This window comes from Bufo gargarizans, chromosome 3, assembly GCF_014858855.1.
Source record: "Bufo gargarizans isolate SCDJY-AF-19 chromosome 3, ASM1485885v1, whole genome shotgun sequence".
In the NCBI taxonomy this organism is placed as follows: domain Eukaryota; kingdom Metazoa; phylum Chordata; class Amphibia; order Anura; family Bufonidae; genus Bufo; species Bufo gargarizans.
In genome coordinates, this window is record NC_058082.1 from 162,843,466 (window position 1) to 163,131,823 (window position 288,358).

Sequence of the window (288,358 nt, forward strand, 5' to 3'; positions counted from 1 at the left end):
GTAGCGTGTGTGTGAAGTTATTCTGAATGACCCTATGTGCACCTTGAATATTATATACCCTTTTAGGGATAGATTTCAAATAGCTCTGATACAGCAGAAACCACTAAATTATGAAATTGCTAAATTGGGAATTGTATTTCAACCCAGAACAAAAAATGTGCTTTGACGGACACTAAATAACTTGCCCAGCCAGAACAGTACAGCGGTAACGACAGATTTAGCGGGATATAAATTTGAGGCCTAGTATTTAGGCGCTGGGTGACCGGTATGGATTTACTGACAGAATTAGACTGGGATATGGCCAAAAAATAACCACACTATTGCTGGTTAAATGCACTTGGTGTGACAGCTTGACCAACCACACTACTGAGGGTTAAATGCACTTGGTGACGGGCGCAGCTTGCCCCTGATGTAGTATATGGCCAAAAAATAAACAGACTATTGCTGGTTAAATGTACTTGGTGTGACAGCTTCACCCTGATGTAGGCTTTAGCCAAAAAACAACCACACCATTGAGGGTTAAATGCACTTGGTGACAGGCGCAGCTTGCCCCTGATGTAGTATATGGCCAAAAAATGAACAGACTATTGCTGGTTAAATGCACTTGGTGTGACAGCTTCACCCTGATGTAGGCTTTAGCCAAAAAACAACCACACCATTGAGGGTTAAATGCACTTGGTGACAGGCGCAGCTTGCCCCTGATGTAGTATATGGCCAAAAAATAAACAGACTATTGCTGGTTAAATGCACTTGGTGTGACAGCTTCACCCTGATGTAGGCTTTAGCCAAAAAACAACCACACCATTGAGGGTTAAATGCACTTGGTCGCAGCTTGTGCTGGCGCACCACAAGACACAAAATGGCCGTGGATCACCCCAGAAAAAAGTGACTGACAAACGGTCTGGGCAGCCTAAAAACAGTGAGCAATTGAATTTCAGCAGCACAATGATGCACAGCTGCAGATCGATCGATTAATCAAGTCCTTTGGAGGAGTTAATCTGCCTAATCTCGCCCTACTGTCGCAGCCGCAACCTCTCCCTACGCTAATCAGAGCAGAGTGACGGGCGGCGCTATGTGACTCCAGCTTAAATAGAGGCTGGGTCACATGGTGCTCTGGCCAATCACAGCCATGCCAATAGTAGGCATGGCTGTGACGGCCTCTTGGGGCAAGTAGTATGACGCTTGTTGATTGGCTCCAAGAAAGCGTCACAAAAGCGCCAAGAAAGCGACGAACACCGAACCCAAACCCGGACTTTTACGAACATGTCCGGGTTCGGGTCCGTGTCACGGACACCCCAAAATTCGGTACGAACCCGAACTATACAGTTCGAGTTCGCTCATCCCTACTGCCGAGTTCAAAATCCACAGAGCATGTCAGTTTCCACACTGAAAAAAGTGTACATGAGATTTGTCTAATACCATTCACTTTGTTGGTACTGTATTAAAGGGGTTATCCAAGACTATAAAATTTTCCCCCCATATGCCCGGGCCCCTCACAATGAAAATACTTACCTGGCTCCCCGCATCGTTCCTGGTTCCCGCACCGGCGCTTCTCCCCGTGTGCGGATGAAAACTTCCGGTGTCAGGGAAAAAACAGCCAATGGCAGACGGGGACAAGCCTCCCTAGCATCGAGTGATGCTAGGGAGGCTCGTCCCTGCCTGCCATTGGCTGCTCAGCCCCCACCCCAACATCGGATGTTTTTCGTCTGTGCACGGGGAGAAGCAGCAGTGGCGGCGCGGAGAGCCAGGTAAGTATATTCATTGTGAGGGGCCCGGCATATTGGGGAGCATTTTATAGTCTTGGATAACCCCTTTAAGACTCATGCGGCCAGAAGGCACAGGTGGTGGTCTCTTGGAGACCAATTTGTTCTATATGTATTCTAATTTCTATTTCTGGGAAATGAAATAGATGAACTGGGCCCTCTCAAGATATTAGAACCATACAGAAGTTTATTTCTCTTTAAAACAATTTTAAAACAACAAAAAAGGCGTTAACCCACGTGTAATAAAACTCTACAAATATTCAACAGTACATAGCATAGACTATAATAAATGGCGGTCTATAAATTAGACAATAAGCTAGTACTAAAACTCACATAGCATATATACTAATTAAAATACAGTTATAAAGTGCTTTGGATCGATGAATAAATATTCGCATAAATAATCGATTAGAAATATTCACATAAGTATTCGCATAAATAATCGATTTGAAATATATGCCAATGAATAAATCGCTGGGAATGTAGTAGCTATGATTTTTCGTATAATTCACTGTCACGAATTAGGCTAGGTCTACACGACGACATTTGTCGCGCAAAATTTTGTTGCACTAATGTCGCGCGACAATTTTTATAATGGCAGTCTATGGTGTCGCACTGCAACATGCGACATGCTGCGACTGCAACGCGACAGTCGCAGAAAATCCATTTGAGATGGATTTTTCTGCGACTGTCGCGTCGCAGTCGCAGCATGTCGCATGTTGCAGTGCGACACCATAGACTGCCATTATAAAAATTGTGGCGCGACATTAGTGCAACAAAATGTTGCGCGACAAATGTTGCGCCCTATCTGTCGCACGACTTTTTGTCGCGCAACAAATGTCGTTGTGTAGACCTAGCCTTACTCCCAGAATAAGATAATGCCGATAATGTTCATAATGTCCTGCAAAGTCCAATGCAAAACTGATTAAAGGCACCGTTGGTTAATTGTCCCACATCGGCAAGATGTAGCGGCGTCCCGCTATATATTCAAACCAGCGGCGTCCCACTGGAGTAATGACACTGCAGTTTTACTGAATATCCTATCGGTAAATGTTCGAAAGTGGTTCGAAGATAATCTTACCGTATATCTTTCCTCACCAAATCTCTGCAAAAAAATCGCTCTGCTGGTCCTTTCTTTATATGTAATTTATTTAACAATGCCTGACCAGGCAATAGAACCTATCGATGACTATCGATGCCAGCCGATAGTCATTCAAGATCAAGACACAGCATTCGAATGAATACTGTAAGTATGAGCCACCTAGATTAGATTATTTAAGCCCCAACAACCTGCCCAAATAGAGGAGCGCCACCTCCGTCTCGTTCCCTGGAACGCAAACCGGAAGTGACGCCCAGGACTCTGCCCAGACTACAGGACAATTCAAATCATGTTAAAACTACAATAACATACATCCTGACCATTAAGCCTTATTCTGCAACAATTGAATTGTATTTTGTGACTTTTATAGAACATTATCTGCATGTAAGAGGAGACGTCACTTCCGGTGTGTTCCACGCTGGAACTCAAACCGGAAGTGACGTTTTCCATTGTTTTTGGTGCCCTTTCTGCAAACAGTTTATGTATTTATACCCCTCAAAAGATGTATGATGTCATATGCTCCTGATGAAGGGGTCTCTTATACCCCGAAACGCGTAGAGCACGATGCCTTCACCCCACCCTGTGGTTTAAATAAAGACGATTGACAAGAGGCTCGACTGGACTGCTGTCATTCCGTGAGATCTTATAGGCGACCCAGGCGCAGGAGGTGATCTGGTGGGTGTTTTGAGTTTATCCCATCCGGTACCACCTGGATGAAGTGCGTTAAAATTGTTTTTATTTCATTCATAATACGACATCATAGCCGCTATTTGAGCCTGTGAATATATGTGCTAGCAACTTGAATTTTAATAACTTACCAAAAAGTTAAAATTTTATTATATGTTTCTTATCCAAGGGATGGTGGCGCCGTGTAAAGGGGTGAAAAACATTTGTTTGTTCTACCTCTTGTGCTTATACCTTATCCATTAGGGGACCCCCCTGATGTCCCCCCCCCCCCCCCCCTGGCAGCCTAATATCCCTCTAACAGCAAAAATACGAAAATACATAACACTTTTGCCTTGGCTAATACATTTTCAGGTCCCTCCTCTGGCGCCCTGCTGGATACTCTGGAACTTCCTTTGGGAAGAATAGAGATTAACCCCCCCCCCCCCTTCCTTTTTTATCTCCTTTACCCCAGGATCATGTTGACCACAGATGTATCCCTTCTAGGTTGGGGAGCCCATCTTAAAGAAGTTTCAGTGCAGGGTACTTGGACTCCCCAAGAGAGCCAAATGTCGTCAAACTTAGGAGAATTAAGAGCGGTCTGGTTGGCGCTCCTACACTTCGCGCCTCAAGTCCAGGGCAAGGCAGTCAGAGTTTGCTTGGACAATATGATGACAGTATTCTACATAAACAGATAGGGAGGAACGGGATCTCAACCTCTCCTCCAGGAAGTGGGATTGAGCCTGTCTTTATTCAGTGATCGATGGTTATAGAGTGGAACGTAAACCACACTTTTATTCAGTGAAGCTTGATCCTGTCTTGGGCAGAGAAGAACCTTACCCACCTAGCTTCAGTTCACATCAGAGGAACTCTAAATGTGGTGGCGGATCGCCTAAGTCGAAATCTTCCGGTGCCAGGCGAGTGGTCCCTAAGCTAAGAAGTCTTCCTGCAGATTATGCAATGGTGGGTAATGCCAGAGATCGATCTTATGGCGACATGGTCGATAGATAGATTTTGGATAGATTCTGCTCCCTATACAGGGAGGAGTATGTTCAAATAAATACCTTTTAAAAGGTAACTTTTAATAGTGTGCAATTAAATCCCTAAATATATGTGATATACACCGTTCGCTGCGCCAATGGTAACCAGGAGCGAGGGATGCCACTGACACCTTATATCCATTGTCGGGAGAGACTAGTTGTCAGAGTCCCAGTACTAGTCTCCCCTATCCCTAGCTCCTGGTTACCATTGGCGCAGCGAATGGTGTATATCACATTATATTTAGGGATTTAATTGCATGCTATTAAAAGTTACGTTTTAAAAGGTATCTGTTTGAATATACTTGTGGAAAGTTATGGTACCATACTCTTTATCAAGCAGTGACCAATGCGCAATTTGGTCGTGTTATAAGCTGAGTAGTTAATTGAGACAGAGCATGGCTGGGTTCTTGGCAACTGGGCTTGACAAAAATCAGTGGCTATCAGAAGCAAAGGAGGTCTTCTCTGAGAAAACACTGACGCTAAAATATGTGCCCTCTTTTAAGGTGATTTTCAAGGAGTTGACCAAGACTTATAAGGACCAAATTTTGTCCTGGTGGGAGGTCCAGTCCCTTGAAAACGACCTTAAGCACAAAATTGTTCCAAGAGGGTTAAGAATTACACTCACTCCAGGGAGTAGATGCAGAACTGCAACCCTAATGCGAAAGTGGGAGGAGGAAGCTACAAATAGCTCCCTCCGCTTTATGCATCTGCTTCTGGAGGAGGAGAGAGCCACCCTTGTGACTTTGGAGAGTAAGCTAAGGGAACAAATTGAGGAGACACAAAAATGTAAATAGGAACCTGACTATTTGAACAAAGAAACACAGCTTAAAAACACCTTAGAGAAATACCAGTATGATCTTAAAGAACGAAAGCATCGTCAATTTAATCGGGACCTGCAGGACTTCAGAGAAAATCGGGTATACACAAGCATTGAAAGAAGTGGGACTCAGAAGAAAAGAGACTCTGAGCCAATTCCGAGCGATACAGATTTCTCTGAAAGTGAAAAAGAAAGAGAGGGGTTTTCAAAAAATAGAGGGAGAGGACGCCAAAGGGGTAGTAGTGGAAAACAAGGGGGACAGGAAGAAACAGGTCCCCGTTTTTTAGAACAGGGAAAGCCTTACTAGCTAAGAGCATGTAACCCACCCAGATCCCCACACCACACATCGAATCTCCCACCTGCAACTACAGCAAATCCAGCCAGATATTGAATCTGTCATCTCGATCAATACAGAAGGCAGAAATGGCGATACTGAGCAAGGAGTTATCTTTCGTGCCAGTGTCATCATTTAACTTTTTTAATTGGATAAAAGATCTAAATCTGTTCGCAAGAAAATTGCGATGGCGTAAATATTTTGTCATGGTTGAGAATAGAGAAAGCAAAGAACTAGGTATCCCTCCTGAAATTCTGCAAGATGTGCGTATACTATATAATTCAGGGGACAACGCACCCCAAGAAGGCAAAAGATCCCTTTACGATGCTTAAACTGAAGAGCTATAGAATGCCCCCAGTGGGCGATCCATCCTGCATAGATGTCTTCCTCAACCGTGTATCCCGAGAGGTAGAGGCGCTCGCAAATAACCCATACAGATTCAATTGTACAAAGGCAGAATTCAAGGCCATTTCTTCCCTAGAACAGGAAGATAGTATAATCATCAAACCCTCAGATAAAGGGGGGAACTTGGTAGTCCTGGATGTGGCCCAGTACAAACGGATGTGTCTGGGTCTCTTGCAGGATAAAGATACATATGAAAGGCTTCAGGTGGACCCCACTTCCGCATACCAAAAAAAACTGAATGCTATCCTGCAGAAAGCTAAAACTGAGGATCTGATTTCAGCTGAGGAGTTTGAGTTCATACAGTGCAGACATCCCACAGTGGCAACATTCTATAGCTTGCCAAAAATTCACAAGGGGATGTCCCCTTTGAAGGGTCGTCCCATTGTATCGGGCATTAACAGCTTGAGCCAGAATGCTAGAGTATATATTGACTCTATTCTGGCACCATTCACTGCCTTCCTACCTCATAGATACTGGGGATCTGCTTGGCCGGTTGGAAGGGGTGGTCCTTAAAAAGGGAGACACTTTTGGGGTCGATTGATGTGGAGGCTTTTTACTCCTCTATCCCACACCAACTTGGGATCAGGGCAGTGGGTGACTTTCTTAACACGAGGGGCTGTCAATTCAGGGCACACAACCGTTTTGTGCTGGTTCTACTTGAATTTACACTCTCCCAGAATTATTTTCAGCTCAGGGGCACGGTGATGGGGAGTATGCAAACCTTTTCCTGGGCTGGTGAGAGAGAAATATCGTCTTTGGAGATCCACTTATCCCACAGACAGTGGACGTCGTCATGTGGGCAAAGTACATAGATGACATGTTTGTGATGTGGAGAGGAACTAAGTGGTTTTGACAAATTCTTACAGGTGATTAACCAAAATGACCTTGGTTTACGTTTGAACTAGGAGAAGATACTCTGCCCTTCCTTGATATCCAAATCACAAAGAGTCCAAGGGGGGGAAGTATACACAAAAACATATAGAAAATCTACAGCAACCAATTCCCTCTTGAGGTGGGACAGCCATCATCCTGAGCCACTGAAGAGGGGGATACCTGTGGGCCAATACATTAGGATAAGGAAGAACTGCTCATGGAATGTTTGCTCCTGCAGTTTAAAATCGGCAAGGGATTTGGAGCAAACATTCCTAGATAGAGGATATCCTGGTGTGGTTTTAAGAAAGGCCTACCAAAGGGCACTGAAAAGTAATAGAACAGAACTTTTACATCCCCCATCCCCCCCCCCCCGACAGTCAGTCGCTGACCCAATACGCCTTATTGCCACATATGACGGAGCAACCAATGAGGTCAAGAAGGTGATCTCAAAACACTGGGAGATATTGCAGCTAGATCCTGACATTAGGGATATGATCACAAGCACCCCACAGATTACATACCGTAAGGAACGTAGCCCACGTGACCAGCTTGTACACTGTCACTTCACTGATTCCATCAAAAATAAAGGGCAGAACTGGCTGAGACCATTATGGGGTTGTTACCAGTGCAGTGGATGAGTGGCATGCGACTTTATCATCCATGGTCGTGAATTCACGAGTAATGTCACCCAAAAAATGTATTCCATCAGACAATTTATCAACTGTCGAACAAAAGGTGTTTTATACAAAGCCACGTGCATATGCGGCCTTGAGTACATGGGTAAGACTACCCGCGAACTCTGAAGGTGTGTGGGCGAACACGTGGGGAACATGCGACATGGTAGAGATACCCCCTTGGCAAAGCATGTCGCGAGTCACCACGAGGCTCCCTCTCGAGTATTAAATTCATTGGCATAGAAGTAGTGCCATACCCGAAAAGAGGGGAAGACTGGGACAGAAGAGTTCTACAGTGTGAGACATGGTGGATCTTCGAACTGAGAACTGTGCACCCTGGGGCGCTCAATGAGCAGCTATCATATGGCTGCTTTATCTAGCTTTAGCCCACCTGATTTCTTTGACTCTTATCTCCCAGGCTGGTGGTGAGTCTACATGTATCCAGCTTAGTCGATTGCCCCTCCTTCTGTACTATCCCCATGGCCGGCTGGCATGGGGATTATGGAGTGGAGTCATGGTTCTGAGCTGGACTGGTAGATGGGTGTGCTCCCAGTGTGTCTCATGTGTGTTGCTGTAAACTGTGAAATTAACCCCCCTCCATATATATTTCTCAGAGGTCTGTTCCATCCTTTAGCTGGTTAGCTATGGTTGTGGTCATATAGGGGAGTTGCCAATTTCCCTTATGCATGTGATACAATGGGGAAGGCGGCGGCTGTCTCTGCACGTCATCGGGCTATACACATGACCCGGTCACGTGACAGACAGCTGACCGTTGACTGGAGGGGGCGGGCCGGCATTCATGGCTTCCTTTAAAAAGCGCCACTCTACATGTGGCAATGTTGCTGCCACAAGCCATAATACAGCCGCATCCGTGTGGACCGATACATGGGGGGCAAAGATAAGTACTGAGACTTACGTAATTTAATGCATTACTCTACTGGGATTCATTCTCCCTTCTGCATTTGATGATTGAATTGTAAGCCAGTGAGTCATGGTGTGCGGTTACAAACACACGTGACTTCATTGAGCGCACATCCAGCCGAGAGTACGGCGTTTGGATAAGCGCATAGTCAGCTGACATCCACCATACTACGAATTTACCAAGCCCGTACCGAGACAGGAGAACTCCGACCAGATTAAGGTAATACGGACACATAGTAAAGACAACTGGGTGGGATGCCACCGTGGAAAGTTACTATATTGTACCTTCTGGCCTTCCCTGTGTTATTGAAAAGACTGGTGGGTTATTGAAAAGACTGGTAATTTATGAGTGCGCTGCTATAGAAAGTCAGCAGCAATACCTTTTGAATTGTGAATACTTAATGATATTCGTTTTGGGCAGCTATATTCCGTGGAATGGGGACTTGACATGCAAAGACCTATATACGGACTGCAGTCTGCTGGACGTTGAATATTGCTGCTATTTAAACGCACTCTTGCATTTTCCACTGCGGTATAGGAGGAACAGTGTATGCTAAAACCCACATATGGATTGCGGTTTCTCTATGGTTGGATTTTAATCATTGACACTATTTGATTATACTATTGTACCATTTGCTGAATTTTTATTGCTGCTATTCCAATTTTTATGCTATTATAGATGTCGCGGTGCTATGTCACATTAGATATTGCTGCTATTTATTCTATATGCTGCTGTGTTATATTTTTAAATAAAAAATCTAATATTTTAATAATTACACCTCGATTTTGGCTACATATTTAGAGTGCCAGGTCTTTCTCTTTATTTCCTGATTACCTTTCTGTGGCTGGGTGGGCCACATAGACCTAGAGCACCTGTTCCATATTGTCGAGCTGTAGTGATCCACAGATATCCTACACGGTTACAAACACAGCCCAACGCAGGGATCACCACCTCTGAAACTGAGCTTATTACTAATATGGCCCCTGATGAGTTGGACTAATGTCCAACGAAATGCGTTGGGACGTTTAGGAGGACCAAACGAAGTACATGTTTATGACCAGAATATTTACATACTGGTGTCACTACCAGAGCTTTGAGACGTTCTCACAGCTCTGTTTCTCCACTCCTGTGATTATGTCACTACTAGAGCTTGGAGGAGTTCCCTCTGCCCTGTTTCTCCGCCCCTGTGATGAGGTCTTTACTTTTGGTTTCCTTCCTCCCTGCTGTCTCTTCTGTGTTTGATTTCGCTGCCTTTAAATCACCCCTCCTCCTTTGTAGAGGTGCGGATTATACTTTTCATTTGAGCTGTATTATCTCTCGCTTGAGTAGCTTCACCTGTGTGATATCTTTTCACTGGATCTGTGTTCTGCTGAAGCAAGTACTTCGGATATTGTCTGCTGACTTTGGATCTGTTTTCACTGCAGCCGCAGCTCCTTCAGATAAGTGTTCAGACATTGTGTGTTTCTGTTTCTTTGCTGACTGGATCGGAGGCGACCCCGGTTCCGTCCATATACTGAGCAGGGCACCGGTGGCCGTGCCCCTTCCACTATTGTAGGGGTTTCAGTGGTCATCAGCCTGAGGTACGCGGGCATGTCTCGATCCACCATATGTGTGGCGAAACCAACCTCGCCACTGGGTTTTGGAGAGGGCTGTTTAAAAGCCTCTTGCCTCAGGATTATGGCCCATAGTAACTTTAAAGGAGAAAACAGACTGGCCGCACAGCTTAAATCTGTCTGTAGAATTGTATTTTATGTTATTATGCGTTCGGTTAAATTGTATGTTATGTGAGGGCACCCAGATAGCTAATATTATTGTATTCGTGTATTCTGAGTGCCATTCACCTAATGATATGCACTCAGACTTGAGCTATCTGGGGATATGTTAAATGTCTGTGTTTGCTGTGGGGGTGTGCCATTGTGTGTTTAAATGGTGATGTCTGTCCTATTGTCTCCACATGTGTATTGGCGATCTCCCCTTTGTCCTGAGAGATAATTGGATTGCCCTCGGTTGTCTCCCAGGCAGAGAGGAGGAAACCATGATGCATTGTGGGAATGTGTTGTATCTGTTCTGTATTTGCAAAACTGTAATAAAAACCAGGCTGGGTGTGCCAGCACATCAGACCACTGTTTGACCCTCAAGACGGAGCCTTGTCTCGTTATTGGGGGGATTCCCTGTATGCTGTTGGAGACTGATTGCCAGGAGTGTAAGCTGACTGTACGCTTTTCCTGTTCGTCTGCTGACAGCTATTTGCGAGGTTCCAGTTTGGAGTGCTATTTTGTATCCAGTTCGGGAGGTTGGTGTTCTGCAGTAGCTGTGCCTGTCTCTCGGAAAGGGGCATATCGCCTAAACGGATTTTAACCCCTTGTCTGCTGAAACGGTCCGTTACATTGGTGGCAGCAGTGGGATCGTTCCTACAGCCAGAAGGTCAGCTACAGGAGACACCATTTCTTTGGATTTTACAACTTAAGGGCAACGCTTGTCTCAGTACAGCGACCCTAAAAGCACCAGGATGGAACCAGCAGTGGAGTACAGATACTCTGTGGAGGAATTTGACCGTATGATGTGGTTGCGGCTGAACTTCTTCGGACCCAATCCAGCTGAGAAATACGTGAAGTTCGTGAGGAGTCTAGTGTCTAAGACCCTACTATACCGGGCAGAAGGTGACGGTCAGCTGCCACGTTGGGTGGACCTCCATCGGAAGTTACGGTTGCGGGACAGTGGGAGCCCAGTCTCCATTCCCCAGCGGCAGTGTGAAGTGCAGGGAGGGGAGAGCAGCGGCCTCCCTCCCCAGCGGCAGGCTGAGTTACAGGGGGCAGAGGTAGTTGTTCCTGCCCCCCAGCAGCAGCATGATTTTTTGGGAATTGGGAGCCTAGTCTCCATTCCCCAGCGGCAGTGTGAAGTGCAGGGAGGGGAGAGCAGCAGCCTCCCTCCCCAGCGGCAGGCTGAGTTACAGGGGGCAGAGGTAGTTGTTCCTGCCCCCCAGCAGCAGAGTGATATGCCGGGAAGGCAGTGTGAAGTGCAGGGAGAGGAGAGCAACGTCCTCCCTCCCCAGCGGCAGGCTGAGTTACAGGGGGCAGAGGTAGTTGTTCCTGCCCCCCAGCAGCAGCATGATTTTTTGGGAATTGGGAGCCCAGTCTCCATTCCCCAGCGGCAGGCGGAGTTACAGGGGGCAGAGACAGTCGGTCCTGACCCCCAGCGGCAGAGTGTCCTACAGGGAATAGAGAGCCCAGTCTCCTTTCCCCAGCAGCAGGACACTGTATTGGGAGCGGAGGCGGTCGGTCGCCCTCCCCAGCGGCTGGAAGTATGTATGGGAGAGGAGCACGTTACCCCCTCTTCCCAGCGGCAGCTTAACGCACCAGGGGGAGACAGTAAGCCCCACAACAGTGCAGATGGGACCGGGGTCTCTGCACTTACAGCACAGGGGGTAGGGACAGTCGGTCCTGTCCCCCAGCAACAGGGCTGTTTAGCCAAAGAGGAGACAGTCGGTCTCCCCCTCAAACAACCAGATCTCCAGCCATCTCCGCAGGGATACCAGGAGGAGGAGGTAAGCGAGCCCTCCCCTTCCCAGCTACTTCCCAACCGAGTTCTGGGGGCAGGGGATGAGCCTGCAATACCCACTGATCCCTTACCAGCGGAAGAGCTGGCATCAGGGCAGAGAGCCGCTAGCCTCTGCTCCACCAACCCCCTTGTTACAGGACTGGCTTGTACCCCCCTCACCCCAGCGGAAGAGCTGGCATCTGGGCAGAGCACAGTCTGCCTCTGCCCACCAAGTACCTACAGCTCCGAACTGGAGAACCACAAAGCAAGGAGTAGCAGATGCACACTCAACAGCTGGGGACCTACAGAACAGAGCCAGGCCCCAAAATTCAACAGGTCCAGTATTGGGTTGTGGGTGGGCTGCCAGACTAACTCAGGTACCGACCGGCTTGAGGTCAGGTATCTGGTTAGTCTTCCCTGGGGGGGGGGAGATGTGTGGCGAAACCAACCTCGCCACTGGGTTTTGGAAAGGGCTGTTTAAAAGCCTCTTGCCTCAGGATTATGGCCCATAGTAACTTTAAAGGAGAAAACAGACCGGCCGCACAGCTTAAATCTGTCTGTAGAATTGTATTTTATGTTATTATGCGTTTGGTTAAATTGTATGTTATGTGAGGGCACCCAGATAGCTAATATTATTGTATTCATGTATTCTGAGTGCCATTCACCTAATGATATGCACTCAGACTTGAGCTATCTGGGGATATGTTAAATGTCTGTGTTTGCTGTGGGGGTGTGCCATTGTGTGTTTAAATGGTGATGTCTGTCCTGTTGTCTCCACATGTGTATTGGCGATCTCCCCTTTGTCCTGAGAGATAATTGGATTGCCCTCGGTTGTCTCCCAGGCAGAGAGGAGGAAACCATGATGCATTGTGGGGATGTGTTGTATCTGTTCTGTATTTGCAAAACTGTAATAAAAACCAGGCTGGGTGTGCCAGCACATCAGACCACTGTTTGACCCTCAAGACGGAGCCTTGTCTCGTTATTGGGGGGATTCCCTGTATGCTGTTGGAGACTGATTGCCAGGAGTGTAAGCTGACTGTACGCTTTTCCTGTTCGTCTGCTGACAGCTATTTGCGAGGTTCCAGTTTGGAGTGCTATTTTGTATCCAGTTCCGGAGGTTGGTGTTCTGCAGTAGCTGTGCCTGTCTCTCGGAAAGGGGCATATCGCCTAAACGGATTTTAACCCCTTGTCTGCTGAAACGGTCCGTTACAATATGGATCTGGACATGTGCATAGCAGCTTAGGGAGAGCTTTTAGGGTCTGACAGGGGTCACCCTTTATCCTCCCTAGTTTGGGTCCGGTCAGTTGCTATTTACTGTGTGTTGCTCACTTACAGTCGTGACAACTGGTAACAGGGCTCTCCACCACAGTGTGACGAAGCTGGGCAGTCTCTATTGCTGCGCAGGGACAGGGAGGGTCTAACAGGTTTCCACGGACAACTGTGGGAATTGATGTGGACGGTGCCACTGACACCTTATATCCATTGTAGGGAGAGACTAGTTGTCAGAGACCCAGTACTAGTCTCCCCAATCCCTAGCTCCTGGTTACCACTGGCGCAGCGAATGGTGTATATAACATATATTTAGGGATTTAATTGCACGCTATTAAAAGTTACATTTTAAAAGGTATCTATTTGAATATACTTGTGGAAATTTATGGTACCATACTCGGACAATCCTTGGGCGGTAGATGCTGTGTCCATTCCGTGGAGGTTTAAGCTGGCCTATGTATTCCCTCCATTTTCCATGATACCAACAGTATTGATGAAACTCAGGCAAGACTAGACCTCAGTGATCGCCATAATACCCTTCTGGCCGAAGAGGTCTTGGTTCACCCAGCTCAGGCACATGGGCCAGGGGCAATATTGGAAGCTTCCCCTGAGGCAGGACCTAGTACATCTGGCAGGGTCCTGCCTAGACTTGAAGAGTCTCAACCTGACAGCCTGGAGGTTGATCGTCCCCTTCTAGAGTCTAGAGGGTTTTCAGCGAGGTTCCATAGGACTTTATCTCATTCCAGATCGGTAGCTACCAACAAAGCCTGTTCCAGAATCAGAAGGATTTTTCTGCAGTGGTGTGCCCTAAATGAGGTGTCCTCATTGGATCCCCCTCTTTCTTCCATTCTTCAGTTCCTATAGGATGGATTAGACAAAGGTCTCAAACCTTCAACCTTAAGAGTACATAAGCTTTGTCTGCAGTTTTGGGCAAGCCCTTTTCTCAGGACCCTCCAATCAAAAGGTTCCTTGAAGGAGCCGAAAGACTGCAACCTACGATCCTGAGCCCTATACCTCAGTGGGATCTGTCAGTCGTGCTCAGGGGGTTATGCTCTCCACCCTTTGAGCCCCTTCAGAGCATGGATTTAAAATTCTTATCTTGGAAGACCTGTTTTTTTGCTTGCCATTACTTTAGCAAAGAGAATCAGAGAATTGCAAGCCTTGGCTGCTGTGGAGCCATATACTCTATTTTTACCAGATAGAGTCCTCCTGCGGTTTCTCCCTACCTTTGTTCCTAAGGTACCTTCTTCCCGCAATTTAAACCAGGTCATTTCTTTACCTGTTTTTTTTTATCCGTCTCCAGTGTCGGAAGAAGAGCAGGTCTTACAGACCCTAGATGTTGCCAGAAGTATGGGAATATACCTAGAAAGAACTAAAGACTTTCGAAGATCCGAGAATTTTTTGATTCTTTTTGCCGGAAGGAACAAAGGTTAAAACTTCTAAACCGACTTTAAGCCGTTGGATCAAAGAAGCGCAGGGATTGGCGCCCCCTGCTTTTATCCATGCTCATTTTTACCCGAGCGTTAGCTGCATCTACGGCTGAGAGATGCATAATACCTTTGGAACACATTTTTGCTGCTGCCTCATGGAGTTCCCACTCTACATTTGTAAGCCATTATAGGAGTACAGAACACACCGCTTAAATTTAGTTCAGCTGGACGACCCTCCCTCATAGGTTCTCTTCTTGTCAAGTCCCCAGTTGAGCTGCTGTTGGGACGTAAGGGAATCGTTAATTTCTAACGATGATTTGTTTTCCCTTAGTCCTAACAGCAGCACACATATATGCCTCCCTCTAATTTTTTTGGTGGGTTTATTACTTAACATTTCGCATGGTGTGTGTGAGGTCTTTATAGGGGCCTAATTGGTTAATTATCACTTTATTTTGATTTAATGAATAAAATTTCCACCTGTCCTGATTATCCACAGGGGCAGTAATACCCCAGTTGTGCTGCTTTTAGGACTAAGGGAAAACAAATTATCATTAGAAATTAACGAGTATGCACTATGATGCAGTCAGTTTAGGTCAGCCAAGCTGTAGTATGCACTAATGTAGTCAGTTCAGGTCAGCCACACTGCAGTTTGCACTTTGAAGCAGATCCGCAAAAAGGTGTAGTCTGTGTGCTGTCCGCATTTTATTTGTGGACCTATTGTTTTCAAGGGTCCGTGGTCTGCATTTTTGCAGACATAGTAAATTTTTTCGAGGAAAAAATATATGGATGCGGAAAGCACACCCCTTGAAGTCAATGGTCGGCAAAAAATGCAGATGGCATACATACGGTCGTGTGCATGAGGCCTTATGCTTAGTTCAGGAGTCAGGACCTGAGGAGGTTGGGTATGAGACAGTGATTCTTTGTTTTGCACTAAGCTTAATACTATGTATTCTTTTTGCCAGGAGTGTCCCTTTAATGATCGGGCCATTATGACCACTTATGCATTCACTATACTATTTAACATTATTGGTCCAAAAATCGTTACGTGTAAATCTTGCCAAAGTAGGAGACAGTAAGAATATAGAATATTGCAGTGGTGACTGGTGAATCATAGAGGGGTCAGGAGCCGTGGAGTGAATCATACAGACACAATGTTAAATATAATGTTGATAAGGCAATCTATAATAAGGGCGCAGGGCGTTCTGCATTACGACAGGCCGTGCCAATTCTTCGAGGCTTCAGTCCTATGCACATTTAACTGGAAAACTAATCAAGCTCATTTTCAGTCTGGAAAGTGACCAGATGTCTACTGTGCCAGCCTGACTACTTTGTTTCATCAACACGTGCCAAGTAGCTTATCATATATTGTCCACTTGCCAGGAACTAAGTTTTATTTTTATCAAGTAAGAAAGAACAATCTATATTTCTTCTTAAATGCAGGTATGACATGGTGTATATGGACATACAATTCAAAAATTGTGGTCATTTAGGACCAGGCACTCCTGAGGAAGCCAGCAAGTCTGGCGATACGCGTTGGGCTTTTTTCCTGACCGCCACGCATGTTCCCCATCATGCTATTTATATGATAAGTATATGAGCCTTTATTCATTGTTGATGGATTACATGCACTTTATAATGTTATATGCTTACTGATGTGGGGGTTTGTCTATAAGTCTGTGGTGAGCCAGGGTGGCATGTGCTGATACATGGTTCACATGGCCTTGATTTGTTGTATACAACGATTTTTACTTATTTTGTGTTGTGTCTGTCTCCTTGAATAAATTTGTTACATTTTAGACGTGCAGTTCCTGTTTCGGTATTCTTTTTCGCCATGGTGTATATGGACGTTAGGTCAAAGCTAACAATGTATAGCATACATACCATACAGTATAATTCTCTATACTGCTCATTCTAATCCCTGCAATATTAACACTAATATGCTTTAAATACAGGGCCACTTACCAACCAGAATGTACAAACTGTTACTGAGCTATGGTTATAGTAAGCAATTTAATCACCATTTCACAATAGTCTGTAGGGAGTTGCCAAAATTCCTCCCACTATTTTAAGTGGTATGTTTAATTTGCAATCTTGACAGCAGACACTAGATGGCGCTCACAGCAGCAGTTATAATCGTTTTCTGCCTCCAGAGCGGTTTATTCAAAGCCCCCAAATCCAGGCCACACCATTTACATTCAAGCCTTTTTCAAATGATCCTGCTAATTACTGTTGCACTGATGCCTCAGTGAAAAATGGCTGGAAAAAAATACCCACATTTGTTAAAGAAAAAACAAACGCTTTGTGTGTAGTGAATTAGACTTAAAAGTAAAATCTGGACCCTGCCTTCCCCCCCAAAAAAAGAGACAAACCAGTTTTCTTTTGTGGTGTTTCTTGCAGCGCTTTTTATGAGAAGAAAAAAAAACACCCCTTCTAGATGTCAGCTGTAAGACTTTGGGAATTATGAAAAGCTTTATTTATTTATTTATTTATTTTGCAGTGGCATTTCTTTTCACTTGCTATGGATTTTTTGGGGTCCACACCTTTTTTGGGTACTACCATGTTATGTGTGAAGGAGGGCTGAGGCCATGCTCACATGGCAAAATCAGAAGCACATTTGTTTTGTGTAAAACATCTCTTTAATGTGCTGTAATATGCCGGTAAGCTTTCCATAAGGTTCTATGTGAAATATATGCCATTGTTCACATGGTCCTGTATTTTTATGCTGCCAATTTGAAATACACTTCTAGAACTGACTAGCACTTTTTTAAGTTTTTTTTTATTGCAAAAATACACTCTAATCATACTTATTTGTCATTTGGTATGTTTTTGGCAGAACTTTTTCTCCAGCTGAAGAAAAGAAATACACCAAAAAGTGCCTGGAATTATTCAGCTCTTTACCTGCTCTGTATTTTTCAGCTTAAAAATTATGCGGTGTGAATAGTCTTATTGTGACCAATGTGCTCTGTCCATGCAAGGGTGCCTTCACCAGGCTTGCCATCAGGGCAGTACTAAGCTTTAGTGGAACCCAGCAGTGGCCCCCAGCCCGCTACATATCATTCTGATGCTCCCATAGTTCCTCAGCAAAGACATACCGTTCTATACTGCCACACGGCACAGGAGCTGATGGCTTCTTGTCCCGCTGTTCACCCTCACAGGCCTCAGACCTCTAGGCAGTACAGTGGCACAAGTAGTCATTATTGCAACCACCTACACAGGGACGCAGGCACCCCAATGACATCTTGAAAAATTCCAGCTCCAGGAAGAAGGCCTCTCAGGCCACAAATCAGACCTGTGGTCTGCTCCACAGAATGGTCACTTGGGGACTATAGGTTGTACTATGGGGACATGTTCAATACTAAAGGGTATTACTGGGTTTACTATGGGGACACGTCTAATACTGGGGGCACAATAGAAGGCATTATTATTACTGGGGGCATGATTTTTACTTTGGATGGGACATTACTTAACTGAGGACATTTTTGGAGAATTATAGGGGGAGAACAATTTCTCTACAGTATAGTATTTGGAGGCATTGGAGAGCACAGTGTTGAAATGGCACCAGGATGGGGAGTTTGTATTGAGGGGGTGAGGAGGAGGGTAGAAAAGTGAGAAATCTAAAATGCCTCTGTAACAAACTCTGTAGAAATAAGACGTGGCTTAAATAAGTCATCATGGTGGTCTGGTCCGAATGGAAAATATGAGGAAGGAGAATGTCTATATTAGAGGAGATGTCACCGAATGGGTCTTCACACCCAGCAGATTTTGTTGCAGGATTTTTTTGCAGCTGTAAATCAGTTCCATATATCTGCATGGGGCTGTTTTGGCAGGAAGCATGTAGATTTCCCAAATGACATTCAGATGAATGTAATTCATTTTCAGAAATTACTGCAAAAAAAATCTGTCATGTGTGAAGGCACCCTAAGAAGCAAGCACATGGACAGGTAAAAGAGCTCTCCAGCAACAGAATTCCAGATCAGACCCCCTGAGCGTTTCAGACAGAGGGGAGGGGGTAGTTTTGAGATTGGGGTTAAAGGGGTTGTCCAACAAATAATATTCAACAGTTTTCAAACCAGCACCTGGATCAGAATACTTTTGTAATTGCATGTAATAAGAAATTAAGTAGAGCCAGTGAGTTATTCAATGAAATCTATCTGTATAGCGCCACCTGCTGTTTGTGTTGTTTATTTCTTTGTCCTTCTCACTGAAATGGCCGCACATGCTCAGTTTCATCCTTCAACTGCCTCCTGAGCTGTGATAGGGAGAGCATGGACACACCTCCTGAGCTGTGATAGGGAGAGCGTGGACACACCTCCTGAGCTGTGATAGGGAGAGCATGGATACGCCTCTTGAGCTGTGATAGGGAGAGCCTGGACACGCCCCCTTTGCTGCTGCTAGTTTGATATAAATCTAGCAGAGCAATAAATGTAGAGATCTCTGGATCCATGTGAGGTACAGGGCTGGTTCTAGCTTTGTTAGAAAGAGATTGTCATTTACTATATGATATCTGATTTTAATTTTTTGTTTGGCTGAAGTCATCTTCCTTTAAGTGCTGGGAGCAAACAAAGGAGTTAAACTGTAAACCCTCAATCATTGTGATATGAAGGCACTATGTTTTTTTTTAATAAAGTTGTTAAAGGGTTTCTGTCACCACAGGGTTTCTGTCACTAATTATAGGCTAATTAGCATATAATAAAAGTTATAATTGCACAAAAAACGGGGGCACACTGAAAAAAAAAATAGCAGAGTTAAATTCAGGTGACATTTGCACATGTATAATGTCAGCCTGTTTAACAGTGAAAAGTGTGGTGACAGAAACCCTTTAATATTATATCTTTAGTTTTAATTTACTAGAAAACCAGGAACGTCTTAGAACAATCTGTAGAAAAAAACACACACACGTGTCAAATTTGTGCACCACATATATCATCAAGCCTGAGCCCCTGTGATAAATCTGATGACAGTCTAAGTTTACACTATTTGCAGGATTAATAAATCTGGGCCATGGTTTCCAAAAGCTATGAGAGAGAGAGAGCAGAAGAGAAAGAAGACACAAGAGAGATCCATTATTTACAGACAGAACATCAACGATGAGGAAACGAGGAAAAATCTCACCGCAAATGCTTACAGATCTGAAGTGCAGGCTCTGGTATATAAGTGCAACATTTATTTCCATCTTGTAATGTGCAAACTTATCAAAACATTCAAACATGCCATACAAAGAATAGCGTTCTACAATGGTAGAAGAAATCACTGAAAAGACAATGGCAGAAGTGTAGAAGAAAGATTTAAAGTGAACCGGCCACCTCCACATTCAGCCATTTGTGGGATGAGCCACTCACTAGTCCACTATTTCAGCACTGATTAGTTCCTCAGCTCTGTATTCGACCCATTCATCTTAAGAGTTTTTCAATCCAAATTCATTTTTTTAATGAAATGTGTAAAAAACAGCTGTACACGACAGAGAAAAGCCTGGTCTGTGACCGTCACGTCTCAAGTGTCCTTTCTGTGCCCGTAGTTCAGTACAGGATTCCACCTAAGACTAATTTCACATTAGCATTCGGGGCTCCGCTTGTGAGTTACGTTTGAAGGCTCTCACAAGCAGCCCCGAACGCATCCGTACTGCTCTAATGCATTCTGAGTGGATGCGGATCCGCTCAGAATGCATCAGTCTGTCCGCCTGCGGAGCGGAGGACAGACGGTGTCCTCCGCTCAGCAGGCGGACACCCGGGTGTCCGCCTGGCCGTGCGGAGGCAAACGGCTCCGTCCAGAGTTACAATGGAAGTCAATGGTGGCGGATCCGTTCGAAGGTGACACAATATAATGCATTTTTCAAACAGATCCGCCCCCCATTGATTTTCAATGTAAAGTCTGGACGGATCCATCTGAATACAAATTGTACTTAGACTTTTTTAGAGAAATATAATGCAGACGGTTCTGTCTGAACGGATACCATCGTTTGCATTATAGGAGCGGATCCGTCTGTACAATTACCAGACGGATCCGCTCCGAACGCAAGTGTGAAAGTAGCCTTACGTGGCATAAACGCTGTGGATATTTTTCCAACAGAACTGTATGCAGAAAATCTGCAGCATTTTACTATAGCAACAAAGTGGAAGATATTTCTACAAATCTCATCCACGTGCTAAGAAATCCACAGAAAAAATTGGGCATGATCGTGCCCACTTTAAATCAGTGGAATGGCAAGTTTTGCTGTGGATTTCTGCAAAAAAATTAATAAAGAATCTGTGGAAAATCCACCCCATGTGGCCATACCCTTAAAGAACCATTCCCACAAAAATTGTTATTTTCGGGCGCGTTAATAAGGTAAAATTATGTAAATTGTAGTAAAGGTAATCTTTTTATCGGTGACATCGGAATAATCAGAGAAAGTGACTTCCTGTCCACACATTAGACGATGTGTTAGATGTAGATCAGAGTGTTGGTCATATGACACAGCTGAGGATCAGAAGGGAGGGGATACCTCACAAATACAGGCATCTGTAAGAAGATTATCTTCACTAGAATTTACATCATGAACCTTTCTAAGGGTACAATAACACGGCGTGGCTGTGCTGCGTTCAAGTGCCACATGGTCGAAAAGGCTACAGCGGGCTGTAAGTAAACTAATGAAGAACGCACTGTTCAGTGGGTCCATACTGTTAATGGCAGCGCAGCACCTTCAATACTTTGTCCATTAACAATACGTACCCACTGAACAGTGTGGTTACTATCAATTAGAGCCACCCCTTTCGGCCGCACAGTACTCCGAACACAGCACGGCCGAGTCACAAACAACTGTGACATGTCGTCGTACCCTAACAAGCTAGGCAAAACAATATTTTTGGGAGTGTTTCTTTAAAGAGGTTCTCTTCTTTGGACAATCCCTTTTTGTTAGGGCTCATACACACAAACGTATTTTTTGTCAGTTTCTGTTATGTTTTTTTTGGAGTCCGCAATATGCCCGCAAAAAAACGAAAATGACTCTGTATGCATTCTGTTTCTGTAAGTCCGCATGGCCTTTCTGCAAAAAAGATAGAACATGACCTATTCTTGTCCATTTTGCCCTGTTACAATGGATCTACAAAAAAAAATTAACGGATGCAATATGGATGTCATTGGTATTTTTTAGTGGATCCGTGTTTTGTGGTCGTGTACATGGGCCCTTAGACTGGCTCCCAGTCAGGGTGTCTCACACTGGGAACCTCCATCTGTCGGAGGAACCTGACAGAATGTGCTCATTTTCCCTGGGGGAAATAAAGCATTACACAGTTCTCACTGGAATCTATTGGCTGCCCGTGACATGTATGAATCCAGTCTGGCTACCAGATGAGGGGACTCCCCTCAAAATTTCCTAAAATAGTATTTTAAGTGGATTTTCTAAACCAGACATCCCCTCTTAACACCTAGTAATCAGAGCCACGCTGGTTATGGAGAATGTACCTGACAAACCCTTGGATGAAGCTTGGTAGTTCAACTCGCCTGGGAGAACTTGGAAGCAGTCACTCCATGCTGTCCTCCATCTCATTCTGTATCCGTAATACAATTTGATGGAAAGCAAACAGTATCGGATTGGGGAATACAGAGCTGATACACGAGCCCTTAGGCTCACGGATTTAAGCAAACCAAATGGCTACCTTGACTATGTATAGGGCTTGGGTTCACTTTAATTACGGGTCCCTTCAAAGGCTTTTCAAGAGTAAATGAGTGTCATTTGTTCTATACTACTGTGCGCAGAGTTCTGCCGGAGTTACATGGACAGAAAGGAACATTACTTTACAAAATAAACATGCTTTGACAATGGAAAAAAATACAGTTTTTGCACAATTCCTGCCCCTTAATAGCACTCCTGATTGATCCAGCATGATGAGCGATTGCTCTAGTAATAGATATGTTATACAGAATAGTCTGTTCAGCAGCAGTAGGTTGATATTCATTCCGGAGTTAACCCTGCAAAACCAGTTTTTTTTTTTTAAATATCTAGTGCTCAGTGACGCACATCATAAAGGGCTGATCATAGTCCTAGCGAAAAGTATTAAACCGTAATGTAATCAAGAGCAGGAGCTGCCAGGGGGATGGAAGGAAGAGGATGACAAAGGTGAAGTGAACCATCTGCTTGACGTCAGTGAATTGTTACATGGAGGCAGCAGAGCTGTATACAGGCTGAGAGGCCCTAAGGCTACAAGAGTTCCTACAGAATACTCAACCGATGCATGAAAGAAAGGACACAGGAAACATAACGTAGAAAACCTCCCGCTACACGTTCTACCCTAGTGCATGTCTAATCTCCACATTGTAACAGAATCAGGAAGACTATCTTGTCCATTGTTTTACCTGCATGGCTATAGGCTTGTTCTCATGATGCTACAGTCACAATCACATTCATTTTTTCTTTCTATGTTTTTAAAGGACACAATTTTTTTTTTTAGGGATGGGGGTGGTGGAAATATGTTGGTTACCATTCAGTGTTGTTTGAATGTCAAATTTGGAAAGCGATGAAGGTATGCCATGTGTTATCTGCACTTTTCAGAAAAATATGGCTTTTAGCTCATATTTATGAAGCCGCTGTGGTACTTTTTCCCTGTGACTGTGTTTTTTTTTTTTTCTTAGCGTTGTTTTTACCATGCCATATTCATCAACAGGGCACGTGCCATGAATGTATGCACAGGAGAGGGATACAACCGCCATAGTCATCAACAGGGCAGATGCCATGAATGTGTGCAGAGGAGAGGGATACAACTATTATAGTTGAATGTTTCAAGCACGTGAAAATATCAAAAGTATTTTACGCGTTTATAGCATATCTGAAAGCATATGGTCAGGTTTAAACACCATTTTGCAGATTTTATATATATATACAGTACAGACCAAAAGTTTGGACACACCTTCTCATTCAAAGAGTTTTCTTTATTTTCATGACTATGAAAATTGTAGATTCACACTGAAGGCATCAAAACTATGAATTAACACATGTAGAATTATATACATAACAAGAAAGTGTGAAACAACTGAAAATATGTCATATTCTAGGTTCTTCAAAGTAGCCACCTTTTGCTTTGATTACTGCTTTGCACACTCTTGGCATTCTCTTGATGAGCTTCAAGAGGTAGTCACCTGAAATGGTCTTCCAACAGTCTTAAAGGAGTTCCCAGAGATGCTTAGCACTTGTTGGCCCTTTTGCCTTCACTCTGCGGTCCAGCTCACCCCAAACCATCTCGATTGGGTTCAGATCCGGTGACTGTGGAGGACAGGTCATCTGGCGCAGCACCCCATCACTCTCCTTCATGGTCAAATAGCCCTTACACAGCCTGGAGGTGTGTTTTGGGTTATTGTCCTGTTGAAAAATAAATGATGGTCCAACTAAACGCAAACCGGATGGAATAGCATGCCGCTGCAAGATGCTGTGGTAGCCATGCTGGTTCAGTATGCCTTCAATTTTGAATAAATCCCCAACAGTGTCACCAGCAAAGCACCCCCACACCATCACACCTCCTCCTCCATGCTTCACGGTGGGAACCAGGCATGTAGAGTCCATCCGTTCACCTTTTCTGCGTCGCACAAAGACACGATGGTTGGAACCAAAGATCTTAAATTTGGACTCAAAGCACAGATTTCCACTGGTCTAATGTCTATTCCTTGTGTTCTTTAGCCCAAACAAGTCTCTTCTGCTTGTTGCCTGTCCTTAGCAGTGGTTTCCTAGAAGATATTCTACCATGAAGGCCTGATTCACACAGTCTCCTCTTAACAGTTGTTCTAGAGATGTGTCTGCTGCTAGAACTCTGTGTGGCATTGACCTGGTCTCTAATCTGAGCTGCTGTTAAACTGTGATTTCTGAGGCTGGTGACTCGGATGAACTTATCCTCCGCAGCAGAGGTGACTCTTGGTCTTCCTTTCCTGGGGCGGTCCGCATGTGAGCCAGTTTCTTTGTAGCGCTTGATGGTTTTTTGTGACTGCACTTGGGGACACTTTCAAAGTTTTAGGACTGACTGACCTTCATTTCTTAAAGTAATGATGGCCACTCGTTTTTCTTTACTTAGCTGCTTTTTTCTTGCCATAATATAAATTCTAACAGTCTATTCAGTAGGACTATCATCTGTGTATCCACCTGACTTCTCCACAATGCAACTGATGGTCCCAACCCCATTTATAAGGCAAAAAATCCCACTTATTAAACCTGACAGCGCACACCTGTGAAGTGAAAACCATTTCAGGTGACTACCTCTTGAAGCTCATCAAGAGAATGCCAAGAGTGTGCAAAGCAGTAATCAAAGCAAAAGGTGGCTACTTTGAAGAACCTAGAATATGACATATTTTCAGTTATTTCACACTTTTTTGTCATGTATATAATTCCATATGTGTTAATTCATAGTTTTGATGCCTTCAGTGTGAATCTACAATTTTCATAGTCATGAAAATAAAGAAAACTCTTTGAATGAGAAGGTGTGTCCAAACTTTTGGTCTGTATTGTATATGTATATATATATATATATATATATATTTACAATGTTACATCTTTTATAAAGTTAAACAGATTGCAACTTGGGAGAGAGAATTTATGAAATGACTCAACTTGTAGATTAATTGTTCGTGAAAACTGTAAAAATGGTGCTCATTGATGAGCAGGCAGTTGCAAGGGGTTGTCCAGCCTCCCTCAGGATAGGCCATCACTAGTTGATCGTAGTAGACAGCGCTCTAAACTGCACCACTGCTCCCATAGACTTCAGTAGAAGCGGCACTGCATTGATAAGCGCTAATACTCCGCTACAATGTGGTTAGTGCAGCGTAGTACCGGCTAAGCTAAGCATAGACATCAGTTAAAAAGGCTGGACAACCCTTTTAAACATTTTGTCATGGCTGGATTACAACTTGCAGTCAATGACACTTTTTAGGCCTCTTACATGTGACAGTATTCTGGTCAGTATTTTGCATCAGTATTTGTACACCAAAAACCAATAGACCATCCAAAACATGGAAAGGCTGCTGCCGCATTTTACATTTTTACCTGGTGTTTTTCTGGCTTGTAAACAATGTCATGAAATTCCTGAATATTTTTTACAAGCATTTTTTAGGGTTTCACATTTTTAGACATTTAGGGGGTCATTTACCATGCTGAAAGACGCCTAAATTAGGTGTATTTCAGGCACAGATATCTGCGATTTCGCCCCGCTCAAGCCAGGTCTAAAATTGTGGGCCTGGGCGTGGAAGGGCCCGTCTCATTCACCATTTTCTACACCTGTTTTAGGCGTAGAAAATGGTCTAAATGTAAGACAGAAGCTGTCTTACATTTAGAAGTGGTGCTGGATTTACTGCCAGTTTAGGGCTTTAAGACCGGCGTCTAAAACATTGATCTTAATAAATATGCCTCCTTAATTTTTCCATAGAGTAGTCTATGGGCAAACACCTAAAAAAAATTGTGAATGACAAAAAAAACTAAAAACTGGAAGCTATCATAAAATGCCACAAAAAAACTCAATATTGTAGGATGCTTTATATTTTACTATTACTTAACGTACCATCTGGACACTGTTTTTCGATGCAATGAAAAATACCAAATGCATTTTTGTGAGAAAAAAAATTGTGTGACACCATCCAAGAGCACATCTTTACATAGTACAGTCCTGTAAGACCACTTGAAAAATGGCAAAAAATCATATTTAGCATGGCTGGATCTTAACAAGGTTCCAAGTAGAGCTTCAACATGCAACAAGAAGAAATGAGAGTGAGACAAAACATTTTTTGAGCATTCAATTTAATGAAAACAATGAATAAACTGAAACAGGCTGATCAAAAGTCTAGGACCACATGCCTTTAAAAGGCCAAATCTGTGCAAAGATGTGGATTCATTGTCATTTTCTGTCAGGTAGTCACACGTTGTGATGGCAAAGGCAAAAAACTCTCCCTTTTTGAACGTGGTCAGGTTGTTGAACTGCATAAGCAGGGTCTCTCACAGTGCGCCATCGCTGCTGAGGTGGGACGCAGTAAGGAATTTCTTAAATGATCCTGAGGGTTATGGAACCAAAAAGTCAAGTGGAAGACCCAAAAAAATGTCATCAGCACTGAGCTGGAGGATCCAATTGGCTGTCCGTCAAGACACCGGACGATCCTCGACTCAAATTAAGACCCTTACTGGTGCTGACTGCAGCCCCATAACCATCAGACGGCATCTGAGACTGAAGGACTTCAAAAACAAAAAACGTCTTCAAAGACCTCGTCTCCTTGAACACCACAGAACTGCTTGTTTGGACTTTGCAAGAGAGCACCAAACATGGGACATTCAAAGGTGGAAGAAAGTTTTATTCTCTGATGAGAATTTTTTTTACCTTGATGGTCCTGATGGTTTCCAACGTTACTGGCATGACAAGCAGATCCCACCTGAGATGTTTTCTACGCGCCATAGTGGAGGAGGCGCCATAATGGTCTGGGGTGCTTTTTCCTTCAGTGGAACAATGGAGCTTCAGGAAGTGCAGGGGCGTCAAACGGCCGCTGGCTATGTACAGATGTTGCAGAGAGCATTCCTCATGACTGAGGGCCCTCGTCTGTGTGGTAACGACTGGGTTTTTCAACAGGACAATGCTACAGTACACAATGCCTGCAGGACAAGGGACTTCTTCCAGGAGAATAACATCACTCTTTTGGCCCATCCTGCGTGTTCCCCTGATATAAATCCAATTGAGAACCTTTGGGGATGGATGGCAAGGGAAGTTTACAAAAATGGACAACAGTTTCAGACAGTAGATGGCCTTCGTGCGGCCGTCTTCACCACTTAGAGAAATGTTCCCTCATGGAAACGCTTGCATCAAGCATGCCGAAACGATTTTTGGAAGTGATAAACAATAACGGAGGAGCTACTCATTACTGAGTTCATGTTTGGAAGTTGGATTTCTGTTTTGGGGGAGTTTGGTTATTTTTATTTTGGAGGTGTGGTCCTAAACGTTTGATCAGCTGAAAAACAGCCTGTTTCAGTTTATTTGTTGTTTTCATTAAATTGAATGCTCAAAAAATACTTTGTCTCACTCCCATTTCTTCTTGTTGCATGCTGAATCTCTACTTGGAACCTTGTTAAGATCCAGCCATGCTAAATATGATTTTTAGCCATTTTTCAAGTGGTCTTAAACTTTTGATCAGGACTAGTTTTATCTGTAGGTTCCACACCTGGTTTTGGCTTACAAATACTGATCATGTCAATGAGGCCCTATACATGTGCTCTATGTATGTATTTATGACTTACTGTAAATTGTTCTAGTTCGAAAACATGGCGAGCAGTGAACAGACAGAAATTAGCACAATAATCATTGCACTAGCCCTAGATTTTTAATGATGAGAATAGATTTCCTTTTCTTTGTTTGTGCAAAATTGCTAATTAAAGTTGATTGTGTCCGGTAAACCTATGGCTAAAGTGGTGAGTTCATGTCCTTTCTGCTAGAAATATGCACACGTTGTGGCTGTCGCTTGCTGTTACTGATATAAGAAAGCCCTTTCCTGGTATGAAGCCAGAGAAAACACTACCATGCTGTACCATCAGCACCTCCTTATTTCGGTTAGTAGCTCTTTTGGCAGTGTGTGTCAGAAGAGGAACAGCCCAGTGGTTGTAATGGTCACAATTCAGAGTACTCCTAATGGACATAATAAAGAATAGAAATAACACGTTTTATGACCACATATCTGGCTGCGAAAGGAACTTAGCTTAGAAATGATAGACCAGGGATCAGCAGCCTCCGGCGCTCCAGCTGTTCTGAACTACAACTCCCAGGATCCTCCTTTCACTTCAGTGGGAACAGCCAAGCAAGTGTTGCATGCTGGGAGTTGTAGTTTTACTGCAGCTGGCGTGCTAAAGGTTGCTGGCCCCTGTGATGGAATATCATCAGGACTCAAACTACTCTACTACTGCCCCTATGAGAATCTTGAAATCCAACTGAAACTGCTTTGTAATTACCGGAGAAAGTAACCAATGCATAGCTGCCAACTGTCCCGAATTTCCAGGGACTTTCCCTGGCTGAAAATGGGTGGGGCTAATGATAACACCTTTCATAAATGGGAGTTTCTGGGTGGAGTTGGGCGTTCATTGGGGTGGAGTTTTCATTGTCCTTAATTTTTACCGACCTATATGTTGGAATGTATGTCCCTGGAACTGTATTTTCTAGTAGTATTACCTGAAGCAGTTGTCAGCTAATTTTTTTTAAAAGTATTTTTGAACTGACATGATCAGAACTTAGGCACTGATGGACACTATGGGGCACATTTATTAAGACTTAATAATAAAGCCCTAAGTTGGTGGTGGTTCTGCCGAAGTTATGAAGAGGCGCCGGCCTCTTCATAACTTAGCTGGATCCTCCGCCAGTTCTAAATGTAAGACAGCTTCCTAGATGTCTTACATTTAGACCTAAACAGGCGTAGAAAATGGTAAATGAGACGGGCCTGTCGCCTTCCCTGCCCACAGTTTTAGACCTGGCATGAGCGGGGGAAGTCACAGATTGCGGTGCAAATAACTGTTGCGCCGCAATCTAAGCCTGAAATATGCCTAATTTAGGCGTATTTCAGATTGATAAATGACCTCCTATATTTTATATTACTTGTTTGTTATAAAGTGCTAGGAGATGTCCAGGGCTAAAGATTTTGCCTATTTTTTAATCGGGATTCATGCAGATGGCTGTATTACAGCTCATGATAGAGCTTCCATACAGGTACATAAGCCCTCCACTGCCCTTGCGTATGTCTTCAAGTTGAAGTATTGATAGTTTTTTCTGTTGGATTCAATATGGATCCGACTGAAAAGAAAAATTGAGGCCTCCTCCATTGTATATACAGAGGTATTCTCCATAGATGGCTGTACAGCTCTAAGCAGTGCTGTACAAACAGGTCTGTGGTGTGCGTGAGCGCTCAGCACCGGGGGAGCATAGACCGTACTGTAAGGACTCATATCTGCACAGTGAATGTATGGACGCACAGTGTGATGCCTGAGATACTGCCTCTAGAGACAAACTGCAGAGGGAATTATACCATTTATACAACTAGACGTGGTTTGATCTGCAGTGGACCTACTATGTGTGGCCCTTCACACTATGTTTAAAAAAAAGAAAAAAAAAAAAAAAAAAAAAAGCTGCTTTTTTGGACCAGAAAAATGCTACAGCCAGATGTTACATACCGGCCAATAGGAAATTATAAAACACCATAGAAACACTGAGGTTTTGGAGTGGCATTTTAATTGTAGCTTTTTTTGCTCCCTTGGCGTTAGACTAACTATAGAAAAGAAAGTATGAAAAAAGAAGGTATATATTCCAGCTCACCCGCACCATATAACGGCTAATTAGTTGCAATCCGATTCTGAGCTGTGCATGAGAGGGAGGGATGCCACGCCTGCAGGTGATAACTTAAATCCAGGCTCAAGGAAGTAATTCTCCAGCACCAATGCTCTTAAATTTAAAAACAGGCCTTTATTCCATACTTTTAACAATTACAAAACATCCTGGGACGTTGACGCGTTTTGAGCCTGAACAAAGGCCTCTTATTCACAACATGATAATGTTTAAAGGTATGAAATAAAGGACTGTTTTTGAATTTAGGGCTTTGGTACTGGAGAATAACTTCCTTACGCCCGGATACAACCCTCAAACTGCCTGTAGGTTTATTAATGATTCCACTGGGTTCTATTTTACACATGGCTGAAGACTGCAAGCGGCATAATGGTAAAAACAAGGCAAGTGCTTCAGGATATTTACAGATGTGCAAAAAAATAGCAGGCCAAGAAGGTGGTAACTGTAGACATCTCCAAATGATTGCATGGTAGGAGATCAGTAGTTGGCAGATTAAGGATGGTCCTCACATGGTGCTTCAGGTGCACACATTTTGTCATAAAGTGCAAGAGCTACAAAATTATTTTAGAAAGAGGTTTTGAAGGATTACCAAATAGTATGCAGACCCATTGGAATGCTCATATCTGGCGTGTCAAATGAATATTGTTAAATCACTGCAATGATATGAACTTATGCAATATAATCTATACATGGGTGGAAAATGAAGCCGACACACCCAATAGAATTTACACTGCACTGAACTAAATAATGGCACTCAATAAGCTGACGCTCATGTCCATAGAGGGATCTTCATCAATCTCTGACACTCAATCCCCAATTTAGTACCAGACAGTCCCTGAAAACCAAGTATCTATGTGCCATACAGCAATTTAATATTTGTTTCTATCCCTACAGTTCTGTACTTATACCCTGTTAGTAAGGCCTATCGCTGGCTTCTACATTTATCTAAATGCCTATTAATCCATATATTAATCTGATCAGGTCCTATTTTCTATAAAACACATGTAAAACATGAACAGTGCCCAGAGCTTCAGTCTCATGGTTATGGATCACAATACCTATCGCTGTAACACTGTGCCTTTGGCCGCTCACTCCTGGAAACACTAGTATGTGGGGCCTTGTTTGTAAATGGTGACATCCTGTAGGATGGTCCTACAAATTCTCGAGATGTCGGTGCTTGCTTCCTACCTGAACGAGTATTGAGAGCCTTGTGTGTAAATGGTGACTTCCTGTAGGATGGTCCTACAAATTCTCGGGATGTCGGTGCTTGCTTCCTTCCTGAACGAGTACTGAGAGCGCAGGCTGATATCGCTAGTACCCCCAGGCTGACTGACATATATCAATGATTTTCCAGCCACAAAGGCATCTGGTATACAATCTCCCATTAAAGTTCAGGCTCCTTCTAAGGCAAGCTGTGTGTTTTATAAATGTAGTCACCCCTCCTTCAAAAATATTAACCTTGAGTTTTTGTTAAAGAACTATTTGGTTAAGAAACTCAATCATTTGCTTTACTAGATATAAAATATGTGTTGAAGCGTACCTGTTGTGAACAAGATCTGAGGGACACAATTATACCTGAAGGGCAGTACTTTATGGCAATACAACACAATACCTGGCGTAAACCTGTCATGCGGGCAAGTAAGTTGCCCCATGATTTTTTCTGAATGGCCTGGAAGAAGAGGAGATAGTCTCCTCTCTTCACAGGCTCACTGGGTGTCCACATAGATTTTTGCAAGACCTGTTCTGTAAACTTTTTAGATATATGAATTCTATAGGTCAGAGGAGTAAAGCGGGTGATCTGTGAGCCGGATGTAACCACCTAAAGGCTTGTTTATGGCCCACAGCATCCCTGACAGCCTCCACAGACCGTAGCTTGTGTTGATTTCTCAGTATTCTTGGCTGCACTCACAAAAACTGTAATGTGTATGCGGCCATCTACATGTAAACACTTGGACGCAACTAGTACAGGTGCTACAGTGGTTAGAAAATGCTTTAAAATGAATGCAATAAGGCCATCAGGATAAGATCTGGAATATTAACAGATTTAGTGGCTATTAGGATTGATTCTCAGATTCCAGCATACTACTGCCTCTGCCTGTAATCCACAAGAACATGTTTTGTGTCTTGGCTCTGCTTTTTATCAGCATTATATGGCAGCTAGGTCCTGCAGATGTGCAACTACTTATTAACAGCCTTTCTGCCATTACGATTAGCAGGCAGAAGATACCAAGCAAGTGGCAGATCAGGAGCAGGCTGCTTTTTCTCCATAGTGCATTCTTGACTCTTGTTGCTACCCTGGAATTTACACTTAGTGGCTGTACCTCATGGCATGCACTGCCATGCAGGAATAGTGTGTGGATGTGTTTTTGACGGGTGGTGTGCTGAGAAACCCTGCTCAGTAGCTGTCCTTGGGCCAGGGACGGTTGCGTTGCCAGTTCCTGTCGTTGTGGTTCTGCTCGGCATCTCGTTCCAGAAGACGATCCTGGGAATCATGGCCATTAGTGTTGTGCAGTCCACTGTTGTGAAGTCTGTGAGGCTGATACAGGTCTTGGTAGGCATCAGAGTATTCATCCTCCATGTGGCGGGAACTCCTCTGGGAAGAGGCTGTCCAGGTTTTGCGGGAGGTTTCACTGGCCTCATCTGACTGCATTAAGCTGTCTCGCTCTAATGGAGAGTGCTCACTGGCTCGATCCGAAAGAATTTGCTGGTTCTGTTGAGTAGGTTAGAGACATATGAAATGCTGATTGATCATACTAATAAACTAAAAAGATATGAATAATCTGGGAATTTGGGCAAAACAGAACAGGGGGTATTGATGAAGAAAAACATTCACTGTTGAGATTCTTCTATGAGATCAATAGGATTGTTGTGATCGGAGTTATGGTCTGATATAAGAGTCCCTTTTTGATATGCGCACAGATGTTTGTCACTGTACCTGTAGGCCAGGAATGGCAGTGGGAGGAGTCATGAGATTTTGGCCAGTGTGTGGGTGCAGTGGGTGATGCGTGGCTCTCCAGTACACTTCCATGTACTCTGCAAGGTGCTCGCAAGCATCTTCCAGCTGATTCTCATCCAAAATCACATCAAACATTTCCTAAAGAAAGAAAGTAATAATTATTAGTTAACTTACGACTGTATTGATACACAAGTAAATGGAGATAAAAGACGAGCAACATATATAAAAATGCATTTAAAGGGGTTGGCCACTTTCTGGCTACTGCTAACTAGTGTGTATGTAAGATGGCACTTACTTATATAGCCTTTGTTGATTTTCTGTGCCGTTTGCTAGATTTCATAAGTCGTGTCCTCTTGGTGAAATCTTGTGCTGTTCACACAGAAGTCCTGTCCATAAAATTTCCACTGATGGACGGCCATGTGACCAGACACATCACTCTGCCACCTCCATTCTAACACTCTGCATGTAGACAAAACTCTCAACAGTGCAAGTGCAGTGTATTTAAATGGAGTAGGCTGATGTGTCTGGTCACATGTTCCTCCATTTGTGGCCATTTTATAGACAGGACCTCTGTGTGGAAAGAAGAAAAGACTTGGCCAACAAGGGGGCATACATTATGAAATATAGAAAATGGTGCAGAATATCAACAAAGGCTATATTAGTAAGAGCCGTATAGTCATATTATAGACATACTGATGAACAGTAACCAGAAAGTGGCCAACCCCTTTAAATGAAATTTCTCATGAGGGTAATATTTGAAGTCAGTTTTGCTTGACTCTGGGTAAATTTTGCATGTTTGCTAAATTTGGCTTACCTTTAAAGAACCTCTGTCAGAGTGATCAACCCTATTAAACCAGGCATACTGTCCGGTAGGGTTCATCATGCTGATTAAAACAATACTTTTCTTTTGTCTGTATGTTAAACAGCTGCAGAGATATCTGTGTTTTTAATTATATGCAAATTAGAACATTGGAGAACCAGGGGACACAGCTGGTTGTAACACCCCTGTGCTCTGCACACTCCCCCTTCCCTTGATTAACAGGGCTAGACATCAGCATACTGAGGACAGAGATGTGTCCTAGCATGTACATATCATAGACACTACTTACTATAGCCTTAACATGTTCAGAATAGAGGATTTCTATGATTAGAAGGCTAATACATATTACTGGTTTATTCACAGACAATATAATTATAAAGACACAAGTAATTTGAATTAGCTTTATAAGTATAGAAAACCACTCTTCTCAATATGATAAGACTTGGGGTAAGTGGTCATTCATGCATGTACAGGTACTAGGTTCAAATCCCAGGAGAGACTTTTTTTCTTCATTTTTTTCTCCCTCATTAAACCCATAATGAAATGCTACAACCTTACTATATTGAGTAAGTAATATGTATTTGCTTTCTAAGTATAGAAAACCTCTATTGCAGGGATGTCCAACCTGCGGCTCTCCAGCTGTTGCAAAACTACAACTCCCGGCATTCCCAGAGTGCCTACAGCTATCAGCCTACAGCAGGGCATGGTGGGAGTTGTAGTTTTACAACAGCTGGAGAGCCGCAGGTTGGCCATTTCTGCTCTATTGTCAATATTGTAAGGCTAAAGTATTTTATTATAGGTTAAATGAGGTAGAAAAAATAACAAGAAAAAGATCTAGAAATCTCTCCTGGGATTTTAACCTGGGACATCTACATGCAAAGCTGACCACTTACCTCCAGGCTACAGCCTTATCATATTGAGAAGAGTGATTTTGTATACCTAGAAAGCTAATACATATTACTGATTTCTTTATAATCCATTACTAGGGATTGTCTGAAAGTAGCAAACCCATTTCAATGATGTTCTTGAACTCGTATGTCTGAAGAGGGTACTGTCACTGTAAAGGGTGAAATCCACAGCATAAATTGACATTCTCTAGATTTAAAATCTGCACCACAGGTCAATTAAGGCTCCATCAAGACGTCCGCAGTGCATTGCAGATCCGCAAATTGAGGATCCGCAATACACCTGGCCGGCACCCCCATAGAAATGCCAACTGCGAACAAGACTAGGGCATGCTCTATTTTTTTCCGGAGCTGCGGACCGGAAGATCGGGGGCGCGCTCCGGAAGTCTGAATGCGGACAACACACTGTGTGCTGTCCGCATCTCTTCCAGCCCCATAGAGAATGAATGCGGAACAGATGCGGAGCCATTCTACGGACGTATGAATGGACCCTAAGACTGCAGAATTTTTTCCCATTGTGTGAAAGAATAAAAAAAATTATATTGACCCACTTTGCTAGTACTGTAAAACACTGATGTTTTGCTGCATGCAAATCCACGTTGGCGCATATGTTATTGTAACGTATTATCTGGTTGCATAACCAGTATACACCAGTGTTTACTTGCAATATCAAATATTACGATATCTTATGGTGGAAAATAAAATTAGGGTATGCCACCTATAATGTATTTCATATGTAGCAACCATATGTGCTATTATGCAGCTGAACCGGAAAAGAAGCGCACACATCCAGTCGGGACCCAAGCAGAAGAGACCGCAACCTGTGTGAATCGGCACAGCAAGAGACAGCCAAGTATTAACCAAAAGATGTTACTTCACAGGTTAGAAGAAAGGCGACAATAATAAGCCTGGAGAACCCTTTTAATGACAATTTCTCTTTAAATTTATTTTTATTTTTTTACATTTCTGCAGTTTATTAATATTCTGAATTAATATGTGAATATTCAATTAAAATATATTTATCTTTTCAAACAGGTGGATGGTTTTCTGGATATAATTTTTTGAAGTAATTCCTTTTATTCTACCTCCTCTAACTTCCTATTTGTTTGAGCTTTTAGCATGGCAGACAGTCTCACTTAAGTCTCTCATTCAGACCATTCACTGTGGTCCAAGAGGTGGGGTGTGAATGATTTAACAAGAGCATCACACATTACACAGGTCATTACAATGCTCTTCTGTGGTCATCTTTATCTAGGCCTAAGAAGAGAACAATACAGCCATCATACTGTTATCCCACTTCTACACCTTTTATCATGAGGATAGCATCTTCCCCTCACAGCGGCAGTAGACCTGCAATGAATTACCTATCTATTTATGAGGTTATATCATTTGTCTTGATTGTTACAGCAGGATAATATTTTGTTTAGCATAGTTCTGGCAAAATGAAAAATATAAAAAATGAGTTTTCTATGATTATTGAGTAAAAAAAAAAAACTTATCGAGTTAAAAAGAGAAAAGAACAAACAGTCCTAGGGTCACACTGCCTTTGCCCTTCATTAGTAAAGAAAGGACAAACAAGCCCTGTGCTCTCCTATGGTAGGATGGGGAACTAAGACAGCTCCATCTTGAATTTTGCCATGAGTCGTTCAGTACGCCTCAATATGTAGTCTGCTGAGTACTGAATTAATGTACTAAACTTTCCATTAGCAAATGGATCTCAAGCTTGACTAATAATACTTTTAAAGCCCTCATTATGATATTTTTGTATGAGTCATCGTCAGCTTTACAGAAGACATTAGATTCAATATAATAAATATTTAACTAAAATTGTATGACTTCATGTGTTTCTTCATAACCAGTGCTATAAACAAGGCAACAAGGGGGCCGCTTTACTATTGTTGATGCCAAGTGTCTAGTTCAAGGGGTTGACCACCTTTTTTCAGAGGGGCAATGGGGTTGGCAAATCCTCTCCTGGCCAGACCCACTGGGACCGGAATCTTAGCTCCCTGTCCTTGGCTGCCTCGCTCAGGTCCCCTACTGTCAACATCTGCTTTAGCACTGCTGCAGCCTATTGCTGGCCACAGTGGTGACCTGCTCCTCTTGCATCAATTGGTTACATGATGCAAGGAGAGCAGGTCACCGCTGTGGCCAACGATTGGCTGCAGTGGTGTCAAAGTGGATGTTGATAGCGGAGGGGGTAGCAGAGGACGGGGAACGAAGGAGCCGGGACCCAGCGGCGGCGAAATGGTAAGTATGCTTCCTTTTTGCAGGTCTGGCCAGGAGGTCCAACCCCTTTAAGAAAGTGCACCAGAGTTAGTAGTAGCGAAGAGATAGTATAAAGAGAGTAAAAGCCTAACATTCACCAAATTTATCACACTTCGGGAGGAGTTATCAAAACCTGTGCAAAAGAAAAGTGACTTAGTTGCCCCTAGCAGCCAATCAGATTGATCTTTCCATTTTCCAAAGGAGCTATGGAAGGTGGAATCTGATTGGCTGCTATGGGCAACTAAGCCAGTTTCGATAAATCTTCCCCATAGTATGCCACTGTGATAAATTTGGCACATCTTCTGATTGCCAGGGCTAACCAGTAGTATTAGTACTGCTGTGTGTTAGTAATGCACATTCCATTCATTATAGGCTGGAGGTTTAGTAATGTATTAGTAACCTAAGGCATGTCTCCTGCAATCTTACCGGAGGGCACTGTATCAATTTGTCAGCTGCCAGCATCTGGACATTGAGGTGTTTAATTTGAGATTTCCCCCTGGACTTTATTAGTCTTTGCAGCACCTAGAAGAAGCAAGCAGAGATGACTAAGGACAGTGTTTCGTCCAGCTTTCCGGCAAATAGATTAATGCAGCAGTTACACTTTTCTCCTATGCAAAATACAAATCTGACAAAAGGCATGCGTGGCTGCTGTGCCTTTCACTTCAGGGGTCTCGATATTTCATTAATGTCTGAGATGAGCCAAACCCATTAATATAAGAACCTTTTGGGTGTTTTTGGTGTTGACACACACCTCTTTATGTTTTTTTTTTTTTTTGCGAGCCATTCATTTTCCTACCCTACAGAAAAGTATGTACTCCCATTCTGATGTCACTTGCTCTGTGGATCAGAATGACAAAATACTTAAAAACATGTAAAAATTCCCTAAAAAATATCACACATTGCCACATTTTTTTTACATTCCCACGTTTTTTCAAGCAGGGCCAAAAAACAACAGACGTCTATGAGACCAAAAGGCCACACTGAGACCAAACTGTGAGTTAAAGATAGTGAAAACTATGTGACAGACTAATATAACCACCAGCAATGGCCATCAGAACATTGTACCAGCATGCTAAACATACCTTTATGCCATCTGTCTCTTTAGAGCATGTCCAGTAGAGCATGTCCAGGGAAAGCACTTTTAATTCTAATCCGGTTCCCAAGTGCCCAGCTGGGCAGGCTTGGCTTTTCAAAATGCCCAAGCCTGCCACCCTTACATGCTGGGTGCTCCTCCCCTAAGCGCCCAGTCAGGGGAGGGGGAAGAAACCTTGGGAGGGAAAGCCAAGCCCCCCAGCTGGGCATTTGGGAACCATTTTTAGTAGGAAATGAACAGCATTTCCTGGACATTCGCTAAACCGTTTATAATGCTTGTACAACATTGTTATAGTCATACTAGTGAACACTATGTGACAAACTCCCTTTAAAAAAAAAAAAAAAAAGGCCACATACCTAAAAATCACAACTGAAATTAAGAAAAATGCCACTGAATAAAATGTATGTTTGAACTGCATTTAAAGATTCCCATAGACTTCCATCAAACATCTGGAGCTGCTGTTTTTGGCATAAAAACGCCACCGCAAACCACTACATGCAAATAAAAATGTGTGAATCTAATCTAAAACATGTCAAATATTTCCACTGCAATATGTGCAGTAATACTAGTTTAGAGCTCACCGCCTCTACTAACGCAGGGTTCATAAGCCTCAAAATGTACATTTAAGGGCGGTTCAGATCTCGGAAAATTATGACAAATCTGTAGGATCTCGGATCAGGACCTTCACTGATCCTGATAATGAAGGGACTGTACAATTACCAATGTGAAGGGGAAAAAATCATTGGGCCCAGCAACCCAGAAAACCGCTAATCCTGCTGCCACCATTTCATGAATCAGTGGGGCTTCCCAACTGTCAGACCTCTTCCATTTAGAAAAAGGTGGCATATTTTAGAGATATTATCACATTTTGTGATGGGAAAACCCCTTTAAAGGGAACCTGTCGCCTGGATTTTGTGTATAGAGCTGAGGACATGGGTTGCTAGATGGCCACTAGCACATCCACAATATCCAGTCCCCATAGCTCTGTGTGCTTTTATTGTGTAAATAAATACCCATGTCCTCAGCTCTATACCCCAAATCCAGGTGACAGGTTCCCTTTAAGGCTGGATATATACTACTTATTACATTACTACAGCACTGGAGCAATAGTTAAAAAAAATCCTATTCACTAACACTGCCTAGAGGAATGTTGAAAACTGTCCTGTGTGAACGCAGCCTAAGCTCTACATTTTATAATGAACCATGCAGTATTTTGTTGTAGACTTGTACAGTAATGATTTCCAGAACTTCTGGCCTATGACTTGATCACACTACCGCTATTATTTTCCATTCTTCTTCTCCGTTTGATTTTTTTGCAGGTAAAAGAGACAGCTCCTTTGCCATCTATGAGCTTAGTGCACAGGAGTGCTCCTGCCCAACCAGTAACCCGGGGAGTTACTGCACCCTATCCAAAGGCCTTCTGCTGCAGCCTGGTCCGCACAGAAATTCAATGTGGACACCCAGAATGAGACAGACAGTTGAGCATAACAGTGTAACGAATTAATGTACCAGCTTGTTGACACCTTGGCTTACCTTAGGTGATGAAACTTTGACATACACAATGATGGGAGCCAGGGATGTTTTGCTCAATTGAGCAGGATGGTTGATTGTGTCCGCATCCAGGATAACTAGTTGGAGTGTCTTGGCCAACTCAAATATCCTCTCGATTTCACTTTGTACCTCAGCTGTAGAATATTGAACATAAAATTGGAATTACAACAGAAGTGAAGATTTTTTCCATTAACACTATGATTAAAGGTGTATTCCGGTTTTCATTTTTTTTTATTTGCTCATATAATATGAAATTCACATAATTTTCTAGTATACATGTATTTAAAATTCTGCATACATACCTATCTTATATCAGGCAGTTGACCCCATATATGCAGCAGAATATATGAGTATAGCCCATGTATCAGTCCTATGTAATGCATCCATGGCCTAACTTAAATATGGCATCAGTCGTGTGATACTCTTTACACTTTGACATTCAGTGCGCAGCAGTGTTACATGAAATACATGTGCTGGGTCAGCACACATTCATGTGATAAATAAATAGGACTAGTGGTGGAAACATTATTTTTATTGTGGTTATTACATTAACTACATAATTGTATGCCCGTCTGAAATGACTTGTAAAATGGCTGCCTGTCTCTAAGTGATGTTGTCATGCTGTTAATAAAGTTTAGTGTAAAAAAACAAACAAACCACGTACGGCAATACAATACTATTCACCTGTTAGACAGCTGGGCAGTTAACTGAAAGACAGGTCACATGATACTATTGAGGGTCACATGACGACTCACATGACTGACATATTTAGTCCTATCTAGCTCTCCTGCGGATGCATTTTACAGGACTAAATTAAAACATTTTAATAGATGTAAATTAGAAAATTGTTTTGACATCGTATTGTCTAAAGAAATAAATGTAACAATTAAAACAGGAATACCTCTTTCAATAAATGTCTGAATACAAATGCAAATTTATAGATTTCTACAAAAACAAATGTTGGCTCTTTTCACACTATTCTTTTTCTGTTTGAGTTTTTGATTTTGGTTATTTTTCTTCTTTTTTCTCTTCTTTAGAAATGCATCTAACACCGCCATAGATGTCCTTTAAACTAAACATGCTAAACATACTAAAAGCCTTTCAACTGAACAGAATGCTGAATGACAGCTATTCTTCTCTACCCCTCCATATACATGCATACATGGCCCAGTAGAACATGCATGTTTTGTCATTGGGAAGAGGGGAAGAAGCCACTGCCAGTCACCTCTGGTGGCAACCTATCTCCCAGGAGAACAAAGGACAGGCATGTTGGATTCCAAAATGCACAATCCTGCTTTTCCCGGACATCAGCTATTGGGGAAGACTTTGGGCACATTAGATGGCCAGTCTACGTTCATCTAATGTGTATGGCAACCTTTAAAGAAGCAGATTTATAACTTTTAAATGAGAATTAACAATTAATAGCAACCACCACATTAATTGTATGAACATCTAGGTCAGTCATTTAGTTAGAGTCAGTATCCAATTTTGGGATTGGCAGTTTCAGCTTCACTTTTTGTTTTTAGGCCAGAAAAGTCTATACTAGGATGTCAACGCCATGCTCCTGAACACTATCCTGCCCTCTGCCCTTGTGCACCAATTGGAGACCCACAGGACGTCATTTGGAAAAAAGACTGGTGTAAAGGAAAACTAACTTACTTGGCCATAGCAACCAATCAGATTCCACCTTTCATTTTCCAAAGGAGCTCTGAAAAATGAAGGGTGGAATTTGATTGGTTGCTATGGGCAACTAAGCCAAATCTACTTTATACCAGTTTTGATAAATCTCCCCTTTGTTCCTACCCCAATTGAATGTAAGGCCATTTTCAGACAGCCACACATTTTAGTGTACGTATTACGGTCTCAACACACTGTGGCATATTATGGAAGGTAAAACGTGGCTACCTAGAGCTGTATTCTGTTATGATCTACCCTAACTCCACTTAGTTTTTCTATATCTTTCTAAATGAGAAACTGTTTTTCTCACCAATGCTGGAGCGGGTGCTTGATCGTTCAATGATGGCTCTCCTGCCTGGATTATTGAGTACAGAACGCTTGGCTAGAGACAAGTCGGCTGTGACTCTAGTAATGGAGATTCTGAAAATATACCGTAAATACTAAATGCAGATCCTTCAGTTTCCTACACTTAAAGGGGTTCTCTGGGAATTAAGGGTACTTTCACACTTGCGGCAGGACGGATCCGGCAGGCTGTTCACCCTCTCGAATGCTTCCTTCCGCTGTTTCCCCGTGCCGCCACTCCGACCCCATTGACTATAATGGGGACGGGGCGGCGCTCCGGCGCAGTACGCGGTCAGAGGCCGCCGGACTAAAAAGTCGGACATGCAGGACTTTTAGTCCGGCGGCCTTTCGCCGTGGACTGCCGTACTGCGCCGGAGCGCCGCCCCCGTCCCCATTATAGTCAATGGGGACGGAGCGGCGGCACGGCGAAACAGCGGAAGGACGGATCCGACAGGGTGAACAACCTGCCGGATCCGTCCTGTCGCAAGTGTGAAAGTACCCTAAGAAAATGAAAATAGTTATATTACTTTATTATAAATATATTCCCAAATACCTTTCATTAGTTTATAATGGCTCGTTTTGTCTAGGGAGCAATTATTAGAAGAAATAAAATGGTCACCAACCTATACACACAAAACCTTTCCTAAATACACAGCAGAACAAGTTACTGCAGAACACTGAGCTATACACCTGCCTCATCCTCCTCTCTGCTCTGCTTGTCAGGGATTATGATCCTGAATACAGTTTAATATGATCTTCAGCTGAATCTCTATAGGACTTAAGTTCATGAGGAGACATTAAAGAGGACCATTCACTACTGTATAAACTAAAAACTAACTAGATCAGTGTGCAGAGCGGCGCCCAGGCGTGTCCCTTGCTGCACTGCTGGCCAATCGCAGCGCACAGCTCATAGCCTGGCTATGAGCTGTGCGCTGCGATTGGCCAGCACTGCAGCAAGGGACACGCCTCCTACAAAAAAATCAGTCAGAGGGAGCGCAGACACCGGAGCCTATACCGGGCGAACGAAGCGGCGCCCAGGCATACTAGTAAGTGCAGGGGGACCCCTGGGCGCCGCTCTGCACACTGATCTAGTTAGTTTTTAGTTTATACAGTAGTGAAAGGTCCTCTTTAAGTACAGAGAGGGCGGAGACGACAGACTATGGTAATGTGGGACTGTGGTAATGGAGACTGCATACAAGTGATACTGCTCATTAGCCACATCCTCACCTCCTCCCTGTACTTCATGTCTCCTCATGAACTTCATTCCTACAGAGATTCAGCTGAAGATCATATTAAGCTGTATTCAGGATCATGATCCCTGAGAAGCAGAGCAGACAGGAGGATGAGGCAACTCTTTACCTCAATGTTGTGAAGTAACTTGTCCTCCTGTGTGATTAGGACAGGTTTTGTGTGTAATAATAGGACGGTGGCCATTTTATTTCTCATAATGATTGCTCCCTAGACAAAACAAGCCATTATAACTAATGAAAGATATTTGGGAATTTATTTATAATAAAGTAATATTTAAGTATTTTCATTTTCTTAATTCCCAGAAAGCCCCTTTAAACATATGTACAGTGTTATAAATATCAAGGACACAAATTACACTTAAAGGGGTTGTTTCACTTCAGTCAATGGCATTTATCATGTAGAGAAAGTTAATACACGACACTTACTAATGTATTGTGATTGGCCATATTGCCTCGCTGTTGGCTTGATTCATTTTTCTATCACATTATATATTGCTCGTGTCCAGGGGTTACGACCACCCTGCAATCCATCAGCGGTGGACGTGCTTGCACACTATCTGCGGTCTCAGACACCAGAGAGGCCAGCCCTTTTTCCTATAGTGTGCAAGCACATCCACAACTGCTGGATTACAGGGTGGTCGTAACCTCTGGACACAAGCCTTATATAATGAGATGGAAAAATGAATCAAGCCATCAAAGGAGGCAATATGGACAATCGCAGTACATTAGTAGGTGCCTTGTATTAACTTTTTCTATATGATAAATGCTATTTGCTGTAGTGAGACCAGCCATTTAAAGAGGTTTCCTAGCAAATACAATTATCCCTTATCCATGGGATTGCTGATAACCGCATGGTTGCTGAGGCCCCTGTGATCACTCAAACAGTTTCTTCGTACACATTTTTTTGTCAGTTTTTTCCATTTTTTTTTTTTTAAAGCAAACACAATTTGGATATTATGCTGGACATTTACCTGTGCGACTGCGCAGCCTATTTATACAGGTGAAACTCGAAAAATTAGAATATTGTGCAAAGGTCATTTATTTCAGTAATGCAACTTAAAAGGTGAAACTAACACATGAGACTCATTACATGCAAAGTGAGATATTTCTAGCCTTTATTTGGTATAATTTGGATGATTATGGCTTACAGTTTATGAAACCCCAAAGTCACTATTTTGAGGTCCCCTTTGCTCAGGGGGTATGGATTAATTAGCTGACTAAAGTGTGACACTTTGAGCCTAAAATATTAACCCTTTCACAAATTTCTAATTTTAAGCTGCATTAATGCAATTCCTTTTCATTTGCATTACTGAAATAAATGGACTTTTGCACGATATTCTAATTTTTCTAGTTTCACCTGGACATTGTTGGAAAAGTCAGGTTGCTCTTGCCATACGCCTAAAGGTGTGGGCCACTTTGGTTATTTTTGACCAATCTGTGTGTATCATGATTACATGGCACTTACTAATATAGCCTTTGTTGCAATTCTGCACTATTTTCTATATTTAATAAGGTATGATATCTTGTTTACAAAGTCTTTTGTGCTATGCATGTGACCTGGCAAATCACCCCCATGTGATGCCTCCTCCCAGGGGCGGACTGGGAACTTAGTGGCCCTGGAAAAAACACTAAGGCCCCTTTCACACGGGCGAGTTTTCCGTGCGGGTGCGATGCGTGCGGTGAACGTATTGAACGTATTGCACCCGCACTGAATCCTGACCCATTCACTTCTATGGGGCTATGCACATGAGCGGTGATTTTCACGCATCACTTGTGCGTTGAGTGAAAATCGCAGCATGCTCTATATTGTGCGATTTTCACACGACGCAGGCCCCATAGAAGTGAATGGGGTGCGTGAAAATCGCATAGCATCCGCAAGCAATTGCGGATGCGGTGCGATTTTCACGCATGGTTGCTAGGTGACAGTCTATTCACTGTATTATTTTCCCTTATAACATGGTTATAAGGAAAAATAATAGCATTCTGAATACAGAATGCATAGTACAATAGCGCTGGAAGGGTTAAAAAAATAAAAAAAAGTTAACTCACCTTCTCCTCTTGATCGCGTAGTTCCCGGTCTCTTTACTTCTTGAATGAGCTGTGGGCTAAAGGACCTGTGGCGACGTCAGATCACATGCTCCATCACCACGGTGATGGACCATGTGATTGAAGCATGTGATCTGACATCACCACAGGTCATTTAGCCCACAGCTCATTCAAGAAGTAAAGAGACCGGGAACTACGCGATCAAGAGGAGAAGGTGAGTTGACTTTTTTTATTTTTTTTAACCCCTCCAGCGCTATTGTACTATGCATTCTGTATTCAGAATGCTATTATTTTTCCTTATAACCATGTTATAAGGGAAAATAAAACAATCTTCAGAACATCAATCCCAAGCCCGAACTTCTGTGAAGAAGTTCGGGTTTGGGTACCAAACATGCGCGATTTTTCTCACGCGAGTGCAAAACGCAGTACAATGTTTTGCACTTGCGCGGAAAAATCGCGCCTTTTCCCGCAACGCACCCGCCTCTTATCCGGGCAAAAAAACTGACGCCCGTGTGAAAAAGGCCTAAGAGTGGCCCTGTTTTGTAGTCAGGTCCAAATTGATTGAAGGCCGGGCCAGCAATACCATATTGTGGCACATTATACCACCGCAACAGAGCGAAATACCACAGTCCTTCACAAAAAAACTGCCAGCAGCACAAAATACATCCCCAAAAACTTTCACTGGCCTGCCGTGAGGAGGGCTCAGGCGACCCCCTGGGCATCGGCCCACCGTGTAAGATCTATGGCCAAGCCGCCCCTGCCTCCTCCTTTAAAATACACTGCACCTGCCATCTGCACTTGTTCTGTTGGGGATTTAGTGCAGGAACAGTGTATTTGAATGGAGAGGCCGTGCATGGAGGTGATTTGCCTGGTCACCTGGCCCTCCATCAGCAGCCATCTTATGGACAGGACCTCTGTGTGGACAGCACAAAAGACTTTGTAAATAAGGGAGTATACTTTATCAAATCTAGAAAATGGTGCAGAATTTTAACAAAGACTATATTAGTAAGTGCCATATTATCATCTCTCAAACACATTGGTCAACAATAACCAGAAAGTGGCCAACCCCTTTAAGGGTACAACCACAAGGTGCTGTCGTGTCACGGTTGTGGTCAAGTACCATGCAGCGATATGGGCCACAGCTGGCTCTTGTTAACCAATGAAGAGCTCACTGTTTAGTCAGCAGATTTGTACCTATGGAACTGGCTGACCTGTTACATGTGTGCTTGGCAGCTGAAGGCATCTGTGTTGGTCCCATGTTCATATGTGCCCGCATTGCTGAGAAAAATGAAGTTTTCATATATGCAAATGACCCTCAAGGCTGTTACTCTGCAACTGGCACACCCTCTGCATAGGACCAGGCAGTGAAAACGTCATCACACCTGGTCATGGCAAAGTGCAGAGGGCGCAGCAGTTGCAGAGAGAGCAGAGCCTCTAGGAGTAATGCCAACGCCCTCGTTGCTCCTAGAGGCTCATTTGCATGTAATAAAACATCATTTTTCTCAGTAATGCGAGCACATATGAACATGGGACCAACACAGATGTCCTTAGCCGCCAAGCGCACATGTAACAGGTCAGCCAGTGTCATAGGTACAAATCTGCCGACAGATGCCCTTTAACAATGCAGACTGACTGAACAGTGTGATTTCATTAGTTAACAAAAGCTAGCTGTGGCCCGTACGACTATCCAGTTTTTGACTGCACCATGACACAACTGCGCAGTGTGGTTGTAGAGTCCTTTTACATGGATGATCTAGAATAATCATTGCCCCCTGCTACCAATCACCCAACAAACAGGAAGGCATCCTTCATGTAGCACAGCACCCTGTGTAAAGAGGCAATGCGCTGCCAACAAGCAAACTGAATGGGGGTCGAACAATTGTAGTAACCACCGTCTGTCCACTATTCAGTGTGCATTGGGTTCTGTAAACCGATAGGCACACATTTGGGGCTGAAATTTCCCTGACTAAAAGGACTTGTAGACAGCTATTTCTCCCAGCTCCCTTCACTTCCTATACACGTGCCCACTTGGCTCAGAGAGAAAGCAGTAGCTGGACTACGCTGGGAGCAACTTATCTTCCCTCAGAACAAAGGAACAGACATGTTGAAATCCATCAGCCCAATCTTTCTTTCCACGACTTATGCTATTGCAAGAAAGTTGGGACACCCCCAATACATATTAGATGGTCAGCCTGCCAGACTGAAGCCGGCGGGTTCGGCTGACATTGTACACTTCAGCCCCCCAACCTACAATAATATTTGCTCCTGTAAAAGGTTTCAGCCAGGTTTTGATCTCACCTGCCATCAAATCTGTGCTTCATGAAGTCAAAGAGGGCTTTCTGCATCATGTCAGTTACCTACAGGCACAGAATGGAGAAAAAAGCGGGGACAATGAAGGACACAAGATTATTTCTGTAGATATTCTGCAGAATGTACTGCAATGGGGTTTATGGGGCTGTGACAAGGCGGAATTTAAATGTGTAAAACATTTGGAAAGAAGTCAGGTTATAATAGTATTAATTTATTTTCTATACACTGCAGCTGCCATTTGGCTCAGGATTTTTGCATCTTCTGCCATAGCCTTACAGTTAACTATTTCATTGCCACCTTTAAATATACCTAGGTGTTGTTTACATTGCACAATGTCTTTTTGTCCCCCAACAATAAGCTCATCACTGGTCTCACTGGTCTTCCAGTCATCAGCTGGAAACTCTGGGGGAACGTTGCAGCAAATGTTCAATTTCCTTGTAGCGCCCCCACAGAGAAAATGAAGCATTGCACAGTTGTCACTGAAATCAGAAGGCAGCCTATGAAATACATGAATGTTCCAGGTCCTCCAGAGTGAGAGGCAGTCTTTGTAGCTGCTCTCCAGACTGGTTGATAAATGGGGGGACCTCCTCTATCTCTATTAACTCTCTGTTCTTTTCTCTATTTAAACCAGACAACATCTATAAATATCCTATACTACTTCTAGGGATTTGTTTTAGTTTTTTATATACGGACTGACCTCTGAGTTTTGTCTCCAGTACCCCTTTAACTGAAGAGATAGAGCCAATCCCCAACCTGCTAGAACCCATTGTATCTGCTTCTCCACTGGTCATCTTCTTAGATCTTTCAACATCCGCACGTATGTAACGCCCCAGAGGTGCATTACCACTTCTGCTCCTCACTACTATCTCCTATGTTTAACCTAATGTCATTCTGTATATTTATTTCCAGGTACTGTATAATGTACATATCTCTTTCCATGTAACTGTTATGTTTAAGCGTAATATGCCTGGTTCACCAGCAGGTGGCAGCAAACACGGCAGAGCTACCTTACAGAGAATGGAGCTTTCCCTTCCATTCTAATAACCCCCCTGTGGAGCAGTGGGCGAGTCCCACTTCCTGCAGGAAGGGTGGTGATTAGAGAGAGAGAGTTAGTTCAGCTTATCCTCTTCTAGGGGAAAAGTTGGGTTTTACCCCCTGCCAAGGGAGGGTGTGAAGCAGGAGCACGTCCCTGTTGGACGAGCCCTGTCCAGGCCAGCTAGAGCACCCTCAGCTCAGCTGGACATGGAGGCCACAGCTTGGAGCCTCTGAAACCAGGATTAACGTTTTCCCTGGACAAATCTAGAGACAGGCTACAGAAAGATGTTGCAGCCTACAGCTAAAGCTGAATTATACAGCTATCCTGTCAGCATAGCAGAGCCAGAGAGCAACAGATGTAGCAGAGAGGATTTTGCCTGCCACATTTAATGCTAATGCCAGCTGGAACCAAGATAAGGCCTGAAACTATTCGGAGAAACGTTTATGCAAAGTAAAGCTGTTATCAACTTTATCACAAGGTCTGAACTCAATTTAATTAATCATCTCCTTTATTAACAACCACCTTTTCATTGCTGCGGAGCCAACGCCTAGGGTCCAGCGTATCCAGGTTGGAGCACTGTGACACGTGCACAACACATTAAGGTACATTTAGGCTGCCCTACACTACTCTGGCATTCCTACACCTGGATATCATTCAACACTACATCACTAAAAGGGGCCACGTGCCCTTGTTGCTTTACTGCAATTGGCGTCACGAAAAAAAAGTACTTTTTTACTCTTAAAGGGGCCTGGGGGAGGCGCCCGCTGCACATATACAATAATACTACACTCAATAACAACAAGGGTTCTTACAGCAATCAATGAAAATTGAGGATTTTCCTCCTTCACATTGTCCCATCCTTCCTCATTCATTCATGCAGATCCCAATGGCCCTACCCTCTATATTTCCCATTCATGCAGATCTATAGGGCCAAATCTCCATACGTCTGATTCATGCAGATCTTTATGAACCCATCCTCCTTACTTCTCATTCATGCAGATCTGCATGAACCCATCCTCCCTACTTCCCATTCATGCAGATCTGCATGAACCCATCCTCTCTACTTCCCATTCAAGCAGATCCTCATGAACCCATCCTCTCTACTTCCCATTCAAGCAGATTTCCATGGACCCATCCTCCCTACTTCCCATTCATGCAGATCTCCATGAACCCATCCTCCTACTTCCCATTCATGCAGTTCTCAATAGACCCATCCTTCCCATTCATGCAGATCTGCATGGATGGACCCACCCTTCCTACTTCCTAATTATGAAGATCTCCATGGACCTTTCCTCCCTACTTCCCTTTCAAGTACATCTCAATGGACCCAACCTTGCTATTTCCATTAATGTAGATCTCCATCAACCCATTATCCATCCATCCATACTTGGGTCAAACCTCCTTGTCTGGCAATATAAAAACAGTATGTTTAAAACACCTGTTTGAGGGGCTATTGCAACACAGCCCATTGAAGCAAATGAGACTCAACTGCAATCCTAGATATAACCCAAAGGCCAGAACAGCACTGTTTTTTATCTAACCACAGGCAACCCTATTATGTCTCATAATCGCAGGAAACAATCATTAGTATTCAGTTTATCTTAATATTAACAGCCATACCTAAAGAGCCTATTACACTGTTTAACTGAGCAGAAGACTGTTGGGAAGGAAGCGTTCGTTCTTGACAATTGGTTGGTCATCAGCGAAGGAGATCGCAACATATACATGCAGCGATCTCCTCCAAATGAAGATTTATGTGACCACATGAAAGATCCAATCACCTGATGAGCAAGCGTTTCGCTCATTCATCCTGTAATCGGCGGCATTGTTACACTGGCAGATTATCGCTAACTAACTTGGTAGCGATGATCTGCCCAATGCTTAGCCAGTGAGAAGGGGCCTTAAGAAATAAAGGGAAATAGAGGTAATAAAGACGTTTACCAGCATAAGGGTATGCATACAGGGTGCCCAAGGGAAACAATTACTGAAACTTTTCATAGAAAACCTAATTGAGTGATTTTTCTTTTGTACATACCAATCATAAAAAAAAAAAAACTAAGGTTGTAGCAATCAGTTCAGAGGTAAGCAGCATGTTCTACGTGTGAATTATAAGAGGTTAAATGTCTATAATGGCACCATGACACATGGCTAATAGGTGGTTTAAATCATTCTCTCTAATCAATACTAAGACACATAAACCAGTTATTACTAATCTACATAAAGCCAAGACACAATGGAAACAACAAGACAGCACCAATGATTTAAAAAGGTATTACATGTAGTCCAATAAGTGGCGGAGCAAGACGCACCTTGTGTTCCCTAATGCAGTAATTAGGACCTTCCATGCAGAAGTCTAACAGTTTGTATAATAATCATGTGTGGTGCGAGAATCGCCGAGTGGCTTGTCCTTGTCACACATTATTATGCTCCTTGTGAATAAGCTGTAGGAATGAGGTCTGACTCAGCACATGCCTTTAATATCCAATTGCTTATTGAACTTTGAGGAAACAGAGCTGAGTAAGTGGCTCACGATAGATGACTTTTAATTAGTAAATTAACACAGTGCCACTACAGAGCAGATTTTACTTTGCTTAAGGAGAACTCCATTTTTACTTCACTGTACCAGCTCTTTCCCCCTGCCAATTAAACTGTAGGGGCTCCACGCCAAGCAACCTGCTGTGGCAGAGATACAAACCACCAGGTGGGCATCTTTCAGATGTGTACTGCAGGCTTCAACACCTGGAGAACCTGTGCACAACTGAGAGCAAGGATGCACCAGGATGCACCAGGATGCAGTAATTGGGCAGCGGAGCAATAAGAATGAAACTGTATGATATACAGGACTGGAAGAGTCTCTGTGGTGGGACACCCACTGGTTTAATAGCATAGTAATATAACAAAATGAAGTTCTTTCAGTGCATTCTTTTTTTCTAAAAGTCAAATATGAGGGTATTATTTGCTGTTGCACTGTGGTAGCAAATACATATGAGTTCTCACTGATGAGACTACAAAGTGAGAGCATAAACATGTGTCCACCCTTACCTTGAACTTTTTTAATGGGGTAGGTCCAGCTCAGACTTTGGGCTCATGCACACGGCTATTGCCCGGCCGTGCCCGTATTGAGGCCCGCAAACAGCGGGTCCACAATATGCGGGCACCGGCCGTGTGCACCCCGCATCACGGACTCATTCACTTTAATGGGTCCACAATCCGGAAGGTCAGTGCGGAATGGAGGCGCGGAACCCCATGCAAGCACTAGGGAGTGCTTTCCAGGGGTTTCTCTCTGTGCCTCCCCACCGCTAAAAAATAGAACATGTTCTATTTTTTTGTGGTGCGGACGGATCACTGACCCATTGATGTTGCCCGTGCATTGGGGGCCGCAAATTGCGGTCCCCAATGCACGGAACGGCCGACCAACGGCAGTGTGCATAACCCCTTTTGATGGCATATTGCTAGGTGAGGGTCCCACCTGTGCAACCCGCTCCTATCTCCAGAAAGAGGCCCCTAGAGTGCATACGTGTGTGCTCTTCATTCACTGCTATGGGACTGCTAGAAATGGCTCAGCCAGTACTCGGTTATTTCCAGAATTCCCATAGTTGTGAATGGAGGGTGGCCGCGCTCTCCTTCACTTTGGGGGGGGGGCCCCATTTGGAGAGGTAGGACCTAGCGATATGCCCTGAATGCCTGAGATGAGACAAACTCTTTAAGGACTCTTTAATGTATACATGTTTTAACATGGGAGCCTACAGGCAACAGGTGGCCGATAGATGTATCCGTTATGGCTATACGGTAAAAAAAAATGTTAGAAGTGTACTTTTTTAACATGGGAGTCTATGGAGCAGATGGCTGATTGATAGTGTCCACCAGAGATATCCATAAAACATCAACTTTTTTTTTCTTTCTCTTTTATCTCACACCACACATCTTGAGATATAACAAATTAAGGGAGTTAATGAGGACACGTCTGTAAGCAAAGCAAATACAATTTTTCATATTTTCCATCAAATAAAAAAAATGTACTGTGATTACCCTCTTCTGTAATACACCAAAATGGAATTGCTAGGCGGCTGTAGAGAGTCTTTAAAGTTTAATGACATGCTGCAGGCAAATCCGACTAAAGATTATTGACTGACTGGATGCAAGACTGATCTCACTGATAAATGAGGGAGAAACCAGACTCTCAGCGTGCGGAACTGCCACTGAAGTAGGGAAGCTTGCTGGTTGTTTCCACTTGTCCTGCTTATGACACTATTGGAACAATAGTTGCCGAGCTACACTACATGGGCAGTATGTAAATTAGGAGGACTATCTGTGTTGTAAGGTTACATTTTAATGGTTCTTTCAATTTCTTCTCATACATACAATTGTTGTAAATCCACTTCAATCCCTAAAACAGCAGAAATTATAACCAGAGTACACAACATCTGATGATTAAACAGGCAAAAGTTAAATGCCAATAGGATAATATGTGTGTTAATTCAACAAAACACCCACTAAGTCTCACACATATAGTATAACTCAATCTTTATTATTTTAAAGAGAATAATACATAAATAGTACAAAAATGCGATTTCATATAATGGTAGTGATGCAGGAGGATAATGTGACAAGTACAAAAAGAGCCACCATCTATCCTCACAATGTAAATACCTATGGTAAAGTTAGGCTGAGTCACAGAGTTGCACACCTCAATTGATGCAATATAATTGTAAAAGTACATATGTACGGTATACCCACACAGGGGAAAAGCAACTATATACCAGACCACATGTCACCAAATTATCATAATCATTGCAATAATGTTGCAGAGAGGTCAGCGCAAGATTTGCACAGGCACCAATGTGTCAATAATACAAGAGAACAGCCAATACTAACCAGGAGAGGAGAGAGGATAATGGCCCTTAGCCCGACGCGCGTTTCGCCTCGCTTCTTCAGGGGGCGTGTCACTTGTACGTTGCGTGAAAATCGCAGCATGCTCCCCTTTGTGCGTTTTTCACGTAACGCAGGCCCCATAGAAGTGAATGGGGTTGCGTGAAAATCGCAAGCATCCACAAGCAAGTGCGGATGCGGTGCGATTTTCACTCACGGTTGCTAGGAGACGATCGGGATGGAGACCCGATCATTATTATTTTCCCTTATAACATGGTTATAAGGGAAAATAATATAATTCTGAATACAGAATGCATAGTACAATAGTGCTGGAGGGGTTAAAAAAAATATTATAATAATTAAACTCACATTAATCCACTTGCTCGCGCAGCCCGGCTTCTCTTCTGTCTTCTTTTTTTGCTGTGTGCAGGAAAAGGACCTGTGGTGACGTCACTCCGGTCATCACATGGTCGGTCACATGATCTTTTACCATGGTGATGGATCATGTGATGGCCCATGTGATGACCGGAGTAACGTCACCACAGGTCCTTTTCTTGCACACAGCAAAAAAGAAGACAGAAGAGAAGCCGGGCTGTGCGATCAAGTGGATTAAGGTGAGTTTAATTATTTTAAAAAAAATGTAACCCCTCCAGCGCTATTGTACTATGCTTTCTGTATTCAGAATGATATTATTTTCCCTTATAACCATGTTATAAGGGAAAATAATACAATCTACAGAATACCGATCCCAAGCCCGAACTTCTGTGAAGAAGTTCGGGTTTGGGTACCAAACATGCCGATTTTTCTCACGCGAGTGCAAAACACATTACAATGTTTTGCACTCGGGCGGAAAAATCGCGCAACGCCCCTCTGAAAGAGGCCTAAGAGTAATATCGTGCCTTTACTGATCTCATGTTTTTCTCATAGGTAAAAAGGAGGCAGTCTCTAAGTTGTGTTCTAAGGGAATGAATTTGAATAGCTCTTTCTAAAGAGAAGGAGGTCTTGTTTAGGGATTCTAGTGAGGTTAGCTGGGAAAATATAGCTTTCATTTTTTGTTCCCTATGCTTTTTTGCGTGATGGCCTAGTTTGATAAATATTCCCCGGACAAAAGCCTTATGGGCGTTCCATAAACTGTATGCGCTAGAAACCGAGTCTCTGTTTAACCGAAAATACTCGACCAAAGCCTGAGCCAATTCTGCCCTATAAACCGGGTTAGAGATAACATCGGGGCTACAGCACCAGAGGGTGTCTCTAGTACTGTAAGTTTATTGTATTGAAAAGGATATGGTGGCGTGGTCAGACCACTTAATCGTCCCTATGGTGGATTGTGTGGCCAGCAGGAGAAGTGATCTGCTAAGCGGAAATAAGTCAATGCGGGAATAGGTGTTATGCACTGGCGAAAAAAAAGGAATAGTCCCGCGCAGATGCACGATGGAGTCTCCAAATGTTGTACAGTTCCCTACGTCTCAGTATGGGGTTAAGAGTGGGGTATAGTCCTCTAGTGCTGGCTGTGGAGTCCACTTCAGCGTCAGGCACTATGTTAAAATCTCCGGAAACAATGAGGTGGCCTCTCTGCACTTTTGCAATCTTAGCCATCACCTTGTTAAGAAATTGCAGTTGATGTTTATTTGGAGCATATAGAGCAACTATGGTATATGGGATATTATTCACAGTACACACTAGGATAATAAATCTGCAATTCGAATCTAAGATAGTGGTACTAGGTGAAAAGGCAATAGAATTACTGAAGGCTAGAATAACCCCCCTCTGCTTTTTATGGTAATGGGACTGTACGACATGGGGGAATAAATGATGCTGGATCCTGTGAGCATCTTTGCTTACAATGTGTGAATCTTGCATGCAAAGTATATCAGCCTTGAGATGTAGAGCCTCTGACCACATATAAGGTTTTTGGGGGCTGTTAAGCCCTTTGGCATTCAAAGAAACTAATTTAAGAACCATGGGGAATGGCTGAAATGCCTAGATCACCAGCTAAGCCTTTAAGGGCACAAAGCAGTTGTCTTGCCACGTCTCCCGCTCCCGGCACAGTATAATCATCTGAGACAATATAATTGAAGTAAGTATAGAACATTAAAAGGAAACGTTAGAACAGGTAGAAACCAAAATAAAAGAAACAGAAAGCTCAAAACCGGAGTGAAGTAATCCATCCGAAGAGGTGTATAATCCGGACAAAGGACTTCTAAAAGTCCTGACTGATGCCAAGCACTAGAAATAGACTCCATGGCACAATGTCTAAAATCTGTGTTTGGTACCCCTCTTTGCACTGACTGTGTGCCACTCACAGATCAGATGCTGCAGAGGAGATTGGCGAATCGCCTCTGAAGATGGTAAGGATATGCTCCATGATCCCAACAGGCGGCAAACTTCATCCACGGAGGCAATACTGTGGTGTTTACCACTGTAAGTAAGCAAAAGCTTTACAGGTAAGCCCCACTTGTAAGCAATTTTGTGTTCTCTTAGGACTATAGTAACAGGGGTCAGCAGTCTCCTCTGCCGCAGCGCAGTCTGTATAAAGTTTCACTGACTGATAAGGTGCTGGCATCTCCGAGAGCTGATGGGCTGCCGACAGGACAGCTTCCTTGGTCCGGAAAAAGTGGATCCAGGCCAAAGTGTCTCTAGCTATGGTCTCTGGCAAATGTCGGGGTCTAGGGATCCTGTGGGCCCGATCTATGATCATGTCCTGGGCAGAGCAGGAGGGCAGAAGTTTTTCCATAAGGGTCTTCAGATAGTCAATAAGGTCAGAGGGCCCAATTTCCTCCGGGATTCCCCGAAACTTTATATTATTTTGCCTAGAGCGATCCTCTAGGTCATTCAGCTTGGCCTTTATGTGGTCAATATCTGCTAAAATTTCTTCCTGGTTATCTATCAGTTGATTATGGGTTGTAGCTAATTCACCCACTTTAGTCTCCACATTCAGGACTCTATTATCTAGGCTTGAAATGGAGGATTGGAGCGGGACTAGTAAGGAGGAGAAGTCCTTGTGGAGAGCAGCGCTAAAGACCATCAGCATGTCCCTCAGAAGGTTGCCTGAGGCAGGCTGTTCAGATGTGGGGAACCTCACTAATATGGAGGAGATTGGGTGAGTAGCAGGGGGCTCTGGGCTCACCTCCTCTGACGCAGCAGACTGAACTCTAGGCCTTTGTTTCTCTGGACTCCTCATGTCGAGGAAAGATAGCGTATGCGCCCTCGCCAGTTCAGGAGATGGAGACGACCTGACTGATCCACTGCTCAAAGAGTTCCCGGCTACAGGCATGAGGTCTTGAAGTGAGTGTAGGATGTTGTTTGCATGCCGGGAGAAATCTCGCTGCAACGGCGGAGAGGAACGTAGGTGCTGCTTCGGAGGCTGGCGGTGATGGTCGAGGATTCACCAGGCCCATTGGCTCAGCTTTAGCGTCCTTGTCAAAATAGAAATCAAGCCTGCCTTTCTTGGCGTGAGCTCTCTTGCCTCTAGGCATGGTGGATAGGCTTTAGGCACAGTTTGCCAGGGTAAGACGATAAAAGAGAGGGGAAACCACGCTATGAAAGTCGTTTTGTGCAGGAGCTAAAAGTTCATGCGGCCATCGAGCTCAGCTGCCAAGCCCCCCCACTTAGCTATTTTTTTAAGCCTATTTATTCCCATACCTTAGAATCCACAATAAAACAATTATCAAAAAACTAAAATATTAAAATGGCCATGGCATGGGCTCTTTGAGGAAATTTTCCAAATAATTTTATACTCTTTCTGATAACAATGCTGATCATTAGTGAGCACAGTCTCATATCGGCAAGATCCATAATCTGTATTTCAGGACATTCATATATTTTGTTTTCACTTTAGGCATCATGCAGATGCACAGAGCCTGTATCGGAGCACACCAGAGGTATTCTTCCCTAGTGGAAAGAGACATAGGTGCAAGACCATATACATTAATGACAACCCAAATCAAAAAGTAGTCAGCGGCATAACACTGGGGATATCAATATCCTGCATACTGCAATAAATCCAGATACAACCCAATAATACATATCTATAATTTTCACCAGACAAAAATTACATACAGTGGGATGCGAAAGTTTGGGCAACCTTGTTAATCGTCATGATTTTCCAGTATAAATCGTTGGTTGTAATGATAAAAAATGTCAGTTAAATATATCATATAGGAGACACACACAGTGATATTTGAGAAGTGAAATGAAGTTTATTGGATTTACAGAACGTGTGCTATAATTGTTTAAACAAAATAAGGCAGGTGCATAAATTTGGGCACTGTTGTCATTTTATTGATTCCAAAACCTTTAGAACTCATTATTGGAACTCAAATTGGCTTGGTAAGCTCAGTGACCCCTGACCTACATACACAGGTGAATCCAATTATGAGAAAGAGTATTTAAGGGGTTCAATTGTAAGTTTCCCTCATCTTTTAATTTTCTCTGAAGAGTAGCAACATGGGGGGTCTTAAAACAACTCTCAAATGACCTGAAGACAAAGATTGTTCACCATCATGGTTTAGAGGAAGGATACAGAAAGCTGTCTCCACAGTTAGGAACATATTGAGGAAATGGAAGACCACAGGCTCAATTCAAGTTAAGGCTCGAAGTGGCAGACCAAGAAAAATCTCGGATAGACAGAAGCAACGAATGGTGAGAACAGTCAGAGTCAACCCACAGACCAGCATCAAAGACCTACTGTCACGGCTGAGGATGGGGAAAACCCTCATCCGTGCGATGGTGGAGGATGGTAGTCACGACTTGGCCAGAACCACAGAATTAGGGAGCAGGTCACCTCCTATTGCTTCCCTAATCTGACCCTAACTCCTAGCGACATGAGCCGACCTTGAAGGTAGGAGGGCTCATGCTCTGGAACCTCGGGTCCCTACTAGCCCTCCGCAGGTCCCTAAGCTAGGAGCTGGGTAGACTACCTGTTCCTCCTGGACATGGAGAAATAGGAGTCTAAAGATGGCCAAACTATAAAGACAGGGGAAACAGAAACAGTCATATGGCAATGGCAGGCAAGTGCAACTAGTACTAACACTTACCTGCCACAGACACAGAGCCTGGGACCCAAGTATCAGTTCTGCTGTCCACAAACACAAACGACAGAGCACACACACCACACAGGACACCAGGAAACCATACGCTGTAAAGAATAGACATGACACACAAACACATCCTCATAACATTGTGTATAAACAATACATAACAATTTGTTTATGACCACAAGGGTGGCCCCCACTGGCAGATGGAATTACCAGGAGGATATCTCCAGCAAAGCATGGCTGAAGAACCCCCTCAGCTTCTGATCACCAAAGAGGCTTTATAGCCCAAAGTGGCCACACCCACAAAGACACACAAGGAGAGGGAATTAACCCTTCCATCACTAACAGGGAGTGAAACCACTTAAAGGGGAAGTGTCCAAATACACATCACACTGTAGCTGTTACCGCAGGCAACAACATGGGTGGCAACCATGTCCTGGGACTCAGCAAGAAGGCCGAGACACTGCCACCACATGTACACCATACCAAACGTTGCCACGGGCAGCCACAGTGAAGGGAAGTGTCACAGTGCACACCTAACATAAACTTCGTGCACACCAGACATACAAAGTGCATAACATAACCACACCTAACTGAGAGGTTGCTAGGTGCAACCGCATGAACATTGCCGCAAGCTGCCTAGAACCAGCTCAGGCTGCTCTACTGAGACAATACAAAATAACTTGTTGCCCGCGGCAACCACAAGTGAGGCCACACACTAGCGGCCCTCACCTGTGGTTGAACAACCAAATCAAACCGCAGACAACAGCATGCGTTTCAGGAGTCACGACCATGACCATGGCCGTGACACTCCCACCCCTCAAAGCCCCCCCACCAAAAAAAGAAACTGGTGCGGGACCCAACAAGGGGATAGGAGAAGGGGAATCAGTGTCAGTACCTGTGAGTCTCCCCAGGACTGCTGCCGGACCCTGGAACAACACACAGGAACCAGGATCCGACTGCCAGCCTCTGGAACAACACACAGGAACAAGAGACCAGCAAAGAAACAGCCCGAGGAGACCGCACTGACACTGTGTCCACTCTCTATTAACGTCCCCACTCCAGTCACTGCCAACAGACACTCCAACCCAGCACACAGCCGGAACACTAACGGAATGCTGCCAGCAGACGACCAGAGATAGGAACATAGAGAGGGACGAGGGATCACCAACACGGACAAGGAAGGTAAGGTGGCGGGGAATAAGCCACCAACCGCGCCGTTAACAGTGATGCCCAAAACGCTCTCCCTCCGGAGAACGCGCATGCAGGCCGAAAGCAGATGGCGCTGCATGCCGCACCCTCTTTCGAAGGCGTGCTACCGCACACCAAAAAAACAAACGTGCAATATAAAATAAGGGGACGCCAAAACGGAACACGGTGAAGGAATGGCGGGGACACACAAGGAGAGGGAATTAACCCTTCCAGCACTAACAGGGAGTGAAACCACTTAAAGGGGAAGTGTCCAAATACACATCACACTGTAGCTGTTACCGCAGGCAACGACATGGGTGGCAACCATTTCCTGGGAGTCAGCAAGAAGGCCGAGACACTGCCACCACATGTACACCATACCAAACGTTGCCACGAGCAGCCACAGTGAAGGGAAGTGTCACAGTGCACACCTAACATAAACTTCGTGCACACCAGACATACAAAGTGCATAACATACACACACACCTAACTGAGAGGTTGCTAGGTGCAACCGCATGAACATTGCCGCAAGCTGCCTAGCACCAGCTCAGGCTGCTCTACTGCGACAATACAAAATAACTTGTTGCCAGCGGCAACCACAAGTGAGACAACACACTAGCGGCCCTCACCTGTGGTTGAACAACCAAACCAAACCGCAGGCAACAGCCATGACCATGGCCGTGACACCTACAACATCATCTTGCTGCAGATGGAGTCACTGTGCATCGTTCAACCATTCGGCGCACTTTACACAAGGAGATGCTGTATGCGAGAGTGATGCAGAGGAAGCCTTTTCTCCGCCCACAGCACAAAAAGTGCCGCTTGAGGTGGGCTAAAGCACATTTGGTCAAGCCAGCTTCATTTTGGAATAAGCTGCTGTGGACTGATGAAACTAAAATTGAGTTATTTGGCCATAACAAGGGGCGTTATGCATGGAGGAAAAAGAACACAGCTTCCAAGAAAAACACCTGCTACCTACAGTAAAATATGGTGGTGGTTCCATCATGCTGTGGGGCTGTGTGGCCAGTGCAGGGACTGGGAATCTTGTCAAAGTTGAGGGACGCATGGATTCCACTCAGTATCAGCAGATTCTGGAGACCAATGTCCAGGAATCAGTGACAAAGCTGAAACTGCGCCAGGGCTGGATCTTTCAACAAGACAACGACCCTAAACACTGCTCAAAATCCACTAAGGCATTTATGCAGAGGAACAAGTACAACGTTCTGGAATGGCCATCTCAGTAACCAGACCTAAATATAATTGAAAATCTGTGGTGTGACTTAAAGAGAGCTGTCCATGCTCGGAAGCCATCAAACCTGAATAAACTAAAGATGTTTTGTAAAGAGGAATGGTCCAAAATACCTTCAACCAGAATCCAGACTCTCATTGGAACCTACAGGAAGCGTTTAGAGGCTGTAATTTCTGCAAAAAGAGGATCTACTAAATATTGATTTCATTTCTTTTTTGTGGTGCCCAAATTTATGCACCTGCCTAATTTTGTTTAAACAATTATAGCACACTTTCTCTAAATCCAATAAACTTCATTTCATTTCTCAAATATCACTGTGTGTGTCTCCTATATGATATTTTTAACTGACATTTTTTATCGTAACAACCAACGATTTATACAGGAAAATCATGACGATTAACAAGGCTGCCCAAACTTTCGCATCCCACTGTATATTAACCTATGATGAGAACATGACTTTGAGTTATTACAAAATTGATAAAAGTGCTACATTCAAAAAGTTCCTAGTTTGGGTAGATCTCTACCTAATCTAAAGTCTTGATGCAACAAAACCAAAAGTCAATACATAATGATACCGATAGGATTTTTATCACTTGTCACCGTGATTCAATCTGCACTGTAAGTGATAAACCTCAGTATAGGTCACCGATAAAGTGCATCATCGGCACCTATTGTGTAGCTGTAGATAACAGTACAGATTCGGTATTCAGGACTTTTTGCTGTTTAGGAGTTTTTCCTTCTTGCTAGAATTCCCACATGGATAATAGTGAACCATTTAAACCAGTATCTTTGCTGATACAGTGTATTTGTAGGCTCCTCAAACGTTAGCTGATACAATGGAAAAAAAATGCTAAGAGAGCAGACTGCTGATGCGGAATTACAATGTAACATCTACACTCTTATTTGTTTTTGGATCAAGCATTTTATTTTTCTTTGTTCCAATTTTCCAGTTTATTGAATGTAACAAATGGCTAAATGTTCCCTTCAATGAATGGAATAAACCCTCCTGTAGTCATGCAGACAATATTACTATTCTGTCCAGAACTGTACCTGACAAGGATAATGTAGCGTATTACTATTATTAATAATAATTTCTATGAACTGTACATCTCCATATTTTCCCAAAACCAAAATACAGATATTACTCCCTTCAGCTGGCACAGAAAAGCTACATCTGAATCTTACAGAGGAACAAATATCATGTAACTCTCCTATTTGTGCCAGTCTGGAGATATGGCCTCTCATTCTCCTTTTTTCCCCAGAGATTGTTTTCTACTGAGTCAGCTCAGCTGATGCTACTAGTCTGCCAGTCACTTCACTGGTTGCCCATCCACCACAGAATACATTTCAAACTTCTCACCTTCACCCACAAAGTTCTCCATAGTAATGCACTCCCATACATCTCCTCCCTCATTTCTGTTTACCACCCTACTCTCCAGTCTGCCAACGATCTAAGACTAACATTCTCCATAATTCGTACCTCTCACTCCCGTCTTTAAGACTTTTCTCGAGCTGCACCAACTCTCTGGAATGCTCTGCCTAGGACAATCAGGTGAATTCCCAACTTCGTTACCTTAAAGTGTGCCTTAAAAACACATAGTTCCAGGCAGGCTTATCATGTTCCCTAAACTGACTCTTCCCGCAATACCCCCCCTCCAACCCATAATTTTCAGATCTGAAGTTCCTCTTCTGACATCCCCACACCCAAAGCACTAGCTCATGCAGTTTGATCTGCACAATTCCTTTTAGTAACAAAGATGTCTGAACCACTTCATATAACAATTACCTTTACCTTATGTGTCACCCCTATTTCCTCATAGATTGCAAACTCTTGGGCGCAGGGCTCTCACTCCTAGTGTATCAGTTGTATATTAGCCTTTAATTTTGCCTCTGAATTGTAAAACTCTGCAGAAAATGGTGGAGCTATATAAAGATTATTATTAGACTGGTATTTTATGTGTCGGTCTTGATCAACTTTGAACTAGAGTGAGATCTGCTTAATTTATTAAGACGTGCAGCTCTGGTCCTCTGTATGCCATAACGTCAAATCTATGCCAGCAATGAGCTGGGCCTTGAAAGACCACGCCCCTCCACTAAGCCCCATCTAAGACCCACCCACCTTTTTGGTAAAGTGGTGAGCAGGGTGTAAACGTACAAAAAATCCAAAAATGAGCAATTGATGTAGCCGCTATGATACATTAACAACTTACAGGTTACTTAAATGGGTAGTCCTATTCCAGCCATGCATGGCTATGGTCTGAATATTTGTCTTATGTGGCGGTTACGGTGGGCAGAGTTATGTAAACAGCTGAACGGGCTGTGCTACACAGTTTGTGTAACTCCCATAGAATTAAGGGTCCAGTCACACGTCCGCATTTTTTGCAGATCGGAAGCAGACCCATTCATTTCAATGGGGCCGCAAAAGATGTTGACAGCAACCAGTGTGGTATCCGCATCCATATGTCCGTTCCGCAGCCCTGCAAAAAAGATAGAATATGTCCTATTCTTGTCCGTTTTGCACAGGGCAGAATATGAGGAACCACAAAATATAGGACGCACGCGGCCAGTATCCGTGTCTTATGGATCTACAATCAAAACGGATATGGTCATGTGAATGGACCCTATATGAGAACTAAAGAAAGAGTTCTGCACAGCCCGCTTGACTGTTGCCGTAACTCTGGCCAACTTGGCCATCACATCAGACAGGTACTCCCATGGCAGCCATGAATGACTGAGGTGGCAGTGCTCCTTTAATATTTTATTTTGTCATTTAGTATTATCCTAGGACAATTATGGTACAGTATTCTTTAAAACAATTAAAGCTTTGCTCTGTGATTGATTGCTTGGCAAAGGTTGTTCTTTTAGAAAGTTTTCATAAATGTGTCCCTTAATTCAAAAACCAAACCACATGCCTCTTGTAGATTATTTGCCCCAACCCCCCCATTCTCCAATGGCAGCTCATCCCACCTCAGTATGACGGTACCTCATATCCTTTGAGAGAAGGGCCAACAAGGACCACGGGGCGCATCGATGGAACAACATCATATGGTGCAACATGCTCTGTCTGAAAGACAAACAGATCTATTGAGCAAGTCCTGCTGAAGCATCATCGTACAAATTAACAGATGTGTGCTAAGTGCCTATCGGAGCGCCTGCCAGCATCTTGTCATCGCAATTAGTGTTTTATGGTTAAAGTACATAATTAATATTGCACCAGAGACAGTATACATCCAAACTCTGCTCTACATATCCAGGCACAGGCTAAATCCGTGCTACTTAAGAGGCAGATGGAAGGTGTATCAATAGCTAACGACATCAATTATATACAAAATTACAGGCATGCACATAGGTTTATTGTTTCCAAGGTGAATATAGGCAGATACCAGGGCGTACTGGGCTTGCAGGGCCTATGGCAACCTGGGTAAACGTGCTCTCTGCCAGATGGGTTACTGTGCCCAAGATATGAAGCTGAAAACAGAGGTCATAAAAAAAGGGCACTATACCGCTAACTGGCAATTTTTTTCTTGGAAATCGGTTTCATACAGTGTTTTCAGTTTTGTTTTTACCCAAGGAATATATTCCTCCCATTAGTTTAAAATCTAGAGTGAATTATGAGAATGGCTACATCCAAGGTGTTTTGGTTTATGGCGCTTTTTAGGGGTTTTGGGGTACATAGTGTTTATATCAAAATGCTGTTGTTTTGCTGTTGTTTTTTTCCATAGGCTTTCTTCATGTAAATTGAAGAAGTCCAAGAAAAACTTATGTATCAAATGACACACAATGAAAAAAGCCATTAGAAATGCTTGTAAAAATGCCATTAAAATGCATGTTTTTATTTATTTAAAGAGGACCTGTCACCTCTCTTGACATGTTCTAGTAACTATTTGCATTCCCTGTGTAATAACGATTCTGGAAAATCTATTCTTCTGATTCTATTTTGTTTTGTTCCTTTATTATTCCTACTAGAAGTTATGAAAGAATTGCTGGCAGTTTGCAATGAAGGTCCAGATGGGTACCACCAGTTAGAGGTGTGCCCCCACACAGTCTGAAACCGGCAGCACTGATTGGATAGTGTCAGACTGTGCAGGGACACCCTGCCCCCTGGTAACACCCGTCTAGACCTTCATTACAAACTGCTAGTAATTTATTCATAATTTCTAGCAGGAATAATAAAGAAATGGCACAACATAGTGTCGTAAAGAAGATGCTCCAGAATTGTTATTACATAGAGGATGCAAGTAGTTGCTAAAACAGACATAAGAGGAGAGGTTACAGGTGCTCTTTAAATGCATTTAGGTCACCCATTATCCAGGGGGTACTATCTCCCCTTGTGGACGGTACCTAGTAGGCATAAGGAGTCTCATAGGTATGCAAAAATTACCTCTTCTTCCAAAAGGAAAATAAAGCTATGCCTCCAGGGCCACCAGATTTATAGTATCTAACCTAGGAGTCAATTTTCGACCAAGATAGCTTTGTTTCATCTGGTGGCACTGGAGGCCCAGCTAAATGGGGGAGATTCAGCATCTTCCTTTAATCTGAAAACTGGCGTTAAAAACTATGACTTTTCAAAAAATTGTCACATCTCTTGGATTGCCATCTCCACTTTTCATAAAGGTGTGTGGCAAGGGCAGGATAGGGGGGTGTGACCAGCCACCCCAACAAATGTATCTTCATTTACACCAGTTTTCTGGCGCAAATGAAGCTACAAATCTACAGCATCTCTGAGCTGTTGTAGATTTCTGTTTAGGCGCATGGAATGTGTGGATGGCATTTTTTATTCTGGTGTTTTGTTCCCCTTTAGAGAAGGGGATGAAAAAACACCAAAAGTTGCAACAATGTGCATTATAAAAAAATAAAAATAAAAATACACAAGAAGAGAAAAAAATGCATTTCATATTCCCCATGGACTTTCAGCTCATGTCCAGAGCTGGCGTTTAGCACAAGAAACATGCCAATAACTGCAGGTGCAAAAGCGCAGAAAAACACCACAAAAGCTTGAGGCTTTGTTGTAAGGTGCCAGCCCAGAGTGGGCAATACTACGCCAATAAAAAAGCAGGGCATGGGCAGGGTCATCAGCCCCTTTATTATCGGTTATGCAAGTTATCTGGCGTAAATGTTGACTAAAATCTACCCCAGCTACAACCTGTCCTAGATTTCATTCTAGGCGCACAGACTGACAGACTGCTTAAAGGCTATGTACAGCTTCGGGGGCAATTTTTATGACTGCATTTTACTCATTTAGGGTTAAAAATACTTTTTCTAATTGGTCTTTATTAAAAATATTGAGCCGTTCTGTCACAGTGACACTATTTTTCTAGTGGTGTGCATCCTACTTTCATTCTCACTTTGTGCCGGTCATCTAAAAACCCTTATCTCTAAATTACTAAGAGCTCATAAACACTTATTTAAGCCACATTCTTATCAGTAACATAAGGATTGAGCTTTGATGAGTGTTTATAAGGTCTAAGAGCAGAGATAAGGAGCCCGTCATCTAGCTATCTGACGGCAGAGAGAGAAAATTCAGATCCTACTAGTAGAGCATCTCAGCTCTGTAAAGAGAAAAGGACTCCATATTTTTAATAAAAAACAATTTAAAAAATGATTTTTAGCCCATAATGAGTACAATGCTGTCATTAAAAAATGCCCCCAAAGGTCTACATATCTTTTGATTTATGAGGAGGCCTAAGCCTTGTCACAGGTTAAGTGCATTTACCAGTGGCGCTGGGGATATCAGAACTGGTGTTGAAAAAAACGGTCTTGATATATGATCCCCCAGTTTTTTTTCAGCCAGTAAATTTACACAACTTTATATTAATCACTTCTCCTTACAATAATGTCATTGGACGGTGCACACAACTCAGCCCCTCCAACAGTGATAAAACTGTAAAAATGGCAGAAATATCTTGGTGCTCAACAGATAAAAATGAGGGATGTATCTGTTTTTACAATATCCAAGCCTCATCATCACTATTAGTATCCTGCGGGGGCATAGTCATTACCTGGTATGTATCCTTCCTATATAGACTCCCAAGTGGTTCAGGACACCACTGATCTGTTGTTATGGCTTACTAGGGGACATCAGGGGAATAGCACCATTCAGGTAAATGAAAGTTTAGAAGCATGTATAACTCCATGACAAATGGTCAATTTTCTTTTTTTTTTATAGTAACTTCACTGATATTAAAGGGCATCTGTCAGCAGATCTGTACCTATGACACTGGCTGACCTATTGCTTGTGCGCTTGGCAGCTAAAGGCATCTGTGTTGGTCCCATGATCATACGTGCCTGCATTGCTGAGAAAAATGATGTGTTATTACATGCAAAAGAGCCTTTAGGAGCAACAGGGGCGTTGCCATTACACCTAGAGGCTCTGCTCTCTCTGCAACTGCAGCACCCTCTGCACTTTGATAGACAGGACTAGGCAGTGAAAATGTCATCACGCCTGGCCCTGTCAATCAAAGTGCAGAGGTAGCGGCAGTTGTAGATAGAGCTGAGCCCCTGGGAGTAATGGTAACGAGAGGCTCATTTGCATATATTAAAACATCACCATGAGACCAACACAGATGCCTTCAGCTGCCAAGCGCACATGTAACAGGTCAGCCAGTGTCATAGATACAAATCTGCCGACAGATGCCCTTTAAATCTGGATACCTCCAGCTCAATTACTTAATTCAAACTGTGACATATTATCTTCATAAAGAAAACTCACCTGTTTTTGCTTCTGTTTGGCTTATAGGGGGGAGAAAAGCATTGATATTGAGAACAGGTTAGTCACAATACACACTTACAAAGGTAAAATAAAGTTACGTAGAAAGGCCCACCTTTTACTACATGTCTGGACTGACAACCATAGCATTATGAATAAATGACAGTTGTCGTGTAGAGTATATGTAATGTCTTAATAAAATAGGTGCACTTGATTTGAAGTGAACTAAGAACACCATTCGGATCTGCCAAGAAGATGCACGTTTCCTGGCTCTGCAAACTGTCCAGTAACATATTAAGATTGCAGGGCCGTGTGCACAGGGCATGTATGGCAGCGCACAGAATCCATGCTATGAAGCGTGTCCTCGTATTGTGCCTCCGTACAGCCTCATGTTATGGAGAGAGTAATGTACCTGGGAGAGAATATCTTTGTATACAACACCCATGCCATGATATCCACTTTAATCCAGCAGAAAAAAGTCTATATACACTTACATGATATCAGAGGTATAAGAATGGGCAGCATTTGCCCGTAGCCCTCTCTAGGTGCCATATTATAGCTCTGTAACATGGCCATGTGCATGATTCCTCGGGTTAGGATTATGCAAGTGCTTGTTTTTTCATTTTTTTGTATGGTTTGTAAAAAGAGTACGTAAAAGATCAGATGGTGAACAACTGAATCTAGAGCAAGAAAACCTGTGTATGTAGTGTGTGATTTCATGAATAAAGCTACACTAACTATTGACCATGAGAAAAATTTCAATAAAATGTAAAAGTAGCTGCAAATAATTTAATGTAATTTTCTATAAAACATAAGAACAAGGGGACACAATCTGGAGAGGCGCTCATAGTGAAGTATGTATGGTAGAAAAAAGACTGTTTAAGATGATTAGGCTCACCTTAGGTGGTTGTGCAACCGTAGGCACAACCCTAGTGTACACAGGTGTTAGTAAGCAGTCGGTGCTGCCAGTGTCGTTCCATCCTCGCTAGAACGGGTTGCCAGCCGCTGGGAGGTGGATAATGAAATTGGAGAGGGTGGTGCCCTGAGGGCACCACCCTCTCCAATTTCACAATCTGAAATTATTAAGGGGGACGATCAAAAGTAACGCCATACAATATTTTTGTTGAAAGAATAGTAAATGCAAACTACCACAGGGTCTTATTGTGGTGTCTGTATAAATTTAGGGGTCTGGGATCTGAAATAATTTAGGGGACTGGTCTGGGGGTTTGTCCAGGATTTTATTATTGATGGCCTTTCCTCAAGACAGGTGATAAATGGGGTTTTCTGCTTTTCCTCAGGATGGGTCATCAATATCAGATCAGCAGGGGTCCAGCTCATGCGAGCGCTGCGTTCTCTTCACTGTTTACCTGCTCACCGTTAGCATTGCAGAGGAGAGCAGGTATAATTACAGCTCCTCCGGTCCATTCACGTGAATGAGCGGAGTGTGACTACAATTACTCTGCACCATTCAAGTTAATAGGACGGAGCAGCTGTAATTACACTGCCCGCTGCTCAAGTGTCAACAGTGAAGAGAACGCAGCACTCGCTCAAACCCGGCAATCAGTCCCCCGCTGATCTGACATCAGGAGAGGTCATCAATACAGGAAAAGCAGAAAAAAACCTTTAATATCTGAACAATGGAGATCCGACACCCCGCACCCCTGCCAATCATCTGCTTTGGGGTAGCTCTGGTGACGGAACTACACAGCTCTGCAAAACTCCATTCACTTCAATAGGAGTAGTTCTACAGCTACCAGCTCCATCCACGACTACACTACGCTGCTCCATCCACTACACTATGCTGAGGATAGGCCATCAACAGTAAAATCCTGAACAACCCCTTTAAACCTTGTGTTGTAAGCCATTTCAGACTGGGCTCTCCAGTGCGACCAAACATGACCAGAGTCTCGACCACAGCAGGTACTGTTACAAGACACATGCAAGTGAATGTGACTGGGCTGCTTCTGCAATACCAGACACAATGCTTGGATGAATGTGGCACTTTGACACAAGCAGAAGGGAACGAGGCGAATAATGTGCTCTGCCGCCAATGCTTTGTGATTCATGGAGGCCCCACCCGATCACAATCTCATACTGATGGGATATTTTAGCCACAGGCAGAATAGTTGTGGCATTGTTCTGATGGCTGACATTTTAAAACTTGTATCAATACAAATACTGTATATTACATAGAACAGGGGAGAAAAATATTCTTTAATGAAATATGATCACTGCTGCCTTTTATTCATTTCCTCTTGGAGGATCTGTATTTGCAATAGCAGAGTCACTGGAAGCATTGCAGTTAATAAAGGACACATTTCCTGGTCTGCGCTCAGATAATAAGAGATAGACACGTCTCTGTGTCAGCTTATATTATTGGAAGGAAGGGAGCCTCATCGAGACAATGTATAGCACTGACTAATTCGGTACAGTAGGGTGACAAAGAATAAAAGGCCTTTTGTCATACTAGGCGGCAAGTGTGTGGCACACTGCCAAACTGCTCGTAAAGAAAAGTATATCATAACTGCTTAAAGAGTCAATCGACGCTGAAAGTCTATCGAAAAAAAAATGAAGACGTATCTGAAAGTGTCATGCCGATCTGGAGAAATGGTCTACCCAGCGCTGTATTCCCCAAAGGGAGCACGTCTAATGGGGAATACAGCACACGATCTAGAACAAGACTGCAGAACTAGTGGCACAAACCAACAAATGAGCGTCAAGTGTTCCTTTTTCTAAGTTGTGATCTGACTGGTTGCTACAGTCTAATCTAGTTTTTATACATAAATCCCAATAAGGTGACATATGCTAGGATGCTACAGAGAACAAACACACACCTAGGGCCATATTACCCTTAGCAACCTATCAAAAGCCACATCTTTATTTAAAGATGTTCTCCAAAACTGGGAACCCATTTTCATATGGGCAGGCAAGGTTCACCAAAGTCTCCCCAGTCAGCAGCACTACAGTTCTAACACTGATCTTCCTTGTCCTCAGTTTCTGGTCCCTGATGGATAGGAAGGGTGATGTGCTGTCTACATGCACATCACCGCTGCCTGCCAATCAATGACTGCTGCCACTGCTGAGGTCACTAACTGGCTGGCAGTGGTGATGAGCATGTAGACAGAATGCCACACTTCTGGTCCAGAGTGGACCAGAAGTGGAGGTAAAGGGAGTTTGGCGCTGGAACCGGAGAGTCAGTGACAAGTGAGTATTTTTATTTAATTACTTGCATCATGCCTTCACATATGAAAAGGGGTTCCAGGTCTCAAAGAACCCCTTTAACACAGTACAGCTTAGAAAATGAAAGCTGAATCTGACTGGTTTGCTATGGTCTACAAAGCCAGTGTTTTCATGGTCACAGCCTGGATAAATTAAAGGGGGTCCTTCAGTTGCTGCTGGTGTTCATCAAGTGATGGATCTAGCACTATGTCATCAGTTCATGATGGAAACCACATTGCAATCACCAGTGCAAAGGAAAATGAGAGAATATGAGTAACAAAAAGCTGCTAAGTTTCTGCTTTTATTTGCAAACTACCTTTTTATTATTTCTAATATATGTGGGATGCAGTTATTTTTGACAGCTTCCATTAGTATCTCAAAACTGAAAAACTTCCACATTATTAAAGGGGTTGTCTCGGTTCATCATATTGATGACTTATCCTCAGGATAGGTCATCAATATCCAGTCGGTGATGGTTCCACACCTGGTACCCCCAAAGAACAGCTGCTCCCGGCAGCCACCGGAACGACCACTTTGAACAAAGCCAGAAGCACAGCTCTGTTCCATGTGTAGTGGTCCTGCCAGGTTGCTGCAGTGCAGCTCCCATTCACTTGAACATGCAGGGAACAGTTAAACAATGGGGGTTCCATATGTCAGTCCACAACCTGAGGATAGGTCATCAATACTGGGAGCCAGGACAACCCCTTAAAATATCCTAGTAACTAATACAGTCCTTTGGAATTAGGAGGTATAGCCACTTCATATAAGAGAGCACCGTTCAGTGATTAACAATGACATGATGATATGAAAAAACAAACAAACACTCCTTACCTATTGATGGGGGAGGCGAACGCCGATTTATTGAGACCATGTCTCCCAAACCAGAAGTGTTACCAGATCGCCTGAATACAAGGAAAACCATCACTCTAGCAATTATCTATATGTCTTATTGGGATAAATAAGCAATGTGATGGCTCCTTACCTCGCTTTCTGCTCCTGTTTTAGTCGAATGGCCTCTAGCCTCTGAGGGCTTGGAATGAAGGCGATGTCTCCCCCCTCTTTTACTAGCCTCCCGATCCACCAGTCATTGTTGTATTTCTGGGAAATAGGTAAAACAGAAAAGGTAAACTTGGAAAGAGGTCAGTTTAGTGATGTGCCCACTGTGCCAAGAAGGCATGTGAATATTCACAAATATTCTACATGACCAAAAGCATATGGGCGAACCCTTATAAATTAATAGGATTGCACATGGCAGCTTTAAGAGGTTTATAAAGACAAGAATACAACCACACAGTAATAACAATAATGGATCTTACTGGGGATATTCTGATATTGTGAAGTGGAAATGTCTAGGAGTCACATCATCTCAGATATGAGATGGTGGACAACACAATTGCTCACAAAATGGGACAGGCTAGTGTTCTCACTGTGAACCTTCTAGAAACCACACTGGCACTGTTCCTGTACTGGCATTGTATATTTTGTACAAGAGTATGCTGGTCTACAGTAAACCCACCCCTACCACCACCTCACTGGAAGCAGTAGAAACAAATAGTGGTCTATAATGCGTCATCGTCTAGTGGTCTGATGCCTTTTTTACACTCACCTCTTTGATATGTAGAAAATCTTTGGCTTCAAAGTTGATAGCGGTTCCCTGAACTGGGCATTCTTCATCCAAAGCTCCACAGTAACTGACATTGGTCCTGACAGCAAAAGCAACTGGCTTGAGCTGCAGAAGGAAATGTAAAAGTTTCCCATGGATTTTTTGTATTCTTGGCCGCTTTCAATCACAAGCTGGAAGTTAAATGATCAGCTATCACATTATCCTGGTAGTTAGAGTAGGTTAAAGGGTGGCAATATAGTGGCCCCCCTGATATATGTTAGCCAAACACACCGATTTTCAGTGGGACCGGCTAAACATCTAATAGTTCGGCAGATCATGGGATATAAGGGTATTGAAGAAAATAGGTCGGCACTGCGGTTTGCACGTGGTGCACGTGTCCGGGGAAGGCGTTCCACTAGCATATAGCGAAGAAGGAATGGCCCTCTGAAGATGCTATTGTGCCTTGAATAAACATCTCTTCATATCATCAAAAAAGTGAGTGCTGGTCGCTATATACATGGGATAGCTAAAAAAAAATTCTCTCGGGGGGGTTGGAAGATGCATGGTCATTTCACTATTAAAACACCAATATTACTGAAGTATGCGCTAACTGGCTATCTAGTAGTGCCTCCATATGGCAGACTATGGTACTACTGTATATCTTCTGTGCTGCTCTATGCCTCTATGGACACCAGGGGAGTGCGACTCCATTTTCTTGTTCTGGCACATTACGTGTACTGTACCGTATCCTGCCCTCTAAACAGAAAATCATTTCCAGCGTCCAGCAGTTATTTCTCACTTTTGTCAAATCTATATTAATCATTTGATAATTTTTTATTTATTTACATTTTTTTGTTATTTTGAGATGATAATTTGAGCTTCAGAAGAATTCATGTTGTGGTCTCTTCAAACATTTGATTGGCAGGAGTGCTGGGTGTCGGACCTTCACTGATCTGATACTTATGACCTATCCTGAGGGTGAACTTAGCAGAATGTAATGATACCTTTAACTTAGCGTTGTTTCATGCTGGAGAAAAAGCAAAATCGTTGCAGTAACACATGTTTTGTTATACACATGTGTATTTCCTTTGTGTGTATTTGAACAACGCAAAAATAAAAAACTGAGGAAAAAAAGGCTTATTGAATGAAATTAAATGTTATGGCTGGAGACCCAGGAGGACAAAAAAAGGTAGACTACAGTTTGCCAAAATGTACGTGAGTAAGCCAAAATATTTCTGGGAAAACGTCTTGTGGACAGAGGAGACCAAGATAGAGCTTTTTGGTAACGCACATCATTCTACTGTTTACCAAAAATTGAATGAGGCCTACAAAGAAAAGAACACAGTACGTACAGTCAAATATGGTGGAGAAACAAAGATATTTTAGAGTTGTTCTGCTGCCTCTGGCACTGGGTGTCTTGACTGTGTGTAAGGCATCATGAAATCTGAAGATTACTAAAGGATTTTGGGTTGCAATGTAGGGCCCAGTGTAAGAAAGCTGGGTTTGCGTCCTAGGTCATGGGTCTTCAAGCAGGACCCCAAATATACTTCAAGAAGCACCCAGAAATTGATGGGAACAAAGGGCTGGAGAGTTCTGAAGTGGCCAGCAATGAGCCCGGATCTAAATCCCATTGAACGCCTGTGGAGAGATCTTAAAATTTTTGATGGTTATAGGAAGCGTTTGATTTCAGTTATTTCTTCCTAAGGGTGTGCAACCAAATATTAAGTTGAGGGTGCCAGTAAATTTATCCAGCCCATTTTTGGAGTTTTGCGTGAAATTATATAATTTTTGGCTTGTTTTCTCCGTTTTTTGTGTTCTTCCAATATACACAAAGGAAATAAACATGTGTATAACAAAACATGTGTAATTGCAATAATTTTCAGGGAGAAATAATTCATTTTATGGAAACATTTCAGGGGTGCCATGACTGTAAGTGCACTAAGGTCAGACTCAAGCCACACTGTGCACCCTTGCTCCTCCCTCTCCTTCTAGATTGAAAGTGCTACTTCCCTGCATAGTCATCTTGCAAGCCCTGTCAATCAAGAAAGAGGGAGGGGCTGGCTGAGGAAGCAGGAGGAGAGAGAGCGCACAAAGTGGCTTTAACCCTCCCTTGGTGCACTTACCGTAAATGGGATGGCCCCTTCTGGGACATTGGTGGCATATCGCTAGGATATGCTATCAATGTCAGATAGATGTGGATCCCACTTCTGAGATCTGTTCCTATCTAGAGAACAGGGCCCCCAAAGTGAAGGAGAGCACATGCTCTCCATTTATCACTAAATAGCTGAGCAAATGCTCACTACGCAAGCAGGACCACTTCTCTATATACCGCTATGGGACTGCAAGAAATAACCGAGCCAGGGCTTGGCTATTTTCGCTTTCTGCTGAAATGCTGGCATTTGGACAGGAAAAAAAATGTTGCATGCAACATTTTTGTCTTGCCAAAAACCAGCACTTCTGATGGAAAGCATCAGGATCCCCTGCGGGTTCCCATTATAATCAATGGGGTCTGACAGTGAACGGCAGTATCCGACTGGACCTGATGCAGTGAACTTTGGCAGGCTGTTCTCTGCTGGATCAGTTAAACGGAGGTGGGAACCTACCTATACTCATAAGTATCCACTAGGGAGCTTGGATAGATATATGGAAATACTTTTGCGGTCCTAGAGGAATTAAACAATAGGATTCCTTTACTGTCAATCAAATTGTACACTTTTGTATTGAACCTTTTTTATGCTTTGGATTTAAAAAAGTGTATCATATGGACCAGAATACATAACTGAGCCCACCTGGAGGTACTGTTCAACTAAGGAACCATATAGAAGGTGCTAATTTCCCCACCAGACACCAGTTATATGCACAGAAAAATATGAATGCAGCACAGAATTTATGAAAAATTGTGGAAAAAAAATACAAATATAATTTTTTTATTTATTATTTTCTTATTTGTTTATTGCATTGGAAACCTCAAATTAATTAAATGTAATCAATTGAACAGATAGAGGCTGCAGCTTGTGTGCATTGATACTGCATATTTATGATACCTAATCAGTGCTCTCTGGACACATGTATTATGCTTTGCAGTGGCGTAGCGTGGGGGTGCCTGGCGGGGGGGGGGGGGGGGGGGGGGTTGTTCCGGGCGCCAAATTGCAGGGGGCGCCAGGCAGCAAGCATTTCAATGAGGGCCACGGGAGCCCTGAAGCCTATGAGGCAGTAGAGCAATGCAGGAGGTCACGATTACCTCACTGTGACCTCCTGCATCGGGTCTCACGAGAAGAAGCAATGACACGGCGTGGGAGAGCACAAGCTGTGATGGAGAGAGATAAGTATTTTAAATGTTTTTTTTTTTTTATGTATGTACCCTACCCTAATTGCGGAGGTACTGGGGGCACTATGGGGGTGGGGGAGAAGCAGAGAGAGGGGGACCAAGGACATTATACTAAAGAGGGGGCCATTATATTAATAATAAAGAGGGGGCCATTATATTAATAATTAAGAGGGGGACATTATACTGATAACAAAGAGGGCGCCATTATATTAACCCCTTCCCAACCAGCGCAGTAATAGTATTGACGTGACTTGCCACGCAGCACCCGTCCGATCAGCGGCGAGGTCCGGAAGTCACTAATAGCCGGACCCCTGCTATATGCGCCGGCATCTGTGAAAACACAGATGCCGACGCATTAACCCTTGATGTGCCGATGTCAACGCTGACCGCGGCACGTGTGATGTGTGGAGGGAGGGAGAGAGCTTCCATTGGGTCCCCACGCTGCTGTGACGGGGACCCGATGGCAGGGAAGGCAGCCCGATGCCTTCCTTAGGCATCGTGGCTGCCTTCCTGTAAGGGCTCATGCACACAAAAAACAGATCCGCAAAAAATACGGATGACATCCATGTGCATTCTGTATTTTGCACAACGGAACAGCTGGCCCTTCATAAAACAGTACTATCCTTGTCCGTAATGCGGACAATAATAGGACATGTTTTATCTTTTTGCGGAACAGAAATATGGACATACGGAAACGGAATGCACACGGAGTAACTTTTGTTTTTTTTGCGGACCCATTGAAGTGAATGGTTCCGCATACGGTCTGCAACAAAAAAAAACGGAACGGAGACAGAAAGAAAATACGTTTGTGTGCATGAGCCTAAGCCTTTGAGATCCAGCCCCCTGGTTCTCACAGGCAAGCAGGCTGTGGGGGTATTACATTCAGTAATACACTTACAGACAATGCATCACAATACAGAAGTATTGTGATGCATTGTAAAGGGGATCGGACCCCCAAAAGTTTAAGTCCCAGAGTGGGACATAAAATAAAAGTTTCAAGTAAAAAAAAAAAGCAACATATTAGGTATCACCGCGTCCGTATTGACCGGCTCTATAAAAATATCACATGACCTAACCCCTCAGGTGAACATCAAAAAAATAAAATAAAAACTGTGCTAAAAAACTATTTTTTGGTCACCATACATCACTAAAAGTGCGACACCAAGCGAACAAAAACCCCAAATAGTACTAATCTAACCGTCACCTTATCACATAAAAAATGAGCCCCTACTTAGGACAATTTCCCAAAAAATAAAGAACTATGGCTTTCAGGCTATGGAGACACTAAAACATGATTGTTTTTAGTTTCAAAACTGCTTTTATTGTGTTAAATGTAAAACAAATTAATAAAAAAGCAGACATATTCGGTATCGCCGCGTCCGTAACAACCTGCTCTATGAAAATACAAACAACAAATCCAGCTCACCCTGTATGTCGCATTCCCAGTGCACGGATCCAACCAGGTAGGTCTTGTGTTAGCAGTAAAAAATAAAACTTGATCCAGCACTTGTGGGATAGTTACTCCAGCTTTATTGATGAAAATTGATCACATACAGTGGACCCCTCTGCACACTGGTAACCCCTTAGTTAACTAAAGGGTTACCAGTGTACAGAGAGGTCCACTGTATGTGATCAATTATCATCAATAAAGCTGGAGCAACTATCCCACAAATGCTGGTTCAAGCTTTCTTTTTAACTCTATAAACATACCACATAACCTAAAACCTCAAGTGAACACCGTAAAAAATATAAAATAAAAAGCAATTTTTTGTCACCTTACATCACAAAAAGTCAAACAGCCAATCAAACAGTCATCTCATCCTGCAAAAATGATACCCTACCTGAAACAATCGCCCAAAAAATAAAAAAAAGCTATGGCTTATGAACACTGTAAATAACAAAAAATAAAAATGGTGCCAAAACAGCTATTTTTTGTTACCTTCCCTCACAAAAAGTGCAATATAGAGCAACCAAAAATCATATGTACCCTAAAATAGTACCAACAAAACTGCCACCTTATCCGGTAGTTTCCAAAATGGGGTCATTTTTTTGGAGTTTATGCTCTAGGGGTGCATCAGGGGGTCTTCAAATGTGACATGGCAGCTTAAAATTATCCCAGTGAAATCTGCCTTCCAAAAACCATATGGCGTTCCTTTCCTTCTGCGCCCTGCCGTGTGCCCTTACAGCAGTTTACAACCACATATGGGGTGTTTCTGTAAACTACAGAATCAGGGCAATAAATATTGAGTTTTGTTTGGCTGTTAACCCTTGCTTTGTTAAAGGAAAAAAAATGATTAAAATAGAAAATCTGCCAAAAAAGTGAAATTCTGAAATTTGATCTCAATTTTACATTAATTCTTGTGGAACACCTAAAGGGTTAACACAGTTTGTAAAATCAGTTTTGAATACCTTGTGGGGTGTAGTTTCTAAAATGGGATCCATTTTGGGTGGTTTCTATTATGTAAGCCTCACAAAGTGACTCCAGACCTGAACTGGTCCTTAAAAAGTGGGTTTTGGAAATTTTCTGAAAAATTTCAAGATTTGCCTTCTAATATCCCCAAAAAATAAAATGGCATTCACAAAATGATCCAAACTTGAAGTAGACATATGGGGAATGTGAAGTAATAACTATTTTTGGAGTTATTACTATATATTATAAAAGTAGAGAAATTTAAATTTGCTAATTTGCTAATTTTTCCCAAATTTTGGTAATTTTTTATTTATTTTTTATAAAAATGAAATTTTTGGACTCAATTTTACCACTGTCATGAAGTACAATATGTGACGAAAAAACTATCTCAGAACGGCCTGGATAAGTAAAAGCTTTTTAAAGTTATTACCACATAAAGTGACATGTCAGATTTGCAAAAAATGGCCTGGACAGGAAGGTGAAAACTGGCCCGGGGTTGAAAGGGTTAATAATAAAGACGGGGCCATTTTATTAATAATAAAGAGGGGACCATTATATTAGTAATAAAGAGGGGACCATTATATTAATAATAAAGAGGGGGACATTATACTAATAACAAAGAGGGGGCCATAATATATACTAATAATACAGAGGGGTCCATAATAATAATACTACAGAGGGGGCCATTAATATTAATAATAATACAGAGGGAGCCATAATCATAATAATTATAACACAGAAGGGCCATTAATATTAATACAAATAATAATAATACAGAGGGGGTCATTATAATATACAGGGGGATAATATTATGGGGAATGGGGGATCTGTATGGCTCTAGCACAGTATTGGGGGGCAGAAGGATGACAGTGTTGAGACACCAGGAAGGAGAGGATGATAATAAAGTGAGGAATAAAAAAAAAATCTGTGAATCTCTGCAGAGACGAGAAGTGTCTGAAAGAAGGTATCATGGCGGTCTTATTGCGGAATGAAGACGCTGAGGAAAGAGTCTACACCCAGGAGACGTCTCTGGATCTAACAGGTATGGTGCTGTACGTGTAACCTACCAGGTCACCCTTGATCTAGTCCACAGTTCCACCCCTAAGGCAGGTTGGAGTGGGTCTGACAGAACAAACCAAAGGTAGGTAAATGTAAGACCACAGATGTGTACTTAAAGTTGCTCGTGGTACACTGTCAGGTCTACAAGCATGCCAGACAGGCAGAAAAAAGGGTTGGTCTTACCGGTAGAGGACAGTCAGGACCAGCACCCAGGGTGCACATACAGAGGTAATCCTTTATCTTGAGAGGGTCTTCAGGTAGTCCATAGTCCATAAGGGCACATTTCCCCTCAAGGGTCTGCCGACTGTCTCAGGGGTAGGGAGTCTGCCTCATAACAGTGGAATTTACGTTGATCGGGTCCTGGGGCCTTTTCTACAATCCCTGCCCTCGTATGTGAGAGACACTGGTAATCTACTTATCAAACTGGAGAACCTCTGTCTAGAACCTAGTTGGTTCCTGGCTTCAATTGATGTTGAGGCTCTATATTCTTCTATCCCCCATGATAAGGGTCTCTAGGCACATTTTTTGAGAGCCAGGGGCCAACAGTTCTCCGCACATAAGGAGCTGGTTCTTGACCTTTTGAATTTCATGCTGTCTAGTAATTGCTTTCTTTTTGACAGTCGGATATACCACCAGCTTAGGGGCACCGCTATGGGTAGCTCATGTGCGCCGTCTTATTCGAATTTGCTCCTGGGCTGGTGGGAAGAGACAGTCGTGTTTGGGGACACACCCAGCTGGTATGCCAAATATATCGTCCTCTGGGCCCGCTACATAGATGATATTTTCATCCTGTGGATCGGGTCAGAGGTAGACTTCAAGAAGTTGGTGGAGCTCAACCACAATACCATTAACCTTAGGTTCACCTCTTTAATTGTGCGTAACGATCTGCCTTTCCTGGACATATCTATATCCAGGGATACTAAGGGGGGTTTACAGACCACCATCTACCGGAAAGGGACGGCAACGAATTACCTGCTTAGATGGGACAGCTGCCACCCCATCCCGCTAAAATGGGGTATCCCCGTAGGTCAATATCTAAGGTTAAAACGCAACTGCTCGGAACAAGGGGAGTTTAAACGTCAGGCAAATGAGCTGAGAAGACGCTTCCGGGAACGTGGCTACCCCGATAATACACAGACAGGCCTACCAAAGGGCACGGGCCGAGACATAATACACTGAGACAGGCCTACCAAAGGGCACGGACCAAGACACGCACAAAAAATACTACGAGTTATAGGCACATTTGACTCAGCGGCCACTCAAATGAAAGAAATCCTCGGACGTAACTGGGATACCCTCCTGATGGACCCAGATCTGGCCGATGTTGTTAGTCCTCACCCCTCAGTGACCTTTAGGAGAGGCACCAATCTCAGAGATCAATTTGTCCACAGCCATTACAGTCCACCGAAAAAACGGGCATGGTTGGACAGACCGGTCAGGGGATGCTTCAAATGTGGTCGCTGTAGCTTCTCTAAATTTGTCACTCAAGGTAAATCACTGGTGTTGGACTCTGCGAGCAATACCCACTTTATAAGAGATTTCATCAACTGTTGCACCGCAGAAGTTATCTATCTCCTTACCTGAGAGTGCGGAATACGATATGTGGGGAAAACCTGCAGAGAATTCCGAATACTTATGGGTGAGCACATCAGCGATATACGCAATAATAGGGATACTCCGGTGGCGAGACACGTTCATTCTGCTCACGGCGGCCGGACCTCAGCTGTTACATTTTTAGGCATTGAATCAATCAGGAAACCCGAACGAGGAGGCAATTGGGACAAACGGATCCTCCAGAGGAAATGTTGGTGGATATTTAAACTTAAAACCACCAACCCCTACGGTCTGAATGACCAGCTACAGTTTGGTTGTTTCCTGTGATGTGTGATCATGCTTATCTGTATAGAAGTGCCCTCCGCCCGTTGCACTAGATTGGGCGACAAGTTTAGTGGGAAGATGGGCAATTTATCACCATCATATGCTCCGTCTTACTACTCATTCCCCTTCCCATTTATAGGCTTCCCCTTTCTCCCACTAATGTTACCCTTTGCCAGCAGCTAGTACTGGTGTCTCGGTTTCAAGTCACTCTCCCTATCTGGATCCTTAGGTCTGTACTGCCTAGAATGTCCCTATATCCGTCCCATGCTGGATGGTTCCGTCCCAATGTTCCCTCTAGCACTAGCAGGAGTGTAGATTAAGTAGCTTGTTTCGTTCAGTCACCAGCTCCTCCCACTGTGCTATGCTGTACAGACGGCACATGTTGCGCAATGCCCCTACGTCGGTGAGGCTGCACTTAGTATGGGCTGTCTGACTTGCTGGAACGCATGCGCGAACTTTCACGGAGCGCGCCGCACCACGTGACGTATCACTAGTCACATGGACGGCGGTGCCCGACTATGCGCCTGCGTAGTCCAGTACTCTCCCTCCCCTTCTCTTTAAATAACACTGGCGCGCTCTGTCGTGCTGCCAGACGGCAGCAAGCTTTCTTACCTCTGCCGGGTTCCCTGGGAATAGGCCATACACCTTCCAAGGAAATTGTAAGTAAACTGCTTTGACATGCTATTGTATGGTGCCATAGCTAGATCATTGCCCTGACAGGATTCTATTTTGATGTTTCCATTCTACAGGTGTCAATGTGGTATAGAGCCATACGCTCGTCACAGTCTGCGCCATTACAATCTTCTTTCCCCCCGCTCAGCTACATAGCTGTTTCAGGAGTGGGGGTATTCTATTTAAGACCCTTGTCCCCTGCTGATTTATGTTTTTTTTTATAATCACAGCTATCCCTCTGTAGATATATTCATATATGAAACGCGTAGGGACACTTGAATATATCACCACCTTAGGGTTCTATTTCCATCACAACAATTTATGTTATACCCTTGGCCTCTACACTTTGCTCCTGGCAGGGCTAGGGTAAGTAAGGTTCCCGATGGGCCACCCCCTGCGGGGCCAGGACCCCGTGTTAGGAGGCTTTTTCAGGGTACAACAGGTCAAGTAGGGCCTAACAGGGATAGATTCTTTCCCTGAGGCCCTCTCTCATCTTATTAACCCTCGACCTGAAGACCCTCTCAAGTTAAAGGATTACCTCTGTATGTGCACCCTGGGTGCTGGTCCTGACTGTCCTCTACCGGTAAGACCAACCCTTTTTTCTGCCTGTCTGGCATGTTTCTAGACCTGACAGTGTACCACGAGCAACTTTAAGTACACATCTGTGGTCTTACATTTACCTACCTTTGGTTTGTCCTGTCAGACCCACTCCAACCTGCCTTAGGGGTGGTCCTGTGGACTAGATCAAAGGTGACCTGGTAGGTTACACGTACTCCAGGTCCTCTGTCGTCTGTCTGTGTTGCATGTTTGTAAGGGGTCCATATTCCCGCTCTTGGGATTTTAACTGATAACATTAAATGTTAAGTTTTAAACACGTTGCTGCCCCTTTTAGTTTCATGTAGTTTAGATTGCCGAGCAGTATTGGGGTCAGGTGCGACGGCACCACCTTTCCCCTGAGGGACCATCCTTTTGTATTTCATTATAGGATTGGGGGGAGGAGATTGAGAATTTGGCCCACACTGCCTCAGCCTGGCCCCAGACTTCAAGTCACACTGTGCGTGTTCTGAATTCTGGGGGCTCACACCCATCTACTACATTATCTGTACTCAGAGAGTTATCACTGTGTTATCTGTGGAGTTACGTAGGACTGCAAGTGATATCTACTACATTATCTGTTAAAAGGGGCGTGCCCACAGGCTTGGGGGAGGGGCGCAATTTTTGGCTTGCCCCTGGTCCTGGCAACCCACGCTACGCCACTATTCACATCACATTTATGTAATACATAGGATTTGGTATGCAAAAACAAAAAAAGACTGAAAAAGAAAACCACTAAATTTGAGTGAGATCTAGGAATCCAACTTCAGAATCCCAATTGTCTAGACAGAAAAAAGGAAGGGGAAGCAGCACTTTACTCAATTTCAGTGAGGTGTTTGCACCAAAAGTCCACATAGCAATGTTTCAGATGTTCCCTGAAGCCATTTTCAAGCTTGAAAACACTGCTTTATGGACTTTGTGTGAATACACATCAATGAAATAGAGTGGAGTGCTTTACTTTTTTTTTCTGTATGATCTAATATCTATGGCATATGATTAACATGTTTATGCCTGGACACCTTTTTTTGAAGGGGTATTCCAAGATTTTTAGATTGATGGCCTATCCTCAGAATTGGCCATCAATATCTGAACAGCAAGGGACCAACACCCCGTACCACCAAAAATCAGCACCAGAACTACACAGCTTTAGCCATTGTGCAGTGGACAGAGCGGGTTACAGCTGCAGCGAATGGGAGCAGCCCTACAGTAACCAGTTCACTAGTTCAGTCCAGTGAATGGATCTGTGTAGTCCCTGCACTGAAACTACACTGGAATAACCAATTGTCAGGGCTACAGGGTTTTGGTCCCATGCCGATTTGATATTGGCGGCCAATCCTTGGGATAGGCCATCAATATAAAAATCCTGGAAACCCTTTTAAGTTATTGATGTTAATAGCCATTTAAATTCTTCAGCACCACAAAGCAACGCAGAGGTGAAGGAAGGTTCCTTTTTTAAAGAGTAGAAGCCAATGGACCGGTGGATGCAAAACCAAGGTAGACGTTTTCAGGGTATCTATTTTGAATCTGCCTGTTAAACAAATCCAGACATATACCAAAACTAAATGTATGCCTAAAATGAAAATAATTTTTTGCAGTATTCCTTTTTATGTCTTCCTCAACTGTATCAAATGTAATGTGAACAGAGGCTTACAGGAAAGGATAATTCTGGATAACCTGCTGCAGGGCTCTTGGAAGCTGAAAGTCCTAAACATTAAAATATAATTGGAAGAGAACAATTAATATCAGCTTTCCTATGCTTTAAACAGAAGAAGAAGCATCATAAAATGCTGCTAAATCCTTAGGACAAAATAATATTGTTTAAAAAAAAAAAGGTAAGAAATTAACTGAGGATAGAGATACGTACCCTTGCTCTGTCGAGCTGTTGTTGAGCCTGCCTCTCCACCTCGCGGCGGGCAGCCTCCCGATCCTCCTCCAGTGACACGTCGGAGTCTAACGATGGACGACTTGTGTAGGAATCAGCTGAACCCTGCAATGGAAATGCAGTGATTAGTCATAAGCATTTCTCAGCTTGCCGTTACACATTTTTATATTCTGTGCTAAGACATTTAAAGGGCATCTGTCAGCAGATTTGTCCCTATGAAACTGGCTGACCTGTTACATGTGCACGTGGCAGCTGAAGGCATCAGTCTTGGCCCTATGTTCATATGTGCCCACATTGCTAAGAAAAATGATGTTTTAAGATTTGCAAATGATCCTCTAGGAACAACAGAGGAATGGCACAACACCACACCACACCACCAGGGTACATATCCCCTTTAAGACTCTTTCGTCTTCACATGCTAGAATCCCCAGTTAGAGTGCAGATACCAGATCCTAGGACAATGCTGTATAAAGGAACAAATCCTTGGTTGGACCTGTTCCCACTATGAACAAAAGATCCTTAATCTCTGCCATTGAATAGTCTTGTTTCCTGGTACTCTGCAAATTTCGCAACTATAAAAATGCATGTGACTCTTTAAAACTGTATTTTTATCTTCATTTATCCAAGATGAATAATTTAAAAATGTGCAAGACAAGCAAAGTTATTTTTTATATTACACAACCAATAATAATCCCTCATAATAACTGCAGATCCAGCTAAAACGACTGGATACAGTGAACCGCAATACTTTTATCCATTAGGAACCGTTATTGGATATGTTTCAAAATAATGACTGATCCATAATTGGAACACAAACTTGAAATACAATACTGAAGGCTTGTCAGCTTGCATGAACATTAATGCCAATGGATCATGGATGTTCAGCACATGATTAATATCTTAGTATTGTAGTGTAGTTTCTTGCTACACTACTTTAGGATAAGCCTTGTTATTTTAAAGGGTTGTCCAACTCTTCACAAGTGATGGCCAATCCTCGGGGTAGGCTGTCACTATCTGTTTGGTTATCGTTAGACACCCCGCACCTCCACCAATCAGCTGTTCTGCAGTAGCTCCTTACCTGAAGTGGAGTTCCAGCACCAGAGCTACTGCAAAACAGCTGATAGGCAGGTGTGTGGGGTGCCAGACCACCGCCGATCAGATGGCGATGACCAATCCTGGGGATAGGCCTTCACTTGTACAGGGTTGGACAATCCCTTTAACCCTTAAGGACCAGGCCTAAATTAGTTTTTTCCTCCCCACACTCAAAGAGCCATAACTTTTTTAATTTTGCATTTGCATTGTCATATAAGGGCATATTTTTCTGCGGGACAATTTGTATTTTTTAATTGCACAAATTAATTTACCATGTCTTATATTGGAAAAAAAATCTTTGTGGGGTGAAATTGAAAAAAAAAAACACAATTTCACCAAGGTTTTGATATTATGGTGCTCACTGTGCACGAAAAATGACATGATGTCCTTAATATGGTAATACCAAATTTGTGTAGTTTTTATTTTGTTTTACTATATAAAAAGACTAAAAGCCTTAGGAAAAAAAAAAATATATTTTCTTTTCATCAGAACTGTGAGAGGCTTCTTTTTTTGCGGGGAAAACTGTAGTTTTAATTAGTACCTTTTTGGTTACTTTTAATACATTTTTTGTGAGGGAAACATGGAGTCTCTGGCATTCGAAGACGTTGCCTACTTTAGCAGTGCATCGTGCACAACTTTACAGAAATATGTGGCAGCCTCTCTGTGCCTAACCCCACAGATGCTGCGCTGCACACTCACTATTAACTGCGGCATCGGAGGGGTTAAACGATCAGGTTCATCTCAGCACAGCAGCCCGCTCCACATAACTCTAAGTATAATGACGTTCATGTACATGATTATGCGTTACAGGGTTAAAGGAAGTCTGTCACTAATAAATTCACTGATGAACCTGGCACAATACCTTGTATGCTCAGCTGTATGTAATGACAACTTTCACTTAGTGATCTGTTGCCTCATTCTGAAGAAAAAGCACTATTAGTACATATGCAAATGAGCAGTAAGGTGCGCCAAGGGTAGGCCCAAATCACTCTGTGCACCCTTGATCATCCTCCTTCCTCTGCCAAGCTCCTTGACTGACAGGGCCAGGTGAGATGACTTTGCAAGAACCTGGCTCTGTCAATCAAGAAGCAGAGGGCGGGCTGACAGAGGACCCTTAGGGTACAACAACACAGCACAGTTGTGTCACTCTTGCAATGCGGCCAGGCCGTGGTAGAGTCCTGCGCAGCCATATGGCCTGCAGCGGGCTCTAAGTAAACTAATGAAGACCGTACTATTTAGTCAGTCTACATTGAAAATGGCAGTAAACCTAGAGTAATCAAGTGCTTATATTCTGAGGAGTACCACCAGAGGTGGAATGACATATTGCATACTGCCCACTGAACTCAATTAATGCAGAATTCCTGTAAAGGAAACATTCTCCTGTCCTCGCTATCCCTAGTATACAAAACGTTAGGTTGATTCATGGATTTGGGTGCCACTTGGCCAAGACATACTGTTATGGATCATGAAAGGGGGTTCTGTCAAGTTGTTGTGTGGACGCACAGGCCTATTTTCTTTTAACAGATCTCCCAATGTCTCTCTGTGTCATTTTCACATTTTTCTTTCTTGAGATTTCCGAGTACAATTATATAAAGAGGTTCACCACTACTATGCAGTATTATAAAGTAGTTGCCAACAGTCCTGAATTTTCAGGGCCTGTCCCAGAGGCAGACTGGCAACTAAAAGTGGCCCTGAAACAAAACTAAAAGTAACCTGACCAAATTGACAGAAGATGGAGCAACACAAGCAGGGAGGGCCAACACAAGTTGGTGGGGTCAGCCATACCATCTGTAGTGCCAGTAATGCTGATACAGTTGAATTGAGAAGGGCACCAGTGGTACACGACCAGGTACATAAGTTCCTGATGCTCTCATTGTTAATCAACGCAGCATCTTGTACCCAGCAACTTGAGGAGCTCTTGGGTGGCCCCTTGGGTATCGGCCCATCTGGAAATTTCCCTCTAGGGTTTATGGCCAGTCTGCCCCTAGACTGTCCCTAATTTTCAAAGATGGTTCCTTGGAAATTCAGGCTGTCACAGTCCAAAAATGGGTAGGGCTAATACGAGCCCCACCTATTAGTGGGGGTTATTGGACAAGTTTGGGGGTGTTCCAGGGGCGGGGCTTAGATGCCCCAAGTTTATATGTAGATGAGATGCTAGATATGTGTTATGTCTATTTACTAAGGTCTGATGCAAGTATCATGTTTTTGTGAAATTTTAATTCACTGTTCAACAAAAAAGCTGCAATACATAACATTTCTTTTTAAATCCCTATGTTGTCAATGGTCTCCATCAGTGGTCTCCACCACAGACACATATTCCACATTTCTGCTATCATCTATTGTGTGCTCAATCTGCCCACAGATCAGTAGTCAGAAAAAAACGCCCCTGCTCCCCGCCTCCATCTCAAGCTTTCCTCCTGAGGTAAAGGGCTCTCTAGAGGATTACAGGTCTGCCTCAGCAGCACAGTACGGCTGCAAATAACAGGCAAACACTTTTGCAACCATTAACTTTAAGTGATAAATGAGCTGATGTCAAAACATACTCATAAAGCAGTATGAACATGTCAGCCCGAGACAGGATTACACCGTGTGACAAGATCTCAGTCTGGTGTGTTCTTGTCATCATGCAGGCTTCAGAACGCTTGGTCAGCTATGTCCACAGAAGAAAGTCTGAGTGGTTCTGTAAGAGTATTAGTCATCCATGGTCACCCCAGGTTACTAGAAGAGTCTATTACCCTGAGTATTAACATCTGCAACGCTGTACAAGTACTAGTTCGTAAATTAGCCAACTGTTCTTCACTACTGCTCAAAATATATTTCTATGCACCGGATCCTATTGAAACATTTTCGGTTTTTATACAACCATCTACTCATTTTGGACCCTACACACATGAATTAGTTTTGTTTTTTTTCACCTCTAAAAATGCTATAGATTTTTTTTTTTTACATACTGAATGCATTTTAAGCCATTTTTATTGGCTTTTATTTTTCAAAACAAATGTACCGTATGTGTGGGTGTTGTTTTTTTCATATTTTTTTTTTTTTTACCGTAGAGGAAAAAACACCTAAAAATGGCAAAGGCTTTAAAATGCAGAGAAGCCACCAATTAGAAAAAAAAAACACCAGTAGGCAAAAAAAAAAAACAACCACTCCTCTACCTGTATTCCAAATTTCTTACAGACTTTCAGCAAACATTAAGTCCGTATGTGTTTTGTGGATCCGCAAAACACGGACCCCGGCAATGAGCGTTCCGCATTTTGCGGACTGCACGTCGCCGGCACTCTCATAGAAAATGCCTTTTCTTGTCCGCAATTGCTGACAAGAATAGGACATGTTCTATTTTTTTGCGGAACGGAAGTGCGGATCCACAAATGCGGACCGCATATTCCGGCCCCATGGAAAATGAATGGGTCCGCACCTGTTCCGCAAAATTGTGGAACGGATGCGGACCCATTTTGCGGACGTGTGAATGGACCCTTAGAGTTGTCTTTTTTTTTTTTTTTAGAAAGAATAAGTGCAAAAAAATCACTAGAACCAATACACACCACAAAATGCATAAATCTACCCTAAAACTGAATTTAAAACAAATTTTAGTACATATGGAATTCATGCCTTTCAGGAGTATATATATATATATATATATATATATATATATATATATAAAATAAAGAAAGTCCGCAGCACTCCTTGAAGTAAAAAATGTGCAGTTTATTCACACATGTCAAAAATAGACAACGTTTCGGTTCTCTCACAGAACCTTTCTCAAGTGACCTGACTTGAGAAAGGTTCTGTGAGAGAACCGAAACGTTGTCTATTTTTGACATGTGTGAATAAACTGCACATTTTTTACTTCAAGGAGTGCTGCGGACTTTCTTTAATATTTACCCGTCCTGGATCGAGGGACTACCGCGGGCACCATATAACCATCCGTGCATGTGTAGGAGTGCTGCCTAACCTTTTCTATGGATCTATATATATATATATAGTATGAAGAAAAGAAGGCAGCACTCCAATAGGTAGTAAAAAGTGGACGATTTATTCACTCATCAGCTCAGCGACGTTTCGGCTCTCACTATGGAGCCTTTTTCCAGCTGAGTAACATGTGCCAAATTACATCTATATATAGTGCAAGTAATTGATTTGATACAAATTGGTATAAGACATAATAAAGTGCAAATGCATACATATTACAACCATATCGTCAAATTGATCAATGTGACAAGGTAATTCGGGATCACAGCGTTATCGATATAGTAATAAACATTTCATAAAGTGAAAAAACAGTACAAAATCACAAAAGACATCATAATTGTTAATTACAAGTGATCAGTGAACATGTGTTAAATATAAAAATTAAAACCTTTGAATGTGTCACATCAGGCACGGTGAACATGATGGGAGCTTGTTGGCGTCCGGAAAGCAACAAGGCGCATGCGCCGTTCCAACCACTATCGCGAGATTCACAGTGAAAGTATGAGAGGTAAAAACCACATCAAAGATGGCCACTTTAGAATATAACTTCGGGGCGCATGCGTGTGCCAAAACACCGCCCATATGATTTTGACAGATACTATTGTAGTACATGAGCGCCGCAGCCAATAGCAGAAAGGGCTGGTCCAAACATCAGGGGCCGGCGGGTCAACGTCGGTCACCAATGGGATATCTGTATTTACACGATGGTACGGTTGCCACACCGTCATCATCAAGTAATCCAGAATTACAGCTTATCCGCTCCATGGTCCTCATAGCAGTGTGGCGGAATATGTATACACAAACCACCATCTGCCAGAGGGACACAGAAAGAACTGCATCAGGGCTCAGAATGTGTCAATATGATCAATGTAATATTTATAGATTAGGGCAGTGACTGTCAGCGCAGTGCAACCCAAGTCCCAAAAGGGGCTGGGGTTGCACCACATTGCCGACAGCAACCGCCCCAGAACATCAATTGTGGATACCGTAAAGTAAAAAGAAATAAACAAGTAGAGAGAGGTCGCCAACAAGATTCCTACAGTCATCGCCATGTGTCAACATTCGTATGTTGTATTTCAGAATCATATCCTACAAAAAAAGATTTCACCCCGGTCGTTGACCACCCTGCTATTGAGGCTTTTGGTCTCGCGGTCAAACGCGACATTGCAAGCCTCAAGCAGGAGTCATCCCAGCAACCATTTAAATTTGCAAATATGACTAAAGCGGAGATTGCGGCACTTAGTGATCTGGCTTCGGACCGCAACCTCACCATCAAGTCTGCTGACAAAGGTGGTGGGGTTGTGGTCATGGACACCGGATCCTATGTAGCTGAAATCAGACACCAGCTTTCAGATACCAAAGTGTATGAAAAGATTTACAATGATCCTAAATTTGCACTCTTGAGAGAGCTCAAAGAAATACTAATTGATGCCAGGGATAAAGATATCATTGATGAAAAGATTTTTACCTACCTGTACTGTGACAAACCTGCCACACCGATTCTGTATACCCTAACCAAAATACACAAATCTCTGACTTCACCCCCTGGACGCCCTATCGTCGCGGGGATGGACTCATTGTTTTGTAGGGTTGCCATTTTTCTTGATTGGATTTTGTGTCCATTTGCTAAATCCGCCAAATCATATGTTCGAGACACTAGCGACTTTTTAACTAAAATTGACGGTCTGTGTATTCCAAAGGGGGCATTATTGGCGTCTTTTGACGTTGTAAGCCTTTATACCTCCATAGAGCATAAACTGGGCTTACAGGCTATTGAACAGGTTTTACATAAAACCGATTATAGTATCATCTGTCAACGTTTCTTGATTTCTCTGCTGAGGTTCATCCTGACTAGGAATTATTTCCTATTTCAGGATGACTTCTTTTTACAGCTACGTGGGACCGCGATGGGGTCCAACGTGGCGCCGACTTATGCAAATCTTTACATGTCACATCTTGAGGAGTCTTTCATCTATGTGAGCCACCACTTCAGCCATGTACTGGGGTGGTGGCGTTACATTGATGATATTTTCCTGGTTTGGGTCGGCGCCACGGAGGACCTCATCGCGTTCCACAACTTTTTGAATTTGATTGACCCTAGTGTCAAGTTCACATTGGCGCATTCAATGAACGCTTTGCAATTTTTGGACACTCAAGTCAGCATCCATAATGATAAACTAGTGACAGATCTATATGTGAAACCGACAGATAAGAACACGTTATTACGTTATGATAGTCATCATCCTAAACCCATGATTAGGTCGCTTCCTTTTAGTCAGCTCTTGAGGGTCAAAAAAATTGTCCAAGATCCTGTTATAATAGATAAAAGATTGCAGGAAATGGGGTCCAAATTCCAGACACGTGGGTACCCCAAGAAATTGATCCATGATCAGATTAATAGAGTCAAACCACTCACCACAGATGCCATCAGAGGTGGATTAGGTAATCACAAATGTTCCCAGGCCCGAATCCCCTTTGTTTCAGAATTTAGTACAAATAGTGGCAAGATTGCTGCTATAATTAAAAAGCATTGGCGAATTCTCACCAGCAACTTTGATAAAGTGCAAGAGTTCAAGCTGCCACCCCTATGTTCCTATCAACGCAGCCCCAATTTAGGGGATAGACTAGTCAAATCTGACATTGGTTCTAACAGGGAGACATGTGAAAGTTATTTTGGTTCTACCCGTAAAGGGTGTTAGCCTTGCTACAACTGCATCAACTGTAAACTGATGCAGAGAGGTGACTCTTTTGTGCATCCCACTTCAGGGCAGAGGTTCAAGATCAGACAGTACTTAACATGTGATTCTTCTTATGTTGTTTATTTATTGACGTGCCCATGTGGCCTCCTATATGTCGGGGAGACCACATGGGACGTCAAGACTCGTCTTAACCAACACAGGTTTTCTATTAGAAAACAAAAAATGGATCTCCCTGTATCCAAACATTTCACTGAAGCCAAACATACACAGAATGACCTGCGTTTTAGGATCTTGGAGCAAATATCTCTCTCTAGGCGAGGTGGTGATCGAGTTAAACTTTTAAAAAAACGTGAGCTCTATTGGATCTACACACTTGGTACCCTCAAGCCACATGGTTTAAATGTAGAGTTTAGGATTGTCTAGTCATTTTTTTGTGCTGTTTTCTCTCTTTGTCTGATAACGTATGTGGAGAATTATATGTGCTATACATTAACAGAAAACATTTTCTTCTTGTTTCTTTTTTTGTAGGATATGATTCTGAAATACAACATACGAATGTTGACACATGGCGATGACTGTAGGAATCTTGTTGGCGACCTCTCTCTACTTGTTTATTTCTTTTTACTTTACGGTATCCACAATTGATGTTCTGGGGCGGTTGCTGTCGGCAATGTGGTGCAACCCCAGCCTCTTTTGGGACTTGGGTTGCACTGCGCTGACAGTCACTGCCCTAATCTATAAATATTACATTGATCATATTGACACATTCTGAGCCCTGATGCAGTTCTTTCCGTGTCCCTCTGGCAGATGGTGGTTTGTGTATACATATTCCGCCACACTGCTATGAGGACCATGGAGCGGATAAGCTGTAATTCTGGATTACTTGATGATGACGGTGTGGCAACCGTACCATCGTGTAAATACAGATATCCCATTGGTGACCGACGTTGACCCGCCGGCCCCTGATGTTTGGACCAGCCCTTTCTGCTATTGGCTGCGGCGCTCATGTACTACAATAGTATCTGTCAAAATCATATGGGCGGTGTTTTGGCACACGCATGCGCCCCGAAGTTATATTCTAAAGTGGCCATCTTTGATGTGGTTTTTACCTCTCATACTTTCACTGTGAATCTCGCGATAGTGGTTGGAACGGCGCATGCGCCTTGTTGCTTTCCGGACGCCAACAAGCTCCCATCATGTTCACCGTGCCTGATGTGACACATTCAAAAGGTTTTAATTTTTATATTTAACACATGTTCACTGATCACTTGTAATTAACAATTATGATGTCTTTTGTGATTTTGTACTGTTTTTTCACTTTATGAAATGTTTATTACTATATCGATAACGCTGTGATCCCGAATTACCTTGTCACATTGATCAATTTGACGATATGGTTGTAATATGTATGCATTTGCACTTTATTATGTCTTATACCAATTTGTATCAAATCAATTACTTGCACTATATATAGATGTAATTTGGCACATGTTACTCAGCTGGAAAAAGGCTCCATAGTGAGAGCCGAAACGTCGCTGAGCTGATGAGTGAATAAATCGTCCACTTTTTACTACCTATTGGAGTGCTGCCTTCTTTTCTTCATACTATCTACAATTGGGATCTTGGTCACAGGTCTCGTTGGAGGATTTTTTGCACCCACATACATTTTTTTGTGTGCTGCTTTCCTTTCTTCTATTGTATATATATATATATATATATATATATATATATACATATATATATACACACACTCACCTAAAGAATTATTAGACCCCCTTTTGCCTTCAGAACTGCCTTAATTCTACGTGGCATTGATTCAACAAGTCGGCCCATATTGATAGGATAGCATCTTGCAGTTGATGGAGATTTGAGGGATGCACATCCAGGGCACAAAGCTCCCATTCCACCACATCCCAAAGATGCTCTATTGGGTTGAGATATGGTGACTGTGGGGGCCATTTTAGTACAGTGAACTCATTGTCATGTTCAAGAAACCAATTTGAAATCATTCGAGCTTTGTGACATGGTGCATTATCCTGCTGGAAGTAGCCATCAGAGGATGGATACATGGTGGTCATGAAGGGAAGGACATGGTCAGAAACAATGCTGAGGCAGCCCGTGGCATTTAAACGATAGCCAATTGGCACTAAGGGGCCTAAAGTGTGCCCAGAAAACATCCCCCACACCATTACACCACCACCAGCCTGCACAGTGGTAACAAGGCATGATGGATACATGTTCTCATTCTGTTTACGCCAAATTCGGACTCTACCATTTGAATGTCTCAACAGAAATCGAGACTTATCAGACCAGGTAACATTTTTCCAGTCTTCAACAGTCCAATTTTGGTGAGCTCGTGAAGATGAGTGGTACCCGGTGGGGTCTTCTGCTGTTGTAGCCCACCTTTCTTTCCCATTCTGACATTCAGTTTGGAGTTCAGGAGATTGTCTTGACCAGGACCACAACCCTACATGCATTGAAGCAACTGCCAGGTGATTGGTTGACTAGATAATCGCATTAATGAGAAATAGAACAGGTGTTCCTAATAATTCTTTAGGTGAGTGTATATATATATATATATATATAAATATATAGTATATATTTATATACATACTTACCTCATCCACTTTAACACACCGACACTCGCTCTGCACTGGAAAGACCTGACGCTCCCAGGGTCAAGATGTCATGATGCTGGAAGGTCCTTCCAGTTCCTTCCAGTGAAGAGCGAGAGTCAGCATGTTCAAGTGGATGAGGTACCGTATTTTTCGGACTATAAGACCTCAGAGCAGACCTCCAAATCAGATCCCCATTCTTCTTAAGACCTCAGATCAGACCTTCATCAGACCTCTAATCCTCATCAGACCCCCATTCTTCATCAGACCTTTAGATCAGATCCCGAAGCTCCATCAGCCTCAGTCAGACCCCTCAACCTCCATTAGTCTCAGATCAGACCTCCTTAGTGTCTTTCAGACCCCCAGCCTCCATTAGCCTCAGATCAGCCTCCCAGCAGACCTCCCAGCCACCATTAGCCTCAGATCAGACTCCCCAGCAGGGTTGCCAAACAGATTTTTATTTTTCTGGACAACTTATCCCAAAATCACAGACAGCTAACTTTTTTTTACGGACAAATTGGAAAACCATAATGAATGCTAAAGATAATACATGTCTATAGCTCAATATACTGATATACTCAATATACTGATCATTACCAGCATTAACTGTGAGCTGTACATTGATTATAATTACCACCAAAATAGTCTAGTCTTTCTAATCATTAAAAAAAGATAGCATTTAGTAATTATAAAAAAAAAAACCAAAAAAACATGAGTATGACAAGCAAATTTAGGATTAGGCAGAGAGAGGCCAAGCAAGTTGAAGAAGAGAAATTAGCTCAGTCAGTGAAAAAAGGCGATAAGGCATTCTTCAGATACAAAATGAAAAAAGGAAACTAAAACAATGAATTACCAAATTAAAAACAAAAGAAGGAAGGTATATGGAAGAAGATAAAGCACTAGCTGACTGCCTCAATGAATACTTCTGTTCAGTTTTTACAAAGGAAAATTAAGGAAAAGGACCTCAGTTAGGAAGGAAGACTAATGAATCTATTGATGCATGTGTCTTTACAGAGGAAGAGGTTCTAAGTCAGCTGTCTAAAATTAATACAAGTAAGTCACAGGGGCCTGATGGGATACACACAAAGATATTAAAAGAGCTCAGCGGCAAACTAGCAAAACCATTAACAGATTTATTTAACCAATCACCTGTAACAGGAGTCATCCCAAAAGATTGGTAAATTAGCAAATGTGCCCGTTCACAAGAAAGGTAGTAGGGAGGAATCGGGCAACTATAGGCCAGTTAGCCTGACATCAATAGTGGGGAAATTATTGGAAACCATACTTAAGGAGAGGATTGTGGAACATCTAAAATACCATGGATTGAAAGATGAAAAACAGTATGGGTTTACTTCAGGGAGATCATGTCAAACTAATCTTATAGATTTTTTTGATTGGATGACTAAAATAGTAGATGGCAGAGGTGCAATAGACATCGCTTATCTAGACTTTAGTAAGGCTTTTATACTGTCCCACATAGAAGGCTTATCAAAAAATTGCAGTCTTTGTGCTTGGACTCCCATATTGTTGAATGGATTAGGCAGTGGCTGAGGGACAGACAACAGAGGGTTGCAAGATAATGCACCTGGGGCATAAAAACACAAGAGCAATATAAAATCAGTGATACAGTCCTACCCTCAGTATCTGAGGAAAGGGATTTAGGGGTCATTATTTCAGAAGACTTAAAGGTAGGCAGACAATGTCATAGAGCAGCAGGAAATGCTAGCAGAATGCTTGGGTGTATAGGGAGAGGCATTACCAGTAGAAAGAGGGAGGTGCTCATGCCGCTCTACAGAGGACTAGTGAGACCTCATTTGGAGTATTGTGCTCAGTACTGGAGACCATATCTCCAGAAGGATATTGATACTTTGGAGAGAGTTCAGAGAAGAGCTACTAAACTGGTACATGGATTGCAGGATAAAACTGACCAGGAAAGATTAAAGGACCTTAACATGTATAGCTTGGAAGAAAGACGAGACAGAGGGGATATGATAGAAACTTTCAAATACATAAAGGGAATCAACAAGGTAAAAGAGGAGAGAATATTTAAAAGAAGAAAAACTGCTACAGGAGGACATAGTTATAAATTAGAGGGGCAAAGGTTTAAAAGTAAAATAAGGAAGTATTACTTTACTGAGAGAGTAGTGAATGCATGGAATAGCCTTCCTGCAGAAGTGGTAGCTGCAAATACAGTGGAGGAGTTTAAGCATGCATGGGATATGCATAAGGCCATCCTTCATATAAGATAGGGCCAGGGGCTATCCATAGTATTCAGTATATTGGGCAGATACATTCTATTTTTCTATATGTTTCTATGTAGTCAAATACCACCATCCATTTTTTTTCACGGACATTGGAAAAAAGTTGCCTATTTTTAAGGACTGTTCAGAAATTTACGGACAGTTGGAAACCCTGTCCTCCAGCCCCCCCATCAGCCTCAGATCAGGCCCCCTCAGACTCAGATCAGACCCCACAGTAATCAGCCTAAGATCAGCCCCAATCATAGTGCGCGCTCACGTGCATTGTATATACAGGGGGCACTATTGGGGAGGATTTTATATACAGGTGGCATCATTGGAGGATTTTATATATGGGGTGAGACTGTGGGGGGGGCATAGATATACTGGGGCTACTATGGAGTGAATTAAAAGAATACTACAGGGGGCCATTATAGATACTGGGGGCACTGTGGAGCATACTGAGGGCACACATGGATGCAAAATGGCCATGAAAAATTGCCCTTTTTTCACTGTCATGTGAATGTAGCCTCAGACTGTGAGGGGTGGAATGGCCATAGAGCCTACAGGGAAATTTCCTAGAAGGTTGATGCCCAGGGGACTACCCAAGCCTTCCTCATGCCGCCAGGCAGGTACATAATCTGAAGCCTTCATCAGTTAATGCTAGGAGCACACAGATGCCCTCCTGGACAGTGATACAGTTGAATATTGCAGCGGAGGCTGCAGTATTTTATGCTGCACTGAGGTATTTGGTTCTGCTGGGGCAGTATTTTGTGCTGCACTACAGTACTGCTGGCCCCACCTACTTCTGTTGACCCTGCCTACTTGTGTTGCCCCACCTTCTTTTAGTTTGGACCCACCTCCAACTTTAAGTTCCCACTCCGCCCCTGCAGACTGTGCAGGGACACATAGCCAACTGGTTCCCTCCCTTTCCATTGTAACTTTTTCAGTTTTCTTCCATATCTGCTTTATTTTTATAACTCAGTTTTGCTATTTCACAAGTTAGGTAAAGAACACAGCAGGTGACAATAGAAGAGAGATACCACGGTTAACTGCAGTCATACCTGAATCTTCAGATTGTTAATATAGTGAATATAGAGGGGGAAAAACCCCATAAAACAAGCATCCTTTATTATACTGCTCATCTGTAATTATGATGTTTGATGCCACCGCCATCGCTTGCAAGTTTCTGGATAATAAAATATCCAGCAGAACATGTCTGGACCATTGCATAGCAACAATCCAAGAATGTACTAGGTGACTACTGCAAATCTGCATTACCCTGTGCATATGGCTGTTTTCATGCAATATCCTCCAGACCAAATTATGTAAATCTATAGCTGCCTCCGTGTAATGGGGTAGAGTTTGAAAACTACTTGTGACATATATCTTGCTGCTCAGGGCTGCAGCCTCTCCTGGGTATTTTCTTGCGCCCTGCATCTGTGGCTCACAGCATCCTGGCCAACTATGGGACATACAGTGTACCAGATCTACAGCCGGCAGACAGTGACTTCTACACTGAAGATGGCTGGATTATTCTCTTCTGAGAAACATTACTGGTGGAATTTGGGAGAAATAGAACACAATTACAATGGTGTAATGGGAATGATTTCATATGTCTGCTGGATTTTCTTGATATTTTCTGGGAGAAATAAAATCACCCATTCCCCAGTTTTGCATAAAATATCATTCTTGTAGCCCCTTCATATCCTGTGACCACCTCTTGGTGGTAGACAAGAACATTAAATGGGTTGTCCGGGATTGAGGACATTGGTTTAATTGTTTAACAAGGACATAAATATCTCCTACATGACTGTCCTACCATTCCCATACTATTCTGATGCCCCGTATTCATTACACAAATTCTCCGCCGGTAGTGAGTCTTTTCTTATATTCAGTGACGTACCGGGTCCCTTCTGCACAGCGAAGCTGCTTCTTCCGCTTCGCAGGGAGCCCGTTGACGTCACCATCAGCCGCAGGCATTATGCAGAGTGCTCGGAGGAGCGGTACATCGGCAGAGACAGATTGTGCTAAGCCACGCCCCTCCGGTCCGGTGACTTCACCGGGCAGGTCGTGTTGTTCACAGGGAACGATCCTAGACAACCCCTTTAAGGTAACGCAACACATAGCTTTACATTGCTAGAATAGAGGGAGAGTGATCTGATCCATAATTTAAGGGCTCGTTCACACGAACATATTTTGCGTCCCGTATACGGGCCGTTTTCTGCATTCCGCATACGGAACCATTCATTTCCTGTCCTATTCTTGTTCGTTTTGCGGACAAGAATAGGCATTTCTATAATGGGCCTCGAGTTCCATTCCGCAAATTGCGGAAGGCACAAGGGTGGCATCCGTTTAAACGAGCCCTAACACTGTGGGATGAGACTTTGAGGGACCGAAATTAGTCCGTAGCAGTAAGCAATGTCTTTTTGTATTCCTGCCAAATACAATCCTTATTTTCAGTCCTTGATCATGCGTCTTTTTCAATCCTTCTTTGCCAAAAAAAACGATCAATCTAATCATGCCAATATGCCGTTTTGCGGACAAGATTAGGCAGTTATATCAATGGCTGTCTGTGCTGCTCTGCAAATTGCGGAATGCACACGGACACCATCTGTGTTTTGCGGATCCGCAATTTGCGGACCGCAAAACACACCACGGTCATGTGCATGAGGCCTTAGATGAATGTTGTGTGGTGGTGTCCCAAGTCCCTCCTGACAGCAGTAGCTGCTCTCTCTTAACCGAAGTTGTATACTATACAAAATATATATATTGGAAAATAAAAGAAGAACACCTGGAAAACTGAATGAAATTGAGCAGAGATTGACAAAGTATAAACTGCTAGTAGTGCTTGGTCAATGATCACACAACCAAGATGGTTGGGTTCTGCTGCAGGGTATATGTTGAGACAGTATTCATTGGATACCTATAAATATAAAACCACATAAATAACAATACATCAATTAATCATTACACTCCCCAAAAAATATTAGTTGATCAACTAAAAAAGAAAAATGTTAAGAGTGTGATATATTGTAGTGATAAGTCTTGTCTGCTCAGCATATACAGTATATACACTGCCTGTCCAAAAAAAAAGTCGCCACCAAAAAAAAGCCTTTAGCTTTGATTACGCTGTGGCATTGTTTCGATAAGCCTCTGCAATGTCACAAGATTTATTTCCATCCAGTGTTGCATTAATTTTTCACCAAGATCTTGCATTGATCATGGAAGAGTCTGACTGCTGCGCAAAGCCTTCTCCAGCACATCCCAAAGATTCTCAATGGGGTTCAAGGTCTGGACTCTGTGGTGGCCAATCCATATGTGAAATTGATGTCTCATGCTCCCTGAACCACTCTTTCACAATTTGAGCCAGATGAATTCTGGCATTGTCATCTTGGAATATGTCCGTGCCATCAGGGAAGAAAAAAAATCCATTGATGGAATAACCAGGTCATTCAGTATGTTCAGGTAGTCAGCTGACCTCATTCTTGGAGCACCTACTGTTGATGAACCTAGACCTGACAACTGCAGGACCCCAGATCATAGCACTGTCCCACAGGCTTGTACAGTAGGCACTAGGCATGATGGGTGCATCACTTCATCTGCCTCTCTTCTTACCCTGATGCGCCCATCACTCTCGAACAGGGTACATCTGGACTCATCAGACCCCATGACCTTCTTTCATTGCTCCAGAGTCCAATTTTTATGCTCCCTAGCAAACTGAAGCCTTTTTTTTCTGGTTTCCCTCACTGATTAGTAGTTTTCTTACAGCTACACAGCTGTTCAGTCCCAATCCCTTGAGTTCTGTTTGCATTGTGTGTGTGGAAATGCTCTTACTTTCACTATTATACATAGCCCTGAGTTCTACTGTTGTTTTTCTTCGATTTGATTTCACCAAACTTTTTCGTGATCGCCAATCACGATCACTCAGGATTTTCTTCCTCGAATACGATTGGTCCCCACTATCCTTCCAGTTTTTAATAATGCGTTGAACAGTTCTTAACCCAATTTTAGTAGTTTCTGCAATCTCCTTAGATGTTTTCTCTGCTTGATGCATGCCAATAATTTGAGCCTTCTTAAACAGACTAACATCTTTTCCACGACCACGAGATGTGTCTTTCTACATGGTTGTTTAAGAAATGAGAAGCAACTCATTGCACCAGTTGGGGTTAAATAACTTGTTGCCAGCTGAAAGATAATCGCCCATGCAGTAATTATCCAATAGGAGCCTTATAACTATTTGCTTAGTTAAATTCAGGTGGCGACTTTTTGTTGGACAGGCAGTGTAGAATGCACTGTGATATAATCAATTTGAGATCAACACAACACAGTACCAAATGCTCTCCTGTTAGCAGGAATCACAATGACCGCAAGGCAATGTGTTGGCAATCTAATAGTCGATGTACATAGCAAAGCAGCTGTTACTCTCTTATTGGCAACAAACAATGTAGCTGCAAGGCACTACGTTACCAATGAGTCCTGTTTAAATATATATATATTTTTTTATAGTATTGTGTATTTTCAGGACTATTATATGAATGGATGTAGAACAATATCTTATTCCACATACTATTACGACTTCTGAGTTTTGAACTTTTATAATTGTCATTATTTTTACTACTTTCATTTTTATAATCTCCAATATATGAAGTTAAAGTGCGAATTGCAACTATGTAGTTATAGGGAATAACATCCAGTCCGGATCTTGCCGAACCTTGGATTTTGGAGGAACGCCTCCCCCCAATGATGGAATATTGTTTAAATGGAGGCATCGATCTATTCACTGCAGGCCACTGAGGAAAGAACATGCCATTCCGAAACGCGTCTGGTACAAGTTTATCAGCAGTGAATAGACATTGGCCGTATTTTCCAGGGGCATTGTACTCGTTGCGACAGCTCGGTGACTCTAAGACCTGTTCGCATTCCGTTACCTGCACACTAATCCTTCTGTGGGTATCGAGCGCAATATTTCCTGACCATGTAGACACCACATATTGAGTCAGTGTGTTCATCGACAAAGATACAGAGCAACTGGTAATGGAGATACAGCCCAGTATCTCCATGAATGCTAAGTATTTCCGGACCATATGAGAAGTCACACCAGCAAACTTACTTACCATTTATTCAGCGAGATTGCCACACAGTCATCTTCAGGATTGGTAGTGTAGTGCCTTGCGGCTACATTGTTGCCAATAAGAGAGTAACAGCTGCTTTGCTACATCGACTATTAGATCGGCAACACATTGCCTTGTGGTCATTGTGATTACTGCTGACAGGAGAGCATTCGGTACTGTGTTGTGTTTATCTCAAATTGATTATATCACATTGCATTCTATATATATGCTGAGCAGACAAGACTCATCACTACAATATATCACAAAGATCCTATCTTATAAGAACTTTATGTGGGCATATTTATAATCCACATTATACAAATTACCGGATTACAGGACTGTTGTCTTCTCCATTTTACTATACAACTTTTACTTTTTCTTTTTTAGTTGATCAACTAACATTTTTGGGGAGTGTAATGATTAATTGATGTAGTTATTTATGTGGTTTTATATTTATAGGTATCCAATTAAATGCATCTATTTAACATTTTGTATATTCATGCATTTACCAGATATTTGAGTGCCCCCCAAACATTTTTTTTTAAGATTGGTTATACGGTGGGTGTGCCGTGGGGTTGTGCACCGTGCCACTGATCCCTAGGTTGGCTGAGCCACTGTACCCCTTCAATTTTTAATATATGTTGAGACTGGGTCACTTAAGTACTAGGCGGCATCATCCCTTGTTGTGATACAGGCTGCCAGCCTGGCATGGTAATGGTCATGGATATCCTCCTGTGGTATGTCATTCAAAGCTCTTTCAACTTGGACCTGCAGCCAAGCTAGTTGTTGGCTGCTCTTTATGGGAGTTCCACACGCCATCCAGTCCTGGGCATTTTCAATGGGGGAGAGATCTGGCCATGGGAGCTGCAGGAACCCTGAAGAGCACGTTGTGTAGTGCAGGTGTTGCTTTGTTGGAACACTACATCTTCTGTTGGAACACCACATCTCCTGACTGCGTCAAAAAGGCAGCAGGACTGTGTCACGGCCATGGTCATGGTCGTGACTCTTGAACCGCACGCTGTTGCCTGCGCTTTGTATTTAGGTGTTCAACCACAGGTGAGGGCCGCTAGTGTGCTGCCTCACTTGTGGTTGCCGCGGGCAACAGGTTATGTTGTACTGTTGCAGCATAGCAGCCTGAGCTGTTGTTAGGCAGCTTGCTGTAAGTGCATGCGGTTGTACTTGGCAACTTGGTTTGTATGTGTGCACTTTCCTTGTTTGGTGTGCACGGGGTTCATTTGTGTGTTGTTCGTTTGGACACTTCCCTGGTTAGTCTTGGAAGGGTTTATTCCCTCTCCTTGTGTGTCTGAGTGTGGGTGTGGCCGCTTGGGTTATTTAGCTTCCTGCTGGATGGCAGAAGCTTGGGGAGTACTCCAGGCATGTTGCTGGAGTCGTCCTCCTGGTATCCTGTTACCATCCTTCCAGTAAGGGCCAACCCTTCCGGTCATAAAATCCATATCCCTGATGTTTAGTTGATTTCCTTTGCCTTTGGTTTTTATTGCAGCTATGGATGTCCTGGTTCCTGTGTGTCCTTATGTGTGTGCTGTTTGTCTTATGTTTGTGTGGACAACGTTTTCTGAGCACGGGTTCCAGTCAGCAAGGCTGTGGCAGGTTAGTGTGGAACTCTTTGGGTTCACCTGTCATATTCATATATCTGTTCATGTTCCCCTTCTTTCATGCTGCTTGGCCAGTGAGACTCCTGCTCCTCCGTGCCTAGGAGGAGTAGTTAGTCTTACCCTGCTCCTTAGTTCAGGGCCATCCTGAGGGCTTGTAGGGACTATTAGGTTCCGGGGTATGAGCCCTCCTACCACCAGGGTCGGCTCATACGGACAGGAGACAGGGTCAGTGTTAGGGATGCAATAGGAGGTGACCTGCTCCCTAATTCTGTTGCTCTGACCCAGCAGCGACCGGACATTTCTGAGCATCGCACGGCTGAGGGTTTCTCCCATCCTCAGCCGTGATAGACTGGTTCCACAATGTCCTGGACATAATAAAGGCTGGTTAATGTTCCTTCCATGAACGGGCATGGTAACTAATGGCACCCTACGCCATGACACTGTGTTAGTCTGTGTGTCTCCGCAGTATGCATAATGGCAGTAGGCACTCTCCAGCCCTCCTGTGATGCGTCCATTAATGGTAAACAATTGTGTTCAGTGATAAAAGCAGTTCGACCTTGGTACTAATGATGGCCGCATCAGAGTTCGCAGGATAGGCACTCATTATCTGTTTGGGGCGGATCCGTCTTCAAATGCTTTCAGTTCACTTGAGTTTTTCTGGATCCGGCGTGTAATTCCGGCAAGTGGAGTACATGACGGATCCGGACAACGCAAGTGTGAAAGAGCCCGAAACTAGTACATGGATTGCAGGATAAAACTTACCAGGAAAGATTAAAGGACCTTAACATGTATAGCTTGGAAGAAAGATGAGACAGAGGGGATATGATAGAAACTTTTAAATACATAAAGGGAATCAACAAGGTAAAAGAGGAGAGAATATTTAAAAGAAGAAAAACTGCTACAAGAGGACATAGTTTTAAATTAGAGGGGCAAAGGTTTAAAAGTAATATCAGGAAGTATTACTTTACTGAGAGGGTAGTGGATGCATGGAATAGCCTTCCTGCAGAAGTGGTAGCTGCAAATACAGTGAAGGAGTTTAAAGGGTTTCTACCATCACATTTTGACCTAATTAGCTGTCAGACACTAGCGATCAGTTTTTATTGCTATGCAAATGAGCCTCTAGGTGCTATGGGGGCGTCTTTTCTGCACCTAGAGGCTCCGTCTACTCACCATGTCTGCCGCCCAGCTCGTCTCTCCAGCCCGCCCATCTCTAGATTGACAGCCTCCATCGTGGCCGAATTCTCGCGCCTGCGCCGTGTGCGTCTGTATTTGGCGCAGGCGCAGTGACTGTCAGACCGCTCACTGCGCCTGCGCATTTCCACTGCTTGAGGCCAGGCGTCGTCTGTTCCTGGGAGCACTCTGACGTCATCGGCGCAGGCGCAGTGGAGATGCCGGCGCAGTGAGCGGTCCAACAGTCACTGCTCCTGCGCCAAACACAGACGCACACACGGCGCATGCGCGAGAATTCGGACGCGATGGAGGCTGTCAATCTAGAGATTGGCGGGCTCGAGGGACGAGCTGGGCGGCAGACATGGTGAGTAGACGGAGCCTCTAGGTGCAGAAAAGACGCCCCCATAGCACCTAGAGGCTCATTTGCATAGCAATAAAAACTGATCGCTAGTGTCTGACAGCTAATTAGGTCAAAATGTGATGGTAGAAACCCTTTAAACTCCACTGTATTTGCAGCTACCACTTCAGCGATTTCGTTTTTTAGGATAACCGCTGCAGAGAAAGGGATTACAATAGCATGGTTAGGTACAGCAGACACTAGCAGATCGCTAGTGTCTGACAGCTAATTAGGTCAAAATGTGGTGGTAGAAACCCTTTAAGCATGCATGGGATAGGCATAAGGCCATCCTTCATATAAGATAGGGCCAGGGGCTATCCATAGTATTCAGTATATTGGGCAGACTAGATGGGCCAAATGGTTCTTATCTGCTGACACATTCTGGGCCAGATTTATTATTAGCTCAAGTCAGAATAACGGAGTGAAAAAGTCGCAAATTTTTGCGCAATCGCTTAAACTGCGCAAAAATGTGCGACTTTTTTCTGCTCTGCACTATGCTCGCCAGTTTTCTGAAAGTGGGCGTGTTTTCTTATGTAAATGAATCTCTAGACAGATTTACTATTGGGACTATTTAAAAAGTCGCAAAAAAGGACCATGCTTATCTTATGAGACTTTTTAATAGAACATGCGACTTTTTCATAAAATGTGCGACTTTTTTGTAAAGATGTGCGACTTTTTCGTAAAGATGTGCGACTTTTGTAAAGCTGCTTACTGACGGATAAACTGCTACCGTCAAACCACATTTATTACAGTCTTAAAGGGACATAAATCTGACTCGGCTAAAACTGACTTTAGCCATATGTTAAAGTGGAGTGAGCTGTCAGAGTCATGATAAATCTGGCCCTCTATGTTTCTAGGTTTCTATAAGAATTGGCACCAATTATTAGGCTTAGTCGCCAGTGCGAAAACTGCAGGATTTTATGGGTTTTGATTAAATATAGATATTGACATGGAAAATTAAAAATAACGCCAACAAAAATTCTTAAAAAATGTTAAACATGAAAACATGATTTAAATAATAGGTATTTTTCTGATGACACAATCCCCTTAAAGCAAGAGACGCATGATCTGTGCACTCCCTGCAGTCCTCATGTACACACAACGGATAACAGCGACCTAATGGAAACACTCCATTAGATCACTGTGATCTGTACACGGCCATGCAGATAAAACACACATCACGTCTGCTCCCTCAGCACAGGTAATCCCTGTGACATCCATTATGGGGTTCCCTAGTAACTGCTTAAAAGCAGCACTCCTGGATTCAGGAACACAATATGAGCACTGTCTTCAGGGGTTTAGTGACAGGGAAATTATTATTTCAGTTCACTGTCACAGCGCCCGATCGAGCTGTCAGTGTGACTGTCCAGTCCTGCCGATGGCACTGCTTGTAGGAACGCAGCGTGCCATCAAAGACAGCACATACTGTATATTAAGAGGCTTCAGCCACTGGGCCTCTGCCAATAGCCCATTAATTTAGGTGGGGGTGTGTAGGAAGGTGTTAGGCCTCTTTCAGACGGGCGTTGCGGGTGCGTTGCGAGAACATGCGCAATTTTTCTGCGCGAGTGCAAAACATTGTAATGCGTTTTGCACGCGCTTACTTCTTCACAGAAAGTTCGGGCTTGGGATCCGTGTTCTGTAGATTGTATTATTTTCCCTTACAACATGGTTATAAGGGAAAATAATTGCATTCTGAATACAGAATGCATAGTAAAAGAGCGCTGGAGGGGTTAAAAAAATAAAAAAATAATTTAACTCACCTTAATCCACTTAATCGCGCAGCCGACATCTCTTCTGTCTTCTTTCTTGGATGTGTGCAGGAACAGGACCTGTGGTGACGTCACTCCGGTCATCACATGATCCATCACCATGGTAAAAGATCATGTGATGGATCATGTGATGACCGGAGTGACGTCACCACAGGTCCTGTTCCTGCACACAGCAAAGAAAAAAGACAGAAGAGATGCCGGCTGCGCGATCAAGTGGATTAAGGTGAGTTAAATTATTTATTTTATTTTTTTAACCCCTCCAGCGCTATTTTACTATGCATTCTCTATTCAGAATGCTATTATTTTCCCTTATAACCATGTTATAAGGGAAAATAATAATGATCGTCTCCTAGCAACCGTGCGTGAAAATCGCACTGCATCCGCACTTGCTTGCGGATGCTTGTGATTTTCACGCAACCCCATTCATTTCTATGGGGCCTGCGTTACGTGCACAAAATAGAGCATGCTGCGATTTTCACGCAAAGCACAAGTGATGTGTGAAAATCACCGCTCATGTGAACATCCCCATAGAAATGAATAGGCCGTGATTCAGTGCGGGTGCAATGCGTTTAACTCACACATCGCATCCGCACGGAATACTCGCCCGTGTGAAAGGGGCCTTAATGATTCTCAGGCATAAAGGTGACATAAACAAAAGTAATCGTGCAAGTGCATGAGAATACGTACGTCATTCCAAATATAACATTGTTCAGGAAAACACCACGGAGGTACAAGAGCCATGTGTGGAGTGGAATGCAGTGCAGTATTTGTGCATATGGAGCAGATAATGCAGTAACAAATAAGAATGTGTGATGGGTCCTTAGCTCCTGGTAATCCACAAAAAATGCCTCACTCAGCAAACTGGCATGAAAGCAGCATCTCCTGGGCCTACGTGCAGGAAAGCCACTCTAAGGCCTCGTTCACACTTCAGTGTTTGGTCAGTGATTTCCATCAGTGATTTGTGAGCCAAAACCAGAAGTGGAGCCTCCACAGACATGAGGTAGAAGGGAAAGATCTGCTCCTGTTCTGTGTTTAGAGTTGCACCTGGTTTTGGCTCACAAATCACTGATGGAAATCACTGTCTAAACACTGAAGTGTGAACGAGGCCTAAGGCCCCTTTCACACGGATTTGCTCCGGATGCGTTGCGTGTGCAATGCGTTTTGCACGCGCGTGATAAAAAACTGAATGTGGTACCCAGATCCGAACTTCTTCACTGAAGTTCGGGTTTGGGTTCGGTGTTGTGTAGATGTTATTATTTTCCCTTAAAATATGGTTATAAGGGAAAATAATAGCATTATTAATACAAAATGCACCCGCGCAGAAAACTTGCCCATGTGAAGAGGGGCCTAAGGCCTCTTTCACACGAGCGTGACAGATTGGCTCCGGATGCGTTCAGTGAAACTCGCACCATTTTGCAAGCAAGTTCAGACAGTTTTGTCAGCGATTGCGTACATTTTTTTTCTGCGCGGGTGCAATGCGTTTTGATGTGTTTTTCACGTGCATGGTAAAAAACTGAAGGTTTACAAACAACCATCAGCGAAAAACGCATTGCATCCGCATTTGCTTTTTTCACTGAAGCCCCATTCACTTCTATGGGGCCACAGAACATCCTGCGTTTTTCAAACAACACAGAACTGATGCGTGAAAAAAAGCATTGCACCCGCGCGGAAAACTCGCTCGTGTGAAAGGGGCCTAACAGCTCTCTGGAGAATCTGACACATCTCACTGGTCTAATATGAATTATTCTTAATGATTAAGCACCATTTTACATGAGATTTTTCTTCAGTCTGTATCAGACTCAGCTCAGCACAGAATTGATTTGCTGAATGAAAGGATTTTTCATGTGGATGTCAGCTTTTCTTCATGTACAGGTAACAATATTATGTCTGGAAGTGGGTCAGTGAAAAAAAACATGAAACAAGATACTAAGGCCTCTTTCACACGGGCGTCGCGTGTAAGGGCCGGATAGGATGTGGGTGCGTTGTGGGAAAATGCGAGATTTTTCCGCACGAGTGCAAAGCGTTTTAATGCGTTTTGCACGCAAGTGAGAAAAATTGGTATGTTTGGTACCCAGACCCGAACCCGGACTTCTTCACAGAAGTTTGGGTTTGGGATCGGTGTTATGCAAATTGGATTATTTTCTCTTAGGTCCCTTTCACACGAGCGAGTTTTCCGCGCGGATGCAATGCGTGACGTGAACGCATAGCACCCGCACTGAATCCTGACCCATTCATTTCAATGGGTCTGTGTACATGAGCGTTGTTTTTCACGCATCAGTTCTGCGTTGCGTGAAAATCGCAGCATGTTCTATATTCTGTGTATAGAAGTGCGGGTGCGATGCGTTTTCCACTGATGGTTGCTAAGAGATGTTGTTTGTAAACATTCAGTTTTTTATCACGCGTATGAAAAACGCGTCAAAACGCTTTGGACCCGCGCGGAAAAAACTGAACAACTAAACGCAATCGCAGACAAAACTGACTGAACTTGCTTGCAAAATAGTGCGAGTTTCACTGAACGCACTCTGAACGCATCCGGCCACAATCCGCAACGCCCGTGTTAAACCAGCCTTATGGTTATAAGGGAAAATAGCATTCTTAATACAGAATTCCAAGTAAAAAAGGGCTGGAGGGGTTAAAAAAAATATATATTAAACTCACCTCATCCGGTTGTTTGCGCAGCCCAGCTTCTCTTCTTTGATGACCTGGGAGAAAAGGACCTTTGTTGACGTCACTGCGCTCATCACATGGTCCATCACCATGGTGATGCTATTATTTTCCCTTATAACCATGTTATAAGGGAAAATAATAAAGATCGGGTCCCCATCCCAATCGTCTCCTAGCAACCGTGCGTGAAAATCGCACTGCATCCGCACTTGCTTGCGGATGCATGCGATTTTCACGCAGCCCTATTCACTTCTATGGGGCCTGCGTTGCCCGAAAAACGCACAATATTGAACATGCTGCAATTTTCACGCAACGCACAAGTGATGCCTGAAAATCACCGCTCATGTGCACAGCCCCATAGAAATGAATAGGTCCGGATTCAGTGTGGGTGCAAAGCGTTCACCTCACGCATTGCACCCGCGCGGAAAACTCGCCCGTGTGAAAGAGGCCTTAGGCCCCTTTCACAAGAGCGAGTATTCCGCGCGAGTGCAATGTGTGATGCGAACGCATTGCGCCCACACGGAATAAGGACCCATTAATTTCAATGGGGCTGTGTACATGTGCGTTGGTTTTCAGTTTTTCACGCACCACTTGTGCGTTGCGTGAAAATCGCAACATGTTCTATATTCTGCGATTTTCATGCAACGCTGGCCCCATAGACGTGAATGGGGCTGTGTGAAAACCGCATGCATCCGCAAGCAAGTGCGGATGCAATGTGTTTTTTATGGATGGTTGCTAAGAGATGTTGTTTGTATACCTTCAGTTTTTTATCACGCGCGTGCAAAACACATTAAATCGCATTGCACCCGAGGGGAAAAAACTGAGCAGGCAAAACTGAATGACTTTGTTTGCGAAATCGCACATTTTTCACTGAACACATTCGCAACACATCCAGACCTAATCCGCACATGCTCGTCTGCAAGGGGCCTATGGCCTCTTTCACACGGGCATCCCAGATTAGCTCCGAAAGGGTCGCGTGTGCCTTGCGGGAAACCCGCACGGGTAGGCTCGCAATTGCAGTCAGTTTTGACTGCGATTGCGTTCCGATGTTCAGTTTTTTCCGTTCAAGTGCAATGCGTTTTGCATGTGAAAAAACTGAATATGATACCCAGCTCTTGATGCAAAAAGTTACAGAAGGCACCCACAAAAAAAGGATAGCAGAGCATTTTATCAGATAAAAGTAAATGCATTTACACTGAGGCTACAGACATCTCTGCACATGGTAAGAGCAAGCTTCAGGTTCCCCATCATATAAAAAGAACTGAAAGGGCCCTCTCTTCAGAGACTGAAGATACATTTATAATTCCAGGGAAAGAAGAGATGTTACTGCTTTATTAACCCCTTCTACCCCGGGCCAGTTTTCATCCTCCTGCTGAGGCCATTTTTTGCAAATCTGACATGTGTCACTTTATGTGGTAATAACTTTGGAACACTTTTACTTATCCAAGCCATTCTGAGATTGTTTTCTCTTGACACATACTTCATGATAGTTATTAATTTGAGTCAATATTTTATCTTTATTTATGAAATAAATCCCAAATTTACCAAAAGAAAATTGAAAAATTCACAATTTTCTAACTTTTATTTGCTCTGCTTTTAAAACAGAAAGTGATACTTCATAAAATATTTATTACTTAACATTCCCCATATGTCTACTTTATGTTGGCATCATTTTGTAAATGTCATTTTATTTTTTTAGGACGTTAGAAGGCTTAGAATCTATATATATAGAAGGCCCTAGGAGGAGGCATCCGTTGCAATTTTATCATCACAAAACAGGATCTACTTTTGTGCCTGGAAGGCCTCCTCTATCTGCAAAACCTCTACAAGAGACTTTATAACATCTACTTACTGCTGGAGATTGTGAATCTGCATCAGTTGCAGCGCTGTGGCAAAACAGGGGTTAATTGGCCATCTTGGATTTGGGCACCCTGTGATGAGAGGAAGACATCCACCCAGCAGAGGGGAGGGAACCAAACAGCTCGCCTCCATAGAGGAACCATTCTTGCAGCAGAAGGAACTAAAGAAATCAACTGTACCCCTACAGGAAGTGAAGCAGCAGCCATCTTGGAAAAAAGAAAATACAGTTCCTCTTTCCCTGGATCCTGAGCAGCAATGTCCAGAGGTCATACTACTTTGGGGCACCTTGGCTCCCACGTTATTCAGGAGAAGTCCACCACGAACATTTGCAGCATGTCAGTGATCGACTCCAAGAGGAGGATGATACATGGCAGAATGACCTTGCCCGATGGAAGGCTCACAGGAGGAGAGCATTATAGGACTTGTTAAAGAAAGAAAAAAAGGAAAAAGATGGAGAGGATGCTTAGTGGAGAAGGTGACTTAAGAGAAAGAAGAAAAAGGATAAAAACATGTAAAGAAATTGTGGAGGAAAAAGTGAGGAGAGAAAGGGAATTGCATGAAGCTGTCAAAAACGCCAAGACTTACTTTCAGCCACCTGCTGAAGACAGCACACCTGGTATGACACTACCCGATCCTCTAACCACTGAAAGTGACCTATCCACCAGTAAAAAGTCCACTGATTCTGCTCCATGCACTCCGGAACCACCACCAAAAGCGGAGCTCCTTGCTATGAAAGACCAAAGGTCTATCCTTTATTGCTGTCCGGAGAACCTGTCACCTACAAGGAAAAGGCCAAGGCCTTCAGAGGATCCTCCAGAAGAGGGTGAAGCTGCAGTTCCAAGTTCTGCCACAAAAGGCCACCAGGGGACCGCAGATAAAGTTTCTGCCGGAGTTGCAATTGCAGAGAGCACCAGAGCTAGCAGTGACAGTGATAATGATTTTGCGCTGCTTAAAGAAGGACTTTTGCGCCCTCAACTATGGGACCCAGGAGGAAGACTTCCAGCCTCTCTTGTAAGTGACCTCGTGCTGTGAAGAGAACCATCCATTGGACAATCTGAGCCACATCTTGGACTGAACTTGAAGGGTAAGAACTGGTTGGCCCGTTTGTGTGTTCTTGTTGCTCTTGTTTGTTTCTCATCCAGATGGACATGTTTGTAAGGACTCCCCCCCCATCTGCAGAAAATACGCTCAAGTTGCACAGGTCAGCGACCAAATTCCTTTTTCCCCCTGTCAAGGAGGGAAGGGAAGAGTGCAGCCCTGGACTCCACCTGCACCTCTGTCCCTACCTACTTGCTCGACTGATCCTATCTGACGGCATACAACTTGGTGGAAGTCCCTAGCTTAAATACGTGCAGGGGCCTAAAAGCAAAAGGAAAACAGTGAACAGGGTCAGGGAAGCAAAAGTAAAAAAACATGAGGTCACGCAGTACACAGGGAAAAACACAATAGCAAGGTCACAAACAAAGCGGAGGGCGGAAGCCAAGAGGTCACGTCAAATACAAACTGAGGTAGCGAGGTCTAAATATATAAAGATGGCTGGTAAGGGCAACTAGACCAATCACTGGCAACCTGTGGCCAGCAGGCTGGCAGTTTAAATAGCCCTGACTAGTGAGTCACATGACGTGGCCAGCATCACGTGACTCACATTAGACAGCCCAACACAGCCGAGCACCGATTGATTATTATCAGCGCTCGGCTCCCCTGCTGCTTGTAGTTTAGGGAATGCCTCCTCAGCGCGGCCGGGTCCTCCCCACCCCCTGGTCCCCATGGAGACGAGGACATCGGCCGCGTCCTCGCTCCTGCACACAGATGGGATGCCGGCGGCGCTGCAAGAAGGAAGCGCGTCGCCGGCTCCCCGTTACACCCACCTTCTCAGGTTAAGCGAGAACCCCCTTTTGATCAAAAGGTTCTCATGTGGATTAGAAATGACTTTTAAATTTTTGCACTATATTTTTGCACTAAAGTTCTAAGGTTCTGCAACGTTCAAGCACTTTAGCCCATTGTATATACTCTTTTTCAGGTACAACACTGTGATCCTATGCACTACAAATAAACTCTTGACTTAATGTAGTTAGCCAGATAGCTAGCACCTTACTTTCTAGCTCATATGGACTGCCCCGTCAATGGTAACCCTGCTGCTAAAAATGTGTGTGTAGAGGGATTAACCCTCGTGAGAGTTCTGGGAGAGAGCCAGCTACTTTGGTGTGTCCTAAGGCTTAGTGCGCAGCCTTATGGATATGTATGTTTAGCTACCTGTTTAGTCATCAAGGTGACAAAGCATAAAGCATTATAAGGCCTTGGTGCTAAGAAGGGATTACATGATGAAGCCACCCTTCTATTTGCAGGCATTTCATAGTATCATGGAGGGATTACAGTGCATGACACCCCCACAATCCATATACGACTCTGGCCCAGTCCTGTGTGGAGTATTTAAGCGCTTAGTGCAGTATCTTTTTTAGTTCACTTGTTATACCGAGAGGGCAAACTGTGAATAGACACCCTACTCATACGGGCAGGAACCTAGTGGTAGCTGTTTCTATGTCAGTCTATGCATTTATGTAATAGAAAATAATCTCAAGCAGCACTCTAACCTTCCTTGGGTACCCTTAGAGCACATCCTAAGTACAAGCTGAGAACGGCTTGGTTTTAAGTAAGGGGGAATGTAACACCCCAGAGTGGCGTTAACACTTCTGCACCTTGCTACTGTCTTTATTGGTCTAACCTCAAGTCATCTATGCATTTTACTCCAGGTCCTCCACACTGTGCATTTCTAATGTTATGAAGCTGTTTATTTCATGTAATATGCCTGGTTCACCAGCAGGTGGCAGCGAAAATGGCAGAGCTGTATGTAGATAGAATGGAACCTTCCATTCTATTCTAACCCCCCTCTGTGGAGAAGAGGACTAATCCTACTTCCTAAAGGAAGGGTGGGGACCAGTTAGAGGTAGTCTAGCTTACCCCCTGCTATGGGACAGGGGTGCAGGGGCACACCTCTGCTGGACGTGCCCAAGCCAGCCAGAGCACCCTCAGCTCTGCTGGCCATGGATGCCAAAGCTTAGAGCCTCAGGAGCCAGGAGGAAAGTTACCTGGCCTAATCTACAGACAGACCATACAAAGAGAAGTGCAGAATACAAAAGAATCTGAGTTATACAGCCAGTCTGTCAGTACAGCAGATACAGAGAGAAAAAGATGTAGCAGAATGGAGTTTGGCTGCCAGTTTCATGCTAAAGCCTGCTGGAACCAAGACAAAGACTGTAAACCATTTTGGAGAACAATTATGCAAAGTAAAGCTGCTGTTCAATTACATACAAGGTCTGGACTCAATATTTCTTTCAAACCCCTCAATTATTCCCCCTACTTTTTGCTACTGAGCCAAAGCCTGGGGTCCAGCGGTAGGAGCACCATGACACACATAAAGGGACATTTCAGGCTGCACTATACCACTTGACATTCCTACACCTGGGACGCGCGTTCTATATATAGAGGGCCCTAGGGGGAGGGGCAGTCAGCATCCATTTGTCAATTCCCCAAATTACTGAACATGTCCTATTCTGGTCCATATTGTGGATAAGAATAGTAATTTCTATTGATGGGAGTGAGAAAAATTTGCATTGTACATGGAAGGTGTTCGTATTTTACAGATCCATGGTTTTCGGACCACAATACGGACATAGTCATGTGTATAAAGCCTAATTGTGTCTCCTGTCATTGTGCTGCCATGCTTATTCTGCTAGATTATCAAGTACAATGAAGTCTGATTTAAAAAACACCACCCCAAAGAAACATTTGTAAAAAAAAATATACATGCCTTTCATGGTGTTTTTACAAGCCAAAAAGTGCCAAGAAAAAAAAAGTTGTGATTTCAGCAAATAAAGCCTATCATTGTATAATAAAAAGATACAGTTTTGTAAGATCTCTGTTTGCAGTCATTCAATAGGAACCATCACTGTTTACTGACATTGATATAAATTTGTCCTGGTTATGTGATGATCATGCTCGGCTCGCTACAAGACACATCTACGATAGCCATACTGTAATGGGCTACTCACCAGTGTGTCCACCATATGACCAGGACATTCAGGTATCTGCTCTATTAGACACAGAGACCGACTGGTGTTGTTCCATCAAAAAACAGCCAAGAGAAAATCCCATATTATTATATATAAACATCATGGAGGAGGGCCACGCCAAAGGCTGGATTCTGCCCTGTAGGACATGAAAGAGCATTGTCCAGATAGAGCAGTACATTTTAGTACAACCAGTGCGCATTAGACACTGCCAGTACTTTAAGTAAAGGTGTTGTGGATTCTGTGATCCATAATTTATATGGTGGCGGTGCTGACTAAACTGTGATGTGAAAGCCAAGGGGTCCTGATCTGGCGGCTCATGAGTAGCTCTTATCTCTGACCTCCTAAACACTTACTTAAAGGGGTTTTGCCATTTCAGACAATGCGGGCATATCGCTAAGATATGCCCTCATTTTCTGATAGGTGCATGTGCCACCTCTTGGACCAGCACCTACAATGAGAACGGAGCGGGGAAATGGATGGAGGGCACACTGAGCATGTGCGGCCGCCCTACATTCATTTCTATGGGGCCGCCTGATTTTTAAGGCTGGGTTCACAACCGCGCTGTAAACTCCGGCAGTCTGTTCCAGTGGAGGAACACGCACTGGAGTTCACTATATCCTGCATAGCCAGATACCACCATGCACCGCCACATTCCCATTCAGCCGCTCTCCGGCATATATGCCAGCTTTCGGCTGGACAAAAAATTTGGCAGGTAGCATTTTTTTTATCCAACTGAAAGCTGGCATGTACGCCTGACTCAGTGACCGAATTACAGTGCTGGAGTTCATAACACAGATGTGAACACGGCCTAGCCCTATTTCTCAGAAACAGCTGAACATTTTTAATAGACACCTATTGAAAAAAACAATTTTTTTGCCCAAAATGAGTAAAATGCAGTCATAAAAAAATGTATTGCCCCAAAGGTGTCCATAGTCTTTAGTATCACGAAACCAGAATACCCCTTTAATAAAGCAGAAATCCAGCATCTAGTGTGCTATATTCTTGGAATTTTATGCCATTGATTTGATAATTGTTCTAGAAACTGTTCTCATGTACTCAGCTGCAATTCCAGACACAGCCCTAGACAAGAGCGGTGCTGTTACTTTTTGTCTAATTCAGTTTGTTATTCATCAGAATTTCAATTATCCAAGAAGCCATACGTCTGAGGAGACACTTTGTTACAAGATTAAACCCGTGAAGGATCCACGGGAATGCTGGCTCCCGCCCATATATATTACTCAACAGTCAAGCTGCATCTGCAACATACGAGCGCTGCTCCCCCATTGCTCTCCAAGGGAATGAGCAGAGGACCTTCTCATGTCTGATTATTTGCAGGCGGAAAAAGAATTAAAAAAAAACGATGCGCTGACACAATTCTCTGTGTGTCACTCCACTGAACAGATTGTTAGCGGCCTGGCATTTATTCTGTCCATATGCAGCATCTCAGCCTAAAGTGATCTGGTAACTGAATGTTTACATTAATAGAGCGCCCAAGGCAGTCTGTGAGGTTCTGATAATTGGCACCACACAATGCCGACTGTATACTATGCCACTTGCGTGGGATGCAAGAAAGAGGGTAGCGAGAGAATCAGTAATTAGGAAATTGTAAGCAGAGATTGCAGCACCTTCTTGCAGTCACGCTGGGATTTCTTTTGGTTGCTTATTTCTGAAGCCTGATTTGGATTTTCTGAATAGAGAATTTGTCCCTATAGGGATAAGCGGCAAAGAAGTTGGAATTCGTCTGTATCTGCGGTTTCTGCTTTTAATGGCTTGTCATGAATGTACGTGCTGGGAATCAGTAGGTTGCTGGGTCATCCTTAATTAGCTTAGAGAGTACGAACATCAACAGCACGTGTCACATAGAGCTGGCAATCATATGCTGACTGTGTGGACAGAGCGCCTGTGAATGATATTAAAAGGCCATTTAGGAAAGTGCAAAAATGTATGTACATTCTGCACTGACAACGGGATCAGGGCCCTTTAGGTCACTTCTGTTTTTACAGGCCAAAGGATGATTTCCAAAGGATTCTAGCACAGAACTGTCAAGAATAAATTCTATAGATAGTTTGTAGCTGGTTTGTAGCAGCTCACCCTTCCTTGTGCTCCCAGGACTCCGCTCGTAAACATGGAAAACTAAAGTAGAGAATAGTCCAGCATCTCCGAATCCATAAATCAGGGTTTATTCAAGGAAATCCACACAAACAAGTGGTTGGAAGAAGATCCAAACAATGCCTAGGCATTGCGGGCAGCTTCTTCTTTAATAAAGCCCCGATTTACAGTATGGATTGTGAGATGCTGGACTATGATGTCTACTTAAAGGGTTTCTACCACTTTGATTTCACATAATTAGGTGTCAGACACTAGCGATCCGCTAGTGTCTGCTCTGCCAAACTATCCTGCTATAATAGCTTTTGGGGCAGCCGTTTACCTAAAAAAAGAACTTATATGGATATGTTAATGACCCTCTAGGTGCTATGGGGGCGTCATTAGCACCTAGAGGATCGGTCTACCTTCTCAAGATGCCGCCGCCCAGCGCCTCTCTCCAGCCCGCCCATCTGCTTCAGAATGCATCAAACGGACGACTTCACGCGCATGCGCCGTGCGCGGCTGTATTCGGCGCATGCGCAGTGAATGTCCGACCGCTTCCCTGCTCAGACATCTCCACTGCGCCTGCGCCGATGGAGCGCTATGACGTCATCGGCGCAGGCGCAGTGGAGATGTCTGAGTGGTAGAAACCCTTTAAGAATAAATTTGGCACGCAAAGAGATTATGAGTAGAGATGAGCGAATTTCAGGTTATGAAATTCATTCACGCTTCATTTACTGGTAAAAGGTTTATTGCGTTATGGAATCCGTTATCACGTACCGTAACGCAATTCTATGACGGAATGCATAACGGAATGCCTTTACCAGTAAACAAAGCATGAACGAATTTCAAAATATGAAATTCGCTCATCTCTAATTATGAGAGCAGGCCATATTTTTACATTTATAGGTTTAGCTATTTAAAAGGGCGTTTCCAGGAATTAAGGAATGGTTGTACTTTTTTGGCAGAGAGTAAAGTCTCATAGACACATCAGTGTTCGGTCAGTGATTTCCATCAGCGATTTTGAGCCAAAACCAGGACTGGAGCCTCCACAGACATAAGGTATACAAGTGAAACTCGAAAAATTAGAATATTGTGCAAAGTTAATTTATTTCAGTAATGCAACTTAAAAGGTGAAACTAATATATGAGAGAGACTCATTACATGCAAAGCGAGATATGTCAAGCCTTTATTTGGTAAAATTTGGATGATTATGGCTTATAGCTTATGAAACCCCAAAGTCACACTTTTGAGGTACCCTTTGCTCAGGGGATATGGATTAATTAGCTGACTAGAGTGTGACACTTTGAGCCTAGAATATTGAACCTTTTCACAAAATTCTAATTTTAAGTTGCATTAATACACTTCTTTTAAGTTGCATTACTGAAATAAATGGACTTTTGCACGATATTCTAATTTTTCGAGTTTCACCTGCAAGGGAAAGATCTGCACCTGATAAAGGTTTCCTCTACACAAGGGGTGGAAGGTAAAACACACAATCAGAGAAAGGTCTACATACAGATCTAGTGGACGTTCAGTTTGGACTCTGCACTCAAAATCCACGGCAATATACTATACAAGCGGTAGATGTTGCTTCAGTACCCCATCCACTCTAAGGCTGATTTCACACGGGCATTGCGGAAAAAGATGCGGGTGCGTTGCGGGAACATGCACGATTTTTCCGCACGAGTGCAAAACATTGTAATGCGTTTTGCAGGCGTGTGAGAAAAATCAGCATGTTCGGTACCCAAACCCGAACTTCTTCACAGAAGTTCGGGTTTGGGTTAGGTGTTGTGTAGATTGTATTATTTTCCCTTATAACACGGTTATAAGGGAAAATAATAGCATTCTTAATACAGAATGCATAGTACAATAGGGCTGGAGGGGTTAAAATAAAATAAAGAAAAATTAAACTCACCTTAATCCACTTGTTCGCGTAGCCCGGCTTCTCTTCTGTCTTCATCGTTGCTGTGCAGTAGGAATAGGACCTTTGATGATATCGCTGCACTCATCGCATGGTCCATCACATGATCTTTTACCATGGTGATGGATCATGTGACAGACCATGTGATGAGTGCCGTGACGTCACCACAGGTCCTTATCCTGTGCACAGCAAAGATGAAGACAGAAGAGAAGCCGGGCTGCTCGAACAAGTGGATGAAAAGCAATGGAGCGTGCGCAGCATAGCGGAATGCGCTATTGACTTGGGGGGAAGACTGTAGGCAGAGCAGGGGTTAAATGGGAGAAGGGTTAGACGGAAGTTAGAGTGGGGGGTGGAGTCAGGGAACCAGTTCGCGGGCAGGATATAGAGAGAGTGGGAAGGAAGTGCAGGAAGGGGTAGAGCGAGCAGGTGAAAATTAGGATGGCGGAGTTTGAGGCATTGATGGCGGCGGTGCGGGACGCGGCGCAGCAGCATGGGACGGCTTGGCTGCAGGATCGACTGCGAGGGGCCCTGGCTGTGGCTCCTACCTCTGGGGGGCCGAGAGAGGTGAGGACCAGGAAGCGCCGTTCGGTACCGCCGGAGCGGCTCAGCCCTGAGGCGACCCCACGTGTGAGGAGGAGGATGCGGAGTCCCTCCGGTTCCCAGCAGCGGCGTCCGGTCGGGTCGGCGGCCGCACCAGTTTCCAGGCGGGGAGCGCGGAGTGCGATGAGACTGTGGATGGTCTGCACACCCTCGCTAGGAGCCGTAGCGGAGGGTCCCTGTCGGAGGCAAGTCTGGAGGAGGGAGAGCTGGAAGAGGAGTCTTCGTCTGCGGCTGCAGTTGGTCCTATGGCGATGGTGGATCGAGATTCCGGGCCGGGTGTTCCTGTGGTCCAGGCTGCGGTTGCTGGTGGAGATGGCGCGGCGGCCGGTTTTCCTGCCCGGGAACGGCCAGGTGAGACGACGACGGGGCTGGGGATTGGGGGTGGAGGGGAGGGGGGGTGTGTGCCAGGGCTGGGGGCGGGTTTTGGGTCGGCGGGTGTAGCGCAGGAGTTATTGTCCGGGATGTTGGCCTTGTTGTCGCGGTTGGGGCAGGGGGCGCCGCCGTCTCCCGCGGCGGTTTGGGCGCCTGCTCCTACTTCGGCGGGTATGGGGGGGGTTGCTGCTGTTTGCCCGGGGGTTCAGGGAGCTTCGGCTGGGGCCTGTGGGGGTTCTGGGGGGGCTAGTGGCTCTGGGGCTCCCGGGAGTGCGGTGGTTGGCACGGCTGGGGCGGACGCGGGGGTTGTTGGTGGGGCGGTGGGCCCGGTGGTTCAGGTGGAGGCGGCTGTGGTTGCTCCTCCTCCGCCAGGGAGCGTTGCAGGGGACGGGGTTCGGTTGGCGGATGCGGCAAAGGGTGAGGTATACGTATGTTTTGAGGGCCCACTGGGGGCCCATCTGAAGCAGGAAGTGAAGGATAAGATTTGGCGTGATGAGTACATTGAGATTTTTTCGCTGCTTCCGTTGGAGAAGTTCAATTTGGATAGGGGTAGGCCGGATGACAGTAAACGGGAGGATGAGGAAAAGAGGCGGTATAGGCTTATTCCACTGAGTTTTCAGAATTGGCTTCAGGCGTTTGCCATTTTTGCCAGTGTGATTGATGAGAAGGCGCCGGAGCATTGCTCTGCGTTGTTTTGCTATATGGACGCTATTGGGGAGGCTCATCGAGTGTATGGGGGTGTTGCTTGGCTGCGATATGATGAGCAGTTTCGGCAGAGGAAAGCGGTTAGGCCTTGCATTCGGTGGGATCACAAGGACATTAGTCTTTGGATGAGGTTGATGACGGCGCCAAAAGGGAGTGCGCCGCCCTTTCGGGGCGGGGCCGGGGGTACCTCGGCCGGCGACGCACAGGGGTCTGGGAGAAAGGGGTGTTGTTGGCAATTTAACGAGGGCCATTGCCGGTTCATGGCCGATTGTAGGTTCAAACATGAGTGCTCCGGGTGTGGCGGAGCGCATAGTCTGTCCAGGTGTTTTCGAAGGGGAAGGGACCCGAGGTTGCTGTAAAAAGGGGCGACGCCGGGGAAGGTGGGAGAGATGGCGCCCTATTTAAAGAAGTATCCAGATAGGGAGAGTGCTGAGATTTTGTTGGCTGGTTTCCAGGGGGGTTTCCGGATTCCGTGTCAGGGTGTGGGTAGTGGTGCGGTTCCGAGAAATTTGGCATCGGCGTTGCGTTATCCGGAGGTGGTGTCGGAGAAGATTGCTAGGGAGGTCGCGGCGGGTCGTGTTGTGGGTCCGTTCAGCCAGCCGCCGTTGTCGGATTTGTGGGTTTCGCCGTTGGGGTTGGTCCCCAAGAAGGAGCCCAACAAATTTAGGTTGATTCACCACTTGTCTTTTCCGCCTGGTGGGGGGGGGTGAACGATGGGATTGAGGATGACTTGTGTTCTGTCTCTTACACATCGTTTGACGCAGCGGTGCGGTGGGTTCGGCGTTTTGGGCAGGGGGCGCTATTGGCCAAGACGGACATAGAGGCGGCTTTTCGTTTGCTGCCCATCCACCCTGATAGTTTTCACCTGTTGGGTTTTCATTGGGGGGGGGGGGTTTATGTTGATTGTTGTTTGCCAATGGGTTGCGCAATTTCTTGTTCGTTGTTTGAGCGTTTTAGTACTTTTTTGGAGTGGGTGGTGAAGCAGGAGTCGGGTTGGAACTCGGTGTTACACTACCTGGATGATTTTCTGTTTATCGGCCCTGCGGGCTCGCGGGTTTGTTCGGTGTTGTTGCATACGATGGAGCGGGTGGCGGCGTGTTTCGGGGTGCCGTTGGCGCGGGACAAGACTGAGGGTCCTTCCACGGTGCTGCGCTTTTTGGGGATTGAGATAGATAGCGGGGCGATGGAGTGCCGCCTGCCGGGCGATAAGGTGCAGGATTTGGTTGCGGAGTTGGTTTTTATGGTTCGGGCCAGGAGGGTGCAATTGAGGAGGGTGCAGTCGGTTTTGGGCAAGTTGAACTTTGCGTGTAGAATATTGCCCATGGTGCGCGTGTTCTGTCCTCGGCTGGCGCAGGCCACTGCGGGGGTTTCTGCCCCTTTTCATTATTTGCGGTTGTCAGGGGAGGTAAGAGAGGATTTGCGGGTTTGGCAGGTGTTTTTGGCGGATTTTAATGGTCGTGCGCTGTGGATGGAGGCTCCCGTTTCCAACGTGGACTTGGAGTTGTTTTCGGATGCTTCAGGTTCGTGTGGGTACGGCGTTTATTGCCGGGGGCAGTGGAGTGCTGGGCCCTGGCCGGCTGAGTAGAGGGAGGCAGGTTTTCTGGGGAATCTGGTCTTGTTGGAGCTTTTCCCGATCGTACTGGCTACGGTTCTGTGGGGAGACAGGTTGCGGAATAAGCGGGTAAGTTTCTACTGCGATAATTTGGGTGTGGTGCAGGCGATCAATAGTCAATCTGCGTCTTCTCCTCCGGCGTTGCGTTTGCTTCGGTTGCTGGTGTTGAATGGTTTGAGATTGAATGCTTGTTTTGTTTCTGTGCATCTTCCGGGGGTGGAGAATTCGATTGCTGACGCCCTTTCTCGTTTTCAGTGGCAACGGTTTCGGGAGTTGGCGCCGGAGGCGGAGGTGGACGGGCTGTCATGCCCCCAGTGGCTCTGGAGCGTGGCCTTGGGGTCTCGGCGGAGTTGATTCGGCGGTCCGTGAGTAGTGCGACGTGGTCGGCTTATTCTGCGGTTTGGTCTTTGTGGGAGGAGTTGGTGGAACGGACGGGGGGTGGTGGTGCGGTTGCGGACCATCAGACCCTGTTGATATACTGGTTGGGGACGATGTTTGGCGAGGGAGTTTCGTTTTCGGTGGCCTCTAAGCGTGTTGCGGCTGTATCTTTCTGGTTGCGGTTGCGGGGATTGGTGGATGGGACGAAGGGGTTTTTGGTGCGGCAGGCCTTGAAGGGTTATCGGTGGGGGAGGGTGCATCGGGATGCACGTCGTCCGGTTTCTTTTGAGGTATTGTTGCAATTGTGGGGACAGCTGGGGGTTATCTGTGTGTCGTATGGTGAGGTTCTTTTGTTCCGGGCTGCTTTTTCTTTGGCCTTTTTCGGGGCGTTTCGGATATCCGAGTTGGTTTCGGCTACTCGCAGGGGTACCGGGGGTTTGTTGCGGGAGGATGTTGATATACAGGGCGGTGTTTTGAGGTGTCGGTTGCGGAGGTCAAAAACTGACCAGGAGGGTAAGGGTGCGGTGTTGTGGTTGCGGTCTTTGGCGGGCTCGGCGTTGTGCCCGGTGCGGTGTGTGGAGGAGTTTTTGGTGGTGCGGCCGGCTGGGCCTATCCCGTTGCTGGTGCATCAGGACGGTTCCAGTTTGTCGGTTTTCCAATTTGTTGCGGTGTTTCGGAAATGTTTGAGGGCGGCGGGTTTGCCGTCGTTGGAATATGCGTCGCATTCCTTTCGCATAGGCGCGGCGACGGAGGCAGCAAGATGGGGGTTGGAGGAGAAGGTGATAAAGAGAATAGGTCGATGGGAGTCATCGTGTTTTAAAGCGTATGTGCGGCCCCATTTGCTTTGAGGGTGGTGAGATGGGCTGTTTCTGTTGGGGTCTTTTGTTTGTTGATTCATCATGGGGGTAGTTTTTAAGCGAATGTTCTTATTTTGTTTTGTAGGTGCGGCGACCTGCTTGGCGTGGATATTTGGCCATTCGTACGTCTACTGGGGTGCCCTGAGGGCTGACGTGCGGCGGAATGGTAGGCAGCTGGGTTTTTCCCCGGCTGTGCTAAGGGTCCGGTGGATTGGTTTGCGGGGCCTCCTGTGGGGGCGGGTGCTGCCTGAATTTCACGCCAATGTCACGTTGGACCGGGTGCCCGACGTTGTCGTGCTCCATGTGGGTGGGAACGACTTAGGTGTTCGAAGGTCCCGGGACGTTATTCGGGATATAAAGTTGAATGTTCTCCGTTTGCTGGCGCAATTTCCTGATTTGATCGTGGTTTGGTCGGACGTGGTGGCTAGGAGGAGTTGGCGGTTTGCGCGGTCCGTCGATCGCATTAACAAAGCGCGGGCGAAGCTCAATAAAGAGGTGGGGCGTTTTGTCCGTCGTCAGGGTGGATTGGTGGTGCGTCATCAAGAGCTGGAGGCTGCTTCGTCTCAGTTTTTGAGGGCGGACGGGGTGCATCTGAATGACCTGGGGATTGATATGTGGGCCCTTGGGATTCAGGAGGGTTTGGAATTGGCTCTCAAGGTGTGGCAGGACGCCCGCAGGTGAGGTGTCACCGGTGGTCGTCGGTGGCAGTGTTGGATATTGGGATCCTGGGGGGCAATTCATGGCTAAGAGATGCGTTATATAGTGTAATACGCGTCTCTTGGAGGTAAATATGGTGGGTGCGGCTCCTGTGGGCTAAGAAGGCCTAGGGAGTTGAATACTTGGAAGTTTGTGGAACAGGTGTCCTTGGGTCGGTGAAATGCGGCCAAGGACAAGGAAAGTCATAAGGAATTGGATGAGGGAATACAACGTGTTTGGGGTTGCCTCCCAGGATCTCTCGACTAGGTTAACAGCGGTTTTACAAGTTTAAATGATGATCTGTTATTTATTATGGTTGAAAATGTGTATTATGTTAAATAAAAGGTATGTTTTATATAAGTTAATAAAGGTGGCCGCTACGGCCATATTTTACCACTATAACGGCTGGTGTGTTATTTAGGGGAAGTTGGGAGGTTTAAGTGGGAAGCCGGAAGGTGATTCTTCCATCCCATTAAGTCACAAGGCGAGTTAAAAATGTTTTTATTTTTTTTTAACCACCCTAGCGCTATTGTACTAAGCATTCTGTACTAAGAATGCTATTATTTTCCCTTATAACCATGTTATAAGGGAAAATAATAATGATCGGATCCCCATCCCGATCCTCTCCTAGCAACCGTGCGTGAAAATCGCTTGCGATTTTCACACAGCCCCATTCACTTCTATGGGGCCTGCGTTGGTGAAAAATTTTCACGCAACGCATAAGTGATGCATGAAAATCACCGCTCATGTGCACAGCCCCATAGAAATGAATGGGTCCAGATTCAGTGCGGGTGCAATGCGTTCATCTCACGCATTGCACCCGCGCGGAAATCTCGCCCATGTGAAAGGGGCCTAAGGGCTGGTTTCACACGAGAGAAAGAGGATGCCGTGCGGGTAATCCGCAGCGTGAATGAGAGCCAAGCCGCGCTCTGGACAGCAGAGACACGGAGCATTAACATGATTTATAATGCTCCGCGCCGCTCTGATCCTTTTACTACAAAATCACAGTGAGATAAAGTTGTCATTGTGGTTTTGTAGTAAAAAAAAAATCACAGAGAGGCACCGAGCATTATCAATCATGTTAATGCTCCATGTCTCTGCTGTCCAGGGCGCAGCTTGGCTCTCTTTCACGCTGCGGATGACATGCACGGCATGTGCTTGTGTGAAACAGCCCTAAGGCTTAATGCACACAACCGTATGGATCCGCAAAAAAAAAAAAGATGACGTCCGTGTGCATTCCGTATTTTGTGGAACGGAACAGCTGGCCCCTAGTAGAACAGTACTATCCTTGTCTGTAATGCGGACAATAATAGGACATGTTCTATTTTTTTGCGGAACGGAAATACGGAAATGGAATGCACACGGAGTACCTTCCTTTTTTTTGCGGACCCATTGAAATGATTGATTCTGAATACGGTCCGCAAAAAAAACGTAACAGACACGGAAAGAAAATACGTTCGTGTGCATGAGCCCTAAGTGTCAATGCATCCACTACAGATTCACCTTCTGAAATGCATAAAATCTTCTAGTCTAGTCTATGGGACAATCTGCGTGTTACCAAAATATTGGCAAAACTGTGACAGAAAAACTCTACATGTGGACTTCACCTACAGGTCCCTGCACACATTACTGTATTGTCAGCCCGGCAGTCTAATGTGTATGAGGAGCATGCGACTTGCCCTAACAGATGATGTCGGGGCAGAGAAGGATCGGGCGAAGTGTATATTTTAACCCAATCCTTTTGTTCTCCCAAGAGATAAGCCGCTATCAGAAGTGCCTGGCAGCTCTCTTATCATTGACAAGACATACATGTGTTTAGCTCAACCAAACAAGGATGTGTATAGAGGAATTGGAAGAGAAAGCTGTTGAATGTGTATGGCCGACTTAATGTGACCAGATGCAGTGCCATCTTGGATGGCAGAAGAGGAGCCCAAAAAACTGATGGATCTGCAGCTGAAAAGATGAAAAGCAGGTCACCGTGTAAATATTCTGTTTATTACCCACTTAACCGGAGGGTCGATTTAAGAGTGTCCATAGATAAATAATTATAACCAATAATTGTTAAAACTATGTGTGAAAAATACCGCACCTCGTGTCCCCGCCTGATGTCAAGCTCACAACATACGGTTTAGTCACTGGTTTCTTCAAGGTTATCTTCATACAGTTTACACAGACGCCTCCTGTCCATGCGGGCACATAGAGGAAGGGGCGTGAGAGACGGTGGTCCATGCGGCCTCCAGCGTAACTCCACACTCGCTCACATCCCTGACAAGCTGAGAGAGCCTTTTCACTGCCCCAGTGAAACAGAGCTTTCTTAGCCCGGTAGACTGCAACCAGTTCCTCGTTTGCTATAAGCCCAGTCCACTAACGGGATTATATAGGGTGAGAAACCAACCCGCAGTAGCGTATAACTATGCCGAAACATGGGTGTGGGAATTTGTGGACTGATATACAAGAGCAGGAAAATATTAAATTATATATTTAATTGCCTACACAATACACGATATACATAGAAAATATATACAATGGTCGGATGTGCAAATACAGGTGGTATGTTACAACTGAGTTAAACAGAGCAAGGGTCAGTTGCCCATAGTTCCAGACCGGAAGGCCACAGGGAGATAGTTCTGGGAGCAACAGGTCCGCCTGGGTTCCCGCTACAGGTGAAGACTAAACATGGCGGTGTTATTAGGTTCCTGCAGGGAGATCTCTGTATCTCCCCTTCCCGGCACCCGACCCCCAAACTACGACCAGGGGCATGTCCGTCTTGGCCCCAGGGTCGCAGATATATAACTGGTTTATGCCTGTAATAGAGGGGCAATTCATAATTCCTTATGAATCCCCGGTTCCATGATGTCTGATGGATTTGAGTGATCTGGTTAATAGCAGAGACCCCCTACAGGTTTTTTTTCCCTGTAGGATGAGTTGGCCTCTGTGCTGGCTGAGTGAAGTGTGAATTGTACCATGTGGCCTGCTTGAAGCCAGGACCCCTGTGGAGTTCACTCCCTCTGCTATGTCACAGCAAATGGTTGGAATTAGATCATGGCTGGCATTGGATCATAATTCCACATTCCTCACACTATGGGTCTAAAAAGATGAGTTTTGACTAACTTTCTATAGCACAGAACATATGTTATATTATTACATATATAAAATATAATGCGCAGCATTTCATCAGCTATCGGACAAGAAGACTACACAGCAGGATTGCCTTTGAATAATTTTTACAACACTGGGAGCAGTAGTCTAGAGAGAAAATCATTTCCTACGTTGCAAATATTAATGACATGCTTTTTCGACCATTGCACATATGCTCTTCACATCTACCGTATATACTTATAATAAGGATATTATAAGAGAGGACTGATAAGGTAATACAATTTCCACACACAGGGGTTCTGGGCAGTAAATGTTGCAGGTACATTTATAATAATTCACAATAGGATTTGGGAGGGTGGGGCAGGATTAGGTGACTGGGATACTAAATCAGCACGTTAACACTGTGTCAGGCAGTCACAGGTTAAAATGTGATGTTTGGGTACCCAGAAGGGGGTAATGTAGTGCAGTGAAGTGTGGTTTAGGTACAGATTTTGAGAGCAGGGCAAGTGGGGCCCATGGGAAATACAGGGCTGGCAGATGGATGTGAATTCATCCATTTGCATACATTTTTTTTTAAGAGCATAACATTAACCTATGGCTTAAACGGACACTTAGCAACTCCAATACAAATAAACAACCAATAATGATTGGATATGTGTGACACTAAATCAATAAACACCAAAAGCAAGACACATATAATATAATGACATATTTTTTTACAAGAATTTCACAATACACATAAAGCAAATATGAAAATTTGCAGAAATGTTAGAGGTCTTATTACGTCTAGATCTTCCCACTGAAGCCACAGGGTCAAAAATGACACAAGAGGGACATATATCGTTCGTCACAAATTACCGGTACAAAATACACTGTCTAATGAACAACAATGTGTTCTAATCCAGCACATATACAATAATTATATTGGTGCCCATATGGTTAATCCAAATGGATCCAGGTCCAGAAAGGAACCTACATCCTTAATATATAATGATATAATTTCGGATGGTATAACCTCAGCCAAGGGCAACCAATTAATCATATATCAATATAAAGTAATGCTGGCGTGTCATACAGACCGGGAGTGCAGCCGGAACACCAACCACAACGCGCTTTTCACCTACGCTTCATCCTGGGGGCGTGTCTATCCATCCAACCCACATCTTATTTGTATTGCACCTAATTAGACAAATCACCTACTATTATCCATTGCACCTGAGTACTTAAAATGTCAATTGGTCGAGTGATAACAAATTAGGACACATTTTTGTTCATTAGACAGTGTATTTTGTACCGGTAATTTGTGGCGATATATGTCCCTCTTTTTTTGACCCTGTGGATTCAGTGGGAACATGTAGTATAATAACACCTCTAACATTGCTGCTAATTTTTATATTTGCTTTATGTGTATTGTGAAATTCTTGTAACAAAATATGTCATTATATTATATGTGTGTCTTGCTTTTGGTGTTTAAAGGGACACTTCTAACAGAAAGTGGTGGCTTTAAAACTCTGTATTCAGAGAAAACTTTTTTTTTTTACTTTTTGGCTGATTTTACTTTTTTCATGTTAGAAGTACTATGCCATTGAAAATGAAATACAAAATATAGTCCTTCTGTAGTAGTCAATACATATGATAAGACCTCCTATAAAGATAGGTGATACATTGTCAGTTTACTGCTGCTGTAAGGGGAAGGTGTTATGTGAATGGTAATCCCCATGATAATGGTAGGTGTAGAACAGGGACAGCAGGATACTGTTGTTCTCTTGATAAAGATGTCCACAGAAGAGCACTGCATTCATTAGTGTTCAATGTGATGCTGTAACTGACTCACAACAGACTGAGTGGCTGTAGTGGTTGATTGACTGAAAATGTTAAAGACACATTTAGACGCTGTGAGGAGCAGCCGATTGTTGGGAAGGAAGCTTTTCTTCCAGGCAATTGGATGCCCGTTAAGTGGAGGTGAAGCTCCTCCACAGTATGAAGACATCGCTGCTGAGACTGCTCGTCCCAATACAAAATCATTGTTTCTGGGCAGCAGAGCGCAGAACAACTGCTAGCCTGAAACAATGTTTGAGGTGTCCGCAGCCTAGATCATTTCACCTGATGAATGAGAATTTTAGACAGGCATATTATTGAGAACGAATGATGTCCGTTTCGGATAATCGGGCCATGTAAATCCAGCTTTATACAAAACTATCTGCTGTGCTTTAAGTCCAAACAGAAAGGAAGTTAAAGGTATTCCCCGCTTTTTTTTTATATTGATGACCCATCATCCAGGTAGGTCATCAATATCAGAACAACAGGGGGCTGACTCCTGACACCTACCTGTTTGAAGAGACCGCAGCGCAGGTGTAATTACAACTAAGCTGTCCGATTCACTTCAATGGGATTGCTATTTGAACGAGAAGGAGTCGTCCAATTGAAGTGAATTGGCAGAAGTGTCTAGAGTCAGCCCCCTGCCAATTTGATATTGATGACCTATTCTTAGGATAGTTCATCAATATAAAAAAGTGCACAGTCCCTTTAAAGAGCCAGGATAGGAAGACATGTAGTATACATGGCTGACTTTAAAAAATTGTAGAAAAATACACAGAATATTCACATATATTGGAAATTACCCTTTAGCTGTGTGAAAGGTGTAGCCATTTTAGGTTTTGCTGTAATATATTATGGTAGCCACAGTTATAACTGTAGAACAACATAATCACACAACCTCAGCTGGGCGAGATAACTGAAATCCAGAAAGCTGCAGTGGTTTCAGCAGTGTAGTTTGCTGAGACAGTATTGTCTAGATCTTGTTCTGAGCTGGATTTCATGTGGACTGGGGGATAGGATTGGTAGTGGGATCTGCCAGTCCTCACCCTTCCACTACATGTATTGTCTTTTGCCAGAGATGATTGCAGGTGAGGCCTGCTGCTGTAATCAAGGAGGGATAAAACAACCCTCTGTGTATGACTGGGAGGGAGAAAGGCTTTGGAAGCCTGAGTGAGAGGGGAGCCTGAGAGGCTCTGTGTGGTCTCAGAAAGGAGGGCTGAGGGGCCACAAGGCTTTGTAAAGCCTGAAGTTTGGGGGGCCCAGCGACGCCTACAGAAAGAGGGTTGCGCGGTCAGAGTCGGAAGGACTTCTGGACCATCTCACCCCAATGATGCTGGTGTGGTTACAGCCTGGAGTCTGCTGGACCATATATGGCTGAGGAAGCCGGATCTAATCCAGTGTGTGAACGGTGCTCTATAGGTGAGGTAGAGACAACACATGTATTAGGTAGAGCCCAGACGGGCAGGTGTTTATTTTCAATGTTTATGTGTGTGATAGTGCTGAAGTGCCAAAATAAATCACCTTTTGGACTTGAACCCCGTTGTCAGAGGAGAATTCTGCGATTGCGACCCCCTGAGAGAGAGCGATCCCTTACAATTTGTGAAGACTATCAGCTGGGCCACCATCTACCAACAAGTTTGGCATTGCTAGAAGAAGAGATGCTATGTGCGAGCTACTCTTAGAAAAGCAGGGACATAATCCAGTTAAGGAGGGATATATTATTTTTTTAATCAAATCTTTATTTATTGAATATTCATTGTGATGATGAGAGAACATCAAACAATACTGTGGGCAACATTCCCAATATCATGAAGACAAAAAGGCAATAGAGTATCAACTACAGTGAAATGGCCCAAAGTACAGGAGTAAAAAGCATTACAGCGTTAAGTCCAATGAAATTAGTAAATTCCAAGGTTACACACATATCACGGGGTGCTGCTAGACAAGGGTACAAAAGAGTTGTTATACCATTTGAACCAAGGCTCCCATAAGGTGAGAAAAGCGTCATGTGAAAGGTTCTGCCAGCTAGAGAGTTCCTCAAATCTGCATAACTCCTGGACTTTCAATGACCATTCCTCTATGGTAGGGGCATATTCGGACAACCAATGTAAAGGAACTAGGAGCTTTGCTGCCTCTATAAGGTGGGCCCGTAAAGAGCGTTTGTGAAGTGGGAAGTGTTGGTTGGGTACATTTAGGAGAACTAATGTCGGGGAGAGAGGGGCCGAGGAGGGGCAAATTTGTTGTATGATATTAGACAGGGAAGACCAGAAGTAGAGTTGTTGCGATACCAAATTTTTGATTCGGTTTCGATACCATGAAAAAGTATTGCGATACTCGATACCATTCGATACCACGCAAAAAAAATAAACCAAAAAAGCCACGTGCATTCCGCATGTTTAAAAATGGCGAATCGCGCAGTTTGTATTAATTTTCTTTCTGTTCACCACCTAGATTTTTTTTTATATTTTAATAGTTTGGACTTATCTGACGTGGCGATATGTAATATGTTTATTATTTATATATTTTATATATGTGAAATTGGGAAAAGGGGGTCATTTATACTTCATATTTTGGTGGGTTTTTTTTTTACTTTTTTTTTACACTTTTTATTTAATAACTATTTCCCCCCTTAGGCTACTTTCACACTAGCGTTCGGGTGTCCGCTTGTGAGCTCCGTTTGAAGGGGTTCACAAGCGGTCCCGAACGCATCCGTCCAGCCCTAATGCATTCTGAGTGGATGCGGATCAGCTCAGAATGCATCAGTCTGGCAGCGTTCAGCCTCCGCTCCGCTCAGCAGGCGGACACCTGATTGCTCCTTGCAGCGTTCGGGTGTCCGCCTGGCCGTGCGGAGGCAAGCGGATCCGTCCAGACTTACAATGTTTACCATGGAAGTCAATGGGGACGGATCCGTTTGAAGATGACACAATATGGCTCAATCTTCAAACGGATCCGTCCCCCATTGACTTTCAATGTAAAAGTCTGGACGGATCCGTTCAGGCTACTTTCACAGTTAGAATTTTTTTTACAATATAATGCAGACGGATCCGTTCTGAACGGATCCACCGTCTGCATTATATGAGCGGATCCGTCTCAGACGGATCCGTTCTGAACGCAAGTGTGAAAGTAGCCTTAGGGGCTAGAACCTGGGATCTTTCATCCCTTGTCCTATTCAGCTCTATCAGGGTGAATAGGACTTCACACTGTCCCTGCTGCTCTGTGCCTTGTGCACACAGCATCAGGGATGTTACCATGGCAACCAGGGCTTCTGTAGCGTCCTGGCTGCCATGGTAACTGATCGGAGCCCCAGGCTTACACAGCTGGGGCTCCGATCAGAAGCTGCCACTGCACCACCAATGAGGGGGAGGGGAGAGGTCCCTGTGGCCACTGCCACCAATGATTTTAATACTGGGGGGTTGAGAGGGGCCGGCGCACTGTGCCACCAATGATTTTAATGGGATGGGGGGTTGAGGGGCACACTGAACCACCAATGATAAATTACCCCTTTATACAGGAGGCGGGTACTGGCAGATCAGCAGTTAACCCCTTAGGTGCCGCACCTGAGGGGTTAACTGCCTCTGATCGCAGCTCCCTGTCAGGGGCAGGGTGCCGGCAATGCGATTCTGCTGCCGGCACCCGCCTCCTGTATTGTGTTAGACTGACTTTGACTATCAGGCCGCTCCGTTCGCCCGCAGTGCCCCATTACTGTCTCCTCTCCTGCTCCACATGCTGCTGATTACTATCGGAGCGATGGGAGGAGACATCAGCTTCACTAGTGGGCGTTCCTTCTTCCTGGCTGTAGCGCTGTCCAATCGCAGCGCAGGGAGAAGGAACGCCCACTAGTGAAGCTGATGTCTCCTCCCATCGCTCCGATAGTAATGAGCAGCATGTGGAGCAGGAGAGGAGACAGTAATGGAGCACTGCGGGCGAACGGAGCGGCGCCCAGGACTAATGGTGAGTGCTGGGGCATCGCTGGGCGCCGCTCTGTGGGAAATGGGAATAGTCCTATTTGGTAGCGCAGAGCGCCCGCCCCTCCTCCGCCCCTCTATCCTCATTGGTGGCGCAGTGCGCCCGCCCCTCCTCCCCCCTCTCTTCTCATTGGTGGCAGCGGCAGCAGCACAGGGGGAGGGAGGACAGCTTCCTTCTCCCCGTGCTGCTGAGAGAACATGAGCGCGCCGATAGCAGCGCGCTCATGTTCAGAGATACTAGGCTGCGCAGAAGCGCAGCCCAGTATCGAAAAAACGGAAATCCCGGTATCGTATCGATACCGGGACAAAAGTATCGATTGGGTATCGAAATTTTGATACCCGCAACAACCCTAACCAGAAGGCGGAAATTTTTCTGAAATTCCAACAAAAAAAGTCCCGTGCCGCTCTCTTCATGGCATCTCCAGCAGATTGGGAGAAGCAGTGGGTCAATCTTGTGGAGTAAAACTGGGGTGCAGCACCACCTGGTAACCAGTTTAAATGAATTAGATTAATCTTGAAATTAGACATTTGTCCAAACCGATCAAATAGAAGTAGATCATCAGCAAAAGCTGCAACTTTATGTGACACTGGTCCTACTTTTAGGCCGCATATATTATCACTTTGTCTGATAGCCTGTAGCAGCGTCTCCAGGCAGAGAATAAAGAGGGCAGGTGAAAGAGTACATCCTTGATGGGTGCCGTTAGAAATGGGAAAGAAATGAGAAAGAACCCCATTTACTTAAATTTTTGCGTGAGGTGAGGAGTACAGAGACAGCTCGCCAGAACAAATTGAGGAGGGAAGCCAAATCTATAAAGGGTAGCCTCCATAAACTTCCAGTCAACGCGATCAAATGCTTTCTCAGCGTCTGTGCTCAGGAGGGTTAGTTGGGAGTTTTTCTTTAGTGCACAAGAAATGGCTTGTTGTACTCTGAAAGTGCCGTCCCTTCACTCCCCCCCCCCTCCTCCCCCTTCCCAAATCCGGCCTGCTCCGGAGAAATCAATTTGTGTAGGAGAGGGGAAATCCTCTGAGCAAGAATTTTCACCCATAGTTTTATGTCGGCATTTAACAAGGAAATGGGCCTATAGCTGGAGGGAAGTTCAGGTTTCTTTCCCTCTTTAGGGAGTATTAGAATATGAGCTTCTAATGCTTGCTTCATCGGTAAAGAGACGGATAGTAGAGCATTAAAATATAATGTTAGTTGTGGGCTAGGATAGGTAAGAATTTTTTATAGTATGATATAGGTCACCTGTCAGGCCCCAGACTCTTACCTTGAGGAATAGTAGATAGGATCTGGCGAATTTCCTCAAGTGTGATTGGGGAAGTCAGCATTTCTTGTTCCTGTGTAGTTAAGACTAGTAGATTAAGGGAGGAAAGGAAGCTAGTAGTGTTACCCAGGCGCGCAGATAGGCCTTAAAAAGTATCTTGTGATCTTATGTTGTAAAGTGTTTTATAGTAGGCGGTAAAGGCTTCAGCTATATCTGCAGTGGAAGAGACAGCGTTGCCGCTAGTAGATTTCATTTGCCTGATACGTGACTGTTCTATTCTTTTCTTAATAAGGGCTGACATAATTTTATTACCTTTGTCACCGTGGGTGTATTGTTTATGTCTGAGCTTGATGTAAGCATTTGCTGCTTTGTAGTTCAGGAGCGATTTCAGTTCGCACCTTAGTTTCAAGAGCTCAGCGTGGTCATTTAGGGCTACAGATTTCTTATGCGTGCACTCTATTATAGTGATTTTTGAGAGGAGGTTATTAATGCTGGCTAAGTGTTGTTTCTTTAGGTAGGAGCCTAGCGATATCAGCTGGCCCTGGATGACCGAAACAGAAGCAGGGGAGGCTTCAGCGGGGGTATTAATGTAAAAATACTCCTCTAGAATTTTGGAAAGGGATGAAAATTGAGATGGGGTGTTTAATAGTGAGGGGTTGAGTCTCCACGTCCACTCTCCTTTAATGGCCCCGGGGAAGTCTAAGGATATGAAAACAGGGGCGTGATCCGATACAGTTATGCTGTGTATGTCAGCACTCTGTACTAGGGGTAAATGCCTGTCTTGGATGAGAAAATAATCTAATCTTTGGTACGACCTGTGCGGGCTAGAATAGAATGTGAAGTCTTTAGAGTCAGCGTGCTTGGACCTCCAGACATCACTAAGGCATAGGTTTCTCAGGCTGCTCTTCAGACAAGATTAAGGTCCCCACCTATTAGCAATAAGCCTGAAGAAATAACAGAGATATCATAGAGAACTTTCTTCAGCCATCTGACTATATTCTGGGAGCTTATAAATTACAAAAAGTAACATCCGTGCCTCCCAGTCTGCCAGTGAGGAACAGAAATCTACCTTCGGGGTCTGCCATAACAGAAGAGACCGAGAAGGGCAAATTTTTGTGAATTCCAATGCTGACCCCCCTGGACGAACTGGAATGGCAGGAATGGTACCACCTATTGAAGCAGGAGCGAGACATAGACGGTATGCGACCTGTACGACCTGTTGCTGAATCGGAAGCCAAGAAGGGATTTCTAAAGGAGGTAGTTTCAGTGTTTCCCACACCTGTTGAAGGTCTTCTGGGGCGCGAATGGTTAAGCGCCGGGTACCCGCCATGATCAGGATACCAAATGGGAACAGCCACCTGTAAGGTATCTTAGCAGATCGTAGTACTTCTGTGAGGGGTTTTAAAATCTTCAGTTTTTGGAGGGTAGAAGGAGCAATGTCCTTATAAAGCTGGACTTTGACATCAGCAATTTTCACTGCCGGAAGCCCACTGGCTTTTTTGCAATATAACTTCAGTATTGCGGTAGCTCAAGAGACCACAAATAATGTCTCTAGGACTATCATTTATAGGGGGTTTGGGGCATAGGGCCCTATGGACCCGCTCCACAACAACAGAATTGGCTCTTTCGTTCCCCAGCAGAAACGAGAATAGGTTGTGCATGGCGGCGAACAGGTTCTCTCTTTCGGAGGCTTCAGGAAGGCCCCTTATCCTTATGTTGCGCCTCCAGATCCAGTTTTCCTGATCCTCCAGTAGTAGAAGGGCATTATTAATAGCAGACCGGTGGGATTAAAATCTATAAGCGGGGGTGGCATTGAAAGAGTGCAGGGCGTCCTGCGAATTTTCTAGGGCTTTCACCCCATTGCCTATGTGACGTATATCGATCTTGATGGAAGTCAAATCAGCCACAATAGGGGCCAGGGTCTTTTGCAGCCCAGCATCAAAATAGTCCCTGGACAAAGGGCAAGTGTCACTCACCGCCTGGGGGAATTGAGAGCGGCCAGCAGCGCCATTAAGATAATCTCAAGCGTATTCCTCTGAATGGCGCAGAGATGCTTTTCCGCCCGGCGCCATCTTATCTGAACGCATGAGCGGCTGAGCCGCTTGTTTGCTGAAGAATTTCTCAATCCTTTTGCCCGATTTAGCTGCAGGGGAGTCGTTGGGTGGAACCCCCGGTGGGTCTTTCGGTTGAATCTTCACCATCACTCGGGGAAGTCGTGCATTGGAGGCTTATAGGCAGCTTAGTGGCGGGAGCTCCTCACTCAAGCGTCCGCCATACAGCGCGGTCAGGCTCCGCCAGGAGGGATACATTTTTGACATTTGGCTGTGGAGGACATACAGCCCAGATATAGCACTTGCCAATGAGGGGTTACACAGTGCACCCAAAGAGTTTTTAGATTTCCATGGCTCACCCAAACAAGTTGGGCAGCAAGGTAGGGTCATAAATCCTGAGAATTTATGGTTCTGAATAACTTGAAAGTGCTAGGACTGAACCTGCCCTGGAGCCTATCTGGACACCTCAATATCACAATGCAAAATGGTGTATTACTTTTTTATTGTTTACTATGATACGGTAACAAGACTAAAGAAAGCTGTATAATGGTGTATTATCAGATGTACTACGGTATAAGTGGAATCTTATGCATTTATCGTGTTTCTAAGCTTCATCCACGTCAGTCCATTGTGGGGTACGTGCCAAGGGTGTCATTAGGAGCCTGACTGTGACATGGGAAGCGCATAATATTGTGGGGTATTTATTATTCATGAGCCCCTGCTGGATACTGCTAACATTAGGGCATACCACATCCTCATCTCTCAGCGAGGACCCTGCCCGCCAGTGCTGCCGCTCTCTCCTTACCTAAGAGGAAAGGGCTGACAGCTAAATGTCTTTCGCTTTCATCTCTCCCATCCCCTCTCTTATTAGACGAGATAATTGCATTAACCATTTACTTACCACTCATCGGGCTACTTATCTACAGCCATTTCCATGAAGTTCTAAAGAACTTGAAGCTTGCAAGCACTACGTTTTCCATCTGTGATTCCTAAAATACACTGTCCAAGCCATATTGCTCTACTGATGCTTGCTATATGTTCAACTATTTTCAGGCAACTAGAGTAAGGCTACTTTCACATTAGCGGCAGGGGAGTCCGGCAGACTGTTCCGGCGGGTGAACAGCCTGTCAGATCTGCATGTCGTAGTTTTAGTCCGGCTGCCTCTCGCCATGCGCTGCCTCCGGAACTCCGCCCCCACTATAGTCAATGGGGATGAAGTGGCAGTCCGGGGGGCACACGTGAACTAGTGGAAGGACGGATCGGACAGGCTGTTCACCCGCCGGAACAGCCTGCTGGACTCCCCTGCCGCTAGTGTGAAACTAGCCTAAATGGAAAAATAAAAAACAGCAGCTTGTTATGTAATATATTCAGGTTGAGAATGAATTTGACTTACTTACTGGATTTATATTTTCATTCATTTTCTTTAAGTTTAACTGCAGGGTTTTCCGAGATTTTTTGACTGATGACCTGATATCTGATTGTTGGAGCGCCAATCAGCTGTTTGAGAAGGCACCAGCACTCGCAATGGCACTGTGGTCATCTCACAAATTTGCCTAGACCATGTAACATCATGTCCATCAGTCACATGGCCTAGACACAGTTCAGTCCCATTGAAGTGAATGGTGCTGAGCGCAATAACAAGCTTAGCCGCAATCAAATAGATGTCACTGTGCTTGGTGAGCAGAGAAAAGGCAGCGGCGCTACTGCGAGTGCCAGTGCCTTCTCAAACAGCTGATCTGCGGGTGTCAGACCATCACCAATCAGATTCTGATGACCTCTGAAGGCCCCCTAATAACACAGGTCACAACACCATGCCTGACCGGCTTTCGGCGCTATTCCTTGCATCATCTGACAAACCCTGATGCAGCCTCATCCACATCCACGCAGTCTGTTACTTTAGCGGTAAGGTGGATAAGATCTTACCAAATCTAATCCACATGCTGGGGGGGGATCCAGGTAAAATTCATATTGCAACTAACTGCAGATTTCAGATCCACAGCATGTCAATTTATATGTAGGAATTTCACACTGGATTCCACACTTTCAAAGTATGAGGTGAAATCCGCTGCAAATCTAAAGCAAAATCTGCAACAAATCTAAATGCATTTGCAGATTTTTCAGCAGTCATTTTAGTTTGTTTTTCCGCAGCAATTTACGTCCTAAGGGTCCATTCACACGTCCGCAAAATGGGTCTGCATCCGTTCCGCAATTTTGCAGAACAGGTGCGGACCCAATCATTTTTAATGGGGCCAAAATGTGCTGTCCGCATCTGCAAAAAAATGCAATTGCGGACAAGAAAAGGACTATTCTATGAGAGTTCCGGCGATGTGCGGTCCGCAAAATGCAGAACACACACTGTCGGTGTCCGTGTTTTGCGGATTCGCAAAACACATACGGACGTGTTAATGGACCCTTAGTCGTACCCGAAGACAAATGTCAGGGGTTTAAGAAGCTGAGATTTGTTTGCGGGGTCCTGGCACGGTTAAGTCTCTTTGCCTGGGCCTGCTAGTGGCACGTAGGCTACTCGTAGATTAGCAGAGATAATGAATAATATCATTGAATGAATACCAGCTTTTTGACTTGTTCCGGACCATGCACTGTATATGTAAGAGAATTTTATGCTTTTATAAATGTACAATGCAGGTTTAGAGCCTGAAATCGAGCAGGTCAAGTGACAAGCAAGGTACCAATGTGGTTATTGTGGCACAGCATGGACTGTGTGCCCATTTAGCCCATGTTTTTATTGTGGATAATCCCTTTAAAGAGGACCTTTCATTGGTCCAAACATTGTGAACTAAGTATCATGATATATACAGCGGCGCCCGGGGATCTCACTGCACTTACTATTATCCCTGGGCGCCGCTCCGTTCTCCCGCTATGCCCTCCGGCAGGGTGGATAAAAATCTATGATTTAAAAATAAAATAAAGATCAGATTTTTTTTATTTAAATCAGATTTTTTTTATTTAAATCAGATTTTTTTTTATATAAAATGCTTTTTGAGGAAAATATATTACCATCCAAAGGTTTTGCCATGATGAAATAAACATTAGTTTTTAATCATGTGGAATAAGGCTGGTAAATAAATTCCATTAATCCATTCACAATCAGTGATGGCCAGTTTGCATTGTTCGCCCCCGAGCCAGTCTGAACTCAAATGCAGTCACCGGGAGCAGGCAGTTCCGAGAACAGCCGCCGGGGGCCTTCATTGGACTGTTCTCAGAACTGCCTGCTCCCGGTGACCGCATTTGATTTCAGACCGGCTCGCGCACAGGCACAGGTAAGGGCTTACCTGTGCATTGCCGGACTTGTGAAAAAAGATGGCAGCCCGCATGTGTTTGCAGGCGAACAATGTGAACTGGCCAGCACTTTTCACAATGTCATGCTCTTCCAGAGGTTTCTGTAAGATTATTGGGCCGTTTCTCTGCCTACAAGATATTATCACAGATGCTTGGTTTACTTTTGCAGTTCTCAAAACTGAATTTGACTCAGCAGAGATCACATGCCTCTTCTTCACAGCAAAAATGTTATAACATGAACAGAGTTGAGAAAAAGACCTTAATCCTAATCTACTTGCATATTATAAGTTATACCAGCAAGAATTTGTCTTTATGTAGAAAACTAGGATTTAAATCAAGCCTTACTGACTAGTGATTTAAATCAGTTTGATTTAAAAATCAAATCCACCCTGCCCTCCGGTATCTTCAGGGACATGGTTATAGTAGGCGGAGACTTAGGGGACTTGGTCATAGTAGGAGGAGACTGCCCTTGTTCTCCTGGGCATCTTCTCCTAGGCTGTAGCGCTGGCCAATCGCAGCGCAGAGCTCACAGCCTAGGAGAAGGAGACGACCAGGAGAACAAGGGCAGACTCCTCCTACTATAACCAAGTCCCCGAACATACCGGAGGGCATAGCAGGAGAACGGAGCTGCGCCCAGGGATAATAGTAAGTGCAGTGAGATCCCTGGGCGCCGCTGTACAGATCATGACACTTCGTTCACAATGTTTGGACCGATGAAAGGTCCTGTTTAAGGAAAGAAACATTTAAAGCCGTCAGTAACTTTCTAAATATGAATGATGCATGGCCAAACATTAGAATCTACACAATTAACTCATCAGATCACCAAGTCCACTTTCTGCAACATACGGATTGGGGCGGAGAATATACCATTTCTGGAGACAACCTATGAGTAAATGATGTAATTTTTAAAGGTAGGCCAGAATTACATGAGCGTGTGTGGTCTGGGAAATATGGTCCGTGTGACAGGTGCATTTTCAGAACCGACCGACCACTGGATTATGACACAGTGAGTTCTCTTCACACAGACCGCATTTCCCAGGCTGCACACCTTTGTCTGAAACTGGTCTAAGGGTAAATAATATTCATTTGTAGGCTGTTGCCAAACTCTCCAATAGAGAAATCATTGTTTTCACCAACTCTCAGACAGACTAAAGGAAAACTAAATAAAATGCCAAGATTACATGTTGGCTTTTGTGTTATTACTAAAGAACAAGCAATGGTGTCTCACTTGGACTTCTTCATTAATGGCTTTCTGTCACCCCAATTTTTGCTATTAAACAGGCTGACATTATAGATGTGAAAATGTCACCTGAATTTAACTCTGCATTTCTCTTATTTAAGTATGCCCCCGTTTTCGTGTAATTTTAACTTTTATTATATGCTAGTGAGCCTCTAGGAGCGGGGGGGGGGGGGGGGGGCGTTGCACCTGCTCCTAGAGCAGGGTTTCTCAACTCCGGTCCTCGGGACCCACCTACCAGTCATGTTTTCAGGATTTCCTTAGTATTGAGCAGGTGATATAATTAGTGTCAATGCATCAGGACTTACCACAGGTATTCATTCTGTGGGATATTCTCAAATCCAGACTGGTAGGTGGGTCCCGAGGACCGGAGTTGAGAAACCCTGTCCTAGAGGCTCGGTTCGCCCACCTCAGTGAGAAAGCCATAATCCCTGACAAGCAGAGCAGAGAGGAGGATGAGGCAGCTCTTTACCTCAGTGTTGTAAAGTAACTTGTCCTCATGTGTGATCAGGACAGGTTTTGTGTGAACTAATAGGACAGCGGCCATTTTGTTTTCCCTGATAATTGCTCCCCAGACAAAACGAGCCATTATAAATAATGAAAGGTATTTTGGAATATATTTTTTATAAAGTAATATTTAGGTATTTTCATTTTCTTAATTCCCGGAGAACCCCTTTACGTTCACATCAGAGTTTTGGATGGGATCTAAAGGGGATCCGACTGCTTTCCAACATAATACAGTTTTTTGGACAAAGTCCTTCATGCAGGACTTTTTGTCCAGCTGAAAGCCAACATTTATGCCAGAATGTGGCTGGATCCCTATCGACTACATTGGGATCCAGCGGTTCCCAACATTATCTGGCTATGCCGGATACAATGAACTCCGGCAGGCTGGAATTTAAAAACGCTGATGTGAACGTAGCCTAAGGATCCATTCACATGTCCGCAAAATGGGTCCACATAATTGCGGAACGGGTGCAGACCTATTTATTTTCAATGGGGCCTGAATGTGTTGTCCGCATTTGCGGATCCGCACTTCCGCATCTGTGCTTCCGTTTCCACAAAAAAATAGAACATGTCCTATTCTTGCGGACAAGATTAGGCATTTTCTATTATAGTGCCGGCGATGTGCGGTCCACAAATTGCGGAATGCACATTGCCGGTGTCCGTGTTTTGCAGATCCGCAGAACACTTACGGCCGTGTGAATGGACCCTTACTGTAAGTTAACCAAGGTCCTCTTATTTTCTGAAGTACTATACCATATTTCCTGTTCTACGTGCTCAGCATAAACTGAAAAAACAAGAGTGACAAGTTTCAAGCCTATGATTTATATTGCTGCTGACACGCCACTGTTTGTCCGGTTCATTGTCGGAGATGTGAAGCAGAAATTCTTAGTATCTAGCATTTCAGCCTGCCATGTCGTACACAAAGCATGAAAGTATACATTTAATTTAATTTGAACAGTTCCTATAAACAACTTTAAAATTCTGACATTTTACAGAGATATATGGGACATTTTGGAACCCTTGACTTACTGTTAGAACTAAGCACTACCTCGACTTCTGCTAGAGCCCTGCACAGACTATGAAAAGTATACAGCCTGTACAAGGCTAAACTGGCCTTAAGGTGGGAAATGCAGATTGGAACTCAAACCATCGCTTCTGCTTCTTCATTCAAGCAATCTTTGGGTCTTAGAGCCCAAAAAATCCCATTAACTTAAAGGACATCTGTCAGCGGCAGTTGAAGGAATCTGTTTTGGTCTCGTTTTCATATGTGCCTGCATTGCTGAGAAAAATGTAGTTTTAATATATGAAAATTAGCATCTAGGAGCAAAGGGGTGTTGCCATTACTCCTAGAGGCTCAGCTCTCTCTGCAACTGCTGCACCCTGTGCACTTTGATTCAGAGGGCCAGGCAATAAAAACATCATCACCCCTGGCCCTGTCAATCAAAGAGCAGAGGGTGTGGCAGTTGCAGAGAGAGCAGAGCCTCTATGTGTAACGGCAACGCCCCCATTGCTCCTAGAGGCTCATTTGCATATATTAAAACATCAGATGCCAAGCGCACATGTAACAGGTCAGACAGTTTTATAGCAAAAAATAATAATCTGTTGACAGATGTACTTTAAACAGATCCTGATAGTACGAGTCTGGTGGTTGGCTGAGCTGAGGAGCAGGGTTTGGGCTCAACATGCAGGCCACAGTAGAGAGGTTCCTGCTCCAGCCAGTTGTCTTACAACCAGTCACAGGACAGTGAGGAGATAGAGAAGGACAAGGCTGATCTACATAGAGAGAAGATTTATTTATATATTTCTCAGTTTGCTTTTAATATGGATATAAAAAGAATGGAGGCAGTTTCCCAGGAAAGGAAAATCCATAAGTGATAGTCCAAAAACAAGAAACAATTTGGCTACTCCTTAGCCTTCCTCAAGAGTTGAAGCCTGTGGTGGGTGCTGTATTTTTTATTTTTATTTTTCGTGCTTTTAACATGGGACAGGGAGATTAAGGGAGGAAGTGCTGCAATATATATATATATATATATATATATATATATATATATACATATATACATATACACACATTTATTTATTTATTCCCCCCCCACCAGAGAGACCTCATGTCTTCCGTGTGTCCCCCTGTTAAAAATATATAAAATATTATAATGTATCAAATCTATCAGCACTCTGACTCTTCAGAGCTCTTCCACTGCACAGCACAGCAGCGACAATGCAACACATTTCCAACACCTCTGCCACAGATCTGATTATGACAGATTTATATAAATGTACGTAGATTTTGGTGATATCTTTGCCAGTTACAAGTCGGCCACCAAAACCCATTCAGGCACCACCGTGAGTGCTGTTCGCATTCTTTAACGACCTGGCCTGTTTGCCACTTAATAACAAAATAACTTTCATCTTTATTCTATTGGTCATTACAATTAAGTATAGTTTTTATGGTGAACCACTTCACAAAATAATTATAGTTTTTTCAGGACTTACATATTTGACCTATTATCAGGATAGGTTCTCCATATCAGACCGGTGGTGGACCGAAACCTGGACCCCCATCAATGAGCTGTTTTGGCACCAAAGTGGACAGAGAAGGAAGCAGAAGGCTTCATCCACTGTGTAGTGGTTGTGCGGTGGGTACTTGCATGTTCCAGATATGTCACGAGTCTCCAAATGACTGCAGTTTGCCCTTAAAATGCACATCTTAGTTTAATGAACTTTTCTGGTTTAATTAACTTTTAATAAATGTATTTTTGTAGGTATATGTTGCTTAAGCAAAAAGGTGTATTACTTTGCATTTATTTCATTATGAATAATGTCTGTAGTTATTCACTTTAAAGGAGCTTTCTGGGAGTATGACACTAAAAGCTTATCCTAAGGCCTCTTTCACACAAACGTATTGGTTCCGTTCCGTGAATTGGTCCGTGATCCGTCCGCTCCGCAAAAAGATAGAACAAGTTTTATTTTTTTGCGTAATGAAAGCACGAATCGGAACCCCATGGAAGCTTCTGTGGGGTTCCGTGCTTCCGTTCTGCACCGCATCTCCGGATATGCGACCCATTCAAGTGAATGGGTCCGCATCCATGATGCGGAATGCACGCGGCCGATGCCCCGTGTTTTGCGGAACCGCCGTATGCGGCCCACAATACAGCCACGGGTGCACTACGGCCACGTGAAGAGGCCTAAGGATAGTCTAACAAGATCAGATCGGTAGGGGTCTGATTCCTGGCACCTCTACTGATTAGTTGACCGAACTGTGGTCAAGTGGTCACATGGTATATTTTTTGCTCTAAAAGGGTTCTTCAGGAATTATTTAAAATGGTTGCCAGCAACCTGTCCTAGAATGTGAGTAGGTCTGGTTGCTAGCACTTGCAGAGCTGCCTAGGGGGCTGAAGGGATAGGGTCTCACTACAGACTACACTGCTCTACAATAGATGGTAATGATATTATCCTGCCCATGATATGCTATCATGGCTGAGCAGCCTGACAGGAACACTCACCAATATGTAGTTAAGTGCCAGATCATAGTGTGTAGTGAGGCCCTGACTCCTCATCCTTGTAGGCAGCTATGCAAGTGGAGGCAAACAGTCCTGCTCAAATTGTAGAACAGGTTGCTGGCGGGACATTTTGAATCATTCCCAGAGAACCGTTTTAATAAAATGTGCATGGGAAACTTCCAGCACTTATACCAAAGATTTGGGACTCTGAAACTGTTGCATCATCTAAGGTAAGTACCGTAAGGCTATTTTCACACTCGCGTTTGGTGCGGATCCGTCTTGTATCTGCACAGATGGATCCGCACCGATAATGCAAACGCTTGTATCTGTTCATAACTGATCCGTTTGCATTATTCATTCAAAAAAAAAGTCTAAGTCAAACCGTTTTCAATTGCACCATATTGTGTCAGTGAAAAACAGATCCGTCCCCATTGACTTATTCGTTTGGCTCCGCATCGTCAGACGTCACCAAAACGCTGCAAGCTGCGTTTTAGTGACCATCTAAAAAACGCAATGGAGACCAAACGCAGCCAAACTGATGCATTCTGAACGGATTCTTATCCATTCAGAATGCATTGGGGCTGAACTGATCCGTTTTGGGCCGCTTGTGAGAGCCCTGAAACGGATCTCACAAGCGGACCCAGAAACGCCAGTGTGAAAGTGGCCTTACATTGCGAAGTGCAGGATGCTCTCAAACAGCTTTGTTGTTCCCTACAAAGGAACCCCTTTCTACTGTACCCCAACATTATTATTTGGATCCCAATGGATCCAACAAACCTGTATCAGCCCAGCAACAGACTGGGAACTACTCTTTCTTTAGTGATACACCTAACTGGAGGTGGGAGAGACCTTGTAATAGGGATAGTGGTTATGAAGCCCATATATGCTTACATTCTTGGTGGCAAATTTGGGGCATTTAAGCCCAGTCTCCAGGACTGCCCCAAACCTCCCCGGGAATGCCGAGTTCTGGGTTGGGTTTACATAAGCCTGAATCTGGGACAGCATTAAATTTGCTGTGCTTTTCACTGAAAATTAGGGACAGTCCCTGAAAATTCGGGACGGCTGTCAACTATAGAAGCCACATCCCTGCATAGTGGTTGCCACATACTGTATATGTGACCTGTTATCTCTTATTCTCAGTATATCTAGAAATAGCCAATACATCGGTGACTGTGCGAGAGATGAATTACAAAGAATTAATACATCATTCTCAGCACACCTTGGACATTTCCCTTCCCCATCTGAGAGGAAAGACTAAATGGGAAGATATCTTAAGTAAGGATAATCATCTTTCTCATTTCTGTGCCTTGGAGAGTTTCCATAGGAATAGCTGACATGATTTCACTCAATGTGTTTCCCTTTCTGCCTGTTTCCTGGCTCTGGATGCTAGAAGCAGAGATAATGTCAGCCAACCAATTAAACAAAAAACATGCTCTATTACATAAGCGCTGCTGTATCATACCTTGCAAAATCCTAATAATAAATAAAAATCATGTTTTTATTTAAAGGGGAATGCCATAAAATTCTAATAGAGTGGTGTCCTACCTCTGGGATCCCACAAAACACCTGTATCTTAAAATTTTTAGTTATACATAGAAAAAAAATGGGAAAAAATTAATAAAATTCAGTTTAATAAATTTGACAGAACGAATTTATACAAAAAATCCTAACTCATGTGTATAATAATACCAAATATGTGCACTTTATTTAAATTGAATCTATACCATGAAAATGCAGTGCGATCTAGGAAAGGATTCAGTACAACCAGCAATTTATTCATTTAAACCTCTGTCACGAGACTGTACATACAGAGAAAGCTGTCAATCCCTAAGTAGGACCGCCTACTGGACTCCTAAGAAAAGGAAGTAATAAAATAAAAGTTAGACAGAATTTTTTGCCCCAAAAATATACCGGTATATCAAGCTACTAAGCTCCTTCTGCTTTATAACATGCTGCCTGCAGACTCCTTTTAACCTAACCAATCAATGTGATTAGTGTTGATCGAAGCAAGCTTTGGATGCTTTACCCAAAGTCGCTTCCTTCAAAACTTTGGAATAATACTGTACAGAGATTCTTCTCTGTACAGTATTAGAATGTATGGGCTTCGATGAGCCGAAGTAAGTTATTTGCAAAGTCGCGCGTGACCTTATTGAATAACTTCGGTAAATGATTTTTAAAGTGGAAAACCACTTTAAAATGTGAAACCGAACTCGGCTTCAGTTCCGAGGTACCTATTTCTAGGTTTAATGTTCCTTTAATACAGTGCTTCTCAAATAGTGGGTCGCGCCCCCCAGGGCGGGCGCCAGGCTCCGTAAAGGGGGGCTCGTTCAGGGCCGGCCTTTGGGGTGTGCGGCAGTGTAATATGCGGCAGGGAGATGAGCGCTTCCGTTGTGGAAGCGCTCATCTCCCTTCCTCTGATCAGAAGCTGGCGCAGTACGGAGCGGGCGCCGGGGGAGGGACTGGGAGGAGGAGCTGGAGGCCGGCAATAGCGGTGGGGCGGTGCGGTCACTGTACTATAGCCCCGCCCCACCGCTCCCTCCGGTATACTAGTAATAGTACCGTATATCCGAATTTCTTCTGTATAATGCCGGCAGGCAGGCCGGGCTGCCGGCGCGTCCCTCAGTGATGTCACGTGCCTGCGCCGCCTGCTTTATGAATGAAGCAGGCGGCGCAGACAAGTGACGTCACTGAGGGACGCGCCGGCCGCCCGGCCCGCCTGCCGGCATTATACAGAAGAAATTCGGATATACGGTACTATTAGGAGTGAGGGGGGCATGTTTAATAACTTTAAACGGCGGTGGCGGGCACACGGAATCTGTGGATGGCACAGTTAAGGGGTGGGGGTCTGTGGATGGCACTGTTATGGGCTGGGGGGGCACTGTGGATGGCACTGTTATGGGGTGGGGGGTCTGTGGATGGCACATATATAACAGTGCCAGCCACAGATCCCCCCATAAGTGTCCATCATCCACAGATCCCCCCATAACAGTGTCCGTCATCCACAGATCCCCCCATAACAGTGTCCGTCATCCACAGATCCCCCCATAACAGTGTCCGTCATCCACAGATCCCCCCATAACAGTGTCCGTCATCCACAGATCCCCCCATAAGTGTCCGTTATCCACAGATCCCCCCATAAGTGTCTGTCATCCACAGATCCCCCCATAAGTGTCCGTCATCCACAGATCCCCCCATAAGTGTCCGTCATCCACAGATCCCCCCATAACATAACTGGCAACGGGGGGGGGGCTGTTATTACTGGCGGGGGCTGTTATTACTGGCACAGAGGGGCTCTTATTACTGGGGGCTGTACTTATAACAATTTTATAGACAAATAATACTATTTACTAGGGATCGACCGATATTGATTTTTTAGGACCGATACCGATAATTTGTGAACTTTTAGGCCGATAGCCGATAATTTATACCGATATTATGTGAATTTTCATTTTTGAAAAAAATAAATTAAAATTCCTGCTGAAAATGAATGTTTATTGTTAATGTGCATTTTTATTTTTTTTGTAAATCTTTCTTTTTTATTTATACTTAATATTTTGGTGGTTTTTTTGTTACTAACTTTTAGCCCCCTTAGGGACTAGAACCCTTGTCCTATTCACCCTGATAGAGATCTATCAGGGTGAATAGGAGCTCACACTGTCCCTGCTGCTGTGTGCTTTGTGCACACAGCAGCATGGAGCTTACCATGGCAGCCAGGGCTTCAGTAGCGTCCTGGCTGCCATGGTAACCGATCGGAGCCCCAGCATTACACTGCTGGGACTCCAATCGGAGGAGGGGGGGATCCTGTGGCCACTGCCACCAACGATCAATAGGGGGGGAGGGGGGGGCGCACTGCGCCACGAATGTTAGTTAATACTGGGGTGGGGGGGCCGCGGGCGCACTGCGCCACCAATGTGGTTAATACTGGGGTGGGGGTGGGGGCCGCGGGCGCACTGCACCACCAATGTTAGTTAATACTGGGGTTGGGGGGCCGCGGGCGCACTGCGCCACCAATGTTGTTAATACTGGGGTGGGGGTGGGGGCCACGGGCGCACTGCGCCACCAATGAAAATAAATCTCATTCATTCATATACAGGAGGCGGGAGCTGGCTGCAGAATCACATAGCCGGCTCCCGACCTCTATGAGCTGTAGCTGCGATCCGCGGCACCTGAGAGGTTAACTACCATAGATCGCAGCTACAGCTCAGAGGTCGGGAGCCGGCTATGTGATTCTGCAGCTCCCGCCTCCTGTTCAATTTGAATAAATGAGTAAGTTAACATCATTGGTGGCGCAGTGGCCATAGCTCCTCCCCTCCTCTTGTTCCCTGTTCTCCCATTGGCTGCAGCGGCAGCACAGGGGGAGGGAGACACTGCTTCCTTCTCCCCTGTGCTGCAGAGGGAACACGGAGAGCGCTGACAGCAGCGCGATCTGTGTTCTCGATTTGTTATCGGAATATCGGCAAAATAAATGCCGATACCGATAACAGTTAAAATCCTCAATATCGGCCGATAATATCGGTAAAACCGATAATCGGTCGATCCCTACTATTTACAGTCGCGCGGGGGGCGCGAAATGTTTTCTTCTTCCTAGGGGGGGCATGACAGAAAATAATTGAGAAGCACTGCTTTAATACGTTACTTTACGTTTTTTTCCACAACACTTGTATTAGGATACAAAAAAAAGGAATATTTTCTAACATTAGCTTTAAAAGGCATCTGTCAGCAGTTTTGTACCTATGAAACTGGCAGACCTATTGTATGTGCACTTGGCAGTTGAAGGCATCTGTGTTGGTGTAATGACAACACCCCCGTTGCTCCTAGAGGCTCATTTGCATCTAATAAACATCATTTTTCTCAGCAATTGATTTTTTGGGAGATGAGGTACCGGTAACTAAAAAATAGCTGTTTGGGCATAATTTTTATGTATTTTTTAAACCGTTCACCTGATGGGATAGATCATGTGATATGGGTTAGGCATTACCAATATGTCTATTTTTTTTTTTCAAATATGTCTATTCCTTTCCATATTGTCAAGGCAACACTGAGATGCCTTGACAATATGGAAAGGAGTTTGCTGCTCACGGAGAGGACACTCACTGGGGTAGATGAGGGGGAGAGTGGTGGCATGAAGAAACAGGAAAGTGAGGTAGCTGTAGAACAGTCAGAAGTTGGGGTAGAAGGCAGAGTGCCAGGGAGGCTAGCAGGGGCGTAGCTAGAAATGACTGGGCCCCATAGCAACATTTTTTTATGGGCCCCCCTCTCCCGCATCTCCCACCCCCACATACCTCTCAGACCCCCACCCCTTCCAGAGCTCCCACCCAAACACCCTTGCAGGACCTCCCACCCCAACATCCCCACACCCCTCCTAGACCTCCCACCCTAAATCTTCCACCGCCAGTCCCCAGATATAATGGTCCAGACATCAAGTGTCCTGCTCCCCCCTCCTGCCTATATAATGGTCCAGACCTCCAGGTTCATGCTTCCCCCTACTCCCCATATATAATGGTCCAGACCTACAGGATCCTGCTTCCCCCTACTCCCCATATATAATGGTCTAGACCTCCAGGATCCTGCTTCCCCCTACTCCAAATATATAATGGTCCAGACCTCCAGGGTCCTGCTCCTCCCTATATAATGGTCCAGACCTCCAGGGTCCTGCTTCCCCCTCCTCCATAAATATAATGGTCCAGACCTCCAGTGTCCGGTTCCCACCTATATAATGGTCCAGACCTCCTGGGTCCTGCTCCCCCTTCTTAAATATAATGGTCCAGACCTCCAGGGTCCTAATCCCCCCTTCTCCTTAAATATAATGGTCCAGACCTCTTGGGTCCTGCTCCCCCCTCCTCCCTATATAATGGTCCAGACCTCCAGGGTCCTGCTCCCCCCTAAATAGAATGGTCCAGACCTCCAGTGTCCTGCTTCCCCCTCCTCCCTAAATATAATGGTCCAGACCTCCAGGGTCCTGCTCCCCCTAAATAGAATGGTCCAGACCTCCAGTGTCCTGTTCCCCCCTATATAATGGTCCAGACCACAGGATCCTGCTCCCCCTTTTCCAGACCTCCAGTGTCCGGTTCCCACCTATATAATGGTCCAGACCTCCAGGATCCTGCTCCCCCTTCTCCTTAAATATAATGGTCCAGACCTCCAGGGTCCTGCTCCCCCCTTCTTAAATATAATGGTCCAGACCTCCAGGGTCCTGCTCCCCCCTTCTACCCAGATATAATGGTCCAGGCCTCGGGGATCCCACTCCCCCCTCCTCCCCAGATATAATGGTCCAGACCTCCAGTGTCCTTTTCCCCCTTATATAATGGTCCAGACCAGACCTCCAGGGTCCTGCTCCCCCCTTCTCCTTAAATGTACTGGTCCAGACCTCCAGGGTGCTGCTCCCCCCTCCTCCCCAGATATAATGGTCCAGGACTCCACAGTAAGTTTTACCAGTCCCAGAGTCAGCCAGCCCTCAACTCACAGCAACTTGAACGTCTGCGCGCCCACACTCCAGCAGCGCTGCCAGGCCCAGCAGCACACAGCTTCGCTGTACGCTCCGCCTCCTCCACTTCCGGCCAGTTGGACTGCCGCCCAGACTGGGAGCGGGACCACTCCATTGCCTCATTGCAGGTATGCCTCTCTGCCTCCGGCCGCGCCCTATCACACTACCCACAGCCTGTAGGCCCTGCAGATAGCGCTTTCTCTGTCTGTCCCGGAGGGGCCTGCCCTGTAGCTACGCCACATGAATAAAAAAATAATAATCCTTAGCCGGCGGCCCGGGCCCCCAGTGGCGTTGGGCCCCATAGCCATTGCTATGGCTGCTATGGTGATCCCTACGCCCATGGAGGCTAGCCCTCATCTGACACCCCCCCCAACAAGTTTGCCAAGTTGGCAGATGAGGGGAATATCTGTTCAGGGAGAGCACTGCTGCAGCCGGACACTCTGCCAGTCAGTGGCATGTCAGCTCCAGCACGGAAGGGACTAATAGTCCAGGGCAGGTTACACTGGTGCTATTAGTGGGAGATTCAATCATTAGTGGTACAAATAGAGCGATCTGTCACAAAGACGGGGATCGTCAAATAGTGCGCTGTCTTCCTAGCACACGAGTTCAACATATCACGGATCAGATTGATAGATTAATGAGAGGGCCTGGCGAAAACTCAGTGGTCATGGTGCATATTGGCACCAATGGCAACATTAGAGGTAAATTATTTCAGGGACTTCCGGTACTATCGGTACCTTGAGCCACACCACAAAGGCAGTGGGAGATTAGGAAGATTACTATCGGTACCTTGAGCCACACCAGAAAGGCAGTGGGAGATTAGGAAGATTAACAAGTGGCTCAAGACCTGGTGTAGAAAGGAAGGGTTTGGGTTCCTGAAGAACCTGTCTGACTTCTCTGTCGACTACAGGCTCCATCATAGGAATTGTCTGCATCTCAATAGGGAAGGCGCCGCTGTTTTTGGGAAGAAGATGGTTAAAAGGTTGGAAAAGTGTTTAAACTAGGGACTGGGGAGGGTAATTACATTACAGGAGGGGAAGATAGTGCAGATAGAGACCTGGGTGAGGTAATGAATCTAGGAGGGAGGGACTAGAACAGTTCCTAAGGAAAGGTGTAGGGTAAAAAATATACAAAAACGTCTTAATTGTATGTATACTAATGCCAGAAGCCTGACTAATAAAACTGGTGAACTGGAATTATTAATGACTGAGGAGAACTATGACATAGTGGGAATAACTGAGACATGGCTGGATGATAGCTATGACTGGGCGGTTAATGTACAGGGTTACAGTCTGATTAGAAAGGATCGTCAAAACCGGAGAGGGGGAGGGGTCTGCCTTTATGTAAAGTCCTGTCTAAAGCCCACACTCCGGGAAGATATAAGTGAGGGACATGTACATGTGGAGTCACTTTGGGTAGAAATACATGGAGGCAAAAACAATAAAAATACTGGTAGAAGTTTATTATAAGGCACCTAAGAGTCCACAGAAAATCTACTACTAAGGGGAATAAATGAGGCGGCAAATCATAATAAGGTCGTTATTATGGGGAACTTCAACTACCCAGATATAGACTAGGAAACTGAGACCTGCGAATCTCAAAAAGGAAACAGGTTCTTGGCAATAACTAAAGACAATTACTTTTCCCAACTGGTATATGATTCAATAAGAGGGACGGCCATACTGGACTTAGTACTAACCAATAGACCTGACAGAACAAAAGATGTGCAGGATGGCGGACACCTGGGAAATAGTCATTCAAAAGGGTGTGTTTTTAGGGAGGCACAAAAACACTGAACTTCCAAAAAGCAAAATTTTATCAGCTTAGAGAGGCTATTAGTCCCCTTAACTGGAACAATGTCCTCAAAAATAAAAATACTGCAAGAAAATGGGATATTTTCAAAAGCATCTTCACTAGGGTTGAGCAAACTTTGTTTATCATTGTGAGAGGGACATTCTTTATGGGAACAGAAAAAAAGCCAATGTGGATAAATAGAAATGTAAAGGGGGCAATAAATAACAAAATGAAAGCATTTAAATGACTAAGGGTCCATTCACAGGTCCGTAAGTGTCCACAAAACACGGACACCGGCAATGTGCATTCCGCAATTTGCGGACCGCACATCGCCGGCACTATAATAGAAAATGCCTAATCTTGTCTGCAATTGCGGACAAGAATAGGACATGTTCTATTTTATTGCGGAAACGGAAGCACGGATGCTGAAGTGCGGATCCGCAAATGCGGATGCGGACAGCACATTCCGGCCCCATTGAAAATGAATAGGTCTGCACCCGTTCTGCAAAATTGCCGGGCCCATTTTGCGGGCGTGTGAATGGACCCTAAAACAGGACGGTAGCGAAGAAGCACAAAATAAAACTACATGGAAAAAAAATGATATGTAAAATACAGATAAAGACGCCACGTCTGAGGCAGAAAGGCTTATTACGTAAAATGGTCTTTACCATGTAAATGGTGAAAAGGTTAAACCTGAAAGTTTTGTCCCTTTAAAGAGGGGTGAGGGAGGAGTTGTAGATGGCAATGAAGAGAAAGTAAATTTATTTTAAAAAAAAAACATTTCTCTGCTGTATTGAGGAAAAGAAAATGTCAGATGAACTGCAGAGTGTTAAACTAAAATCCCCATTGAATGTGTCTGTCTGACCCAGGAAGAGGTGCAGTGGCATCTTAAAAAGATTAAAATAGACAAGTCACCAGGTATAGATGGCATACACCCCCGTATCCTAAGAGAATTAAGTAATGACATAGACAGACTCTTATTTCTGATATTTAAGCACTCTATAAAGAAAGGGTCTGTTCCACAGGATTTATGCTTAGGGATAAAAAATACAGATCCTGGAAACTATAGGCCGGTAAGTCTAACATCTGTTGTGGGTAAACGGTTTGAAGGTTTTCTAAGAGATGCTATACTGGAGTAAATTAATGAAAGTAAGTGTATAAAGCCGTGTCAGCACAGGTTTATGAGGAATGAGTCCTGTCAAACCAATCTATTCAGTTTTTATCAGGAGGTAAGTTCTAGACTTGACCGCAGCGAATCAATAGATGTCGTATATCTGGACTTCTCCAAAGCATTTGACACTGTACCACATAAAAGGTTAGTATATAAAATGAGAATGCTCGGACTGGGAGAAAATGTCTGTATGTGGGTAAGTAACTGGCTCAGTGATAGAAAACAGAGGGTGGGTATTAATGGTACACACTCAGATTGGGTCACTGTCACTAGTGGAGTACCTTAGGGGTCAGTATTGGGCCCTATTCTCTTCAATATATTTATTAATGATTCATGATTTTGTAGAAGGCTTGCATAGTAAAATATTTTTTTTTGCAGATGACACTAAACTGTGTAAAGTAATTGACACGGAAGAGGACAGTATACTACTACAGAGCGATCTGGATAGATTGGAGGCTTGGGCAGATAAGTGGCAGATGAGGTTTAACACTGACAAATGTAAGGTTATGCACATGGGAAGGAATATGCAAGTCACCCGTACATACTAAATGGTAAAACACTGGGTAACACTGACATGGAAAAGGACCTAGGAATTTTAGTGAACAGCAAACTAAGCTGTAGAAACCGGTGTCAGGCAGCTGCTGCCAAGGCCAATAAGATAATGGGTTGTATCAAAAGAGGCATAGATGCCCGTGATGAGAACATAGTCCTGCCACTTTACAAATCACTAGTCAGACCACACATGGAGTACTGTGTACAGTTCTGGACTCCTGTGAACAAGGCAGACATAGAAGAGCTGGAGAGGGTTCAGAGAAGGGCATCTAAAGTAATAACTGGAATGGGGCAACTACAGTACCCTAATAGATTATCAAAATTAGGGTTATTTCGATTTGAAGAAAGACGACTGAGGGGAGATCTAATAACTATGTATAAATATATCAGGGGTTAGTACAGAGATGATCTATTTATACCCAGGACTGTGACATGGGGACATCCTCTGCATCTAGAGAAGGGATCAGCAACCTCCGGCACTCCAGCTATGGTAAAACTATGACTCCCAGCATACACATTTGCTTGGGTGTTCGCAGAATTCCCATAGAAGCAAATAGAACATGCTGGGAGTTGTAGTCTTACCGCTGTCGGTATGCCGGAGGTTGCTGACTCCTGGTCTAGAGAAAAGAAGGTTCCAATACAAACATAGAAGGTCTTTACGGTAAGAGCAGTGAGACTATGGAACTCTCTGCTTGAGTGGGTGGTGATGGTGAGTTCCCTAAAAGAGTTCAAGAGGGGCCTGGATGTATTTCTGGAGTGTAATAATATTACAGGTTACAGTTATTAGATTTCTGAAGAAGGGTCGTTGATCCAGGGAGTCTAATTGCCTGATTGGAGTCGGGTTGGACAGAGGTCCTTTTTCAGCCTTACAAACTATGTTACAGTCACACAACTCCAAAAGTAACAAAATGTGTGTTTAGTGAGGGCTTCATGTAACATTTGATGGCAGTCTGTGAAAGTCTGCAGCATGCTCACAAATTTCCAAACCAAATAAGCGTTGCAATAAGTAAGTGATATATAAAAATTTCCATAAACTACAGAAACTAATTAGCAATATCACACGCTGTGTCAAGATAATGTAGTAGTCCCCTGTTTCTAAAACGCTTACTTGCAACCAACGTACCTTCATTTGTCTCAGGAAAGTACAATGCAGAATTGATTGTGCTGCAATGTGGCTATTGTTTTGCAAGGAGACCCAGAAATCATTACTTAAGCCGTCTTAAAAGTAGGGTAGCACGAAAGATAGTCACGGGGATTGTAGACTATAAAAGGAAAACACATACGGTATGTCACTGCTGAATACTGTACATATCAATTACCGGTTTCACCCGGCAAACCGCAGGCATAATATATGACTGCTTTATAAGTAGGGAGGGGGGGGGGGGGGGGTGCCAGTGAGGAAAAATGGAAAAAAAAAAAAAGCAATCTCTAGAGAAAGTGATAGAGTCCTGTTATGTAGGATAAAGGCAAGAATAGGAATACATACAAACTCGCAGAAATGTTCTACACTGAAGGCCACTTCATAAAAGACTAGAAATAGGTTAATTGATTTGTAGGAATTGACTCATTCCTCAGAGTTCTTGAACAGCAAAGGGCTGTCCCCTCTGCTCACACGGCTTCCCCCTCCCGCTTGATTGACAGGGCTGGACAGTGGCATAACTAGAAAATGACTGGGCCCCACTGGAAATTTTTGAACGGGGACCCTTCCAGCAATTTCTTTGCAACCCCCTCCTCCTGTGAAACTCCCACTCCTGCAGCTAGATAAGATCGCTCTCTAAGACCAGGCCTGGCAGCCGCTCCCTCCGTTTCCAACACAGGTACACTATATGTCATGTCACTGTATAATATTGTCGAGGGGGGGGCTCTGACAATAAAATCTGTTAGTCCTCCTCCTGGGTGGGCCTCTTCTGAGTTCAGGCCCCGAAGCAACCACTTCTTCTGCTTCCACTATAGCTACGGGCTGGACATCTCGGTCGGCACTGTCAATCTCATGCCTGTGCCACAGCTCCAAGTAGTGGCGCAAGCGCAGAGGCTGTGCTGCAACTGTCCATGCGCCACTACCAGGTATATAGATAACTACAAGTCCAATCAACCAAACTGAATCAGTAGTTAATACTATTAACTACCAATTAGTTTGCGCTTGATTGTATTACTAATTATTCTACTATATTTCCTACTTGGATCTGCAGATGGAAAACCTTTGCCAAACTAAACAGTCCATTTGATAACCTCATCCACATCACCACAATTATGTGTTGTTGGGCAGCACCATGAACAGTAATTGATATTTTACAATATTAGGGCTCATTCACCACCATGTGCTGTCCGCATCTGCACGTCCGTTCCTCGGCTCCACGAAAAACATGGAACATGTCTTATTCTTGACCATTTTGTGGACAAGGATAGGACATTTCTATTGAAGTGAAAAAGAAAATTGCAGGCGGCAAAACACGTACGGTCCTGTGCACGAGACCTTACCTGTAGATTTACATGTAATAAAATAATTCTAAAGATAGTTTATGTTCTTATTAATTATTATATTGGGGCAGATTTACTAATCCTGGCTAATATTTAGATATTGTGAGCTTAGACAGCCTAAAGATTACCAAAATTTATTAAAGTGGATGAAATGATGATAAATCTTACTCATCTTTACACGTTATCTAACTTTACACTACCCATTGGTTCGCTTAGGCTACTTTCACACCGGCATTTCTGGGTCCGCTTGTGAGATCAGTTTCAGGGATCTCACAAGCGTCCCAAACGGATCAGTTCAGCCCCAAAGCATTCTGAATGGATGAGGATCTGTTCAGAATGCATCAATTTGGCTGCGTTTGGTCTCCGTTGCGTTGTTTGCATTATCGGTGCGGATCAGTCTGTGCAGATACAAGACGGATCCGCACCAAACGGCAGTGTGAAAGTAGCCTTAGCTTGTACCACCTTTCTCGCTAAATCATGAACACTGCAACGTTCCCTTGTTGGGCGAGGAGCAAAAAGTTTCTAAAACCTAAGAAATGTGGTGCAAATCATGTACAACAGTTGTTTTTTTTTTGCACAAATGAAACCAGTTTCTCACTTCCCACTGCATTGTACATGTACAGTACATGTCGAGAAGGGGCTACTTTCACACTAAAATTTTTGCTGGATCCAGCAGGGTTTAGCAAAAACGCTTCCGTTACTGATAATACAACTATCTGCATCCGTTATGAACGGATCTGGTTGTATTATCTTTAACATTGCCAAGACGGATCCGTCATGAACTCCACTGAAAGGCAATGGAGGACGGATCTGTTTTCCATTGTGGCAGAGAAAATAGATCCGTCCCTATTGACTTGCATTGGGGGTCATGCCGGATCCGTCTTGCTTTGCGTCCCAGGATGGAAAGCAAACTACAACATGTTGCGGTTTGCTCTCCGGTATGGGAAAGCAATTAAATGGAACGGAATGCATTTTGGAACATTCTGTTCTGTTCAGTTCAGTTTTGTCCCCATTGACAATGAATGGGGACAAAACTGAAGCGTTTTTTTCCCGGTATTGAGCCCCTATGACGGATCTCAATACTGGAAAACTAAAACACTAGTGTTAAAGTAGCCTTAAAGTAACACCACAAAACTGCAACAAAATGCAGTGTGTGAACCCAGCCTTAGGCCTTTTGCACACGGCTGTATGGCTTTTTCAGTATTTTGCGGTCTGCAAAAAACGGATCCGCAAAAAATACGGATGACGTCCGTGTGTATTCCGTTTTTTGCGGAATGGAACAGCTGCCGCCTGATAGAACAGTACTATCCTTGTCAGTTATGCGGACAATAATAGGACATGTTCTATCTTTGAACGGAACAGAAAAACAGAAATACGGAAACAGAAGGCATACAGAGTACCTTCCGTTTTTTTGTGGATCCATTGAAAGGAGTGGTTCCTTATACGGTCCATATGCAAAACGAAAAAAAAAACCAACTTAGGCCTCTTGCACACGAACGTTTCTTTCCTCGTTTACGTTCCGTTTTTCGCGTTCCATATACAGTCCATTTATTTCAATGGATCTGCAAAAAAAGCGGAAGGTACTCCGTATGCCTTTCGTTTCCGTTTTTCTGTTCAAAGATAAAACATGTCCTATTAATGTCCACATAACGGACAAGGATAGTACAGTTCTATCAGGGGCCCGCTGTTCCGTTCCGCAAAAAACGGAATGTACACGGAAGTCATCCGTATTTTTTGCGGATACGTTTTTTGCGGACAGCAAAATACTGAAAAAGCCATACGGTCGTGTGCAAGAGGCCTTAGAGTGTTAATAAATATTGAGTATTAATAAATGATAGTTATATAAGGAGGATATATTGAGGTGGCAGCAGCCCAGTGTCACCGGCAGTTCTGTGAGAAGGTCTGACAGACGTCCTTCTCTACCTCTTGCATGATGTTCTTTGTTTTGGTTTCACTTTCTCATCTCATTTCCTTCTCCCAGGTGTCACCTATTTAGACTAATCCTCTTTCCTTTATATTCCCTCCCATATTGCCTCACTTTGCGGTTTATACTACTTCCTGGATTGAAGTGTTCACTGCTGGAGGCTTCTGTTGCTGCTTGTTCAGATAAGTCCTTTCATGTATTGTGTTTCCTTGCTGGCTTGATTCTAGGTGACCCTGACTCCCTCCGTATGAAGTGCAGGGAGCCGGTGGTCATGTCTCCTCACTATTATAGGGTTTTCAGGTGTCACATAGTCTTAGGTACGTGGGCATACAATCGTCTACCTTTGAGACTCTTGTATGTGCTTAGCAGTCAGAGTGAGCTCTTAGGGTTTTCTATGGGTCACCTATATACTCCTTAGTTTGGGATCAAGCCAGTCGGACGTTTATTCATAACTTCCAGCTATCTGCAACATCATCCGTGACACCCAGATGAGGACAGGTTATTCAAAACTTTCATTGTACCTACACTTCTAGATGACTTTTCAGAATAAGCTGCTATTTGGGTGTACATGAGTACATATGCCGATTATATATCTTGTATATTGCATGTTTTTTGTACTTTTCCCATCTGCAGGCTGAGCAGGTGGGTGGAGACTAGCTGTAATGATGTCTGCCCATAGACTACACATGGAGATAGAAGATTCAGCTTCCAAGTTCTCTGTGGTACACTCTCAGAAGCATGATTTAGGACATTATAGAGAAGCACTGAGCAGTGTTGATGCGAATAAAGCACTTGGGAGAAAATATTAAGATACCTTCACAAGTGGCAGATAAATCAGACAGAAAATCTGCCGTATAAACACCCCCCTCCCCTCCCATGTTATCCTATTAGGTTTAACATTTTCAATGCCTGCCCTGAGTTCCACTGCAGAAAAATTATCTGAAGTAAATCATGATGTGTTGCAGCTTTTCAAAAGCAGCGCTTCTACATCCATTTCAATGGGGGATGTAATCCGCATAAAAATTCATAAAGAAATCTTCACTTGCATATTTTCTGGTGGATTTTTAAACCAAGTGTGAAGGCACACTAAAACTTAGGGGGCCATTTATCAAACTGTGTAAAGCAGAACTGGCTTAGTTGCCCATAGCAACCAATCAGATTATGCCTTTCATTTTCCAAAGGAGCTGTCCAAAATGAAAGGTGGAATCTGACAGGTTGCTATGGGCAACTAAGCCAGTTCTACTTTACACCAGTTTGATAAATGACCCTCTTGCTACCAGATGTATGTCTCACTGCGGCTCATTCCCCCCCCCCCCCCCTTTTTCCATAGACTACTATGGGCAGCTGTATTTTGATCCCTCAGTCAGCTGACAGTCCATATTGGTCTCAAAAGTCAGATCAGCAGAAAATTGAGAAACATATACATATAATCTAGCAAAACTTTGTAAATACTTTGCTTCACTGATCATCATATTTTAAAGTGCCATGATAGCCAAAACGGGTACCATAAACATGGTACCATTTCTTTACAGATCGCACTGGTTTAACCCTTTAACAGGCACGCAATAGATCGTTATCTTTATTTAAAGGATCAACTTCTCTATCTACTCCAATTTTAGCTCCCCTTTAAAGGAAGACTAGAGCTCGCAGTGTAAGAGACGACGCATTCCAACACCTGGTGGACTATGTCAGCACAGTTCCCGTGTATTCGCATAGAACTGAATGCTGCCAGGGATTAGCTGCAGTACAAGCAGCCGCACTGATTTGTCAGGATTCACTGAAGTATGGTGCCTCTGCTTCCAGTCCTGCCGTACAGACATGTGAGATGAGTAATGACCATTAGAAAATGAACTACCGCTTGAGCGAGACCTATTTTCCTGTAGGAAAGGGGCCTAAAAATATACTGAGCTGTGACATCAAAAGGAAAATCTCCGGGGAAAGGACTGCCCTGACGCAAGTGTTGTCTATGCTCATGTCTGTACACAGCAAGGAGCATCAAGTACTCAACCCCATCTTTGCTGAGAACATCGCAAGTGCTAAAAATGGGTTATAACACACAATTACTGTAGTGTCTGCGCCTGTTTTTAGGCATGAAAATGCTGTTTTAGGCCTAGTTCACACGAACGTTTTTTTTGCGGGTGTACGGGCCGTTTTTTTGTGTTCCGTATACGGTCCGTATACGGAACCATTCATTTCAGTGGTTCCGCAAAAAAAACGGAATGTGTTCCGTATGCCTTCCGTTTCCGTTTTTCCGTTCCGTTGAAAGATAGAGCTTGTCCTATATTTGGCCGTAAATCACGGGTCGTGGCTCCATTCAAGTCAATGGATCCGCAAAAAAAACGGAACACATACGGAAATGCATCCGTATGTCTTCCGTTTCCGTTCCGTTTTTTCTGAACCATCTATTGAAAATGTTATGGCCAGCCCAATTTTTCCTATGTAATTACTGTAAACTGTACATGGCATACGGAAAAACGGAACGGAACAACGGAACGGAAACGGAAACACAACGGAACTCAAAAACGGAACAACGGATCCGTGAAAAACGGACCGCAAAAAACTATAAAAGCCATACGTTCGTGTGAACTAGGCCTTAGACTGTCTAATCTCTACTCCACTCCTGGGCTGGTGTACTTTTCTTTGTCAGCTTTGAGTGGTGAGTTGCGCAAAAGTTTGCCTTAAAAGTCGCACTTTCATAGAGACGTGCGCCTATTTTCAGCTCACTTGCGCAACATTTTCATGTGCAGACCAGTCTTAGTGAACATGAACCTGTCATACTGTAAAAGAACAGAGGTCAGACTAAGGGCTCACTCAGATGACCGTATGCTGTCCGCAAAAATGTGAATCTTTTTTTTTTTGCAGACAGTTCAGCATGTCCGCAAAAAAACGGATTGGATTTAATATCTGATAAACCATAAATTCTGACACAGAACGGCACACCCACTAAAGACAAATCACAAGTAAGAGAAAGCCCTGCTTAAGGGCTCATGCACACGACCATATGTATTTTGCGGTCCGCAAAACACGGATCCGCAAAAAATACGGATGTCATCCGTGTGCATTCTGTACTTTGTGGAACGGAACAGCTGCCCCTAATAGAACAGTCCTATCCTTGTCCGTAATGTGGACAATAATAGGATATGTTCTATCCTTTTGCGGAACAGACATACGGTAATGGAATGTACACTGAGTATCTTCCTTTTTTTTGAGGACCCATTGAAATAAATAGTTCCGCATACGGTCAGCGGAAAAAAAAAACACGGAAATAAAATACATTCGTGTGCATGAGCCCTAAAAGTACATTTACACAGCCAAATTTGTGGTCCCTGTTCCTTCGATATAGTCTACCTGAAATGGGAAAATATCCCACCTATGGGAAGTAGGAAAGCTCTTTTTCTGAAAAAGCTTTTCCTTCTTATTCCTAAGGCTACTTTCACACTGCCGTTTCTGGGTCCGCCTGTGAGATCCGTTTCAAGGCTCTCACAAGTGGCCCCAAACGGATCAGTTTAGCCCCAATGCATTCTGAATTAGGGCTGCAGCTAACGATTATTTGAATAATCGATTAGTTGCCAATTAATTTCTACGATTAATCGATTAATCGGGAAAAACAACAAAATTACAAAACAGAGAGGTTTATATGATCTTACTTGAAAAATTATGTTCAAAGGCCATATTAAAACAAATTGTGGACGACACTATTATGGGGGATCTGTGGACGACACTATTATGGGGGATCTGTGGACGACACTATGGGGGATCTGTGGACGACACTATGGGGGATCTGTGGACGACACTATTATGGGGGATCTGTGGACGACACTATTATGGGGGATCTGTGGACGACACTATTATGGGGGATCTGTGGACGACACTATTATGGGGGATCTGTGGACGACACTATTATGGGGGATCTGTGGACGACACTATTATGGGGGATCTGTGGACGACACTATTATGGGGGATCTGTGGACGACACTATTATGGGGGATCTGTGGGTGGCGCAGTTATGGAGAGGGGGATCTGTGGGTGGCGCAGTTATAGAGAGGGGGATCTGTGGGCGGCGCTGTTATGGAGAGGGGGATATGTGCACTGTTATGGGCATAACAGTGCACAGATCCCTTTCCTCATAACAGTGCACAGATCCCCCTCCAGATAGCAGTGCCATACACAGCCCCCCCCTCCCCATAGCAGTGCCATACACAGACCCCCCCTCCCCATAGCAGTGCTATACACAGACCCCCCTCCCCATAGCAGTGCCATACACAGACCCCCCTCCCCATAGCAGTGCCATACACAGACCCCCCCTCTCCCCATAGCAGTGCCATACACAGACCCCCCCCTCTCCCCATAGCAGTGCTATACACAGACCCCCCTCCCCATAGCAGTGCCATACACAGAGCCCCCCCCCTCCCCATAGCAGTGCCATACACAGACCCCCCTCCCCATAGCAGTGCCATACACAGACCCCCCTCCCCATAGCAGTGCCATACACAGAGCCCCCCCCTCCCCATAGCAGTGCCATACACAGACCCCCCCTCCCCATAGCAGTGCCATACACAGACCCCCCCCCCCTCCCCATAGCAGTGTCATAGACAGATCCTCCCCCCCTCCCCATAACAGCCCCGGCCCCGATGCTTAGTCGGAATAATCACTGCATCTTTATTTTACCTTTTACAATGACGCTCCAGTAGCAGGCAGAGCAGACGGCGGCGTAACGTCACTCACTCACGTGACGCACCTGCTCCGCCCACTTCATGAATGAAGGAGGCGGAGCAGGCGTGTCACATGAGTAAGTGACGTTACGCCGCCGTCCGCTCTGCCTGGCTGTTACAGGAGCATCATTGTAAAAGGTAAAATAAAGATGCAGTGACCGCCCGCCCGCATAGCAACGAATCGGCGATTATTCGATAACTGGATTCGTCGACAACGAATCCAGTTATCGATTATAATCGATTACATCGATTAATCGTTGCAGCCCTATTCTGAATGGATGCGGATCCATTCAGAATGCATCAGTTTGGCTCCGTTCCGCCTCCATTCCGCTCTGGAGGCGGACACCAAAAAGCTGCTTGCAGCGTTTTGGTGTCCGCCTGGCGGTGCGGAGCCAAACGGATCCGTCCTGACACACAATGTAAGTCAATGGGGACGGATCCGTTTACATTGACACAATATTAGTGCAACTGTAAACGGATCCGTCCCCCATTGACTTTCAATGTAAAGTCAGGACGGATCCGTTTGACTTACACTTTTTTGACTAAGTGTATGCAGACGGATCCGTACTGAACGAATACCATTGTTTGCATTTATAGGTGCGGATCCGTCTGTGCAGATACCAGACGGATCCGCACCTAATGCAGGTGTGAAAGTAGCCTAATGGAATCTCAATCTTCAGCTATGTGAGGGAAACTATAATAATATAGCACCATAGTATAGCAACAACAAAGAAGGGAATCTTAAAGGGGTTATCCCATAATTAAGATAAAACAAGAAAATCAGACATCATATGGTACATGACAACCTCTTTCTAACAAAGCTAGAACCCGCCCTGTACCTCACATGGATCCAGACATCTCCCCATTCATTGCTCTGCTAGATTTATATCAAGCTAGCAGCTCAAGGGGAGTGTCTTTTCTGCTGCAGCTCAGGAGGCGTGTCTGTGATCTACCTATAACAGCTCAGGAGGCGTGTCCATGCTCTCCCTATCACAGCTCAGGAGGCAGTTGAAGGATGAAACTGAGCACGTGCGGCCTTCTCAGTGAGCAGGTCAAAAAAATAAGAAATAAACAAACAGCAGGTGGCGCTATACAGATACATTTTATTGAATAACTCAGTGGCTATGCTAAATTTTTTATTACATGCAATTACAAAAGTATTCAGATCCAGGTGCTGGTTTGAATACTGTAGAATATTTTTTGTGGGAGAACCCCTTCAAAGGGATATGCCAAGTGTTTAATACTGACATCCCCGCCGATCAGCTGTGCGAAGAGGCCATGGCACTCCGGAGAGAACTGCATCCTATTCCTAGGCCACTTACATCATGTTCATTGGTCACATGACCCAGGGGCAGCCGCTCAAGTGAATGGACCTGGGCTGCAATACCAAGCACAGCCGGTCACTAATGGATGGGGCTGTGCTTGGTATGCTGCGAGGAGGCCATGGTGCTCACTGGAGTGATGTGGCCTCTTCACACAGCTGATCGGTGGGGTGCCACGGGTCGGACCTCCACTGATCAGATACTGATGACCTATCCTGAGGTTAGTCCAAATACAAAGTCAACGGCAGCACATCCTCCATGGTTCTTTATTCACAATGGGTTCATCAAAAAGTACAAAGTGCTAAAATAGTGCAACGTTTCGACTAATACATAGCTGCTGACTAGCGTATGCATTCCTTGTGGAGGTCTGGAGGGAACGGTGGTGCTGCTCTCATTAGTGTATTCTATCCTGTCATCAGTATTAAGCCTCATGCACACGTCTGTGGAACACGGACCGTGAGATACCAGCCTGGATTCCTGCTGAGTGCAGGCGCGCACAGCGTCATTGGTTGCTATGACGCCGGGCGCTTCGTGCTGCTGTACTGTACAGCAACCAATGACGCAGTGTGCTGCTGCACTCAGCAGGAATCCAGGCCGGTATCTCATGGTCCGTGTTCCACGGATGTGTGCATGAGAATTTAAACTCTTGCAAGACCCCTTTAACAACCCCAAACATGATAAGGCTACTTTCACACTGGCGTTTCTGGGTCCGCTTGTGAGATCCGTTTCAGGGATCTCACAAACGGCCCAAAACGGATCAGTTCAGCCCCAATGCATTCTGAATGGATAAGGATCCGCTCAGAATGCATCAGTTTGCCTCCGTTCAGCCTCCATTCCGCTCTGGAGACGGACACCAAAACGCTGCTTGCGGTGTTTTGATGTCCGCCTGACGATGCAGAGCCAAACGGATCCGTCCTGACTTACAATGTAAGTCAATGGGGACGGATCCGTTTTTCACTGACACAATATGGTGCAATTGAAAACGGATTCGCCTCCCTTTGACTTTCAGTGTAAGTCAAAACGGATCCGTTTGCATTATAATGAATAAAAAAAAATACAAGACGGATCCGCACCTAACGCAGGTGTGAAAGTAGCCTAAAACTGCCAAGAAAAGATTAATAATAAATAAATTAATAATAAAGAGCAAGCAATGTTATATAGACACATACATGAAAGTACTACAAATCACAAGACGTTTCTTACAAATTACACTGAAAATAATCTGCACGATAGCTCCCCTCCATAGGGGTGAAAACTGCAGCGTCGGTTTCTTCCTTCTAGGGGGGGGCTGATTTGCATACTATTTCCCAGGGAGCATTGCCTGTAAAATTGCCTATTCCAGCTGGATCTCCCCAAGGCGCACAAGTACCTTCCAAGAACTAAGATTAATGATATTGATATCTCCAGAAAGTTCAGAAGAAGAACCTCCTGTCTCCATCTGACCTAGGTTTAGTGGGGGATGGGGCTGTTATTTCATTTCTATAGAAAAAAGCATGAAGTGGTTACGTAACCTGTGTCCTCCATATCAATAAATAATATGTCGGGTTATATACGGTATAATGTATATGAATTTGTGTTATCCTCTATAACGGACTGTTCTAGAAACGAGAGGACTGCATCCCCATTGCAAACAGCAGAGTCTTCTGCAAAAGACCAACTCCAATCTACGCTCCTTATTACAACAGATCTGCTATGTGACAGCCTGCGGGATAGAGAAGACCCCTGGGGATAGTCAGCTCATTCCCCTATGGCACTGAGTCAGATGACGGAAACAAGCCAAAAACAATTAACCTAGTCCATTCCAGAATCATCCTTCTGTTAATACCCAAGGAGGAGTATGTGTATATACCATCCTGGACCTCCACTGGACAGCACTGAGTATCATCATATTCACTCAACCAAAAACCATTGTAATAGACCCAGAGGATGTTATGTACCCTGACCACTACCCAGTCAGGAGCAGTAACAGGCCACAGTGGACCATGGGCCGTGATGATGGACTGTAGATATGGAGTGATATCCGATGCAGCATGAAAATCCTGAGAAAACACATAGTCATGCACATTTAGAAGGAAAATGGAGCTCTATGGCAAGTATGAAGGACCACACGTCAGGACAGTCTGCCCTACCTTCATCCTTTGTGGCACCTATGTTCACTAATTGTGAGGTTCCTACAACCAGGGGGCAACCTACATGTGATCACACCACCCACCAGAAGGAAGGATAGGAGATCCCAGCTGCCCCTTCTTGGGCCCTGTGGCATACATATACCCTTGATGATAAACACTAAGACGCATAAATATAATAATAAATAACATTCGAAAAACAAAGGAAAATGTATAAAGATGGAACATCTCAGCACATGCGTCTTTCCATTATTGTTTACTATTTTGTGAGATGAGGGACAGAAGATCAGATTGGTGTGGGACCAACTCCGGTCACCCCCCATTCAGCTTATTGATGGAATTATGGTGCCCAGGACTTGCAGAGCACAGTACGGAAAATGTACCGCAAGCTCAGACTCATTCAAGCTGTGCGGTGGAGAGGCTGCGAGTCGACCCCCCACCAATCTGATATTGATTACTTATCCTAAGGAAACCACTTTAAGAAGCTCTACAGAGTGAGGACTCCAGCAAACAGCTCCACGTATCTCAGCTTCATGGAATTTTATGTGATGGATAGAACAGGGCACTGTCACAACTCACGTTCTGGGCTATGCTGCAGGCGGTCTACACATTACGCCTGGTGATAAGGTACCCATTCTAAAGATGAGATTTCCAATTGGTGACTCTAGACACAGTTACAAGGGGAATATTACATGGTACCAACTGCCTAGATTTTCGCTGGTACCCCTGATGTTTATCGGTCAGGCTGCCCCATTGAACATGTAGAATATCTATAATAATGAGTATGTGGATTCAGCATATAAAGGATTGGGGCACAAAGCTTTAAGATGTAATAAAAGTCAAGGAAGGATCCTCCGTAGTTGGGTTTTATTAACCTAAGAGGCTGATCTCTCACTCTTGGTGGGGCAAATTGGAGCAATTTGGTACATCTAGGGTTTTGTATACGTTTTTGACAAATGGGTGGAGCTAAACAGAAAGGGGCTGGGCCTAAAACACGCCATTTTGCAGCACAATGCTGGTGTAAAAATCTGTCCCCAAGTAAGCCAATAGTTTGTGTAGAGTTGTATAAGAGTCTATCCCTGCCCCAGATTTATCATCCAGCCTGAGCCTGGTGCTAGACAGGCTGCCTAACAGGATGCCATCTCCAGGATTAGGACATCTGGGGCAGTGGAGAGGAATGTCCTTATATTAGGTAGGAAACCAAATACGTCTGAAAGATGAGGAATGCTCCCAGAACACTATGGCAGCGCCCCCTGCTATAGGGCGTTATGCCAACATCAGATCTTGCAGTCACGCACAAAGCAATGCAGTGTAATAGGAAGATGAGATGGGGGCACAGATAGCGTATACAGGGGCACTGTATGGACCACGACCGTCTACCAATCTGTGACACTCGTTAGTGTAGACACTGAAGAGACTCAAGCACCGTCCAGTTACCCCAGTTAGATGGCGTTCACCTGCTCTAAGACACCTGTCACACAGGCCACTATTGTAGGACACTTAGAAACCAACTAGTGGAGTAGAGACAACCGTACATAGCAAGCAGAGATATAGGGTGTAATGTAACAGTGGATTAGACATCTGCCTGACACCACAGAACACAGTGTAATCCCAGCCTTAGACTTATTGAAATGAAGAGATAACAATGTATAGTGTAGTGTGATAAATGGGGCATATGTGAATATATTACTTCACGGTATGTATTCTGGGCTCTTTATTGTGATATAATGGATACCGTAAATCCATATGATATATGCTGTATTATAAATTATTGTATCTCTATATGTTACATCATTGTATACAGGATATTATGTACTCAGGTATCGTTACTATCATGTATGGTATGGGTGTACGGTAGAACAGTAAATCCATAAGATATCTGCTGTATTATATATTATTGTATTTCCATGTGGTATGTGTTATACTGTATATGGTATATTATGTACTGTGGTATCTTTACTGTCATGTATGCTATAGGTGTAATGGTGGAACACAATAAATACATAAGATATATGCTGTATTATATATTATTGTATACAGTATATTATGTATTCTGGTATCTATACTGTCAAGTATGCTATAGTTCAGTGTTGGCGAACCTATATGCAGGGGTACCAGAGGCGGCACTCAGACCCCTCTCTGTGGGCACCCGCACCCTGGAAAAAGTCTACGGTGTACCAATATGCCTTAGACGCACTCAGGGCGCACTATGAATGGCGCAGGCAGCGCACTGAATGTAGGCAGGCTATTATAGCTAAATTATAAAGTACGTGGAAGATATACTATAGTGGACGGTGGTATTCAGGATAAATTGCCGTGTTGGCACTTTGCGATAAATAAGTGGGTTTTGGTCGCAGTTTGGGCTCTCGGTCTGTAAAAGGTTCGCCATTACAGCTATAGGTATGGTGGAACACACCTTGCTGGCACAGCTATGTATGACTGTATAGGGTACAGTGTGAATGCTGTGCCTCCTGGTATATGAGGTGGTCACAGGTATACAACTGGTGCTGTATGGCAGGGTGGCTGCCATGTGTGAGCCCTGCCCACCTGCCTGCTCCACCATACATGTACTGCAGACTATGGGGCAGTTGTATCTGTTGAATGTGCCCGCTGGCAGCTGGAGTGCCAGGGCGGCAGCAGCTCATGCATTGCACATCACAGAGGGAATGGAGAGCGGGCACTCACCACCTCCGAGTCCTCGAATCCATGGATGTACAGGTCGTCGTACATAGGGGCTCCAGGCTGAGCGGGCACACGGGCAGCTGAGGCTGAGGGAGCCGGGGAGGTGGTGATCGCCGTCAGCGCTGACTGCCTGGTCCCACCCTGGATGGAGCAGGAAGCCTTCTCCTCACAATCAGCCGAGGAAACAATAGCCCCCACCCACCACACACGGGGGGAGCCGCCTCTGATTGGCAGCGGCACGTCCCCGGAGCATTGGGGCTACAGCTGGGAGCGGGCGGAGGCTGGCGGGGGGAAGCACCTGCCCACGATGCTGCTGGAGCCAGGGAAACACTGCCAGGAGACTCTGAGGGGCACTGCTCATGGGCATGCATACACTGCACATGTCAGTATACCACTGCTGCTGGGCATACATACACTGCACATGTCGGTACAGGGCTGCTGGGCATACATACACTGCACATGTCAGTATACCACTGCTGCTGGGCATACATATACTGCACATGTCAGTATACCACTGCTGCTGGGCATACATACACTGCACATGTCGGTACACTGCTGGGCATACATACACTGCACATGTCAGTATACCACTGCTGCTGGGCATACATACACTGCACATGTCAGTATACCACTACTGCTGGGCATACATACACTGCACATGTCGGTACACTGCTGGGCATACATACACTGCACATGTCAGTATACCACTACTGCTGGGCATACATACACTGCACATGTCAGTATACCACTACTGCTGGGCATACATACACTGCACATGTCAGTATACCACTACTGTTGGGCATACATGCACTGCACATGTCAGTACACTGCTGCTGGGCATACATACACTGCACATGTCAGTATACCACTACTGTTGGGCATACATGCACTGCACATGTCAGTACACTGCTGCTGGGCATACATACACTGCACATGTCAGTACACTGCTGCTGGGCATACATACACTGCACATGTCAGTACACTGCTGCTGGGCATACATACACTGCACATGTCAGTACACTGCTGCTGGGCATACATACACTGCACATGTCAGTACACTGCTGCTGGGCATACATACACTGCACATATCAGTACACTGCTGCTGGGCATACATACACTGCACATGTCAGTACACTGCTGCTGGGCATACATACACTGCACATGTCAGTACACTGCTGCTGGGCATACATACACTGCACATGTCAGTACACTGCTGCTGGGCATACATACACTGCACATATCAGTACACTGCTGCTGGGCATACATACACTGCACATGTCAGTACACTGCTGCTGGGCATACATGTATATACACTGCAACATATCAATATACTGTTGTTGCTGGGCATATATATATATATATACATACTGCAATGTATCAGTACACTGCTGCTGGACAGTAACTCACCCAGATAGAAATGTCAGATTGCTGCAAAACTCATGCAGTTATGACAGGTATGTAAATTATTACAGGTGTGGTCGGATTAGACACTGGGTCTTACCACAAGAAGGCGTAAGAGTGCTGTCCCCACTGCCCTTTTAAAAGGCCCTCAGAGGCCACTTATGGGTAGTCTATCTCTTGGTGAGATATTGTTGACTGTATGCCTCTGCGATGCTCTCAAAGACATTTTGCCCAGTTGACAGACTCTGAGAGAGGGCACATCACTGGACGAAGAAAAGCATATTGGGTATTTTGACAACTTGCCCGCGATTGAAGCCATTGTGACCGAGCAGTTAGGAGGTGTTCGGAGCAGTGGTTACGTGAGGGCACAGACACACGGAGAAGATGGTCCAGACAGACCACCAGTACAGAGGATCATTTGATCCATTGACAAGCATAAGCAGCTCTCATAGTTTAGTTGTCCACCAGCCAGACACAGGTGGCACCTTCATTACAAACCCCTCTCTCTGCCCAGACTATTTTCAGGTGCTTGGCAGAAGGATATTTGGCACCACGGTACCTATTTGTCCAGCTATTGACAACCAGCCACTGTTAGCTTAATTTGCAGTGGTGTCGTGAACCAGAAACCTCTCGAGATCCCATGATGGTTGGGTTCCAGTATGGAGGCCTGGAGGTGAGCTCTTAAATCCTTCCTTTGCTGTGGAGTGACACACTGCCCTAACTGCTGGTGTGATGATCTGAGGAGTCATGGCATACACAGTCGAGTCGGTCACCCCTAGTAGTGATACGAGATACTCTAACAGCTCAGCAATATCTGCAGGACATCTGCAGCCACATGTGTTACCTCAAATAGTAGGTTATTTCCAACTGGCATTTTTCAGCAGGTTAATGCTCGCCCAGACACTGCAAGTGTTCCCTAGAAATGTGTCCACCAGATTGTAACACTTCCTTGGCCTGGTTGCCAGATATATCACTAATTTACTATTTTTGGGGACAGCTGGGACTAGTGGCGGATTATAATTGGACGCCCACAAACAACGGCGGGGCACAGGAGTGCATAGTTCCCTGCCCCTCCGCTGATCACCGCCCTAGTAAAATCCCAGCGCAGGTGGGCGTGATGGCGTCGCCGCACTTGTGCCCGGACGCAGCACAGTGATGTGTGTGCAGCGCGTCTGCTCCATCGATGAGTGAGCGCCGACTGGGACACAGAGAAGTATTAGCTTTTATTTTTTGTGTGCCAACTTTGGGGGACATTACGGGGGGGCACAGGAGAATATTACTGAAGGGACAGTGGGGGGCAAACTACTACGTGGGGGCAAATTACTAGTGTGGGGGAAATTAGTACTCTGGGGGCAGTGTGGGGGACTTAATACTGTGGGGGCAGCGTGGAAAAATTAATACTGTAGGGGGCAAATTACTTAATGGGTGGCAGTGTTGGGGCAAATTATCTAATGGGGGCAGTGTGGGGGGGTTTTACTTGATGGCAGTGTGGGGGACAAATTACTTAATGGATGGCAGTGTGGGGGACAAATTACTTAATGGATGGCAGTGTGGGGGCAAATTACTATATGGATGGCAGTGTGGGGGCAAATTACTATATGGATGGCAGTGTGGGGGCAAATTACTATATGGATGGCAGTGTCGGGGCATATTACTATATGGATGGCAGTGTCGGGGCAAATTACTTATGGGATGGCAGTGTCGGGCAAATTACTTATGGGATTGCAGTGTTAGGGCAAATTACTTATGGGATGGCAGTGTGTGGGGTTATTACTTGATGGGGGCAGTGTGGGTGGCAAATTACTTTGTGGGGGAATTACTACATGAGAGGCAGTATGGAAGAAATTACTGTATGGGGGCAGTGCAGGGGAAATTACTATATGGGGCAATGTGGGGGAAATTACTATATGGGGGCAATGTAGGGGAAATTGCTGCAAGGAGGCAGTGTGGGGGAAATTACTATATGGGGGTAGTGTGGGGATGTTTCTATTAGGGGATATTATTTTTGAGGACACTATACAGGCATTATTACCCGGAGCACAATATAGGGTGTTATTATTACTGGGGGCGCTCTAGGGGGCATTATAACTGCTGTAGACACTATAGGGACCTTTGGGGTAATTTATCAAACTGGTGTAAAGTAGAAATGGGTTAGTTACCCATAGCAACAGGTTTCACCTTTCATTTTTCACAGCTCCTTCGGAAAATGAAAGGTGGAATCTGATTGGTGTCTATGGGCAACTAAGCCAGTTGTCCTTTACACCAGTTTGATAAATGACCCCAATTATGAGAAATCTAACATGTCTGTGTAACAAACTCTGTAGAGACGAGATGCGGCTGAAAGAATTTGCCATGGCGGTCTGGGTCAAACGGAGGAGAAGAGGAAAGAGAAGATCTACATGACAGGAGATGTCACTGGATGTAACAGGTATGTGGTGCTGTATTCCCCTATCTGTAGAGCTGGCTCACTGCTGTGACCTGCGTCTCATCTTCTCCTCTAAGTCTTTTTTATCATAATCATATGTATTTTAAATTTGGCAACTAAAATTTTAATTTGTCACCTGCAGTCCTATGTAACAGCCCAGATAACAGTGCTAACTTTCTGTGTACAGATAATGTAGTAGATGTTCCATGCAGTCCTATGTAACACCCCACATAACACAATAGTTCACTGTGTTATGTGGGGTGTTACATAGGACTGCAGGTAACATCTACTACATTATCTGTACACAGAGAGTTATGAGATGGTGGTGGTCTCACTCCTGGCACCCCCACCAATCAGCTGTTTGAGGAGACCGCGATGTTCCAGTGAGCGCCGCAGCCTCTTTGCTCCTTACCAAGCACAGCGATGTCCATCTGATAGCACTGTGCTTGGTATTGCAATCACTCAGATGGGACAGAACTGCACCTAGACCATGTGAACGATGTCATATGGCCTAGGAAGAGACTGTGGCGCTTACGAATCTTGTGCATCGACCACTGGCTTCCTCCTAACAAGTACAGTGGGATGCGAAAGTTTGGGCAACCTTGTTAATCGTCATGATTTTCCTGTATAAATCGTTGGTTGTTACGATAAAAAATGTCAGTTAAATATATCATATAGGAGACACACAGAGTGATATTTGAGAAGTGAAATTAAGTTTATTGGATTTACAGAAAGTGTGCTATAATTGTTTAAACAAAATTAGGCAGGTGCATAAATTTGGGCACCACAAAAAAGAAATGAAATCAATATTTAGTAGATCCTCCTTTTGCAAAAATTACAGCCTCTAAACGCTTCCTGTAGGTTCCAATGAGAGTCTGGATTCTGGTTGAAGGTATTTTGGACCATTCCTCTTTGCAAAACATCTTTAGTTCATTCAGGTTTGATGGCTTCCGAGCATGGACAGCTCTCTTTAAGTCACACCACAGATTTTCTATTATATTCAGGTCTGGGGACTGAGATGGCCATTCCAGAACGTTGTACTTGTTCCTCTGCATAAATGCCTTAGTGGATTTTGAGCAGTGTTTAGGGTCGTTGTCTTGTTGAAAGATCCAGCCCCGGCGTAGCTTCAGCTATGTTACTGATTCCTGGACATTGGTCTCCAGAATCTGCTGATACTGAGTGGAATCCATGCGTCCCTCAACTTTGACAAGATTCCCAGTCCCTGCACTGGCCACACAGCCCCACAGCATGATGGAACCACCACCATATTTTACTGTAGGTAGCTGTGTTTTTCTTGGACTGCTGTGTTCTTTTTCCTCCATGCATAACGCCCCTTGTTATGGCCAAATAACTACATTTTATTTTCATCAGTCCACAGCACCTTATTCCAAAATGAAGCTGGCTTGTCCAAATGTGCTTTAGCCGACCTCAAGCGGCACTTTTTGTGCCGTGGGCAGAGAAAAGGCTTCCTCTGCATCACTCTCGTATACAGCATCTCCTTGTGTAAAGTGCGCCAAATGGTTGAACAATGCACAGTGACTCCATCTGCAGCAAGATGATGTTGTAGGTCTTTGGTGCTGGTCTGTGGGTTGACTCTGATTGTTCTCACCATTCGTCGCTTCTATCTATCCGAGATTTTTCTTGGTCTGCCACTTCGAGCCTTAACTTGAACTGAGCCTGTGGTCTTCCATTTCCTCAATATGTTCCTAACTGTGGAAACAGACAGCTGAAATCTCTGAGACAGCTTTCTGTATCCTTCCCCTAAACCATGATGGTGAACAATCTTTGTCTTCAGGTCATTTGAGAGTTGTTTTGAGACCCCCATGTTGCTACTCTTCAGAGAAAATTAAAAGAGGAAGAAACTTACAATTGACCCCTTAAATACTCTTTCTCATAATTGGATTCACCTGAGTATGTAGGTCAGGGGTCACCGAGCTTACCAAGCCAATTTGAGTTCCAATAATTAGTTCTAAAGGTTTTGGAATCAATAAAATGAAAACAGTGCCCAAATTTATGCACCTGCCTAATTTTGTTTAAACAATTATAGCACACTTTCTGTAAATCCAATAAACTTCATTTCACTTCTCAAATATCACTGTGTGTGTCTCCTATATGATATATTTAACTGACATTTTTTACCATAACAACCAACGATTTATACAGGAAAATCATGACGATTAACAAGGTTGCCCAAACTTTCGCATCCCACTGTAGTTGCAATAAAAGACTCCAAACCAGACCCCAACCATTACACTCACATTAGTAAATGTCGGCCATTGTACCCACATGTTCCATTCACCTAGACTTTCTTGGCATCTGCGCAGTCAGAACATGGCTGATCAATTGTCTGCCGGGCCATTTATACAAATTATTCATCTATCAACCTGTGGAACTAAGGGTACTTTCACACTAGCGTGGTTCAGATCCGGCAGGCAATCCTGGCAACGAAACTGCCTGCCGGAATCGGCAAACCGTATGCAAACAGAAATGTTTTTTCTGGATCCATTAGACAGATCCGGTGATGTACCGGATACGTCTCATCCGGTATCATCCGGAATAATGGATCCAATATTTAATTTTTTTCAAAGATCAAAAGCAAAAATAGCTCCTCCTATGTCCCGGTGCATGCGTAGACCGGAAAACCGCATCAAGCAACGCAGCAATTTCCGGAAGACTTGGTACTGGATCCGGCTTTAATATGTCTCCATGCAACAGCTAGCTGTCAAATACCGTACAAGGGACAGAACAAAATACATTCTGATGAAAGCTGAACGGATTGCTTTCCATTCAGAATGCATTAAGACAAAACTGATGCGTTTTTTTCCGGTACTGAGACCATTTACCGGATTTCAATACCGGAAAAGAATGACGCTAGTGTGAAAGTACCCTAAACGGGCAGATCACAGAGAGATCAGGTAGGCAGTTAAAAAAAAGTGGATGGACTTGCGCAAAGTGGCAAATGATTGGCCAAATTTGGCCAGTCATGACACAATGGCTGAAAAATCCAACCTAATCCCATTTTTGTCAAAAAGAAGTCTGCTGTAGGCCATCGTGTTTTATTCTCAAAAAAATGATAGGCCGACATGGATCAAATTGGCCAACTTTTATCTCCCCCCAATAATACCACTGCAGAGAAGCAGTAGTTTGAAAGTGGTGAAGGTAGAACAGCTGCTACAGGGCCCAGGGAAGGGAGGGCTCTCCTCTCCCCAACATCACACTACATCGCCACTAGGGGAAGCACAGTGCAATGAGATTATAATTGTATACATTCCTATGCACTGAGCTCCCCCTAGTGGTGGCTGCAGACACAGAAGCAGCAGTCAGAAAATGGTAAACCTTCAATGGAGGCAAAGCAAGCCACTGCTAGAGGGCCAGGGGGAAGAGGGTTTTCTCCTTTTTTTCTCCTCGACACGAAAACACTGCATGTCACTAGGGGGGCTCAGTGCAAAGAGAGTATTACAGTTTCCATTTTACTCAATGATAACTGTATAAATTCCTATGCACTGCGCTACCCCTAGTGGTAGCTGCAGGCAGCCAGTTTAGCAATATATTATCTGAAGAGAAGTAGTGATTTAGAGCAGTGTCAGGGAGATGTATCAGTGTACTTATGCCAGTTGTCTGGTGTAAATACATTGAAAAATATGGTTGGATAAAGTGGGTGAGGCTAAGGGCGTCCTTTTTTATTACAATATTTTTAAATTAAAATTTCTTTTGCTTAATAAAAAAAGAGCAAATTCATCAGAAATCTTTTGCTTTGTGTTTTGTGTTCTGCATTGCCTGGGAGTGATCGACGCATGTGTACTAGGAAACATGGGGGGCCCCATACTAAGTTTTGCTATAGGGCCCGATGAGATCTGTGCTGCCTGCCAGCTCCATCCTATTGGAGAAAGGATATCAGGGCTGAATATAATATATACTCAGCCCTGATATTCTATCTAAAAACCGAACATTACCTTTGTATATGCACTCACCTAAAGAATTATTAGGAACACCATACTAATACGGTGTTGGACCCCCTTTTGCCTTCAGAACTGCCTTAATTCTACGTGGCATTGATTCAACAAGGTGCTGATAGCATTCTTTAGAAATGTTGGCCCATATTGATAGGATAGCATCTTGCAGTTGATGGAGATTTGAGGGATGCACATCCAGGGCACGAAGCTCCCGTTCCACCACATCCCAAAGATGCTCTATTGGGTTGAGATATGGTGACTGTGGGGGCCATTTTAGTACAGTGAACTCATTGTCATGTTCAAGAAACCAATTTGAAATCATTCGAGCTTTGTGACATGGTGCATTATCCTGCTGGAAGTAGCCATCAGAGGATGGGTACATGGTGGTCATGAAGGGATGGATATGATCAGAAACAATGCTCAGGTAGCCTTTGGCATTTAAACGATGGCCAATTGGCACTAAGGGGCCTAAAGTGTGCCCAGAAAACATCCCCCACACCATTACACCACCACCACCAGCCTGCACAGTGGTAACAAGGCATGATGGATATATGTTCTCATTCTGTTTACGCCAAATTCGGACTCTACCATTTGATTGTCTCAACAGAAATCGAGACTCATCAGACCAGGCAACATTTTTCCAGTCTTCAACAGTCCAATTTTGGTGAGCTCCTGCAAATTGTAGCCTCTATTTCCTATTTGTAGTGGAGATGAGTGGTACCCGGTGGGGTCTTCTGCTGTTGTAGCCCATCGGCCTCAAGGTTGTGCGTGTTGTGGCTTCACAAATGCTTTGCTGCATACCTCGGTTGTAACGAGTGGTTATTTCAGTCAACGTTGCTCTTCTACAGGGAGTGCAGAATTATTAGGCAAGTTGTATTTTTGAGGATTAATTTTATTATTGAACAACAACCATGTTCTCAATGAACCCAAAAAACTCATTAATATCAAAGCTGAATATTTTTGGAAGTAGTTTTTAGTTTGTTTTTTAGTTTTAGCTATTTTAGGGGGATATCTGTGTGTGCAGGTGACTATTACTGTGCATAATTATTAAGGAACTTAACAAAAAACAAATATATACCCATTTCAATTATTTATTTTTACCAGTGAAACCAATATAACATCTCAACATTCACAAATATACATTTCTGACATTCAAAAACAAAACAAAAACAAATCAGTGACCAATATAGCCACCTTTCTTTGCAAGGACACTCAAAAGCCTGCCATCCATGGATTCTGTCAGTGTTTTGATCTGTTCACCATCAACATTGCGTGCAGCAGCAACCACAGCCTCCCAGACACTGTTCAGAGAGGTGTACTGTTTTCCCTCATTGTAAATCTCACATTTGATGATGGACCACAGGTTCTCAATGGGGTTCAGATCAGGTGAACAAGGAGGCCATGTCATTAGATTTTCTTCTTTTATACCCTTTCTTGCCAGCCATGCTGTGGAGTACTTGGATGCGTGTGATGGAGCATTGTCCTGCATGAAAATCATGTTTTTCTTGAAGGATGCAGACTTCTTCCTGTACCACTGCTTGAAGAAGGTGTCTTCCAGAAACTGGCAGTAGGACTGGGAGTTGAGCTTGACTCCATACTCAACCCGAAAAGGCCCCACAAGCTCATCTTTGATGATACCAGCCCAAACCAGTACTCCACATCCACCAAGCTGGTGTCTGAGTCGGACTGGAGCTCTCTGCCCTTTACCAATCCAGCCACGGGCCCATCCATCTGGCCCATCAAGACTCACTCTCATTTCATCAGTCCATAAAACCTTAGAAAAATCAGTCTTGAGATATTTCTTGGCCCAGTCTTGACGTTTCAGCTTGTGTGTCTTGTTCAGTGGTGGTCGTCTTTCAGCCTTTCTTACCTTGGCCATGTCTCTGAGTATTGCACACCTTGTGCTTTTGGGCACTCCAGTGATGTTGCAGCTCTGAAATATGGCCAAACTGGTGGCAAGTGGCATCTTGGCAGCTGCACGCTTGACTTTTCTCAGTTCATGGGCAGTTATTTTGCGCCTTGGTTTTTCCACACGCTTCTTGCAACCCCGTTGACTATTTTGAATGAAACGCTTGATTGTTCGATGATCACACTTCAGAAGCTTTGCAATTTTAAGAGTGCTGCATCCCTCTGCAAGATATCTCACTATTTTTGACTTTTCTGAGCCTGTCAAGTCCTTCTTTTGACCCATTTTGCCAAAGGAAAGGAAGTTGCCTAATAATTATGCACACCTGATATAGGGTGTTGATGTCATTAGACCACACCCCTTCTCATTACAGAGATGCACATCACCTAATATGCTTAATTGGTAGTAGGCTTTCGAGCCTATACAGCTTGGAGTAAGACAACATGCATAAAGAGGATGATGTGGTCAAAATACTCATTTGCCTAATAATTCTGCACTCCCTGTATCAGCTTGAATCAGTCGGCCCATTCTCCTCTGACCTCTAGCATCAACAAGGCATTTTCGGCCACAGGACTGCCGCATACTGGATGTTTTTCCCCTTTTCACACCATTCTTTGTAAACCCTAGAAATGGTTGTGTGTGAAAATCCCAGTAACTGAGCAGATTGTGAAATACTCAGACTGGCCCGTCTGGCACCAACAACCATGCCACGCTCAAAATTGCTTAAATCACCTTTCTTTCCCATTCTGACATTCAGTTTGGAGTTCAGGAGATTGTCTTGACCAGGACCACAACCCTACATGCATTGAAGCAACTGCCATGTGATTGGTTGACTAGATAATCGCATTAATGAGAAATAGAACAAGTGTTCCTAATAATTCTTTAGGTGAGTGTATAGTCAAAGGTTCTACTGAGGGGAGGAGGGGATGGGCTTCCTCCTTGTCAAATCTCTTATTTTTCCTTAAAAATAAGGGCAGACCTTCCTCAATAATGTGATAATATTGTGTCAAGTAGGAGTCCAGCTGCATGTGGCACCGCTTATCCTGGGCAGCATCTATGTTACCTATTATCTATGATACCTAATATTATACCTATCGTCTGGAGAAAATGTCCATGTCCAATTCAACATGCAGATATGTATTGTGCGGAGGTCTCGAGTGTGGCAGCAATGGGTGGGTGCATTGTGGAGTGTTTTATACCGCGTCTAATGTTTAACCCCTTAGTGACCACCCATATGTCTTTTTACGACGGTCACTAAGGGGTCTTGGGCTGGAGCTCCTTTTTACGGCTGCACTTCAGCCCAAGTTAGCGCTTAAATCAAGCGCTGAAGCTCCATGCCCACAGCTGAGGGATCGGGGCAGTGATCAGAGACCGAAACTGTCTCTGATCATGTAAGAGAGGAGGGAGAAAGTCTCCAGTGCAATGTTTGGGTCTCCCAGCTTCCCCATAAGGGAAAGCTGGGTCCCGATCCTCACCCCCCCACCCCATACCCTCAAGAAAGATGGCAGCCCTGCACAGGTTCTTTCTCCTCGCAGCGCTTTCCACAGATCCCCCATAACAGTGCATCATCCACAGATGCTTTACAGTGGGTCATCCACAGATGCTTTACAGTGGGTCATCCACAGATGCTTTACAGTGCGTCATCCACAGATACATAACAGTGCATCATCCACAGATATATAACAGTGCGTCATCCACAGATGCTTTACAGTGCGTCATCCACAGATACATAACAGCGCGTTATCCACAGATACATAACAGTGCATCATCCACAGATACATAACAGTGCGTCATCCACAGATGCTTTACAGTGCGTCATCCACAGATACATAACAGCGCGTTATCCACAGATACATAACAGTGCATAGAAGCTGAACAGCGCATGCACTACTTTTTTGCGTTGCGGAGGCACAGCCAGAAGCACTCTGTGGCACTCATATCCCAAATCCTGGACCCATTGAAGTGAATGGGTCCATGATGCGGGCTGCACACGGCCATGTGCAGCTTGCATCATGGACCCATTCACTTCAGCATGCGCTTCCTTCCTATATATTCTAGGTTTTACAAATGTGGCTCTCAAAAGAAATTTCAATCGTGGTTTTGGTGATATTTGGCTCAGTTGACAAAAAAGTTTGCCCACCGCTGATCTAGGCTGCCAGTATCTGGGATATCATTACTACCAGACCTTTACTTGTCCCCTGGGGAACCTTCGCTACCTGTTGGGGAAACGCGTCGGGACGACTTTAAGATATTTAGAAGTGGTTTGTAGGGGCATCCAGGGCAATTTTTAGGGTGAGCCGTCGGTTGAGTGGGGTCTGCAGTTAGGTAGGGACACCTGAGGGACATGTAGGGTATCACTTCCTCTGACCCCCTCAAGGCTGGCTTCCATTATACCACCTTCGTATCACATTATATGGCTGTTGCTGGCATCAAGGTGAAAAGGAATTCTCAATTTCTGACAACTATCATCCTTTCATCATAGCTCTGCGACCACCACCATTTCATTACCCTGGTACCGTGAGTAACCAACATATAGTTGTTGCAGTTATATTATATCTTTATATATCTTCTTGAGCTTGTTGTTACTAAGGGTGATTACTATATACGTACGGTTTTTGTGTCTGTTGCGTAATGGGTGCCCTGTGATCTCCTATTTACCCACATTTATCTCTCTATATATTAGATCATTAACTAATATATATATCTTGGTAGAGGTAATTTTGATCATTAACTAATCACGCCTGGATAGGCGGATTCTTTATATATTTATATATTGATATCACGTAGTTGAGGGATTGTTTCATATTTTTACTATAGTACATAATAAAGGTTATATTTTAAGGGTAATCTTTTCTTCTGTGACGTTTCTATATTAATGTGCCCTAAATAGTGGCATTTGTGTTGATCCATAACCAGAGTATCTTAAAGGAGTTATCCCATGCAAAGTATTGGTATGCAGTGAATAAAGCAGCTTAAATGATTAATAATATAGTATTTTTGTAATATATATGCAATAAAAATATTGTCTTTTTTAATGTACATTCAGTTTTCCTCTTTGGTAGCACCTCCTGCTGTCTACCCTTCTGCTCCACCATCTCCAGCATTCAGTGGTGGGCTAACATGCTCAGTAGCTTCTCTGCTCTCTTCCTCCTCTTAGTGCTGATATAGTGATCTTATAGTGAAGCAGACCCAGACACCTTTTCTTCATCCATTCCTACTTCTAAATTTATAGAAATATATACCATATTTTTCGCCCCATAAGATGCACTCCCCCCCCCCCCAAAGTGGGGGGAAATGCCCCTGTGTCATATGGGGTGAATACTAATGAGCGCTTCCATTATGGAATCGCTCATTAGTATCGGAGGACAGGGAAGCCGAGAAGGCTCTGTACTTATCGCTTCCTGGTCCTCAGCTGTCGGCTGTGAAGGCCGTGAGGGCACTCTGTGAGCGCAGGTTCACAGCACAGCTGTATGAAGAGGATTGCAATGTAGGTGAGGAGCGGCGGCGTCCGGGAGCAGGAGAGGTTAGTGGGTCTTTTATTTTGTCATCTGAGGCAATGAGGGCTTATAAAGATACAATGGAGGCTGATCAAGAGGCAATGGGGCCTGATAAAGAGGCAATAGGGGCATATAAAGAGGCAATGGGGGCTGATCAAGACGCAATGGGGGCTGATCAAGACGCAATGGGGGCTGATCAAGAGGCAATGGGGGCTGATCAAGAAGCAATAGAGGCTGATAAAGAGGCAATAGGGGCATATAAAGAGGCAATAGGGGGTGATAAAGAGGCAATGGGGGTTAATATGAGACTGGGGGCTGATCAAATGAGGCATGGGGAGCTGATTTGAGACTGGGGGTCTGATCTGAGGTCTGAATGGGGTCTTATTTATATTGAGGCTCATATCTGAGGTCTGATTGGAGGTCATTCTCTTTTGGGTGTGAGCTGAGGTCTGATTGTGGGTCTGATCTGGGGTCTTATTACCATTGTGAATCTGATTGGAGCTGTGATCTGAGGTCTGATTAATATTGGGGGTCTGATTGCTGGTCTGACCTGAGGTCTAATAAAAAATATTTTCTTATTTTCCTCCTCTAAAAACTAGGGGCGTCTTATGGGCTGGTGAGTCTTATAGGGTGAAAAATACGGTACCTATCTCTCTCTAGACAGTGGAATTGGAAATTGAGGGGGTATTATATACCATAGCACTGTTTATTAGTTTAATTGCTGGGGCTGTGTGTCGTACTATTTTCAATTTTATAACAAGAGCTACCTGCAGTGCACTCCTGGGAGATTCAGGTGCTTGATTGTAGACAAGCTGCCTGCCCACAGAAGGTGAGGAGACATGAGTTGTAGAGAGGCGAGTAAGAAAAAGGGTGAAAATGACACTGGATAGCAGTGTTTTTTTGCATTGATATTGACAATGGTGTGCTTGTCTCAGATACATATGTTTTTTACACCTTCTCCCTGGCTGTGATGCTCTCCGCTGCGATTGGGCAGCTCACAGCCAGGGAGAAGAAGATGCCCTTGAGAAACCTGGCCATCTCCTCCTCCCTGTAACGATGCTACTAATTAGCATACAGGGCGGCAAAAGTGAACGGTGGGCACAGCGGGGGAAAAGAACCAGCCAACGTAAAAAAGAAAAAGTGTCCTGACATCTCCTAATAAATCCCTACACTGCCAGGTAATAATATTGTAATGTTAGGACCACTGAAAGGTCCTCTTTAAATCACCTTTCCGCAAAATAAAATAAAAAATAAAGATCATTTGCGCTGCTATGTTACAAAATGACCATGCTATTAAAATATAAATGTATTCATACCATACAGTGAACAGCCTCATGGAAAAAAAAAATCTAAATGGCTGAATCCCTTTTTTTCAATATAAGTGGTGTCAATAAACGCTACAGATCACCTTGAAAAATATGAGCCCCAAACAGCTCCATAGACATAGCTATAAAAAAGTTATGGAGGTCAGAATATGGGGATGCAAAGAAATTTAATTTTCTTGTATTAAAGCACACAGAAACTATACAAATATGTCCTGCAAAAAACAGGCCCTCATATGTCTATGTGAACAAAGAACTACAAAAAAGTAATGGTTCCAGGAAAGCAGGGAGGAAAAATGGAAAATCACCATGTCCTCAGGGGGTTAAATAAACCTGTAAAAACTTGTGAGACTTATCATGAGGGGACGTTTTCAAGGTCATTTTGCATAAATCTGCATGGTCGTAATTTGTGCCAAATTTATCAAATGTTGCAAGATGTTTGATAAGTAACACTTCCGTCTTGAGGTAATACTCCACTTTCCAGGCCACTATTTGCTGAAGTAAGATTGAACCTCTTCTTGCGACATTTTTTAAAACCGTGGTTGATAAATCTGACTTCATCAGCTCGACAGGCTAATCATGGCTACTTTCCCACTCACATTTCTAAACTGAAGCAAGTGATGTAAAAATGCAATCTGTTGCAAAATATTTGCAGAAATAAGCCCAAGAAGTCGCAAAGCCCTGTTTTGTGACTTTTTGAAGCCAGAATTCTGGGAGTGTATGGCATAAGCAAGTCTCCTGTCAGTCAGCAATGGTATTATACTACCACCTAGTGGCTGTTCGTGATACATACAGTAGAAGGCATTTCAAAAATGTCTTCGGCCATGTGCATCTAAGGCCTCATTCACATTTCCGTGTCAGTGTCACGTCCGTGAAAAAAAGCGTACGTGTTTAATCTGTGAAGATGTCCTTGAAGGATCCGTGGTTGGTCCGTGTGTCCATTTTTACCATCCGTGTGTCATCCTTAATTCACTGACGTTGCTCAGCTGAAAATTAATTTACAAAGAATCTATTAGTCTTCAGTGAAAAACGGACGCGACACGGACACAACACGGATGTGTGTCAGTGATTTTCTCGGACCCATAGACTTTAATGGGCGTGCTTGGTCCGCAACACGGATTAAAGTAGTCCATGTCCCCGTGATTTTATTACTGACCCACGGTCAGTAAAAAAATACCAAAATGTGAAAACACATGACACATTTGACTCAATAGGTACACGTCAGTGAAAAACGTAAACGAGGCCTAAGGCTTAATGCATATGGCTGTATTATGGTTCTTTACAACCTGTCCGTTGTAGGAAGATATAATCGGGCACCCAAAGGCTTCTACGGAGCATTACTACACTTCTGCATGCCTCCAATTTCACATGCAGTTCTGTATGAATGGAACAGAAAAAAAGCGTTCTGCTCCATTAGACATCATATTAGGCTCGGACGGACTTAGCATATATCCAAACCTGTGGAGCTGCACATGGGCCTAGTAGATAAGGGGCTTACTGCTAACAGTTTCCTGCTTTCTATTTCATTGCATGTAAGGGACTGAACTATGAATGTCATGGCTCACAATTACAATGGACATCCTACACAGGATAGCAAATGTGTGGATGTGATAAACAGTATATATAATATTAAAAAATACTATAAAAAAAGAAAAACTGCAGCACTTCCAATGTAGTGAAAAGAAAATGAGGTCCTTATGCACGGGTGAATAAAGGACCTCATTTTCTTTTCACTACTTTGGAAGTGCTGCAGTTTTTCTTTTTTTATTTATTTGACGATTGGTTGCGTCTGCACTGCTGGCACTCCAGACTTCAAGTACGGTTGGTGCTGGCTTGGACTTTCTTTTTTTATATATATGTATTAATATATACCGGTGTATATATATATATATATATATATATATATATATATATATTTGTTAATATATATATATATACAGTTGCAAGAAAAAGTATGTGAACCCTTTGGAATGATATGGATTTCTGCACAAATTCGTCATAAAATGTGACCTGATCTTCATCTAAGTCACAACAATAGACAATCACAGTCTGCTTAAACTAATAACACACAAATAATTAAATGTTACCATGTTTTTATTGAACACACCATGTAAACATTCACAGTGCAGGTGGAAAAAGTATGTGAACGATAGTGTTGATCACGAATATTCGAATTTCAATTTTTTTTCGCGAATATAGGTACTTCGAAAATTCGCGAATATTTTGATAAAAGTGATATATATTCGTAATTTCGAATATTCGTTTAAAAATATAATAATTTATATTCGATTTTTTTTTTTTTTTATCAGTACACATGATCCCTCCCTGCTTCTAGCTTGTGGGCCAATACGAAGGCTGCAATATACTTGACTTTAGGAGTAGTGTTGTTTGCGAATTTTGCTCTATATTCTTTTTTTTCGAATATTCGCTATATTGCTATGTATTCTTGTTTTAGAATATTAGGCATATTCGAAAAAACAAAGTTATAGCAATATAGCGAATATTCGAAAAAAACGAATATAGAGCAATTTAGCTAATATAGTGCTATAATCTTTTTTTTTTATAGTTGTAATTTTTTTTCCAATCTGAACCTCAGATGAGAAAAAAATTACAACTATTAGACAAAGAATATTATAGCAATATATTAGCTAAATTGCTCTATATTCGTTTTTTTGAATATTCGCTATATTGCTATATATTCTTGTTTTAGAATATTACGAATATTCAAAAAAAATGAAGTTATAGCAATATAGCGAATATTCGAAAAAAACTAATATAGAGCAATTTAGCTAATATAGTGCTATAATATTCTTTGTCTAAAAGTTGACATTTCGCATTACGAAAATTCGCATATTAAACGATCATTACCTTGCCGAGTTTTGGAGTAAAAAAAACGTAGAATATAACGAATATTCAAATTTGCGAATATTCGACGAAATATTAGCGAAATATCGCAAATTCGAATATGACCCCTGCCGCTCATCACTAGTGAACGACCCAAAGCATAGAAGTAAATCAACAACAGAATGGCTTAAACAGAAGAAAATACGCCTTCTGGAGTGGCCCAGTCAGAGTCCTGACCTCAACCCGATGGAGATGCTGTGGCATGACCTCAAGAAAGCGATTCACACCAGACATCCCAAGAATATTGCTGAACTGAAACAGTTCTGTAAAGAGGAATGGTCAAGAATTACTCCTGACAGTTGTGCACGTCTGAGCTGCAACTACAGGAAACGTTTGGTTCAAGTTATTGCTGCCAAAGGAGGTTCAACCAGTTATTAAATCCAAGGGTTCACATACTTTTTCCACCTGCACGGTGAATGTTTACATGGTGTGTTCAATAAAAACATGGTAACATTTAATTCTTTGTGTGTTATTAGTTTAAGCAGCCTGTGATTGTCTATTGTTGTGACTTAGATGAAGATCAGATCACATTTTTTGAGCAATTTGTGCAGAAATCCATATAATTCCAAAGGGTTCACATACTTTTTCTTGCAACTATATATATCTTTATATATTATATATCGGGACACCGATATTTCACTACACCTCTTTGACATCATATTCTCATCATAATACATATAAAGATATGCAATACAACAATATGGTTAGAGACCCCTGAGGAAGCTGGTGACTCCAGCGATATGCGTGGGGTGTTTTACCAGTGCACAATGTCTGCCTTTGATGGGTATTGTTATCAGACTATTTGATGTTATTTATATTGCATGTGATATACTTTGTGTCTTTTAGCAGTATATATTTGTTCACATTCAGGACTGGGTGTGCAAATGGTTGTGCACTGGATTTATTACTTTTGTCCTGCACAAGGTTTTTATTGTATACAATGTTTTTAACTTTTTTGTGTTGTTCAATAAAACGAGTATGGCTTTTATGCGGTGATGTGCAGCCTTTTGTGCGTTTTTTCTTTGTTTAGTTGTTCACTCCTATTTACGGAGTCGCAGGGGACTTCTCTTGTCACGCTACAGTCTTCCTGTATAAAATCTGTACTTTAACTTTAGTAACGTATTGCAACAGATGTTGATCTAGATGACACTGCTGTAGCATCGTAGTCTGTTCCTCACAGCCATGATGAAGAATATAACAACCATGAACCACATAAAAGATGCAAAAACTATTTCAAAGCCTCTCTCATTCATAAGGTAAAACAAATACACAGCAGCCAATTCTTACTGATGATCCGCTGTAACGGCCAAGCTAACAGAAGTGTCACATAAGGCTGGGAGTACACAGCGACACGTGTCACCTCCCAAAAGATTGGAGTGTCGCAGTACAGCCTTGAAGCATAATAGACCCGAATGAGGTCACAGGAGCCCCCTCAAGTTCCATTATGATTTGAGGTTGTACTGTCACACAGTGATCTTCATTTGCCATGCAACCCCAACCTTAAACTTTTGGAAATATAAGGGTGCCTGCACACAGTGCCGATTTGTGTACAGAAAATCACCAAGAAATCTGCACGAAAACCGCACAAAAATATGCACATAAAAAACTGTGTTTGGTACAGGAGAAGGAACTTCAAATGGTGGACAACTTCTACAGGGAGCGATGAATAGTGTCCATGTAGTACTACTCATCTAGTGATCACTACAGTGTTAAGAAAGGGGGGAACTGTCACACATAGACAATTTGTGACTTCAGAGGAACACTGCGCTCCCTTACTGTGCATGCTCAGTAGGTGGCGCTATTCCTCCACCAAAATTAGCTTATCACCATTTTACAGGCATATGCTTACTGAATTAATGAATGTCAAACTGCTCCCCCCAAAATATAGGCTTATTCCTTTGTAACATGCACTACTTAAAGAGGATCTCTCTCATTATATTATTCATCATCTTCCCATTTTTATTTAGTTTATTATAGTGAAGACCCAGTTGATGCCAGCTCTCTTGTAACACAGAAGTAAAGAAATAGAGAAAGAACAGATTAAATATTTGGGGATTAAAATTGGATGTACAAAGGAAATGATTTGTAAAAAAAAAAACACAGTTAATAAAATCTTCAAAAAGAAAAAATGCACAGCTTTCTCCATACACTGCTATGGGACATCTAAAAATAGTCGTGCGCTGGCTATAGCAATGAATGGAGGGTGGCTCCACATGTATGTTGTCCTCTCCAACCACTGCTGTCATATTTGCTTAGCTATTATTGGCAGTCCCACAGCAGTGAAGGGAGAAGACACCATGCATGCAAGGCGGCCTCTTCATTCACAGTGGGGTCCTGTTATTAAGACAGGAAAGAACCATAAGGGTCCAGATGGGACAACCCCTTTAAGTTCATTTACACAGTGAGTCCATGCTCTTTGAAATATAGACTTTTGTATGTAAATGACCATTGCATGTATATAAGGTCATAGTCACCAAGAGCTAAGGAACCAAATTTACCTTTCATAGTTTTAGCAAATGTTACACATGTTACTGTCTGGTAAATCTTTAGATGGCCTTTATACTCCATCAGTAGTCGTCCTCTGTAGTTCTGGGTTAAATTTCTGTTTTTAGAATCTGTAGACTTAGATGGACTCATCCGTTGTATTCATGAGTCTGGCGCTTACCCAAATACAGAAATGATATCCATATGGTCAGGATCGGCGCTATAATAAGGCTGATGGCTGACATGGGCGGCTGATGGCTGACATGGGGGGCTGATCTGAGGCATTGGGGGACTGATCTGAGGTCTGATTATCATTGGGGGTCTGATTTCTGGTTTGACCTGAGGCGCAATGGAAAATATTTTTTTCTTATTATGCTCCTCTAATTCCTAGGTGTGTCTTAGAGGGTGAAAAATACGGTCCTCAAACCAGTGATTGTCTGAAGCAGAGAGAAGATACCAGGACCTCACAGAGGAGAAGCCAGCTGCTGCAGACGGGACCAGGGCCAGGAGAGCTGTGAGGGGGGCGCCAAAATGTGGCTTCGCTTGTGTTGGCAAAAATCCTTGCACCGGCCCTGCGTATGGTAATGTGTGCAGGTGACATACACAGATCTCATAGGGCCCCATAGCAAAACTTGTATGGGCCTCTTGCCCCACCAAGTTTTCTAGTATATGTGCCTCGATCACCCTCAGACAATGCAAAGCCCAGATTTCTGACTAATTTAAAAATGTGTTTTTTTAAGAGGAACAAACTTTAATAAGACAATTGTAGTATAAAAGTAACCCAACTTTTTTTGTTGGAAAAAGTGATTTAGGTGCTTCATAAAAATGGTGCTCATGCTGAGCACAGTATTTCTCAATGTATGTATACCGGACACCTGCCAAAAATACAATTGAGAAATCTGCTCCCTTTCTATTACAAAGCAGGCTGCCTGCAGCCACCACTGGGGAGAGCTCAGTGCATAGGAACTTATGCAGTGGCCATTTACTGAAATGTAAGCTGAAATAATGACAACAGCATAAAAATGCTCTGCTTTCTTGTTGGAAGAAGAAGGAATTCAGCGTAGGGTTCCCCTTCCCCAGGCTCTGTATGCATTGCATGGTCTGCCTCAATTGAAGGTACGCCACTGGTGTCGTACTATCTTGGAGTCGGTTCCACTAAAATGCACCCAAAAGACCAAACTTGCAAGGAGAGTCCACGGCACTGCCAAATGAAGTATAAACTGCTTTGTTTGGAGCATGTAAGTGTCACGGACGGTGTACAGGAAACAAGACAAAGCAACATGCATATATGACTGAATGTCACGGACGGTGTACAGGAAACAAGACAAAGCAACATGCATATATGACTGAGTGGATCCAAAGCTAAGGCACCAAAAGGGAGACCCCTGCACAAGACCTGAGACTTTCCCTGGCTGCTCAGCCTATGCAAAGATCCGAAAGGTGGAAGGTTGCATATCCACGTACCTCGACTATATAACCCCTGAACACCCTACAATAGTGAGGGGACACGACCACCGGCTCCCTACACCAGACACTGAGGAAGTCAGGGTCACCTGGGATCCAGCAAACAGAAAATAACAGATAAATGTTCAGCACTTAACTTTGTAGCAGACTGGAAAACCAGATCAGCATGCACACACACTCCAGGAAGTAGTATAAGCCGCCCAGTAATGCATTATGGGGCGGAATTTAAAGGGATGCAATCAGTCCAACTCCATGACAGCTGAGAGAGGCTAACGAGATGAGGAACTGAACAGCACAACAAAGAGAACTCAAGGAGAAGGTTCTGAAAGGCCTCTGTCAGAGCTTCTCAGCTGTCTGGTTGTGACAGTACCCCTCCCTCTACAAGTGGACTCCAGACACTCAGAGCCCACCTTCTCAGGATGGGACCTATGGAAAGCCCTGATGAGACGAGAGGCCTTAATGTCCGTCACTGGGACCCACATCCTCTCCTCAGGACCATAACCCTCCCAATGAACAAGGTACTGAAGAGAACCGCGGACAAGACGAGAATCCACAATCCTAGAGACCTGAAATTCAAGATTACCATCAACCATAATCGGAGCAGGAGGCAAAGGCGAGGGTACAATGGGTTGAACATAAGGTTTCAATAAGGACTTATGAAAAACATTATGGATCTTCCAAGTCTGAGGAAGATCAAGACGGTAGGCAACAGGATTGATGACAGACAGGATTTTGTAAGGCCCAATAAACCTAGGACCCAACTTCCAGGAGGGAACCTTCAATTTGATATTCTTGGTAGACAACCACACCAGATCACCAACATTCAGGTCCGGACCAAGCACACGTCTCTTATCTGCCACACGCTTATATCTCTCACTCATGCTCTTTAGATTATCCTGAATCTTTTGCCAAATAGATGACAAAGACGAGGAGAATCTGTCCTCATCAGGTAAACCAGAAGACCCCTCTCCCGAGAAAGTCACAAACTGCGGATGAAACCCATATGCACCAAAAAATGGTGACTTATCAGAGGACTCCTGATGACGGTTATTTAAAGCAAACTCAGCAAGGGACAAAAAAGAACACCAATCCTCTTGATTCTCCACCACAAAACAGCGCAGATATGTCTCCAGATTCTGATTGACGCGCTCTGTCTGGCCATTCGACTGCGGGTGGAAAGCAGAAGAGAATGACAACCGAACCCCCAAGCGAGAACAGAAAGCCTTCCAGAATCTGGAAACAAACTGCGTGCCCCTATCAGAGACTATGTCTGAAGGAATACCGTGCAATTTGACAATGTGATCAATAAATGCCTGCGCCAGCGTCTTAGCATTGGGCAAACCAGGAAAAGGGATGAAATGCACCATTTTGCTAAAACGGTCCACCACCACCAGAATCACAGTCTTCCCCGAGGAACGAGGCAGGTCCGTTATAAAGTCCATGGACAGATGTGTCCAAGGACGAGAAGGAATGGGTAAGGGAAGGAGAGGACCTGATGGCCGTTAATGAGGGACTTTGGCACGAGCGCAAGTCTCGCAGGCTGCCACAAAACCCTCAACCGACTTACGAAGCGCAGGCCACCAGAATCTCCGAGCGATGAGATCCAGTGTGGCTCTTGCCCCCGGGTGCCCAGCAAGGACCGTATCGTGGTGTTCCTTAAAAATCTTGTGTCTTAAAGCGAGAGGCACAAACAACCTCCCAGGAGGACAAAGATCAGGAGCCTCTGACTGGGCTGCCTGCACCTCTGCCTCCAATTCAGAAAAGAGAGCAGAGACCACCACACCTTCAGCCAAAATGGGACCCGGGTCTTCAAAATTCCCGCCTCCCGGAAAACAACGTGACAGGGCATCTGCCTTCACATTCTTAACTCCAGGGCGGAACGTGACCACAAAATTAAACCTAGAAAAGAACAAAGACCATCTAGCCTGTCTCGGGTTCAGACGCTTGGCTGACTCCAAGTAGGCCAGATTTTTATGGTCAGTAAATACGGTAATAGGGTGTCTGGCTCCCTCTAGCCAATGGTGCCATTCCTCAAAAGCCAACTTGATGGCCAACAATTCCCTATCTCCCACATCGTAATTTCTCTCTGCGGAGGAGAGTTTTTTCGAGAAAAAGGCACACGGTCGCCATTTGGCAGGAGAGGAACCCTGAGACAAGACCGCCCCCACACCCACCTCAGAAGCATCAACCTCAACTATGAAGGGTAAAGAAATATCAGGTTGCACCAAGATGGGAGCGGAAGCAAAACTCTCCTTGATATTAGAAAAAGCCTTACGCGCCTCTACTGACCAAGAAGAAAAATCTACCCCCTTTCTGGTCATATCAGTGAGTGGTTTAACAATAGAGGAATAATTCAAAATAAACTTCCTGTAATAATTGGCAAAGCCCAAAAACCGCATCAGCGCCTTCTGATTCTCAGGAAGCTCCCACTCAAGCACAGCGCGGACCTTCTCGGGGTCCATGCGAAAACCAGAAGCGGAGAGAAGGAACCCCAGAAATTGAATTTCTGGAACCGCAAACACACATTTTTCCAGTTTCGCATATAATTTATTCTCCCGCAAGATGAGCAAGACTTGACGTAAATGTTCCTTATAAGTTTTGAAATCAGGAGAAAAAATCAAAATGTCATCCAAATACACTAATACAAATTTTCACATCAAATGATAAAAAATGCTGTTCACGAAATGCTGAAAAACGGCTGGGGCATTCATCAAACCAAAAGGCATAACCAAATTCTCAAAATGGTCCTCAGGGGTATTGAAGGCCGTCTTCCATTCGTCTCCTTCTCTGACCCTGACCAGGTTGTATGCCCCTCTTAGATCTAATTTGGAAAAGACTTTAGCCCCAACAACCTGGTTAAACAGGTCCGGGATCAGAGGAAGCGGATAAGGGTCACGAATAGTGATACTGTTCAGCTCCCTGAAATCCAGACAAGGTCTTAAAGAACCATCTTTTTTCTTAACAAAGAAAAAACCAGCGGCAACAGGTGACTTCGAGGGTCGTATGTGTCCTTTTCTTAGACTCTCAGAGATATAAGCACGCATAGCGATCCTCTCAGGTTGGGAAAGATTGTATAAACGAGATTTAGGCAGTTTGGCGCCTGGGATGAGATTAATAGGGCAATCGTACTCCCTGTGCGGGGGCAAATCCTGAACTCCACTCTCAGAGAAGACGTCCGAAAATTCAGAGAGAAAAGATGGTACAGTCTTAGTAGCAACCTCAGAAACAGATGTCGTGAGGCAATTCTCTCTGCAAAAGTCACTCCAACCATTAATTTGCCTCGCTTGCCAATCAATGGTGGTGTTATGTTTAGTTAGCCAGGGTAGCCCCAACACTAGAGGAGTAGGCAAACCGCTAAGGACGAAACATGACACATCCTCAACATGAGCATCACTCACAATTAAACGGATATTGTGAACTATGCCCTTTAATGATTTCTGAGAAAGTGGAGCGGAATCAATAGCAAAAACCGGAATATCCTTTCCCAAAGTACGCACCTGGAAACCATGAGTTATCGCAAATTGATTATCAATGAGATTGACCGCTGCTCCACTATCCACAAAAATCTCACAAAAAATGTTACAGGACAAAACAGGAACTACAAGCAAACGGAAAACCTTCAATTTCCGCCTCAACCCTGCCAATAGTAACAGACGGAACATTTTTAAAAGATTTTTTCCTGTTTGTTTCTTTATTACTCCCAGAAAACTGCCTGAATCTCCTAGAGGGACAAATATTTGCCAAATGATTTATACCTCCACAACAAAAACAAACCCTCCCATGCGAGCTGAATCTTCTATTGTCAGAAGCAATCAACCCCAGCTGCATGGGCTCCTGCTCAGAAGGGGCTGACAGCGACTGAGACCCCTGCGCACAGAATGGGACCGCTGCACTGTCCTGGGACTGAGTATGACAGGAAGGGGACATCTCTCCTCTCTCTAAGACGCCTGTCAATACGAACGGCCTGAGACATAGCAGAGTCCAAAGAAATAGGCCTCTCATGAAAGGCAAATGCATCTTTCAATCCCTCTGAAAGACCATGACAAAATTGACTTCGGAGTGCAGCATCATTCCAACCAGTATCAACTGCCCATCTCCGAAATTCTGAGCAGTATATTTCTGCGGATTGTTTACCCTGGCATAATAGACGTAGTCTAGACTCAGCCAGAGCAATACGATCCGGATCATCATATATCTGACCCAGGGCTAAAAAGAATTCATCCACTGAACGGAGAGGCCGTGCCCCCTCCGGCAGCGAAAAGGCCCAGGACTGAGCGTTACCCCTGAGCAACGATATAATGATCCCCATCCTCCGTTCCTCATCACCAGAGGAATGGGGAAGAAGGCGAAAATGGAGTTTGCAAGCCTCTCTAAAACGCACAAAATTCTCACTACCCCCGGAGAACGTATCCGGGAGCGGGATCTTAGGCTCAGAACAAACTCCATGAACGCAAGCTAAATCGGTCACTTGAAGCTGAGAAAAAGTCTTACGGAGATCATCTACCTCAAATGAAAGACCCTGGAAGCGTTCAGCCAAAAGTGAAACCGGATCCATGCTTGAGACGGTTTTGGGTGGCTTATAATGTCACGGACGGTGTACAGGAAACAAGACAAAGCAACATGCATATATGACTGGACGGTGTACAGGAAACAAGACAAAGCAACATGCATTTATGACTGAGTGGATCCAAAGCTAAGGAACCAAAAGGGAGACCCCTGCACAAGACCTGAGACTTTCCCTGGCTGCTCAGCCTATGCAAAGATCCGAAAGGTGGAAGGTTGCATATCCACGTACCTCGACTATATAACCCCTGAACACCCTACAACAGTGAGGGGACATGACCACCGGCTCCCTACACCAGACACGGAGGGAGTCAGGGTCACCTGGGATCCAGCAAACAGAAAATAACAGATAAATGTTCAGCACTTAACTTTGTAGCAGACTGGAAAACATGATCAGCATGCACACACACTCCAGGAAGTAGTATAAGCCGCCCAGTAATGCATTATGGGGCAGAATTTAAAAGGATGCAATCAGTCCAACTCCATGACAGCTGAGAGAGGCTAACGAGATGAGGAACTGAACAGCACAACAAAGAGATCTCAAGGAGGAGGTTCTGAAAGGCCTCTGTCAGAGCTTCTCAGCTGTCTGGTTGTGACAGTAAGCGAAAAACTGCTGCAGGTTAGACTTCATTTAGTAGCAACCCTGATGCAACCAGGTACAGGTCCATACCACAATGATTATGTCCACCTAGTCTACCAGACATTGCCACAAGGGCCTGGAACAGGGTTAGACAGGGTAGGTGGCCACCATTGATGGAATGTCATTGTGGATTCCAAGCTTGTATGATACAAATACATATGTATACATATATGGACATTAGACGTACAGATATAACAAGCCAAATAGTTTACCATCTGACAACTCTGCTGCTGACCTTCAGGAACTGAGGATTTTGAGGAGCATTTCAAAACCCCACCTTGTGAACCAAGAAAGCTTGACTCACACTTGTATATCACTTGCAATTAAAACCTTTTTGAGTAAATGATAAATCTCTGGAATATGCTGATGAAATGAAAAGCCAGGATATATTATTTGTGCTATGTTACGCCATTGTATTTCTCCCTTTGGCCATCTACATCGTTCCATATAACAAAACCCAACTTCTCAAAGAACACATATGGTCGGACAATAGAATGTACCCAACAATGGGTGACAGCTGACCCCCAACCAAGACATAGGTAAAATCTGCATGTCATACGGTGAAGTCCTTGAATTAGGTGATGCGCAGTGTGTTCTTGTAGTGGAATTTAATAGTCAGCAGCAGCAAACTGCACAGTTTATGTGCCGCTGAGAAAACAAGGGCAATGTCTACAAGGAGACAGAATTACAAACAGTTCTCATGGAAATAGCATAGATGGGAAAGCAGATGGCTTTGAAGAGGCAACTTTTTGGCCTGATAAAGACAGAGATACAGTCAAAATAACATCTAAAATATTCAGAAATGCATTTGATTTTAAGCAGACTCAGAAGTTTCCTCTGTATGCAGATCCTGCTTGGATATGCATGGGAAACGTGTCAAGTGAAGGGCAATGGCTGTATCATTTATCCTAAAAGAGTCTCAAAGACTTAAGCCAAAGTAAAACTTTCCCCTTATGGTTAAAGGGATTGTTCACTCTTGATAAGTGTTTCTTCAGCCCCCCCTCCCCCCCCAACGTGATTGGACCTGTGAAAGTAATCATACTTACCATATCCCCGGTGCTGCTTTATGGCTCCATTCCCTGGTCCCGGTTCTCCCCATGTCAACATCTAGTTTGACGGAGGTCAAGTGACCGCCGCAGCCAATAACTAGCCACAGCTGTAGATGTGTCACCCATGCAAAATGTGACACACTGATGTGCCACATGGGTGACATGTCCCTGTTGCTGTGCCAAAACATTGGCTGCAGCGGTCACGTGACCCTTGTCAAACTGGATGTTGACACGGGAACACCCAGGACCTGCATTGTTAGTGGGGCAGCGATGGAGCCAGAACTTAGCGGTGGGAATTGGGTAAGTATGATTACCACCGCGGGTCCGGCCATACGTGGGGGGGGGGCTAAAGAAACAGTCATCAAAGGTGAACAACGTCTTTAAGAGCTCATCCACATGGAATGGAATTGCTATGGATTTTCCAGAGTGGATCACAGTACTGAGTGTCCTCATGATGCAATTACTTAAAAATTATATACTGCTATTTGGGCTGTGACCCTTGCTGTGCCCTACGGTCATGTGACCACAAGATTCCAGCATCCTGTCTGGGGATAGTCTGATGTCTGTTCCCTGTTGCTCTTCCCCATTGACGGAGGATGCAGTGATTTGTTCAAAGTGCCTACTTTACACAGCGCAAGACAGGGTCCATAGATCCTACAGGGAAATTTCCTGGTGGACTGATGATTAGAGGGCCGCCTGAGCCCTCCACTTGGCCAACAGCCAAGTAAGTAATGATCTGGCACTCCTAGACCTAGTCAAGTACCTATGTACCTGCCTGGCAGCTGCAGGTGTCCTCTCCAATCCTAAATTCAACTGTATTGCTATCCTGAGGCAACTGGAGCAGGAGAAAAGAACATGGTGCTGTCACGTTCGGGTGTGGGAGGGAAACACCACACCGAACATAGGAGGAAAAGGGGTAAGGGAATAAGACCTGGAAACTAGGGAAAGGAGATGGACACCTCCTAGTAAAACCCTACTCAAAGTCCTGACTAACTACCAGTAAGAACAGACCCCAGAGGTAGGTGAGTTTTATACACGGGAATACCTATAGTCCTAGACCTAACTCACCGTATAGGACCCTGGTACTAATGTCAGGACTGAGACAACCTGTTCCTCCAAAAGGAAGGACAATCAGGAGTCTCCCTCAGGCCTTAATACAAATGACAGGGAACTGCAACACAGAAAATAACCCAAACAAAATACAAAAGGGAAAGAAAACACTTAACTTCAAGTGGCTATAGCAGAACCAGGAACACAGCCGAGATCAACACACCAGAAATCCACAACTCAAACAGAAGCTATAAACCGCATAGCATAGTGGGAGAAACAACAATAAATATAGAAGGTTAAATGGCCATAATAGCCACACCTGGGGAAAGAAGGTGTGGCAAGCACCAGAAACAACACAGACATCATTTCATCCAAACGGAAAACATGTCAGATCAAACCACGTGTTGCCAGTCTCACCGATCTCCTGCCACCATAGTGGGGCATCTTCTGGGGATGCATTATTTTGTGGTACACTGTGGTATTTGTGTAACACCCCAGAATGGTGTTAACACTCCTGCACCCTAACAGGCTAACAAAACGTAATCTTATGTATTTTGTTCAGGTCCTTCCCAATGTGCATTGATAATCTTGTTATGTAACTGTTTATTACATATAATGTGCCTGGTTCACCAGCAGGTGGCAGCATAAATGGAAGAGCTATCCTTAGAGAATAGAACTAACCCTTTTATTCTCCCCCCTCTGGACAGAAATGGGCCAGTCCTGCTTGCTACCATAAGAGAAGGAGGCAGTTCTGGTTTGTTCTGGTTAAGACTCCATGTTGAAGCTGCCACGATTCTAACCTACTTTTTGGCTGAACATAAGTCCAATTACAAGAGTGAAGTGCAGCATAAAGAGGAAACAAAGACACTAAGTTAGCTTGTCAGTGCAGCAGAGTGAGAGAAAGATATTGCAGAGTTGAGTTTACCTGCCAGTTTAATGCTAAAGGCTGCTGGAACCAAGACAAAGCCTGAAACTGTTTGGAGAAACATTTATTCAAGTAAAGCTGCCATTGAACTACATCTCAAGGTCTGGACTCAAGTTATTTCTTCAAATCCCTCAATTATTTCCCCTATTTATTGCTTCGGAGCCAAAACCTGGGGTCCAGCCGTATCCAGGTAGAAGCACCGTGACACACATAAAGAGGCAATTTAGGCCGCAACATACCACTCGGCATTTCCTACACCTAGGGCGCGTTAGAAAGGGCCCTGGGGGGAGGCGCCCGTTGCATTTGTGGCTCTGCTTACTTGTGTCACCCCCACCTACTACAGTTGGCTCTTCTTTCTATCAATTTGGACCTACCTACAATATGTGGTCATTTTTTTCCAGGGCCACTTTAAGTTCCCAGTACACCCCTAGTGCCAGAGCAGTATATTATATGAGCACTCCTCTAATCCAACATGACCGCTGATTGGAGGAATGCTCCTGTGCTGTAGTAAATAGGCTGTTTGAACAATTGACAGTACACTTTGTCTAAGGGTGAGGGGCAACATGGAAGAAACATCACATCATTGACAGATGTGACATCATGCCACAACATTGACCCCAGAGTAGGAGTCACAGGCCAAATAGATAGCTATATGTAATTAGCATCATTAGGTCAGTTTAACACTAATGTGTTCAGTTTCGTAAACATGCTCCATATGATGCCCACATTTCTCCAACTGAAAACTTCTCCTCAAACTCTCTTAAAAATGTATGATGCTGTAAGTTGCTTCCTGACTACAGGTCTACTGTGGCATTATGTGCGTACAGTACAGTAGACCCACGGTTAGGCAGGAACTCACAGCATCATAAATCATTTAGATGCTGTGAGTTTGTGTTAAAGGAGCAGTATTCAGTCCAGGAAATAAGCCATCACATGGGGTGTGTTTACTGGACAAATACGCTTGTGAAACTGGTCATATTCTGACTTAATTAATTTACTGCACGACCCTTTTGAAGTCCTTTACATGGTCCGACTGACCAGACAATTATTGGAAATGAACCGTCTGTTCCTGATAACTGCCTGATCTTCAGAGGAGGTGAGTGCTGCATTTCTGTGCACCAATCGCTTGTCCCCATACAGATTTTTTGTCCCTGGGAAGCAGACACCCATTTATACAGCATGATCTGCTGCCTGGAAATGATGGGTGCCACATCAATGATGAACGAGGTCAAATGTTCATTCGCAATAATTGTCCTGCTAATCAGCCCGTGTAAAAGGCCCTTTACTCTCCTGTGCACTGACTTCTTACCAGTTTATCCTGAGGTCATATATATAATAGGAAGCCCATATACAGAAGTCTTTTGATGTTGCGATGTCTATCTCTATAGGTAGTCCATACACCCGCAATAGCTGTCAGCTAAAAGAGCCAACAGCAATTCCTTCCAATTCCTCCATACAAATGTATGCTCAGTTTGGCTGAGACACCTCTGGCAGTGGCTTATCTTCTGCTAGAACAAAGGGATCATCTGGCATTGAAATTTCACATGGCTGATCCACATGATGTCGGGCAGAGTCAGGAGACCCCCATACACTTAAGGTAGTCAGCCAGTCCTGCTGAAAATAGATGATTCAACCAACTTTTTTATTATGTGTATAGGGGACTTAAAGGGGCTGCTCCATAAACGTATCCCCTGTCTACAGGTTTGATGGATAAGTGTCTGACCCATACCTCCCAAGTGTCCCTCTTTAGGAGAGACAGACCCTCTTTTTGACCCATGTCCCTCTTTGCTCTTTAAACATCCCTCTTTTTGATCTGAGGTATAGATTTGCATTATTACATTTACAATATTGACCCAGAATGTGTTTCCCTGGTTACTATCTATATATCTATATATTAAAGCTTGCATATTATTTGATTATTTGATGCAATTTGGATTTTAGAAATTTTTATATTCAGATAATTTTTGCACTAGTGTGTAAAAAAAACTAAAACATTTTAAGTATATAAACATGCAGGAAAAGTAGATCTTTCACACAATAAACCATGTGTCCCTCTTTGACCATCCAAAAAGTTGGGAGGTATTCTGACCCCTGCCGATCACTAAAACAGAGGCCTGTGTTCCCCATTTGTTGAAGCGGTAGTTATGCATGTGTGTCTGCTGCTCCAAGCAAATGGGGAACACTGTCCGCCAGTCTAGTGATCGCCGGGGGCCCATTGGTCAGCTCTCCGAGAATCAGACCCTTATATTGTGGATAGGGAATACGTTTTCATGGGAAATCCTCTAAAAGCCAGTGCAAAATGTAGATGATATATTACTGCACTACGACCACATTTTGCTGTCAGTTCAGGCTCTGCGCTATTACACAGCGATCTGCAGTTGCATGGCGGTTATCACCGCCAACATCGACATTTAACCGCAACCTAAAACACTAAATAATGAGGCACACTGAAGGAGCTTTAAAGGTGTTTTGTGATGGTACATCCTGTCTGGCACTTCCTTAATATACTAAGGAATAGATACTGAGGCAATGCTTTGTCTAATTGAATAGCACAATTTAGCTGTGGTAAAAATGAACTAGCCCTTTAAAAGCTATGCTCATATGGCAACCAGCATTTGGTTATGCTTTACTGATAGTTATAGTCAATTAGTTATCAATAATTGACATCTCTTAAAGGGATTCTGCCAGCAGTTTTGACCCTGCAAAACTGCTGACACTGCCTTTGTATAAGGTCTTAGTATCAGCATCAGTGAGAAGATGTTTTAATCTCGTTCTACCACAGGTGCCCTTGTCTCTCACAAGTTAGCACTCCACAACTTCTACCCTATGTACTTTAGTGACAGCTGTGGCGTCCTTCTAGAAGTCCACTACAGCTGTAATTTATAGAAGTCAGGAGAAGTTGAGGACATCTGACAGCTGAAGGCATCTGTGTTGGTCCCATGTTCATATGTGCCCGCATTGCTGAGAAAGGTGAAGTATTAATATATGCAAAAAGAGCCTCTAGGAGCAACGTGGGCGTTGCCGTTACACCTAGAGGCTCTGTGTTCTCTGCGACCACTGCACCCTCTATTTGATGCTGATAACTAAGAACTGTAGGTCTCCTGATGTCAGCAGTTGCTAGTTTGTTTTAATATATATACCTGTATACTGTGATAATGTTTGCTGCCAATAAATCTCACTGCTGTAAAGTTTATAAAAAGGCTTGTAGCAGGAAACAGAGGCAAAGCGTGGTAAACCACGTGGAGTGATATGAGGTTCTGCTGCCCCATTCCTTTTGATAGGCTTCAGACCTAGTGCCAGTGCAGGTGGTGCGATGACGTCATCATTGCGCCGTCTCAGCCAGTCAACATAATGGAGGCCTACTCCACCTCGTTGACAGCCACATAGAGGCAAGTACTTTAGTTTCTTTTTTCATTTGGCACCATAATGTTGGGCCACTATGGGGAAAGGGGAGGAGGGGAATGGAGGCATCTACTGGGGCACTAAATAGGGGAATTTGGTACTGGCACATATTATGGGTGTCACTAAGGGGACATTAATTTAACTGAGGGAACTAAGGGGGTATTTTTTGTACTGGTAACAGAAAGGGGCATTGGCACACATTATGGAGTCATTATGGGTACATTGGCTCTACTGAGGGCACTAAAAGGAGATATTTTTGTACTGGCAAACAGAAAGTGGACTTTTTTTGTACAGGTACATATTATAGGGGCACTATGAGGACATTGGCTCTACTGGGGGTACTGAGAGGGGGTATTTTTTGCACTGGAACACACAAGGGGCATTGGCACACATTATGGGCACACTATGGGGACATTAGCTTTACTGGGGGCACTAAGAGGAGGTATTTTTTGTACTAGCAAACAGAACAGGGGCATTTTATGTACTGGCACACATTATAAGGGGGCATTTTTTATAATGCAACACATTATAAGGGGAGGATGATTGAAAAGTAAGAACCCTACATGTCTATTTGTCAATCTCTGCAAAAACAAGAGATGGCTGAAATAAATCATCATGGCAGTCTGGTGTGAATAGAGAAGATGAGGAAAGAGAACATCTACTTCAGAGGAGACATCACTGGATGTAAGGATGGGTTCTCTCCAGCGTTAGGAATTCCGTTATATTGTTCCGTGACACAAAATAACAGAATTTTAGGACGGAATGCAATGCCTTTAAGAGGCATTCCGTTTTGCTCCATCCTAAGACATGTTTATGGGCACAAATGACCATTTTGTTCCATCATACATGACTGAAAAAAAAGTTCTGTCGACAAATTTTTCCCCCGTCATGAATAATGGAACAAACTGTCCCAATGGACATGTATTAGGACGGAGTAAAAATGTAATGCTTCTTAAAGGCTTCCGTTTTGCATTCCGTCCTAAAATTCTATTATATTCTGTCATAACGGAACACTATAACGGAATTCCTAACGCTGGTGAGAACCTGCCCTAAGAGGTATGTGGCGCTTTCTACTCCTGTATATTTTATAGTGCTCTACGAAGTGTTAGGAGGGAAGAAGTTAGGTTGAGAACTTGGATGGGGTGGGGAGGGGGCACCATTTAAATGTTTGCCTCAGGCAGCGGAAAGGATAGGGGCACACCTGCTCTCAACTACTAAGCTGGAGGTGGATCTTGGATTCACACCAACCTCCAGGAAGGGCAGAGGCAGGATTGTTAACCCTGGTTGTGCCATCCATACACTGCTTTGCTAGGTACACATTACATGACAATACAAACAGTTTATTACATAACAATACATTAAATGACAAACTTTTTGCAGATACCCCCTTGCTTTAGGGTACTGCATATGGTGACAGGCTCTCCTAGTGATAAAGACTGATCACCGGAGGGGTAGTGAAGCTGGACCAGGCTTCTTTTAATAAGGGAAATGACAGGGGTATTCCAATTCCTAAGTTAGACTTTTATGGCATATCAACATATCAGGAGAACGGCTTGGCTCATGCCGATAACATTCGTTCTCCCAATGACTGAGGGTCTCCGAGATGGAATGTCCTGGGGAAATACAGTAATTTCCCACTCTGTATAATTCAAGTGCTTATACACTGTATCTGAATACATACTTTCTTCAATCATTAATTTCCCAGGTTTTTCAAATAAATATTTGACATTTTACATTGCCATGTAGACATTAGCTGAAACCAAATCTGAAAGTTAATTGTAGTGCTTTCCCTTGAAAGGGCAAAGCAGATTTTCTTACACGGAAAAATGAAGGAGCCAAACACATCAAGTTAAATTATTCCTGAAGCAATGTTATACTGCAAATTCTGATTGCAAATCACAAATGTAACAATTTCCAGCGAAAATCTATTTGTATGCAGTACCGGCAGCAACAATAAAAAATAAAATGTAATTGGAGCTTGCCATAAATTACTGCTTTGCAGCTGCACAGTGTGAGAAGCCAGTTAATTAAGCTGCTTATGACTGACACTGATCGTTATGTAAAGAGGATTTAAAAAAATTTCTTTCTGACTACTTTAAAGGGATACTTTTATTTTTTTTAAATTTATTTAAATGGTTAAAAGTTGTAACCTGCAGAGCATAAAGCCTACATAAGTTCCATTGAAATTTTTTTTTTTTCACTTTGGTAATATTGCCCTGTTAATACTTATTAACCACTTCAGCCCCGCTAGGTGAAACCCCCTTCATGACCAGAGCACTTTTTACACTTCGGCACTACACTCCTTTCACCGTTTATCGCTCGGTCATGCAACTTACCACCCAAATGAATTTTACCTCCTTTTCTTCTCACTAATAGAGCTTTCATTTGGTGGTATTTTATTGCTGCTGACATTTTTACTTTTTTTGTTATTAATCAAAATGTAACGATTTTTTTGCAAAAAAATGACATTTTTCACTTTCAGCTGTAAAATTTTGCAAAAAAAACGACATCCATATATAAATTTTTCACCAAATTTATTGTTCTACATGTCTTTGATAAAAAAAAAAATGTTTGGGCAAAAAAAAAAATGGTTTGGGTAAAAGTTATAGCATTTACAAACTATGGTACAAAAATGTGAATTTCCGCTTTTTGAAGCAGCTCTGACTTTCTGAGCACCTGTCATGATTCCTGAGGTTCTACAATGCCCAGACAGTAGAAAACCCCCACAAATGACCCCATTTCGGAAAGTAGACACCCTAAGGTATTCGCTGATGGGCACAGTGAGTTCATAGAACTTTTTATTTTTTGTCACAAGTTAGCGGAAAATGATGATGATTTTTTTTTTTTTTTTTTTCTTACAAAGTCTCATATTCCACTAACTTGCGACAAAAAATAAAAAATTCTAGGAACTCACCATGCCCCTCACAGAATACCTTGGGGTGTCTTCTTTCCAAAATGGGGTCACTTGTGGGGTAGTTATACTGCCCTGGCAATTTAGGGGCCCAAATGTGTGAGAAGAACTTTGCAATCAAAATGTGTAAAAAATGACCGGTGAAATCCAAAAGGTGCACTTTGGAATATGTGCCCCTTTGCCCACCTTGGCAGCAAAAAAGTGTGACACATCTGGTATCGCCGTACTCAGGAGAAGTTGGGGAATGTGTTTTGGGGTGTCATTTTACATATACCCATGCTGGGTGAGAAAAATATCTTGGTCAAATGCCAACTTTGTATAAAAAAATTGGAAAAGTTGTCTTTTGCCAAGATATTTCTCTCATCCAGCATGGGTATATGTAAAATGACACCCCAAAACACATTCCCCAACTTCTCCTGAGTACGGCGATACCAGATGTGTCACACTTTTTTGCTGCCAAGGTGGGCAAAGGGGCACATATTCCAAAGTGCACCTTTCGGATTTCGCAGGCCATTTTTTACACATTTTGATTGCAAGGTACTTCTCACACATTTGGGCCCCTAAATTGCCAGGGCAGTATAACTACGCCACAAGTGACCCCATTTTGGAAAGAAGACACCCCAAGGTATTCCGTGAGGGGCATGGCGAGTTCCTAGAATTTTTTATTTTTTGTCACAAGTTAGCGGAAAATGATGATTTTTTTTTTTTCTCTTTTTTCCTTACAAAGTCTCATATTCCACTAACTTGCGACAAAAAATAAAAAATTCTAGGAACTCGCCATGCCCCTCACGGAATACCTTGGGGTGTCTTCTTTCCAAAATGGGGTCACTTGTGGCGTAGATATACTGCCCTGGCAATTTAGGGGCCCATATGTGTGAGAAGTACTTTGCAATCAAAATCTGTAAAAAATGACCGGTGAAATCCGAAAGGTGCACTTTGGAATATGTGCCCCTTTGCCCACCTTGGCATCAAAAAAGTGTCACACATCTGGTATCGCCGTACTCAGGAGAAGTTGGGGAATGTGTTTTGGGGTGTCATTTTACATATACCCATGCTGGTTGAGAGAAATATCTTGGCAAAAGACAACTTTTCCCATTTTTTTATACAAAGTTGGCATTTGACCAAGATATTTTTCTCACCCAGCATGGGTATATGTAAAATGACACCCCAAAACACATTGCCCAACTTCTCCTGAGTACGGCGATACCAGATGTGTAGCACTTTTTTGCTGCCAAGGTGGGCAAAGGGGCACATATTCCAAAGTGCACCTTTCGGATTTTGCTGGGCATTTTTTATACATTTTGATTGCAAAGTTCTTCTCACACATTTGGGCCCCTAAATTGCCAGGGCAGTATAACTACGCCACAAGTGACCCCATTTTGGAAAGAAGACACCCCAAGGTATTCCGTGAGGGGCATGGCGAGTTCCTAGAATTTTTTATTTTTTGTCGCAAGTTAGTGGAATATGAGACTTTGTAAGGAAAAAAGAAAAAAAAAGAAAAATCATCATTTTCCGCTAACTTGTGACAAAAAATAAAAAATTCTAGGAACTCGCCGTGCCCCTCACAGAATACCTTGGGGTGTCTTCTTTCCAAAATGGGGTCACTTGTGGCGTAGTTATACTGCCCTGGCAATTTAGGGGCCCAAATGTGTAAGAAGTACCTTGCAATCAAAATGTGTAAAAAATGGCCTGCGAAATCCGAAAGGTGCACTTTGGAATATGTGCCCCTTTGCCCACCTTGGCTGCAAAAAAGTGTCACACATGTGGTATCGCCGTACTCAGGAGAAGTTGGGCAATGTGTTTTGGGGGGTCATTTTACATATACCCATGCTGGGTGAGAGAAATATCTTGGCAAAAGACAACTTTTCCCATTTTTTTATACAATGTTGGCATTTGACCAAGATATTTTTCTCACCCAGCATGGGTATATGTAAAATGACACCCCAAAACACATTCCCCAACTTCTCCTGAGTACGGCGATACCACATGTGTGACACTTTTTTGCAGCCTAGATGCGCAAAGGGGCCCAAATTCCTTTTAGGAGGGCATTTTTAGACATTTGGATCCCAGACTTCTTCTCACACTTTCGGGCCCCTAAAAAGCCAGGGCAGTATAAATACCCCACATGTGACCCCACTTTGGAAAGAAGACACCCCAAGGTATTCAATGAGGGGCATGGCGAGTTCCTAGAATTTTTTTTTTTTTTGCATAAGTTAGCGGATATTGATTTTTTTTTGTTTTTTTCTCACAAAGTCTCACTTTCCGCTAACTTAGGACAAAAATTTCAATCTTTCATGGACTCAATATGCCCCTCGCGGAATACCTTGGGGTGTCTTCTTTCCGAAATGGGGTCACATGTGGGGTATTTATACTGCCCTGGCTTTTTAGGGGCCCTAAAGCGTGAGAAGAAGTCTGGAATATAAATGTCTAAAAATGTTTACGCATTTGGATTCCGTGAGGGGTATGGTGCGTCCATGTGAGATTTAATTTTTTGACACAAGTTAGTAGAATATGAGACTTTGTAAGAAAAAACAAAAACAAAAACAAACAAAAAATTTCCGCTAACTTGTGCCAAAAAAAATTTCTGAATAGAGCCTTACCGGGGGGGGGGGGTGATCAATGACAGGGGGGTGATCAATGACAGGGGGGTGATCACCCATATAGACTCCCTGATCACCCCCCTGTCATTGATCACCCCCCTGTAAGGCTCCATTCAGACGTCCGTATAATTTTTACGGATCCATGGATCGGATCCGCAAAACACATGCGGACGTCTGAATGGAGCCTTACAGGGGGGTTATCAATGACAGGGGGTGATCAGGGTGATCACCCCCCTGTCACTGATCACCCCCCCTGTAAGGCTCCATTCAGACATCCGCATGATTTTTTACGGATCCATGGATACATGGATCGGATCCACAAAACACATGCGGACGTCTGAATGGAGCCTTACAGGGGGGTTATCAATGACAGGGGGTGATCAGGGTGATCAGGGTGATCACCCCCCTGTCAATGATCACCCCCCCTGTAAGGCTCCATTCAGATATCCGCATGATTTTTTACGGATCCATGGATACATGGATCGGATCCACAAAACACATGCGGACGTCTGAATGGAGCCTTACAGGGGGGTTATCAATGACAGGGGGTGATCAGGGTGATCAGGGTGATCACCCCCCTGTCAATGATCACCCCCCCTGTAAGGCTCCATTCAGACATCCGCATGATTTTTTACGGATCCATGGATACATGGATCGGATCCACAAAACACATGCGGACGTCTGAATGGAGCCTTACAGGGGGGTTATCAATGACAGGGGGTGATCAGGGTGATCAGGGTGATCACCCCCCTGTCAATGATCACCCCCCCTGTAAGGCTCCATTCAGACATCCGCATGATTTTTTACGGATCCATGGATACATGGATCGGATCCACAAAACACATGCGGACGTCTGAATGGAGCCTTACAGGGGGGTTATCAATGACAGGGGGTGATCAGGGTGATCAGGGTGATCACCCCCCTGTCAATGATCACCCCCCCTGTAAGGCTCCATTCAGACATCCGCATGATTTTTTACGGATCCATGGATACATGGATCGGATCCACAAAACACATGCGGACGTCTGAATGGAGCCTTACAGGGGGGTGATCAATGACAGGGGGGTGATCAATGACAGGGGGTGATCAGGGAGTGTATATGGGTGATCACCCGCCTGTCATTGATCACCCCCCTGTAAGGCTCCATTCAGACGTCCGCATGATTTTTACGGATCCATGGATACATGGATCGGATCCACAAAACACATGCGGACGTCTGAATGGAGCCTTACAGGGGGGTTATCAATGACAGGGGGGTGATCAGGGAGTGTATATGGGTGATCACCCGCCTGTCATTGATCACCCCCTGTAAGACTCCATTCAGACGTCCGCATGTGTTTTGCGGATCCGATCCATGTATCCATGGATCCATAAAAATCATGCGGACGTCTGAATGGAGCCTTACAGGGGGGTGATCAATGACAGGGGGGTGATCAATGACAGGGGGTGATCAGGGAGTGTATATGGGTGATCACCCGCCTGTCATTGATCACCCCCCTGTAAGGCTCCATTCAGACGTCCGCATGTGTTTTGCGGATCCGATCCATGTATCCATGGATCCGTAAAAATCATGCGGACGTCTGAATGGAGCCTTACAGGGGGGTGATCAATGACAGGGGGGTGATCAATGACAGGGGGTGATCAGGGAGTGTATATGGGTGATCACCCGCCTGTCATTGATCACCCCCCTGTAAGGCTCCATTCAGACGTCCGCATGATTTTTACGGATCCATGGATACATGGATCGGATCCACAAAACACATGCGGACGTCTGAATGGAGCCTTACAGGGGGGTTATCAATGACAGGGGGGTGATCAGGGAGTGTATATGGGTGATCACCCGCCTGTCATTGATCACCCCCTGTAAGGCTCCATTCAGACGTCCGCATGTGTTTTGCGGATCCGATCCATGTATCCATGGATCCGTAAAAATCATGCGGACGTCTGAATGGAGCCTTACAGGGGGGTGATCAATGACAGGGGGGTGATCAATGACAGGGGGTGATCAGGGAGTGTATATGGGTGATCACCCGCCTGTCATTGATCACCCCCCTGTAAGGCTCCATTCAGACGTCCGTATGCTTTTTGCGGATCCGATCCATGTATCCGTGGATCCGTAAAAATCATACGGACGTCTGAACGGAGCCTGACAGGGGGGTGATCAATGACAGGGCGGTGATCAATGACAGGGGGGTGATCAGGGAGTTTATATGGGGTGATCATGGGTGATCAGGGGTTTATAAGGGGTTAATAAGTGACGGGGGGGGGTGTAGTGTAGTGTGGTGTTTGGTGCGACTGTACTGAGCTACCTGAGTCCTCTGGTGGTCGATCCTAACAAAAGGGACCACCAGAGGACCAGGTAGGAGGTATATTAGACGCTGTTATGAAAACAGCGTCTAATATACCTGTTAGGGGTTAAAAAATTCGGATCTCCAGCCTGCCAGCGAGCGATTGCCGCTGGCAGGCTGGAGATCCACTCGCTTACCTTCCGTTCCTGTGAGCGCGCGCGCCTGTGTGCGCGCGTTCACAGGAAATCCCGGCCCTCGCGAGATGACGCGTATATGCGTGACTCTGCACAGGGCCGCCACCTCCGGACCGCACATCTGCGTTAGGCGGTCCGGAGGTGGTTAAAGTGAACCTGTCCCCTCTACGATGCTGCCCTCGCTGAATTTGACGGACTGTCGTTTCTGGGCTAGTAGTCAGTATTTTTACAGTACTGACAGGCTGAATCTCGCAGTGTACACCAGCGCTGCCAGACAGATGAGTCTGATGAGACTTGTGGCCCACCCTCCCCACCTCCTTCCCATGACAGGCAGGATTCTTTCATGTTAGTCTACTTTCACACCAGCATTTTTTGCGGATCCGTTATGTATTGGCAAAAACTCTTCCGTTACAATAACACAACTGCGTGTATCCGTCATGAACGGATCCGGCTGGATTATGTCTTCTATAGCCATGACGGATCCGTCTTGAACACCATTGACACAATAGAAATACCTACACTTAAAGGAGATTTCCCATAAGCAATGTGTCACCTAACCATGGGGAAGGCTATAATGCATCATTGATGGGTGCTGACTGCTGGGACCCCCACTCAATGGGGGTCCCTGGGTCCTCTGTATGAATGGAACATTGGCACATCTGTGTGGCCATCACCTTGTTCACATCCATGGGACTGATGGAGATAGCAGAGCTTGTCTTAGCAGTTCCATAGAAGTCAATGGGGAGGTGGAGCATGGGTGTATACAGCAAGTAGTGTGCTGCGTGGTCAAAAACCTTGTGACAAAGACACAACAATTTTACCGCAAAATGCTAAGATTGTTCAGTGCTGTGCAACTGAAACATGTCAAAAAAAATTGTTTTAGTGCACATTACTTAAAAATCCCCAAATGAGTCATAGTCAGAAATCCCAAAGCTAGAGCAAAACATACAACTGCTTTCTTACTTTGGGAATACCGTTCACAATCCATCTGTCTAGATTTGCATGGACTATTTTCAATGCACCAGGGATATCATTGGCTCTGTTCTTGGCAACAAGACTAAAGCCACAATACTGTACCTTACATAAGTACCCAAAACATTTTTCTCTGTAATTTCCTATTAAATAATGCTTGGTTTGGAAAGTTCAAATATACTTAATGTCCATCATTACCTATGCATCCATTAACACAACTGTGCTCCCAGTGCCCATTAATATTACCCCTGAGATCCTATCTATATCCTATCAGCAGTTTTTAGGCAGTCTAAAGTGAACATCCTATTCAAAGACTATCATAAATGGGAGGATAAGGAGAATGGCGTGCCAAGGGGGATGGGGGTGGAGTCCGCCCCTGGTGCCAGCTGTCACAGAGGTGCCAGCTGTGAAGGAGGCACCACAGCACATGTTGCAGACAACAGGCTGTCAGGTAAGAGATGAAAAGCTATAGGACTCCATTTCCCTGACAGCCTGCCTTCTGTGTTGCTGTTCCCTACTTATAATCCTCACTCAGGATGCCTCTTCTCAATATCCAGCACGGGCCCAGTGGGAGGGGCTACAAGCCTTACATTCTAGGGGCACAGCTCAGCATCTACAGAAAACTAAAGCTGCAGAACCTCTGTGATGTCACAGTAACATGATCAAAGTTCTTCAGCCAAGCACTGCACTCTGTACAGGGGGAGGAAACTGTGTGAATAAGGTGTCATATGGTGTGTGTGTGTGTGTGTGTGTGTGTGTGAAGAGGGTGTCATCTATGTGGTGTGTGTGTGTGTGGATAGGGTGTCACGTGCATAAGGTGTGGTGAGTGTATAGGGTGTTATGTGTGTGAATAGTGTGTCATCTATACAGTGTGGTGTGTGTGAGGGGGCATAATGAGGGCATAACTACTCTGAAGGGGGCACAGAGAGGGTAAAACTACTGTGAAGAGGGCACAACTACTGTAAAGAGGCACAATAAAGGCATAACTACTGTGAGGGGGCACAATGAGGGCATTACTACTGTGAGGGGGCACAGTGAGGGCTTAACTACTGTGAACGAGGCACAATGAGGGCATATCTACTGTGAGGAGCACAATGTGCACAAAGAAGATGAGAGAATCGCTAAAATTGCGATAACAAATTTGGCGTCCCTGGGTGGGTAGACGGCTTGCGTAACTTCCAATTCAAACGCCATGAGAGGACTTGCGCAAAATGATCAGACGAGGTTACAAGCTGCAGCAAAGGTAAGAAGTTTTATTCTTCCAATATTTTCCCAATATTTTGCCCAAGTGGATTCTCAAGAGTTGAATTGGTGTTATCGCGATAGAAGGGTTCAAATTATAGCTGGTCTGTCCTTTAGAACTAAATAACCCGTTTAAATATTCCTTCTTTGTGTGGTAGGACATACTGAAACAAAGCGGAAACTGGTAGATAGCTGAGTCGGATATCCATGACATATAATTGGATCCCAGCCAAGCTCTGATGAGACAGTCTTGGATCAAGCTCTGATGAGAGTTTGAAGACTCATGAGTAGTGAACAGGGGTCCTCATGAGTGTAGGATTAATACCAATTTGATTGGAAGTTATTAAGATTGTGTATCCCTACAGAGACGAGTAGGATTAACACCAATTCGATTGGAAGTTATTAAGATTGTGTATCCTTACGGAGGTGAATTGGACCAGGGGTCTTCACCAAAGGAATTGTGGGCTCGGTGGTGATTAGATATTGTTTGATCTTTGCGCAACTGCTCTTAGCTAGCGGGTTCGATGGTGATTAGATATAGTAATCAGACATCGTTTGATCTTTGTACAACTGCTCTAAGCTAGCAGGTTCGATAGTAATTAGATACCGTTTGATCTCTGTGTAACCACAAAAATGGGCCAATTCTAATGTTACAGGATATAATGAGGAGAAGTTAACAGCGCCTTAGCTAATGCAGAAGGAAAAGAAAATGTCTCAGTTTCAGTTAAGAAAAAAAAAGTTAAAAGCATTTTGTCATACTGTGTAACAGAGATATCCGGTATTATCCGGAAATATGTAGTATTGTGCAAGAGTTCCCCCTAGAGGATATATCGAAACTAAAGTTTTAGTTATTAAAGGGACACTGACAGGCCCAATAACCATAATTTGCTGTACATATGCATGCACAGGTCTTCTAATGTGCATTAAAAACATATAATTATAAAAGTATAACCCCTGTCCACATTATGAATACAGTAAACTCATGTTTTATAACCTGAAGTAATCGCTTTTCTTTCTGCCCAAGGGGCGGGGTTTCAGCTTCACTTGCGCCCAGCCAGCCGCCCCCCAACTGCCGTTTTGAAGCGCCACCCAGCTCATCAATATTCACTTCGCTGGGCGGCTTCTGCTGTCCCCGACCTTCCGAGATCCGGCGCATGCCCAATAGAAAGCTATGGGTGCCGGGCGCATGCGCAGAAGCTGAAAGCGAGTCCGATGCCCATAGCTTTCTATTGGGCATGCGCCGGATCTCGGAAGGTCGGGGACAGCAGAAGCCGCCCAGCGAAGTGAATATTGATGCGCTTCAAAACGGCGGTTGGGGGGCGGCTGGCTGGGCGCAAGTGGAGCTGAAACCCTGCCCAGCGGGCAGATAGAACAGTGATTACTTTAGGTTATAAAACATGAGTTTACTGTATTCATAATGTGGACAGGGGTTATACTTATATGTTTTTAATGCACATTAGAAAACCTGTGCATGCATATGTACAGCTAATTATGGTTATTGGGCCTGTCAGTGTCCCTTTAAGTTAAAATCATTCATGTGTGCAATTGGTATGCCAAAAACCGGTAGACTAAATGAAGGATTGTGAAAAGTGTATTGAAGGAAAAGAGAAGTTGGTTGAAGGATAATAATAGGCGGGTGCCAGCTGAGTTATGGTGGAAATTGTCTATGGAAGTGACTGATAGAAGTTGAAGTAAGTTGGAGAAATGAAATGAGCAGCATTTCTGTTTGCAAAATGTAGGATTTGAATCCCATAGAAAAAAAAAAAAAAAACATGTGGCATCCCATCCCCTTTTCTCAAAATCTGCTGTAACTCAAACTGGTTAATCTGTGTCTTCCCCCCCTGGAATATGCATCTTTCTAACAGGAACACCTCCCACCGTGCTTTCTGCTCCTTCCTTCCCATCCCTCTCCTGTGCTCCTACTGAAATGGAACACTAGTCTGAAGTGTTGGGAATATAAACCAGTGGAAACTACCTCTAGAGTCAGTAAAGGTGAAGGTTTGTCCCAAAGAATGACTGTCCTGAAGGGAACACCACCAAACAGTTGTAAACATAATGAGTGTAATCCTCTGTTCCTGTCTATTAGAAATCCTATCCAACGGGATTCGGGGATATATGTCTTAGGAGCATGTGTAAGTGACAAAGATCCCCTAGGCAAATTTAGATTGTTGGTAAGGGAAAAACCTCAAAGTTCAGTTGCATCTGTGTCTCCTACATCCTTACCTATAATTGGTATTAAATATTTGGCCAATTTAAAAATATAAAGACAAACCGGCCTTAGAGACAGGATTTTATACAGGTAAGTCCTCTTACTGAAACCCCCTCCTCAAGAATTCAACCCCCCTCCATATGGGGGTTGGGGGAGGGGGGCTAGTAATGCATCTGCAAATGCTGCCTTTGTGGATGGTCTCAAGGATCATCAAGAAAGGTCTAGTGTTGGCTAGGCCTGAGTGAAGTTAATTTTGTCCCTCCATGTTGTTAAAGTTGAATTAAACAAATGCCTAAGGTGGGCGTGGCTGCCTATCAGTTCTCCCCACTAGAGGGGGGAAGGAAGACTTTGTATGTACTTGCCCACTTCCTCGCCCATGGGAGGAGCTACAAATGTTCAGCCCTTCAAGTGCAACGCCCATAGGGAATTAACAACCCAGAATCAAATGCTGGATCCCTATTATCTATACAATTCTTAGGATCTAATTCCATTGCCTCATAGCAAACATGTTCCATGATCTCTCATGGCTAAGGGTAGTATCACATGTGTAGGAGTAGATAGTAATGAATAGTAATGCAATTCCTACTCCTCTCACCAATTAATCACCGTCTTAAGGGTGAACAAAATTAGATCTGACTACTCTGCTGCGTCTGGAGGGGAGAGGGAGTAGTGCCTTCTGGGAGTAGTAGTGCGGGAGTAGTAGTGCTTTCTGGGAGTAGTAGTGCTTTCCCACCTCTATAAATTAAAATTAAAATTCTAATTCACATTAATAACCATATTTTTGAGTTTCAGGTAAATAATTTCAGGTTCTTGAAAGATGGATCATCTCGGACAGAAGATGCTGTTCCTACTTAAACAGATGTTGTCAAGAAAGATACCTCTCCCTCCAGCAATGTTATTGCAGGAGACAGAACTGAAGATACTCGCTGAGGTTTGTGAGATGGCTGAGGGTAAGACTGCTAACATCAATATTAATCCAGGTATGCCTTTGGTATCACTCATTATTATGGTCTAATCTGGTGAAGCAGAGATTTTGTTTGATCCATGGGTAAGCCCATCAATAATGAATGCTGAGTGTATGTTTGATGCCTTTATGCTGCCTGAGAAGGTAGAGGCTAAACTATTACCTAAAGTCTACGCTAAGTGGATGTCACGGCTGAGGATGGGGAAAACCCTCAGCCGTGCGATGCCAGAAGATGTTAAGCGCTGCTTGGCCAGGACGACAGTATTAGGGAGCAGGTCACCTCCTATCGCGTCCCTAAACTGACCCTGACTCCTAACCATATGAGTCAACCCTGAAGGTGGGAGGGCTCATACACCGGATGCTTTGGGGGTCCCTGCTAGCCCTCAGGATTGCCCTGGAACAAGGAGCAGGGTAAGACGACCTGTTCTTCCTAGGCACGGAGGAACAGGAGTCTCACTAGCCAAGCTGTAAAGGGAAAAGAACATAAACAGCCTATGGATATGGCAGGAGGATGAAAAGCATTTCCACACCTACCTGCCACAGACACACAGACTGGATCCCGTGCAATACAAGCAAGTGTCCACACCCAAACACCAATGGACACAGCACACACACAAACACACAGGAACCCAGATCCATAGGTGCATAACATAACAAAGGAAAACATCAAGTGGACATCAACATAAACCTAAGAGTCACAGTTTGTTTATGACCACAAGGGTGGCCCCCACTGGCAGGTGTAAATACCAGGAGAGTGTCTCCAGCAAAGCATGGCTGAAGAACCCCTCAGCTACTGATCTCCAACTAGACTTTATAGGGCCAAGTAGTCACACCCACATAGAGACACACCCAGTGTTCACACACACAGAGGGGAATTAACCCTTCCAACACCAGGGAAGGGAAGACAGCAACTTAAAGGGGAATACACACAAATAAAGCCCCGTGCACACCAAATAAGGAAAGTGCACACATACAAACCAAGTTGCCAAGTACAACCGCATGCACTTACAGCAAGCTGCCAAGCAACAGCTCAGGCTGCTATGCTGCAACAGTACAACATAACTTGTTGCCCGCGGCAACCACAAGTGAGGCAGCACACTAGCGGCCCTCACCTGTGGTTGAACACCTACATACAAACCGCAGGCAACAGCCTGCGGTTCAAGAGTCACAACCATGGCCATGGCCGTGACAGTGGAAGTCTGTGTGATACAGAATGGCTTAGGGCCAGTGGAGTTCCAAAAAGTTTGTCTTTTTCAGATACAGGCTCCAGAGGCTGAAAGGAAACATCAAAGGATAAAGGTAGAAGTGATTATTGAGAATGGACTCTGGAGGGTTGGTGAGAAACTCTTCCTTCAGGGGGCACTCTACATAAAGAGGGTGGATTTCGAACGTGGGCAAATCAAGAGAGAGAAAGTGTGATTGGATTCTGTGGTGGATGGCTCCTGGCTTCAACAATGCTGCCACTAGGTTAGTTGAAGGTGAATCCTGGTATAATGATGGGAGAACTATGGGAGTTCCAGGAAGGCATATGCCAAGGTCCTCTTACCCATTTCAGAGACTGCAGATTGACTACATTCAAAACAAAGGTGGAACAGTGTGAATATGTCTGTGTCTGTATTAATCTCTTTCCAGGATTTTCGGAGATTTGGCCTGTAACAAAAGCTACAGCTAAAAGATACTGACTGTAGTGAGAGTACCTACCCCTGGGGCTTTTCTCCATCCAGTACACATCTAACCGGACTATAGGTCTAAGTCCTTATGAAGTACTCTTTGGGAATGCCCCTAGATTAAGTCTCTATTTCCCTAACAGCTCCAGATGCAGCATAATAGTTTTTTCAAATTATGTTGTCTTTTGCACAAATTGATTGTCTAATGTGTATTTCCAAGTTTTAGTCGTTTTCTGGAATCCAGACTGTATAGAAGCATTTCATTCTTTCCAATCAGGAGATTGGGTAGTGGTGAAACGAGAGATGTGCGGAAAGTACTAGAGCTACGTTTTGAAGATCCACATCAAGTCTTGATAACCGCCCCCACTGCTCTCGAATTGGAAGAAGAGCCATAATATTTTGTTTCATGTCGTATTGTTTGTTTCATATTGTACAAGGGGTAATTCACAGTCAAATTAAATTCCAACAATGGTATATTATCAAGATGAGTCAGGAACAATTAAGTTGACTTTTGCAGTATAGTGGATTGTAAGGCAGATGACAGAAAGGACACTTGGTTTTGGTCTGATAAGTACATCTGTGTGACTGGAACTGACCCAGTCTATGGTAATTGTGTTTAGATATGACCATACCAACTGTGGATATTGGAGATTAACAGAATGGAACACTAGTCTGAAGTGTTGGGAATATAAACCAGTGGAAACTACCTCTAGAGTCAGTAAAGGTGAAGGTTTGTCCCAAAGAATGACTGTCCTGAAGGGAACACCACCAAACAGTTGTAAACATAATGAGTGTAATCCTCTGTTCCTGTCTATTAGAAATCCTATCCAACGGGATTCGGGGGTATATGTCTTAGGAGCATGTGTAAGTGACAAAGATCCCCTAGGCAAATTTAGATTGTTGGTAAGGGAAAAACCTCAAAGTTCAGTTGCATCTGTGCCTCCTACATCCTTACCTATAATTGGCATTAAATATTTGGCCAATTTAAAAATATAAAGACAAACCGGCCTTAGAGACAGGATTTTATACAGGTAAGTCCTTTGGTGTTTTTCCTCCAGGATATTGTTCTTACTTAATTCAGCTGAATAAGACAAGTAGTGACTCTGACAGTTGGTTTATCAACCAAAATTATCAAAACGCAGATATCTGGTGATTTGAAACACTGACTCGGGATGCAGGTAGAATGAAGTAGCCAATGTACCCTGATCAAGTACTGATGCCATTTGTTCTATTCTCACCTCCTGAGTGGGATGAAATCAGAAAACAATGTCCGGTCACGACTAAGGCTACTTTCACACTAGCGTTCGGGCGGATCCGTTCAGAACGGATCCGCCCATAATAATGCAGACGGAGGCTCCGTTCAGTACGGATCCGTCTGCATTATTTTAGCAAAAAAAAGCTAAGTGTGGAAATAGCCTGGGACGGATCCGTCCAGACTTTCAATGTAAAGTCAATGGGGGACGGATCCGCTTGAAGATTGAGCCACATTGTGGCATCTTCAAACGGATCCGTCCCCATTGACTTACATTGTAAGTCTGGACGGATCCGCACGCCTCCGCACGGCCAGGCGGACACCCGAACGCTGCAAGCAGCGTTCAGCTGTCCGCCTGTCCGTGCGGAGGCGAGCGGAGCGGAGGCTGAACGCCACCAGACTGATGCAGTCTGAGCGGATCCGCTCCATTCAGACTGCATCAGGGCTGGACGGCTGCGTTCGGGTCCGCTCGTGAGCTCCTTCAAACGGAGCTCACGAACGGAATACCGAACGCTAGTGTGAAAGCAGCCTAAGGAGGTCACTCCCTACATCCTTTTACTCACATATATACATGGATGCCATAGGAGTCTGTAGAGTCCATTCTCAAAGAGTTTCTGACAAATTTAAAGCTAAAAGTCAGATAGTTGCAGGATTTGTCATTAATTCCCACAATTAGTAGTAATAAAAAAATAAAAAATGGAGATTGGATTAACATCTATATTGTCATCAACAGTGATTTGTGAATTACACCTGTGATGGTGCGAAGGGAATGGTGGAACAACTGATTTTTTTTCCAGTGATGACTCTACCGAACCGACTGGTCCTTGACAGAAGAAAAAGGAGGGGTTTACAGGAACTGCTGCATCTACATTCTGGACACTGCCCCTGATGGAAGGATCTAAAGAAACTGATGGACTTTATCAAATAAACTTCTGAAATTAATCACATCATGGCCAGAATAATGTTTTGGGAACTTTTCAGCGACTACAATGTTTTTAGCATTTGGTTTTAAAAGGCTGTTATATAGTTCTTAAGTTTAGGAAAATTATTTTTTTTTTAAGAATGTTTTATACATCCATGCATACTCTATATATATATGTGCTGTGCCCCTGTCAAAGACAAAGATTATTCCATCTTGAAGTAAATAAAACCTTGTTGATGGTTGCAGGGTAAATAGGACAAGGTGAAGGCAAACCTGAAAGGGAGTTGAGGATACCTGGTAAAACAATAAGGAAAGTCCAGCTCTTGACTGTTTAGGGTGTTGGGAGAGTACCTCACTTTGCTTGTTCACCTGTGGTCTATTTCCTGCAAAAGGAGGGATTTGTGAGAGATAGGCTTTATCTCTCTCTCTCTCTATACATAATGTGAACATTCTGTAATATACATTTTTGTCCACTAGATGGCCGAAAACCAGATGTATGAGCCATGTGTGCATTCTTTTGTCTTATGGTCAATAGGGGAGGGGGAAGGGGGGATTAGGTTGCAGTTTTCAAATCTACCTATGAACTCAGAGTTGAAGTTGCTGAAACCACTCCTATTAGGTTAAGGAGCCAATAGTCTCTTCTTAATGAACACCCCTTTTGTGATATCATGTCTGCTCTTGTTCTGGCTCAGGGGGATGAGAAGATGCTTCAATGAAACCAACTAGTGTGTCTGGTTTCATTATGAAAGCTGTATGACATGCACATACTTATACTTCTAATTGATTTGGCACCACACAAAGAAGATGGGAGAATCGCTAAAATTGCGATAACACTACTGTGAAGGGGAACAATGAGGGAATAATTAGTGTGAGGGGGCACAATGTGGGCATAACTACTGTGAAGGGGCCACAATAAAGGCATAACTACTGTGAGGGGGCACAATGTATGGGAGGCATGCCACAGAAAGGTCCTAACCAGGTGTTAAACACCTTAGGCAAGCTACTGGATAAGGAATATCCAGAGTATCCACGTCCCTCCACACCTGGTCTCTGTCAGTATGTGGCTGTCAGAGGTCTCCTTGCCTAGTTTAATAGAAGCCCTCTCCCTATAATTGGAAGTGCCAGAGATAGGACCCTCACTCAAGACAATTAATCCATATCCTATCCATATGAACAGGCTCAGGCATTTGATAATTAGGGATTTATATGTTATTTTCATGGCTTCCAAGATTACTGGCTTGTAAAATTTATAATGCAACGGGTCAATTCACTGCATAACTCACTTATTAAATACAGTTGTATCCTTCCAAGAAATCCCTCAAATTATGTTTTCCTAACATATAACGTATGTTCTAGTGCTGTGTCATGGTACAACAAGGGTCCACACCACTACCACTGATAACCATATAAAAAGTGTTAAAGAGGTTCTCCAGGCTTTTAACATTGATGGCCTATACTCAGAATAGGTCATCAATATCAGATCGTCAGGGGTCCAACTCCTGTTCACTGGTGCTGTCTATGGCAAAGCAGCAGTGAGCAGGAAGAGAGACGGCACATGCGCACTGCGCGCTGTCTCCTCATACAGCTGATCGGCGGGGGTGCCAGGTGTCGGAAAACCCCTTTAACTGATAACATTTTCTCCATGACTTCACGTCATTATTCTGCATAACAGCTGGAGAGGGTTCAGAGGAGGGCAACTAAAGTAATAACTGGAATGGGTGGACTACAGGACCCAGAAAGATTATCAAAATTAGGGTTATTCCCTTTAGAAAAAAGGCAAATCAGGGGAGATCTAATAACTATGCATAAATATATCAGGGGTCAGTACAGAAATCTCCCCCATCATCTATTTATCCCCAGGACTGTGACGAGGGGACAGCCTCTGCGTCTTAAGGAAACAAGGTATCTACACAAGAGTGTAACACCCCAGAGTGGTGTCACCACTCCTGCACCCGGCTTCTATCTGTGTCTGCTAATATTAATGTCATCTATGCAATTTATTCCAGGTTCTCCACACTGTGCATTCCTAAACTGTTATGTTCAAATGTAATGTGCCTGGTTTACCAGCAGGTGGAAGCAAATATGGCAGAGTGGAACCATCCATTCCATTCTAACCCCACTCTGGAGAGAAGTGGGCGAGTTCCACTTCCTGCAAGAAGGGTGGGGACCAGTTTCTAGTTAGTCTAGCTTATCCCCTGCTAGGGGACAGGTGTGCAGGGCCACATTTCTGCTGGATGTGCCCAAGCCAGCCAGAGCACCCTCAGCTCTGCTGGCCATGGAGGCCAAAGCTTAGAGCCTCAGGAGCCAGGAGGAAAGTTCCCTGGCCTAATCTAGACACAGTCTTTGCATGTAATTCAGCCGTATATAGATATAGATTGATTATAGTGACTAATCTAGAGACAGACCATACAAAGAGAAGTGCAGCATGCAAGAAGTCATACAGTCAGCCTGTCAGTACAGCAGAGCCAGAGAGAAATGTAGCAGAGTTGAGTTTGCCAGCCAGTGTCAGACTAAAGGCTGCTGGGACAAGACAAAGTCTGTAAACCGTTTTGGAGAACGTTTATGCAAAGTAAAGCTGCTGTTCAACTACATACAAGATCTGAACTCAATCTTTCTTTCAAATCCCTCAATTATTCCCCCTATTCATTGCTTCGGAGCCAAAGCCTTGGATCCAGCCGTATCCAGGTAGGAGCACTGTGACACACATAGACAGACATTTTAGGCCGCACTATACCACTTGGCATTTCCTACACCTGGGTCACGCGACATAGAGGGCTCTAGGGGGGGGCGCCCGTTGCAAGAGCAGTGAGACTATGGAACTCTCTGCCTGAGGAGGTGGTGATGGTGAGTACAATAAAGGAATTCAAGAGGGGCCTGGATGTATTTCTGGAGTGTAATAATATTACAGGCTGTAGCTACTAGAGAGGGGTCATTGATCCAGGGAGTTATCTGATTGCCTGATTGGAGTCGGGAAGGAATTTTTTCCCCTAAAGTGAGGAAAATTGGCTTCTACATGAGAGTTGGTTTTTTTTGCCTTCCTCTGGATCGACTTGCAGGATAACAGGCCGAACTGGATGGACAAATGTCTTTCTTCAGCCTTATATACTATGTTACTATGTTACTATCATGTTACATTATTACATGGGCTGTACCATCTAGCCAGGAACAACAGGTTAGTGCCCTTATTATGGGTATATATACTGAACTAAATGAGCCAGAGTTAAAGGGGTTGTTCAGGATTAGAAAACCTGGCTGCTTTCTTCCAAAACCAGAACCACTTCTGTCCATGTGTTGTGTCTGGTAATGCGGCTGGGCTCTATTGCAGTCAATGGGGCAGAGCTCCAATACCACACACAACCTGTGGACACGGGTGGAGCTGTTTTTTTAAGAAAGCAGCTATGTTTTTCTAATCCTGAACAATCCCTTTAATTTGCACCAAAGAAACTGGCGTACATGCCCTGCCCCATATTTATTACTGGTTTCACCTGGAAAAGGATGTTGATTAATGAGAAGGGAGTATAGCTTAAAGGGCATCTGTCAGCAGATTTGTACCTATGACACTGGCTGACCTGTTACATGTGCGCTTGGCAGCTGAAGACATCTGTGTTGGTCCCATGTTCCTATGTGCCCGCATTACTGAGAAATATGAGGTTTTAATATATGCAAATTAGCCTCTAGGAGCAATGGGGGCATTGATGTTACACCAAGAGGTTCTGCTCTCTGCACTTTCAATGACTTCAGGACATTTACACGGCTTGGTCCTGTCAATCAAAGTGCAGAGGGCGCAGCAGTTGTAGAGAGAGCTGAGCCTCTAGAAGTAATGGCAACGCTCCCACTGCTCCTAGAGGCTCATTTGCATATATCAAAGCTTTATCTATCTCAGCAATGCCAGTATGTATGAACATGGGACCAACACAGATGTCTTCAGCTGCCAAGAGCACATGTAACAGGTCAGCCACTTTCATAGGTACTGATCTGCTGACAGATGCCCTTTAAGATGTGAAAACTTTGCCACAAAGTAACCCAACCATTTGGTTTTGTAAAGATAAAATTGTCTAAGGATGCAGCAAATTAACCTCCAGCATGGGCCACTGTGTCTAAATCACGTGGGATTAGAAAATCTAGCCTTTTGGCTTTCCCATAGAAGCAATTCCTAGAACTGCTACAACGGGAACTGACCTGAGATACTGCTCTGAAAAGCACAAACATACTCTTGCTTGTAGGTTGCATTTTGGTAACATTCTCCCTTATGAAGTAAATGTCAGAGATGCTAAAATATAAATTTAAATCTCCGCATTTTTTATACAAAGTTCATCGTTTTTTTTAACCCCTTCCAGACATCCGATGTACATATTCGGCGAATGTCGGGTCTTTAAAGATGACTCCTGCTATGGAGTGGAGTTTCATACAGCAGACATCTGCGGCTAATGTCCACGATCGGCGATAATGCCGACCGCAGACACTTTACCCCTCAGATGCCGTGGTCAAATGTGACCACGGCGTTTGAGAGGGCTAAAACCTGGAAGGGCGTGCTTCCAGGCAATGATGAATGCCTTTCTCGGGCGGATATCGGGGAAGATGTTCATACATAGTAATGAGCCTGTAGTAGTAGGAAGGCAGGGAGTGAAAAACAAAAACGGAAAAATCAAATAATCACTGCGTCGGGAAAGGGCTAAAGTTTCATTGAACTTTTTACCTTCTCTGTGCAAAAACAGCAATGCAAACTAATGGTGGATCTTACCAGTGCATTGTAAAGATGACCTATTCCAAGCCTAAAGCCACATTCACATTCATCAGCCACATTCTAAGACAAAACCAGAAGTGGAACCTACAGAGAATAGTGTAACGGAAAGATTTGTGCCTCTTCTGTGTTTTGGACCCACTCCTGGCTTTGGCTTACAAGTACTTTTGAATAATACTGACCAAATACTGACTGCTTAGTATGTTGGTCATACTTTATATCAGTATTTGTAAGCCAAACCAGGAGTCGAACATAAACATGGAAGAGATATGTCACTTTCCTTTATTGGTTCCTGGTTATGGCTTATAAATAGAGTTGAGCGAACACCTGGATGTTCGGGTTCGAGAAGTTCGGCCGAACATCCCGGAAATGTTCGGGTTCGGGATCCGAACCCGATCCGAACTTCGTCCCGAACCCGAACCCCATTGAAGTCAATGGGGACCCGAACTTTTCGGCACTAAAACGGCTGTAAAACAGCCCAGGAAAGGGCTAGAGGGCTGCAAAAGGCAGCAACATGTAGGTAAATCCCCTGCAAACAAATGTGGATAGGGAAATTAATTAAAATAAAAATTAAATAAATAAAAATTAACCAAAATCAATTGGAGAGAGGTTCCATAGCAGAGAATCTGGCTTCCCGTCACCCACCACTGGAACAGTCCATTCTCAGATATTTAGGCCCCGGCACCCAGGCAGAGGAGAGAGGTCCCGTAACAGAGAATCTGTCTTCATGTCAGCAGAGAATTAGTCTGCATGTCATAGCAGAGAATGAGGCTTCACGTCAGCCACCACTGCAACAGTCCATTGGCATATATTTAGGCCCAGCACACACACAGGCAGAGGAGAGAGGTCCCGTAACAGAGAATCTGGCTTCATGTCAGCAGAGAATCAGTCTGCATGTCATAGCAGAGAATGAGGCTTCACGTCAGCCACCACTGCAACAGTCCATTGGCATATATTTAGGCCCAGCACACACACAGGCAGAGGAGAGAGGTCCCGTAACAGAGAATCTGGCTTCATGTCAGCAGAGAATCAGTCTGCATGTCATAGCAGAGAATGAGGCTTCACGTCAGCCACCACTGCAACAGTCCATTGGCATATATTTAGGCCCAGCACACACACAGGCAGAGGAGAGAGGTCCCGTAACAGAGAATCTGGCTTCATGTCAGCAGAGAATCAGTCTGCATGTCATAGCAGAGAATGAGGCTTCACGTCAGCCACCACTGCAACAGTCCATTGGCATATATTTAGGCCCAGCACACACACAGGCAGAGGAGAGAGGTCCCGTAACAGAGAATCTGTCTTCATGTCAGCAGAGAATTAGTCTGCATGTCATAGCAGAGAATGAGGCTTCACGTCACCCACCACTGCAACAGTCCATTGGCATATATTTAGGCCTAGCACACAGGCAGAGCAGAGAGGTCCCGTAACAGACAATCTGGCTTCATGACAGCAGAGAATCAGTCTGCATGTCATAGCAGAGAATGAGGCTTCACGTCACCCACCACTGCAACAGTCCATTGGCATATATTTAGGCCTAGCACACAGGCAGAGCAGAGAGGTCCCGTAACAGACAATCTGGCTTCATGTCAGCAGAGAATCAGTCTGCATGTCATAGCAGAGAATGAGGCTTCACGTCACCCACCACTGCAACAGTCCATTGGCATATATTTAGGCCTAGCACACAGGCAGAGCAGAGAGGTCCCGTAACAGACAATCTGGCTTCATGACAGCAGAGAATCAGTCTGCATGTCATAGCAGAGAATGAGGCTTCACGTCACCCACCACTGCAACAGTCCATTGGCATATATTTAGGCCTAGCACACAGGCAGAGCAGAGAGGTCCCGTAACAGACAATCTGGCTTCATGTCAGCAGAGAATCAGTCTGCATGTCATAGCAGAGAATGAGGCTTCACGTCACCCACCACTGCAACAGTCCATTTTCATAAATTTAGGCCCAGCACCCAGGCAGAGGAGAGAGGTCCCGTAACAGAGGATCTGGCTTCATGTCACCAGAGAATCAGTCTGCATGTCATAGCAGAGAATGAGGCTTCACGTCACCCACCACTGCAACAGTCCATTGGCATATATTTAGGCCTAGCACACAGGCAGAGCAGAGAGGTCCCGTAACAGACAATCTGGCTTCATGACAGCAGAGAATCAGTCTGCATGTCATAGCAGAGAATGAGGCTTCACGTCACCCACCACTGCAACAGTCCATTGGCATATATTTAGGCCTAGCACACAGGCAGAGCAGAGAGGTCCCGTAACAGACAATCTGGCTTCATGACAGCAGAGAATCAGTCTGCATGTCATAGCAGAGAATGAGGCTTCACGTCACCCACCACTGCAACAGTCCATTGGCATATATTTAGGCCTAGCACACAGGCAGAGCAGAGAGGTCCCGTAACAGACAATCTGGCTTCATGTCAGCAGAGAATCAGTCTGCATGTCATAGCAGAGAATGAGGCTTCACGTCACCCACCACTGCAACAGTCCATTGGCATATATTTAGGCCTAGCACACAGGCAGAGCAGAGAGGTCCCGTAACAGACGATCTGGCTTCATGTCAGCAGAGAATCAGTCTGCATGTCATAGCAGAGAATCAGGCTTCACGTCAGCCACCACTGCAACAGTCCATTGTCATAAATTTAGGCCCAGCACCCAGGCAGAGGAGAGAGGTCCCGTAACAGACAATCTGGCTTCATGTCAGCAGAGAATTAGTCTGCATGTCATAGCAGAGAATCAGGCTTCATGTCAGCCACCACTGCAACAGTCCATTGGCATATATTTAGGCCTAGCACACAGGCAGAGGAGAGGTTCATTCAACTTTGGGTAGCATCGCAATATAATGGTAAAATGAAAATAAAAATAGGATTGAATGAGGAAGTGCCCTGGAGTCCAATAATATATGGTTATGGGGAGGTAGTTAATGTCTAATCTGGACAAGGGACGGACAGGTCCTGTGGGATCCATGCCTGGTTCATTTTTATGAACGTCAGCTTGTCCACATTGGCTGTAGACAGGCGGCTGCGTTTGTCTGTAATGACGCCCCCTGCCGTGCTGAATACACGTTCAGACAAAACGCTGGCTGCCGGGCAGGCCAGCACCTCCAAGGCATAAAAGGCTAGCTCTGGCCACGTGGACAATTTAGAGACCCAGAAGTTGAATGGGGCCGAACCATCAGTCAGTACGTGGAGGGGTGTGCACACGTACTGTTCCACCATGTTAGTGAAATGTTGCCTCCTGCTAACACGTTGCGTATCAGGTGGTGGTGCAGTTAGCTGTGGCGTGTTGACAAAAGTTTTCCACATCTCTGCCATGCTAACCCTGCCCTCAGAGGAGCTGGCCGTGACACAGCTGCCTTGGCGACCTCTTGCTCCTCCTCTGCCTTGGCCTTGGGCTTCCACTTGTTCCCCTGTGACATTTGGGAATGCTCTCAGTAGCGCGTCTACCAACGTGCGCTTGTACTCGCGCATCTTCCTATCACGCTCCAGTGCAGGAAGTAAGGTGGGCACATTGTCTTTGTAGCGTGGATCCAGCAGGGTGGCAACCCAGTAGTCCGCACAGGTTAAAATGTGGGCAACTCTGCTGTCGTTGCGCAGGCACTGCAGCATGTAGTCGCTCATGTGTGCCAGGCTGCCCAGGGGTAAGGACAAGCTGTCCTCTGTGGGAGGCGTATCGTCATCGTCCTGCCTTTCCCCCCAGCCACGCACCAGTGATGGACCCGAGCTGCGTTGGGTGCCACCCCGCTGTGACCATGCTTCATCCTCATCCTCCTCCACCTCCTCCTCATCCTCGTCCTCCTCGTCCTCCAGTAGTGGGCCCTGGCTGGCCACATTTGTACCTGGCCTCTGCTGTTGCAAAAAACCTCCCTCTGAGTCACTTCGAAGAGACTGGCCTGAAAGTGCTAAAAATGACCCCTCTTCCTCATCCTCCTCCTCCTCCTCCTGGGCCACCTCCTGTTCCATCATCGCCCTAAGTGTTTTCTCAAGGAGACATAGAAGTGGTATTGTAACGCTGATAACGGTGTCATCGCCACTGGCCATGTTGGTGGAGTACTCGAAACAGCGCAACAGGGCACACAGGTCTCGCATGGAGGCCCAGTCATTGGTGGTGAAGTGGTGCTGTTCTGTAGTGCGACTGACCCGTGCGTGCTGCAGCTGAAACTCCACTATGGCCTGCTGCTGCTCGCACAGTCTGTCCAGCATGTGCAAGGTGGAGTTCCACCTGGTGGGCACGTCGCATATGAGGCGGTGAGCGGGAAGGCCGAAGTTACGCTGTAGCGCAGACAGGCGAGCAGCGGCAGGATGTGAACGCCGGAAGCGCGAACAGACGGCCCGCACTTTATGCAGCAGCTCTGACATGTCGGGGTAGTTGTGAATGAACTTCTGCACCACCAAATTCAGCACATGCGCCAAGCAAGGGATGTGCGTCAAATTGGCTAGTCCCAGAGCTGCAACGAGATTTCGCCCATTATCACACACCACCAGGCCGGGCTTGAGGCTCACCGGCAGCAACCACTCGTCGGTCTGTTGTTCAATACCCCGCCACAACTCCTGTGCGGTGTGGGGCCTGTCCCCCAAACATATGAGTTTCAGAATGGCCTGCTGACGTTTACCCCGGGCTGTGCTGAAGTTGGTGGTGAAGGTGTGTGGCTGACTGGATGAGCAGGTGGAAGAAGAGGAGGAGGAAGCCGAGAAGGAGGAGGTGGCAACAGGAGGCAAAGAATGTTGCCCTGCGATCCTTGGCGGCGGCAGGACGTGCGCCAAACAGCTCTCCGCCTGGGGCCCAGCTGCCACTACATTTACCCAGTGTGCAGTTAGGGAGATATAGCGTCCCTGGCCGTGCTTACTGGTCCACGTATCTGTGGTTAGGTGGACCTTGCTACAGATGGCGTTGCGCAGTGCACACTTGATTTTATCGGATACTTGGTTGTGCAGGGAAGGCACGGCTCTCTTGGAGAAGTAGTGCCGGCTGGGAACAACATACTGTGGGACAGCAAGCGACATGAGCTGTTTGAAGCTGTCTGTGTCCACCAGCCTAAATGACAGCATTTCATAGGCCAGTAGTTTAGAAATGCTGGCATTCAGGGCCAGGGATCGAGGGTGGCTAGGTGGGAATTTACGCTTTCTATCAAATGTTTGTGAGATGGAGAGCTGAACGCTGGCGTGTGACATGGTTGAGACGCTTGGTGACGGAGGTGGTGGTGGTGGTGTTGGTGGTACATCCCCTGTTTGCTGGGCGGCAGGTGCCAACGTTCCTCCAGAGGCGGAGGAAGAGGCCGAGGCGGCAGCAGCAGAATAGGCCGAGGCGGCAGCAGCAGAAGAGGTAGCAGGGGGAGCCTGAGTGACTTCCTTGGTTTTAAGGTGTTTACTCCACTGCAGTTCATGCTTTGCATGCAGGTGCCTGGTCATGCAGGGTGTGCTCAGGTTCAGAACGTTAATGCCTCGCTTCAGGCTCTGATGGCACAGCGTGCAAACCACTCGGGTCTTGTCGTCAGCACATTGTTTGAAGAAGTGCCATGCCAGGGAACTCCTTGAAGCTGCCTTTGGGGTGCTCGGTCCCAGATGGCGGCGGTCAGTAGCAGGCGGAGTCTCTTGGCGGCGGGTGTTCTGCTTTTGCCCACTGCTCCCTCTTTTGCTACGCTGTTGGCTCGGTCTCACCACTGCCTCTTCCTCCGAACTGTGAAAGTCAGTGGCACGACCTTCATTCCATGTGGGGTCTAGGACCTCATCGTCCCCTGCATCGTCTTCCACCCAGTCTTGATCCCTGACCTCCTGTTCAGTCTGCACACTGCAGAAAGACGCAGCAGTTGGCACCTGTGTTTCGTCATCATCAGAGACATGCTGAGGTGGTATTCCCATGTCCTCATCATCAGGAAACATAAGTGGTTGTGCGTCAGTGCATTCTATGTCTTTCACCGCTGGGGAAGGGCTAGGTGGATGCCCTTGGGAAACCCTGCCAGCGGAGTCTTCAAACAGCATAAGAGACTGCTGCATAACTTGAGGCTGAGACAGTTTCCCTGGTATGCATGGGGGTGATGTGACAGACTGATGGGGTTGGTTTTCAGGCGCCATCTGTGCGCTTTCTGCAGAAGACTGGGTGGGAGATAATGTGAACGTGCTGGATCCACTGTCGGCCACCCAATTGACTAATGCCTGTACCTGCTCAGGCCTTACCATCCTTAGAACGGCATTGGGCCCCACCATATATCGCTGTAAATTCTGGCGGCTACTGGGACCTGAGGTAGTTGGTACACTAGGACGTGTGGATGTGGCAGAACGGCCACGTCCTCTCCCAGCACCAGAGGGTCCACTAACACCACCACGACCATGTCCACGTCCGCGTCCCTTACTAGATGTTTTTCTCATTGTTATGGTTCACCACAACAACAAATATATTATTTGGCCCAATGTATTGTATTCAAATTCAGCGGGATATAAATTTGAGGCCTAGTATTTAGGCGCTGGGTGACCGGTATGGATTTAGTGACAGAATTAGACTTGGAAATGCACAGAAGCGTGTGTGTGAAGTTATTCTGAATGACCCAATGTGCACCTTGAATATTATATACCCTTTTTGGGATAGATTTCAAATAGCTCTGATATAGCAGGAACCACTAAATTATGAAATTGCTAAATTGGGAATTGTACTTCAACCCAGAACAAAAAATGTGCTTTGACGGGCACTAAATAACTTTCCCAGCTACAACAGTACAGCGGTAACGAGAGATTTAGAGGGATTTAAATTTGAGGCCTAGTATTTAGGCGCTGGGTGACAGGTATGGGTTTAGTGACAGAATTAGACTTGGAAATACACAGTAGCGGGTGTGTGTGAAGTTATTCTGAATGACCCAATGTGCACCTTCAATATTATATACCCTTTTTGGGATAGATTTCAAATAGCTCTGATATAGCAGGAACCACTAAATTATGAAATTGCTAAATTGGGAATTGTACTTCAACCCAGAACAAAAAATGTGCTTTGACGGACACTAAATATCTTGCCCAGCAACAACAGTACAGTGGTGGGTAACGAGAGATTTAGAGGGATTTAAATTTGAGGCCTAGTATTTAGGCGCTGGGTCACCGGTATGGATTTAGTGACAGAATTAGACTTGGAAATGCACAGAAGCGTGTGTGTGAAGTTATTCTGAATGACCCTATGTGCACCTTCAATATTATATACCCTTTTAGGGATAGATTTCAAATAGCTCTGATATAGCAGAAACCACTAAATTATGAAATTGCTAAATTGGGAATTGTACTTCAACCCAGAACAAAAAATGTGCTTTGACGGACACTAAATATCTTGCCCAGCAACAACAGTACAGCGGTGGGTAACGAGAGATTTAGAGGGATTTAAATTTGAGGCCTAGTATTTAGGCGCTGGGTCACCGGTATGGATTTAGTGACAGAATTAGACTTGGAAATGCACAGAAGCGTGTGTGTGAAGTTATTCTGAATGACCCTATGTGCACCTTCAATATTATATACCCTTTTAGGGATAGATTTCAAATAGCTCTGATATAGCAGAAACCACTAAATTATGAAATTGCTAAATTGGGAATTGTACTTCAACCCAGAACAAAAAATGTGCTTTGACGGACACTAAATATCTTGCCCAGCAACAACAGTACAGCGGTGGGTAACGAGAGATTTAGAGGGATTTAAATTTGAGGCCTAGTATTTAGGCGCTGGGTGACAGGTATGGGTTTAGTGACAGAATTAGACTTGGAAATACACAGTAGCGGGTGTGTGTGAAGTTATTCTGAATGACCCAATGTGCACCTTCAATATTATATACCCTTTTTGGGATAGATTTCAAATAGCTCTGATATAGCAGGAACCACTAAATTATGAAATTGCTAAATTGGGAATTGTACTTCAACCCAGAACAAAAAATGTGCTTTGACGGACACTAAATATCTTGCCCAGCAACAACAGTACAGTGGTGGGTAACGAGAGATTTAGAGGGATTTAAATTTGAGGCCTAGTATTTAGGCGCTGGGTCACCGGTATGGATTTAGTGACAGAATTAGACTTGGAAATGCACAGAAGCGTGTGTGTGAAGTTATTCTGAATGACCCTATGTGCACCTTCAATATTATATACCCTTTTAGGGATAGATTTCAAATAGCTCTGATATAGCAGAAACCACTAAATTATGAAATTGCTAAATTGGGAATTGTACTTCAACCCAGAACAAAAAATGTGCTTTGACGGACACTAAATATCTTGCCCAGCAACAACAGTACAGCGGTGGGTAACGAGAGATTTAGAGGGATTTAAATTTGAGGCCTAGTATTTAGGCGCTGGGTCACCGGTATGGATTTAGTGACAGAATTAGACTTGGAAATGCACAGAAGCGTGTGTGTGAAGTTATTCTGAATGACCCTATGTGCACCTTCAATATTATATACCCTTTTAGGGATAGATTTCAAATAGCTCTGATATAGCAGAAACCACTAAATTATGAAATTGCTAAATTGGGAATTGTACTTCAACCCAGAACAAAAAATGTGCTTTGACGGACACTAAATATCTTGCCCAGCAACAACAGTACAGCGGTGGGTAACGAGAGATTTAGAGGGATTTAAATTTGAGGCCTAGTATTTAGGCGCTGGGTGACAGGTATGGGTTTAGTGACAGAATTAGACTTGGAAATACACAGTAGCGGGTGTGTGTGAAGTTATTCTGAATGACCCAATGTGCACCTTCAATATTATATACCCTTTTTGGGATAGATTTCAAATAGCTCTGATATAGCAGGAACCACTAAATTATGAAATTGCTAAATTGGGAATTGTACTTCAACCCAGAACAAAAAATGTGCTTTGACGGACACTAAATATCTTGCCCAGCAACAACAGTACAGCGGTGGGTAACGAGAGATTTAGAGGGATTTAAATTTGAGGCCTAGTATTTAGGCGCTGGGTCACCGGTATGGATTTAGTGACAGAATTAGACTTGGAAATGCACAGAAGCGTGTGTGTGAAGTTATTCTGAATGACCCTATGTGCACCTTCAATATTATATACCCTTTTAGGGATAGATTTCAAATAGCTCTGATATAGCAGAAACCACTAAATTATGAAATTGCTAAATTGGGAATTGTACTTCAACCCAGAACAAAAAATGTGCTTTGACGGACACTAAATATCTTGCCCAGCAACAACAGTACAGCGGTGGGTAACGAGAGATTTAGAGGGATTTAAATTTGAGGCCTAGTATTTAGGCGCTGGGTCACCGGTATGGATTTAGTGACAGAATTAGACTTGGAAATGCACAGAAGCGTGTGTGTGAAGTTATTCTGAATGACCCTATGTGCACCTTCAATATTATATACCCTTTTAGGGATAGATTTCAAATAGCTCTGATATAGCAGAAACCACTAAATTATGAAATTGCTAAATTGGGAATTGTACTTCAACCCAGAACAAAAAATGTGCTTTGACGGACACTAAATATCTTGCCCAGCAACAACAGTACAGCGGTGGGTAACGAGAGATTTAGAGGGATTTAAATTTGAGGCCTAGTATTTAGGCGCTGGGTGACAGGTATGGGTTTAGTGACAGAATTAGACTTGGAAATACACAGTAGCGGGTGTGTGTGAAGTTATTCTGAATGACCCAATGTGCACCTTCAATATTATATACCCTTTTTGGGATAGATTTCAAATAGCTCTGATATAGCAGGAACCACTAAATTATGAAATTGCTAAATTGGGAATTGTACTTCAACCCAGAACAAAAAATGTGCTTTGACGGACACTAAATATCTTGCCCAGCAACAACAGTACAGCGGTGGGTAACGAGAGATTTAGAGGGATTTAAATTTGAGGCCTAGTATTTAGGCGCTGGGTCACCGGTATGGATTTAGTGACAGAATTAGACTTGGAAATGCACAGAAGCGTGTGTGTGAAGTTATTCTGAATGACCCTATGTGCACCTTCAATATTATATACCCTTTTAGGGATAGATTTCAAATAGCTCTGATATAGCAGAAACCACTAAATTATGAAATTGCTAAATTGGGAATTGTACTTCAACCCAGAACAAAAAATGTGCTTTGACGGACACTAAATATCTTGCCCAGCAACAACAGTACAGCGGTGGGTAACGAGAGATTTAGAGGGATTTAAATTTGAGGCCTAGTATTTAGGCGCTGGGTCACCGGTATGGATTTAGTGACAGAATTAGACTTGGAAATGCACAGAAGCGTGTGTGTGAAGTTATTCTGAATGACCCTATGTGCACCTTCAATATTATATACCCTTTTAGGGATAGATTTCAAATAGCTCTGATATAGCAGAAACCACTAAATTATGAAATTGCTAAATTGGGAATTGTACTTCAACCCAGAACAAAAAATGTGCTTTGACGGACACTAAATATCTTGCCCAGCAACAACAGTACAGTGGTGGGTAACGAGAGATTTAGAGGGATTTAAATTTGAGGCCTAGTATTTAGGCGCTGGGTCACCGGTATGGATTTAGTGACAGAATTAGACTTGGAAATGCACAGAAGCGTGTGTGTGAAGTTATTCTGAATGACCCTATGTGCACCTTCAATATTATATACCCTTTTAGGGATAGATTTCAAATAGCTCTGATATAGCAGAAACCACTAAATTATGAAATTGCTAAATTGGGAATTGTACTTCAACCCAGAACAAAAAATGTGCTTTGACGGACACTAAATATCTTGCCCAGCAACAACAGTACAGCGGTGGGTAACGAGAGATTTAGAGGGATTTAAATTTGAGGCCTAGTATTTAGGCGCTGGGTGACAGGTATGGGTTTAGTGACAGAATTAGACTTGGAAATACACAGTAGCGGGTGTGTGTGAAGTTATTCTGAATGACCCAATGTGCACCTTCAATATTATATACCCTTTTTGGGATAGATTTCAAATAGCTCTGATATAGCAGGAACCACTAAATTATGAAATTGCTAAATTGGGAATTGTACTTCAACCCAGAACAAAAAATGTGCTTTGACGGACACTAAATATCTTGCCCAGCAACAACAGTACAGCGGTGGGTAACGAGAGATTTAGAGGGATTTAAATTTGAGGCCTAGTATTTAGGCGCTGGGTCACCGGTATGGATTTAGTGACAGAATTAGACTTGGAAATGCACAGAAGCGTGTGTGTGAAGTTATTCTGAATGACCCTATGTGCACCTTCAATATTATATACCCTTTTAGGGATAGATTTCAAATAGCTCTGATATAGCAGAAACCACTAAATTATGAAATTGCTAAATTGGGAATTGTACTTCAACCCAGAACAAAAAATGTGCTTTGACGGACACTAAATATCTTGCCCAGCAACAACAGTACAGCGGTGGGTAACGAGAGATTTAGAGGGATTTAAATTTGAGGCCTAGTATTTAGGCGCTGGGTCACCGGTATGGATTTAGTGACAGAATTAGACTTGGAAATGCACAGAAGCGTGTGTGTGAAGTTATTCTGAATGACCCTATGTGCACCTTCAATATTATATACCCTTTTAGGGATAGATTTCAAATAGCTCTGATATAGCAGAAACCACTAAATTATGAAATTGCTAAATTGGGAATTGTACTTCAACCCAGAACAAAAAATGTGCTTTGACGGACACTAAATATCTTGCCCAGCAACAACAGTACAGTGGTGGGTAACGAGAGATTTAGAGGGATTTAAATTTGAGGCCTAGTATTTAGGCGCTGGGTCACCGGTATGGATTTAGTGACAGAATTAGACTTGGAAATGCACAGAAGCGTGTGTGTGAAGTTATTCTGAATGACCCTATGTGCACCTTCAATATTATATACCCTTTTAGGGATAGATTTCAAATAGCTCTGATATAGCAGAAACCACTAAATTATGAAATTGCTAAATTGGGAATTGTACTTCAACCCAGAACAAAAAATGTGCTTTGACGGACACTAAATATCTTGCCCAGCAACAACAGTACAGCGGTGGGTAACGAGAGATTTAGAGGGATTTAAATTTGAGGCCTAGTATTTAGGCGCTGGGTGACAGGTATGGGTTTAGTGACAGAATTAGACTTGGAAATACACAGTAGCGGGTGTGTGTGAAGTTATTCTGAATGACCCAATGTGCACCTTCAATATTATATACCCTTTTTGGGATAGATTTCAAATAGCTCTGATATAGCAGGAACCACTAAATTATGAAATTGCTAAATTGGGAATTGTATTTCAACCCAGAACAAGAAATGTGCTTGAACGGACACTAAATAACTCGCCCAGCTACAGCACTAGGGACAGATTTAGCTGGATATAAATTTGAGGCCTAGTATTTAGGCGCTGGGTGACCGGTATGGATTTAGTGACAGAATTAGACTGGGATATGGCCAAAAAATGAACAGACTATTGCTGGTTAAATGCACTTGGTGTGACAGCTTCACCCTGATGTAGGCTTTAGCCAAAAAACAACCACACCATTGAGGGTTAAATGCACTTGGTGACAGGCGCAGCTTGCCCCTGATTTTGTATATGGCCAAAAAATGAACAGACTATTGCTGGTTAAATGCACTTGGTGTGACAGCTTCACCCTGATGTAGGCTTTAGCCAAAAAACAACCACACCATTGAGGGTTAAATGCACTTGGTGACAGGCGCAGCTTGCCCCTGATTTTGTATATGGCCAAAAAATGAACAGACTATTGCTGGTTAAATGCACTTGGTGTGACAGCTTCACCCTGATGTAGGCTTTAGCCAAAAAACAACCACACCATTGAGGGTTAAATGCACTTGGTGACAGGCGCAGCTTGCCCCTGATTTTGTATATGGCCAAAAAATGAACAGACTATTGCTGGTTAAATGCACTTGGTGTGACAGCTTCACCCTGATGTAGGCTTTAGCCAAAAAACAACCACACCATTGAGGGTTAAATGCACTTGGTCGCAGCTTGTGCTGGCGCACCACAAGACACAAAATGGCCACCGATCACCCCAGAAAAATGAGACTGACAAACGGTCTGTGCAGCCTAAAAACAGTGAGCAATTGAGGATCAGCAGCTCAATGATCCACAGCTGCAGATCGATCAGTTAATCAAGTCCTTTGGAGGAGTTAATCTGCCTAATCTCGCCCTACTGTCGCAGCCGCAACCTCTCCCTACGCTAATCAGAGCAGAGTGACGGGCGGCGCTATGTGACTCCAGCTTAAATAGAGGCTGGGTCACATGGTGCTCTGGCCAATCACAGCCATGCCAATAGTAGGCATGGCTGTGATGGCCTCTTGGGGCAAGTAGTATGACGCTTGTTGATTGGCTGCTTTGCAGCCTTTCAAAAAGCGCCAAGAAAGCGTCACAAAAGCGCGAAGAAAGCGACGAACACCGAACCCGAACCCGGACTTTTACGAAAATGTCCGGGTTCGGGTCCGTGTCACGGACACCCCAAAATTCGGTACGAACCCGAACTATACAGTTCGAGTTCGCTCATCCCTACTTATAAATACTGATGGAAAATAAGGACCAACAACCTTTGGTATTCAGAAGTCACAGCAACCTAAATTCCTCCCCACCCTCACACACACACACACACACACACACACACACTTTCCCTAGGGCAACGATGAACAATTTTGTTTTACAGGGCAGAAATCTTAATGACCTCACAAGGGCAGTCAAATCAATCAGGTCATACCGTCGTTTAGACAATTTTATTATGGTCAGCATTTGGTCAGTATTTTTCATCAGCATTTGTAAGCCAAAACCAGAAGTTGGTCCTAAACACAGAAATGCACAAATCTTTACTTTCTCTCCTTTTTCTCTGTAGGATCCGATCCTTGTTTTAGCATACTGATGCAAATTACTGACCATGTGAAGGTGGTCTAAAGGATGGTATGACTTGATCTCATTTGACTGCCCTTGTGAGGTCATGAAGATTTTTGTCCTGTAAAGCAAAATTCTTCATAATTTCCCTGTGAGAAGGGGGGGAAGGGGGGGGGGGATTCTTTTGAAAGATCTTAAAGAGGACCTTTCACCACTTCTGACCTGCCTATTTTAATAGCTCCATGCATTCCCCACGTACTAGCAATTCTGGAGCATCTATTCTTATGTCTGTATGCTGTGCCATTTTTTTATTACTTGCTCCAGAAGTTATGAATGAATTTCTAGCAGTCTGCAGTAAGGGTACAGAGGGGTGGTAATAATTTGGGGGTGTGTACCTGCACAGTCTGAAAATGGCAGCAGTAATTGGATAGAGTGACTGTGCAGGTGACCCCCCCCCCACCCCCCCCCCCCCACTTCCCCAACTTGTTACCTCCCCCCTGTACCCTTACTGAAGGCTAATAGCAATTCATTCATAACTTCTAGTGCAAATAATAAAGGAATGGCAGACATAAGAATAGATGCTCCAGAATTGTTAGTACATGGGGAATGTATGGGGCTATTCAAACAGGAATGTCAGGAGAGGTGACAGGTCCTCTTTAAACTTGAATGTGTCGCCTTGAAACATTTGTAAGTAAGAAATAATGGTGAATTCAGAATATTGATTTACCTACTTGACTTATCTAGTTCAGAAGGGACTTGCTACTCTTCGTGTTGGCATTCTCTCTTCCAGGGGCGTAAATACCATAGCATCAGATCATGCGGCTGCTATGGGGCCCAGGGCAAGAGGGGGCCCAGTTGGGATCATCTCCTCTTCTACTGGGGGTGAAAACTTGGTCAAGACTCTACCCTCTAAAGAAACAACTTTTAGCAAATGAGGCAGTGGAATAAATGGCCCAAGGGTCATTGAAAATGGTTTAGGCAGAAACCCTTCTGTCCGGTGTGGGGGGCCTGGCTTGAACCTTGCTATGGGGCCCATACTTCTGCTCTCATTATATATTACAGTAGAAAACTTCAACCATGCCATGGTGGTACTGACAACCCTACTTAGGTGCCATCTAGAACCAGGGGGAATTACTGCTGTGTAGACATCAGTTACTATATTTCACAGACTTTCCAGAATTAACAATATTAAAGGAGTTTTCTGGTACTTTAATACTGATGGCCTACCCTCAGGATAAATAATTAAAATCTGATTGGTGGGAGTCTGACACTCCGCACCCTTGCCGATCAGCTGCCTTCCAGTACCTGCAGTGTCTCCACCCCCAGAAGTGACTGCCATAAGTACAGCAGTGGATCGGAGCAGTGGATTCAGCATCACTCCCACTAAAGTGAATGGGAGCAATGCTGCAGTAACAAGCTCCATCCACTACAAAAATGGACGTAAATGTGTAGTTCCAGTGCCAGGGCTACTGCAGTAGAGTGGATCGGTGGGGGTGCAATATGTAGGATGCCGCTGATCACCGCTATCGCTGATAGACTATTAATATTGAAGTATGGCACAATTCCTTTAAAATATTATTTAATTGACAAACTTTAAAAGTTAAGAGTTTAGGTGGTCATACAAATTAGTCTAAAGTTGATCAAAATTGACAATTTCAACCAAAATGAACCTTCATCTGTTGAAATGTAACTACAAACAATTGTTTTAGTCAATTACAGACCATTATCATTTGGAAAGAAGTCGAATATGTTTAATATTTTTGAACCATAGTTCGACGAAAGATCTTTTGTTCAATGAAAGATTTTTCATGAATGAAAAAGATCTTTCTTTGAAAGAACGTTCCTAGAAAGATCTTTCATCCATCACTGAGTTTAATTGAATGTGTATGGGCAGTCTAAAGAGCTGTAACGACCAATATGGACTAAAATGTGTATGGCCGTGTCTGTGAGAGGAACGTTCTCCAAATGATTGTTCAACTGCTGTTCAGCCATCAACCAACTTCTATCTAATGCAACTTAAAGGGGGTTCCCAGGAACACCATATTGATGACCTATCCTCTGAATAGATCATCAATATTTGAGCAGTGGGGTCTGAATCCTGGAACCCCTGCCAATCAGCTTTTTGAAGAGGCAGCAGTGCTCCAATGTGAGCTGTGGCCTCTTCACAGCATACTAAGCACAGCATCATACATTGTATAATTGGCATTGCAGCTCAGACCCTTTCATTTGAATGGCCATGTGACTGATAGACATAACTAGTCGATTCACCGAAGTCGATTCACCTAAAACTTCGTTCTAATACTGTACGGAGCAGGAGCTCCATGCAGTATTAGAATGTATTGGCTCAGATGAGCCGAAGTTATTGCTTCGCGAAGTCTTGCGAGACTCGCAATAACTTCATAAATTATTTTGTACTGTAAAAAAAATACATTTCCCGAACTCTGGTTCAGTTCCAAGTGGAACTTCGCAAAGCAATAACTTCGGCTCATCGGAGACAATACATTCTAATACTGTACAGAGCTCCTTCTTCGTACAGTATTAGAACAAAGTTTTATGCGAATTGACTTCGGATGTTTCATCCCTAGACATAATGTCACTGGCCAAAGAAGAGGCCGCAGCACTCACTGGAGCGCTGCAGTCCTTTCAAAATGCTTATCGGCAGGGTTGCTGGAAAGTGGACTCCCACCAATCAATGAAAACCATATTGTACTTGAAACCATGTCTAGGCCATTCTACAAGAAGTCTAAGGATTGTTGCCCCTATGTTCTTGGAATTCTGATTCATAGGTTGTGATAAGAAATGAATGAATTTGTGTTTTATTTAACAGCGACACATTCCAAATGATCAGCTGAGCAAGACGCCATGATGCTGGACTGTGGTCATGTCAACAGATGAAGGTAAAGAAATGTGCTAATATCAGGCAATAAAAAGACGGTCGATAGACCATGAAAGATGCAGCGCTAATTATAGAACACCCAATATTCTCTAGCCGATAATCACCAAGGCTCCCAGGGCTGCTCCGTCTGTACCTTTACAATTCCAGCTCTTCCAACAGTCAGTCATGCCTCATTATTTTCCATCTCTCTCCCTGTCAGCCCATACTACTAATTTAAGTTCATTGGTCTCATTGCTCTCTCACCACCACCATTCATATGTATTTCCCTAATCTACACGCCATATATAGATTATTATATACACAGAGTATTACCGTGCGTATGTGATACATATGTGAGCCTTATACTTCACATAGCTGGAATGGATCAGTCACTATAAGCTCAGCGGCGTACATGACACATGTGAACCCAGTAAATAAAATCTCACTTGTTTGCATTTTATTCCTACACTGTTACAGCAATGTGAACCCCATCGAGGCTACTAAGCAAAGCTAATGATCTGTTTGCTGAGGGTGATGTGTCCGTCCACAATGTCTTTTTTTAGAATACTCTTTTATTTTAGCCTTTCCTAGGCATTGTTTACCCTGTCTTGTTTCATTTTCCTTTATTTCGCTCAAGATGGAAAAAGCTTTTTTTTTTAAAAAAAAGCACAATGCACGATATGGCTCAGTGCACATCCCGAAAAGAGATCTTTGTACCACTGATAGATTCCCCTTCCAGCCCCCACACACGTCAACCCCAACCTTGCCTTCGAGGCAGTGAAGAAAAGCAAATGGTTACCTCATTCAGAAGAAATGTGGCACTGGAATCAGAAAAAGACATAGAAGGGACACATGTAGCCCAAAGCTGCACTCTCAAAATCTCTTTTTACAGGAAAGGGAGACTTTCATCCTCTGTCGATCTGCCTCGCTGTGCACATAGCATTCCGTCTCTCTTTCCATCACCCAGACCCTCTCCTTCCCTCCCTCTCTTCCATTTACTCCTCCTTCCATTTCTCTTTCATTTCAGGTCCACCTCTTGCTGCTACAATGTGGTTGAAATTATGGATCTATGGATGCCTAAGTGCCGAATAATTGTATTAATGTCTTGTGGCAACAAGCAGAAAAGCCTTTTGCTCTATAGTCAGATACATAAAATGGATTGGGCTGCTTTTTATTTCCCTGTACAAAAGCAGAGCCCCTGGCACAGAATTATTTTTTTCCGTCTCTTGTGATGCCACTCACAGAGACTACTGGTTTCATTGCTGGAGGCGCTACTGGATCATCCATTCACAAGACAATGACTGAAATTCAGTTTTTGTTTCATTGAACTTAATGTATCTCCACTTTATGAGAAGCACGTATTTCACTCCACACTGAACCAGCTCTAGTATAAGCAAGTATTACTATTCTTTACATAAAAAAACGAAGATAAATTCCAAATGAATACACAAAAAAAATTACAATTGATTATGAGAAAAGAATCATGCTTAGTGTAGTCAGGTGGGGAAGAGAACTGCAAAAATACACCTGAAGATATTCATGGAGAAAGGATATGTGCGAAGGAGATACTAGTAAGGCCTCATGCACTCTGTCATGTCTGTATTTGGGTACACAAAAAAAACTGAACTGCTAAATACAGGTACCTTAAGTGTGGATTCCGTATCTTTCTTAGTCCCATCAATAGAAAGGACTATTCTTGTCCCCAATACAGACAAGAATAGGACATGTTCTATAACTTATGGAACACAGAAATGTAGCCGCAAAAAACATTGATGTCTTCATGGTCAAAAATGTGCAAAAAATTAAGATAGCATAAAAAAGATAGATAAAAAATGTGGTTGAGTGCATGAGGCCTAAGTCAGCAGGAGGCCGGAGAAGGCGATTTGAAGGTTGTTTGTGGATCAAGTTACAGGTGCAGCAGCTGAGAAGTGATTGCTGGAAACATACCCTCGTGGTGATGGAAGAGGCTGATGTGAGTAGTGCTTCTTTTTTAATATCTGCCTTTTCATAAATTTGGTACATCTTGGTCTATATCCAAGTTCTACTAGGGGGAGGCAGTGTTGGACTGGGATTCCTTGAGCCCACCAGTGGAAATTGGTCTAATTTATTCAACCCCTTCATCATCAATAAGGTCTAATAGGTTTTGAATTAAAGAACTAGACCCCCATGGCAAGCTATTGGCTCCAAAGGCAGCTACCCTTTTTTCCCCTGGATCTTCAGAACCTACTATGGTATTAAAGCTTCAGCCCACCAGAGGATCCTCTTGTAGGTGGACCAGTCAGAACCTGAGTAGGCATAGATTTGAATCTCAATTTGCAGATTTTCTAGCTCTAAAGAGGTTGTTCACCTTTGCGAAATGGGGGATTCCTTTCTGCCAGACCCTGCCCATGTGGCCAGACCTGTGGAGGGAAACATACAGTACTTACCTGCTCCACGCTGCTGGGTTACCTTCAGTCCCCCATTGCAGCTACGTTGCTCCATCCCCGAATGTCAACATCCAATTTGATATGAGTAATGTGCCTGCTGAAGCCTATGGCTTTCTGCAGCAGTGACATGTCCCCCATGCGTCCCCTGGACTCAGTGGTGGGCAGCAAGTAAGTATGCTTCCCTCCACACATCCAGCCACATGGGGTGGGCAGAAAGGCTATCTGAGACAAACAACCATTTACATTTTCTGCTCCATTCCCAGCCACCTCGGCAGAACTAGGAAGAACCTTGGTCCTGTGTCTGTTGCAGCCAATCACAGGCCTCAGTGGTCACAGCGGCTTGATTGCTATGTCACAGCGTTGTCAGCTCCAAAAGACGGATAGCCCCTTTAATACATTTGACAGGCCAACGGAGGCCATGTCCACTTCATCTAAACTCCACTCAGATGCTCACTTTTCTCACCAGCTTTACAAATTGGCAAGTGGCAAGAAAAATCACAAAAGATGGTGCAAATGTGCTATAATTTACAACTTTTTTTATGCCACAAAACTAGCTAAAAGAAATTGCTCTCTTAGGCCACCTTCACACAGTCAGTATTTGGTCAGTATTTGTAAGTCAGAATCAGGAGTGGAACCTACAGAGATAAAGTATAATTTGATTTGTGTCTGTTTCATCTTTTGCACCCACTCATGGTTTTGGCTTATAAGTACTGATGAAAAATACTGACCAAATACTGATCATGTGAAAGTGGTTTAATACTGTGAATTTCATATAACAATTTAGGGGAAAAGTATACATGAAAAGAGAGAGTCTACTGAAAGGAAGAGCTATGAGATCTGTCCTGCGTCCCACATGTAACGGATTTGTTGCAGGTTTTCCATCCAGATTTGTGGACAGAAAGTCCCCAGAAAAGGGAATGAGATCTATGGAAATCTCATCCACATGCTGCATTAATTTTCCGTATAGAATTCGACCTGTGGTGCAGATTGTATGATCCATAACATCTTCAATTTCTGTTGCAAAATTGCAGATTTTTCGTAACTTTGCCCGGTTGACTTCTATCTTTATTCAGCATCACTGCAATTCAGATGAAAAATCCACAGCCAAGACTCAGCACCATTTTCCACATCCAATCCGAATGTAAATCCTCACCAAAACCCATACGATTTGATGCAGATTTGAAAATATAGAACTGGGGATTTGAGGTGTGCAAAATCTGCATTAAATCTGTTAGGTGTGGAGGTACTTCTGGGGAAGAATGCTTATCTACACAAAAAGCCTATAGATGCAGTTTTTGCTCAAATCCTGATGTTGTTTGGTGATGAATTTTGGCTACATATACATAGGAAGTAATTTTCAAACCAACTGACACCAGTTTTCTGGCGCTAAAGTTTGTACATTTTTGTTGTTTTGCGCTCTTCTCTCTACTTTTCAGAAGTGATGATTAAGGTGGTCAGGGTTTAGCACAGGGGTGCACAACGTTTCCTGGTTGGGGGCCACATTGCCAGACTGAACCAATGACGAGGGCCAAAATTCAAATTTAAAGGTGTATTAACAACAGAAATATTGTACTTATGGTATATTGAGCACATATTATATACCAATAATGTCTAGTTACACTTCCAGGACTCCCATCTAATGGGAGAAATGTATGAAAAATACATGTGTGCAGCCACAAGACATAGGCATACATGTCTGTTACCAGATGGTTGGGGGCCGCACTGAATGGTATCAAGGGCCGCATGTGGCCCCCGGGCCGCAGGTTGTGCGCCCCTGGTTTAGCAGGAAGGGTGCATGAGGTAAATGATGGTGGAAATCTACAACTGTTCATAGCCATCATAGATTTGCTTTTCTGGTGCATATAGACTGCAAAAAGATGCACCATATTTATCAAGACAAGCATCTCTTAATAAATATGTACTCCATGGTGATGGATCATGTGACGGACCATGTGATGAGCGCAGTGACGCCACCAAAGGTCCTTTTCCTCCAGGTCATCAAAGAAGAAGAAAGAAAAGAAGCCAGGCAGAGGAAATAAGTGGATGAGGTGAGTTTAATTATTATAATATTTTTTTCAACCCCTCCATCCCTAATTTACTTAGCATTCTGTATTAAGAATGCTATTATTTTCCCTTATAACCATGTTATAAGGGAAAATAATAATGATCGGGTCCCCATCCCGATCATCTCCTAGCAACTATGCGTGAAAATTGCACCGCATCAGCACTTGCTTGCGGATGCTTGCGATTTTCACGCAGCCCCATTCACTTCTGAGTTGCGTGAAAAATGCACAATATAGAGCATGCTGTGATTTTCACGCAATGCACAAGTGATGCGTGAAAATCACTGCTCATGTGCACAGCCCCGTAGAAATGAATGGGTCCGGATTCAGTGCGGGTGCAATGCGTTCACCTAACGCATTGCACCCGCGCGGAAAAATCGCCCGTGAGAAAGAGGCCCTAAGCTGATTCCATTGCCCTCCTGTCAGTGGTGGACTGGGAACTAAAAATGACCCCATGTTGTTGGCGTGACTAATTTGACAGAAGGTGAGGCAACACAAATAGGCAAGGGCAACAATAGCATAGCGCCAAATACTGTTCCAGCAGAACCATATATTACAGTACAATATATTGCAAAAAAAGCTATCCCTCTATGGTGGCCATCAGTAGCTGCCTCGTTCTGTCTCTAATTACCTTATGGAGCAGGAGGAGGTGAGATGCCGGCCACAACAGTTGAATTCAGGAGGGTTTGTGCGGTCACTGGCTGGGTACATGAATACCTGATTCTCACAGCGTTAATTACCGCAGAGAGTTTATTATGTACATGGCCAGTGGCAGTGAGAAGGGCTTGGGCAACCCACTGGACATCGGTCCACCGGGAAATTTCCCTGTGCCTCCTATGTTTCTTCAGTGAGAAACAGCACCTCTTCTGAATCTAAGGCATTTCATCCAGCTAACTGTATCCTGCTCTGTACTGATGAGGGCCAAGAACCCACAAAAACAATTGATTGCAGATGGGTGTCTCTGGTTTGGCTTGTATGATCTAAGTTGCATTACAATGAATTTAGCGCATTCCAATGCCAAAATTTGTTCTTCCCATAGATCCGACCAGGGGCAGTTATTCTGGAGTGAGAGAGTTTATTCCGTGTGGTGTAGCCCATTACAACAGCAGTGTCAAACAATAGACAGCATTAGACTGGACTGGAAATGATCATCCTCTTTGGACTCGTACGCCCCCCCCCTCCCCATCCAGATTCATCTATCAATATTTGAACATGTGAGTCGCTCTTTCTTTTAATAATCTACTTGTCTAGTCATTTCCATATTACTCAGAATAGATTGCTCCACTCCTGTCGATCTGGCTATTTCTCAGCTAAGTAAACATGAAAAGGATTATAAAGGCAACCCACAGCTGCTAACATGGTTCTGAATTATTCACTTTAGCCTTTCTGGTGCTGTTAACTATTGTATGCTGAAGATGTGCTAAATATACAAGTCATAGCGGCCTATGTGGAAGCTAAGTAGCCCAGGTGCAAAACCTTCTACTAGGGCTACCACCCAAAACTGCCAGTGCTCGTCAGGAATGAGCATTCATACAAGCATTCCTAACTAACAATCGGCTTAATAACCATCTCATATAAAGAGTTCTTAAAGTAGTTTTCCCATCTTAGACACTGATGACATATCATTAGGATATGCCATCAATATGTCAGATAAGTACGAGTCCCCCCTTTGGGACCCTCTCCTATCGCCAGAATGGAGCACCTGAAGTGAAGGAGAGCACACCGTACATACACAACCACCTCTCCATTCACCACTATGGGACTGCTGAAAACAGCCAAGCCAGTTCTTGGCTATTTTCGGAAATCCCATAAGCAGCTTCGTTCTCATCAACATATTATTCAATACCCAGTCTGCAGGGTGCAGCGTGGTGGGCGCGGGGGGCAATTAACCTGTTCTACCAGCAGTAAGGTCTGTTGCCAAAAACATGCATTTACCCTACTGTCTCAGTCTGACATGTATTTAAATTATTCTGAACCTTCTGCATATATTCTGTACTTCCTTAGCAAGGTTGCTTTCTGGCAGTTTCCACTCTCATGAATTGTGTTTTCCTGGAGAAGGCTTCTCTTTTGGGTCTGCTTGGCAGAGTTCACCAAAGAAGGTCTTGTCTCTAGCTCTGCTCAACAACCCTCTAACCAGGGGATAGGGCCATCCCATCTCCCAGCAAACTAGCTAAGACTACCAGTGCACAGATACCTAATTAACCATTTTAAGCTGGTGAACCAGAGTATTAACTTTTTATTAGTGTTGATCAAACACCAAAGTGCTTGGGTGCTCTAGTGCTCGAGTAGAACACTTTGTGATGCTTGGGTGCTCTACAGAGCACCAGAGCACAATGGAAGGCAAGGGGAGAAACAGAGCATTAAACCAGGCACCCCCTGCTCTGAAGAGGGGAGGGTGTCTGGTTCATAGGAAAAGGTCATCAATTGATGGAAATACCACTGAAATGGTTCAGGAACAGCATTGGGAGGATGCCTGGGTGCATCTTGGACTCCCAGGTCGCTGCTGGGAACGATGTTGTCTGAGTAGTACGCCACTTTTACAGACTGACAATAATACGCACAAAACCGAAGATAAAAACGATTTTAGAGGACAAATTGTTAGGAAACATTCTTTCCTGTATATTTACTTGTATATAAAGTGCAAGTGCTGCCAAAAATTGCAAGGAAGAGGCACTCCGATACAACCTGTATATCACATACAGGAGGGCCTCATTCACATTGTGATACAATTGTTCATGTAGTGGGACTCCTACACTCATAAAGCCTATGCACTAAGGGAAAGGGCTGCCAAAAATTAAAAGTAACCGGCACGCCAATACACCCTTTATTACACATAAAGGAGGGCATCATACACACCCTTGAAAAATTATGATTGATGGCCTGCTGGTGACCCTCAAAAACATTAGGGGCGAGGGCCTGCTGCTGATCTAACCATCTAAAACATTAGGGGTGAGGGTCTGCTGCTGAGCTTACCCTCCAAAACATTAGGGGCGAGGGCCTGCTGCTGATCTGACCATCTAAAACATTATGGGCGAGAGCCTGCTAGTGACCCTCTAAAACATTAGGGGTGAGGGTCTGCTGCTGTGCTGACTCTCCGCATGTTGATATGATGGAGAAGGAGGACTAGAAAAGGAATATTGAACCATATATACCCTTTTTTGTGGTGCAAGAGGTGCATGGGAATACAGTGTATTCAATGCACCATAAAAGACACATTTAAAGTGCCTTTATGTTCAGCAGCTTTCCTCTGGTGGAGTACAGAAGTCAGGGGCAATCCAGGCCTTATTCATTTTGATAAGAGTCAACCTGTCAGCATTTTCAGTTGACAGGCGGATACGCTTATCTGTTATTATGCCCCCAGCAGCACTAAATACACGCTCTGACAAAACACTGGCGGTGGGGCAGGCCAGCACCTCCAAGGCATAGAGCGCCAGTTTGTACCACGTGTCCAGCTTGGACACCCAATATCTGTAAGGGATCACTAAGGACGCTGACACGGTCTGCTACGTACTCCTTCACCATCTTCCGAAACTTTTCCCTCCTTTAGACACTAGGCCACGCATCAGGGTGAGTGTGCTGGTGGGGTGTCATGAAACTGTCCCAGGCCTTGGAGAGTGTTGCCCTGCCTTTGTTGGAACTGCTGTGTGTTCCCCTCCCCTCCTCGGTTGCCCAAGGAACTACATACTCTACCACCAGCATTGTCAGCTGGAAATTTTTGGAGCAATTTTTCCACAAGGACCTTCTGGTATTGCACCATTTTGCTAGTCCTCTCCACCACAGGAATGAGAGATGAGAAGTTCTCTTTGTAGCGGAGGTCGAAAAGGGTGAACAACCAGTAATCGGTGTTGGCCAAAATGCGTATAATGCAAGGGTCACGGGAAAGGCAGCATAACCTAAAGTCAGCCATGTGTCCCAGAGTCCCAACAGACAAGACTTCACTGTCTTCATCAGGAGGGTGACTCTCAATCTCCTCATCCTCTTCCTACTCTTCGGCCTACCCACACTAAACAGATGGAATAAACCTGATATGGGTACTACCCTCTGTAGCGGAGGCAACCATCCTCCTCATCATCATCATCCAATTCGTGCTGAGAAGACGAACTGAGGGGGCTCTGGCTATCACCCTGTGTACTATCTTCCCCCATGTCCACCTCTTCCACATGCAAAGCGTCCGCCTTCATTGTGAGCAGTGAGCGTTTCCGTAGACACAGAAGTGGGATCGTTACACTGATAATAGTAGCATCGCCGCTCACCATCTGTGTTGATTCCTCAAAGTTGCGCAAAACCTCACAGAGGTCAGACATCCATGCCCACTCGTCGCTTGTGAAGAGCAGGAGCTGACTGGAAAGACGACGACCATGTTGCAGCTGGTATTCCACTACTGGCCTCTGATGCTCACAAAGCCTGGCCAACATGTGGAACGTGGAGTTCCAGCGCGTGCTCACGTCGTACAACAGTTGGTGAGCTGGCAATTGCAAGCGCTGCTGCAGCATTGCCAGACCGGCGGCAGCTGTAGATGACTTTCAGAAATGGGCACACACGCGGCGCACCTTCACCATTAGCTCAGGCAAATTGGGGTAGGTTTTGAGAAACCGCTGAACAACTAAGTTGAACATGTGGGCTAGGCATGGTATGTGTGTGAGCTTGCCGAGCTCCAAAGCCGCCACCAAGTTACGGCCATTATCAGACACAACCATGCCTGGTTGTAAGTTGAGTGGCGAGAGCTACAGCTCAGTCTGGTCTCTTATACCCTGCCACAGCTCTGCGGTGGTTTGCTGTTTGTCACCTAAGCAAATTAGTTTCAGCACGGCCTGTTGCCGCTTCCCCCACTGCAGTGCTACACTGCTTCCAGCTACTGACTGATGGCTGACTGGTGCTGAAAGATGAGAATTCAGAGGTGGAAGTGGAGGAGGTGGAGGAGAAGGGGGGGCTTACAGCCACTAATGTAGGTGGTGGCGGAAATTCTGATGGAAGTAGGGCCCGCAATCCTTGGCGTCAGTAGCACCTGCGCCATCCCAGGGTACAACTCGCTCCCGACCTCCACAACCTTCACCCAGTGTGCCATCAGGAAAATGTAGTGTCCCTGGCCAAAAGCACTTGTCCATGTGTCAGTCATTAAGTGGACCTTCCCAATAACTGCGTTGGTCAGGGCATGAGTGATGTTAAGGGACACATGCTGGTGTAAGGCGGGGACCGCACACTGGGAAAAATAGTGGCGGCTGGGGACTGAGTAACGAGGGGTGGCCGTCGCCATCAGGCAGCGGAAAGCCTCAGTGTCCACAAGCCTAAACGGCAACATTTCCAGGGCCAGCAATTTGGAAAGGTGCGCATTTAGTGCTATGGCCTGTGGGTGGGTGGCTGGGTATCTGCACTTTCGTTCAAAGGCCTGGGGTATGAACAGCTTTACGCTAAGCTGGGACATAGAAGTGGATGTGCTAGCTGATGGTGCTTGCGAAGGTCCAGGTGCAGGGCGGGAGGCATCCGGGCTTGCGTCTTGGACAGGGGATTGGCCAGCAGGTAACACAGGGAAAGAGGAGGCAGTGGTGTGACCCACAGACACTGATTGAGGACCCAAGCGTTTGGCCCACCTATTAGGGTGCTTTGATGCCATGTGTCGGATCATGCTGGTGGTGGTGAGGTTGCTAGTGTTCACGCCCCTGCTCATTTTGGTATGGCACAGGTTGCAAATGACAATTCTTTTATCGTCTGCACTTTCCTCAAAAAAGCAGACTGCAGTACGCCTACCCCATGGCAAGGGAGATTTCCGCAAGGGGGTGCCCTGGGGAAGAGTTGCGGGCCTGTTTGGTGTGGCCCGCCTTCTCCCTTTCTTCACCCCACTGCCTCTTCCAGCCTGCTGCGGTGCTGCGGATCCCTCCCCCTCTGTACTGCTGTCCTCACTCGGCTTGCCAACTTCCCAGGTTGGGTCAGTGATTTCACCGTCCACCACCTCCTCTTCCACTTCCTTACTCTGGTCATCCTCCTGACTTGTTTACCTAACAAGAACCTCACTTATTGACAACTTTGTCTCATCTTCATCATCAACCTCTTGGGACACTAATTGCCATTAACTTATTGGCAACTGTGTCTCATCATCATCATCCACCTCGTGAAACACTAATTGCCGTTCCCCACCATCATCTTCTTCTAACTGTGGATGCTCAAGAGTTTGAGAATCAGTGCACAAGAACTCCTCATGTCCCTCTTCAAGCGGGCTTGGCGAGAGGCCCAAATCAAGGAATGGCGATGAAAAGAGCTCCTCTGAACATCAAAGTGTGGAATTACTAGTTTGCCAAGATTCTCCATGGTAGGAGGAAGGAGGATCAGGGTGAGGATTCTGTTGACAAGACTCTTGGCTACTGAGACTGGCCTTTGTGGAAGACAGGGTGGTACTTAACCGACTGGAAACATTATCTGCTGCAATCCAACCGACCACCTGGTCGCACTGCTGTGACTTCGAGAGTATAAAGTCCTCTATGCACCCTCCATAGTAATAAAGTCCTCTGTGCCCCCTCCATAGTAATAAAGTCATCTGTGCCCTCTCCATAGTAAAAAAAAGCCCTCTGTGCCCCCTCTATAGTAATAAAGCCCTCTTTGCCCCCTCTGTATTAAGAAAAATAAAAAAATAAAAACTTGTTCCTGAAGCTCACATACCTCTCTTCCCTGCAGGCACAGATCGCTCTGCAGCACGGTGTGGGTGGAGCTTATGCAGATTTCCGTGCTACAGACTCCGCCCCCACAGGGTAGCAGCGCGATCTGTGCCTGCAGGCTGAATGGCGAAGCAGGGAGAAGTCTTCCTGCTTCACTATTCTGTGCGCCGCCGGCCTGAAGGAGGGGTGGAGCGCGGGGAGCGAAGCGTTGAGTAACAGGACCCAGCTCCCAGCGCTCCAGCAATGAGTGCTTCCATCTGTATTGATGGAAGCGCTTATTCCTTCTGGCACCCCCCTGAGAGCTGGCACCCAGGGCGGACCGCCCCCCATGCCCCCCCTTTAGTACTCCACTGATTATCAGTAATGGAAGCGTTTTTGCTGAACCCTGCCAGATCCAGCAAAAACGCTAGTGTGAAAGTAGCCTTACTCTCTATTCACTGCTGTTTGACTTCCAAAAATAGCCAAGTGAGCACACTCAGCTATTATCTAATGGTCCATGGCATGGAAGAGCTAGCTGTGAAAGCACAGCCAGTCCAACATTCCCCACTATAGGACTTCATGTGTGGTTTGCTGTCCATTCACTTCAGGGCCAAGTTCTGGAGGTAGACGGTGGGACCTACCCCTTTCAGATATATAGGACATATCCTATCAATATGTTCTAAATGTCCCAGAAGGGAATATTCCTTAAAGGAAAAACATATAAAAAATGACCTACATGAAATGACACACATTCCAGACTAGACATGCCCCATCCTCTGGATCTTCCTCATGTATCAGTTGGATAATTTTGATATAAGGGATATGGAAAGCAAACAGTCTGACAAAAACTTACACAGCAAAAATTGAATGTAGCATGCCAGAATGAGGTATCAAGGGGCATCCCTACCATGTGTGCATATAAAGCCTGCTCTATCCACAGTGCCAACAAGCCAGGAATATAAGGGATTGATCTTAGGTATGTGCCCAGGAATGAGGTAACAATGGAGAATTATTTTGAATGATGTTTCACAAGGCAGGATACCAGTTATTTAAGTGACAGGCAGAATGTTGATCTTCAATCCACCTAATTTTGTATATTGGTTAAAAAAAAGTTCATGGCTGGGTTAACAGTTTAAAAAAGGTTGCCTTTTGAAGGCCTAGATCAGGGGTACTCAAGTACTTTTGTAAAGGTCCACATACCTGAGTCTGCTGTAGGATGAAGGTCTGAGCTGCAAAACAAAAAAAAAACATATAAGGAGGGACACCATTGGCTTGTAGCACTGCATTATTATTATTATTTTTTTTTTTTTACAATATTCCACACCTCCAAGCCCACCTAATTTCCTTTCTGCCGACCAAACAGTAAGAATGTCCTTTCAGTGCCCCCTAACAATAATGATGCCCCTTTGATGCCCCTCAGACAGTATAATATATGTCTGAGGGGCAGACAGATATCCCTTTAGTGCTCCACAGAGTATGATACTCCTAAATGCACCCTCACAGCAGGGTGATCTCTTGGTGCCCCCACACATTCTGATGCTCCTTAGTGCCCCTGACACATTGTGATGCCTCCTTAGTTCCTCCACAAAGAGTATGAATACCCTAAGCGCCCCCTCACGGTAGTAATACCCTATCTGCACCTCTTAACAGTTGCAATGTCCTGTCTGTGCCCATTTCACAGTAGTAATGCCCTGTCTGTGCCCCTTCACAGTTGTAATGCCCTCTTTGTGCCCCCTTCACAGTAATAATCCCCATTGTGCCCCCTTCATAGTAATAATCCCAATTGTGCCCCTTCATAGTAATAATCCCCTTTGTGCCCCCTTCATAGTAATAATCCCAATTGTGCCCCCTTCATAGTAATAATCTCCACTGTGCCTCTTTCACAGTAATAATGCCCCTTAATAGTACCCCCTTCAAAGTAATAATGCCCACTGTGCCCTCTTAATAGTAAAAATGCCAATTTTGCCCCCTTAATAGTAGTAATGTCCATTGTGCCCACTTTACAGTAATAATGCCCATTGTGCCCCCTTCACAGTAATAATGCCCTCTGTGCTCCCTTCATACTAGCAATGCACTGTGTCCCCTCCATAGTAGAAATGCCCATTGTGCCCCCCCCAGAGTAGAAATGCTTATTATGCCCCCTCCAAAATAGAAATGCCCATTGTGCCCCCTCCAGAGTAGAAATGCGCACTGTGGCCCCTCCAGAGTAGAATGCCCATTGTGCCCCCTCCAGAGTACAAATGCTAATTGTGCCCCCTTCACATTAGCAATGCCCATTGTGCCCCCTCCAGAGTAGAAATGCCCATTGTGCCCCTCCAGAGTAGAACTGCCCATTGTGCCCCCCAGAGTAGAAACGCTTATTGTACCCCCTCCAAAGTAGAAATGCCCATTGTCACCCCTCAAGAGTAGAAATATCCATTGTGCCCCCTTCACATTTGCAATGCCAATTGTGCCCCCTTCAGAGTAGAAATGCCCATTGTGCCCACTCCAGAGTAGAAATGCCCATTGTGCCCCCCAGAGTAGAAATGCTTATTGTGCCCCTTCCAAAGCAGAAATGCTTATTGTGCCCCCTCCAAAGCAGAAATGCTTATTGTGCCCCCTCCAAAGCAGAAATGCCCAATGTGACCCCTCCAGAGTAGAAATGTCCATTGTGCCCCCTTCACATTTGCAATGCCCATTGTGCCCCCTTCAGAGTAGAAATGCCCATTTTGCCCTTTCTGCGTTAAAAAAAACAAAACAAAAAAAACACAGTAACTACTCACCTTGCCCCGTTCCTGAAGCTCACATAACTCTCTTCCCTGCAGACACAGATAGCTCTGCAGCACTGTGTGGGCAGAGCTTATGCAAATTTCCAGACTGCAGGCTCCACCTACACAGGCCAGCAGGGCAATCTGTGTCTGCAGGCTGAAGGGTGGAGCAGGGAGAAATCTTCCTGCTTCACCATTCAGAGCGCCGCCAGCCTGAAAGAGAGGAGGAGCACGGGGAGCTGAGCGGTGAGTGGCAGTGATTCCCAGTGCTCCAGCAATGAGCGCTTCCATCTGTATTGATGGAAGCACTCATTGCTTCTGGACTTTGGCACCCTCTGAGAGCTGGCACCTGCCCCCCCTCTTAGCACGCCACTGCAGGGGTCCAGACAACTGTCAACCGCTGTCCGCCAGTTGAGTAACCCTGGCCTAGGTGTTGTAAAAATTTCAAGGCAGGGAAAGGAAAATTGAAGTGTTATCCTGATTACTTAAAGGGAATATGTCATCAGAAAATAACCTATTGTTTAAATCACGTTTTATGTCCCAAAATTTTTTTTTAGAATTGGTAAGTTTTTATATATTTTTCCACGTCAATATCTATTTTTTAAAAGAAGTTTATATTCCTGCAATTTTCACACTGGCCACTAGGCCAAAATCTGAAATCAGAGCGTGCATGTAGCTCAGTGATAAATTACCGAGCACTGCTTGTTCAGGTACTGGCATAAATGTAAATCAATGGCCAAGTAGAAGCAACTATACTATAAAGGTTGGAAGAGTTATTGGGTTGGTGATTATATTAGAGAAATAGAGTGGTGTCCCTAAGGTAAGTTGCTCAGTTTCAACCCTTGTCTTTCTAGGCCCCAAATTCCACAGATTTAATAAAATAAAAAAATCTTTAAATATATCAATTCTAAAAAACCAAGGTGAGAGCCGGTAGGTCTCCTAAATAACAGTAAAGGGGGGGGGGAGTCACTAAAGATAAGAAAAAGGCAGAGTTACTAGTTGGGTTTTTTAGTTCTGTATATACAAAAGAAGAGAAAGGAGCTGGCATTGGTGGCGCCAGGGCTGTTAGTACATCAAGTAATATATTCAATTGGCTAACTGTAGATATGGTCCAAGCTAAGTTAAATAAGGTAAATGTGAACAAGGCTCCAGGTCCAGATGGATTACAACCAAGTGTTCTTAAAGAACTCAGTTCAGTTATTGCTGTGCTCCTGTTAATATTTTTTTCGGGATTCTCTAGGTACTGGTACAGTGCCAAGTGACTGACGGAAGGCAAATGTGGTGCTCATATTCAAAAAATGATCTAGGTCCTCCACAGGTAATTATAGACCAGTGAGCTTAGCTTCTGTTGTGGGAAAATTTTTTGAAGGACTCTTAAGGGACTATATACAGGTGTATGTGGCAGTTAATAATATTATAAGTGATAACCAGCATGGGTTTACCACGCACAGAAGTTGTCAGACTAACCTGATTTGTTTTTATGAGTAGGTGAGTAGAAGGCTGAGGCTGTAGTGTTCTTGGATTTTGCAAAGGCATTTGTTTCTATTTTTGTATATGACACCAAGCTATGTAGTACTGTGCAGTCTATGAAAGATGTCCATATACTACAAGCTGACTTGGACACTCTTGAGTGTTTGGGTATCAACTTGGCAAATGAGGTTCATTGTGGATAAATGTAAAGCATCTTGGTAGTAATAGTCTCCGTGCATCATATGTCCTAGGTGATGTAACACTGGGAGAGTCACTTATAGAGAAGGATCTGGGTGTACTTGTAGTGCGTAGATTAAATAACAGCATACAATGTCAATCAGCTGCTTCTAAGGCCACCAGGATATTGTCATGTATTAAGCGAGGCATGGACTAATGGGACAGGCATGTAATATTGCCACTTTACAAAGCGTTGGTGCAGCCTTATCTGGAATATGTAGTTCAGTTCTAGGAACCAGTCCATAGATAGGATGCTCTGGAGCTGGAATACATTACATAGTAGAGCGACTAAACTGATAAGGGGCATTGAGGGTCTTAGTTTGAAAGATTAAAATAATTAAATATATTTAGTCTTGAGAAAAGATGTCTATGGGGGGACATGATTAACCTCTACAACTATATAAATGGGACATCCCAAAAAATTTTGAAAAGCTGGTCCATGCAAAATCCCCTCATAAGACATGGGGGCATTGCCTCCATCTGGAGAATAAAAAGTTCAGTCTCTAGAGGCGTCAAGGACTTTTTACTGTAAGAACTGTAAATCTGTGGAATAGTCTACCTCAGGACGTGATCACAGCAGGAACAGTGGACAGTTTTTAAAAGAGCTTAGATGAATTCTTAAAAGTAAACAATGCATATGAAAATGTGTAGAAATCTGGGTCTCACTCCTCTTTTGTAAAATTAACATCCCCTCCTATCCCTTGGTTGAACTTGATGGACCTATGTCTTTTTTCAACCGTATTAATTATGTAACTATATGCTTGCATGTGAAATCAGGGAATATAGAAGTATAGTGGAGGCCCGCTGCCAATGGCACCTCTTTGGCAGCTCTAATGCCATACAAAATGCATCTTAGAAACAGCAGCCTTGTGTTTTGCAATAATGGTCACAAAACACAATTTTATAATGTTAATTTTACTGGGTTCAGGGTCTAGCAGCAATTCATGAATATGAAACATCACAATTGTCACAGACTACTTTTAGCAAATATAGCTTATTATTTTGGATAATATTTTTGTGGATTTTATGCCATGGTAGAGCTTTTCTTTAAAGAGTCACTGTGCTTTCACATAATTCCATTTCACTTAATAGAGAAAGGTGTAACTAGCAAATTTCTACATCACTTCATTTAAAAAATATGTCTGCATCCACCTGAAAAAAGCTGTAAAGTCATGGCTACTAGGAATCTCACTTTCACCTAATTTGCAGTCCACTGCCTACTGTCAGCCGTTTTCAGGAAAATCTGTTCCTAGTAACACAGACACAGAAGATGGCTCACAGGAAGTGTGGATGTGTCAGAGCTAACAGAGATGCTGAGCCTAATAAAAGAACTGCTTCTTTACACCTTTTGAAGATTATAGGAACCTCTTGTGTGCAGTGTAAGTAGTATAGTGCTTGCAGACTTTATAGAAGGGATATGCCCACTGCTTCTGAATGAAATGCATCTAGCTGTGCAGCTAAAGAGGAGAATAATATGGCTGAAAGAGACTTTAGGAAAGCCCAAACAGTTATGATTGTACAAAGAAGCACAGCCATTATGCAAACTTTTTTTTAAGGCTTTAAAGTGATAGCAGAAAGTAAATCTCTACTGCTGAGAAAAGCAACCAAACATGAGGTAGTTATTTTCAGGGAACAAATGTATATGTGACTTCAGTTTAGTATTCATACAGTCGCTCAATGGAGTCCTCAAAGTCGAAAGAGTCCACATCATAGCCACTGTTTACAACAGTCAACACTTGCTAAGACTACTGCTACATGGTGACATGTGTTGCACAACATGAAGATTGCAATGTTGTATCTAATGACTGTCAGTGGGGTCACCATGCAACTCTGACTTAAAAAAACAACAACACTTAGATTATTGGTTGCAGGTTTCAAGTCACATGCAACTTTGCCATCTTTCTTTCTCATATCTATCTAATCTATTTCCTATCTGTCTATCGATCTATCTATTTATTCCATCTACAGCTAACAATCTATCATTTAGGCCCCATGCACACGGCCGTGTTTCACAGCCGTGTGCGGGCTGTGGAACCGCGGCCTGGATCCCTCCTGAGAGCAGGAGCGCACGGCGTCACTGGTTGCTATGACGCCGTGCGCTCCCTGCTGCCGGCACAGTACAGTAATACACTGGTATAGATCATACCAATGTATTACTGTATAGCGGCGGCAGCAGGGAGCGCACGGCATCATAGCAACCAGTGACGCCGTGCGCTCCTGCTCTCAGGAGGGATCCAGGCCGCGGTTCCACGGCCCGCACACGGCCGTGAAACACGGCCGTGTGCATGGGGCCTTAATCTGTCTTTATAATACGTGTTATCATCAGGAAGCCTTAGGACCAAACTTATGTTTATGTTTGACAAGTTTTTTCTTGGTCTTGTTTGGGACTTGCTTGTGGTTTTGTCTGTGTTTGTCTCTCTTCTGTTGTTGTGCCATTAGATTGTGTGCACTGAATACTCCATTAACATTCTCCCCATGGCTGTTAAACTTGAATGTACTACCCACTTAACTATGTGTACCTATTTAATGACCTAAAGATATTTTTACTGTCTGAATTAAATTTGTGCATATAGAATCCGAAATGAATATTTATATCAAAAGACATTGCCACAGATCTATTTTCATTTTACAAACTGCAGCTTTCAGCTTAGGAGGCAGGATTCCACTGTTCCCCCAAAAATCAATCAGAATTAAAAATTCATATTCTCTTTAATGCATCCAATACCACGAGTAAAGAATATCCCTCGCATTGCCAGACCCGCAGGAGTTTGTACACAGAAACATTTATGACACCTAAAAGCTTTCTTGACTGTGGAATCCCTGGATAATACACTCCATTTGCACCAGTTCCCAGCAAAGGTCAGTTCTGAGAATGATGTCATTGTGCCAGATTTAGGTTAGATTGCACAGTGTTGAATAACGCCACTGACATGGTCACAGCTGAACAGATTGTTCACTGCAAGAGCAGCCACAGCTTGTAGATCTGTAACCAATGCAATGCCACCGTCACTGGAGCTGAAAATCACATAATAACATGGATCCAATCAATATTAGAATGAATTTTAAACACATAGTGGAGCATTTATCATTCTTAGTTTGCCACTTTTCTGGAACATAGTTGCATGTTTCGGTGCACGTCTTTTTTGTGCAGAATTGTGCAACATTTATTCCCCTGTTCCACACTTCGCCACTTTTCAAAGTGGGGTATTTTTAAAGACAAGTTTAGTGTTTACCGTAGATTTCTTTTATGGCAAATTTACTTTTGAGACTTTTGCAAAAATTGCATCTCTATGCCAGGCAACCCCCTGTTGTACTGTCACTGACAATGGCGAAACCACATCATACTTGCGCCAAATTTAATAAAACCAAGCGCCATTTCATAATTTTTCTGCAGAAACAGAAAACGACAGACTTAAAACTGACACTAAAAACACTGTTAAATGATAATTCCCCCTGATCCCCAAATTGGTCCTGATATTAAACCAGAGGACCATACTTCTTTGGAGGACACTTCATTGCTGTGGCACCTATTATGGCACCAGAACCATCCACGTTAACCACAGATCTTGTCCATTCTGTGGTTCCCTACCCTCCTTTATATTCAAACTTAGGAAAAGACAATTTTTTTCTTGTTTGGGACTTGCTTGTAGTTTTGTATATATGTGTTTGTCTCTCTTCTATTGTTTTGCCATTAGATTGTGTGCGCCGAACACTCCATTTACCCGTCTCCCCTGGGCTGTTAAACTTGAATTTACTAACTTGAATTTACTATACTGGATGGTAAACTATCATACCTGTAGTAAGGCCTTCTTCCCAGCTAGGGGATCTGTTCTACAAGCTATACTTTATCCACCTAGATTTAGCCAAAATGCTAGGAGGTTGGCTTCCAATAATAGACTTCTGCAGATAGAGAGTAATGGGTTGGCACTCCTACTCCCCATACAATGTGTCCAGGAGTGGAAATAAAAGGGGAGAAATGAGACCACACTGATGGGAAGATGGTGCCATGTATGTCTCGCTGCAATGCACCTATAACAGTGACAGCCACAATGCCCTTACAGAGTCAACCATGGTGACCCAAACATATAGCCAGCCTCAATGCTCTTATATGATTTGTTTCCCCTTCACACGGCTTATAAACCTTTCTGCATCAAATGTATACAGTATATGGTAAGTATAAGCATTCTTAATTATGCCTCCTGTCCCCCTTTATTACTGGCCTCTGTAAACAACACAGATTTAAATAATGGATGTTCATCTGATGTTAGATGTAAAAAGGCTGATATTAGCTAAATCTTTTATGTAATGGGGAAAGAATCAGATTAATCAGGGCGAAATAACTGTGGGCACAGTTGCTATAAGTTTTACAAAGATACATAATTCGTGTTCATAGTATCCTTCTTGTGCTCATTTTGATGAAAGCTAACATCTCACATCTGACATTTCCAGACCATATCCTGCCTGTTGTACCACCTATGACCACTAACCTAGTCATATGGCACAGGTTGTCCTTGAGGTCTCATAAACTGTGCTTTGCATCCTTTCCATACAACACTAAATACTAGCATGGCATGCAGCAGCACCCGGTTGCTCAGAGTGAAGGGTCTTCTCACCTAGCGTCATGCAATTGGATCTCCACACTTTATTCACAGATTTTATCTAGAAGTGTCTTGTCCTCGCCACCATTCCGCGCCCTCTGGGAAGAGGAATTGGGGATTTGTTTGACACAGGAACAAAAAGTTTTTGTCTTATTGAACTCTCATAGTTTTTCGAGGTGCATTAAGCTTCAAGACTATTACTACAAGCTTCTGTCTTGGTGGTACAGGACACCTGAGCTGTTATATTTATTGGGCTTCTCAGACACTCAGAAATGTTGGAGGAGTGGACTGGAGGTGGGGTCCTTGTCTCACATCTGGTAGGGTTGTATTATCATCACCACTTATTGACGGGAGGTGGAATCCCTTTTAGAACTATCTGCGAGCCTACGTTTACAATTTTTACAAGGTTTGCTGACTGTTGAGTTCCATCCTTCTAGGAATAATCTCATCACCCATCTCTTGGTGGGTGCTAAATATCTTATCCGTCTACTATGGCTACAGAAACAACCACCCTCCATCCCTTTGTGGGCAGCGAAAATTAACCAAATCTGGCATCTGGTTGAGCTGACTAGTTGGCAAACACATGCACATGATGCCTTTGAATGCCTGTGAGGTCCTTGGTTAAAGTACACCTCTGGTGATGGGGGTAAAAAATTGGATGAGCCTTCCACCTAGACTATTGTCAGTGTATACTTCCCTATTGGTGGCAGATTTGGGGCCCTTGTAGAGTTGTGCTTTACACCTCATTGTCGTCTCCGTATCCTTCCATTCCACAGCCCTCCCCCTGTATCCATACTCATTCCTCCCCGCATCTTCTGTGTTTATTGTTTTCCAGTTTCCTTTTTCTTTTGATGCACCTATTGCAGATTGCATGTGGGTACTTTGATTCATGTTTATTTCAATACGATGTCTTTGAATGGATGATTGACTTACCCTCCTGGACTACTGTCAGAGTTTTGTACGTACTGCATTGTGCACAAAATGCTGGTCACTTCTGTTCTCTTATTCAATGAAAACAGAATTGTTAAAAAAAAGTGAAGGGTCTACAGCCTTAGGCTCAGCTCACAGTAGCCTTGTGAATCCAGTATCCTGATCCAACAGGCTGTTGCAGCATAAATGTATGGACAGTCTATACAGCATATTTTTATCATTAACTTATCTGGTTCCAGTAAAGTTATAATAATGAATGTAAAGGTTTGACTGATTGATAGGCATTCCCTGGATGCAAGTAAATCGCCATCCAGTATATTTTGCCATGCTATTATTACTCTACTTGATCCTCATTTCTTGGAAAACAGTGTGGTACTGTGGGTACTCCGCATTACTGTCGGGGATGAACAGAAATATCATTGGACAACAGACAAATAACAATCAATATGCCATTAGAAAGGTATCAGGTTACTTTGGATGTACTCCTAAGTAAAAAGATAAAAATATCCAAGGGGGGATATTGGAAAATAGAGTAAGGTTAATACTCAGCAAATAAATTCCGCCAAATGATCTTTTATATCTTACAGTAGATCACATTATACATGAACGTATCCACTTCTCTGATACAGTTTAGGATACAGTATATTATGTCTATCCTCATTATAATTGCCCCATCACTATATTGCCAGTAAAACTTCCTTATTATTATTATTATTTATTATTAAAGCGCCATTCATTCCATAGCGCTGTACATATGAAATGATTGGAAAATCTATGTGGAGATTGCTATGTAAGTGTTTGAAATCCTACATTATATCAGCCATATGAATCGTTATATCAATCATTTTCTTTGCCTTAGGGTGGGTTCACATCATGTTTTATGCCTCCATGTGACATATGCATTAAAAAAAAAAGGTTATAAAAAAACGCAGCCCACCACGTTCTTGTATCCTGCAGAGTCCGGTAAAAAAAAAAAAAAAGTACACTTTTTTAAAATAATGGAACTCTATCGTGAACAGATGCTACTGTATGGTATCAGTCTGAGGCATCTGTTTAATATATACATTTTTTGGATACGTTAAATGGATGGGAAAAACATATCTGGCCATAACCACTGTTAGGGGGCACATATATAGCAGAACTACTGTGAGGGGGCACATATCTGGGAATAACTACTGTGAGGGGGCACATATCTGGCATACCTACTGTGAGGGGCACATATCTGGGCATATCTACTGTCAGCGGGGTTACATACAGTATCTGTCCATAACCGCTGTGAGGGGGCACATATCTGGCCATAACCACTGTGAGGGGGCACATATCTGGGAATAACTACTGTGGAAGGGCACATATCTTGGCATATCTACTGTGAGCGGGGTTACATATCTGGCCATAACCACTGTGAGGGGGGACCTATCTGGTCATTACTACTGTGAGGGAGCACATATCTGGGCATATCTACTGTGAGGGGGCACTTATTTGGCCATAACTACTGTGAGGGGGCACATATCTGGGCATTACTACTGTGAGGGGGCACATATCTGGGCATAATTACTGTGAGGGGGCAAATATCTGGCATAACTACTGTGAGGGGGGAACATATCTTGTATAACTACTGTGAGGGGACACATATCTGGGCATAACTACTGTGAGGGGGCACACAAGTGGGCATAACTACTGTGACAGGAACAAAGGTGGTTATAACTTCTGTGAGGGGCCACAAGGAGGACATAACTTTTGTGAAGGAGCCACAACGTGGGCTTAATTACTGTGAAGGGCCACAATGTGGGCATTAGTACTGTGTGGTAGCACTTAGAGAAAATGTAGTAGATTACCCTGCTATACATTGGCATGGCTCAGTATTACAGGCCAGTGCAGCGCCCCCTACTGGTGATTTCAAAGGAGCAGTCACCATCCCTTCCTTATGTGAATATTCTTTTTTTCTCTATCACCACAGGGACCTTGTTCTGGATCCAGTGGACATCACGCTAACGCCGAGCGACACCCTGCATGAGGTAGGACCAGATTTTATTAGTTAGGACTGGGTGAGTGTAGCCATGCATTGGACTTAGTGTAAAAAAAAAATTGCCGCTTCTTTCTATAAATTGGTGGGGGGGGGGGGGGGGCAATCCAAATTTAGCACTGGGGCCCAATCCAAATTTAGCACTGGGGCCCATAACACTCTAGTTACGCCACTGGTTGGAACTGAGCATAAGGCGACCACTTTAGCGAGGTGGACAGGGAAATAAGGTAAAGTACAAACAGCAGGTGGTGCTATACTCATACATTTTATTGAATAACTTGGTGGCTATACACAATTTTTAATTACATTCAATTACAAAAGTATTCAGATCCAGGTGCTGGTTTGATAAATATTGGATATTTTTCATGGGAAACCCCCTTTAAAGGGTTTCTGCTATATACATATATTGAATCCCGTGTGGATTAATAATTCTGAATAAACAGTTTCTTCTACAACTTTCACTTTTAGTGCATTTACACGGAATCCATCAGGGCTGCTCTCGCAGTTCTACCTGTAGCCTGTCTGAACTCCTCACAGCTCATAAACACTCATTATAGTAAACTTATCCGCTTGATAAGAATTTAGCTATAATGAGTGTTCATGAGCTGTTAGGAAAGTACAGATAAGGGTTACACATTGAGCCATCACAGAAGTTCTTTCATGGATTTAGTGTAAAACAGAAGCCCTTCTAAATGCACCTTAAGTGAAAGCTATAGAAGAAAAATGAAAATTTTATAAAGATCTATTGAAAAAAATTAGTAAAATGCAATAATTAGGAAAACTCCCACCAAAGTTGTCCTTTGCTTTTAAAGACTTCCATGAATGCTGTTCAAATAATTGATATACGTAGACTGGAAATGTACAAAGCAGTTCTGTATCTATAAGACAATACATCGCCTAAAAGAGAAGCATTATTGGCTATCACCAGCCAGCAAATAATTTGACAATATTCTTCAAGGCACTCGTAGATTGTATCACATTTGTTTTCAACAGAATACAGATTTCGTTTTACGGCAGCCTATGTTCTGTCAAGGGATTGCATAGACAGGCGACAGATATGAAGGGCATACACAGGCAAAAGAGAATCCCCAGCAACCCTAAGGTCATTATCAGATTCTCCTGGCTTGGAAAGGGGTGGAACAACATTTTATGAGATCATATTACTGCTTTCCCTTGTATAATTCCATAATTTCCTAGATATTACTAACAATCTGCTTCAAATATAATCGTTTTCTGACTTCATTGATAAAATGATATAGATGGCTAAGCAGTCCATAACACATATCATTGGTCCACACATAGTTAACAAAATGAATAGATAAGGACATATCTATACAAAGGAAAAAGATAAGTGAAAAGAAAAAACATTGCAATGCTGACTTGTAAGGTTGGTGAACAGGCTGGGAAGACAAGGAAAGTACAAGTTGCGCAAGTGCTTATTTCTCTACTCATTTCATGGCACCTAGTGCATCCCATGATTTTAACGTTGTAGACCTATGCCCAAATGTCTATGCTTCCGTAATATAAAAATATGACAATAGGAATATCCTGGATACATATAACATTACAGATGTACTTTAACCTGTTCTGTTCTCTGTGACATTGCAAAGAAACCAAGCTATAATCAGAGTTCAATCCTTCCTCCAATCCCCAAACCCCTCCAAGCAAAGCGTTACCTCGTTTAACAGGAACACACTGGAATTAGAAAGCGACATGCAAGTAGGATGCTTCCTTTCAGGAGGAGAGCAGATCAGGAGCACTCGGCTGCCACTGCTCTCAGATCATGGCACACAGAGCTTCTGGAAGCTCAGCCCACAGCATTTTGGTCTTGCAGGACTTTAGAGCAGACCTGCCCACATGATTTGAGCATCATCATCACCACACTGCTTTCATGATGTTTAATGGATGGCATAGTAAAAATCCCTGAGTACAAATGTCTCTGAACTGCACAGATTTTCTTCTTTTTCAGATATTATAAAGCTTATTGGGAAAGGGATGTACAGCAGAGAGCTGGAGGAATGTGGAGGTAGCGGATAGCTTTCTGTAGAGATTGGAAGTTGTAGAAGCAGGTGAGGTAAAGTAGAGATTTCCTTAGAATAGATTCAGCGTGGGAGTGAAAGCAGTTGCTGAAGCCGAAGGAGAATATTAAATGCAAATAAAGAGGAGTATCAGAATTCATAAAGTTTAAGTTTTTGGAATATGTCCCTGATAGGACAACCCCTGTTCCAAAGACCTATTAGTGAACATGGATGTTGTGGGGTATGGACATTGTTCCCCTGAAGGGGTTGTCCATGATCAAATAGTTTTTACAAACTCCATCCCCACACCATAACACCTGTGAGGGACGCACACTTAGGCCTCTTTCACACTACCGTTTTTTTTTTCCGTTTTGCGGTCCGTTTTTTGCGTTCCGTATACGGTCCGTATACGGAACCATTCATTTCAATGGTTCCGCAAAAAAACGGAATGTGTTCCGTATGCATTCCGTTTCCGTATTTCCGTTTTTCCGTTCCGTTGAAAAGATAGAACATGTCCTATATTTGGCCGCAAATCACAGTCCGTGGCTCCATTCAAGTCAATGGGTCCGCAAAAAAAACGGGACACATACGGAAATGCATCCGTATGTCTTCCGTATCCGTTCCGTTTTTTGCGGAACCATCTATTGAAAATGTTATGCCCAGCCCAATTTTTTCTATGTAATTACTGTATACTGTATATGCCATACGGAAAAACGGAACGGAACAACGGAACGGAAACAGAACCACAACGGAAGCAAAAAACGGAACAACGGATCAGTGAAAAACGGAACGCAAAACACTGAATTCAACATACTGTAGTGTGAAAGAGGCCTTAGGCCCCTTTCACACGGGCGAGATTTCCGCGCGGGTGCGATGCGTGAGTTGAACGCATTGCACCCGCACTGAATCCTGACCCATTCATTTCTATGGGGCTGTTCACATGAGCGGTGATTTTCACGCATCACTTATGCGTTGCGTGAAAATCGCAGCATGTTCTATATTCAGCGTTTTTCACGTAACGCAGGCCCCATAGAAATGAATGGGGTTGCGTGAAAATCGCAAGCATCCGCAAGCAAGTGCGGATGCGGTGCGATTTCCACGCATGGGTTCTAGGTGACAGTCTATTCACTGTATTATTTTCCCTTATAACATGGTTATAAGGGAAAATAATAGCATTCTGACTACAGAATGCTTAGTATAATAGTGCTGGGAGGGTTAAAAAAAATAAAAAAAGTTAACTCACCTTATCCCCATGATCGCCTAGTTCCCGGTCGGTCTGTTCTTTAGCTGTGGCTAAAGGACCTGTGGTGATGTCAGATCACATGCTCCATCACCATGGTGATGGACCATGTGATTGGAGCATGTGATCTGACATCACCAAAGGTCATTCAGCAGACAGCTAAAGAACAGACCGGGATCTACACGATCATGGGGATAAGGTGAGTTAACTTTTTTATTTTTTTAACCCTTCCAGCGCTATTATACTAAGCATTCTGTATTCAGAATGCTATTATTTTCCCTTATAACCATGTTATAAGGGAAAATAATACAATCTTCAGAACATCAATCCCAAGCCCGAACTTCTGTGAAGAAGTTCGGGTTTGGGTACCAAACATGCGCGATTTTTCTCACGCGAGTGCAAAACGCATTACAATGTTTTGCACTCGCGCGGAAAAATCGCGGGTGTTTCCGCAACGCACCCGCACATTTTTCCGCAACGCCCGTGTGAAACCAGCCTTAGGCTGAGTTCACACGAGCGTGACAGATTTGGTCCGGATGCGTTCAGGGTGCGTTCAGTTAAACTCGCACCATTTTGCAAGCAAGTTCAGTCAGTTTTGGCTGCAATTGCGTTTAGTTGTTCAGTTTTTTCCGCGCGGGTGCAATGCGTTTTGATGCGTTTTTCATGCGCGTGATAAAAAACTGAAGGTTTACAAACAACATCTCCTAGCAACCATCAGTGAAAAACGCATTGCATCTGCACTTGCTTGCAGATGCAATGCGTTATTCACGCAGCCCCATTCACTTCTATGGAGCCAGGGCTGCGTGAAAAACGCAGAATATAGAACATGCTGCGATTTTAAAGCATTGCAGAAGTGATGCATGAAAAAAAACGCTCATGTGCACAGCCCCATTGAAATGAATGGGTCAGGATTCAGTGCAGGTGCAATGCGTTCACCTACTGCATTGCACCCGCGCGGAAATCTCGCCCGTGTGAACGCAGCCTTACGCCTTGTCCACACTTCAGTGTTTGGTCAGTGATTTCCATCAGTGATTTGTGAGCCAAAACCAGGTATGGTTAAAGCCACAGAACAGGTGCAGATCTTTCCATTATACCTTAACTCTGTATAGGCTTCACTTCTGCTTTTGGCTCACAAATCACTGATGGAAATCACTGACCAAACACTGAAGTGTGAAAGAGGCCTTAAGGTACCTGCTCCCAGCAACTCAGTTTCACCCCAGGCTGTCTTCACTGCCCTTCAGTCCCTATATGTAAATTTCCAGCAATGGATGGGGTCATGTGCACTGCTACTGCAATGACTGGCCACAGCAGTGATGTGTCCCCAGGCAGAACATCACTGCTGGATCACATAACATCACCGCTGAGGCCACTGATTGGCTACAGATGTCTGACCACATCTGTGCCACAGGGTTGAGGACTTTTACATTTTACTGATGTTATATTTACTATGTAAATGGTTATAAGGTACTAAGCAAATATATTTTATATTGCATCAAAAGGAGCACAGACGCCCATGATGAGAACATAGTCCTACCACTTTACAAATCACTAGTCAGACCAAACATGGAGTACTGTGTGCAGTTCTGGTCGCCTGTGAACAAGGCAAATATAGCAAAGCTGGAGAGGGTTCAGAGGAGGGCAACTAAAGTAATAACTAGAAGGGGGCAACTACAGTACCCTGAAAGATTATCGACATTAGGGTTATTCACTTTAGAAAAAAGACGACTGAGGGGAGATCTAATTACTATGTATAAATATATCAGGGGTCAATACAGAGATCTCTCCCATCATCTATTTATCCCCAGGACTGTGACTGTGACCTGGGGACACCTTCTGCGTCTGGAGGAAAGAAGGTTTGTACACAAACATAGAAAAACTAAGCTGTAGAAACCGGTGTCAGGCAGCTGCTGCCAAGGCCAATAAGACAATGGGTTGTACCAAAGGGGGCATAGATGCCTGTGATGAGAACATAGATGAAGAGGATTGTGGAGTCCGCACACCAGTCCAGCGTTTTTGCAGCTTGGCCCCAGATCCCTTGAGAACGGTCTAAATAGGACCGAAACGTTGGGATACATTATGGCCTAAATTATACCACGTATATGTTTTTACAATGGTGCGATCAGTCATATATTGACACTATTTGAATTTCTATGTTCAAAATAAATTTGCAAGCAAAGTAATATTGGTGTGCCGTGGATTATCTACTCATTATGTGATGAGAACATAGTCCTGCCACTTTACAAATCACTAGTTAAACCACACATGGAGTACTGTGTACAGTTCTGTGCTCCTGTGAACAAGGCAGACATAGCAGAGCTGGAGAGGGTTCAGAGGAGGGCAACTAATGTAATAACTGGAATGGGTGGACTACAGGACCCAGAAAGATTATCAAAATTAGGAATATTTAGATTTGAAAAAAGATAACTGAGGGGAGATCTAATAACTATGTATAAATATATCAGGGGTCAGTACAGAGATGATCTATTTATACCCTGGACTGTAACGTGGGGACATCCTCTGTGTCATGGAACCATGAACCAGACGTACAACAAGAGATAAGTGGAAATAAGAAGGCTTTATTGAAAATCAAGCTGTAAGCAAAAGTCCAAACGGATGGCTAAACCGAAGCAGGGTCTTGCGTAGACAGAGGTCAGGAACCAGAAGGGTAGTCAGACGAAGCCTGGATCAGGAACCAGCAGGGTAGTCAGACGAAGCCAGGATCAGGAACCAACGGGGTAGTCAGACGAGGCCAGGATCAGGAACCAGAAGCAGCAGCAGTCTTAGAAGCATGTGAACACAGGAGGACCAAGCAAGGAACTGAAGCCACAGACCTCCTATATATATGAGCTAGGCATCCAGCTCCTCCCAGTGGGAAGGAGAAGCCGCAGGGTGGGAGGCTACAAGAAACCCAGAAACCAAGATGGCCGCCAGCACATGTCAAACGAAGGAGAACAGTAAGAAGGTAAAACCATGACAGTACCTCCCCCTCAAGGGCCCCTCCTCCGCGGAGTAAGGAACGGTTTCTGAGGGAAGCGTGCGTGGAAGGCTCGGAGCAAAGCAGGAGCATGGACATCTGCGGAGGGAACCCAGGAACGCTCCTCTGGACCATAACCACGCCAATGGACCAAAAACTGCAACCGACCGCGGACCAGGCGTGAGTCCAGGATATTGCTCACCTCATATTCCTCACGATTGCCCACTTGGACCGGACGGGGCCGAGGAACCGAGGAAGTGAAACGATTACACACCAATGGCTTCAACAGGGAGACATGAAACACGTTGGAGATCCGCATGCCAGGAGGAAGCGCAAGGGCATAGGCTACCGGGTTTACCCTGCGAAGCACTCGGAAGGGACCAACAAAGCGAGGCGCCAGCTTGGGAGTGGGCACTCGAAGGTTGAGGTTGCGGTTGGACAACCATACACGGTCTCCGACCTGGTAGGAAGGAGCGGGCGCTCGTCTGCGATCAGCCTGGAGTCTCTGGCGCTGCGCAGAGACCTCAAGGGACCTCTGGATCTGTACCCAAGAAGCACGTAGGACGGAAAGGTGATCCTCCACAGCCGGAATATCCTGGGGAGAGAATACCTCCGGTAACACGGCAGGTTGGAACCCATAATTGGCCATGAAGGGAGACGTCCCAGAGGAAGAGTTCACCGCCGTGTTCCTGGCAAACTCAGCCCAAGGCAGGAGGTCAACCCAATTGTCTTGGTGATCGGAGACATAGCAACGAAGGAATTGCTCCAAGGCCTGATTGGATCGTTCTGCGGCCCCATTGGACTGAGGGTGGTAGGCCGAGGAGAAAGAGAGATGAATCCCCAACTGGGAGCAAAAGGCGCGCCAGAACCTGGACACAAACTGACTCCCCCGATCCGACACAATCTCCTTGGGCAAACCGTGCAACCGGAAGACCTCCCTGGCGAAAATCGTGGCCAACTCTTGTGCAGAGGGTAACTTCTTGAGAGGAACACAGTGGCACATTTTGGAAAACCGATCCACAATCATGAGAATGACCGTATGGCCTCGGGATGCAGGGAGGTCCACAATGAAATCCACCCCCAGGTGTGACCATGGGCGCTCCCCGGTGGCTATGGGTTGCAAAAGGCCCAACGGAAGGTGCCGAGGGGACTTACTCTGGGCACAAACGGAGCATGCCGCTACATATGCGGCGACGTCGGAACGTAGAGAAGGCCACCAGAACAGACGTGAAACAGCCCAGGACAGCTGATTCTTTCCAGGATGCCCCGCGGCCTTGGAGTTATGGTAGGTTCGCAACAACCGAGTGCGCAACTCCTCAGGCACAAAACACCTGCCGTTGGGTCTCCCAGAGGGAGCACCAGATTGAGCCGCCAAAATCTGCTCACCCAGGGGAGAGGTCAGGCTGGTGCGAATGGCGGCCAGGATCTGATTCGGAGGTATGACCGAAGTCGGAATCGACTCCTCCCCGGACAGCTCGGAGTACTGCCGTGATAAGGCATCCGCTCTGATGTTCTTGGAACCGGGTAGGTAGGAGACCACGTAATTAAAACGTGACAAGAACAGAGCCCATCTGGCCTGACGTGGTGTCAATCTCTTGGCCTCAGAAAGGTAGGTCAGATTCTTGTGGTCCGTCAGGATGAGAACCGGAACCACCGAACCCTCGAGCAAGTGCCTCCATTCTTTAAGGGCCTGCACGATGGCCAATAACTCCCTGTCACCAATCTGATAGTTGCACTCCGCGGAAGACAGTTTCCGGGAGTAAAACCCACAAGGAAGCAGAGGACCCTCTGGTGTTCTACGCTGAGACAGAAGGGCGCCTACTCCCGTCTCAGACGCGTCCACCTCGAGGACAAAGGGCAACCCAGGGTTGGGATGCGACAGAATCGGAGCCGACACAAAGGCGGACTTTAGAGCCTCAAAAGCTCGGATGGCCTCGAGCGGCCAGACCTGGAAATTACTGCCCTTCCTGGTCAGATCCGTGAGAGGCTTGGCTAGCATAGAAAAGTCCCTGATGAACTTCCGATAATAATTGGCGAAGCCCAAAAAGCGCTGCAGGGCACGGAGACCACTGGGCTGGGGCCACTGTAAGACAGCCGAAACCTTCTCAGGATCCATGGAGAACCCCTCAGCGGAAATGATGTAACCTAAGAAGGTTACCTGGGATCGGTGAAATTCGCATTTCTCAAGCTTACCGAACAGCCTGTTCTCTCGTAACCGTTGCAACACTCGTCTGACATCCATAATGTGGGCCTCCATGGATTCAGAATATACCAAGATGTCATCCAAATAGACCACCACACACTGCTGCAACAGGTCACGGAAAACATTGTTGATGAATTCCTGGAAGACTGCGGGCGCATTGCACAACCCAAAGGGCATAACCAAGGATTCATAATGACCGGTCCTGGTGTTAAACGCGGTCTTCCACTCATCGCCCGCCTTGATCCTTACCAGGTTATATGCCGCCCTCAGGTCGAGTTTGGTAAAGACCGTGGCCCCTTTGAGGCGATCGAACAGCTCGGAAATCAAGGGTATCGGGTAAGCGTTCTTGATCGTGATGCGATTGAGACCCCTGTAATCAATGCAAGGCCTCAACTCACCGCCCTTCTTTTTCACAAAGAAAAATCCAGCCCCTGCCGGGGACGAGGATTTGCGAATGTGTCCGCGTGAAAGCGCCTCCCTCACGTACTCCTCCATGGCCTCATTATTCGCTACCGACAGTGGATAGACCTTGCCACGAGGAGGAACGGCACCAGATTGTAACTCTATGGCACAATCGTATGGGCGGTGCGGAGGTAGGGCAACCGCGCGCACCTTATCGAATACATCCCGGTACTCTTCGTATTCAGGAGGCAACAGAGAGTCCGAGGAAGTACACAGCAACTTGACAGGCCCATGGATGCAACTAGCCCCACACTGCGGTGACCACGAGAGGATCTCGGCTGATCTCCAATCGAAAGTCGGATTATGCTTCTGGAGCCAGGGGTACCCCAAGACCACCGAGTAGTGTGGAGACGAAATCACCTGGAGACAGACCGACTCTCTGTGAACGGCACCAATGGCTATCCCCACTGGAAGGGTCTAATGAGTCACGTGTGGCGGCAGAAGGGGTCTGCCGTCTATCGCCTCAAGAGCCAGTGGGGAACCTCGAGGCTGCAGAGGAATGGAATTGGCGGCAGCGAACACACTATCAATGAACAAACCACCAGCACCAGAGTCCACCAACGCCTGGGTCGTCCACCGAGCCCCCGACCCAGGAGAGGACAACAGTGATCAGTGGTTTGTCAACACGGGAAACCGGGGACGAGGAGACTCCACCCAAGATCTGCCCCCGACAGGATCTCAGGTGCGAGCGTTTCCCGGACGGTTCGGACATGCCAACCGAAAATGCCCACCGAGACCACAGTACATGCATCGGCCCTCGCGTCTCCGGAGTACCCTCTCCCCCTCGGACAGGCGAGCAAACCCCAGCTGCATGGGTTCACCCCCAGACAAGTCATCCCCAGGAGGCGTGGGAGGAGAGGGAGGCACGGGTGGGACAGCAAACGTAGGCGCCAATCTGTTAGAAGACCTCCGCAGGCTCTCCTTAAAGGAAGGTCTCTCCCTGAGTCTGGTGTCAATCAAAATCAGGAAAGAAATAAGAGACTCGAGCTCCACTGGTAGGTCCTTAGCTGCAACCTCATCCTTCAAGGCATCCGAGAGACCATGAGAGAAAGCAGCGACCAGAGCCTCATTATTACAGCCCACCTCTGCTGCCAGGGTACGAAACTCAATGGCGTATTCATCTACGGATCGTGAACCCTGTCTGATGGACATAAGGAGCTTCGCAGCAGAGGCAGCACGAGCCGGCACATCGAATACCTTCCGAAGAGAAGCAACAAAACCGGAAAACTCGGCAACCACCGGATTGTTGTTCTCCCATAAAGGGCTGGCCCAGGCCAAGGCCTTGTCCGAGAGCAGCGAGATCAAGAAGCCCACCTTTGATCTCTCAGTAGGAAAGGCATGTGGCAGCAACTCGAAATAAATGCCCACCTGGTTAAGGAAACCTCGGCACTGAGTTGGCTCTCCCCCAAAGCGCTGTGGAAGGGGGGCAGAACCGGTCATACCCCGAGACACCGCAGGCGCAGCAACAGGTGTCGGGGTAGACTCTGGCGCAACAACCGGAGCGGCAGTAGGAGCGGGCCCAGGAGCGACAACCGACCCATCGGCAACGGAAGCGAAATGAGCCGTGCGTTCAAGCAGGGTTTGCAACGCCACAGCGAACCGACCCAACAGGTGATCCTGCTGATCAAGTCTGGCAACCAGCGTAGGTAGCGAGGATGGCCCTGTACCGTCAGAATTCATGGCTTGGTCCTAATGTCATGGAACCATGAACCAGACGTACAACAAGAGATAAGTGGAAATAAGAAGGCTTTATTGAAAATCAAGCTGTAAGCAAAAGTCCAAACGGATGGCTAAACCGAAGCAGGGTCTTGCGTAGACAGAGGTCAGGAACCAGAAGGGTAGTCAGACGAAGCCTGGATCAGGAACCAGCAGGGTAGTCAGACGAAGCCAGGATCAGGAACCAACGGGGTAGTCAGACGAGGCCAGGATCAGGAACCAGAAGCAGCAGCAGTCTTAGAAGCATGTGAACACAGGAGGACCAAGCAAGGAACTGAAGCCACAGACCTCCTATATATATGAGCTAGGCATCCAGCTCCTCCCAGTGGGAAGGAGAAGCCGCAGGGTGGGAGGCTACAAGAAACCCAGAAACCAAGATGGCCGCCAGCACATGTCAAACGAAGGAGAACAGTAAGAAGGTAAGACCATGACACTCTGCATCTAGAGCAGGGATCACCAACCTCCGGCACTCCAGCTATGGTAAAACTATGACTCCCAGCATACACATTTGCTTGGGTGTTTGCAGAATTCCCATAGAAGCAAATAGAACATGCAAATAGAACACCGGAGGTTGCTGACTCCTGGTCTAGAGAAAAGAAGGTTCCTATACAAACATAGAAGGTCTTTACGGTAAGAGCAGTGAGACTATGGAACTCTCTGCCTGAGGAGGTGGTGATGGTGAGTACAATAAAAGACTTCAAGAGGGGCTTGGCTGAATTTCTGTAGTGTGATAATATTACAGGCTATAACTACTAGAGAGGGGTTGTTGATCCAGGGAGTTATTGTGATTGCCTTATTGGAGTCGGGAAGGAATGTTTCTCCCCTTAAGTGAGGATAATTGGCTTGTACCTCACAGTTTGTTTTTTTTTTCCTTCCTCTGGATCAACTTGCAGGATAACAGGCTGAACTGGATGGACAAATTTATTTTTTCTGCCTTATATACTATATTACTATGGATGTTACTATTTTGCTCAAAATCCATTGTGCCCATCCACAACAGCAAGGTGACCTTTTTTAGATGGGACCCTTCTCTATAAAAACTCCCCTCCTTGAGCCAACAGGCCTCAAATCAATTCAAGGAAAGTAATATCCAGGTATATACTGCTCTATTTACAGAGGTCACCTTGCCATAATGGATTGATGTAGCACCCTGGAGCATGGGTACTGTAAAGTCTGGAAATTTGTGAACATTTTCCCTGTTTCCCCTATGCAAAGTTATAAACTTCTTACTTTATTTAACTTGAAAGGGTTAACATACACTGTTTAATACTGTGTAACTGCATTTTATATGTATGCTGTGATATATATCCTGTTCATTTGCACTGTATTTGCAAGGCTCTGTGGATAGGGTTAATGAATATTAGAGACTTTTGGGACTTTGAATAAGAAGCTGGTAATTTTCCACAGCTGCCATAGGGTTTAAAGAAGAGCATGTTTTGGAGGGAAATAAACAGACTTCTTTACCACCAAAACCAGACAGACTGACCTTTCGAATGTCTGGTTTTAGCTATGTTGCTATTTCTAGAAACTTGTTTTTGTCTGGAAAAACTGCTGTGTCATTGCCATTGAGTATCATTGAAGCTCTAATAGTAGTATAATAGAAGTCTATGCCAGATGGGAGTGGTAACTTTGTAATTTTTTGTGCTGAGTTTCTCCACTCCACCCCTCCTACCAGAAGGTTCTAGTTGAGCTAGAAATGGTATAAAAGGAGAACAGTCAGAGCCCCTAGTGTTCTGCAGTTAGGGATCAGTGCTTGGAAGCGGAGACTTGTCAAACTACTGAGTGAGCAGAAGAAGACACTGAGATGGGGATATGCTGCCACATACCCTGGATCACCAGTCTTTGACCAGGGTACCAGCCTTCTGAAGAGAGAGAGAGAAGGACAGCTAGCTCAGGCCTTTCCTCATCATCAAAACCTTCTTCTGCCAGGGAGGAGACTAGAGAAGCCAGCCCTATGCCTCACCTGTATTGTTTTGCACCTGAATTCCTCCAGTAAAGAAGCACACTAGTTAACTACAGACCCTGACTCTCTGAACTTATTCCCCATTGGGGTGCACCATGCCTTATCATTTCTTCCGGAGAGCAGCAACATGTGGTGACACCTCGACAGTGTCCGGGGGACTCAGCGTAGCCGGCCACTGCATGGATACAAATGATTTTGAACAACATACTGTATATTTGCTAAGCATATTAAATAGTGATTATAGCATTAGTAAAATGTGTACTATATATATATATTAATTGTTTGCAGAGTGCTTTTCCATTGTGCGTTTGCTTTTGTTCTTCAGTCACACTGATGCACACGTGTGCATTTAATTTTATAGAATCTGCTGACTGTGTTTTTTTGTTTTAAGTCACCCATGAAGACTCTGCCGTGAATGGGGAGAAGGGAGAAAACCGCCTAAGAGACTGTGGAGACTGTATGCTGCTGCCATCTCTACAGATCAAGCTGCATGGAAGCCGAATGACAGAGAGGAACTGAGGCACAATGATCAGAACTGTGAGAACTGTAAAACATGGATATATGTAAATCCATGTAGTGTCCATGTGCATCATTTCCCCCCCCCCCCCCTCCATTCACTTGAATGAATGTATGAGTCTCAGATGAACAATGAACAAAAAAGTGCATCTGTGCAAAAAAAAGGTGCTTGTAGTGTGCACCATTTACTTTAAAGGAACACTTCCATCAGAAAGAGGTATTTTTTTAAAACTCAATAGTCATAGACAAATTTCTTTTTAGAATTTTTGGCCGTTGTTCTTTTTAATTTTAGCAATGCAGTACATTTGAAGATGAAATACAAAATACTGTCCTTTTATAGCAGTCAAACAAATATATATAAATAGCTTATCCATTGTCGGTTTACTGCTGATGTGAGGGGAAGATGTAATCTGCAATGTAACCCTCAAGATAGTAGTAGGTTAATAATTGGAGTAACGATATGACAGCTATGTTGTTCTCTTTCTTGGTCTAGACAAATATGCCCATAGAAGATCATTGCAATTATCTGTGTAATGTGTGGTGCTCTAAATGAGTCTCTCACCCCGCTCCCTCTCATTGGCCACAGTGATGGTCTGCAGGAGAAAGTCATACAAGGCTGTCTGCTGTGCTAAAAAAACACACACACACACAAAAAAACAGGAAGTTAAAAAGCCAGGACAGGAAGTAGAATACATGGAGTGTACTTTAAAAATTATATCCAGAAAACTGGAGCGGCGCATGCGCCATTTTCCTTTCCGGACGCCAACAAGCTCCCATCATGTCTATTCTGCCTGAAGTGATTCATTCAAAGGTTTTTAATTTTCATTGATATATTATGTTAAACACATTTGTTCACTTGTCACCTGTGATTAGTAATTATGGACTTTTTGCGATTTTATATCGTTTTTATTACACTATGAAATTTTCATGAATATATTGATAATGCTGCTATATTGAACCACGATGGTACACTGACCACTTTTGTAATATGGCTGTAATATTTATGCATTTGCACTTTATTATATGATGTATCAATTTGTATTTAGTTAATCACTTGCACTATATATAAATGTAATTTGGCACATGTTACTCAGCTGGAAAAAGGCTCCATAGAGAGAGCTGAAACGTCGCTGATGAGTGAATAAACCGTCCACTTTTTCACAATCATCTGGAGTGCTGCCTTCTTCTTGCTACATTATCCATACCTGGGACCTTGGTCGCAGGTCCCCTAGGAGGATTTTTTGCACCCACACGTTTTCTCTTTGTGTGCTGCTTCTCTTTTTTCTATTTCAGAAAACTATCCACCCATTTTTTATTTAAAAAAATTAAATAGAATATTCACATGTACAGTAGGGTGTTAATATGTGCTAAAATTGTAGATGGAAGTGTCCGTTTAACAGGACCACATGCTATGCAGGAGCAATCCAGATAGAATAAAAGTGGAAAATACTGTTACAGTTCAAAGTACAAAAAAATAAAATAAATTAAAAAAAACTCACTCAAAACTAATCAGCCGCTATACAGTGCACAATACAGTACACAATCCAGTTATGCTTTGTGCACTGCATAACAGTCAGAAATGCAAACTCTGACATGCACTAAAATGGTGTCTGGTCCAGCAGAAACCAGTTAATTAGGAAAGTTACTCTGCTTATATTACCCATGTGACATGTGAAAATTACTCCTTAAAATGTAGAATTGTTTGCTGGCATTAACTGACTACAAACAATCCCTATAATTTATTATCAGTGTTTCATATCACTATTGAGGGTTTAGCCCACTCTTTGTAGGACTGAATTGTTAATCACACAGATTGCTAGATTTTTAAGCAGGTACTTGTTTCAGGTCCTTGCGTAGAACCTATAGGTTCAAGTCAGGACTGTAATTATACCAATCTAACATTTTTACTTGGTTCTGCTCTTTAGCAATTCAGATTTGTTTGTTTTTTAGATCATTGTCTTGCTACATAACAACATCCACTTATGGACAGATGACTGGACACTCTCCTCAACAATTTTCTAGTAGAATGCAGAATTCATTATTTATGATAATGGAAAAATTGGCTTGGTCCTTAGACAACGCCATCACAAAAAAGTTTTTACACTATGATGATTCTTACGGAAGAATATGGAATGTTGTACAATAAACCTCTAAAAAAAAAAACTCTTTGAAAAGTCATTGATTCCAGCGCTCAAAGCACTGCAGACAGCTCGAAGAGTACTGCGCTTGTGCCAGTGGCAGACTGGCCATAGACCCAACGGAAAAATTTCCAGGTGGGCTGATGTCCAGGGAGCCACTCAAGCCCTCCTTATGGCTGCCGACCAGGTGCATAATGATCTGATGCTCTCAGCATTAGATAATGCTAGGTGCAAGTGCCCTCCTGAACTATCACTGACCTCAGGAAGGTGATGCAGTTGAATACTGTTGTGAGAGCATCAGTATTTTGTGCAGCACTGTGGAATTTAGGCATGAGCAAATCGAGCTTTGGTTTCAAGATCTGAAGTCGATTCGCTCAAAAATTTGTTTTAATGCTGTAGAGAGATGCTGTACGGAGCATTAAAATGTTCGGGCTTCGGCTAGGGAAATTCGTTATAACCGAAGTCTCGCGGGACTACGGAGAATAACTTCGGGGTTTTATTTTTCAACTTGAGAATCATTTTAAAACTTTATTGATGTCTGTGGTGTGTTTGGTACAACTTATTTTGCACCATGATCTGGACGCTGGTAAACATCGGGGTCATGGTGTTAATAGATTGCCTAATTAGGTCCAGAAAGGAGTAAATAAATAAAATAACATGACTGAGGAAGCTGCAACCTTAAGCCCCTAAACACGTCTAGCTCTAACAGGACCCCGAACTTTGAAAGAGTGAGGACCAACAGATAGTGCCGGAACCTCGTACCACACTGCTCAACACCACGATAAGGTTAAAGTATAAGGAATCTGTGACAGCCTACAGCAGAAACCGGGCTGCACATGCCAAACTTTTACCTATGTGGGATTTCAACAACCTGACCGCTCAAAAAAGTCTGGAGGTAATTTATAAAAACGCGACCCAGCAGAGCGATGGTGTGCAGCAAAGTGGTGAGGAGAACCTTTCCGGTAAGACTATCTTTTTCATCGAATATTTGCTGACAGGAGACTTAACAAGACTTGAAGGCTATTTGCCCAGCGGGACGCTACTGGTTGAATCTAGAGCGGGACGCCGCTATACCTGTTTGCTGTGGGACTATCACGTCACGGTGCCTTTTATAACTGTTACTTTGGAGCTTCAGAACTTTATCAGTGATATTGGGAATAACTCGCAACAGTGACATTTGTAGTTTTCCCAGTGAACATTCAGCGTCTACGCTATCTATGCGTTTTTTATTGTGTGAATAATTTGTGATTCAGCGATCGATTGTACCATTTTATTGCCGTTTTATTTTAGAATATGCCATAAAAAGTTATTAGTACTTATCCAGATTCAGAGTGCTAGTTATAGTGAGGAAGTGCTGTCTAGCACAAACCGGATTCCAAAAAGTTGGGACACTAAACAAATTGTGAATAAAAACTGAACGCAATGATGTGGAGATGGCAAATGTCAATATTTTATTTGTAATAGAACGTAGATGACAGATAAAACGTTTAATCCATGTAAATGTATCATTTTAAAGGAAAAATAAGTTGATTCAAATTTTTACGGTGTCAACAAATCCCAAAAAAGTTGGGACAAGTAGCAATAAGAGGCTGGAAAAAGTAAATTTGAGCATAACGAAGAGCTGGAAGACCAATTAACATTAATTAGGTCAATTGGCAACATGATTGGGTATAAAAAGAGCTTCTCAGAGTGGCAGTGTCTCTCAGAAGCCAAGATGGGTAGAGGATCACCAATTCCCACAATGTTGCGCAGAAAGATAGTGGAGCAATATCAGAAAGGTGTTCCCCAGCAAAAAATTGCAAAGACTTTGCATCTATCATCATCAACTGTGCATAACATCATCCGAAGATTCAGAGAATCTGGAACAATCTCTGTGCGTAAGGGTCAAGGCCGTAAAACCATACTGGATGCCCGTGATCTCCGGGCCCTTAAACGACACTGCACCACAAACAGAAATGCTACTGTAAAGGAAATCACAGAATGGGCTCAGGAATACTTCCAGAAACCATTGTCAGTGAACACAATCCACCGTGCCATCCGCCATTGCCAGCTGAAACTCTACAGTGCAAAGAAGAAGCCATTTCTAAGCAAGATCCACAAGCTCAGGCGTTTTCACTGGGCCAGGGATCATTTAAAATGGAGTGTGGAAAAATGGAAGACTGTTCTGTGGTCAGACGAGTCACGATTCGAAGTTCTTTTTGGAAATCTGGGACGCCATATCATCCGGACCAAAGAGGACAAGGACAAGCCAAGTTGTTATCAACGCTCAGTTCAGAAGCCTGCATCTCTGATGGTATGGAGTTGCATGAGTGCGTGTGGCATGGGCAGCTTGCATGTTTGGAAAGGCACCATCAATGCAGAAAAATATATTCAGGTTCTAGAACAACATATGCTCCCATCCAAACGTCATCTCTTTCAGGGAAGACCCTGCATTTTTCAACAAGATAAGGCCAGACCACATTCTGCATCAATCACAACATCATGGCTGCATAGGAGAAGGATCCGGGTACTGAAATGGCCAGTCTGCAGTCCAGATCTTTCACCTATAGAGAACATTTGGCGCATCATAAAGAGGAAGATGCAACAAAGAAGGCCCAAGACGATTGAACAGTTAGAGGCCTGTATTAGACAAGAATGGGAGAGCATTCCAATTTCTAAACTTGAGAAACTGGTCTCCTCGGTCCCCAGACGTCTGTTGAGTGTTGTAAGAAGAAGGGGAGATGCCACACAGTGGTGAAAATGGCCTTGTCCCAACTTTTTGGGGATTTCTTGACACCATGAAATTCTGATTCAACATATTTTTTCCCTTAAAATTGTACATTTTCTCAGTTTAAACTTTTGTTTCGTGATTTATGTTCTATTATGAATAAAATATTAGAAGTTGGCACCTCCACATCATTGCATTCAGTTTTTATACACGATTTGTATAGTGTCCCAACTTTTTTGGAATCCGGTTTGTACATAGATTCCAAAAGGAGGGCCATATTCTCTCTCTTTTTATTGTCCTTTTTTATTGTCTTACACATTAATAAATATCTGTATGATCCCTGTATCCTGAGAGTGGACAGTTCATTCATCATAAGTTTTATGCCATTTTAGTGAAGTCCACTTTACTGAGTGCACCTCTGGTTGGTCCTTGTGTGTTCCTGTGCGCCTCATTTACTATTTTTAAATAAAATAACGTAATATACACCTAGCCCCGTTCCCCTCATCATCCCTGAGACTTCCCTTTTGACAATCGTCTGCTAGGTCATTTAATCTAATACAGCCCTAATTCTTATGAGTTTCTTACAGTACGTTATTTAAAAATAAGAAAGCATTCATCATCAAAATGTCATAGGAGATATCTTGAGAGCAGTAACTACCTTTCACAGTATTCAATGTGCACCAAATTCCCCTTATTAATGGATACCTTACTTTTCAAGCTACTTATTAATATGTATACTTTATTTCCTGGACTATCAAAAATAACTTTTGTGGTCTTTTAGAAACCATAGAACTGGTAACTGAATTATATACTGGTTTCCTCTCCCTTTTCTAAATGATTTATCGGTTTGGTGGCAGAAATGCCGACTAGGAAATTTATGTGATACATCATGTGAAGCGACAAAGTCAAGGTCAACTCAAGGACTTTAACAATCGGCAATCATTTCCACTATTTTTATTTAGCAGTTGTGTTATCAAAAATAGATATTTGCAATCCCACACAAAACCAGTCATAAAGAATATCAGTCTGTGAGTCAGAGCTCAGTTTCCCCGACTTCTCACTCATAGATTAGTAACTGAAATTTGTCAGTAACAAGGCAAATAGTGGCCCCTGCCATTCAACATTTGGTAAAATATGTATTGATTACATTTTTAATGCATTTCCTTTTATTGCATGTATTTATTAAAATACATTTTACCGCAGTGTTAAGATATGGAGGGTTCTGTGTTCATGGAGAGTTCCTTAATGGTAAGCTAAGGTTCAAGCTAGAGCACTTCTGTTTGAGAAGCAGAGTCTTAAGGCCTGTATTACATTAAAAGATTTTGTAGGCGATTGTCGGGAAGGAAGCATCCCTGCCGGCAATTGTCTGCTCATTTGTGGAGGAAAGTGCTGCTATTACATGCATTGGTCTCCTCCACAGTATGGGGAGGAGCGATTGCTAATGCCATCGCTGGTCCCCATACTAACTAGTTGTTTGCTGGCAGCAGATCATGGTTAGACAACATGATCTGCCACCGGCAAACAATGATTTCTTAAAAATTAGATTCCCCAATGAACGAGCGCTGGCTTGTTCTTCGGGTAATCGGCACGACTTTTAGGGTTGTATTACACAGCCAGATCATCGCTAACAAGCATTCTACGAACACTCATTAGCGATGATCTAGCTGACCATTGGCCAGTGTAATACAGCCCTAAGGCTTACATTAGATCTGCAGATCATCTACGCAATTGCATTTGTTCCTTCCAAGCAATCGCCTGCTCATCAGCGGAGAGGACCGCTGCCATTACATGCAGCAATCTCTCCACATTATGGGGAGGAGCAATCACTAATGCCATCACTCATCACTGATTGTAATTAGACAGCACAATCTGCCGCCAACAAACTATTTTTAAATCTGCTAAAAGATTCCAATTACCCGATGAACAAGCATTTGTTAATTCATCGGGTAATCGGCGGCAGTATTACACTGCCAGATCATCGCTAACGAGGATTATCTGCTTGTCTAATATACAGTACAGACCAAAAGTTTGTACACACCTTCTCATTCAAAGAGTTTTCTTTATTTTCATGACTATGAAAATTGTAGATTCACACTGAAGGCATCAAAACTATGAATTGACACATGTGGAATTATATACATAACAAAAAAGTGTGAAACAACTGAAAATATGTCATATTCTAGGTTCTTCAAAGTAGCCACCTTTTGCTTTGATTACTGCTTTGCACACTCTTGGCATTCTCTTGATGAGCTTCAAGAGGTAGTCCCCTGAAATGGTTTTTACTTCACAGGTGTGCCCTGTCAGGTTTAATAAGTGGGATTTCTTGCGTTCTAAATCGGGTTGGGACCATCAGTGGCGTTGAGGAGAAGTCAGGTGGATACACAGCTGATAGTCCTACTGAATAGACTGTTAGAATTTTTATTATGGCAAGAAAAAAGCAGTTAAGTAAAGAAAAACGAGTGGCCATCATTACTTTAAGAAATGAAGGTCAGTCAGTCACTCGAAAAATTGGGAAAACTTTGAAAGTAAGGGCTATTTGACCATGAAGGGATGGGGTGCTGCGCCAGATGACCTGGCCTCCACAGTCACCAGACCTGAACCCAATCGAGATGGTTTGGGGTGAGCTGGACCGCAGAGTGAAGGCAAAAGGGCCAACAAATGCTAAGCATCTCTGGGAACACCTTCAAGACTGTTGGAAGACCATTTCAGGGGACTACCTATTGAAGCTCATCAAGAGAATGCCAAGAGTGTGCAAAGTAGTAATCAAAGCAAAAGGTGGCTACTTTGAAGAACCTAGAATATGACATATTTTCAGTTGTTTCACACTTGTTTGTTATGTATATAATTCCACATGTGTTAATTCATAGTTTTGATGCCTTCATAGTCATTAAAATAAAGAAAACTCTTTGAATGAGAAGGTGTGTCCAAACTTTTGGTCTGTACTGTAAGCTTTAGGCTAGTTTTCACTTCACTTGTGAGGGTAAAAGAGAAGATTCAGCTTGCTACCCTTTATCTAAACAATGCAATGCATTACAGATTATAAAATCATTGATCTGCTTTAAAGGGAATCTGCCACCATGATTCTGGACTATTATAATGCCGTAATACAAGAGTAGTGCAGCCCATGACTAGTCAAGATCGCCAATTTTTTATTGTCGTACTACCCTCTGTTCTCCCACTGTCAGTGCTCAAAGCTGCACTGAAATACACATCCTGGACTGTTGTGCTAACATAATGGAGAGGACTCCAGTGCACATGCCCAGTAGTTCTGACAATGTATTTCTGCACAACTTGAAATGCTGACAGTGGGGAAACGGGGTGTAGTAGACTCCTTATCTGCTGTAGTACTCATGTATTACTGCAGATAATAGTCCAAGATCGTGGTGACAGATTCCCTTTAACAATAAATTAGCAAGTGGCTAACTCCTGATGGGAAAATCATCTTTAACTGTCAGTCTATCCATATAATTTAAAAAGAAAATGGTGTGAGGGGGATATTCCTTTGAACTTTTGTTCCTGCTCTTTTAAGATCCTAGTAATGCCCCTAGAAGCACTAGAGATCAGCGCTGCAGCACCTTGCCTTCTGAATTGGCCAAATCTCACTGTGTTGTTGGTACAATATATCAGCATTTTGGGCAACTCTTTTAATTTTGACAAGGTCTAAACTTTGTAGAAAAGCAGCACTAAGAGCAGCTACAGGGGGGGCAGCTATTAGGAAACAAACAATAAGCAAAGATGGGGGTAGTAGAGGACAGTAGAGAGGAGCCAGGTTGGGGGCAGAGGACAGGATGCTCTTGTATATTCTTTCTGTATTGTGTAACACCCCAGAGTGGTGTTGCCACTCCTACACCCTGCTACTGTACTTAATGGTCTAACATAAAGTCATCTATGCATTATGTTCCAGGATGTGCATCTATAGTAATGTTTGTAACTGTTTATTATAACATGTAATATGCCTGATTCACCAGCAGGTGGCAGAAAACATGGCCAAGCTGTACTTAGGTAGAATAGAGCGTTCCATTCCATTCTAACCCCCCTCTGTAGGAGAAGTGGGGTAGTCCTATTTCCTGCAGGAAGGGTGGGGACCAATTAGTTCCAGTTTAGGTCTTCCCTAGACAGGGAAAGGGTGTGCAAGAGCATGTCTCTGCTGGTCATGTCCATGCCAGCCAGAACACCTTAAGCTCTCCTGGGCATGGAGGCCAAAGCTTAAAGCCTCAGGAGCCGGGAGGAAAGTTCCCTGGCATAACCTAGAGTCAGACTACAATGTGAAGTGCAGCATACAGAAGAAGTTGAGTTATACAGCCAGCCTGTCCGTACAGCAGATTCAGAGAGAAACAGATATAACATAGTTGAGTTTGCCTGCCAGTTTCATGCTAAAGCCTGCTGAAACCAAGTCAAAGCCTGTAAACCATCTTGGAGAACGTTTATGCTAAGTAAAGCTGCCATTGAACTTCATCTCAAGGTCTGGACTCCAGTTATTCTTTTATCCCTCAATTATTCCCCCTATTTATTGCTTCAGAGCCAAAGCCTGGGGTCCAGCTGTATCCAGGTAGGAGCACCGTGACACACATAAAGAGACATTTTAGGCCACGCGCGATATAGAGAGCCATGGGGTACGGCCTCCCGTTGCAATTGTTCTGCATTCATATGCAGACTCCTATTCTCTTCTGTCAGTGCCGACTACAGAGCAGTGTCTGTATCATTTTACAACAGCCAGAAAGAAGCTGAGCTGTTGTAACCTTGAAAAAGCTGGAGAGGAGGCAGGCAGCGCTGTAGCATACATATGAAAATGCCATGGCTGTATTCAAAAGAAGCCCTAATGGTAGGCACTAATCCATTGAAGTGAGCACACAGAGTCTAGGACTAGCGTATGATGCCCTGATTCTTCAGAGGGTCAGTCCAAAACAAACTGACCCTATACAGTGGTCCCTCAGGATACAATATTTTCAACATACAATGGTCTTTTCTGACCAGTTAAAACTAGACTCAACACACAATGTCTCAGACTCAGATCTAACCGATCATGGCCACTTCTTAGGTAAAATAGCTGGATTAGTTCCTAGTTGAAAACAGTAAAGAAACAAAATAAAAATAAAAGTGTTGATCAAAAAACAATCTCCCCTTTAAACTGG

At 44.2% G+C, this 288,358-nt stretch overlaps 1 protein-coding gene across 4 annotated transcripts; it reads right to left on the bottom strand.

The window, feature by feature from the left end:
* Positions 1-29,957: 29,957 nt before the first annotated feature.
* CACNB3 (calcium voltage-gated channel auxiliary subunit beta 3) lies at positions 29,958-170,683 on the bottom strand. Of its 4 annotated transcripts, none has more exons than XM_044285224.1 (13): positions 170,570-170,683; positions 84,064-84,186; positions 72,262-72,384; positions 71,638-71,753; positions 71,487-71,557; positions 67,440-67,459; positions 63,714-63,794; positions 47,338-47,396; positions 41,712-41,821; positions 39,707-39,858; positions 37,507-37,602; positions 33,070-33,228; positions 29,958-32,844 (listed from the first exon to the last, which is right to left on the bottom strand). In XM_044285224.1, the coding sequence occupies exons 1-13, from the start codon at positions 170,612-170,614 to the stop codon at positions 32,530-32,532; spliced, it is 1,470 nt and encodes a 489-aa protein (XP_044141159.1). In that variant the 5' UTR covers positions 170,615-170,683; the 3' UTR covers positions 29,958-32,529. The 4 variants fall into 4 exon arrangements, with proteins under 4 accessions (XP_044141159.1, XP_044141161.1, XP_044141162.1 ...); XM_044285226.1 differs by having other exon boundaries at positions 170,573-170,650; XM_044285227.1 differs by lacking the exons at positions 67,440-67,459; positions 72,262-72,384; positions 84,064-84,186; positions 170,570-170,683 and having other exon boundaries at positions 71,638-71,702.
* Between the last annotated feature and the right edge of the window lie 117,675 nt (positions 170,684-288,358).

Excerpts from the sequence above, each read along its gene's own strand:
- CACNB3 (XM_044285224.1), bottom strand. The coding sequence starts at position 170,614 with ATGTACGACGACCTGTACATCCATGGATTCGAGGACTCGGAGGTG. Across the intron at positions 84,187-170,569 it reads GATTCGAGGACTCGGAGGTG|GGTTCAGCTGATTCCTACAC; the intron begins GTGAGTGCCCGC and ends TTTCCATTGCAG. Across the intron at positions 63,795-67,439 it reads CCAAACAGAAGCAAAAACAG|ACAGAGCATGTTGCACCATA; the intron begins GTGAGTTTTCTT and ends TTTGTCTTTCAG.